Source organism: Meriones unguiculatus, chromosome 3 (assembly GCF_030254825.1).
Source record: "Meriones unguiculatus strain TT.TT164.6M chromosome 3, Bangor_MerUng_6.1, whole genome shotgun sequence".
Taxonomy (NCBI): Eukaryota; Metazoa; Chordata; class Mammalia; order Rodentia; family Muridae; genus Meriones; species Meriones unguiculatus.
Genome location: NC_083351.1, coordinates 175,371,792 through 175,649,350, shown reverse-complemented (window position 1 = coordinate 175,649,350; position 277,559 = coordinate 175,371,792). Strand labels below are relative to the sequence as shown.

The following is a 277,559-nucleotide window of genomic DNA, read 5'->3' as shown; positions in this document are numbered from 1 at the left end:
AGCATGTATTTTGGTTTATTTAAAAACCCAGTGATATTATGTAAATATGGCTTTGTTTTAATCCCAGGCATGGGACATGGGGCTGCTTAAGACTGTCCACAGCTGCCAACTATGATTGTCTCATGCTCTAGAAGGGGCATGATTGTTGCCACCACAGGCCCTTAGGACTCCCAATTTTATACCCTCTCAAGAGTCCCTAGATCCTAACTGTAAGCTGTCTGCAGCTGGTGACCTTCCCACTCTCCACAAGACAAATCCTGCTGCCTCTCACTAGCTGGATGGGAAAATCTGCCTTGCTCCTCGGTAGACCTGCCTGTGACGAATACACCCACATCCAAGACCCAAGAAAGGCTGATTGCCAACGGTCAAGAGAGTTTGCAGTTCTGCACTTGGGACAGCCTTTGGCGTGTGCTGGCCAATCGTGGACTAGGGAGCACCTAGGGAATTAGCAATGCACGTTTATTGATGTGCCAGCGAGGTCACTTCCCCAGACAGTAACTAAAGGAAAGCCTGCCTTGGTAGGCCAGGACCATAGATGGGACAGAAAGGGGTAGCGAAGGGTGCCCTGAGACCAGCTGTCCTGTTCCCTGACTCCTACAAGGAGGACAGCCCTGCCCACCAGCCACTTTGCCATGATGCTCACCACAGGTCAGAAACAGAAAGTGAGCTTGTCTTGGCTTTTAACCTCATGAGCAAAAAATTGTTTCTTCCTTCCTTAAATGAGTTTCTTTGTATCTGCCAGAACCTAACACTTTATTCTAATGACAACTAGAAAGAGTGGAAAGTCAGGCCAAGGAGAAAGGTCAAAACTGCCCGTCCGCGCTGACTTGGCTGACGGGCTGACAACCCTGTGTGTGTGTACACATAAAAATCATGACAATTATTAACAGCCTCCTCTGGAGGACTGGGGTGGGGGATGGCTCAATCAATACAGTGCCTGCTTTCTCAGCGAAGGTGACAATGGGGAATGCTGTGTGGTCGTCCACCACTGTCTTTACTTATAGATGACCCAGTGGTATAGCCCTGGGAAATTAAAAAAACTTATCTAAAATCCCAAATTCTCAAGATTTTATCCCAGAATCTGTCTTTTTTTTTTTTTTTTTTTTGGTGTTTTGAGACAGGGTTTGTCTATATAACCTTGGCTGTTCTGAACTCACTTTGTAGACCTCGAACTTTGCTGGCCTCGAACTCACAGAGATCCCCCTGCCTCTGCCTCCCAGAGTGCTGGGATTACAGGCATGTACCACTGTGCCCAGCTTGAGCCCAAGTTTTCTGATCTTTAATCATATGACCTCGGTGTAAGTCCCAAGAATCCGATCATTGCCCTAAATGTCCCCTACTTCCACTGCTTTTAACCCAGCTTTCTCTGAAATGCAAATATATATATTTATAAATATGTATGTATGTATGTATATATATCTCAGCAGTTAGAAGTCCAGGACGGGAGAAAGACTTCTGAAGCTAGAATGTTTCCAGGTGAAGGAACACGCTACAGCTTAGATGCTGAAGTACCCCGCCTGGGAGTACAGAGCCTGGCCCAGCTCCTGGCCCAGTTTAAGCCAGCCTGCACTAAAATATACATGGGACAGTAATAGGGTGGTCATGATCCTCTCAGGACACCACATTCTCCCAAAAATAGACAAGAATGCTTGTGCCCTTTGGAACCAGCACCCCAGCGGGTGCTTGGTTTTGACTCATACTTTGTCGTCCTTTGCCAAAGACTCAGGGAGGTGAGCCTCTCCCTTGCAGTCTTCTCTACAGCGGTAGGGGCCCGCACTTCCAAGAGCATTGTTCGGCCCAGCACACGATGGGTGGTCCGAGCTGAGTGTCTTTGTCTACAAGGTGATTAAATGAGCACGCTGAAGCTCCCAGAGTCAAAGCAAGCAGATGGAGCACCTTCTCGGCCTCGCTGGTGTTTCCCACTAGAACGAAACTCCTGACAAGCGCCTAGACCAAGCCCAGAACGACCTCCCTCCTCTCCCGTCACACTCCGGGTCAGCCGCCGTCCCCCATACCACTGCTTCTAGTCTGGCTTCCTGCTCTGAACAGCGGGGGCACATTCAAGTGACTTCTGGATGGCTCTACATCTATGGCCTACAGGGACCTTCAGGTAAGAAAAGAAAACGAGAGTTTAGGAAGCATTTCAGTTTAATACAATTCTAAATAATGGGGATGGTTCCACCGTAGTTGGGAAATTTTAGATAATAACTTCCCCTGAGATGCTGTATGAAAAACCTAACATTTAAGCTCCCAGATTCTCGTCAGAAACAACTGATTTAAATCATGGCCAGACTAAACTTGCAATAGAAATACATTGTAGACAATGATTTTATATTGAAAATATATTTATGATGAAAATGGATTGCAGACAATAAAAATATATGGCCTGGCAAGGCGTTATGGCACACACCTTGATCTCAGCACTCAAGGAGGCAGAAGCAGGCAGATTTCTGTGAGTTCAAGGCCAGCCTGGTCTACAAAGCAGGCTACAAAGAGAAACCCTGTCTCAAAACAACAACAACAGATATATATGTATATATGGCCTGGTATGGTGGTGCATGCCTGTTATTCCAGAACCCAGGTGGCTGAGGCAGGAAGATCTGAATTTGGAGCCAGAATGAGCTACATAGCTAGATTCTGTCTCCAAACAAACAAAAACTTACAACCTACAAAAGATAAAAAAGTTTTTAATCGGGAGGCAAGTCTGTTTCTAACAGTTAAAATTCTGTGTGTGAAGAACATAAGTGTTCTGGTCCACAGAAAATATGGAGAGAAAAGAAAGATGGCCCACTGAATTCTCTCATAGCCTGACTGCAGCACCCCAGATATTTGGGGGAAAAAAGAGCTGTTTTGCACTTTCTTGGTGTTTTTCAATTCTTGGATACCACGAGTCCTCCAGAAGTAAAGTGTGGTTCTACTATAAACCTAAGGGTCTTTTCTGGTGCACGTGAGGGTGTGTGAACCTGGGTGGTATCTGTCCTGTGGTCTGGCCTCTGTGTGCAAGCTGGCCTGTTACACACACTCAGGCTGAAGGCCAACCTCTGCACAGCAGCCGAAACCGGGGTCTGCCCTAAGCTGCGCTGATGATGGATCATTCTGCAAGCCCCTCGAATCTCTGTGCTGACTTGCACATGTCTCCCTTTCAGGCTGGTTCTGAGCATTGCTGGGTGCCTGGCCCAGCTCACCCCGCACTGCGAGACCTCATCTGGCCAACACAAAACCCTAGACGTGACACACGTTTAGGGATTTCTGTGATCTGCTTAATAACTCGCTTGTGTGGCTCCCAAGCTTGCAATTTGTGGATGACAATGTTGTTTTTTAGTGTCAAAAGGTTGACTTAATGTTAGCAGTATGCCCAACCTATGGAGACCAAAAACATCTCCAAGCATGCTCTGGGGTACAAAAGCAAGTCTAATTCCGAAGCACAGTTTAAGGTAAAACGGGAGCTCTGGAACCAGTGATCCTGCGCTCACACCTCCTCCTGTTAGAAATTGTCTTTCAGCAAGCTGCTTGGCTCCCCACCCTCAGTCTCATCGCCTCTAGATAAGGATCACATATGCACGTACGTGTGCTGTGTGAGTTTGTGTGCAGCACGCATGTGCAGGTGTCTGAGGAGGACACCAAGCTTCCTGGTGCTGGAGTTAAGGAGCCGCCTGCTGTGGGTGCTGGGATCTGCTAAAGCAATAAACACTCAGCCACCCAGCCCCTCCCCAGCCTCGGCAGGGTTAGTTTGTTTGTTTAAGAGTTATTATTTTTACTTATGTGTTTGAGTGTGTCTGGGACACGTGTGCAAATGCCAGTAGCCGGGATGAGAGAGGGCGTCAGATCCCCTGGAGCGGGAGTTTCAGGTTGTCAAATGTAGGTGCTAGGAACTCAACTCGAGTCCCCTGGCAAGGCAGCAGGCATGATTATCTGAGCCAGCTCCCCGAGAAGATGGCGGCAGCGCTGGTAGCAGGGCCTCGCTGCGTTACTCTGGGTAGCCTGGCACTCAGCAGGGAGACCGGGTTGTCCTTACCTCACGGCCGTCTGCCTGTCTCTGAATCCCTGCTGCTGGGATGAGGGACACACACCACCACAACCTGGCTGCTCCCGAAGAGCTTGCAGAGTGAGTCTCAGCATTTTTAATTGTGTAAACTGGCGTGTGGGCACAGGAGTACGAGCGGGTGCTCCTCAGCTGCCAGATGTGGGGGCCTGGTAACATCTCAGGTCCCTGGCAAGAACAATACACACCCTTGACTACAGAGCCACCTCTCCAGCCCCCACTGTAATAGCATCTCACCAAACACATCTTGTGAGAAGTAAATAAATATATGTGAAAAAGCCCTTAAGTCAGCTCAGGAGTGTGCTTAATAACTTCAGACCATTACTATTTATTTCATTTCCTTAGCCACTTACTTCCTGCAAAATTTCTTGTGTGTGCACATGTTAGGAGCTCTGTGGGAGGGTGCAGTCCAGAATTTCCTTATGTAACTCAGGCTTCTGTGGAACCCTGAATCCTCCTGTCTCCATACCCTGCATGCTGGATTTACAGGCAAGTGCCACATGCACCCAGCTTGGTGTGGAGGTGAGGGGATCAGGGCAGGTGGCTGGGAGACAGCCGAGCTTATGATGAAGGTCTGTGCTTGTTAAAACATGCTTCACTCTCATTGCTGCAGCCTGTGTCAGGACGATGGAGCACAGAGACCATGAGTGACGGCCAAGGTCACACTCAAGTGGCCTGAAGGTTACCACTTAGACCACATTTTAGTGTACAGGTAAGCGGCGTCCCTGAGGCTGCACTGTCCAAAGCACAGCTGCCGTCAGCCTAGGCCAGATCCTCGTAGGCCCACTCCCCTCACGCCCAGCCTCTATTGTCGTCAGCATGCCTTTGGTCTCTACACTTGGCTGCCCTGGGTACCCCAGCTAAACGGAGTCACAGAGGCTTTGGGCTCTTGTGTCCAGCCTATGTCATTATCACTAAGAAGCATCATGTGGCACTTGTTGGGATTTCTTCCTTAAAAGGAAGAGAGTTGATCCATTATTGCCTGTGTCTCCAACACCGAACCCAGCCACTGGTGGGCAGGGAGGTTATTCTCACATTTTGGTTGCTAGAAATTATTATCCTGAATGTGTGCCCTAATCCCCCATGCTGAAATCTGGCTCCTAACGTGAGTGGATTAGGATGTGGGGCCTTGGGGTGGTGATGGCGTCATGGCCTTTATGATGCTGACCCTGGAGAATTCCCTTTCTCATTCTGTCATGGGCCGTGACCGTGAAATGACAGCTGTCTGTTCCCTCTTGCACACAGCCCACCTACACCATGGCTACATAGCCCTTAGGGCTGGGACCAATCTGCCACCTCTCCCACAGCATCTGTGCCCGCAGCCTGGGCTGGACACAAGCGCCAGCACTCTTTAGGTTGAGCGTTAGGATATCTGGTCTCCGGATTTCCGGGTGTGATGGTGAAGACTGTTCTCCCAGAGCCTACAGTTCTTTCTCCCCAGCCTCAGGGCTTTTCAGAGAGTGGCTACACCTTTAATGCTGAATCCATGAATCCATGAGGTTAACAGCTAAGCTTTGCTGACCTGTGGGTTAGGGTCCTCGTTTTTATTTTATGTCTCTGTGTGTCTGCACATCTGAGTGAGAATGAATGAGTGTGTGAGTGTGAATGTGTATGAGTGGAGTGTGAGGGGTGTGACTGTGTGAGTGAGTGAGAGCAAGCGAGCGGGTGAGCGGTGTGTTTGTGTTTGTGTGTGTGTGTGTGTGTCAGACTCAGGTGATGGTGCTTGCATAGCAAGCACTTTTGACTGCTAAGCCATCTAACTAAACACTTAAAGTTTAAGATAATGTTGCAATTTTGTAACTCCCCCCACCCCGATTAAACATGAATGCACACACATGCAAGCATAATCGCTTGCGTGCATACTCAGTCTCTCTCACACACACAATCACACAAATCCAAACAGTAATAGCTCATTAGCTGATGCAATACATCCAGAATAACACCGAGAGGTGAAGTTGAAACTTGGGACACAACCGCTTCTCAGATAAGCGGGTCCAAAGGACACCTCCTGCTGGGCTCCCTGACCTGTCGGGCTTGTGATAGCTGGAAGCTGGCACCGTGTCAAAACCCCAGGGTGTACCTGATTTGTCAGGGGCCACGGGGAAGCCTGCCTCTCCTCCGGCAGCCCATAATAGCCAGCGGAGCTCTGGGGGAGCTGTGTAGAGAGGCTGTGAGGGCAGGGGAGGGGGCACAGCCATGCACCTCATCCTGGACCTTCTCCTGCTGGTGTGCATCATTGTCTACTCCTACCTGGAGTCTCTGGTGAAGCTGTTCATTCCCCGGAGGAGGAAGTCTGTGGCCGGCCAGGTCGTCCTCATCACCGGGGCTGGGCACGGGATAGGCAGGCTCACTGCTCAGGAGTTTGCCAAGCGGAAGAGCAGGCTGGTCCTGTGGGACATCAACAAGGTAAGGGATGTTTCAGCCAGCCTGGTAGGCTCACAGGCTAATGGGGCACATGGGTCTTTAGTTATCTGACTTAGCGTCAGCTTCTCTTTGGGTTTTCCGTTTTCAAGTTTTAATCAATGCCCCCAGGGCCTTGCTAGACCCTGGCAGATGGGAGGGCTGGATGGATGAGCAAGTTGAAGAACGAAGCTGTGGGGGGTTTTGGTTTTGCTTTGTTGTGTGTTTGTTTGTTTCTATCATGATGTACAAGTTGATAATGAGAGATGAAGGAGCCAGCAGGCTTCTACGCTGCTGAAATCAGGCAGGCCACATAACTTATCGCAACTTCAGCTTTAAAAAAAAAAAATCTCTGCAATTGGGATGACACCTCACAAGGAGACAAAAACCACAGATCATTATCGCTAATGGACAAGATTAGCCAACACACAGTCTATTGAGCTAGGAATGACGTTTATCCTCTTAAATCTATTTGTTCCGTTTTTCAGTTGTTCCTTTCTGTGATCGAGCCTGAACCCAGGCTCTGCACATGCCAGGCAAGCACTCTTCTGCTGAGCCCCAGCCCCAGCCCCAGCCCCAGCCCCAGCCCCAGCCCCAGCCCCAGCCCCAGCCCCAGCCCCAGCCCGATGTTTACACATTGGAAGGGTTCCCCAAACAAAAACACTCAAGAACTTAGAGCAGAAACCCGTGGTGCCTCCACACACATGCACTCAAAATCCTGAAGTACATCTGACGTTCTGCAGAAGAAAAAGAGTTGCCCTCTCTTGAGCAAGAAGAGTAAGTAAACAACACTTCACGCACTTAACATGCGGGGCACGCAGAGCTGCTGACCTCTTGCTTACTCTCCAAACGCTCTTAACTGCCCTTAAGTCTGAAGAGACCAAAGTCTTGTATCGCTTTCCCCTAAACATGTACATTCCCACAAAGCTGTGAAGATTTGTGCTGCAAGAAAGTGTCTCTGGGATTTTCACATTTCAAAAACTGGGCTGGGAATGCGGCCCAGCCGTGCAGCGATTATCTAGCGTGTGCAAGGGTTTGGGGCCCAGCACGAAAGGAAATCATACTTGACACGGTAGCTCAGACTGGAGAACTGCTTTTGTCCCTTATTTGTTTTTTTGTTTGTTTGTTTTTGTTTTTGAGAAGCAGAGTTTCCAAAGCTTTCCTTGTGGTTTGGCTCGAGGTTACCCTCTTTCATGGTCTCTTCCGTCTGCAGTTAGCCCCCTTTTTCCGAGGCCTTCACAGATGGTCGTGGATGTCAGGAGCTAGGTCTGCCCTGGCTCACCAGGGTAGGGAAGAGCCCCGAGCAGTGCTGTGCACCTGCACTTAGCACGCACAAACGTTTGGCCAGATGACTGATGCGTGGTGCATAGAAAGGCTTCCAAGATTAGCAAATCCTGCAGAGCTCCCAAGGGGTCTTCTCGGAGCTGAGAAAACTGAGTCCCATAAAAACTGACACTCATAAGCTATAGAGGCAAGAATACATCCATGAAGATCCCTGAGGTCACCTCCCAAGAGTGTCTGGGGGGAGGACAGCAACACTTAGCACACTTCCTTTAACTTGAAATTTTTCAGATCCCAAAAAAGTAAAACTAGAAAGAGATCGTATTGAAGATGGCTTCCGTGTGTGTGTGTGTGTGAAGACCAAGTAAGCCAACCTTGTAAATCTCTTTGAATTCTAGAACTTCATGTTTAAACATTTCGGACATTACATGATTGGCTCCAAAGTAGTACTCCTAACTCCAATTTCCCCTGTTCACCGAGGGTCCTGCTAGCTCTCCTGCTGGCTCCTTCTCCTTAAAAGGTGAGAAGCGGGGCCACAGCGAGGCCCTGCTTTAAGCACAGACACTGCTGCTGAGGAAGGTCGCCCGGGGGTGCTGGGGGGTACAGCAGGAAGGATGAAACAGTAACAGCATGCACGCTCATGAAATTCTCAGCCAGGGGGCCCGAGAATAGAGGGAGCGTGGAAAATGTGGCTTCACCCACGGGACACGATCAGTCTTTTTGAAGGGTGAGAGCCATTCTGTTCAGTGGACAGAGGGGGAAACTGAGTCAGACAAAGCAGACTCACAAGGGGAAGGACCTGCAGGCTGGGGTACTTGGCTTCGGTCCTAGCACTGGAGTGCCAAGGCAATCAGAAGCCAGGGATGGCTACAGATGCAGTTATGGCAAGACACGGAAGAGGGTAGGAGAGGACGGTGAGCATGGGTACTGCCATGCCTCATGCACACGTGTGGAAAAGCCATCACAAAACATACTCTTTTGCACACTGATAAAGGTCACAGGCATCAGTAAAGCTCAGGGTGCAGAAGGGGTTTCCTGTGCAAACGTGACAAAGAACCACATTCTGCCTTGTTCAGGTCAATCATAAAGCTGGAGGGTTTCTAAGTTTTCAGCAGCATCTATTAGTCATGCACAGTAGCCTTTCACACACATGTGTATTTTGATCATATTCGATGCTCACACCCATTGTCATCTCTTGTCCCCCCAACTCTTGCCGATCCCCTTTCTAACTGTTCCGCCTTGGCCTTTCATGTCCTCCGTATGTGTGTGATTGGGATTGTTAGCACGAGCTTGGATGAGGGTTTATTAGGCTACTGAGGAAGGCAGCACTGAGAAATTGTTACTTCTGCCGCCAAACCCCTACCTGCCCGAGGCTCTGGTGACTGTCACTCTCTCCAGAACCCGGGGCTAGATGAGTGAGGACAGCAGCTGGGCCAGGCCAAGCAGTGGAAAACTCCCCCTCAGCCCACTGCTGTGTGCCACACCCAGACGGCTGCTCTGTGCTGCAGCCCTGCCCATGCCCACCTGAAGGGACAGCTAGCTTTGCAGCGACATCCTACTTCTCGCTAAAGTGTGTTTTGTGAGAACTCGGTTGCTGCTCTGTGGTTTGAGGAAAATACGAAGGGGCACAAGGGAGACAACCAGAGGAGGCCATGCCCACGCATCCACTCAGGGATGGCTCTGCAAGATGGCTGCTCCGCTGCCATCCTAGCGTGCACAGGAAAAGGCATCCTGGGCATTTGCACAGAGAAGTGGGGACAACCATGAGGAAAAAGTATGATTTAAAAACAAAATTTAAACCTCATAATATTCCCTATAAAATCAACAGGTATTGATAGATAGGTAAGACAGCCAAGGGTGATGGCTCACACCTGTAACTGGAACACTCAGGAGGGTGAGGCAGGAGGAGTGGCCTGATTGGAGAACACGTAGTAAAACAACATGAGAGAACACGCAGACACACACAGACACACACAAACATACACACATACACAGACACACACACACATATACACACAGACACACACAAACATACACACATACACGGACACACACACACATATATACACACACATGGATATATACACACACACACACAATTCATCTCAGGCCTCTAAAGTTAGGCCAGAAATAAGCCATGCCCATGTCCAGACTTGTGTGTGCTTCTCCCTGAAGTGAGGATCCAGCTGCTGGCTCTGGGCCTTTCCCCTCCAAAACTCCGGAACAACCACCACGCAGTGAGGTTGTCTGGGGTAGCGGCGGCTTCGCTGTGGGAGCGTCTCTCCGGTTAGACTCTCCCACACCAGGGGATGACCTCAAGTGGTCAAGGCTGGCCAGCAGAGCGTAGGTCTGGAATCCCTGCTGGCTGGACGGCTGCTCAGCACTCACTGACCGGTCCTCCATGCTCACACATCCTCCCTGGCTCTGTGGGAGCAGTGTCTTCCAGCATCTTTCAAGGTGCCCTTCGCACTGGGACGGCCTCATGCTGGACCTGCATGAAAGGCCCCAAGAGGCTGCAACAGCCATCACCGGAAGGGTTCGAGCCTCTCCTGTTGGGAGGCTGGACAAGGGTTTTAGAGTGTTTCTCCTCCTAATCTTTTCTTGAATTCTTCCTACACGCAGCACGGTGTTGAAGAAACTGCGGCCCAATGCAGGAAGCTGGGGGCCACTGTGCACGCGTTTGTGGTGGACTGCAGCAACCGGGCAGAGATTTACAACTCTGTGGACCAGGTGAGAGCTGGGGTTTGGGAGTCTGCGCGCGCGCGCGTGTGTGTGCGTGCGTGTGTGTGTGTGTGTGTGTGTGTGTGTGTGTGCGTGCCTGTGTGTGTGCCTGTGTGTGTCAGCTGACACTGAGCTGGGAGGTGAAGAGTCCCTGGCTTCCCTAGACCTCAGCTGCTGTGTGACAAATGTGGAACCTTCCTGGTGTGAGACACACTCAGCTCCGGTCTATGTCACTGCTTCACACCCTGAGTCAAATCTGCTCTGACCAAAAGTTTGGCCCAGAGGAAACAGCAGAGGAGTCATCAGCAGAAAACCGGCCCCTTTCTCACTTTTTAAAACTGGATTTTGTTGTATCTCTTTACTTAGATCCTCTCTGGGATTTTATTGAGTTGTATGTAATCTAGTCTCTTATGGAAAACGTAGTTAGTGGCTTTTTAAACAGTGTATTAATTTCATTTATTTAGTGTATGTGCATGTGCCTGTGTGTGTGTGTGTGCGTGTGTGTGCATGTGTGTGCCTGTGTGTGTGTGTGTGTGCGTGTGTGTGCATGTGTGTGCCTGTGTGTGTGTGCCTGTGTTGTGAGTGCCTGTGTTATGAGTGCGGATGTGCCTATGTGTGTGTGTCTGTGTTATGAGTGTGGGTCCCTGTGCATGTGCGTGCCTGTGTGCGTGTCTGTGTTATGAGTGTGGGGTCCCTGTGCGTGTGCATGCCTGTGCTATGAGTGTGGCGTCCCTGTGCATGCCTCTGGGGCACACACCTCACAATGTGGACGTGGAATTCAGATGACAGCGTGTGCAGGTGGGCTCTCTCCTTCCACGCTGTGTGTCCTGGGGTCAGGTCTGAGCTGCCTGCCCTCCCGCTGGAAACAGTGAGAAAGAGGAGAGCGGATGCTTAGCTGGAGGCCACAGCCCCTCCCTAAGCCTCATTCAACCGGATCCCCCAAATCCCATCAGCCCCACTCGGGATGAGCAAGTGAGCAAGGGAGCGAGCACCTGGAAGCTCTGGCCAGACAGAGATCAAGCGGCCGGTGGGCAGCAGAACCGAGGTTAACACTTAACACTGGAAAAACTCTTTTGTCAGAGCGGAAGTACTGGTTCCCCGGCCCCAGCGTTCCCTCTTGTTTAGCTGATAAGCTTCACACCACCGCTGTACACTGATCCCCAAACCTGAGGCTTCACCCAGAACAGCTCAGCCCACCTGCTGCCTGTTCCCTCGCGTGTCTGCGTGTGAGCCTGCTCTCTCACGGCCGAGCTCTCAGAGACCTCACGTGCTTGAGTGAAAAGGCCCCAGATGGCGTTGTGACCGAGCTGGCTGTCTCTGAAGCCTGTGAGCACAGACAGATGGCATCTTAAGCCTGTTCTTTGCTCTGATAGCCTAGACCCGCCCTCCCTGCCATCGCAGCTGGCGGATTCTAGGGGCAGTGGGTGTGCACGGAGGTGGTTGGTCTCTGAGCTCAATCTTGCCCCTGTCAGCCGTGCTGTCTGTGTGTCTGTCATTATCATCCCTTGCACCATTCCCTCCTTTTGCGTGTTTTGGGGCTCAGGCTTTTTATTTATTTCTTTTGAAATGGGGAGTCTGCCTGGTTTCTGCTGGTGTCCAGCTCAGACTCCTTGGGTAGGGGAGTGGAGTGCTTAGCTCAGAACACACAGTCTGTAAGTCCTAAGCTATGAGTAATACATATGTTCTGGTTCCTTTCTGCACAGCAGAGTGCATGCTCTGACAATAGAGAATAAGAACGTGCCTCTATCCATCCGTCCCCTCTACAGAGTCCCACGGCTTTGTGAGGATAAGCTACCCTGAGTGTGCACTCTCTCGTTTTAAAAGGTGAAGAAGGAAGTGGGTGACGTGGACATTGTGGTAAACAACGCCGGGGCCGTATACCCAGCTGACCTTCTCAGCATCAAGGATGAAGAGATTATCAGAACCTTTGAGGTCAACATCCTAGGACACTTTTGGGTGAGTGAGTCAGAGACGTGTCTGGCTTGTATGTACCTGGCATCACCTCAGTACCAGAAACTCAGTGAGTTCACAATCTTTGGGGGGTGGGGAAATGCAAACTTTTTTTGTTTGTTTTTAAGTCAGGAATCTTGGGATGGGTTTGAGGAGAAGAGCCACAGAGTCTCTGGCAGCAGGAGCCAGAGCTCAAGAGGACACAGTCCACTCAAAAGAAAGCCATTTGGTGTGTTTTGTCAAACAAAACCTAACATAGAGCCTGGTGCATAGCGGGCCTGAGAGAAAAGCACCTTTGTGGAGGTTTGGCGACAGTTGTCCCTGTACACACCTCTGCAGGGTTTTAGAGGAAACACATGTCGAACACATCTGTCCGTGTCCTCCTTTCCTGGGCGCTTAGAGCTGAAAGGACAGAGCGCAGCTACTCCACATGTGAAGGACTTAGGGACACTTTGGGGGAGCCTCGGGATAACTTGACATCTTGACATCACATCATCACCTACAAAGTTCGCGGCTGAGGACATCACAGTCGACTTGCCAAAAAGAAGACCCTCTCCAAGTGTTCCACGTACTCAAACTGGCCTGTGTTCATAGCCAGCCTTGGCTACACACAGCCTCCAGGCTGGGGGCTGAGCTAGCCCATTAGGTCTGTGGAATGCAGCCGGTTCTTACTATGTGTCGTTTATGAGAAACCGGAGTGTGACTCTCGACTCTTTGGAGAGAGCATTTCCATGAACTAATGCTTCGGGCCTCGATATTAGTGTAGCACCTGGATTTGAAGACACCCTTCATCAGCCCTCATACATCCCATGATTTGGCCAGCATGCCAGTCACACTACACAGAGACTTGGCATATTAGTTATTGAATAATTAATAGCAAGTTATAGCTATGTCACAAAAGCTATCAAAAGCTAGAGGTGTAGAGCAACCGTGAAAGTTCATTATCTCCACACAGATCATTAGGCAGGAGCTGGGGTGGGGGGTGTTGTCTTGGCTGTCTGGGCTCTAGGAATTTGCACAGAATTTGAAGGATGGGTCTATAAAATTCTCATAAAATGTTATTGATATTTCTCACTATACGGTAAGGCCTTTTTTGGAAGCAAAGATATATTGTTTCACATTACATACTGTATAATACAGACTGTCACAAGAGAGAGCCACGGACCGGCTCGCAATGCCTGGGCCAGCCAGAACTTGGCTTATTCTCTTCAGTTGCCTTGATAAAAGTAGACTCCGATCCTTCAGCTGAAACTGAGAACCTGTAAAACACTGAGCTACACCTCAGTTCAGTCTGGGCCTCTCTCAGTTCAGTCTTGACAATGTTGCTCAGAGACCAGAAACATGATGGCCTTGCACGCACAAAGCCCTTGGGTTAATCCCTGGCACTATAAAAACAGTGATAACGATGTTGCTTCTATGGCATATCCAGGAAGCAGCCATTTAACCCTCCTGAAGGGAGGAAGGGGGCACATAAACTCAGGCCCTCAGAGTGTGATCTAAGGGACACACTCTCAGAGCTGTCCCAGACCATCACGGCTGCTCCCCATCTCTCTCACTTGTATAGAAGGAACCACAGCGTCTTCCAGTGTTTTCCAATGCTTCCACCCCAGCACAAACGAAATGGCCTGACCTGGGATCCACCTAATGTCCGTGCCACTGTCTCTTTTCTTTTTACGTGGACCTTAGATCGTAAAAGCCCTTCTTCCGTCGATGCTAAGAAGAAACTCGGGCCACATTGTCACTGTGGCTTCCGTGTGTGGCCACGGAGTGATTCCTTATCTCATCTCGTACTGGTAGGTAGCGCCTGCTCTGGCGCTGTGTGTCTCTGCACTTCTAGGGGATGATTAGTCCTCAGGCCTCAGTGCCCACACCTGGGTGACTGGGCGCAGGCAAGTTACATAGTATTTAGGATAATTTTTAAATGACTTCTGTTACAAGGAAACTGGCTCTAAATTTTACTTAAGATATTTTAGGCTTCTGGAAACTCCCCCATGGAGTATGTTTCCGCTGCATCCTGGAATGAGTGGAGGTTGAGGCAAGAAATACAACAGGCCAGGAAGCATGCCAAAGCTAAAGTGAGCACAGAGGTAGCCTGTGCCTAGGTACACGACTGTGAGAGAAAGAAAATGAGATGCAGAGATACCAAGAGATGCAGACTCTACACACCCTGCCCCAGGGACACAGACACTGTCTGCAGTACACCCCGTGGAGCCTGCTCTTGCCGTCTTATTTCTCTATTTCCGCTCTAGGGTAATCCCAGGAACAATCTTACCAACGTATGGGAATTCGGGAGAGTCATATGCTGTTCAGTTTGTTATTTCTTTAGATGCACATTCAAAACTAAATTCAACCATGGAGTAAGCAATTTCTCACACTAACCTTGGTCACAGATAAGTTAAATTTCAATGTACTTTAGGTTTCCATTACATGCACACACACGAGAGACAGAAACAGACAGACAGGCAAAGAGAACTTTTAACACTGATTTTTTTTTTCACCTGGACAATTAGAACTTATATAGATCCTTGTAGATAATAAGTTGCTATGAATATGCTATTTCACTGAATTCCTAAGACAGTCTTATATTCTATTATCTACATTTTATAATCGGAAAGAAAGAACGCAGAATCTTGTGTTAAAGGTTGCAAATACAAACACACCCATACCAACACCATTTGGGTCCTTTAACTACAAATACTCATAATGACACTAGGAAGCCAATAAGACTGCCAAGGTCAAGAGAGAAACCATCAACTCATTAATGAAGAGAGGAAAAATGTGCACAGTTCCACAAGTTTGTCAGTATTGGTTTCATAGTGTTTTAAGTATCTTTTTCTAGCTCATATTTTTAAAGATGAAACTAATAAAACTTGAGTAAGAAACATTTGGAAGATGGACTGGATGGTAGAAAAGGTCATATATATACATACATATATATGACCTTATATATATACATATATATGACCATATGTATGTGTGTGTGTGCGTGTGTGTGTATGAAAACATTAAGCCAATCTGTACAGTGTTCTTTCGCTTTCTTTGCTAGTTAGAAATTAGCAGCAGGGGCCTGGGGTGTAGCAATGGTGGGGCACACACTTGGCATGCCTCAATCCCTGAGTTGAGTGCCCAAAAGAAAAAGGGTATTTGGCATGTTCAGAATTCTGTTTAATCACACCCTCTCAGAAAAGCTGTAAGCGGCAGGTTGGGACAAATGTCTCCTCCCAGGCAGCTGAGGCTACCCTCCACCTTTGCTGATGGCTGGTTTTCCCACAGCTCCAGCAAGTTCGCTGCTGTGGGCTTCCACAGAGCGCTGACGGCAGAGCTTGACACCTTGGGGAAGACGGGCATCCGGACCTCATGCCTCTGCCCCGTGTTTGTGAATACTGGCTTCACCAAGAACCCAAGCACGAGGTGAGATGGAAATCAGCTGTGTGACCTTTAAGCTGGAGCCCTCCAGGACGATGGAGGCTTGAGCAAGTCATAGGTACCAAACGAGTGTGTCACCTACATTTACATAAATCCTATGGCGCCATCTCAACCTCTAGTTGCTTTCTCAGGTGGGAGAGCGGGTCCCCTATAAATCCTGGCAAGTGCTTAGTGTGGAGTCTGATGTGCTTTGTCAGGAGTGCCGCTCTAGGGGAAGGCACAATAAGGGAGGAAGGTAAGAATACTGTTAGGTTGGCCATAACCCTGGAGTGACCATCACCTCAGGTACGGCAGTGCCCGGGGCTTGGGAATGATCTCTCTCACTCCGGATGCTGTGGCTCTAGAACTGAGTGAAGATGCCATTACAACATTCGAAAGGGGAGAGACAGAGCCCTGATAACCTAAAAAGTATCGATTTGTGCTGCTGTGTGATGGCTTGCCAGTCTCTCGATCACACACTATCTGTCTCAGGGAATTAAGTTCTAGCATTCACTCTGCCATGCCTTGGCATGCTAACCTTGGGGTCCCGTTTTAAATCTATTTTTTTTTCCTTTGCTTTTCTCTCATCATCTTCATTAATGGGAAAGACTCCACATGGGTCACGGGTCATGAGCCTTTCTCAATGCTACACGTGCCTAACGTTTGGGTCAAGGAATGCCCACTGCCAGCTGTGCCAGAATACTCCTTATGCAAACCTTAAGTTCCCATAAAACTGCAGGAGAAGCAAACCTTAGGTACCAAACGACTCAGAACAACCCAGCTCTGTGGATGCCCAGACATGGCCAGAAGTGTGCTCAGCTGTAGAATATCCTCTTTACACCCTGCAGGCCTAGAATGGCCAAACGTTCCCTTCCTGGCCCCTGAGTAACGCTATGCACACCATTTTGTTCCCTGGCTCCTCTGTCCCTTCCTGCCTTATACCCCGTCATGATTTACTCATTTTGACCTGGTGAGGTAACAGACACACACACTGGACGTGAAAGTGCAAGAACGTGACAAGACATCATCGTGGGATGTGGAGAAGTGGGAGGTGACCTTCGTGCAGGGAATCCTGGAACATTTAGAGTCCTAGTTCTAAATTTGGTGAAGAGATAGGCTAATTTCCTTTGTTCGTTAATTAAAAACAGTGTAAACTGGCAGGCAGGGGTTTTACCTCAGTGGCAGAGTGCATGCTTAGTGTGTGTGTGTGTGTGTGTGTGTGTGTGTGTGTGTGTGTGTGTGTGAGAGAGAGAGAGAGAGAGAGAGAGAGAGAGGTGTTCTGGGTTCAATTCTAGCACCCAAACGAAGAAATAAAATACAAATGGAGAAAAATTCTTTCCCTGCCTTCCACCAGGCTATGGCCTGTGTTAGAGACGGATGAAGTCGCGAGGAGTCTGATAGATGGAATACTTACCAACAAGAAAATGATCTTCGTCCCATCCTACATTGGCATCTCTCTGATACTGGAAAAGTAAGTACAGCCCAGAGCCCTGAAATATTAACACACGGAGAGAAATGTTATTGTAGACAGATCTTCAGACGCAGATGTTGCTATGGAAACTCTCCGTGCCCGGAGTGAAAATTAAGCTTCCCATGTTACTGCCTCATCCCAGGGGAAAGGGATTCCCTTGATTCTCTGGCTCCCTGCAGGGAGCACGTCAACCATCTCTGCCCAAATTTTGCTCAAGGCTATTCAGCTGAAGGAAAGGCATCGTAAAAAGTACAGGGCATGATGACATCACAAAGGCTCTGTGTGGGCATTCATGTGTGTGGGGGTGACATGTATGTGGGTGCACGTGGAAGCCAGAGGTCAGCCTCTCAGGAACCACCCACCTATGACCTCTGATTTGGGTGTATTCCTTTCTTTCTTTCTTTCTTTCTTTCTTTCTTTCTTTCTTTCTTTCTTTCTTCCTTTTTCTTTCTTTCTTTCTTCCTTTCTTTCTTCCTTCCTTCTTTCCTTCCTTCCTTCCTTCCTTCCTTCCTTCCTTCCTTCCTTCCTTCCTTTCTCTCTCTCTCTCTCTCTCTCTCTCTCTCTCTCTCTCTCTCTCTCTTTTCCTTTTTTTAGACAGGGTTTCTCATTGAGAACTGGACTCACCAATTCAGCTAGGATAGATGTCCAGCACCAGGGATAATCCAAGCTCTGCCAGCCTGCCCAGCTTTTTATGTCGGTTCTGGGGACTGAAATCACGTCCTCCTGTTTGTGTGGCCATGTCCCTGAACCCTTGGGCGCTCAGATTTCGCAGCTCACTGTGACAGCGTACATCTTAAATGTCTCCCAATCCGCTCCCACCTGATTTAATATCACTTCATTTAGAACCCCAGAGCCTGGCAAGAGGAATCATTTCTTCTTTCTGTCCTGGGCTTGTGAGCCCCAAAGACAGCAAAATCCCATGAAACTAATTTCCTCTACACAGCTCAAGACAGATCTCATAAAAGCTAAAAGATTCTAAAATCTGACCAGGCGTGTATATGAGCAAGATATAAAAATGATGGATTGCTCTGCCTGGGAGGAGAGTGCAAACCCAGGAGGAGGAGATGTCTCAGAGCCTTCGACACTGTGGAGCTCTCCGGGTGATTTGTCACTCTGGCAACAGGAGCTTTTGCCTCTCTTTGCACCGAACTCCTTTTGGAGAGATAGTTTTGTGATCAGAGGCCATCACGAGTCTAGTTGTTCAAAGAGTAAGCTCTCTTCTTCCCTTGTGCTTCTCACAGCTGGGCTGTCCCACTGTGCCATCCTTCTGTCCTCCTCACAGGGCCGACAGGGGGCAAAGCTTACATCAGTAAAAACACCGGTGTGATCTGAAATATGACCTGTAGAAAGTGTTCCTCCTGCCTCCTCCAGCTCACTCTTCATCTGTCCACTCAGACCTAACCCTCTGACATGCCTAAGGACTCAGCCCATGTAAAGCCTTCTGCGTTTCAGCTGATGGCTCTCAGTATTCCTTTCCAGATGGCTGTGTTAGCCGCTTGGCAGAGCATGTGTTAAAAGGCAGTTGCTTTTCAAAAGGCTCTTTAGTTTTTCTTTTTATATAGTAATACATATCCTGAGCACAAAAAAAGTGGGGGAGGGTGTGTGCGATGGATCCTGAGCTCTGGGTAACAGAATACACAGAATAATTCAGAGTATTATTGCTGTAAGATCTCATACAGTGTTACTATGATGAAGAAATGATGACAGAGATCCCTGCAGACGGGGGTGGAGGGAAGGAGAGACTAAGGAAGAAACCAAGATGAGAGAGAAACTGAATGTGGGCCCAGTAAGCTGCAGGGCAGTTTTTTAAATTGACAACAAACAGGAACGCTAGTATCAGAACTTTAAGTTGAAATTTCTCATCTTTTTTTTTTTTTTTTTTTTTTAACGTAGGTTTCTTCCTGAACGGGCCTTAAAAGCTATAAGTCGTATACAGAATATCCGATTTGAAGCGACTGTGGGCCACAAAAGCAAAATGAAGTAAAGCATGCAGAGATGCGTGCGCACCAGTGCCGTGAACCCAGGCTTAGCGTCGACACTTCAAAGCTTTCTCCCACGTGTCTTAAGTGCTGTGAATGTTTTAAGTGTAGGTCTGGCACTAGCAGCCAGTGAATAAATAAGACTAATTAGCTGTCCCCCTGGTTTTCTGTGCCCATAGATCTCTCAGCCAGTTGTATTTGGTTATTTGGCAATGGGAATGCACTAAGATAATGTCTATTAAACAAAGAAATGAAAGATAATCAGTGTGGTTTTTATAAAATAAATTACTAAAAAGAAGTATAGAAAGAAGAGTAAGATAATAACGTCTTGGGCAAATGCTGGCAAGTTGTAGTGATTTCTCTTGTGGGTTGATAGTGTTTTAAGTTTGTTCTTTGTAAACAGGAAGGAAACTCTGTCTTGTTTCCTTGCCACAAGAATCAGAGAATAATATTTTTGTTCTGTTTTGTTTCACAATTTTTTCTCAGTGTGCCGCTTTTCTTACATCATGTGAATGAATAATGAAGTCATTTTATTTAGCAAGCTTGGTGAAGCAAATATTTATACAGACTTGCAATTGTGAAATCTCAACACCTTGTTCTTTACTTTAGAAAGACCTTGAACATACCTGTTTTTCTTTTTACTCTATTAAGCAAGAGCTGAAAAAATATTCAGCCGTATATGCGTTAACGGCAACACAATGTCCCCAGATAAAGCCCACTGTGCAAAGCCTTCCTGGCTTTGTTTTTGCTTGTTTGTTTGGCGTTTGTGTTCTGTGACAGAGGCCTGAACCCACAGACCCGCACCAGGTTAAGCCGACACTCGGCATTGACCTCCTTTCCAGAAACTTCCAGCATTTTTTCCTTCTGTGCTTTAACACTTTTTAAGGGAAGCTCAGAGGAATGCCTGGGAACGAGAGAGTCATCTCTTTTGCCCACTCCTGAGCATTTTGAGGGTAGACATCTTCCTTATCCATGCCAGGTGCATTTCTGAATATTTTTCTATGATAATCTTCATGCTCTTAATCCTCACTCCTGCCAACACCGCGGCCCTTAGACTGCCACCAGATTCCACAGATTTCCAAGTAAGGCTCCGTCTACGTAAATCATTTAGCTAGAGATATGTCATAGAACCCGTAGGTCCCTATGAACATGGCATCATGATTTATTGATGAGTATTTAGGAATGGTGTAAATATTTGTTTATTGTCCACTCAGATCATGAAAATATCCTTTGGTGACCAGATAGCATCTCCTCTTGTTTGGTCCTGAATCATTATTTTGTTTACTATCAAATGAACCACTCTTTGCCGGTCTCTTACCTTTTGCCACATGAAAGGGCAGCAATGTTTTCATCCCAGCAGTGTGCCTCTTTGAGATTTGTGCTTGATCTTCTCTCCTCAGCACCTTATTTACTATTGATTTCACCGGTACTCTGGAAAGTGAATCATGCATTATTCTTTGTGTGTGTGTGTGTGTGTGTGGTTTTGTTTTGTTTGTTTTTGGCTTCCACTCTCTCAAGGATTATTACTAACTTTTTTTCTTTGGTGGCAACCATAAATTCAGCACTTATCCAGAGTACATCATGAGTGATGAGTTTGATTTGGGGTTATATTAAATTATTATTGAGAATTTCGTAACACAGCATAGAATAACGTATCTTCCCACTATGTCTTGTCTTGACCTCTTTAGGCTTTGATCATTCTAATCCTAGAATAATCTCTGTATGTGTGTGTCTCTATCTCTCTGCTTTTCTGTCTCTGTCCTCTCTGTCTCAGTCTCTCTCTCTTTCTCTGTGTGTGTGTGTGTGTGTGTGTGTATGTGTGTGTGTGTGTATGTTTGCCTTTCATCTGTGACAAAGTCTCATGTAGCCCAGGCTGGCCCTGAGCTTGCTGCACCTGAGAATGATCTTGAAGTTCTGATCTTACTGCCTCTACTTCCTTAGTGCTTGGCCTTGGTTGAAGGCTTGATTCAGTCACTTTTGCTGGGAATGAAATGAAACCTAAGCACCCTGGTTCACACTGAAATGTGACCTTGGACAGTCACTTGTAATACCAAAATACCCTAAAGCTTTTTTTCTCGAGTTTCTAAGCACATATTTCACTTGTCCTGAAAAACTTAATCTACCTGAAGGAACCTGCTTTAGGCTGATGAAGCACAACATAGCTTTTCTGGCCCAGAGTCAAGGTAAACTGTGCTGACTGTGGGCAACGGTCAGAAACAGGTGACACATTTGTGTTTTCCCATGAGGTTAGAATTTATTGAATGTCCATAAGTTCATGAGCCACCTTCATTGGCAGCAATTTACCAAGGAGTTGCAATTTCTCCTGATAGCCAGCCAAGCCAAACATAAGTTCTTTTATTCTGATCTTATATACAAATAACTTTCAGATCACACATTGCACATCTCCATGAAAGTGTGTGTGCAGACAGAGACAGAGAGAACAAGAGGAGAGAGGGGAGGGAGGGAGAGGTATGTATGTGGTAGGCAGGCTAATGGCTCCAAGAGGCTAAAGAAGCCACACCAGAGGGCAGTGAGCGAAGAGAGCTTCCTGAGTAGCAGAGGAGGAAGCTGGCAGAGTGGCAAGGGGTTGTCCGTGGGAGAAGACCAGATCTGCTGGTGGTACTGTCATGGAGCCCAGTGCCTGCCAGAGTTGTTCTGAGCCCCAGGGATGATCTGAGCTGCAGAGGTAAGGTGGAGAACAGTGTTATAGAGGAAAAGAACAGAACTAGGTCCAGATAGACAAGTGAGCAGATGACTGGACAACAGGCCCAGACAGACAAATGGCAGACGGACAAACTGACAGCAATAGGCTGTATCTGCAGTGGGGACAAGCTGAACTGAAGCTCCTGGGAGAGCTGGGACGTCTCTGCCTGTTGCCGTGCCGCTGACATAAGCAGATGACGGCATGGCGGAGCCGAGGTCGCCATCATGTTGGGGTTCTCCTGCTTATGGTCTCTAGATGTAATGTTGCTCCCTTTCCTTGTGCTGTTGTGTGGTAAGTTCTTAGGCCTGGTGTTCCTGATAGGATTTTAACACACCCACATGCTTATAACATACCAGTTTGCTGTGACAAACTTCTAGGGTGGCCTCTTCTTTGGTTTTTTGTTTTTGTTTTTAGGAACAGGTCATTATATCTGCCTTATGTGCTGTGTCAAACAGACCGAGTTATGTGCCCACCATAGCGCAGAGCCCCTCAGCCTCTATGGGCTCAAGATGGCATCAAAACATGTGCCAGATGGAGTCTCTCAGGGCAAGACACAGTCTGGGAAAACCACTGCTTCGACCACATGGGACCAGGGAGAGCCTGATCTCAACTCCCAACAGCCACACATTCCTCAGGACTTGAAGGGAGGAGTGGGTCAGCATTCAGTGTGTTAATCTCCTCTCCTCTTGTGTCTCCAAACCTCCCGTGTGTCTTTCTAAAGCCCTGGTTGCCAGTGCTCTCTGGTTCTTTTTCTTCTGGTGCCTGCAGATCCAGAGTGGGAACCGCGCTTCCTCACAAAGAGAAAAACGGGCAGCAAAAAACGAGCGGCACCCCAGAGCCTAATTACTTCCCAGAGGCTCAGCCTCCTAGGGGCGTCACACTGGGAGAGAAGATCTGGAGGCATGGACTCAGAGGAACATCAACACTGAATCCATACCAAATGCCAATCTGTCCTCTCTTGGCTAAGCGGAAACAGATTTTTCTATTCAAGGATGAACACTGCATAATTTCAGAGACGATTCCACATGTTGCAGCTTTAGATTTTCCATAGCAGCTGCGTTTGCTTTGACGCTGCAGACAATTTTCAGGATAGCAGGTATGGGGTGAGATTTCTTTAAGTCAAAAACTCTAGTATAAATAACATCTGACTATAAAACCAGTATAGACTTTTTTAAATAAGTGGAGAAATGGAAACTTTACTAAGATCCTTAGCTACTCACAGAGTGGCACTTTTCTGTAGTTTTTCAAACATGTTGCCGTTTGAAGAAAACAGTTGAAGGACATGCTTGTACTATTTTCCCATGTTTTTATGAATCTGAAAGTTTACAAAACAACAAAAAAAGTCTTAGGCTCTACCGTTGAGCCTTGAAATATCCTTGAAATACAGCCATATTTGAACTATATTTGAGGGTGCTCAGTAAACCAACATGACTAATTAGAGGGAAGGCTTTTTATTGTGGGTAACAGAGCAAATATCAGGAAAATGCCAGAGTTCCAATGTCTGGCCCAACCTGAGACCCACCTCAGAGAGCCAATCCCTGACACTATTCTGCTATGCTCACAGATGGAGCCTAGCACAGGTGTCCTCTGAGAGGCTCCACCTAAGCAATGGACCAAAACAGATGCTGAGACTCAGAGCCAAAACTGAGCAGAGCAAAGGGACCCTTGTGGAAGAGTAGGGGAAGGGATAGAAAAACCTGAAGGGAACAGGAGCTCCACAAGAATACCAGCAGAGCCAACTTAAGGTGGGCCCTGGGGGGCTTACGGAGACTGAAGCACCAACTAAGGACTGTGCAAGGATTAGACTTAGGCCCCATACACATATGTACCCAATGGGCAGTGTGGCCATCATGTGGGTTCCCTAGCAAGGGGAGAGGGGGCTGTCTCTGTCACAGACTCTGATGCCTGCTTTTTTATCCCTTCCCCCTGACACGGCTGCCTCACCAGGCCACAGGGGAAGAGGATGGGCTCAGTCCTGATGGGACTTGATATGCTGGGGTGGGTTAGGTGGGGGGGGGGGCTTTTGTCTTCAAGGTAAGAGAGAGGGGAAATGGGAGGGAGGGTGGGACTGGGAGGAAAGCAGGGAGGGAGACATGATTGGGATGTAAAGTGAACAACTAAATAAATAAAATTTAAAAATTGAAGCATAATTAGATGTGCACAGATTGCTACAGTTTCTTCTTGTTACACTCTTCCTGTGTCTACATAAACTTATCAGAAGCTCTGCCTGTACCCCGTATACTTAAGATAAGGCAAGAGGGACTGGACCTTTCCATGCAGATATTTGTTACTATGTCACAGCACTTGCCTGTGACTCAAATGCTAGAAAGAGTTCATTGGGAACTATGCTAATTCTATGTTGGATCTCGGTTACAAGCATGCCTTAATGTCTTCCAGCTTTTCTTTAAGCTATGCAAATCGTCAGGGGTTGGCAGGAGCTAGAATCTGGCTCCTTGGTTGGCTGTTGTCAAGCCTTTCCAGGGAGCCCAGACAGAGCAGAAACTTTACTCAAGCAGCTTGTCAGCCATTGTCATGGCCCCAAGAATGGACTTCGAGTGGCATTGCCACAGCACCTAAATTCTCTTCAGAAGTTGTAGCAACTGTGACTTCAACCTCTCCAACTCCAAGGAAGCTTCAAGGACTGCCCATCAGGAAGCTCCAGACATCTGGCAAAGGCTCTGACCATAAGATCTTCAGGTGACCCCAACCTACGGCTGCTCCAGATGTCTCTATCCAATTTGCAGATACCCCACCCGAGACAACCAAGATAGACAGGATCGGTGCCCAGAGCAGGGCACTGTGACTAAGCAAAAAGATTGTTCTTAGCAGACAGGACACTGTATCCACTAGCATGAGTGCACACAGAACCCGGATGCCCAGGCTGTCAACTGCTCACCTTCATGCGGTCAGTGGAGGGGCGTCACACCCGAGCACTGTGACTTTGGGTACTGATCACAGTAAAGCCTTTTGGGGTGGTTGTATCGTCTCCTTGTGAGCGTCTCAGGTACAGAAGGCTGAGCTGGTTGCATCAAGAGAGGTTAACACCTGGCTACTAGCCCCAAGCTCACCTAGAAGCTCTGGTGGCCTTGAGTGCCTTAGAGTGACAAGGAGCAGAAAGTGCAGAAGAAGGAGAGCTGTAGAGAGCTGGGGAAAGCAGAAAGCTGAGGCTCTGGGGGGCAGAGAGCAGCAGGGAGCTGAAACCGCAAAGATGAAGTGGAGAGCCATGGCCAGAGTGCAGAATAACTTTGAGAGAGCCACAGAGGTACCCCAGGCTGGGCTGCGGGGATTCAGGGCACAGGGCTACACCAAGAGCTCAAGGCACTCATGGCTCCCCGCTAACAGCCAGGGAGCCACATTCTGCCTGTCCGGGGTTTCCATCTAACAGAGTGAGAACCTCAGCAGACAGCAGTGCCCAACCTTCCGTCGAGGGGATTAATATCATCTTTCAGCTCATGCAAAAAAAAAAAAAAAAAATTCAGAACAGCTGTCACACAAGAGTTACTATGCATCAAGCAAGCATGGGTCTTACTTTAAAGATAAAACTCTAAGCCAAACAGCCAGAAAGAAAACACAATCCAACACATGACCCAAGGCGAGGCAAATAGTTGGCCTGTGACAGATTCAACAAAAGGTTTGTTTAGAAGGTGCCAGGTATCCAGCTTTGGTAAGCCAGCGGCTTTACTTCCTCCCCGAAATAATCCCCACTCTCTTCACTCACTCATCCTGTAACTTTGTAAGCAGAGAAAAGTCATGGGTATAAACCGTGGCTGGCAACACCATGTGGGCATGGTGCCCAAGCCAAACCTCCTGCCCCTCAGGAGGCCCGGGGATGTGGGTGTGAGAACTCTGCCCAGTGTCGTAGCATCAAAACTCGCAGTGTGAGTGGGGGTGGCGCCATCTGGGGTTCACACTGAGAAACGTTTTAATTTGGGTGCAAGGTGAGCTCATTTAGATTAAGTTCTGGAATAAATCTTACTCTTGTGAGGGAGAAAAGGAAAAGGTTTTCAATATTGTTTGATTCCTTCTTTTTTTTTTTTTAGGGGACATAGTTTTCTAGAAGCAGAGAGAAGAGGAAAAGAAAAAGAATGTGAACTAATGAATGAGTGAATGAATGAACAATTGTACGACTATGAATATAATTGTTTGAAGTAGGTAGCCTGCTGTGTGTAAGGATAACCCATGATGTCAAATTCCTGATGGCTAATTAATGTAGCAAAGAGCAATGCAGGTATATCTATCAGGCCTTGGCCACCTCAGGGTGCAGGCTTACTCTTTCTTGTTATTCAGGTAATTACTTGGACCTGTGAACCCTGTGATGACGGTGGAGACGCTCATCAGCCCCTCACAAAGTCCATGGCTAAGTGGCCTAGTAATAACTAGACTATTCTTCCTGCCTTGAAAATGAAAGGAGTTTGGCCACGCACGTGCCTTTAATCCCAGTACTCAGGAGGCGAGGCAGAGAGATCTGAGTTCAAAGCGAGCCTGGTCTACAGAGTGAGTTCCAGGACAGCCAAGGCTGCACAGAGAAACCCTGTGTAAGAAAGAAAGAAAGAAAGGAAGGAAGGAAGGAAGGAAGGAAGGAAGGAAGGAAGGAAGGAAGAAAGGAAGAAAGGAAGAAAGGAAGAAAGGAAGAAAAGAAGGAAGGAAGGAAGAAGAAAGAGCCCGCTGCAACCCGGGCTTGTAAGCTTTACTCTAAGTAAAAGAAATCAGACACAAAAGACAAATCCTGCATGTATTATGTGATTCATCAGAAATGCCTAAAATAGTCAAGTTCCCTAAACAGACAAGGCGGAGGTTAGTTCCGGCACCCTGGCGAAGCATGCATTGGAAGTTACTGCTTGGTGGACACACGTTCCGCTCGGGATGATGACTAAGTTCCAGGGATAGGGAACACTGACGGCCACATTGTCATGACTGAGGCATACAGGCGCTGCATGCTCAGTGCCCCTGACCTGCTGGTGGCCACACAGCAACGTAACCTACTTACCACCCTTGAGCTGAATGTACATTTATAAACAGTGAAACGGTTAACACTATCTTTTGTGTATTTACCACCAAATCTAAAAACTGAAGTGGAAAACAGAACTGGTCAGAAAGTCTCGGGCTACAGGGTCCCAGTCTACACAAGGGCTGCCAGGGTAATGTCACAACGTGGAAGAGAGGGTGCAACATGCTGGTGAAATCCAGCCACCAGCTAGGAAAGTCCCCATGACTGGGAAAGGTGAGACAAACGCACCCACTCGTGAGTCAGTACTTGTTCTCCGTGTAGACAACCTCTCCTCACTTCTCTAAACACGCTATCCACAGAGATCACATCTACCGCACACATCATTTCACTACAGTTAAGGTGCGGGTCATAACTCATTAGTGGCTAAGTCCGAGCCACCGATTCGCTGGTGTGGCATTTACGGGAGAAATCCACACGCGTCTCCTTGAGGCTGTTTACCCAAGAGCAAGTCCAGATTCAAACTCACTACTCACGCTCCCTGCGGCTTCTGACCTGCCTGTCACACGACTCTGAATCTGGGCCTGCCTGAAGGCTGCCTTGTGGATCTGTTTGTCCCCGTGTCTGCCTGTTGTAGGAGCTGTGTGTCTGTGTGGTTGTGTGTGTCTGTCCCCAACTCAAGGCTTTGCCCTGTAATTACTGAACAGCATAGACAACATCACACAGGGAAGAAAGGGGGTCCTTTACAGAAACCTTTTAACAGTTTCACAAAGGATTAACTGGCTCCAACTGACCCAGATAACAAGCACCATTGTTTATCAACCAGTTTCCATAAGTGGACACTTTCCACCTTTATGGTAGATTATAGAAAAGTGCTTTCTACCTCTGCCGCTTTCAAGAGATGATTCATATGCGCTATGTGGGTTAGGGGCAGGGAAGAGGATGTAGCTTCAGATCGCCGCTGTGCGTCTTCTGGCACAGGCAGGTTTAAGCAGCCTAAGTTCGCAGCAGGGGAGCAGTCCTAAGTCCCGAGCGACCTCAAGGCGTGCTGTTAACTCTAGCTGTGAGGCCCAGCAGAAGTTCCAGCGTCCCAGGATGTGTGAGCTCGCTTCAGAAGAGCCCACGGCCACGGTTTAAAACTGTTCGGAGGAAAATGCTGTTGTGATCTCTGCTTTGAGATAAACCACCATCATTTGGTTGTCATTACTCTGAGGTAAATATACATGTGTTGGCTCACAGTTTCTGAAGTTTCTGCCGTGGTGGGAGGGGCAGTAAGAGTGTGGCAAAGCTCACCCCACCAGGAGGCGGAGGGGGAGAGAGCGCCTACGCTCATTTTGCCTTCTATTTCATGTGGGAGCTGGGCCTCTTCCCTTAATGACTCCTCTTCAGGAACGCCCACACAGCACCCACAGCTGCATTTTATTACTCTCGAAAGTGTGTGTGCTTACGTATGCAGTGTGCACTTGGGTGTAGTTGTGCACGAATGTGACCAGGGGAGGATGCTGGATGGCGTTCTCATTCCCTCTCCACATCTCTTACTTTTTCTGAGACAGTTTTTCACCAAGCCTGGAGTTCATCTGTTCTGCTGGGCTGGCTGGCTGATGAACGTCAGGATCTGCCTGTCTGTGTTCTACCAGACTCTCATCACTTTCCTCAGCTTCTGTGTGAGTGCTGGGGACCCAAGCTCATGCCCTTATGTTTGTGTGACAAGCACAAGGGCCACACACCCCATCCCCTAAGTGCTTCTCAATCAAACAAGTTGGCGATCAACATTATCTATCACAAGGGCCCTTGTCAGCTTGACACGTATCTCCTTAACATTCCACCACGGCAGCCTGCAAGTCCAGAGCAATCTTATGAGCCAGCAAATGCATTCGCTCCATCTTCAAAGGTCTGCACCGTCTTCGTAGCTCCAACAGTGTCCAGAAAGCCGGATAGAAACTTTACTCTGAGACTCAAGGCAAAGTCCTAGCTGTGAGACTCGGTGATATAAAATAAAATTTAAAATGTTATGTAGCCCTGGCTGGGTATAGCAGGACACACCTGTAATCCTAGCACTTAGGAAGCAGCGGTTGGTGGGTCTCTGTGAGCTCAGTGTCAACCTATTCTACACAGCAAACTCAAAGCCAGCCAGGAACTGGGCTGCACATTTTCACCATGTGCTGGCCACATAGTCACTCTGGCAGGCTATCAGTACTTAATGACAGCGTTCCCTGGCAGAGGTTTCATGCTTCTGGTGTCCGACTTGTGAGTTTCTCATTGCCCTTTACCTCCCCATTTCATGAACCGCCCTCTCAGGCTTGCCGACATAGACTCTGATCCTGTCAAGCATTTTCTGGCTTCCAAAGATTTCCTTTGATATTTGCCTGGAAGCATCCATAACCCTGTAGCTCTTCCATTTTTCAAACATACAAGGCCAGCATCATGTAAGCAATCCCAAAGTATGTAGCCAGCTGAAGCAATACCTGGACTCCCTGGGACCATGGCTGGAGGGACCTCTGTGTGCCCGAATGCCTAAAAAAATACTTCCCTAGATGGCTTTGCACCTGCATAGCATCTCAGAGCCCTCCTCTCAAAACAGTCTTTTCAGCGAGTTCGTTCCTTGCATCTGTAAATCTGTGAAAGCTAGAGCCCAGCTGATTCCTAAACTGCCTTTCAGGGATTGTTCTCACTGTGTTAGTGAAAAATAATGGCTTCTTTTAGTAGGCTTTTCTGACCTCCCTTGGTCCCAACTTTACGTGATTTCCTTTTCTGGCAAAACTGTAAGTTTTAAAAAACACTTTTTACTCTCATTTGGTTCCCAATTCTTATGATAAACCTGGCAAAACACAGCTAGCAATGCCGCAGCATGAATGTTGGGCTATGACTGGTCTTTGCTTCTTTGTGGGCTCTTCTTTTTCTTACCCATTGTCCTCCCAGTTTCACCCCCTAACACTGGAGAGGAGAAAAACAAGGAGAGAGGAGAGAGAGGTAAATATCTGAATCTAATTTCTTTCCCTTTTTTCCCTTCTTTGATCACAGCTACTAACAAAGTGCAACCAAACTCCCTAAACGACCACCAACCACCAACCCTTCCTCTCAGGGACCTCACATTTCTGTACCCACTGAAAAGTTCCCAGAATTCTAAATATCACACAAATATCACACACAGATACCTGCAGCTGGCAAACCCACATTTCTGCTAAAGCACGAGGCAAATCACAGTCAGCTGCTGCAGACAATCCACAGGAACCCCACATCCCTACAACTGGGTTTAAAACAAAAGTACATTCTTAGAATATTTCCGTGTTTTTAAAGAAACCAAAAAGGCTAAGTAACAAGGAGGGCCCAAAAGAGGATGCTTGACTCTCACTCAGAAGGGGAAATAAGACAGACATCAAAGGTGGATGGAGGAAGGGAACTGGATAGGAGAGGGGGTGAAAAGGGGAGTAGGAGTGGGAATCAGGTGTGGGGAGAAAGCAGGAGAGAGAGATGGCAGAGAAAACAGAAATTAGTGGTGGAAGACTGGAATCTCTGGGACCAGTCAGAGACCTGAAACAGGTCCAGAGAGGCTGTAGATATGAGACTACTAGCAGCAGGGTATATGGAGCTTGAAGTGGCCACCTTCTATAGCCAGGTGGGCTTCCAGTGGATGGAGGGGACACCAACTCACCCACAAAACTTTCAACCCCAAATTTGTCCTGCCTACAAGAAGTGTAGAGATAAAGATGGAGCAGAGATTGAGAGAATGGAAAACCAATGTCTGGCCCAACTCGAGACCCGCCCCACGGGAGAGAATAAACCCCTGACACTATTAACGATACTCTGTTATGCTTGAAGACAGGATCCTAGCATAACTTTCTTCTGAGAGGCTCCACCCATCAGCTGATAGAAAAAGGTACAGAGACCCACAGCTAAGCATCAGGCAGAGGTCAGGGAATCTTACAGAAGAATTGGGAGAACAATTGAGGGAGCCAGAGAGAATACCACAGGAAGACCTACAGAGTCAACTAACCTGGGGTAAATTAACCTGGGCCCATGGGGGCTCACAGAGACTGAACCACCAACCAAATGAAAGGGTTAGACTAACTTTGTAACCTATATGTCTTCTAAAGCCTATAGTTTTGAGTTTTAGGTCCAGGTTAAGCTAAAGCCTCTTAGTACCTTTCCAGAGAGTGAAGGAATGTGACCGTATCTGTAAGGACAGATATAAAAAAAAGAGGCAAGCAAGCAATGACCTTCACTCAGCAAAAGAAGGACCAGACCCTTGTCCTTGAGAAAGCGTTTCTAAGCAACGAATCTAGACTTCTTCTGAGTAGCTTTTGACCTCCAGCCAAAAGTCTGTAGCCCCTAATCTTCAAGGATGAGCTAACCACCCCCACCTTAAATTACAGCTGCATCCACACTTGGCAGGACTGGCCAAGCTTGAGCACCTAAGACTAACCAATTATCTTACTTTATAGCTTCCTCATCCAATCCTAAATTGCCAAAACTGCAACTTCAAATTTCCCGAAATTTTTATTTTAAAAACCTAAAGGCCTTTGTTTCCCGGTGCCACTCTTTGCTGACCGGCAAGGGTGACCCCGTTGTACAATGGTTAATAAACCTCTTGCTTTTGCAACGAGTCTTGGTCTGGGGGAGTTTCTGGGAGGGCGCGATTGAACTCCTGAGCTGTGAGACCCCAGGTCTTACACAAGGAGCATGCATGGCCTGGACCTAGGCTCCTACACATACGTAGCACAACTATAGCTTGGTCTTCATGTGGGACCCATAACAGTGGGAGTAGGGGCTGCCTCTGATTCTGTTGCCTGCCTTGGGGTCCCTTTCCCCTAGTCAGGCTGCCTGACTGGCCTCGGTGGGAGAGGATACTCCTAGTTCTGCAATAACTTGATGTGTCAGGGTGGGTTGGCACGAATAGTGAGGAACTCCCCTTCTCTGAGGAGAAAGGGAGGGGGAAGAGGAAGGGGAGGGAGAAGAGGGAAAGTTGGGACTGGGGGGAAGAGGGAGGGAGCCTGAGAAAAGGATGTAAAGTGAATATGTAAGTAAATTAATGGAAAAAAACTTCTCCAATGAAAACCAACTTTGCATTCTTTGTTCATGGTGGCTGGCTGCTTTGGGAGCTGTGACCAGCGCTCTCCTTACATGACTGATAGATCTTCTTCATCTTCATCTTTTTTTATCTTCACCTGTCATCTCTTAGTGGTGCCTGTTGGATCTGCACTCGCCAAGAAATGAACCCTCTGCGTCCCACTACGTTAGCTTACAAAACCCAACAGTTAGCAATAGACCACAAGTAGTAACAAGGATAATTATGATCTACACTGGAGTACCATTATACTGAAGGAGTGAAGAGAAGCGGACTGTGGTATAGTTAACATTGGCGTTTGTCTTGTAGGAAGTGGCACTAATCTGAGAATGGTCCCACAACTCACAGGGAACACAGTTGCCCAACAGGACCTGTCACTGTGCTCCACCCTGCCTGCATGTGGGAGCCGTGCTTCCTGTGGCTGTTTCAGCAATGACTGGAAGAAGAAAAGATGCTGACGGTTGCACCGCCGATCCCTAGGAGGTGGGAGACTGTTTGATGGGGGTCTGTGGCTCCCACGCCTCCCACTGACTTTCTGAGCTTCCCTAAGAACCACATGGTAGTCACTGGTAACTCTACCCAACCTCCTGTCCCCTGCCCCTGATAAGACCTTCGTGGCTGTCAGACAGCTGTCACAACCTTCCCCAGCTGTCTTCACTTCTGATACGCATTTCCCTTAATAGTTTTCTTGCTTTTTTTATCTGCCTTTTAGAGTATATGAATGTGCTGGCTAGCCTTATGTCAACACGACACAAGCTAGGGTCATCTGAAAGGAGTAAGCCTCAACTGAGAAAATGCCTCTCTCTAAAATTCAGCTGTAAGGTATTTTCTAATCAGTGATTGATGTGGAGGGCCCAGTCCACTGTGGATGGTGCCATCCCTGGGCTGGTGGTCCTGGGTTCTATAAGAGAGCAGGCTGAGCAGAGCAAGCCGTGGGGAGCAAGCCAGTGAGCAGCACCCTCCATGGCCTCTGCATCAGCTCCAGCCTCCAGGTTCCTGCCCTGTTTCAGTTTCTGCCCTGACTTCCTTCAATGATGAACAGCAACATGGAAGCAGAATAAGCCCTTTCCCTCTCTGCTTGCTTTTTTAGTTATGGTATTCATCTCAGCAACAGAAACTCTAACAAAGATGCTAAAGTAATGCAGAAATCAGTGACGTTTCACCTGATGAATCTAAGGAACTGTGCTCTCTCTTTGCTCTCTTCCTCTCCTCTCCCACCTTGTCTCTCTTACTTAAAATATACATGTAAGCACCAAATGAGAAGAGGGGTGTGACCGTGGTAGAGGCGCACCACTCATCCTGGAGTCACCAAGGGTGTGTAGATAACTATGTTATCGTAACCTGTCTGAATGAAAAGACTGCCAACTTAAACAGGGACTGCCTTAAATAATCCAAGGAAAACAACTGCTCTCTAACTGCCATCGTCTGTACTCCCGAAGACGTTCAGTGTACCCAGCATCTCTTTCTGTGGAAAGACTATGACTCTCGGATCTCCTGGCAGACAGCACCTCCCAGAGGGAAGAAAGGGTCTGTCACGTAAGCATCGCTAATAAAGTTTTTGCTTCTGTGTTAGTATTTATAGACGAATAATTGTAGCAACGTTATTTGCTCTCTTTTCTTCTCATCTCAGATACACAAACCTTTACCTTGCTTTGGAGATTTTGCCAGTGTTTTCAAGTGATCCGAATTCTATGAAGTGTCACTGGAATCGTTGAAGAAGACATGTAGCAAACCTTCTGTGTGATCAGTTTTCTGCGGTGTGTTTGATCATCTAACAGAGACCCTCCAGTTCTCTCTGCTTGTAACGATTGAAGAGTACTGCCCCGTGGTGTGTATAAATCTTTCTAAAGGTAACATATGTGGTGGTTTGAACAGGTTTAGACTCTCTAGACTCGTGTGTTTGAATGCTTGGCCCAAGGTCGACTGGCGCTGCTAGGAAGTGTGGCCTTGTTGGAGTGGGTGTGGCCTCTTTGGAGGACGGGCATCACTGTGAGGCGGGCTCTGAGGTCGCCTATGCTCAAGCTCTGCCCTGTGTGGAATTCAGTCTCCTGCTGTCTGTGGATGAAGATGTGGAACTCTCAGGCCCACCTGTAGCACCGTGCCGACCTGTATACTGCCATGTTTCCCACCATGATGAAAACGGACTCAACCTCTAGAACCGTAAGCCAGCCTCAATGAATGGTTTTCCTTTGTTAAGAGTTGCCTTGGTCATGCTGTCTCTTCACAACAACGGAAACCCAAAGTAAAACAGTATCTCGTTCTAAACTCTTTAAATTGCTCCCTTAAAATACAATGAGAAGTCCTTACTAAATTGACAGACTGAAATGTACACACATCATAATTCTTTCACAAGTCCTTAAAAGTCATGTCCTGGGATAACAATGGAAAGACTTCAGCAGAGAAAAAGTAGATGTTTGCCTAGGATGCAGCGTGTGATAACAATTAAAAGACAAAGAGGCTGAGCCTGAAGACACAGCTCAGTGGATAAGAGCACTGTCTGCTCTTCCAGAAGCCAAGTTCAATCCCCAGCAACCACATGGTGCTTCATGACCATCTCTAACTTGTGTACATCACTCATACATAAAATAAATAAAATCTTTAAAAGAAAGAAAAGGAGGCCATTAATTTGAGTGGATGTTGGACTTAGGAGGGGTTGGAAGGAGGAAAGGGAAGGGGGAAATTATGTACTTTTATTTTAATTGTCTCCTCCCTTTTCCTGCAGGCTCCTGGGGGTCAAACTTGGGTCATGAAGCTTAAGCAGTATGCAGTTTTAAACTCATGAGCCACTATTGCTTTGTCTCTTTGGGGGATTTTAGTTGCTTGGTTTGCTGTTTTGTTTGTTTGGATTTTGTTTTTGTTCTCAATTTTTTTTCCTCGGCACGCTTCCAGGGCTTGTGCTTAAGGTTTTATTTTTAAATATGTATATTTAAATATTAAGACGTAGACATTTTAAAACACTAGGCCATGTCTTTATTTTTTATAGGTATTGGGCAGAGAGACAGAAGAGCTGCCCATGTTGTGGCCTTGCTTCCCTGGAAGTAGAAAGCAGTGAAGGTTATGCTGGGGGCTGCGATATAGCTCAGATGTAGAGTGGGTGGTTAGCATTTTGGAAGCCCCATGTTCCAGGTAGCACAGTAGGGTGAGAGAGACAGACCCAGAGACAGACACTCACAAGAGAACATGAATTTGGGAAGGAAGCATTAGGTTAGAATGGTCTGGGTTTTATGAACTAGGACGTTACTGATTAGATTAGATGAGATATCAAAACAATCATCTTTTTGCTCAGGTGTCTGGAGGTTGATTCAGGGGGGCAGGAGGAAATCTCACTGGTTGCATGGGTAGGACCCTTCCCAACGCTTCCTCTGCAGTCTCTCCACCACTGCCTCAGACACATGAGTCCTGTAACTCATGCCGATCTGGACTGAAAGCTTGAACCGGCAGCTCTGGCCTCTTAGGGCTCATTCCTAGAGCAGGCTGTTTGTGCCATAAAACAAGAGTGGCAGCCTGAACACAGGCCAGCAGTAGGCACTAACAAAGTCCATTTTGCCCTCATCCCCACAGCCACCACGTGCCTCCGTACATCACTGCCTAAACGCCCAGCATTATTGAGGGTTGCGGCCAATGCCACACGCAAGTGTTTAATGAGTGGGGAACTTAAGCAGAAACAAAGGAGCAGTCACAAGCTGCAAATTGAGGGAACAGCGAAGCCCCTGCTAGTTTAAAGGTCCTGGGCCACATTGCCAAGGCACCAATTAATATAATAAAAAGCACAGCAATGTTGCTGGAAATTAATGGAGCAGGCTGCCCACAGCTCACTGCCCACTCTCCGAGCCAGCATCTGCTGAGACTGTGACCAACTGTCTCCTCGGGTGGCTACAGGAAGGAAACAAAAGTTCTTTGGGAGAGAGACCAGCAGTTCACTGTGCCCCCTTTGAAAACAGAAATTTTGTTCTATTTTTAATGCCAAGCACATTATGTCAAGCATATCAGTCTTAAAGCATGACAGAACTGGAGTAAATGAGGGAGAGGGCCGCCAACAAAAGGAACAGACACAGCGGGTACAGTACAGTTCGTGGGGTAGAGTCAGCCGGCTTTGGAGCTTGCTCTCCGTCCAGCCCTCACCGCCTGCCTCTGTGCCTCCGACGGTGCTTCACACACCTGGTAACTGTTCAGTGAGGCTTGTCAGGCGCAGCCACCCATAGCAGCGTTGTTTTCAGCGTCACTGGCCTGGCCTTGCATGAATGAGACTGTGGGTTAGAGCCCAGCTCTACAAAACAGAACACCTCAGGCTTGACCGTGTTTCACTGATGTTAGTGTTTTGCTAATGTTAGGGAGTTTGTGTTATTTGTGTCAGGCAGAGCCTCACAGTAGCCCTGGCTGATGTAGACCGCCATGGCCGAGTTTAGTGTTAGATTTATCCGTCTGTCTGTCTATCTCTCTCTCTCTCTCTCTCTCTCTCTCTGTCTCTGTTTTGGCCATGGTTTCATGTATCGAAGATTCTCCTTAGACTCTCTATGCAGCCAAGGATGACCTTGAACTTCTGATCCTCGGGCCCCCACCTTGGAGTGCTGGGATTACAAGTGTGCACCAACCACAACCAGTCGGCGCTGTGTGGAAGACTAGTCCCAGCGCTTTGGGCAAGTACTCCAGGAACTGAACTCCACCCACAGCCCTTCTGCATTAGGTCCTGATGGGCTGAGCGTTCAGGGATCTTTTGCTGTTTTAGGTTTAATAAGCAACAGCAGTAGGTGTCCTCTTGCTGACCAAGCCATATGTCCGATTACAAAGCTGTTGGCTATCACCAATATATACTTGTCACTGTTGTGCCTTTAGGGTTATTGTGAGAGCCATGAGCTTTTGACCAGAATCAAAGCCCCTAACAATTGTTGTTGTTGTTATTTTCTCTTTTGAGACAGGGTTTCACTGGGTAGCCGTGGCTGTTCTGGACTCACTTTGTAGACCAGGCTGGCCTTGAACTCAGAGCTCTGCCTGCCTATGCCTCCTAAAGAGCTGGGATTACAGGTGTGCACCACCCCAGTTAATCTAACAGTTCTTGACTTTAGCACTGAATTAAAGCTTGGTGACGGTATGTCGGGCCTGGTGTGGCAGGCCTGCAATTCCAGCACTCCAGATCCCACCCCAGGACTGGAGCTGGGAGAGTCCTCACGGTGCATCCCAGGTGAAGTAAACCGTCCCACCAAACCCTCACCCCAGCATAGCCACAGCAGGCACCGCGTGTTTCCCGCACGGCCCTTTGAGGGACGGTGAGGAGCCAAAGTGTCCAAACTACAGCGGCAGAAGAGGGAACCGTAAGGGGAAAGAACCACGTCGGAGGACGAAGCTGCACGTTCTCGAAGGCGAGTGTGTGTGCAGCGCTCTGGGGAGCTGCGGGAAGTTCAGGGTGCCGAACTGAACACACCGCGGTGGAAATAAACCGAAGGCGGGTGTAGCGCTGTGTGCCGTGGGCCGCGCTGCCGAGAGAGCTGAGGCAGGAGGCCAGCTTGAACTCGCTGAAGGGAAAATGACAGATACTGCAGAAGACCTTAAGAAAGCCTCCTGCAGTTTTAGACTTTCCTTCAGAGCCCGGTTACTCATTTCCTTCACTTCTGCTCTTGTACCAACACGATCCAGCAGAGGGCGCTGCGAGAGTTTTACAATTATTCCTGCGCCGCTCTCAATTCCTTCGGCGCTAATTCAATTCCAAAGGTAAGTTTTGGGCACAGTTCTTGGGCCAGGTAATTTGCTGGTCCTGTTTACTCAAAGAGTACATTTTAGGACCTGGTAGGCTCTGTGAAATTTGAGAAGAGACACTTTATTAGCGATTCTCCGTGTTTAAATATTTAAATACACATTATGAAATATTGTCCCTCTTTCCCTTCTCCTTCTCCTCCTCCCCCTACTTCCTCCCTCTCTCCCCTCCCTGTATCCCAGCCATACAGAGTAATTTTTCCTGCGTGATTTACTATAGAGCCCACATTGGGTGATGACTCTTCCAATATAATTTATCCAATTCATCTCAAAGGGTAGCCCAGGGTATTTTTATACCGTCCCCTGGCAGTTTAAATACAGCACAGTGTGTCCATATCTAAGGTCTAGATCCTGACAGCAGAGAACAGTGCTGACTTCGGCAAGTAGTTGGCTTGTCTGCTTGCTCCTTGGCTGGCGGTTCAGTCTCTGTGAGCCCCCACGGGCCCAGGTTAGTTCACTCTGTAGGTCTTCTTGTGTCCTTGACCCCTCCGGCTCCTTCAATCCTTCCCCCAGATCTTCCACAGGACTCTCCGAGCTCCGCCTATTGTTTGGCTGTTGGGTCTCAGCATCTGTTTCCATCAGCTGCTGGAGGAGGCTCTCAGAGGACGGTTATGCTAGGCTCCTGTCTGCAAGCAGAGCAGAGTACCATTAATAGTGTCGGGGTTGGCTCTCTCCCGTGGGAATGGTCTCAGACTGGGCCAGGCATTGGCTAGCCTTTCCTTCAATCTCTGTGCTATCTTAATCCCTACACCTTTTGCAGGCAAGACAGATTTTGGTTTGATGGTTTTGTGGGTGTCCCCCTTTCTCCACTGGAAGTCCTGCCTGGCTACAGGAGGTGGCCATCTCAGGCTCCTTAACTACCACCACCCCTGCTAGAAGGCTCAGCTAGGGTCACCCCGTAGACTCCTGGGAGCCCCGCCTCCCCCATCACAGAGATGCTCCCCCACCGATTTCCGTCCTCTCTCCTGGTCCCCCCTCAACACCCCACTCTCCTCACACCTGGTCCCCAGTCCTGTTCGTCTCCCCACCCCTCCCCCACACAGTTCCCTCCTTCCATCTACTTCTGGTGTCTGTTCTAGATCCCCTTCTGAGTGAGATTCAAGCATCTTCCCTTGGGTCCTCCTTGTTACTTCGCTTCTTTGGGTCTGTGGGTTGTAGCATGGTTATCCTGTACTATATGGCTAATATCCACTTATAGTGAGTATATACCGAGCGTGCTTTTCTGGGTCTGGGTTACCTCACTCAGGATGATCTTTTCAGTTCCATCTATTTGCCTGCAAATTTCACATCCTTGTTTTAATAGCTGATAGTATTCCACTGTGTAAATGTACCACGGTTTCTTTATCCATTCTTCGGTTGAGGGACATCTAGGTTGTTTCTAGTTTCTGGCTATTACAAGCAACGCTGCTATGAACATAGTTGGGCCTTGTGGTATGATGGAGCATCTTTTAGGTATATGCCCAGGAGTGATATGGCTGGGTCTTGAGCTAGAGCTATTCCCAATTTTCTGAGAAGCCCCCAGATTGATTTCCACAGTGGTTGTACAAATTTGCAATCCCATCAGCAATGGAGAAGTGTTCCCCTTGCTCTCCCCCCTCACCAGCACGTGCTGTCACTTGAGTTTCTGATCTTAGCCGTACTGAAAAGAGTTGTTTTGATTTGCATTTTCCTGGTGACTAAGGGGAAAAGTGGAGAGCAATGAGGCATGATGTGTGACAGAGGCCTCTGGCCTCAACAGGTGTGAACACGCATCCATGTGCTCCTCCCCTTACACAAAAAGCACTGTCTTTGTTTTGTTTGTTTGGTTGGTTGGTTTTTGTTGTTGTTTTGGTTTGGTTTTTGTTTTTTTGAGACAGAGTTTTTCTGCACAGCCCTGGCTGTCCAAGAACTCGACTTGTAGACCAGGCTGGCCTCAAACTCACAAAGATCCACCTGCCTCTCTTCCTGAGCACTGGGATTAAAATCGTGCACCACCATGCCTAGGCACTGAATGCACTTTTAAATTTTCCCCTGGTTGTATAAAAAGAGTTGGGAGTGTAGCTAAGTGATAGGAGAGTTGTCTAGTGTAAGCAGGTCCTGCGGCTCTATCCTTAACACTGGAAAAAATGAAGAAAGGTAAAAAAATAAAAATAAAAATAAAAAAATTCCTCCATGTTATTAGAGCAAGGCTGTTGTGGGGTGGCTCAGTGAGTAAAGGCACTTGCCGTGCAAGCCAGAAGACCTGAGTTCAATCCTGACCTCACTGTGCAAGAAGAGACCAGTAGCTGTCCTCTGATGTCTGAAGGGTCACCTAGGCGGACATGACCCCGAACACATATCACACACATGCTCTCTCTCTCACACACACATTACATAAAGATATCATCAGAACAAAGGATGACAACACTGCCATACAGAAGTCATGCCATGTCTTAGTTGTGTGACAAAGGCAGCATAAGAATGGAAGGGTTTGCTTGGCTTTACAGTTCATGGCGGGGAGTCTCCGGGGCAGAAGCATGAGGCCTATGTGTCCACATTCAGGAAACCAAGGTCCACGGATGCCTCGCCTGGGACCACCACCCATGGAGTGAGGCAGCCATAGTGTGGGTCTCCCCACTTCAGTTAACACAATCTAGAAATCCCTGGAGGCTTACCATTAGGGTGGTTCTTGAGTATGGAGGCGGCCGAATCAACATCACCATGTCCTCATACACCTTTGCCCTGACCCAGGGTTAATATGCCAGAGGTGTCCCATTCCATCAGGGTCCCTTTGTGGGAGAAGGCTGGCACGGGGCAGCTCCCTTAGGCTGGGCTGTCCAGGAAGCAAACCCCTGTGAGGACTTAGGGGTTTTCTTTGGGACTCGACCTTTAGAGGCTCAGGTGGAGGAAAGAATCGGAAAAGAATCGATGTTATCAGTACTGGTTGCTCAGCCACGCAAAGTCTGTTCTGGACCCTGGGTTCAGTACCCTGACGAACTAGAAAGGAGCCTACAGAGAGCTTGGGAGTCAGCTCCTCTGACAGCAATGATGGCGGTGACTACCGGGCACCACTCCCTTCGCCCTTTGGTTTAAAGTGGTTTTGGACTGGAGGAGGCAGGAGATACTTCCCAGCATCCCTTGCCTCCCTTGCTCTTCTGCTACTTTGGCAGACACCAGCTGGATGGGGGTTTAGTTCCTAACTCAGTGATCCAACCCAGCGTTCAGGAAGGCAAGTATGACCGCACACAGAGCCTAACAAACCTGCTTGTTCTTTCTAGTGCTGGTTTAAAATAATATAATTAATATAATATAGTATAGTATAGTATAATATATTTTACAATACTATAAAAGTCTATCCAGAACAGGTAGGGAACAGGGATTAAAAGGGCTTGGGGAGTGGGAATTAAGACCATTACAATTGAGTTTAACTGGTTTGACCCAAGGGTTAGTGTGTTGACATAGAAAATCTGCTAATCTCTTAAGTTGAGGCCCCTGCCTGGATCCTAAACATAAACGGGCTACTTTGTTCAGCTGAAATTCTAGAGAACAGATGAGATCTCTTAGATAAATGACTTCCTTGAGGCACTGAAGATGTGCCCAGAGAAGGGGGCGGGGTGGGGACAGGCCCTGTAACCGACCTCGGCCTCGAGGCGTGGGTAGAGCTGGAAGACAGCGGCTCTCAAAAATCAAGAGCTTTCCACAGCAAATGTGGGGCAGGCAAGTGCACAGTGTTTACACACGGGAGGGGAGGCATCCCGCGCTGGTTCCGGAGGGGGCGGGCATACGGGGAAGTAGTTGCCACCTTTAGATTGGGCTGTAAGCAGACGGTAGCAGCTAGGATTTAAGGGCTGGGTGGCCCACGCCTTTCATCTCAGCCCTCGGGAGGCAGAGGCAGGCGGGTTGCTATGAGTTCGAGGCCAGCCTGGTCCGGAAAGGGAAGGCTACACAGAGAAACCCTGCCTCGAAAAACCAAAATGAATAAAGAAATAATAATTTTTAAAAAGGGAGGAGGCTAGCAAACACTAAAGAACAGCCATTCTCCACGATGATTTTTTTTCCTCCCAGCTGTAGCTTGCTTCTGATTACCCCATATTCCTGCTCCTTTGTGGTTACAGTCAGGGCATCTCCGGGGGGTGGGGTCCTGCTAACGTGCACACGCTGAGGCACACAAGCGACAAGAAGGGATGCAGTCTGCAAGTGAGGATCCGCGAGCCGCAGATCCAGCCGTGTGTCAGGACAGTTCCGCGTGATGGGCTGGGGAGACAGCTTAGCTGGCCACGCGCGTGGCATCCAAGCGCCGGGGCCCGAGTTCTAGCCCCACACCCACGTCAAAAAGCGAGGTGCAGCAGCACGCGCGGAGGCAAACGGAGGAGGGTCCTGGGGCTCCCTGGCGGGTCCGCGGTCATCCTCAAAAATGAAGGTGGAAGCAACAGGAAGATACCCGATGCCAATTTCCGACCTCCCTCCCGCATGCGCTCCCCTCACGAAGAAAAAAAGTTCCATGAAGTTCTGAAGATCAAATCTTAAGCTCACTGCACTCCAGACACCACCCCGAACACACAAGAACAATGACGTCCCCAGGCCCTCTTCTTATCTTTCTTCCCGAAGCCGTACAACGCGGAGACTGCTGTTGCCATGTCATTGAGATCGTGTTAGATTGCATAACCGTTGAGGGACGATTCAGAGTGTACAGGCTTGTGCCTGTATGGCATTTTATCCTGGCTCCTGGGCACTCGTGGGGTTTGGTGTGCAAGCTCTTCTTGGAGTACATCCTGGGAAGGCCGAGCATGTTTGGTATCAGTGTTTGGCATGCGGTATCAGTGGCCGTGAGACCCAGGAAAGTGGTGACTGAGGAGGGCAGCCCTGTCTTGTTTTAACGTGGGTCATTGGCTGACTCCTGGGCCGCCCGAGGACTGTGTGATGCTTGGAAATGAAGGTGTTCTCAGTGATCAGCCCAGCGCGGGAGGGGGTGGGGGGGGGGGAGGAGAGTGTAAAAACAGCTGCTGTGACGCTTTTCTCCAGATCCTCCTCCAGGGACCAGAAGCGCTTCTTGAGGGTGGATGTGTAGCCTGGGGATATTGTGGGAAGGAGAGAGCAAAGGCTCCTGGTCTAGCCTCCTCCTCACGGAGGACAACCGCCAGCCAAATCTTCAGTGCACGGGTGTAGCCGGGGGTGCTCTGCAGTGTTTTCTGCTCCCCGGGCTCCAGAGGCTAGTCTCCCAGCCATTTCTTCCCTAGCTTCCCCTAGCTCCGTCCACATATTTCTTAACAGGGCTGGCATCACCTGAAGGCTGGACCAGCTTCCTCGCTGCACCCTGGGAGAGCGAGCACAGACTGTAAGACAATCCTGAGATAACTTCGGAGCCCACGGGAAAGGATCGGGTTGCCAAAGAGGGTGTGTGGGGTGTCAAATAGGCAGGTTTTTACAGTACAAGGTGTTTGTTTCTAAAGAAGAATAACATTCAAACTGGGTGTAGTGGTGTTTACCTGTAATCTCAGAATTTGGGGAGTGGGAGTGGGAGGAGGAGGAGGAGGACTCAAGGTCAGACTCAGCTTCATAGTCGGTTTGGGGACAGCCTGGGGTACAGGAGACCCTGTTTTAAGAGAAATTGAAGAGAAAAAAAGAAAGAAGAAAAAAAGCATTTCAGATTAGAGGAGAATGCTCCAGATAAAGTTTATTTTTATTTTATTTTTTATTGTTCCTGAAATGAACTGGAAGTCATAGCTTGGTAGAGTGCTTACCTACCAAGTGCAGGACCTTGGCTTCAATTTATTCTCTTTCTCTCTCTCATACACACAGACATGCACACACACACACACACACACACACAAGCACACAAACACACACCTGAGAACACATTTGCACACACACAACACAGTCCTGAGTTGCATTGGTGTGAAAATGGCTGCTTGCCTTGGGCTTGCAGCAAGGGTGATCACATATCTTGTGTGTGCCCAGAGCTCACACTGGCGTCTCCACCCGACAGTTGTGTGTGGTGCGGAAGCCAGCTAGGCACACATTCAATTGTCCTCTGCGCCTGCGTAACTCAAGCCTCAGCTGATGTGGTTCTGCTTCCTTGAAAGGAAGTGTAAAATTACAACCTCTTTCTTTCTTTTTTTTTTTTTTCCAATCCTGGTTTAGAAGTCCCCAAAGGGAATTACTCAGGGGGTGTGAAATGCTTTCTATGTCACATGTACAAGGATGATGAGTGCACACTTCTAGACTGTGGCTTCAAACCACCACTGGCTTGATTTAAGGGAAACAAATGCCGTATCTTCAAAGATTGCCGCATGAGAACCCCAAAATTTCAACACAAAGGGATCCAGGTCTATTAAATTCACACACACCTGTTACTAGTTGCAGAAACTCTCTGCAGCTGCCCAAACCACACCCCTCCAAGGCAAATCATAGTCACCTGCTGTGAAGTAAGCCCAAGTGCCCACACCTGGGATTAAAATGAAAACATTGCCATAGCGTCTGTGTTTTCTAAAGAAACCCAAATCACAAAATTCTCACTACAGCCACCATTTCAAGTGCAGTTGGATACAAGCTACCCAAGGTTGGCGGAGAATCCATTGATAAAGGGCACCACAGTCCTCAGGAAGAGCAACTTCACGCCAGGTGCCAGCAGCAGGTGCGGGGAACCTCGGATCCCTTGCCCATCTGGCCAGCCTGCACCAGGTTCGGAGGATCCCACGACTCCTGTGTTCAGCAGTAGTTTAGAATCGCATTTAAATCAGGATTGCACTGTATTTGTATTTAGAGTTTTTCAAAATGGAGAACACAACTGAATAGAAGCCAAATGTAGGATGGGGTCGGGGGAGAGGGAGGCGGGTACCAAATGTAGAACTTCTGTACTCTTTCCCGGATGTGTCGATGTGTCATTCCTCCTCGAACAACAACGTGTTCTCAAACTATCAAGTGCGGCTAAGATTTGGCGTTCAGAGCCATTACTGAGGTTTCTTTAGGTAGACATGCCTGAGCCATGATTATACTCAAACTCTAGACCCCTCTACAGTGCATAGGTCAGGAGGTCAGTGTCACACGAGAGAGAAGAAAGTTACATAATTTAGCATAACCTAATAGCCAGCAGACTCTCCACTACGTAAGTCTTGTGCATGTTTCTTTAAGTAAGGGCTGGGTCTGGCTATGTGAAACAAAACTCAGTAAGTGCAATAATAGCTTTCATTGTGCAAAGGAGAATGATCTAGGGCTAAAATATTGGTTCAAGGATCACCAGGGACTCACAGTCCCTCTATCATTTTCCCACTATCGCATACATGACTTCCATCTACCCTCAAATAACTTTACGCAACAAGATACCTGCAAACCTTGCAGGAAAAAAAAGTGTAAGACAGCAACAAAGTTGCTCAATTCCTTTCAAGAAATTTGCAACAAAGCCTCACAAAATGCCCCAGCCTGATGTCTCATAGGCAGGTTAGATTTGATGGGCGGTTGTAAAGAAGGGATAGGAAGGAAACTTTCATCACCATTGTTACCCGGCACTCTCTGACAGAGGAAGAAGGCAAGAGGGTGTAGCTGAGAAAGTCTTCTCTCTATTTCTATTGTAAAAACCGTCGCAGAGGTAGAGTGCATCATGAAGATGAAAATGTGGTGTGTAAGAGGATGTTCGAAGCCAGGCATGACAGCACATGCCTGTGGCCCCAGCCCTTGGGAGGCTGAGATAGGAAGGCTCCTGAGAGCTCCTGAGGCCAGCAAAACCCCATCTCAGCAACAGCAAAAGGAGGGCTTCTCAGTGACTTAGAAAACATGGACTTGAAACATATTGCTGTGAGAACATACTGCCAGTTCCAACGGTATGAGTAAGCTGGGCCTGGTGGCACACGCCTTTAATCCCAGTACGTGGGAGGGAGAAGCTAGTGGATCTCTGTGTTGGAGGCCAGCCTGGACTGCTAGGGCGACACAGAGAAACCATGCCAAAAAAAAAAAAAACGAATAAAATCTTGCTTTGAAGTATCTTACATATATTTCAGAATTAGTTACTGTAAATCAGTTTTTCTTTCTCTGTCTGTGTAATCATGTATTATGTGCTGATGAATAAACCTGGGGCTTTGCACATACTAGCAACATGCTCTGCCACTGAACTACACCTCCTGTTCAAGCCCAACTGTTCATCGTTGTTGTTGGCGTCGTTTTGAATGTGGGAAATTGCTCTTACTCTCACATTTCATATATTGCTCAAAAGAGAATGCCTCCATATACAGCCTGAGGAGTCAGACACATCTAGGCAAGGTCAGGGGAGTGGAAGGTGATTGGACTTGGGCATGACATAGTAGCAAAACTGAAACTCTAAAACTGAAAAAAAAAAAAAGGAAGACAAAAACCAAAACAACCGATTAGTAACAAGTTAAAAAGCCTTAGTAACACCTGGAATTTCCAAGGAGGCAACTGAAGTGCCGGTGGCCATCCCAAGGATGCCTGTGTTTTAGCTTCACCCACAGACCCACCCCAACTCCTCAGGTACGTCTTGTGTGGGAATAAGAGCAGTGAGCCTCCTGGGTCGGGTGTCGTCCAACAGGCCCACCTTGTTCCGAACTGTCCCTTTTCATTCACACCTTTCACACATTTTGTCTCACACAAGTATGTGGAGCCACAATGAGAAGTGGTTTAGAAGCATAGCTGAGGAGCTGTGACCTAAAGATAGTCATTATCAGGGCCTGGACTAGAAATATGTGCAAAACCACTCATTATGCAAATTTATATGCATCCACTTACTATTTTTTTTTAAGAACATAGCATATATGAAGTACTATGCTTCTCTTTTCTGTAAGGATAAAAATAGGTCTCAGTGTGTGTGTGTGTGGGCTGCAAGGCGGGTGGGGGAGGCCTTCCTGATTAAAGCATCTGATAGTGGATGGCTGTTAGGGAAAGAAGCAGAAATTATAAAGCCTTATCACACATAAAGGAACTTCAAATATTTCAGAGAAAAGAGTGAAGAAAGATTGTCAGAGGTTTATTTAGAGATTTTATATATTTTATTTTATGTGTATGAGTGTTTTATCTGCACATACCTCTGTGTACCAAATGAATACAGAGACCAGAAGAAGGTGTTTGATCCTTGGGCCCGGAATCACACCTTGTTGCTGGCCACCACTGAAAGGATGGGTATCAGCCCAGGACACCCCAAGATCAAGTTCTCAGCCAGCACAAAGGAGATTTATTTGCCCCAGAGGGACAGATGTCAGGAACTAAGGGACAGAGGAGAAGGGGGAGGGAACAAGGGAGAGAGGGAAAGGGCATTTGTCCTGGAGCTGGGGACAAAGGACTGCCTCTGGGTAAAGAGGAGACAGATGAGGCCTTAAACAAATGGTAGTTTATAAAGGCACAAGGGGATTTTAATTGGACAGGTTAATTAGGGGAGCTGAAGGGGGCTTTGATTGTAGGACTTCAATACTTTGCTAGTCAGCCTCAGGAGAAGGAAGTGGCCGAAAAAGGGAATAGACCTTGGGGGCTAGGTAATCTAGGAATGTTATCTAACGGTTTTTAGCAAGGGAGAGGGGACGGGGAGAAAGGCAAGGCCTGAGCTTGCCACGCTTGAGCTGGCCAGAGCCCCCTCACCCGTGTGGGTACCGGGAGGAGAACCTGGGTCCTCTGGAAGAACAGCCAGTGCTCTGAACCACTGAGCCGGCTCTTGGATGCCCAGAGGTTTAAAGATAGCTTTGTCGGACTGCTAATGCGTGAGTGGACTGCTAATGCGTGAGTGCCGGACGGAGAACTATCATTATTATAAAGTGAGCCACTAGCCAAGGTCAGGAGAGGGAACCACTGGCGTGTCTTGGAGGTAGAACACACGAAGTAATTGCTTTTTGTTTCCTTTTTTTTTTTTTTTTTTTTCAGTTTTGGCTGTTTGAGACAGGCTTTCACACTGTAGCCCAGGTTAGCCCAAGGCTATCATTATGTAGCCCAAGCTGGAAGTCTCGCTCTGCCAAGGCAGGGAGGTGGCCAACTTGGTGGCCCATTTTCATACCGACTTTGAGCAGCTCTGCCCAGATCCGCTGCTGCCTACAGGCTTTATCTCCGCTGCAGACAAAGATAGCGTTGCCTTCCCGATTAAGCTTTCCAAATCCATTTGCAGACAGTATCTGAACTATCCGTGGAGGGGTATAAGCCTTTTACTCCAGGATTAGAGGTAACGGCTAAAAATATAAAACGCTGCCGATTGAGACTTAACAGGCCCATTTATTCCCGCAAAGTATACCCAGACCCAGAACGTATCATCACATCCTTCCTGGTTTTATTTCAACTGGAGCTCAGGGGAGTCTAAGATCCTTTGTTCAGGGACCAGCCTGAGTATCCTCAAATGAAGGTAGGAAAGAAGAAGAAGAAAGAAGAAAAAGGAAGAAGAAGGAAGAAGGAAGAAGAAGAAGAAGAAGAAGAAGAAGAAGAAGAAGAAGAAGAAGGCTGAGAAAATGCTCTAGATTTAGAAAACCGCAGGCTTTGTTTCTTTTTCTTATCGTGCTTTATAAAACCTATATATTTAAAGTAATTAGGTGAAATCGTTGTTACGGATATATCCCTTTTTTTAGAAGAGGGCCTTGCCTGGGCTACCCTTCCCTCTCTTTTATTGCCATTTGGTATGACTATTTAACTTTTAAAAAATGATTTGCAGCTCGACCCTGCTATGCCAACAGAAACTCCTCTCTAGGTCCAGAATTGTATCACTTAATTCGCACTGTACCGAGGGACCTGACCGAATCAGCCGAAGGATGAATCTGGGCTCTCCGGTTCAGGGGACTCCGGCTCCTCAGGCTCGGGGAGGCCTCCTGAGTGATGTTTGAGCGCGTTGTGGCACCTTCAGGCCCTGGCTCCGATAGCAGGCCCGTGGGAGCGGCTAGGATTACACCCGGCCCCCTTCAGGCCCAGCTGGGGGCTCTCTAGCTGGCCTGCGCTGGGTCCCACATCAGCCCTGCGAACCGGGGAGGGAGATCACCGTCCTGAACCAAGCCGCCCAGCTGGGGCTAAATTTCTTCTAAGTTTTAAAGATTGTGAAAACTTCGCTGGCCCTGGGAAGAAGAGTGCAGAGTTCAGCGGAGTATCCTAAAACATTCCCAGGCTGTCTTCTGCCTTTCCAGCGACTTTATGGAGGACTTGGCTTATCTCACCGTTTTTAGTAATTAGTAATTGTTTAAGTCTGGGAACTTAGTTCAGTTACTGCCTTACTTTTTTTGCATGCATTTTGCAGAGCATGTGGCGAAACTGATAAGAATAGATATAAAACCTAGGATACTCGCAGCGCAGCGAAAGGATACAGGTAAAGAGGGGACAGAAACAAAGCGGCTCAGGGTCCGAGCGCGTTCCCCGAGGAGGTAACCGGAAACTACATTTCCCAGAGTGCCGCGCGCCGGCCCGCCCCCGTCCTGCCCCGCCCCCGCGGCTCTGGGGCGCGCTCCGCGGGGCCGGGCACGGGCGGCCGGGCGCGTCCGCGGGGTGTCCGAGCGGGGCTGGCGCGGCGCCGGCGGAGCGGGTGTGGCGGCTCGGCCTGCGCGGCGGGCGCGGACAGCGAGGTAACCGCCGCGTCGCTCCGCGCGCGGGACTCGGCCGGGCGACGCCGGCGCCGGCCTCCCGGGAACCGAGGGGACCCCGGGCGGGCCTCGCGGGCGCAGGTGCTCGGGTCCGGGGCGGGCGGCCTGCGGAGTGTCCCCTCCGCGGGGCTCCGGCTGTCCGCGCGGTGCGGGCTGAGCGCGCGGCTAGCTCCAGGGAGGGTCCCCGGTTTGTGGACACAGTTCGGGGTTCCTAGCCGCCTCCCGGGCTTGCACGGTCCTGACGTTCCGGTTTGGGAAGCTTGTTACGCTGGCTTTCCTCGGGGCAGCGTTGAATAGCACGCTTTCCGTGGAGATCCTCGCAGTTCTGAGTCTTTCTGTTAACCTGCTTTCATTGCCTACCTTTGCATTTTTGCTTCTTGCCCTTCAGGTATGGTTAGCGTAGGAGGGTACTTGGGCAGAGGTCTTACTTAGAACCGGGCTTGCCACAGTAATTACCCTGCCAGGTGTACGTGGGCTGTCGTTGCCTTTCTTTAATACTGGTTTTCTCTTACATAATTGTTTTCAACCTTGTTTCTCCGTCTCCCGTGAGCCCTGCCCTGCCGAGGGCCGGGTGGTAGCCGCTTGGCCGAGCAGACACCCTCTGCTAAGGCCACCGGAGCAAGTGCACGCAGGTAGCTTTGCCATTCCTTAGCTGTTGCTTTTATGCCTGCTCCCTCCTGGCACCTCTTTGGTTTGTCAGTCAAACTGACTGACCTACTTAAAACTTTGTTCAGGTTGCCTTGAACATACCAAACAGTAGGAGCACGAATGTTAAAAGAAATCACGAGATGCTATACTCAGCTGTATGCGCTTGGATCCATATTCGTTCTTATATTCTCCCCCGCCCCAGGGGCCTTATGCGTGCTCGGAGAACACGCTGCCACCGAATACATTCCCAGTCCGAAGTTTTACATTTAAAACTACTCTTTCAGCGTTTGATACTGCCAGTGCTGTTGATTTGTAACTCTATATTTTCCTTGATAATTCCAAATCCTAAATTTAAAGTCAGCGAGTAATTAAGCAGAGTGTATAATTTCCCTGTCCCTACAGAGACACAGCCTTCCCGTGGCGAAGTCCCTCGTGGGACCAGAACCTATATTGAGGTTTCATTATCTCTCAGAAAATCGTCCTTTACGGTAGGATTCAAATCGCGTTAGGAGTTGAGGCAGTAACTCAGTTAATCGGGCGCTTGCTAGCTCTGGGATCATGTCCAGCGCTGTGCAAACTGGGCGTGGCGGTGCACACCTGTGATCCCAGTCCCTGGAGACAGGCAGGAGGTCACGGCGTTCCTCAGCCCCACGTGAGTTTGCAGCAGCCAGGGTTGGAGACCCTGTCTCAAAACAACAGCAGTCTATCCGTCTGCCTTCTCTGTTCTGAGGAAGATAGAACAGTGGCCTGAGCTCACGGCTGCATTAGTTCTCCGTTAAATTCCCTGCTCTGCACTCATTGGCTGTTCAATCATGGCAAGTTGTTATCTGAACCTGTTTCCTTAGCTGTGGAAGAGGGATAAAAATACTGCCTGCCTCTGTCTTCCTGGAATTGTGAGGATTAATTGTTATTGGATGTGGGGTCATTTTATGCAAGCCCTGGACCCGTGCTGCGTTTAAAGTGCGCCAGCACTGTTTGCTGCCCAGTGGCCAGCGCTTTGTGACACTGTCACCTTTGTTTTGTCTCTTGGAAAGGTTGGTTGTACACGGGTTTTATTACGTGACTGCATCTGTGCTTTATTATTTGCTTCTGATTTATTTAATTGGTCCCTGTAAGTTAGAGGCGGAATTATGAAGGATTGGGGGGATGCCCTGGGAACTCCCTGCCCCTCTGTGATTCTTAATCCAAATCTGTAGCATGCCTACACGAACACAAGTAATCTCCCTGGAGTCTGAGAATTGTGAATGTATTTGTATTTTCTGGAGAGTAGCTCTCTCTGCCTCTCTCTGAGTCTCTTTCTCAGATTCCAGCTGCAGTTGTTTCCAGACTTTTTTTCTAGGAAACCTGCAGAATTTTTTTTTTTTTTAATGGGAGTGGGGTGGTAGAGTGTGGAAAGGAGAAAATGGATGTTTGAGGAGAGCACTCCCCTTCCCTGTAGAAATGGAAGGTGATGTTCACCTTCATACACGCTTCCTTCTGGAGGCGAGGCCCCAATTGAGCGTTAGCGTTAGTCTATTGACGTAATGGTGGACAGGCTGTCATTATCAACTGTCTGTTCCTACCTTGCCCGCCAGCTTGGGCGGGCATTAGACAGTCCAGTACTATATTACAGCCCAGCATGTTTGAATATTTAAGTGCTGAAAGATAACTTGATTTATTTTAAAATTTGACATTCTTGTTCCCAGTAATACAAAAATGCTAAGAAAATTATTTTACCTTTCAAAGTAGATATTTTTGCAGCATACTTGTAATTATGTAATGGTTTTGTATGTCAAAAAATGAAAGTTTTATTAAATCCTAATTGACGATTATTTTGACATTCAGTATTGTTGGCTTGGAAAGAACATACCTTGTGTGTTTTACAGAAAAATTTAACTGTCTTATATAGATCTATTACTATGTTGTAGTTTGTTTTTAATTTGTTACAATTTAACTTAATCCCTTGAATTGTAGCATCAGTGTATCAGTTATTATAGTAGGGTTTAGAAGGGACTCCCTCTAGGTGCACCCTTGTCCTGTGCAACATTGCAGGGCTGGGCTTTAAGGCTCTACAATGGGAAGCCTACTCGACTTCTGGGTGAGTCATGGCAGCATTCCCAGTGCATAGAGGGGGGAGTGTGAGCACGGAGGGGGAGTGTGAGGGTCGGGGTGCTGTCGGACCTACCACTGATGCTCTCACAGAGTAGTTAGTATTTTTTCCTTGACTGTTTCCCCTGGGGTATCAGGCAGTATTTTTTTATTGGAAATCCAAATGGTTTACAAAGTTTAAGGTTCCTAATCTCAATCCTCGGGAATCTGGAACAAAGAGCAGCACTGTGGCTCTGCAGACCTGCTTCTCATAGGTGCAATCTGAGAGCAGGTGTCACTGAGAGAGCAATGTGGTGTTTGGGGGGAGGTTCTTAGGTTGAGATCACCCACTTCATCTTAACAAAGAGTTATTTACTTCACCTGGGAGAGTTTGAGTTAAACCAGCTATATGTGAAGAACAAGTGGTAACCATTTTTGAAAAACACCAGACTAATGGGACCACTGCTGCTTTAAGTCAGCGATTTGGAAGTCTAAGAAGCTGGAGAATATTTGCTGTGTGGAGAGAACATTAGTAATACTCTTGGTGCTCACTGGGACATGTCCAGGCACCGCCATGGAGTTCGGGCCTAGGCCAGATTGGACAGTGGTGAGACTTGGGCTTTGTGGTCAGGCCTATCCATGTTGACTCCTGGGCATTCCTGCCCCAACCTGTGTGGTGGTGGGCGGGCTTTACTACCTTCTCAGAGCCTCTTTAGCCACTACAGTTAGTACTAGTACCTGTCTGGATGGCATTGCGATGAACACATGTGAAGTAGTTAGGTCACACAGCTAGTGTGTGTGTGTGTGTGTGTGTGTGTGTGTGTGTGTGTGTAAGTAAGAAAAGAACAACAGAGTGGTAAGTCTTTATCTTTTGCTGCGGAGGGTTCTGAGTATTTGCATCGTAGTATAAACCATTATAAAATATACTTTATTTCTCTGCTGTAAAAAATATTAATTGGAAAATTGTGTTCCTAGACAAAAACCTCTGGGCCAATACTTTATCAAAGTAAAAAAATCATTTATTTGAAGCCTACTATATACTAAATCCAAAGCTAAATATATTGTGTCAGTTCTTCTAAATTTTGCAACTGCCTTAAAAGAAAGCCCAAGTTCAGAGTCATTTTGTGTGACTCAGCCAAGCCTTCACAGGTAGTAGAGAATCCCAGACTGTCTGACTCCAAGTCTCTGCTATGAGCCAGTAGTTTATGTACCTTGTGTTAGGCATGGCTAACATAGTTCTCCACAAAAGATGCAAGGCAACAGCTTTCTGTAACAGTGTGGTAGTTAAAACTAGAACCCACTAACTGAAACTCAGGGTTACGCTGTTAACAGCCTGTAGACTAAAGCTAAGTTGCACACATGCCCCTTCACGCCTGCACTGGCCACACTGAAGAGCTGTCCTGGAGACCACAAAGCCTACAGAGCCTGAAATAATTCCTGCGTGGCCGTGAGACCCCAAGGATTGCTGGCTCACAAGCTAGAACAGTCCTCCTTTACGAATGAGGGCAACTCAGGAGAGCATGTAACACCCCAGGAGTTACCCCCCACTGCCATCTTACCAACAAAGATGTGATCACTGTCACGGATTTTAAAGTATGAAACGACCCGCTTAAAATACCAGCTGGAATAATGCTATTTAGTCATTCTCCAGTCTCAGAATTACTTTGAAGTGCTTTGGGAGTATGGTTTGTATGACCTGTGTCTAAAGTTCTGTGGACTGTTTGAGATCCCTCTACATCGTTCTCCATAGCAAACAGCGCTTGGAGTCAGTTCATTATGCAAGTCCAAAATGGCAATTGTATAAATGATCACATTTTTTATTTTAAAATAGAGCTTGTACAGTCTGTACTCCAGTTTAAAGCTGTGAGTGTGTGTCATCAGATCCGGCGTGGAGTGACAGTGAGGACAGGAGCGGGACAAGAGGCTTTATTTAGTAAGAGCTGTTTGACGACGGGAGTTAATGAGAGAGGCAGGACCAGCAATGGGGAAAAGCAGGACGCAGAATGTCTGAGACTTGCCAGTGGGAGCCCTGAGGACAGAGAGGCCGAGCTAGCACTGTCTCGCCGTCCAGCTAGGGCTGCCTCTCCTGTGCTAGCCTGTACACCTCGGTTCTTGCCTTGACCTGGTACTGCTGTTTCTATCTCTCTGCATGACCAAGCTCCTCAGAAGCAGGCATTACTGCATGTCTGGATCATTCACATTTTCGGGTTTATTTTAGTTTTTAAATAAGATTACTTTGGGTATTCTTTTTTTTGGGGGGGGTGATTTTGAGACGGGGTCTCACTCTGTAGCCCTGGCTGTTCTGAAACAAACTTTGTAGGCCAGGCTGTCCTTGAACTCACAGAGATCTGCCTGGTTCTGCCTCCTGAGTACTGGGATTAAAATGTGTCGCCACACTCGACCTGTGCAAACATTTTTTTAAAAAAAGATCTATTTATTACATATACAGTGTTCTGCCTGCATGTACACTTGCACACCAGAAGAGGGCATCAGATCTCACCAAAGATGGTTGTGAGCTACCATGTGGTTGCTAGAAATTGAACTCAGGACCTTTGGAAGAGCAACCAGCGCTCTTAACCTCTGAGCCATCTCTCCAATCCCTGTGCATACATTTTAAAAAAGGGAAATATGAGCTAGATTGGAAATATGAGATAGTTTAAGATAGTCCAAAACTTTCTTCACAGTTAGAATCTGACTCCTTTTTTGATTCAGGGTCTCCCTGTGTAGCCTGGACCTGGAACTTGCTGTATAGCAAAAGCTGACCTAGAGCTCGTGGTTCTCCTGCCGTAGCCTCCCTGGTGCTAGAGCGTAAGCCTATGCTACCATGCCTGGATCTGGGGTCTGGTTTTTCTGCAGCAGTTTTTCTATGAGTCACTTGTTTTTCTCTGTGTTGGAATTCTAAGTCTGTCTAGAGGATCAGCGGTCAGGCACTCTTACGTGTGCTTTAACCTATGGGTGATTTGCTTTTGCAGTTTGGCGTTGGCTGCCTACTGTCTTAGTAACGCAGAACAGGAGCCGTTCTTCCTTGAGCGCCAGGAATTAGTGCTTCTCAGACTCTGTGGCCAAAGACTAGTTTGTGGGACAGTGTTTTTTATAAAAGATAGCAAAATGAAATGGAAATGGCATATAACTTGTAATTATTCAGTACTCTTTCAAGTGTTTCAAGTATCTATATGCTTTAGCATACAGGTTTCTAAGGACTCCGTTTTTAAACTTACATTACTCACATCATTACCAACCACAGATTCTGCTTTTTCTGTTCATTCTTGCATCCTCAGAATCTGCAGTACAAGCTGTGATACTGACGGGTGGAGTGAATGATTGTGTGTGGTTAAAGCCTACTTGACTACCACGTAGCACCAGCATGCCTTATGGTGTGTGTTCAAACTGACTTTGGTTTGTGTGTGCACGCTGTAATAATTGAAATGCTTTCAAACTGCTGGGAAATACTGAGTCCTTTTGGTCACATACGTTATTCAGCTTTCTATTACTGTAACAGAATTATGAAGATAGCTTATTAAAAAAGAGACTTATTTTGGCTCCCAGTTTTAGTTGACTTGTTATAATCTGCTGTGCTCACGCAGATCATGGTGGGAGTGTGTCCTCCAAGGGGGATCCCCGCTTGCCACAGCCTCCCTAAGAGCATGTTTCTGTTACTCTGAGACAGTGGCTCTCAGTCTGCGTTGTGACCCTTCGGGGGTTGAATGACCTTTCCCAGGGGTCCACATTATGATTTATAAGAATAGTAAATTACAGTTATGAAGTAGCAACGAAAGTAGTTTTATGGCTGGGGTCACCACAGCGTGAGAGACTGTGTACTGAAGGGTCTCAGAGTTAGGAAGGTTGAGAGCCTCTGCTCTAAGATTTTCTCCTCTTCTTCACCACTACAGTCACCACCACCTCCCAGCACCACCTCCTGAGCAGCAAGACTTTGAGACGCAAGCTTTTCGTCACCAGGACTAGTTTAAACCTGTTCACTCTAAGTCACAGTCCATCAGTTCTTTAGACCTGATTTCAGACCAGTTCAGGTTTGGGTTTATCCTCTCCCCCTCCCCTTCACCCCTCTTACGTGAACAGTGGAAATATCCTGCTCTTTGATACCTGGCCACGTCTGAGAAACATGGTCCACCCATGTGATGCATATATGTAGATAAAATCCAGGTCCTGTTAGCTCTGTGTCCTAGACTTTCAGACCATTATGGCTTCAGTAAACTAAAAGGGTCCAGTTCAAGCAAGGAAGTAATTTCCAACATTCATCATTTGAATGCCTTCTTAATAAAATAGGCCCCTGAACAGAACTATCACATAAAGTATTTACTGCTATAATAATTTCGTTCATAGAACATGTAAATAGCATTATTAAAATGATCATAGCATCTACTATATCCTAACGCCACAGTGTGCTGCATGGACCCAACAAACCATGACCCCTCTGAAACCATCAGCCAAAGTAAGTAACTTGTCTCCTTTGTGCTGCTTACTGAGTCGGGTAGCTTTTTACAGCTACTAGAGCAGTAACTAATACATTTATTGCACGTATTTTAAATTTTGCTAAGAAGTTGTAACAACGACCTACTTTATGAGGAATGCAATGAAAAGATAATATTAGGTCATGACAGACACACAGAAGAAACTCACCCCAGCCGGTCTAGGGACCCAGAAATTGTGAAGACGTTATTCTTTTCTTAAAGATTTACTTTTATTATTTGTGTGTGTGGAGGTCTGTGCACATGAATGCAGGGGTCCACAGATGCCAGAGGCGTTGGACTCCCTGGAGCTGAAATTAAAGTGTGAGCTGTCTATGGAAGGCGTATGAAACCAAACTCAGACCTTCCGGAAGCTGTGTGTGCCCTCCACTCCTGGGCCAGCTCTACAGCCTGAAGAGTCTTAAAGTGTGTTTGGTCTCTTTTCTTTTCTTTGCTTTTCTTTTCTTTTCTCTTCTCTTCTCTTCTCTTTTTTTTCTTTTCTTTTCTTTAATGGGGTCTCACATTGTAGTGCCTGTTATCATAGAACTGACTATGTAGCTCAGGCTGGCTTAAACTTGAGGCTCTTCTACTTCCTTGGCCTCGTGACGTTGTGATTACAGCTTGGAGAAGGCTTGAGTCTTGAAAATGCGTAAGGGCTGTAAAGGTTGCTGGTGAAGGGCATTTCAGAAACCGCGGCTAGTCTAAGAGTAGGTGGAGGGACGGACGAGGCTGAGAGTAAGGGAGTATGGTGGCTTGTCTGAGCACGGTGCTCCGTGTTTTCATTGTCAGTCTCGTTCTCTGTAAGTTAGTTATTTTGCATTCATTTGCGTGTTACACTGTGCCTGCGTCAGGTCGTTAGAACCTGCTTCTGTTGAATATGTTTTGTTCGGCCCTTCATGATTTGTTGATATTGGCAAGAAGAGGAGAGGAAACAGGAGGCTCCAATGTACTTCATTGTCTTAATGTTTTGGGGTATCTTGAGATGGATTCACATGGCCTTTTCTCCTTTTTCCTGCTGCCGCTGCCTCTTTTTAAATCAGCTTAATGTGCTGTGAGAAGGGGGGTTGTTCTGTTCTCTGTAGGGGGCAGGAATCTTAGATATAGTTGTGAAAAAAATGCTTGCTGTTGTTAAGTTCTGGAGCTTAGGGTGAGCTGTGTTGCTCTTGAACACTAGTACATAGCGCTGTGTGTTGTGCAGGTTCCTGTGTGCAACTGTGTGTGTGTGTGTGTGTGTGTGTGTCCGCCCACCCGTCCATGTATCCGTGTGCTTGTGGAGGTCAGAGGTCCAGCTCAGGTGTGGTTCCCCAGGAGACGTCCGCCCCTCTAAGACTTGGGGTTGGGGCACTCATCTAGGTTGGTGGCCAGAAGCCTCAGGGGTTCACTTCTTTCTGCTTCCTCATTGCATAGTCAGCTTTTTACACGGGTGTTGGGGATCAAATTTGGGGCTTCATGTTCAGGCACTCTTCCTACTGGGCTGTCCTTAGTTTACAGTCTTTATAGTCCCAAATTACATGATGTTCTTCAGACAGCTTGCCTTCCCGAGACAATCTGAGACCCATTTCTTCCTGGAGTGCAGGGCAGATGTAGAGCATGGTTAAAGGCGCCATTGAGCATGGCTGACATTAATAGTGAGTGTCTACTGTAAGCACTCCGCCTGACCTTTGTTTTTACATAAATGGAAGTGTCAGGGCTGGGATGGTTGGATACCTTGTGAGATTCTGTTAGAGTCTTCCCTGGTTCCCCGATTTTCCTGAGGAAGAAAAGACTGCCAAACAGCCAGCTGAGTGACCTTTGTGTCACTCTGAGGAAGCTACACAGCAACTGGAACCACTTGCTGCTGAGGCGAGGCTTCTGAAGAGGTGGTCCAGGCATGGCTGTTACAGTAACTCACTCCAGACCTTCTACACAACCATTTCCTGTCTAGAGAGGGGGCAGGTTCCTCTTGGTCTAGAAGGGAGATTGTGTAAGGGGCAGCCAAAGCTGGTATAAATACAGCTTGTCATTTACATGAAGGTCTGAATGTTTGGTGCAAACACCCTTTTTCTGCATACGTGAAGCAGGCTGTCATACTTACATGGTGAACTGAGTGGAAATACCTTCCTGTTTTGCCTCCTCTGGTCTTAAAATATTGTGTTCATTAAAAGAATCTTGCTAGTGTTCTTTTCTTGCCCCCCCTTTTTTTAAATATGCATCCATCATTTATAGAGTTGACTGATTGGTGATACAGAGAAACAAGATGGTGGGAGCAGAACAGTGGCGGAGGTGAGAGGCAGTGGGGACTGAGGAGTCCCAGTGTCCTAGGCCTCCAGAGGTCCTGGGGCCTGAGGCCTGTGGGAGAGCTGCACACTGGAGGCTCCCCTGCTGCTGTGCCAGGGCACCACAGGCCGTGAGCATTGCCAAAGATCAGCCCTGGAAGAGCGCCTGTTTGCCACCGAAGACCCGGCCCTCCAGTGGGCAGCACTCTTGTTCTTTTTCAGAGTTGAAAATGCTGCATTGTAGAACAGACTGTTTAAAGAGAGTTCTTATAAAGGCTTTTTTGTGTAGGCCTGTTTATGGGAGAGTGAATGTAGTTGTCTGTGTATGTGTGTGTGTGTGTGTGTGTGTGTGTGTGTGTGTGTGTGTATGTATGTGTGTATGTGTATGAATGTATACATGCATGTGTGAAGATGGAGGCCAGAAGTCATTCCTCAAGAACCTGCCTCATTCTTTTGACACAGGGTTGCTCACAGTACCTGTGGCTCCAGTTAGGCTAAACTGGAGAGCCGATAGGCTCCAGGGATCAACTGCCGTTGCCCCTAGCACCGTGTCTACAGGGATGCACTATCTGATGCAACGAGCCGTGTGGGTGCACACCTGTGCTGGTGTGTGTGGAAGCCAGAAGCCAGTGCTATCTCCCTCAGTTGTGGGCCGCCTCATTTTTCCGAGACAGTGCCTCACCCGCAGTCAGGAGCCTGCCAGTTTGAGTTGACTGGCACCCAATATTTTATCTGGGTGTTGGACATCAAACTTGTTCATTTTATGTGGTGTACGTTTGTCACAAGTGTTTTACTGATCGACATCTCTCTCTAGCTTTATGTAGACATTTTTGAGCTCCTGTGTCTGTTTCAAATCTAACCTCAAATTTTAACAATAATTTTAGAATAATGAATATTCTAATACTTATGTGGCAGTGCATGAATTCAGACATAAAGATAGGGTAATGATCCCTGCTGTTGTAATGTTCAGATCTGTCTATGTCTGTCTGTGTATGTATGTATATATGTATGTATGTGTGTGTGTGTATGTGTGTGTATATATTGCATCTAGCTATGTCATCTATTTATATCTATACCTGTTTATCATCTATCATCAATATCTGAATTGAATCCTCACCTACATCCCTGAAAAAAATATATCACCGTCTTACAAGATGTCAGTGTGTGTTATTCAAGTAAATCTAACACACAAATAAAACAAATTAGAGACGCGGAAAGCCTCACGGAAGGCAGAGCTCACACGTCACTGGGAGGTCAGAGAAGGCTTCCCAGAGACTGTTGTTCAAGCTGAGACTTGACATTATTCCCTCCCGGCAAACGGCTGGAACACTTGCACAATTACTCTGCCAAACTGAGCAAGGGAGTATGAGGTGTGCTGGAAGAATGGCCTCTGCAGGACTGACGCTCTGACTGCCATCTTCTAGAGGGGTAGCCATTGCAAAGGAAGGCCGCTTAGGCCTGGACTGTTAGGACTCCCTCAGAAAGCCTGGGTGGGTGGCACACGGAGATTTCCTGAGCGCTCTTTGCATCTAGGGAAGGCGGGGATCTTAGTGTCCATGTTTTGCTCTGCAGCTCTCTAATTTGCAGGGTTCTGAACAGCAGTGTGGTGGAAATGGCTGCGGATTGCAGCGCCCCACCGCCTGGCCTGAGCCTTGCCAACCTCATAGCTCAGAGTTGTGAGGACTGTGTAGGGCACGGAGGACAGTGGCTGCACGTGTGTCTGTGACCATGCTGCTGGTGGTTCAGGTGATGCTATACTTCCACGGTGGCAGCCGTGGCAGCCTTCAGACCTCGCTCTGCGAGCTGACCCTCCATTTGAGGTATGGAAACCTATAGATATATTCCGAGTTGTGTCACGAGTGTGCTGGAATAGTGCTGTCCCTTTTCTGCTTTGGTTTTCTTTACCCTATGGTCAGGGTAACACTTGGTGTGCAAGTCTATGCATTGTGACAGCGAGGGTGTGGAACGCTTCTGTCTAGCAGACCTCCTTGTGGCACCTCTGGCCACACCCCCTCCCTGCTCGGACTTCAGGCTGCTCCACTGTTGCTGACTCTGATTGTGCTCTTTTGAGAATATATATGTGGGCTGGTAAAGTGTAGTTTACTTTAAAGTATTGTGGACCAATGTCCCATCCTGGAAAGGTGTCAGCATGGGTTTACACACATCTCGACATCATTTGGCTTGTTTCTAGGTTTTAGTTGTTGTGACTAGAGCACCTATCAAATTTTATAACAAGTTCTTAAAGCAAGTGTAAGTTTTCCTTTCTTAAGAGTAAATTGGTTTGCTTGGTCATATTGTATGTTTATTTTAAAAAAAAAGTCAAAACGTATTTTAGAATGCCTGAATTGTCTTGTGATCTCACCAGTAATATTGAAAAGGTTCAGGCGTTTCTTATCTTTATCAGCACTTGCTAATTTTTAAAACAGTTTTTATTAGCATACAAACAAGCTGGTTTCATTATGACATTTTCATACATCTCTCATTATATTGCTCTTATTCACCACCCCTGTCCTCTCCTCTCTTTTTCTCTCCTCTCCCACTGCTTCCTACACCCTGCAGTAGTCTTTCTTCATGACACATACTTTATACTATCCCCTCTTCTTCCCTTCCCCTCTCCCTTCAGAACTCACTATCCACTCTCAGGAGCCCTGTCCACTGGCACACCCTGCCCTCCAACTGCACACTCATACGCTTGTGTGTACACACCTTTAAATCTCCATCTCTCACATGAGTGAGAACATACTTGTCTTTCTAAGTGTTGCTTATTTCACGTAAAGATCTCCAGTTCATACATTTTCTTGTGACGATAATAATTTCACTCTTCCTAGTAGCTGAGTAAAACATGTTCTTTAACCATGCATTTGCTGACAGTTTGCAGGGTGGTTCCGTATCTCGGCTGTCGTGAGAGAATGTGAATGTGAATCCCTAGGACAATGATGTAGAATCCAGTGTATACAAACGGGGTACAGCAGGATCACCAGGTAGTTCTAGGTTTGGGGTTTTTTAAGAACTGGGCTCCATGATGCTGCGTGTTTCCACCCACACCCCACTAAAGGGCTGTCTGCCCACATCCTCCCCAGCAGAGGCTGCTTGTTTTCTTGGGAATAGGCATGCTGACAGGTGAGGTGGATCTCAGACCACTTATAGCTTCCATTTTCCTTGTGGTCAAGGAGTTGAGCACGCTTCCAGTGTTTATTGACCGTGTGTATTCCTTCCTTCAAGAGCTGTCAGTTCAGACATCAGCCCCTTTATGGACTGGTTTACTTGGGGTTTTGGTATTTAGAGTTTTTTTTTTATAAGATTCTGGATGATAATCCTCTTTCAGATTGTAGTTGGCAGATTTTCTTGAATTCTTTAAGATGCCTCTTCATTCTGTTATTTTCTTGCCTTACAGAAGCTGTTTGATTTCATGCAAGCTCAATTGTTGATTCCTGGGATTGGCTTTATCTTGGCAATTCTGTTCAGTGCGAGGGATTTTCCTCATGGTCTGAGTTTAGCCTCTGTCACCGGCTCTCAGGAAGCAGCCACCGACCTTCCCAAGTCAAGCCGAGCCCTGCTTCGCGTTCCAGAGCTTTGAGATCCAATGACTTCGCTGCTTCACCCTTTTCCACCAGAGAAACACACACATCCATCTCCCACCCAGCAGGCCAGTGGCAGGAAGCAAGGAATGATGAGTTTTAATAGAAAAAAACAATAACTGTAATCAGTAATCCCGCTGCAACTCAATCTTGGTAATCAATAATCCTGATGTATCTGGTTTTTGTTTTGTTTTGTTGTTTGTTTGCTTGCTTGGTTGTTTTGGTTGAGACAGGGTAGCTTTAGCTGTCCTGGTCTCACTTTGTAGACCAGGCTGTCTTCGAACTCGCAGAGATCTACCTGCCTCTGCCTTCTGAATGCTGGGATTACAGGCATGTGCCACTGTTCCTGGCTGATTTTATCTGTTTTTGAAAAATATGTTTTTGTAGTGATTGATTTTTTAGAAAATATGTAACCTATGGCTATGAGGTAATCTTTCTTATGTAGAGAACTTTGCCTTCAGAGGTATAAAAGAACCAAGAGAAAAGAATAAAAGTTCTTGAAGCCTGCCTTGCTTCATTCACCAAGTAAATGTGTGCATGATTTTTTTCTCCTTCGTTTCTCCCTCTACCATCTGGCCACCCTCAGTGGCTCACTGTCCACCATTAGTAGCCTGTGCTGGCTACCATTAGTGCCTCGCTGGTCACCATCAGGGGCACATCCTGCTGGCCATCATCACTGGCCATCAGCAGAGGCCAGTGTCAGATGCTATCATCCTCTGGCCCTTACCCACTCTGTGTTTTACCTTTGTTTACCCTGTGGTGTCAAAGCTTGTCTTTGACATTGAATCATATATATAGTAGGTTGTAGCAAATCCAACCTTAAATTTCTATCATCTTATAAAAATCCATACCAATCTAAAATATTTGAGACTTTTTGCTTTCTTATTCTGAGAGGAGATACAGTAATACACCATCCTTTTTCCTATCAAGGAAATATAATAATCTATCCTTTTTCCTTTTATTCTCCTTTCTCCCCCTTTTGTCCTCTTAACTAGATAGAAGAGAAAGAAGGATATAGGGGAGAGAGAGACAGAGACAGAGAGATATCTCTGAATCTAACTTATTTCCCTTTGTTTCTTCCTTGACCATGAACAGTAACAACTTATAACCAAACCTTGTAAATGACAGCAAAGATCTGTAACACACCAAATGACCAATAGCCGCCCACCCTCTTGGGAATGAAGGTGGTGTATTCTTTAGCTTGCTTCCTGCTGTCTCTGGGCAGTGGCATCTTTGGGGACCCTAAGAAAACTGGGATATTGGCCAGGTCCTGAGAGAGCTGGCTGTTTCCTTTACTGTCCAGGTTCAGTGCAGGCCTAGCTAAGGCACTCTGTGAGGCTGGACCATCAGGGGCTGTCTGCTTTGAAGCTGTTTAGGATGCAGATTTTGAGGAAACAGCAGCTGAGGCAGTGTGTGTGGCCAGATTACCTAGGTCTAGCTGCTTTTACCTCATCGGTGTCTGGTCATTTTGCTCTGAAAACACACCAACTTTTAAAAGTAGCATTGTTTGGAATATGTGGTGTGCACAGATCAGCTCATGATGATTCTCTGTTCTATGTTTGAGCAGGTTAAAGGCATCTGTCAATCTTTATAAGTCCGTTTGGACTGGGTAACCAACCTAATAGGGTATTATAAATCCCATCCATGCCATATGGAAGGATGGCCTGTAATAAGTCGGTACCAAAGAGATTCATTGGCTACTGCAGAGACATCCATGTCTCAGTCGGCCTCCAGAGTCACCTGTTTTTGTAGAGTTTTTATTTCTGCTGATGAGATGAGAGCTGTACCCAAGCTTTATGAATATGTGGTTTGGGCTGAGCTCAAGTGTTTCTATCTAAATATCGCTGGGCTTAGGCAAGGAGGTGTCTACCCTCTTCTACAAGAAGCCCAGACTTTGAAGGCTTCTGCTCCCAGCCTCCGTCTGCTAACCTAGGCCTAGAATATTTTCAGTCTCTGAGACTTACTGCTGAGTAAGCTCATACTTTCTGGTTCTTTCTGAATTCTTGCTAGCGGGTTCAGCTAAGCTGTTCTAGATCAAAATTCCTCTTTAAGCTGACTGATTTAAACGGGCTTCTCTCTGTTTCTCACTGAACTGCTTTGCTTGGAAAGACTGCCTCTGAACTCCACAAGTGGAACAACACTGAACTGTACTGTACAGACTGCACAGCTCTACTGTATTCCTATACTATACTCTCTTCTCTCTCTCTCTCTCTCTCTCTCTCTCTCTCTCTCTCTCTCTCTCTGCGGCTCTTCAGTAGTTTCTTTTCCTGTCTGTTCTTGTGAGGACTGGGCGTATTCTATGTCTGATTCATTTTGTCACAACTGTCTCTGATTCATCCCTTTGTTCCTCAATTAGATATCATTGATTGGGATTAGAGTTGTATGCTAAAGGTGTGTCTGTATTCCAGCTAGAGGGATTATAGGTGTACACTAAGGGTGTGTCTGTATTCCAGTCGCATCACACAGAAGTAGGTTTTTGGATGTGACCTCTTGCCAAAGTAGCCATGTTGCTGGATTAAAATTCCTCTACATGTTCTGTTGTTCTACATCTCTTCCTTCATATCTTACAAGTCAGCAGCCAAGCTTTTCAGGGCTCCCATGATCAGATCTAATCTTTGTTAACTTTGAAGGAATCCATAGCATATTGTTTCCTGTGGAGATGAAGATGCGACACATTTCTTTATTTCCATTCTGAGGTCAACACATCCTTAAAGTATCTAGGTTGATTTAACTCAGTCTTTTATAAAATCTGGACATTTAAGAAATTTAAAGCTAAGAAAGCATTATGTAATCTTCTCTGGGAGCTCTCTTCTCCCCCTTCTGTTTAATGAAGCATCTCTTTTAAAGTATGGTTACATCTTTCCACAGTTGCTTGACCTGCAGGATGGTAAGGTATACCTCTAACATATTTCATGTTATATTTTTAAAGTTGTTTCGTTTACCTGGAAGCATGCTGGAGCATTATCAGTAATATCTTTAATCTGTAAAGTTATCACTAAGGTAGCCATCACCTCTAATCAGTGTGTAATTACAGAATGGGCCTTTTCAGAACTTAAGACAGAAGCCCTTTGGAAGCTTGAATAGGTTAGGTATCAGTTGTATGATGTATATACTTTAATGTTACAAACTCGGCAAAATGAAACACATCTATCTGTCAAATTTCATTTTGGGGGATAGTTTTAGGGCTACTCCCAGAAGGCAATGGAACTTGATTATACAAACAACAAGTAGAACTTTAAAAAAAAAAAAAATCCTTATCTTGATAGGATATAGAAATTATTTTCTTTAAATGTCTACTATTTGCATAATGCTTTTTATGAACATTTGAAGCTTTTAATATATTTCCTATTAATAATTGTTTTATTTTCTCATTTCCTAGTGCCATTGGCCCTGGTAAACCTGCATGAGACTGAATATGGGTTATAGATAATGGATATATATAATGGAAATATGTATATAGTGGATGATCTCTGTTTCAGATTACTTGTAGTTGTATGAGTAAGTAACAAAGTTAATTCTGCGTGATCTGGAATAAATTCAGCAATTTCTGTATACAAAACAACTTTTTGCATATTGAGACTCAGTAACTATATTAAGAGATTCTGGAAAGTCTAACAGAACCATGAGAATAGCATAAAGAAGCATGTGGGCTGTGAACTACCTTACGTATATATTCTGGTTTATAACGTGCCATTCCTGAATTATTGGTCTGTATAAAAAGTAGGAGCTTTAGAAATGGGTGTTACTCCTACTAGATTGAGGAAGAATCCAACTAGTTCTTTTTATAAACTGAAGTAGTTTGCTTTTGGGATGTTTGTTAATTTCTCCCAAAAATTTACTGCCAGCTCTTCATACACTACCCGTTCTGAGGTCTGGGATTTCAGCTTTTCCATCTTTAGCCAGTTTTCCACTCCACATTCCTGTGCCTGGGTTCTCCCCGCCTGATCTTGTATCTGGAACTCCTGTCCTCAGCCTGGATCTCGTGGCCCACGTTGGGTGCCAGATATTGCGGGGCTTTCGTGGATCTCACTTGAGGTTTAGCATAAATGTGGCATCTGTGTAGATCATGGCTGTTGGCCTTTTCCCGGGGCAGGCTCTCAGCTCACCTCTAACCCTGACACTGTATCTCTCCTTGTGGTTGTCACGCCTCTCATCCTCATGCTGTTCCTCTTCCTACCATTAGTTCTCTGCCCCAGCCAAGCCTCAGCTCTTTATTCTGCCAGAAGCCACGTTCCAGTCTGAATCAATCAGCAGCAGGACAACACCAGACCCATCTCTTTGGTGTGCCCGTTGGCATTGAGTGTTGTGTGACCTTCACCATGTCAGCTTGCTTTTTGACATGACCATCTCAGAGAATCGTCTTTTGTACAGGTGAGGAAGGCTAGGCATTTACATACAGAAGGCTGTTTACAGGCCATAGAAAGTACAGCACCTAATATTTTGCCAGCACCTAGCTTTGCTGACCCAGCAGCCAACAACTGATGGACACGCGCTCCAGAAACAGACCAAGAGGAGAGAATCCAGGTACAGGGACACACCCGCATACAATATGGGGGAAGGTCACCCCAACAATGACTGTAAAGCTTTATATGTGTGTAGTATGTAATGTGGAATGGGTGTGTTTAGTTTCATCATAATCTTTGATCTATTAATTTTTATATTAACTAGCTTTAGGTAAAGATTTATTTAGTTTTTGTTTGTATGGCTATACTATTATCATTTATTGAAAAGATTATTTTCTTTGAATTGCTCTTATGCTTCCTCAGAAATAATTGGCTGTGTTTAGCTGTTTCTGAATCTCGTGTACCATTGCTGTCTCTACTTTGGCTCTAACCATTTTGTCACTTTTGTTTTAGAATAGTTTGAGAGTTGTTGTGGCATTGTTAAAGTATTAGCACTGCCATCGATCCTAGCCAGTCCCTCCTTTTATGTTAGCTTAGTGTGATTGTTTCCGTTAATTAGTTCATTTTTATTAACGCTATTTATTAAGGCTGTTCTAGTGTGTTTTGTTGGGTGACACTACGACCAAAAGTAAACTGGGAGTAAAGGGTTTATTACACATTATGGGTGTGGTCATCCTCTAGTGAAGCCAAGGCTTGAAGTAGAAATGGGGGTGGGACAGGGTTTTCTGTGTGCTTCCTCTGGCTTACAGAGACACAGCCCAGGCCTGCACGTCCAGTGGGGCCACCATCCACAGTGTGCTGGGGCCTCCTGTATCAATGAACACTTAAGACAATGCCCCCACAAACGTGCCCACAAATTAATATGATGGAGGCAGTTTCTCTTCCGTCTAGTTCATGTCAAGTTGATAAAAAAAATAAAAAATAAAAACAAAACAACAAACCAGCATGAAAGCTTATACTTGATTCCAGTTTCTGTTTTTTTACTTTTTTTTTTTTCTTTTTCTGTTCCAGGATCCCATTTAGAATGTGGCAGTAAATTTACTGTCTCCTTGGGATCCTCCTGGCTGCCACAGTAACCAGATTTCCCTCATTTCTAATGACTGATGAGTATTGGTCGGGTGTTTTATAGTGTCTCTTTTGTGTTTGTCTGATGCTTTTCTCACTGCCAACCTGAGGCTTTGAGAAGTAGAGAGAACAGAGAGAGTGCTGTTCTCACTGCAGCGTGTTGAGTCAAGGCTGCAAAAGTCCATGAGATCAAGCAGTGTTGCTTTTGATCAGCACTTGGAGGGTAGTGAAGGGTAGTGCGTGTCAGATCTCAGCTCTGAGAACTTATCTTGGTTTTATCCTGTTTCCTGCTGGGCTCTTTAGAGTGAGGTCACTGTGCCACTCTGCAGACTGCACCTCGGGAATAAAGTGTCTCAAGACGGGGAGATAATTGAGTCTGTAAAAGCATTTGCCTCAAAAGCACAAGAAGCCGGGCTCATATCCCCAGCACTCATATGAGGCCAGGTGTATCGACATGCAATTGCAATTCCAGGAGTGACAGTTGGTGGGCCACCGAAGCCCACTGGCCAGGTAGACACAAAGTTCCAGGGCATGAGAGCCTGTCTCAGACAAAGGTGGAAGGCCCCCAAGCGTTCACAGTGGGCTTGCCTTTGACCACCACACACAAGCCGTGCGCATGCACACACAGGCATGAGTGAACGGTCTCCATAATTTATTTGGAATCTTTGTATGTGCACCCTTCCCCCTTCCTCTTTCTCAGAGGCCTTGTTCACAGTAGGAAGTCATTTCCCCCCAGTACCTCCTCCTGTAGCTCGAAGTTACTGTTTGAGTATTCTACTCCCTTTGTTTACTGACTCCATCATTTGTTTATACCAGCATGGCGTGGACCAGGATCATTTCTCTTATGTTTGGGGTTATGTATCTGACACTGTTGCTGAAGGCATGTATTTTGAGTTTCAAATTGAATGTAGTGATTCCTCAAACCTTGTTTGAAAAGTGATTTATGTATTCTGGCTCCTTTGTCTTTCCACTATAAAATTTAGGCTCAGCTTGTCTGTGTCTTTATTATAAAAACTTTTTATGTGCTTTTTCCTGGAGTTGATCTAAATTAGAATCAGTCATGTTTGCTATGCTGAGTCTAGCCTAGGAACTGTGGCAGCTTCCCATTTCTTTCAGTTTTCTTTGATTCACTTCAACAAAATATTTCAGTATGAGGGTCCAGTACATGCTTTATTGGGCTTGTACCCGAGGCTTCCCTTTCCCGGCCCACTTGGAAGCAGGGAACTTCCCAGACTTCTCTGCAGTTGTGCATTGCCAGTGCATAGGCCTAGAGTGATTTTCTCTGCTTCCCTTGTAATTCTGTGACCTTGTAAACAGTGCTGGGCTGGGTGCTGCTTACACTCGTTCTGAGACATAAACTGACCTCCCTGGGGGCAGAGGGCGTGTGCAGGTCCCGCAGGTCCCGAGCCTCATCTCAGAGCCTAATCCACAGAGGTGTGGCGTGTTCTCTCCTGTCCACCCCGCCTCTTGAGCTTTATCAACCTTAACAGCAGGTGTGCCGTTAGACCTAGGCTCCTCCACATGAAACCAGGTAGAACAGACAGTGGCACAGATCTGCAAGCTCCAGATGCTTCCTAGCTTCTTGTTAACATGCAAATGTATGTTGTTCTCCACCCCTTTCTCTGAGCTGACCAATACGGTGGCCCACTCTTCTCACACGGCACCAGATGCCAGCGGGGTAAGCTCATTGCTGCCTCCTCATAGAGAGCATGTCTTCTGACGTCACGTCCATCACAGTGAAGGACGTGCCGACAATGTCTTCTGTAAACCCTGAGAAGAAGAATAGCACCAGGCTCCTTGTCTTCAGATCCAGCCTCATTCCAGCCTTCCTTCCCGTTTCTTCAGTTAAATTTGCACAAATCTTTAGACTCTCTTTGGTTTAGTATGATTTGTTATTTGCGGGAGAAGATTGCACACGTACAGTTACACTAATGTGGACCATTCTGTTTCCTTCCAGTTTGTGCCTTTTCCTTTCTTCTCTATTGTGTCAGAGAGAACTGACATTTCTTCAGTGTTCTCCTTCTGCTCCACACTCCTCCCCTCCTTTTCCAGGCGCTAGGACTGCGGCATGCCCTGAGCCTAGTAGTTTACTGTGTCAGGGCTTATGCTTAGGTCCCAGCTCCATTGTTGATTAGTGTTTGTCAGTAACAGAAGGTAAGGAGCCAACTTGGGGTTTTTAAATTTGTTTGTTTGTTTTTTCCCCTATGGTTGGTGGTTGCTGTAGGGTTTTTCCTTCTGGTATTGGGGATTGCACACCTGCTAGGCAAGTGCACTAACACTCGCCTACGCCCCTAACTTGTGTTTTTATTAAGTTCCGGTCTTGCTGTGTAGCACAGACTGGGCTTGAACTTGGAGTGAAGCCAAGGCTGTCCTCAAACTTGTCATCCTCCTGCCTCACCTCCTAGGTGCCGGGTTTGCGTATGCTGCCACTGTGCCCTGCTGGTGCCCTCTCTCTAGCTTCTCCTTTTAACTCTTTAGTAAGCTCTTAAGAACATGTTAGTGACTGCACATCACTCCTTTCTTAAAAGCTTGTCAGAGCTTGTCTCAGCTCTGACAGAAGCTGAGAAGACAAGCTTGGCAAGGAGCCTCGTAGACCCGAAGCTCTAGCCGAGGCGTTCATAGTTTTCAAGAGCTGCATACTGTCCAGGTGCCCAATCTCACATGCCTGCAGCCTCGTTTACATGTATGCGGCCTGACGTCTACTGCTGCACTTCCCGGGCCTCAGGGCAGTCCTGTGTACAGCTAAAGGAACAGGGTTAGGAGAACCTTCAAAAAGAGCACAGCCATTAAGAAGATTCAATTAATAATAACCTTTCTTCCTGTCATCTGGACAGAACTGTAGCACATACCTATTAATGATCTGAATAGTCATCAAATATGCGTGTTAATGTGGTGTGATTTTTACATGTAAATAACAGTTGTGTATGGAAATGCAGGTACAGTGAGGTCCCTACACTACAGTGCACCTATGCCTGTTTCTGGTTGTATATTTTTAACTCTTGAAATATTTCTATAAGCGATATACTCATTTCCCAGAAGAAATAAGTAAGGCTTAAACGCTTCTGAGTTACGGAATCAGTCTGACACAGAATCTAAAAGAACCTTGTTTGGTAAAAATAACCTTTCTTTTTCCAGGATTCCACAAAGAAAGTTTCTAAACCTGACGTTCTAGCTTCTGTTTTTGAAGCCAATTTATTCCGCATGTGGAAAGTTATGCCCGTTAGTTGTTTTTGCATTGATTCTTAAAGGTGTTCTTTCCCTGATACAGTTAGGTAAAGTGAGTCGTGTGATATTTGGTTTAAAGGGGTTTCCCCAGTGATGACCACTGTGATCGCGCGTGTTGTATTGATAACTGTAATCAATGATAACACCTTTTACTTTATCTGTGTTTTTTTTTTTTAGTATTTCAGCAAACTGTAATGACGGTCGAGAGAATTTTGAAAGATGTCTAAAGTTTATCGGCCACGTCTGTCTTTTGTCTTCTCACGCTTAAAAATAAGAATAGATGGGATGTGTCAGAAGAGAGCTATATAAAAAGAAGAGTGTTGCAAATGGCTTCAGAACCCACCAATGGGAAGCAAGCCAGGAGTCACGTGACCAAGGGGAGGCGGCTGCAGCAGCAGCAGGTGAGGAGCAGGTCATCTGTCAGCGAGGGCGACGGGGACGGGGACTCCTTCACCTTCGAAGCCAACGAAGCCTGGAAAGACTTTCACGGCTCCCTCCTCCGGTTCTATGAGAACGGGGAGCTCTGCGACGTCACGCTCAAGGTGAGCCGCTCGCTTCCCTTCCCAGCGTCGTGCCTACTGGTTGGGTCAGGGTGGGTGGCTTTCATGCTCATCCACGCCGGTGTCGGCTGCGTGGGCCGAGTTAGCCGTGATCTTCCTGCCTCACGGTTCCTGAGAGTCGGGCTTAGCAGGCGTGTGTTGCGGTGTGCCGGGACCCGTCTTTTTATATTGAAGAAATAGGCACATTGTTACACCAGTTTACAAATACTTTTTTTAATTGAAAAAAATTAATACAATATATTCTGATCACGATTTTCTCTCCCCCACTCCTCCCAGATCCTCCCCACTGCCCACGCACCCAACTCCATACCCGTTTTCTTTCTCTGTCTTTAGAAAACAACCAAGCATGCAAAAACCACAAACAACCCAACCAGGGGGACAAAACAAAAACAAAACCTACAAGTAACACAACACAAAACCATAAAATCAGCAGTCACAACACTAGTAAGACCAGAGTGCCCAGATGAAGCAATAAGAAACAAGAAGTCTCCAACATTTGAGATCATTTGTGTGGCGTCTGCTGCTGGGCAGGGGCCTGCCCTTAAGTGTGGTTAGTGCACGTGAGACTCCTCTGGAGAAGACCAAGTTTTCCTTTGTAAGTGGCTTCTCGGATAGGGGTGGGAGCCCGCGTCTGCTTCTCCTCTCGGCACTGGAACCCCTGTGACTTGAATCGGTGCAGGCCCTGTGCCTGCTGCTCGTCTCTGTGAGCTCTTATGTGCATCAGTCCTGGGTCTGGAGGACGCTGTCTCCTTGGTGTCCATCACCTCCGGTTCTTACAGTCTCTCCGACACCGCCTCCTCAGCTCTCTGAGCCCTGAGCCGGAGGGGTTTGATCGCCATCCGATTTAGGACTGAGTGTTCCAGGATCTCTCACTCTCTGTATACTGTCCACTAGGGGTCTCCGTATCAGTTCCCATCTGCAGGAGGAAGCTTACCTGGTGCTGGCTGAATGAGGCGCTGATCTGTGTGTCCAGCAGGATGCCATTGGGTTACTTTATTGCTGTCTTCCTTTAGCAGAATAATAGCGTTTGGTTTTCCCCTAGATCCGTGACATTCTCAGTTTCAGGTTTTGTCCACTTGAGCAGTGCTGGCTTGGGTTCCATCTCGTGGAGTGGGCCTTAATTCCCCCTAGGAAGTGGTTGCTTACTCCCATACTGTTTGTGTCAGTATCTCTCAAGTGTACCTGGCAGGTCGGTCACAAGGCTGTAGCTGGGTGTTCACCCGTCTCCTTTGGTGGCGTGCAGGGTGCCTCCAGCACATGAACACTCGTCAGTCTTGGGGGGCCGCTGGTCAGACAGCTGCTCAGCCTCTCCAGGGTCCGTGAAGTATGTAGTCATTCTCTTTAGCAGTAGGACTTCACTAGGAATTTACGGAGAACAGCAGATCACCTCGGCACTAGCCTGAGATGTTTGGGAGTTCACGTAAGCCCTTGGGCCAAAGCTCTATAGATGTAGTAGATGTAGTCCAGTCCTGCCGCTGGAGGCTTCGCTTGGTTGAGAAAGATGTCTCTAAAGTTTTCTCTGTGGCTTCTTTGATCACCTTCATGTATGCATATGTTTGAGGAAGCTTCCACCGTAGTGAGTTCTAGTGTGACCCCATAAATGGCCCCTATTGTTAACTGTCCCTCCTATTTCCATCCCTCTCTGCACTTAATCATCCTACTCCAGTCTCCTATCCCGTATCCAGCTCCTCTTCCTGGGGCAGTCCTGTCCTCTCTGGCGTCCCTTACCAGGAACCTAGCCTCTGGGTATGGAAATTGCAGCATGCCCATTGGAGGCTTAAAAGCTAATATCTACATATAAGAGAAAACTTTCAAATTCGTCTTTGAGTCTGGGTTACCTCCAGATGATGTTTTTCTAGCTCATTCCATTTACCTGTAAATTTCATAATTTGACTTTTAAACAGCCGAATAATATCCATTGTACAAATGGACCACATTGTCCCTGTCCGTCTGTTAGTGGACGTCCACGTGGTTTCCAGTTTCTAGCTACTGTGGATAGGCAGCAGTAAGCATGGATGAACAAGTCTCTCCGTGGTAGGATGGAGAGCTCCTTGGGTATATGCTGTATATGCCCAAGAAATTTAGAGCTGGATCTGAGCCAGATCTGCCTCAGGTTCTGAGGAGCTGCCATGCCATGCTGCTAGCACACACTTCTATTTCACTGAGGTTAAAGGTCCTGCGTGGGGGGGGGGGGGGGGAGACAGGGTTTCTCTGTGTAGCCCTGGCTGTCCTGGACCCTCTGTAAACCAAGCCAGCCTCTGACTCTGCAGTGCTTGGATCAAAGGTATGTGCCACCACTGCCTGGCAAGTTGAGTGCTTTTTTTGTTTGTTTGTTTGTTTGTTTGTTTGTTTTTGGGAGGACAGGAGGGAACTGGTTTTTTGTCATTGTTTTGTTTTATTATACCTTTTTTTTTTGGCTTTCTGAGACGGGGTTTCTCTGTGTAGCCCTGGCCGTCCTGGAACTCAGACTGTAGACCAGGCTGGCCTCAGATTCAGAGACCCACCTGCCTCTGCCTCCTCAAACAAAACACACATACACATAAAATAAGCCTTTTAAGAGAATTTCCACATAAATGGGGGGGGGAAAGACTAAAGGAACAGGAAGGGTTAAATGAGGTGGGTGGGGAGCAAGAAAGAAGATCACAAGGAGAAACAGTTAATTTAGGAGTGTCGGGCAGAATATGTAAGCTGTTATTCTATGTTTATAAAATATAACCGCCAAGCCACCTCTCCAGCTGGTAAGCTCTTATTTTAGATGCATGCTGCCTTGGGAGGATTCATTTCCTGAGGTAAATCCGTGTAATCAGTGTGTTTCCTTTGATGATCATTGTGTCTGGGACAAGAATTTCTGAAAGACAAGCCCCATGAAATTTTCTGTTCTGTTCATTTATGAGGCCACCAGCTCATTTAAACTTTAGAGCAGATACTGAGGGACTTACCTAACAAGTGGAAAGAAAAATATGAATAGTGCGCTGCCTGGAGGGAGTTTGAAATTGAGCCAGAGATGGGCACAGTAGCCTGTGGCATTTTTATGGAGGCCTGGAGGAGGATCCATTAGTGATGTCTGGAGGTGATTAGAGGAGGATCCATTAGTGATGTCTGGAAGGTGATTAGAGGAGGATCCACTAGTGATGTCTGGAAGGTGATTAGAGGAGGATCCACTAGTGATGTCATGTCTGAAAGGCAATTAGAAGGATTTACATTGAGTTAATACATTGCCTTCAGGAGGTAAAACTTGTCTACGTTCTATTATGTTTACTAGTGGAAATGTTTTAAAATGCTATATATATAAGGCAAGCTCTGACAGTATATATGGGTGAGCATTTTTACAAACTTTTTTATTGTTTAGGTGCTAGTGAGTGAACTAGTGAGTACTCACATGTAAGCACACACTCTCACCTCTAAGTAGGGCTTCGTGAAGGCTCCTGTCTTGTTGGGGAGAGTTCCTCTCTAAGGGCCATTCCGTAGCACCCACGCCAGGATTGTGCTGTCAGTGCTAGCACTTCATAGACACTGCTGCTCACATGCAACGTGAGAGCGTCCCTGCCCCTGCTGCGGGCTCAAGTTCTTTTGATCTGACAGGGGTGAGCGCCCAGGAGCATGACTGTTCTGCCTGCATGTCTGTTGTGCATCACTTGTGTGCCTAGTGCCTGGAAAGAGCCCAAGAGGGCATCTTGTCCCCTGAACCTGGAGTGGAAGGTGCTGGGAACTAAACCCAGGTCCTCTGAAGAGCAGCAAACGCTTCACCGTGAAGCCATCTCCCCAGCCCCAGCCCTGTAGCAACTCTTAATGTTGCCAGAATATATACTATTTGGCTTTTTTTTTTTTTAATTGTTTGGGTTTTTTTTTAAGCCAGTGCTCAGAGGCTCTGTTCATGTTTTCTAAGCTTTTAAGTAGTGTAACTGGTGGCTGTCAAAACTTTCAACTATCCAATTAAGAGCAATCATTCTTAAAGATCATCGAGAAACAGTGTGGGAACTGCATTGTGGTAACACTTTCCAAAGGGAGAAAAGGTGAATTGATATATTATAACATTCCTTCCTGACCTGAAAGCAGCTGATACTTCTTTATTTATTTCCATTCTAAAGGCAGGGGAACACAGCTCTGCCCTGTGCTTCTAAAAGGACACCATGTTGCTGCATCCTCGGAGGAGGAGGATGAACCTATGAGCGTTCAGTTCATTTCAGTTCATTCCCTGCGTCTCTGGTGGCGGGCAGAAGGGGAAAGGCCTAAGCTAGTCCCAGCCAGCCATTTTATAAGCCACTGACCCATGCGCTCAGAGCTCACATGATTTCTTCATCTCACACCCCAGCACATGGGGTGAGGCGAGGCTTTCAGAGCACATCCCAGCTGTAGCTTAAGAAAAGGGTGATAATGGAGCCAGCCCCCTTCACTCAGCCATAACCGCTCTGCAGTGTTATAGTGTCTCCTCAGCCCTTTCAGCTGCTAGCTCAGGTCAGTTCCTTAAGTCTGTTTTGTGTTGCTCAGAAAGATTATATATGTAGTTTATTTCAACTCTGAAATGTATTCGGAATTGTCCCCATTATACAATGTAAAAATGAAGGAGAGTGAGGTTAGTTACTGTGGAACAGTGTCTGGCTACTTGTCATGTGGTAACTGAGTACATGCTAAGATTAATTTGAGACTGATACATCTATCTAACCTCTCCCATTTTAGATCTTGACAATAAAACTTTTTGGCCACTAAGAGTAATTTAAATTAGTTAATTTTTTTTAAGTAGTATTATTAAAAGAGCAAAATTATCAGAAGTTAAATTGAAAACTTAAAAGTATAGCTAGTTTGGAAAAGAAATTTGGATACAGGTTTTTTTTTATTATTTTGTTCACAAAGCAATAGTTTCAGAATAACCATGCTACTGAAAAATGTTGCGTAGTTAAGGAATAAAAGGAAAAAACAATGAGGAAAATGTTCCTTGCAACATACTGACCAGAACACGGGTTGAAGTCTCCCTGAGGTGAGGAGTCACAGCATTGTTGCAGGATGTGGAAACTGCTCCCTGCTTTTGACAGGCAGCTTGGCAAAATGTAACAAGCCGTAAAACAAACAAACAAAACAAAACATGGGGTCCAAAGTTAAGAGAAAACACCCACCTTTTTCTGTAACATGTCGTCTGTGTGTAAACCAATAAAAATTGACATGGTCTAAATGGCTAATGTCAGATGATCAAGTAACATGTTACAGTATAGAAGACCATTCAACTAAACAGTAGAAGTATCACAAAGGCTTCAGAGACTTGACAATAATTATATATTTACTTTCAACTTGCATGGAAGTCTTTGAAGCAGATGAACTAGCAAGTTGGCAGTCAAATTGGGAGCAAACTATCCTGTGCTTTTCTGTGCTCACTGGGTATTTCAGACTGAAAAGAAATCTTGGGGAAAACTATTTTTTTATTTATTAAAATTTATTCACTTTGTATCCCAGCTGTAGCTCCCCCTCCCTCATCCCCTCCTAAGCCTGTCCTCCCTCCCTCCTCTCCTCCCATGTGGGGAAAACTATTTTTGTAGGTCTATAGATAAGCCAACTTCTAAGAGAATTGACAGTAAATGGGATTATAAACACTGTTTATCAACAGGTTTGGCTTATTTCACCTTGTAGTTCGGCAGTGCACTTGTTGTGTTAAGAGTTCTTAGGCCATGGGTATGAGTATTAGTCAGTAGTAAAACGGAGACCACCTGCCACCCTGTGTCCATTCCTCTGTCTCCATGCCAACCTTAGAGGCCTTAACTGATCCAGAGGCCTTTGTTCGGTTGTGTTTTGATCCATAGTGGCAAATTTTAAGTATTTCAAATTTTTATTAAGAAATAATTTCAGTAATGTTCATATTCTAAGTATTTTTCTAAGGTTTAAGGTGACATGAGTTTTTTCTTACTATCTTGAATAATCCATATGTTTGTTCTTTGATCTAACAAAAATAACAAAAATGTAAGCAAGAAAATTTACTAGTATTGAGGACACACATATAGCATATATCATACATATGTATTACATGGCACATATTTCTTTGACTAATCATGCAGTTATTTTGTAGCTTACATGTTTATTTAATCCAGTTTGAAATACCAAGTTTATATATTTCTAATTTCTGATTAATTTTTTTGGGGAACTGATAATTATTTTTATATATCAGAAAGAGAAATACAGAAATAAACTTTACAGAATATGATAACATATATACCATCAAAGAAGAGTTGGTATAAGAAATAAAGGCCAGATTTTTCTCTATTTCATATGTGGTTGTCCAAAGATCTTTAGTCTTTAGAACAGATAGTTATTCTAAAAGAGTACATTTGGGATTGGGAGGTCATGGCCATATTTTAAGGTTTTGTTTATTTGTTTTGTTTTTTTGAGACAGGGTTTTTCTGTGTAATCCTGGCTATCCTGGACTCTCCTTGTAGACCAGGCTGTCCTTCAACTCACCGTGATCTGCCCGCCTCTACCTCCCTGAGTAAGGTGTGTGCCACCACGCCCAGCTAATTTTTTTTTAATCAAGAGTTTTAGAAAGGCAAAGTTTCATTATAATCTACTTGAAAACAATTAGCTGGCTGTCTTAGTTGCTATGAAGAGACACCACGACTGGGCAACTTAGGAGGATTTTATTGGGTGAGTCCGTGAGCATTGTGTCAGGAAGTGTGGTAGTAGCAGCAGGGAGGCAGGCATGGTGCTGGAGCAGTAGTTGAGAGCTTACACATGGAGACAATAACCTGGAGGCAGAAAGGAGAGCTAGCTGCGACAGGCATGGGCTTTTGAAATCTCAAAGCCCTCTCCCAACAAGGTCATATCTCCTAATATTCCCAAACAGTTCCACCCACTGGGAACCAAACATTTAAATATATTAGACTATGGGAGACCATCGTCATTCAAACCACCCCTCTGGCTATTGATTTTTACAGCATGGGTGGGAGATTAGTATTAAAATAGTGATCCTCTGGAAATTGCATGACTCTACTCTGTGATACTATTACATGATGGAGTGTTGTCAGTTTGAGGAGCAGGGGCTGGGAATTGAATTTACAGCCTCACACATAAAAGGTGAGCCCACTACCATTAAGCTGTAGTCCCAGCTCTTGCTGTTATTTTAATGGTATGGTCTAATAATGTTTGTTATAGCCTATAATTATCATGGCGGTGTATCTGACCTGCTATCACAATCAATAAAAGGCTCAACGCCTAATAGAGTTTATAATAGTCTCGTATCCCCTGGGATAGGGCAGATATTAACCCTCTAAACTATCTTTACCTCCCAGCCCCATCCCAGGCTACCTCCCATCCATAGTTCCATAAATACTTGCTTATTCTTCATCTGGGCCATCCCTGTCAGCAGTGTGTTCCTCTCTCACGCTAAGCTGTGGTGCTCTCCCCTTCGGTTCTCTTCCTCTTTGTTCTCTCTCCTGTGATCCTCTCCTGTCCCCAAAGCCCTCAAACCTTAGCTCCACCCACCTCTGTCTGCCCTGCTCTAAGGCTTAGGCCTTTTATTTTTATTGTTTATTTTATAATTGATTCACTTTTACATCTCAATTGTAGCTCCCTTTCTTGTCTCCTCCCAGTCCTACCCTCTCTCTGTCTTCCCCCCATCTCCCTCCCCTAGTCCCCAGAAAGGGGGAGCCCTCCTCTCCTACCATCTGACCCTAGTCTATCAGGTCTCATCAGGACTGCCTGTATCCTCTTCCTCTGTGGACTGGCAAGGCCCCCAGGGGGAAGTTACCAAAGAGTGGGCAACAGAGTCCATGTCAGAGACAGCCCTGCTCCCCTTACTAGGAAACCCACATGAAGACTGAGCTGCCTATTGGGTACGTCTGAGCACGGATTCTAGATCCTCTCCTTGTGTGTGGCACTTGATTGGTGCATCAGTCTCTGCACACCTCCCTGGGCCCAGAGTTTTTGGTTTTGTTGGTCTCCTTGTAGAGCTCCTGTCCCCTCCAGGTTTTTCTATTTCCCTACTCTCCCATAAGACTCCCTGCACTGTGCCCAAAGTTTGGCTGTGAGTCTCAGCATCTGCTTTGATCCCCTGCTGGGTGGGACCTTTCAGAGGACCTCTATGGTAGGTTCTGTCCTGTTCCTTCTCTTCAGCTGCTTCCAGGCTCGGTTCTGTTTGCCCTTTGGAATGAAAATTAAGCATCTTCCCTAGGGTCCCCCGTGTTATTTAGCTTCTTTGGGTCTGTGGATTGTAGCATGGTTATCCTGTATTATATGGCTAATATCCACTTATAAGTGAGTATATACCATGTGTGTCTTTCTGTTTCTGGAATACCTCAGGATGATCTTTTTTTAGTTCCATCCATTTGCCTGCAAATTTCATGATTTCCTTGTTTTTTTTAGCTGAGTAGTATTCCATTGTGTAAATGTACCACAATTTCTGTATCCATTCTTCATTTGAGGGACATCTAGGTTTTTTTCAGTTTTTGGCTATTACGAATAAAGCTGCTATGAACATAGTTGAGCAAGTGTCCTTGTTGTATGGTGGAGCATCTCTTGCTCGGTATGTGCCCAGAAGTGGTATAGCTGGGTCTTGGGATAATTGGGGAACAATTCCTTCTCTTCACATGGGTACAGAAGATGGTTCGACGTTCTTAACAATGCCCGTGGCAGGGTGGTAACCAGATCTCAAGGCACTGAAATTGTAAGACCTGGGGTCTCACAGCTCAGGAGTTCAATCGCGCCCTTCCCAGAAACTCCCCCAGACCAAGACTCGTTGCAAAAGCAAGAGGTTTATTAACCATTGTACAACGGGGTCACCCCTGCCGGTCAGCAAAGAGTGGCACCGGGAGACAAAGGCCTTTAGGTTTTTAAAAGAAAAATTGCGGGAGATTTGAAGATTAAGTTTTGGCAATTTAGGATTGGATGAGGAAGCTATAAAGTAAGATAATTGGTTAGGCTTAGGTGCTCAAGCTTGGCCAGTCCTGCCAAGTGTGGATGCAGCTACAATTGAAGGTGGGGGTGGTTAGCTCATCCTTGAAGATTAGGGCTGCAGGCTCTTGGCTGGAGGTCAAAAGCTACTCAGAAGAAGTCTAGGTTTGTTGCTAAGAAACGCTATCTCAAGGACAAGAGTCTGGTCCTTTTTTTGCTGAGTGAAGGTCATTGCTTGCTTGCCCTTTTTTATATCTGTCCTCACACTCTCTGGAAAGGTACTAAGAGGCTTTAGCTTAACCTGGACCTAAAACTCAAAACTATAGGCTTTAGAGGACATATAGGTTACAAAGTTAGCCTAACCCTTTCAAAATGAGCATTTGAATACATAGCACCAGACCAACCCCCAACACTCAGCCCTCATATATTTGTTAAAATGTTAATTTTAGGCTACCTTAAATATATTTACTATTTCAGAAAATGATCCTCAAATATGAGATAACAAAAAAATAATAGTTTAGTGTGGCTAATTTAGAAGGTGAAAATTACCCGACTTTCAGAAAGTGGCGTAGCTTGAAGGCTGAGCAGCTACAGGACTTGAGCCTTCACGGGAGTCCAGCCTGGGTAGACCACGGGTCCCCTGGTGTGGGACCGCCTCCTCAGTGTGCCTGTTGATTTGGACAGGTTGGCTCGAAGCTGATCTCCTGTCACAAGCTGGTGCTGGCCTGTGTGATCCCCTACTTCAGAGCCATGTTTCTCTCTGAAATGGCTGAAGCCAAGCAGGCGCTGATTGAGATTCGGGACTTTGACGGTGACGCCATGGAAGACTTGGTGAAGTTCGTCTACTCTTCGAGGCTCACGTTGACGGTGGACAACGTGCAGCCCCTGCTGTACGCAGCGTGCATTCTGCAGGTGGAACTGGTGGCCAGAGCCTGCTGCGAATACATGAAGTTACATTTTCACCCCTCCAACTGCCTGGCAGTACGAGCCTTTGCCGAGAGTCACAACCGAATAGACCTGATGGACATGGCGGACCAGTACGCCTGCGAGCACTTCACCGAGGTGGTGGAATGCGAAGACTTCGTGAGCGTGTCGCCTCAGCACCTGCACAAGCTGCTGTCCTCCAGCGACCTCAACATCGACAGCGAGAAGCAGGTCTACAGCGCTGCCATCAAGTGGCTGCTCGCCAATCCCCAGCACCACCCGAAGTGGCTGGATGAGACACTTGCACAGGTAGGGTCCAGGCGGGACCATGCGCACGAGTGTGTTAATGCCAGGTGTCACTTGTCTGAAGGGGTTAACGCACTATGGTTAACTCTTTGTGCCCTGTGCAGGTCCAGCAATGACACATGTGGGTCTGTGGTGCCTGAATGGTCTTAAGCGCAGACATTGAAAATATTCATAGGAAGTAGAAACGGACACTGTGTTCTATTAGTTGAAAATGGCTCTAGGGAAACAGCTCTCCCAGTAATTCATGACTTACTTCATAATGAAGCTTCTAAGTTTCAATGGATCATTTTCCTAATGACAGTATTGCTAATGACTGTAGACCTGTGCTGGAAAGACCACATAACAACTGTGCTTGTATCTTGTGTTCCCTCTTCCTACCCTGGAGTTGCCTTCTGCTCTCCCTCCCTTGCCGCTTCCTCTTGTTTCATTTACTTACCTTTTCCTGAAATTAATGCTTTATTAAAACTCTAATTGGTAAAAAAAAAAAAACTAAAAAAAACCACGTTGGATTGCGGTTGGGGTGTAGCTCAGTAGCCAGACTGCCTGCCGTGCATGAAGCCCTGGTTTGATCCTCAGCATAAGGATGCTGATGCTTACCTGTGGTTACAGCACTTAGGAGGAAAAGGCAGGAGGATCAGAGCTTGGCTACACAGCCAGTCTGGGCTGCATAAAAATCTGTCTTAAAACGAAAACAACTAAAAAACTGAGTACTTAATCCAATTTGTTGTTGTTTGTAGACAGGGTCTAGCTCAGACTACCCTAATACTCTATACCTCAGGCTGGCCCCAGATTCACAAGCCTTCCATCTCAGCCTCCCAAGTCTGGGATTATAGACATGAGTCACTATGTTCAGTTATGCCCAAATTTTATAAAAATTTAATAGTGTTAGCAAAACCTTAATTTATTAAGAACAAATATTTATTCTCAGAGGAAGAAAACCTATTCAAGTGTGATTGTAATTGGATTTTTAAAGCTCAAGTAACAATTATTTTTCAACTTCTAATTTATTTCACATATAGCAGGGGTTTTTTGCATGTTATTATTTATACAAAGCTGGGAATTGAAGCCAGGGGCTTTGCATGTGAAGGACAAGGTCATAGCCATAGTCCTGTGATATGTGAGAATGGGGTATATGGATTCTGTTCCTGCTTAAGTTTTGTATCACAACTGTTCATGATCTTAGGTTCGTCTGCCATTGTTGCCGATTGATTTTCTTATGGGTGTTGTGGCAAAAGAACAGATTGTCAAGCAAAATCTCAAATGTAGAGATCTATTGGATGAAGCAAGAAATTATCACCTTCATTTGAGCAGCAAGCCGGTTCCTGACTTTGAGTACACAGTCCGGACTACCCCAAGGAAGCACACTGCTGGTAAATTAAGTTACTCATTTTGTCAGATTGCCAGGGAGGATATTTGACATAGCTGAGGGTTATGTATGCCTAAACTAATAGTCAGAAAATTAGTGTTTGATTGTTTTACCTAAGAATTGGTCAGTAGGTATATGAATGTATTCATGATTCTTAGTGTTCATCATTTAGTTTTATTAATATACAGTTTTTTTTGTTGATTTTGGTATTTGGTTTTATGAGACAGAATCTCCCTGTAGCCCAGGCTATCAGGGCTCTGCCTCCTGAATGCTCAATCACTCTTGTGCCACTGTGCCTGCCTACAATAAGCCAGTCTTTTAAAAGGCTGTAAGTCCTACAAAATTTGAAGCAATAGCTTTTCCTTTGAGGTCTTGGACTGGACACTATTGGTGCCTTTAGAGTACTGTTTGGGAATTTGTTTGGCTATGTTGCTTTGTTATTTGTTTATTGACATGCCTTGAGATTGACGTGTTCTTCAGAAAGGCTGAAGATCGTTAGACTCTATATATATATATCTATATATATATCTATATATATATCTATAGTGCCAAGCATTGAGACTGACAAACTTCACATATAAATCGGAAGAAAAGCATAAACCATACCCAGCATTTGTGTGAAGGGCTAAGCTCCTAGAATGGAAATCTCTTACATGTAAGAAGCATGTGACTTCTCACTAGGTGATACCACGTCAGACTATATTTCCAACCCAGGCTGACCTCGAAGTCCTGGTGTACTGCAGCCTGTCCTAAAATCCCTGTGTAACCTGAGATGGCCTTGAACTCTGATCTTCCTGTCTCCTCCCATGTGCTGGGATTCCAGACATGTACCATGAACACATCACATTTAGTTTTATATTTGGATGATGAGAGAATATAGATGAAGTCCAGCAGCTCAGCAAAAGAAATCTTGTATAGAGGTGTTCTCTGTGTTGGTACCAAGGAGTGCTGTGTGGGGCACAGCCTGACAGCCACAAAAGTCAGTGGTAGGGTCTGAGCACACCTGCTTCTGAAGATGTTCTTCTAGGCAATTCACCTGAGAAAGACTGTCTCCTCCTCCTCCTCCTCCTCCTCCTGCGCCTGCTCCTCCTCCTCCTCCTCTTCCTCTTCCTCCTCTTCTTCTTTCTCTTCCTCCTCCTCCTCCTCCTCCTCTTCCTCCTTCTTTCTTCTTCTGGAATTCCAGTTGTTAGTTACATCCAGGCAGCATTTTCACTTTAATCCCAGCACTTTTTTGAGGCAGAAGCAAGTGGGTTTTATCTTCTGAGTTTGATGCCAGCTTAGTCTACATAGCCTCTTCCAGGCCAACCCTGTCTAAAAAAATTTTTTTTTCTATCACAGAATTCTGTTTTTGTGAATCCTGCTTCATAAGTTAAAGATGTTTAATTAGGTTCTTTAAGCTCGTCATTTTCTCAGCTTGTCTGTTGCTCTGAGGGATAAACTCTAGTATTTTGTGCATACAAGGCAAACATTCTCCAAACCCAGATCTAAATTCAAGGTGTAAGCAGGCTAGGGTCATGCCAGAATGCACCAGACATCCACATACGTGTCTCACATAATCATCAAAACATTCCAGAGTAGATTTTAACAGAGCCGGCCTTTCATCAGATGGGTTTCCTCCATTTTAGGAAAGAGGACTAAGAATTAGGCCGGAGTTATCCAAACCACACAGAGACAATGGAGAAAAGGATTTGCATGCGGATATTTTTGTTGCCTGTTTGTTTCATAACGTGTTCAGAGGTGAGCTGTGTAGCTTTCACTTAGAGCAAATGTCATCAAAGAGCAAGACTGTGCCCTGGGATTATAATTCTACCACTGTTGTTACATTTGACTAATTTCTTAATTGTTCAAGGGCACACTGTTTATTATAAACGTGACACGTGATCTTTCAGTTCTCCTGTACTGTAACTTCCCTGACTCGGCATTGAGCAAGCAGGAAGGGACTCCAGCGGGTAAACGCATTTGCAGTCACTGGCAGACATCAAATGCTCGCCGTGCTGCCGGCTCTGGAATGGGGTTAGAAAGGCAGACACACGCCTGTGTTGGGAGAACAGACAGATAAACTGTGCAGAGCACTGCAGACACCTTGCTGTGACAGTGTGGGGTGAGAAGCCGCTGGTGGCTGCTCTGTGAGGGACAGGAAAGGGTTAAAGAGGAAATAAAGCTCAGACCTTGTTTTAGACCAGAAATAACCTTCAGGACACCGGTGAGGTGTTCTTGTACTGTTTAGGTATTCTTTTACCTTCCCAGAGTGCCCAGCACACTATGTAGTTAGCCTTAAATGCTCACTTCCACAGCTGAGCACACACCAGGTACTATGTAGTTAGCGTGTAAATGTTCACTGTAACAGTTGTACTTAGTTTGGGGTGACAGTTGTCAGCATGTGGATATTTCAGTCATGTGTAAATGAAAGGTCATTATCAAAAGTGCAAAAGCAGGAACACCAAGGGTAGGCACAGGAGCTTGAGCTGCGGGTGGAGTAAGACAGAGGAGTTTATGCTGTGCCGAGAGACATCTCTTTCCTTGCAGTGGTAGGGATCAGCTGCAGGCCCGAGACAAGCATCCCATCACTGAGTGAGCACATCTCCAGCCTGAAGGCTTTCCCTTTAGGTAGCCAGTGCTTCTCAGAGCACCGAGAATGGTCACCCAGGAGCCTGTGAGAGAGAATCTTAAACCTTTCCCCAAAGACTGAACCAGGGACGCTGAGGGTCAGACCCCAGATCTGTGTTCACCCTTCAGGAGATTCTGTACATTAAGTTTTTTGTTTGTTTGATTGTTTTGTTTTTGAGTTGTGTGCAAATGAATGATTTATACACAGCTGAATGAAAACATGTCATTTTAACCATTTTACAGTGTAGGGCATTTGCTGAAGTTCTTTGGGTAGAGGTTAGAGAGAGTTGGAAGAGCACTTTATCAGATTGTCCTGTTAGAGACACCATGACCATAGCAATTCTTATAAAGGAAAACATTTCATTGTAGCTGGCTTACAGATTCAGAGGTTTATTGTCATGGTGGGAAGCATGCTGTCCTGCAGGCAGACATGGTGCAAGAGGGGTAGCTGAGGGTTCTACTTCTGGATCAGCAGAAAGCAGGGAGAGAGACTGACACACAGGGCCTGGCTTGAGCTTCTGAGACCTTAAAACCCACCCCCAGTGACATACTTACTCCAACAAGGCCACAGCCCTAACAGTGCCATGGGCCTATGGGGCCCTTTTCACTCAAGCAGCCACAATCCTGTTGACAGTCTGGAAGCAAAATGGCTTCTCAGTGAGGAGAGGCTGGGTCTTGCTGCTGAGCTGCAGCTTGTAGAGACCTGCATGGAGATAGTGGCGGCTTGACAGGGACAGGGCGGCTGGGTCAGGACAGGCAGGAAGGAGATGCTCTGGACACTGGGTCTCGGGGCTGTGTAGGCCTCAGGCATGTGGACTGAAGACGCTTTGACGTGGTGGTCACCACACAGGGATGAGCCTTTCCTTCAGGGCTACAGAGGGAGGAGTGGGTGGAGTATATACACAAAAAGGGACCTGATCTTACAGACAGCGAAGGAACGGAGTTTCCAAACAGGCAGATGTAGCCAGCACTGAGCTGTGTTCCACAGGGAAGCAGCTCAGGGGTTGGCAGAGGTAGACTGCTCAGCTGCTCATGACAGAGGTCTCAACAGTATACAGATACGCTTGTCCTTTCTCCTTGATTCTGTTACTTAAGTAAGGACACTTGTAGTGAGTGCGACATGAAGAAGGCTAGATAACTGATCACTCATATTCTTTGAAAAGTTAGAATAACGGGGCAAAAAGATACTAAGGAGATTTCATAACTTATCTTAAACAAAACAAAACAAAAAATAAAAGCCTGTTACTGAGAGTTTGACAACCATTTTCCACTATTAAAAAGAAAGTCTTAAGAGCGGTGATCCTCATCTGTGTCCTTGGCTTTGCTGTAGGTGTGCTGTTCTGTGTGGGTGGCCGAGGTGGATCTGGTGACCCTTTCCGTAGTATTGAATGCTATTCCATCAACAAAAACAGTTGGTTCTTTGGACCGGAAATGAACAGCCGAAGGCGACATGTAGGCGTGATCTCTGTGGAAGGTGGGTCTGTTGTTTTGGAACCTCACACAGCTGTGCTGTTTGTCTTAACAATGTGAACTTTGAAATTCTCTTCCTTTCTGCAACAGCCGTTATATACATTAGCATGTTGGTATAATAATTAAAAATGAGCAGATGGAGAAAGTGAAATTCTTGTGGTTCGGCATGGTGGCACATACTTATAATCCCAGCATCTGGAGACGGAGGCAGGGGGATTTTAGTTCCTGGCTAGCCTGACCTATGTGGCAAGACCCTGTTTTGAATCACCAAGGGCTAGAAATGTATCTCAGTGGTAGATTTCATTTATAAATTAAATATCCTGTATCAACTATAGTAAATGTTTTGGTTCTAAATCAGTTCTGGTTTTTATATAAAAATTTTTTAAGAGAAGATCTCTAGCCCTTGGGTGTCTTAGAATTCACTATGTAGTACCTGAGGCTGACCTTGAACTCCTGACCTCCTGCTTTTACCTCTTAAGAGCTAGGATTACAGGCATGCACCACAAACCCAGCTATGCAGTGCCGGGAGTGGGCTCAGGGCTTCCTGCGTGCTAGGCAAGAACTCTGCCGACTGAGCTACAGCCTCAGCTGCTACATTATTTTTATGTATTTTAAGAGATTTTTTATGTGTGACTGTTTGCCTGCATGTGCATATGTGCCCAGTGTGTGCGCCTGGTGCAAGAAGGGCAGCAGGGGACGGCAGACGCCCCTGGGCTCCACAGTGGAGCCTACCTGTGAGTGCTGCCGGGCCCCCGGAAGAGCACCACGCTCTTAGCTGCCAACTGCCTTCCCAGCCTCTGCATGTCCTCCTATAACACAGGAAAAGGAAGGGGATTCGTAAACTGTTCTAACATTTTTCTATGGTTCTGCAATTTCATTAATTTTAGTGATGATGAAATCTCATTTCTGTAGCTGTACAGTGCAGGAGAGTGCCAGGCAGGCTGGGCAACACACCGTGGCAGAGCGTTTGTCTCACTGTCTCTGCTTCTGTCTTACTCAGAGAAAGGTTGATCATTTTGTAGTAACAGGGCATACTATCTTTATAATTTATTATTAGCCTTTTTTCCATTTTACAGACCTGCTGTGAAGGCAGAATTGATGATTTAATTTACTATTTAATAAAAAGTGATAAAACCCAAGAAGTTGGCATTTGAAGGCGTGTTCAGGGAAGCCACCCGCTGATTTGTGCTTAACTGGTGACATGAGTCCAATATCGAACAGAAAAAAACATTTAAAGTTAATTATTACGATATTCTAGTTATAGAGTGCCCGCATGTAAATAGCATTAATATCATATGATCTCACGTGTAAATAGCATTGACGTCACATGTAAATAACATTAATATCACATGATCGCTCAGTAACTAACACTAATATCACGTAGCATCACGTGTAAATGACATTAATATCATGTGTACTAACACTAATATCGCATTGTTACCAGCTAGATCAAGTACTTCTCTGTTTGGCAGGTAAAGTGTATGCAGTGGGCGGACATGATGGAAATGAGCATTTAGGCAGCATGGAGATGTTTGATCCTCTCACTAACAAATGGATGATGAAGGCGTCAATGAACACCAAGAGGTACGTCAGCATGCTCATTCCTTGGAATCTGTGAAGAGGATGAATTCTGAAAAATTTCACTTTGAAGCTTTCTCTGACTTTCAGGCTGTATCTGAGAGCCCCTTGTGTTAACGCACCCAAAGCGCGCTGTGTCACAGCTGTATCTTTAAGAAGGGCATGGTGAGCGCAAGGAGAGATGGCTCAGCAGTTGAGACTGCCGCCTCAGCTTCTTGTATGTTCCCATCTCACAGTTAGAGTAGTGTCAGATAAGCACTGATGCGCTACTGCCAACTCTTGCCAGTTTCCATGTGTGTGTATGCAAGTGCCCCCTGAGGCCAGAGAGGGCATCAGATCTCGTGGAGCTAGAGTTATACATGTTTATGAGTGCATTAGCAGGAGTGCCAGAAACCAAAGTCCAGTCCTCTGCAGGTGCAGCCAGTGCTGTTGACCTCCCGTCCATCCCTCCAGCCCTCCTCAGGCATCCTTAGGTTTCATTGTTTTACATCCCACCTTTATTGGCTGATAACTTGATGTTGTATGAATAGAAATTGAAACAGGTATGTTTGTCTTCTTTCTGACCTGAATGGATATGCATGTAGTTTTTCTCTTAAATATTATCCTAATTAGTTTAATCGCAACCCTTAGGAGGCAGAGACAGGGAGATCTGTGTGAGTTCCAGGCCAGCCTGGTCTACAGAGTGAGTTCCAGGACAGCCAAGGCTACACAGAGAAACCCTGTCTCAAAAAACAAAAATAAAACAAATTAGAACTAAGTCTTATTATTATCTTGTTAAGAAAATGGCACCTTCAATTTCTGGTTTCTTTACTGATTTTAAGATTAGTGATGAGCAAAAGAACCGAAAAATCAGGGCCCAGAGGTCTTTTCTGAGACTGATACTCCAAACAAGGACCGTGCATGGAGGTAACCTAGAACCCCTGCACAGATGTAGCCCACGGCAGTTCAGTTCTCAAGTGGGTTCCCTAGTGTGGGGATAGGGACTGTCTCTGACATGAACTTAGTGGCTGGCTTTTTGATCACCTCCCCCTGAGTGGGAAACAGCCTTACTAGGCTACAGAGGAAGACAGTGTAGCCACTCCTGATGAGACCTGATAGGCTAGGATCAGATGGAAGGGGAGGAAGACCTCCCCTATCAGTGGACTGGGTGAGGGACATGGGAAGAGAAGAGGGAGGGAAGGCGGGATTGGCAGGGGATAAGAGAGGGGGCTGCAGCTGGGATACAAAGTGAATAAATTGAAGTTAATATAAATATATAAATTTTAAAAAACAAAGATTAGTGGTAATATATTAAATTTTTATCTATAATAAATTGAACTATATTTTGATTACTAGAGCTCGTCTACAGGGGAAATTATTAATTACATGATTCAGTAATTACATGATTCAGATTAATTACATGATTTAACCTCTCCTGAATTCTTATTGATGATGTGAATAGTAACTTCCAACATCCTGAGATGAAACAGCAACTACAATCATGTCACCAAGTCAGGACACAGAAAGCAGCAGGCAGCAGCAGCAACAGAAACAAGCAGACCAAATACTCGGTAGACAACACCTTTCAAGTGATGTCAAACGAGGTTATACGTTCAGGCCTAAAAACGTCAGTTATACCAGGATGATGTGGTGGGAGATTGGGTTCGTGGCTGTTTGTGCAGCGTGAAGTGTTGACTCGCACCAGTGTGAAACACAGATCGTAAAGAAAAGGAATAGAGTGTTTACAGCACATTGTCTGCATTCAGAGCTGTGGAGAGGACTATAGGGCGATTATAGTCTGCTGCTCTGTATGCAGTCCTGGCCACATGATAGGTAGCCACACTGTTGCTCATGCTGCTCTCTGTCAACTTTTAAACTGTTGCTCTGGGTGCATGCTTTGCATGAACAGCCTCCACTGTGTTCATAATTTGATGCGCAAAAGCTGAATGATGTAAACACAGGAATGGTGGCCTGAGCTGCCTTAGGAAGAGACTAGCAGGAAGACACCGGGAATGGGCTCTGTGAAAGTCCTTGAATGTTGTGCACATTCCACACTTTTGACCCAGATGCTTAAGCAGCAGCAAAGCTGTTTGCCTTTCTAAAGTTCCCAGGGAGGCGGGAAGCAGGACGCGGGATACAAAGGTAACTAACTGTAAGGGAAGGTCTGCCCTCAGAGGCTCTAGGGCACTGTAGCAGCTGGAGAGCTGTTAGCTCTTGGTGGGGAATTTGTCCTTTTTTTATTGTCCGTATAACAGTGAGTTAACTTTCAGTAGGGGCTGAGGCTTCTTTCAGAGGAAGGAAATAAATGCCCTCCAGAACTAAAGCAGAGCACACAAAGCTTGTGATAGGAAAACAAGTGCCCTTTTCTGTGGTGTTTTAATGAAACCCTGCAGCAAGATGAACTCATGGGTTCAGAACTCAACTTGGCTCTTTTAACCCATAGCAAACTGTTTTCTTACCAGCCCATTAACTCCTCAGTTATGTAACTGTCTATTTACTAACTGAACACTTTGGATTTTTTACACTGTTTTGTTGGGTTTTGCATTAATTATTTGTTCTGAGTTTAGCTTGAGAGTGGACTGTGTGACCGATAGATGCAAGGCCCTGGGCTCAAACCCCCAAACACACACACAAACTAAAAAAGAAAAGTTTGCCCAAGTGTCCAGTAGCCTGTGTAGGCCGTGCACTGTACAGAGTAAAGGGGCCGACCCGAGCTGCTGCTCAGAACCGCGAAGGCATTTAAAACACTGGACGCAAGCCACACGCTTCGAGGATTATCTCCTGAAGCGGCTGGCACTGAGGAAAGCTGCTGCTTTTTCCTAAAATAAACTCACACTGAAGCACGTTCTGTGTTCGTAGGCGAGGGATCGCCTTGGCCGCCTTAGGGGGCCCGATCTATGCAATCGGGGGGCTGGATGACAACACCTGCTTCAGTGATGTGGAGAGGTACGACATCGAGTCTGATCAGTGGAGCACAGTGGCCCCGATGAACACTCCCCGTGGCGGCGTTGGCTCCGTGGCTTTAATAGTAAGTGGCGCAGCCCCTTCCTGTGGACGTCCGTGGCCAACACAGTCTGCTTCACAGCAGCTGCGCATCGGCTGTGTATCAAGTTGTTCATGAAATACTGGTCTTCCTGCGTTCTGCTCGCCTGTTAAGGCCGTGGAGAAGCCAATCTGAAATGTATGCGTGTTCTGTTCCCTTCACTTAGAACCATGTGTATGCTGTGGGCGGCAACGATGGAGTAGCTTCCTTATCCAGTGTGGAAAGGTATCATCCACACCTGGATAAGTGGATAGAAGTCAAGGAAATGGGTCAGCGAAGAGCAGGCAACGGGGTTAGCGAGCTTCACGGCTGCTTGTATGTTGTTGGTGAGTACATGCCCTCTCTAATGGATCGAGGCACGTGGTGACAAGTGCCACAAGATAACAGTCACAAACTGTCTCAGCAGGTGGCCTTAAGTAGACTCAGTGCTGAGATGGGCCTGTGAGTTCTTAAAGCTGACATTAATGCTTCTTGATTTAAATCTGAAATGCTTCAGATTTAAACTTGGGCCAGCTTGGTGGCTCACGCCTTTAGTCTCAGCACTCAGGAGGCAGAAGCAGGCGGGTCTCTGAGTTTTCGATCACTCTGCTCTACATAGTGAGTGAGGTTCAGAGCTACATAGTGAGGCCCTGTCTCAGAAGACAAACACACAGAAAACTCCAAAAAGCAAAACTTAAAATTATACCTAAAGTAGGGGATTGCATTTAAATGAAATAGATATTTGTAAATGTAGAAACATAAATATGCTTTGCTAGAACAAATGTTAAAATGTCTACAGACTTGTTTTTCTTCCACTTCATTTCAAGGCAAACTATGCTGATTACTTCAAAAAAACAGTACTTTTCTGTGTGAGGTGTATTGGCTGTTCTGTTATCTTTTTGACTGATTGAAGTACTGAGTTAGAAGGACGTCTAGAGCTCTATAGAAGGAATCTGTGCTCTCTTCTAGGAGTGGCATGGTGTGTGGCCACCTCCGGGAGGCCTTCCATGACTATGAACCTGGGATGGGCTGCCCACCTCTCAGGATTGTCTCAGGGATTAGGCCTGGTGTATGTCTGAGCATCTTAGCTGTGCCCAACACAGGAGTCGCTTACCTTACTTCTAGTTAGTAACCCTTCCTCCCAGAGAAGGGGCTGCTTGGAGTGCTCCTTGGCACAGGCTGTCTGTCACAGGGTATGCTGACGGCTGTCATTGGGGTTTTGCTGTTTATAGTTCTTAATAGGAGGGTACTGGGTTGTTGTCAGTAGAAGCAGCGTCCGGTCTTTCTGTGCTCTCACAAGAAAAGGAAGGGAATCCGACAGTCCACCTCAGCCTCGCTGCCTTTGCATGGTAGTCAGTTGAAGAGAGAGCCAAGGGCCTGGACAAGTGAGAGGGGTGGAGGTTGAACCTGAGTGTGTGGGGACCAAAGTTCTTCTAGTCCGTGGTTGCGGCCTTCAAGCCACACACGGGTCACAGGACCATGTGGCTCCAGGAGTGTCATGTTTGCTGTGCTTATTCAGTCTCTGGGACCCTTAGAGCTAAAACAGATATGATTAAAAAGGACAGCTTGGGGTGAGCATTGGAGCAGCCCTCTTGGGAGCTAGGGACAGCTCAGTGTAAAGCTAGTGTGCAGGAGGCCCTGGCTTCCGTCCTGAGCACTGAAAAACTGCAGCTAACAACCTCGTGGAGAGTCAGCTCCTACTCAAGACAGGTGCAGCTGGTGGGAATGATAACACGGAAGATGCGGGCGTGGGTAGCAGCCTCTTCACATTCTGCTTTTCTCTTCCTCTGCCGCGGCTTGTTTTCACTGTTAAGGATGGACTAAGGCTTCTGGCGTGGTCGGCGTGCACTCTGCTGTTGAGCTATGTCCTCAGCACTGAACCCTTCCTTATTACCTAGGGAGCTTAAGTGAGACCAACAAACACGAGAGCTATGGAGAAGGTGACTACAAACCCTTGTCTTCCACATTAGTGTGAGCAGGAATGGACTTTTATTATGACGAAAAGAATTTCAGTTGTGATAAGCATCTGCCCCTCCCCCAAAACCATCTGGTTATGTACATAAAAATTAGTGAATTTTATTTCATTTCAATTGATATAATAAAAACCCTACTAAAAGGTTTTAACATATTTTTAAAACTGACCTTATTTTTAAAGAAGTGATCACAGTAGCAACACCGCCTCATACCTGGCAAACAGGTTGAGCCATTTTCTCAAGGAGAACTGCTGCTTTCTTAGAAGGGACGTGGAAAAGATGGAGGTCACAATGACAGTCCGGGCAGCACTCAGGGCTGTGCTCCGTCACGCTCTACTGAAAAGACCATTACCCATAGACCATGTGACAGGAGGAAGACGTGGCCTTGGCAGAAATGCGAGGATTTGGTTCTGGCCTGCTGTCTCAGCAGTTGTACTGTCAAGAATGGTTTTAGGAGGAGCCCTGGAACTCTTGCACTTCTGTCTGCATGAGCTGATGATTTAGTGAGGTCCAGTGTTTTGCCGGCTTCCCAGCACACACACAGGGGAGCCAGGTCTTACTCTAGCGCCTGGGATTCTCAGGACAGGTTATAAAACAGTTGCTTTCTCCCGTAAATCCCCCACTTTTCTACAGCAACTCTTTGTTTTTCACATTGAGACTTTAAAACCAGACGTGGTAGCATACACCCATAATCCCAGCACTGAGGAGGCTAAGACCCTGTCTCAAAAACCAAGAAAAAAAAATTTTTAAGCCTCTTGTTAAAGTACAGTACTGATGAAGTAGTTGAATTGTAGAAAATTGTCGTAGTTGGTGGTAGCTAGGTATCAGAGTAATTGTTTTCTTCTAAATCATTCTAAAATCGATTTAAAAGTTTGAGATTTCTGTTTCGTTTTGTTTTCTTTGAGACAGGATTTTTCAATGTAGTCCTGGCTGTCCTGGAGCTCCCTATGTAGAGCAGGCTGGCCTTGAACTCACAGAGATCCACAGGGCCTGTCTCTGCCTCCCAGTGCTGGGACTAAGGGCATGTGTCCAGGCCTGACAAAAGCTTGAGTTCGATAAGCTGTCGAGTTGAGATTTAGCTGTCAACTTTGTGAAGCGAAACAGCGTGCTTTAAATGTCTCTCTTGTAGGTGGCTTTGACGATAACTCCCCTTTGCGCTCAGTTGAGCGGTATGACCCTCGGAGCGACAAGTGGGACCACGTGGCAGCACTCACCACTCCCCGGGGCGGGGTGGGGATCGCCACACTGATGGGCAGGATCTTTGCGGTTGGCGGCCACAATGGCAACGCGTATCTGAACACCGTGGAGGCCTTTGACCCGGTGCTGAATAAGTAAGTGTGCACTGTTCCTCTAGCCGCGTGCGGCGCTCCACAGCAGAAGGCTCATGCTTCGCTTAGCCTCTGGGCTCACCGCCCTCAGTGGAACCTGGGGCTGGGGGTAGAAGCCAGCTTTGCACGTAGAGCTGGGCTTCCCCTGTCCATACATGCTTAGGGCAAAATTCAGTGCCCGTGCTGCCAGCCTTTGGGACCTGTTCCTGCCGGGCTGCCCCCTCGGCCTGCATAGGAGAGGATGAGCCTAGTCCAGCTGCAGGTTGTGCCATGGCTGGATGGCATCCACGGGAGGCCCGCTCTCTCCTGAAGAGAAGAGGAGGAGTGGATGGGGTTGGAGGTGGGAGAGGAGACGTGGAGAAGGGACTGCAGGGGAGGGGGTGGGGAAACTGGTCAGGGTGTAAAAGATGAACTAACTTAAAAAAAGGTACAGTTCCATGTGTAAAGTAGGCACAACAAAAGGTGAGCGGTTACTAATAAACGGCAACATTTTTAACACTGTGCTGAGACAAAACTCCTAGCATCACTACTTTTATACCTTAGCACCATTATTAAATAAAACAAAGGTTATTTGAACAAAAGGACCTAACACCGTGACAGTTAGTCCAACTCCTCGTGGCCAACGAGTAGGTGTTGCCTACACAAATAACACACCAAACAGAGACTATCCTACACAAGGCAGAACGGCCTCTAGCATTTAAAGCTTAGGAAATTGCTTATTTCTGGAAGGTTCCACTTAATGTTTTCAGACTGAAGCTATGGGAAGCAAAATGAGATAACTGAAGAATATTTCTTTGTTCATATAAGATTTGGGGATATCTTTTTCCCCCTCTGGAAAGTTGCTCTGGAAACCAGCCCCGCAGTCTCCGGCCGTGTCTTTGGTTGGGAGCCTGTGCTCTGTGCTGACAGGCCTGCCTTGTCTTTGCAGGTGGGAGCTGGTTGGACCCGTGTCTCACTGCAGAGCTGGTGCTGGTGTGGCCGTGTGTGACTGCCTGACTAGCCAGATCCGAGACGTTGGCCATGGCTCCTCTAACGTGGTCGATTGTATGTGACTGAGGTCCCGGCAGCCGCAGTGCTCTCACGTGTCACAGACGGGAAGGCAGGGAGCATCTCCGTGTGGCCCGTTTGACCGTGACCGCAGCTCCCATCGCTTTAAATGTCGGCTGCTGTAAGTACAGCTTGTGGCGCCAGAGCTGAAGAGGTGTTAGTCGTGAAGATAAGTGTGGTAGTTCCTGCTTCAGCAAGACCGGAGTAGGCAGGAAGCGCCTATCTTTGAACCCCTTCTTCTCCTGAAAAACGTTCCGTGTAGTGCCAGACCCTCAGATAGCTGTTTATTTTGATAAAGTAAATTATTGAGTTCTGTTTATTCTTTTTCCTGAAGCATCTAACTTCAGGCAGTAGATTTTTCGCAGAGGAGAGTTAAGTCTACAGCGACACGAGGACTCTGAGGCCTGCTCCCCTGCGGATCATTCTACCCGGTGCTGATGAATTGTGTTCCCTTTTGTCTGTAGATGGTGACTTGCAGTTCCTGGGCATTTACAAAGTAGGGAAAACGTTTGTGTGTTGCCGAGGCATTCTTAAAACCATATCAGTGTCTGTAAGAAGCCCCTGGCTTCCGTTGGGAGGTCTAGAACTACATGCAGGACACAGCTGTGCTGGCTCCCCTCACCAAGTAGACTGTTGGGGCTGTTTTTCTTTTTATCCATCTCATGCAAAACCACGAGCCTGAGAATTAGTGACTGCTGTAGACTAGCAGTAATCTAACGCCCAGTGAAAAGACTGTGAGAAGGAGGTATGGGAAGTACATGGCCACCTAGGGAGGCAAATCTGAAGGTTCCTTTTAACTGTGTTTGTTGGGTTAGTGATTGGGTTTGGAGCCAGGATGCATTTTCCTCTTATTTTGTTGTTTGTCACTGTCCTGGTTTTTTTCGAATTGTACAAAGATGGATTTATTTATTATCAGGAGATGAATGCATTTTTACATATTCCCTTTATGCAGTATAGTTTGATTAGCTCAAAATTTGTCATTAATCAATAAAATATGTTGTTGGTAAAAACAGAAAAAAACGGAGACTACTAGTTTTTTCATTGTTTAATATCCTACGATGTATTTATTGAAATGTAATTGAATGTTTCTGCAAATAATCTGAAGCCTAGACCACCGATGATCCTGCTGTGACACAATGGCTCTTCGTTGTTCTTTCTGTGTAAGTGTGTACGGTACACATTCACGGGTAGGAACAAGCTTAGCGTGAAGGTCGTCTAGATGGCCATCCGTCTCACTCACTAGGCAGACCCAGCTGAACCCAGAGCTCGTCTATTCACCTCGTCTGAGCAGTCAGCTTGCCCCAGCCATCCCGCCTCTACTTCCAGAACGCTGGAATTGCAGGCAGCTTGCTTCACCTTCCTGGCATCCACGTGGGTGCTAGGGAGCAGAACTCTGGCCAGTGCCTACCACACGTCAGACCAAACCCAAACCTGTGCCCAGTGGCATCTTCATCTTCCACCAAGTTATTTTTTCCCTCTTGTCAGGATGTTTTGTGTGGAGAATGCTCCATGATGGCTGTGGTTTCTGTTTCAAATAAGTGAGTTCAAGTACACACAGGTGGGAATAAAAGAGTAAATGGAAAGCAGCAGGAAGGAGAGCATCACATCAGACCCTGAGACCATCCAGCAGAAACCCCTGGACCCCTGCAGGCTGGAGCAGCCCAGAAGGAGGGTCCCAGGCAGATGTCTTGTCCAAGGTAGGACCTGATGTTGTCCTGGCTGAGTCTCTTGTGGTAGGAAGTGCTGGGATGGTTTGCCTGTCTTCAGGATGGGCCTTCTTGCTGTAACAACGCACTGCCTCGTGCTCAGTGCCCAGGCATCTCCACTCTTGCTCTGCCTTTCTCACCGGGCCCAGGAGCACAGAAACAGCCCATCCCCTGGACAAGGGCTCTTGGAGGATGCTCCAAGATGAACATGCTTGGGTCTGAAGCGGGAGGGAATGGCACCTTCAGCTCTAGAGCCAGCTCCTCAGAGAGGTTAACCACGGACCGGCAAGCCTGAGGGCAGGCTTGGCTGGGTCAGCATTCTCCAGGATCTGTTTCTCAGCCGGCCCTCAAAGCATTTGACCATAACACCTGCAGACCAGCTGTGTCTAGCTGAAGATGGAAGACGACTTGAAACATGGCTGCTGTCGGGGTCTCGTCTGATAGATGGCTAGACGCTTGTGTTTGTTGTCGGGGGTAAGGATCCTGATGCCTCATTTTATTGTTCGCTTCGGTACACTCCATCTCTGATTTTTACTAGACAGTGGTCACCTGACAGGCTGAGTTTGTGCCCTGGTACCTGTGAGATGAGGTTCTCTTAAAAGAATGGGAAATAAGGGAACAGAGGCAGTGAGAAGCATGGCCGGAAGGGCCAGACGACAGTAACAGCCGCAACAACAAAACCAGGGTCAACAGGCTGGCTCTCCGTAGGTGAAAGAAAAGATGTGCTTTGAGGATGAGCACAGATAGAGGAGTGCCGAGCTCAGATGGAGGTGCGCTCTCCAGAGACAACACTGGGGGACTCGCCGCTCTAACCTCAGGCGGGAGCGGCGCTTACCGAAAAGTGGTGTGAAACAGCTGAAAAACGGAAATTGTAAGTGGAACAGCACACTGGCATATGAGCTACACACACAAACACACGCACACACACGTTAATTAGGTCTCGCTCTGTCTTGCCAGACTGGCCTTGCAAACCAGGCCTCACATGATGCACTTGTGCCCACCGTCCGTGAAGCTGGGCCACTGCCCTGGAGCAAACCTCTTGTGCGCTGTTTGGTCGAGACATACCCAGGCTCCTCTGTGCCACCCCAGTCAGTCATTACAGCCACACTCTACTGTATTGACACCCTGACTCTGAGCAAGTTAACCTTGTCTTTTACTCTCTCTGCTTGACACAGCTTTGTCTCTTAAGTGTTTTACTCCTTCCGAGGAGCCTGTTCTGTTTCCTTCATTCCCAAATGAGCTGTGAAGTGACAGCTGTTAAACACCTACATAAGAGGTTGTGGCAGCTGTACGAAACACGTCTGCAAGCGGCAACCCTGAGATGTTTCTCTGTTGCTTTGTTCCTCTGAGGCTGATTTTGAAGGAAGCCGTGTCTGACTCAAGCCGTGTCTGTGAGGAATGTTTCTGCGAGCGCTCATGCCAGGCTTTAAGGGAAGAAGTGGATCACAGGTGAGTGTGTCTGAGCAGGGAGGGCACGTGGATATGGAGGAAACGGAAGAGGGGAAAACTGAACAGTGGCGGCTGTATGAAGAGCCCGCGAAGTGTGCCGTTTGTAGGCCAGTTAGGAAGAGGAGAGAGTACTGCAGTTAGTAGATTAAATGGGGATGGGACAGGGTGATGAAGGGGGAGAGGAGGAGGGGGTGGATTAATAAAAACTAACACCGTATGAGAAGACTAATGCAAACCCACTACTCAGCTCATTTGAAAATATAACTTAAAAGTGTAACTTGGAATTACCCTGTAAGGGTAGAAATTCTGCTCCAAAATGAAAATGGCCGTGCAAGGCACAAGATATCTCCCTCTGAGTGACGGGGCCAGGCAGCCATGAGAGGACTCCAACAGCACAGGTGGGTGGTTGCTGCGGTCTTTGGCTACCCACTAGGTGATTTTCCCTCTGTTGATGTCTGGGCTGGCGTATGTCAGGGCGAGCCATCATAGTAACAGAAAACAAAGACACTGTCATTTGCTGACACACTTGCATGTCGCACTGTTGTTAATGCTCACTTTAAAATGTTTGCAAATATTAATGACAAGTTTTTCCTTGGTCCCTGAGTTTAGGGGTGGGGGGGGCATGGAGAAGCAAATGTCTAGTGTAACTTTAGTCTATTACAGCAGACCAGCAAGGTATTTTCTCTGGCTGTCTGAACCTTCATATTCCTTGTCCAGTGTGAGTATGTGCACACTGCGGGCCAATTGCAGTCCGTTTGATGCAGTGTGTTTTGAAATGTCTGCCTGCTTTGTCAGTTCTGTTACCTGGGAGTGTCATGTTGAGTTGGCTTTCATTTGTTTGCAGTTCTGGGATCCGCCCTGGGGCCTTGCTAACTCTCTTGCTGGGAGCTCCATGCTCAGCTCTTGGGTTTTTAAGCTGTGTGATCCTGCCTCGGCCTCCCAGGAGCTGCGTCACAGGTGTGAATGCCATGCCACGCCATCCCTCCACGGTCTTAGGTTCATCAGGTAGGCAGTAATCCTGGCCCCTGCCCTCTTGCCCTCACCTGCTGCTGAAGGGAGGCAGAACCATACCAGTCCCAACCGGTTTTCTCAAGTTGCCCTGGCAGTGAGCACCTGGGGCTCTGGTTCCCTGCCCTGTGAGTCAGCGCAACTATTGAGTGCGAACAGGTTTTACCCCTTGGCTGCTGTGGTTCTGAGTCTCTTTGAAGGATGCTGCTATCTTCATTGCTCTGGCAGCATTTAGTGGGGTGTTAAAGGAATTCAGAAACGTAATCAATATTTTATCAGGACTGTTCCAGAATGCCTTTTAATTTTTTATTTTTTGAGAAGCGTTGCTATTTGGCTTAGGCTAGCCTTGAATTCAGTATGTAGCTCAGGGTAGCCCTGAGGCTGTCCTCCTGCCCCAGCATCCACAGTGCTGGAATTAGAGCACACACCAGCACAGCAAGCTGTCAGGGCCCTTTTGTTGTAAGGCATTCTGTTTTGATCCGTGCTTCCTCACTTCCTGAGGGTTCATTGACGTTTTCCACGCATGGCTTTTTCCACGCATGGCTACGTTGCTGTCTGTGCCTTCCTGCAGCCTTTGCTTCCTGGCGCAGGTACTCAGATCCTGATATTTTTTGCACTTCCGATATTCCTACCCAGACCGTTTCCTGTGTTTTCCCAGAAGTGATTTTGGTGACTTGCTGCTGATTTGGTATCTCATTTCGGTTTTGTTTGTATGTTAATGACCTTACTTTACTGCCCTGCCAGAGAGCATTCCAAGTTGTGGCTTTTTCTGGGGACCAGGAGTGATTTCGGTGTCTGCCTTTGTGCCCTTATTTCCATTGACCGCTGGTTAATGCCTTCCCTGTGGACTCTGCTCTTCCTGTCTCCCTGCACTTCTAAGATGTAAAGTCCGTTTCTGTCGGCATGCAGTTTCATCATGCGGTGTCTTGATTCGGCTTTCTAGAGTGTCCTGCTAGTACATATTTGTGACATGTATTTGGGATCTTCTCTCCTGAAAATTTCAGCAATGGGCTTGGTGCATTTTTTTCTCTTCCATATTATTCTATTCCCCTTCTTTTTTCTTTTTCCAGGGAGTTTGAATTTTTCTGCATGTGTGTGTGTTGTGTGTGCATATACCAGGAGTGTGGAGGTCATAGGACAACTTGAGGAAACCAGTTCTCTTTCTCTGCCATATGGCACAGGTTTGGCAGAAGGTGTTCTGACCCACTAGACCAGCTTGTCAGCCCTTGACTGTTTTTTGCTGAATGTTTTGATACTGTCTTCTTTAATACTTGGGACATTGTCTCTCTCTTTCTCGCTCACTCAAACACACACACACACACCCTGTCGTGGTTGATATATCCAAGTATCCAGTGGCTAACTTTTCAGTGTGTCATTTTTGCTTCATGAACATGAACCTAATCCTGTGAGGACAAGGCGGTTCAAATTAGCATTACCCTGTTCTTCTGAGACATTGTGCATTTGCCTCTCTAGTCCGGAGAGCAAACCCCACGTGGGCCTTTAGTTCCTGTGTCTCCTTGTTGTGTGGCAGTGCTTGGTCTCACAGTCCTGGTGAGACCCCGGCCACTGTACTCGTGGCCTTCCTGTCTGCTGGCCACTCCTAATGACCCAGGAACTGTCCTGCTTTTCCGGGTGCCCTGAAAAGCATTCAGAAGTGTACTACTTAGGATTTAGGGCCCAAGAGAATGTGTAGGATGGTGAGATGGTTCACTGGATACAAAGTGCTTGCCACCAAGCCTGACACCCTGAACCCAGTCCTCAGGACCTACCTACCTGGTAGCATAGAACTGACCCCATCAAGTTGCCCTCTGACCCACACATGTGGAATGTGTGCATGCGCATACACACAATAAAGTATAATTTTAAAACATTTTGAAAGGTATAATGAAAGGCCTCCTGAGACTGTCTTGTCCTTCATCACCTACAGGCCTCTATGCCCTGGGATCCAGAGAAAGTGGCAACTGTCTCTCTCTCCTCCCACTCAGCACCGCAGTGTTCTGAGTCCTGTCTTGACTGTCTTAACTGTCTTAGTAGAACGAGCTTTCACAGCAGGGTCTCTACAGGCGGTGGTGCCCCGCACCTTCCATCCCAACACTCAGGAGGCAGAGGCAGGTGGATCTGAGTTTGAGGCCAACCTGGTCTACAGACAGAGTTCTAGGACAGAGAAAACCTGTCTCAGAAAAACAAAGCAAAACAAAAAAGGAGAAAGGAAGGAAGAAAAGAAAAGACAGGGTCTCACTATGTAGCCCTGGCTGGTCTGGAACTCATTATAGACCAGGCTGTCCTCAGACTCACAGAGATCTACCTGTATTTGTCTCCTGAATCCTGGAATTAATGTCATGTGCTATTACCCCCAGCTTGAATGAGCTTTTTGATCAAATACTTCTCACCCCCAAAGCTTCTTGAGTGAATTTGACAATCAAGTTCCCAGTCCGATGACTTGGTGCAGATAAACCCACCCTGCAAGTGCTGCTCTTTTCCCAGGCAGTCTCAGGTTTATAGTCCCTGCACATGAGATTTAAGAAGCCAACAGTGTCCTTTCAAATAGCCTGAGCCCTAGAGTGCTGAGTCTCATTAGAAATGGCCTTAAGGTGGGGGTGTTGACTCAGAAGAGAATCATGACTGAAACTTTCTAACTGCTTAAGAACAAATGTCACTATTTAGTTTAACAAATGGCCTTTTGCCAGAAGTAGCAAAACCCTTCCCCTGGCTCCTTCTCCCTACTCGATCCATTTGCAAACAGTTGTCTTTCTCTTGTCTGGAAACAGTTAGGACTGATGGTCACTGGCCATGTGACCATCCTGGCATTGGCACTGTGGTATCTCATTTCCCTGGTCTAGTGGGGGGCTATGGAGTGCGCACTCAGTGACCCTGTGACATCACAGAGCTGTGCGGAAACCTTCCTGGTTCAGATTTGGGCTGGTCCACCACCTCCCCAGGGTCATCACAACCCTGCCCCTTCCCGGCGAGTGAGCACTGATCTATAAATGTGTCCTTTCCCGGGCAGTTGACTCACTTGGACGCAGCGTAGTCTTTTGCCTGTGACGTATTTCACTTGGCCTCGTGTTTATGAACACGCACACTGCCACAGTATTCCAGTCTTCCCTCACGCATACACCACATTAGTTGATGCTGTGGTGGCTCTCAAACATTGCCATTCAAGGAATGCTGGGAATGTTCACTTTCCTTTTCCTGCCTGTGCTGCTTCAAGAATTGCTGGGGTTGATGGAACTTGATTTTAACCTTTTAAGGCAGTGATACACTGGTATGCAAAATGGTTACACCATACTTTATTCTCACCAGAAAACAACATTCCCCACTTCTCCAAATTCCCTCCAACCTCTGGTATCATTTTCTTTGATTATTTATATTCATTCTACAACGTGCGAAAGGTCGCTATTGTTAAAGCCACAGGAAGTGGTTTCCATCTAGTGGCCAACTCTGCACATGACCACTAGGAACCTGGCCCCAATGAGGAGCCTAATTTCAAAATTGGCTTGTTAAAATTTACATATTTATGTCCTGGTTTTCTTTGTTAGCATACTAAGAACAACCTGAACCCAGGTTTAAATGTTCTCCTCTTTACAGAAACTAGGCTGGTGGCTTTTTAATTAAAAAAAAAAAGGTATATCTTTATGTAAATATACTAATACACTTATATATTTATGTATTCTATATAATACTTATATTTCATATATTTGTAAACTGATATAACTGTATAAGTTTGGGTGGGGCGCAGGACAACCTATAGGACTGGGTTTTCTCCTTCCACCATGTCACACCCAGAGGCCTGAACTCAGGCTGTCAGGCTTAGTGGCACGTGCCTTTACCCCTGAGCCATCCCACCCACCTTGATTTCATCCACCTTGTTCCCTAGGCCTGTTAGGAGTGGCTGGGCCTGTGGAGGGGGAGGGGACTGTTGGCTCAGGCACCTCACCCTTGGAGAAGAGCAGTCTTCGCTCCTGTGGGGATTGCAGCAAGGGCTGCTGGGAGCATCTTGGTGTTTCCAGGTAACGCTGTGGAAAGGTGTCTGCAGAGCACTGCAGAACCTAGGAGAGTGTCAGCCGCCCAGGCTCGGGCCTGGTGGAAGAGTGCTATAGTGAAGAGAGAGCCAGGTCAGGGAGGCTCGGCCTCAGAGTGCAGATGAAGTTGAGACGCAGCTTTCAGGAACCAAGGGCAGTGGAACCAAGCATTAACAGTTCCGTGTACAAATCTGAAGTTTGTGCCTTGAAGGGCACTTTTTAAAGAAAGTGCAACGTGAACACAGGAACTACCCCCAAAGCGTTCATGTCCATGAGTTCCAAATGCTTGACTGTGTGTGTAAATATTAAGGACCCTCAGGCCCAGAGCTTCACCCTGTACAGCCTGGAGCTCCTGGGCTCAGCTGATGCCACCAACCCAACGAATTTCTGAGGTCACTGAAAACACGTTTTGAAGCAAGTCTGCTATGTACATGGCCAGCGTCAACTCTTGCCATGTGGGTGGTCTGTTTGCCCTCAGCTCTGGAGTCAGTCCTGCAGAATCATGGCTTAAGGCTGAGTCAGGCACAAAGTCCACCATGCAATTTTGAAGGGCGGGTTTTCAGAGCTTTGCACCTCTTTCTTTTTTCATTTAACGTGCATGTCTAACCTTCCACAGGCTTTGTCTGACGTACTTTAACTCCCTCAGTTCAGGAATCTGGATGACTTGGTAGAGCCACCTCTTCAGAGCCATGGTCTTTCTTGGTTTCTGGGGGTGGTTTTGCCTGGACATTGGGAGAGCAGAGCACTCAATCTTCAGTCGCAGGCCTCACGGCCCTGGCTCTCCTGTCCTCTGTTCTCAAACGTTACAGGTTTGGGTGACAAGGTCCCATGTAGCCGAGGCTGGCCCGGAACAGCCTATGTAGCCGAGGATGACCCGAGTCCTGAGCCTCTTGCCTGCACTCTGAGGGCTAGACTGTAGGCATGTGCCGCCATCCCTGTACCGCCAGGACCAGTTCATTCCCAGGGCTTCGTGCACGCTGGTCACCCACTCTCCCAACTGAGCCCCAGCTTGACTGACCCTGCAACGTATAGAGATGTCCATGACTGCCCCCAAAGCCAAGCATGGCGCGAGAAGATCATCCAGTTACATTCCTCATACATACAGAAAACAACATTCACCCTTAGGTACCATGTTAATTCTAAGTGGTAAATATTTTCCCTCTAAACGTTTCTCTGGAGACCTGCAAAATAACCATACCACTGTATGTTTATACAGTGTACATGTACTGTATGTTTATACAGTGTTTTACGTTGTACAGGCTGTTAACCAGCCTTCCTTTGGGGGCCTTTGGGCTCCTGACAACGTCCTGTGTCCCATGACATCTGGGTACTTAGTGACCCATCTGCCACGTCCCCTCTCTCTTACTCTTGGCTCTCTTCCCTTCATCTCTCTCTCTCCTCTGCTTCCTTTCCCTCCAACACACTCATCTTCTGTCTGTTGTATATGCGCGGCATCCTTTTGAAATACTAACGCCCGCTCTAACCATGCCCACAGTGCCACAGTCCTTAGGTGCTGCCTCAGCAGACACATTTCCTCTAGTTCTCACAAGCAAAGCCCACTGTACCCCGATGTCTCATACGGCCAAATGTTCAAAGCTAGCTTCAGCGAAATACCATGTGTAAAACCAAAAATAAAATAGCCAGGTGCCAGACCCGCCTGGCACAGTGGTAGGTAACTGCCAGGCCGCTGGGATCCAAGCAAATGGCCGCTTCCCTCTGTGTTCTTATAAAGAAGCGACCCTTCAATCAGTGTTAGCACAGTCACACTTGGTAGAAAGGTAATTAAAATACTGAAATTGTCAAGTGTGAGCGAGGTGTGGTGGCACACCTGGAAGGCCAGCACTTGGGGCATCTAGGCGGAATGCTGTGGTTCGAATGCTCCCCAGTGTCCTGCGTGAGAATCTGGTCCCCAGTTGCTGCCGCTGTTTGAGAGGGTGGGAGCTTGTGCACTCTGCAGATGGGCTTGGAAAGCTTCTACCGCCCTCCTCCCGGTTCACCCTCCACTTCCTGTGTCACATCTGTGACCATCCAGCTTCCTGCCCCGGCTACTGCCTGGCTACGGGCTGCTAAAGCCTTTCTGGCCGTTATTACTCGCTCCAGAACTGTAAGCCAGAGTAACGCTCTCATTTAGTGCTGTCAGTCATGGCATTTCATCACAGGATGGTGAATCGAGTCTAGCCTGGTGCAGGGAGGGCTCTTCCGGGATACATCGTGAGGCCCCACCTCAAGAGAGCCTCCAAGGCTGGTGTAAGCTTTGACGCGGCCCTATAGAAGACTTGTAAAAATACACCAACATTAGATTCTTCCAGTAAGCATCCTGCTGGACACCAGCCAACACCCGGACCTGCTCATTTCCCTGGAGGTTCTGATGGGGCGTCCCTGTCCTGCGGATCAGGTCATACCTGCACCAGCAGTTTGTGCAGAGGTCTGCCTTGGAGGAGGGAAAGCAGGCAGCTGGCGGCCTCCATCTGCAGTCTGTCAGAGAGTCTGGGCTGAGGGCACCTGCTTTGTGTTGTTTTAATTTTGTGCTGGGTGGTGGTTTGCAGAAATACTTAGTAGCAGAGATGTAAAAACCGATAATTGTTTCTTCTACCTACACATGATATGGTAGAGACCGTCTTAGGACCAGCCGGTAACAGAGAACGGGGATTTAAAGCTTTTATCTCTTGCAGTGTTGGGAGGGTATTTCCCAGGCCCACCCTCCACTGGAAGGGCAAAGCCTCCTTTATCAGAGCCTCTGTGCCACACCTAGGCCTCACTTTCTGCAGTGTGGTCTACCAGGAAACCACAGACGCTCAGACTCCTGGTCCTGAAACCCGACAACAGAATGGCCCAATCACAGCGACAGGCCTCTGCTTCCATCCCAGTAATGATCCATTGGCTGTTACTGTAATGGATTTGAGCACTGCAGTCGCTCTGAACAGGCACCAAGTTTGTATGTAGGCAATGCAAACTCCCGAAGTGCCTGAATGCTGATACGCAGTGCACAAAGGCGAGTGCCCAGCGGTGTGAAACTGCTCAGGGTCCGGGAACCAGCTTTTACACCTCACTGGACTACGGGCGACACAGTGACCACAGCAAATGCGCAAAGTACAGTTGAACTCATATTCAAAAAATAATGTCCACGGCACCTTGAGGGGAGGGGCAGATGTATTAAAATGTTTTCTTAGCCACTGCAGTGGTATGGTTATTTTGCAGGTCTCCAGAGAAACGTTTAGAGGGAAAATATTTACCACTTAGAATTAACATGGTACCTAAGGGTGAATGTTGTTTTCTGTATGTATGAGGAATGTAACTGGATGATCTTCTCGCGCCATGCCTGGCTTTGGGGGCAGTCATGGACATCTCTATATAACAGAGGTGCTCGCCTTCCTCCTGCTGTGACCTGCTCGTAGTGGTGACCCCCAACCTATAAAATTATTTTTCGTGGCCACTGAACTAATTTTGTTACCATTATGAATCATAAACTTTTGGAGATAGAAAGAACCTCTGCTCTGTAACTCCCCAGCTTAGCAGAGTCCTGGAGTCTAACAGGTGGCTGCCACGTTAAGGTTATAGAAGTCTGTGAAAACAATGTCACACACAGATCTGATGACCACTTTAGCGGAGCGTGAGCTCTCCTCAGTCATCACAGGCTCCCTTTCCTATGCTCTCCAGTCACCATTACAAAGGGCTCACTTGCTCGGTGGGTCTTTAGGACTAAGACAATAAAGATGGAAAAGGGGGATGGATGGGGCTGGAGAGATGGCTTAGAGGTTAAGAGCACTGGTTGCTTCTCCAAAGGTCCTGGGCTCAATTCCCAGGGACCACATGGTGGCTCACAACCATAAGGAGATTTAATGCCCTCTTCTGGCATGTAGGCATACATGCAGGCAGAACACTATACATAGTAAGTAAATATTTTTAAAATAAAGTGGAAAACAGGTTCAAACCAACCTTCTGTGTCCTTTTCAATCTAACAAAGTAGCAAACATACCACTCACAAATGACAAGACCAGAGAGGTCAAGTAACTTGTCTGAAGCCACAGAGCCAAACATTGAGGAGCTGAGGGTCTTACCTAATTCCCGAGGGCAGCAGAAGACCAGAGCCTCCGGGTACTTCAGCGTTGAGTGCGCTACAAGCCCTCGTGCAGCAACACGCTGAAGGCAGGCTCCGGGGAGCTGATGCTGGGAAGCCACGGGGTGGCGCCACGCTGGTGGCCGGCTGCTGTCAGCCCTCGTCTCTTCTCCGTGTCAACAGCGAGAGTACACAGTGCGAGGGCAGCAGAATGTCCCGGGAGGCTCGCTGTGCTTACAGGTGAAGCTTTACACACCAAGCTGTTTGCTTCCGCCCCGGCAGCTGTGATGGCACCAGGGGAGGGAAGGCAGGAGGACCCCTTCCTTCGGGCGAAGAGCTTTAGCTCCACACAGAGGCAAAATAAGGATCAGCTTATTTGAACAAAAAAAAAATAAATCACTCCAATGATTTCTCTAAATTTTTATTAAATATTTTTTTTCTACAGTTGGATCTTGTGGAAAGGAAAGACTGTGAAGATGAACAAGTCAATTACATTTTTTAAAAACAGCACTTAATCCTCATTACAGAGAAAAAAAAAAGACCTGTGGCACATTATCTTTGGAAAGATCTTTCGCAGATTTTCTTAAAAAAAAAAAAAAGAATTCTCTCACAGATCATGTCTGCCTCTTTCAAAGGATTCCACAAGGCAGCTAAATTTTATTCACGAAAGCCAAGTTTGCAGTTCTATTGCTGAAGCTGATTAAAACACAAAAACAAGGTGATGTGGCGTTTCCGCGGATTTGCGTTGCGCATCTTCGCTGGGAGATCAGTGCTTCCTCGCCCGCAGACAAAACCATTGTACCGGTGCTAGCCGGCACCTACTCCACGGTAAGCAAAGACTCACTAAAGGCAGACCAGCGATTTCAGTATCACCCGGACAACCTACTCCTCTTTAAAGCAATTTTAATAATACCAAGATTTGACTTTTCTCTAACATTATAAGAAAGAAAATATATAATATATATAATATAATATATAATGGTAATAAATAAAAAAAGGCAAACCCTGCTCAGGTATCATCCAAAACATGATCACATTCAGAAAAAAAAAAAAAAAAGATTCGGGACACACATGCACACACCGCAACATGAGCAGTGTCTGCCTGATATCATGAGGATGTACACCACATGTCATGGCCTGAACAAACAGCAAACTTAATACTGCCTGTACTGAGCATTGCTAAGACAAAGCGAGTTCATCTCCCTTAGGTCAGCCACTGCCCGGCCCAACAGTGCAGCGTGGCCTGCCTGTGGCTGGCCTATCCCAGTGTCCCATGGACAGTGTAGCAATACACAGGCCCACAGGGAGCTCCAGGCTTCCGCCCTGTCCTCTGGCTCCCTCTTAGGTAGGGAAAGAGGCACTTGTCTGCACATCATGGTCACTGCTGATGTCAGGTGCACAGCAGAACAGAATAAAGTGTGAGTCAGCCCCAAGGAACCAAGAAACTGACAGTCGCCTGAAGAAATGTCAATGGTGTTTGTCAGTGTGTCCATGACAGCATGGGCATTCAGCAATTGTTCTCAGCCAATGGGGAATCAGCATAATTGGACGGCACGCTGGAGGAGTACCTGGCACAAATACCACTTGCAGATTTTGAAGGAACATCCCAACACCATGCCCTTCTGCCCTTCCGCAGAATGTCAAATTAAAGGCACAGGAAAAGCCCTCACATCCATTATTTCCAAATAGACCAAAACCAACCAAAATAGGCAGGAGAGGAACATCAAAGTTGATCATAGCATCTCCACAGCTCAGTGAGAAAGCCTATACTTCTGTGTTTCTAAAAGGAGCCCAAAATATTCTTAGGAGATTTAAATACTCTAATCGGTGGTAAAGATTGAAACAGATGAAATGGTAAATTTTCAAAGACATTTTGTAGTGTTGGGGAAATGAATCATTAAGAAAAAGAAGGAATCTGTAGGAGGCGTGGAAAGATTTTATATATATTAAAATATATATATATATTGACCAACTCACTTCAAACTTCACAAAGCAGGAAAGTAAACAGAAAACCCGTGAAACCACTTGAAGCTGTGGCAAAATGAACAGCATCACTTCAGAAATTAGATTTGGTACAAAGGCACAGATCTGTCTGGCCAAGCCTGCCAACCCTCTGCCATCACTGAGGCACACAGTCCTGACAGTTTCCAAACAGGAATCGTAGAATGAGAGTCTGTCCCTACCATCAACATGTAAGGTATCAGCTAAAGCACATTTTCAATCATGACAGGGAAGAGTGTGCTAAGCTTCCTAAGACCTAGCAAACACAGATGGGGCTGGGTGGGGGTGGTCCAGTCTGTCCAGGGAATGGATAAGACGTTTTTGTCAAAACATCTACAAAATTTTTTTAAAGAAAAATACAGCTATTTCCCGTGCAAGTGCAAGGGACCACTGGCTAGCGCTTGCTCACCTCTCCTGTCCTGCTTCTGCATGGCCTGCCCTCTTGGCAACCCGTTTTAGCAGCGTTGCTTTTTATGACATAGCAGGGCTTTTTACATGTATGAAATTTTACTTATTTCCAAAATAGAAAACATTCAACACTTGGAAAAAAGTGTGTTCCTCTACTTTCTATTGCAGACAGACAGGCACACACACCCTTTGTAGAGACAAAGGCAAGATTGATTTATTCACTCCTCACCATGAAATGTGTGTTCTCTATGGTTATCAGAGCATCACACATTCAAAGGGTTCATTTTATAGTCCTCCCAAATTAATTTGCCTTTGGGAACTGACTATAAGCATACAGTGAAAAGTGCAAATGGCTTCAAAGAGGCTTCAGGTTTCTCCAGTGAAACCAAGAACAGAACTGACCAGAGGCGGCTCTCCCGCTTCAGGTACAGAGTTGTGGGAAAACCAGCAAGAGCTACACACCAACCTGATACAAATGCACCTGTCCAACTCGGTTAGTTCTAAAGGTACAAATCGTAGTATACAGAGTTGAGGAAACATGTCCATACCAAGAATGATGCAGCCTGTTCTTCCTGCACGGGTGAGTGTGCCCGGTCAAGGGGCACAGTGGTCCGATGGTAGAACACACACATGTTCTCACAAAATTCGCCACAAGGATCATACCCATTCACAACTGACAGGCAGCCATGCAAGAGCTCGGTGACAACCTCCCACACACTGTTATCTGAGCCGCAGAGAGGAAAAGGGCTTTGCTTCAGAACATAATAAACCTGCTGAGCCGGGTCCCAGCCGTGGCCTATGCTCAGATATGCACAAGGCTTTATCCAAACCAGGATAAAAGGCCGAGAGGACCGAGGAACACCGCACAGAGAGGAGCACACACTGTGCCCCGGAAAAGCAGGCACAGCACTCGCCCAGAGTCCCTGTGAAGACTGACCAAGGTGCCAAGAGAGTCTCTGTCTTACCACGGGGACCACAGGCGTCCTTGCTAAGGAAAGGTGGTCTCCACTGATCTATAAATGCGAACTCACAAACATGGCTGGCAGGAGGCAGAGACAGTGAGTGGGTGAAAAACCAGTTACCTCCATGTGAATGCATGTGCAAATTCTACTTTCTAGAAGGAAAAAAACAAAACAAAAACCAACCACTGCACTCAAGCATATTCAGCGATGACCTTCAAAGGTGCAATGACCAGCCTGTGCTTAGAGGCAGGTGTGAAGTCTGGTGTGTTCTCACTTCCTGTCAGTGATGCCAATGTATGTGGACGGGGTGTAGCCATGAGGTCACGGGTCTTCCCAACCTCATCAAATTGTGACACCTGAGAACATGGTCTGCATGAAGCTGTATGGTAGTGGATTTTTTTTTTTTAAGTTGAATTAACTGTCCCCTTCCCCCAAGTCTCCACATCCTCTCAGGGGGCCAATGTCCCCTGGGCAGTCAGTCAAGGGCTTTAGAAAGTTGAGTTTTGCTATAAATATAAAATATTTGTAGCAGAAAAATACAGCCTCTCTAGGAAGACTTCACCCTGCTCTCGGGTTCACGAGCAGCCACAGTCCCGTCAGCACCTGGATTCCAGCTCCAGCAGACGCGCCCAAGTGTGCCAGCCTCCTGCCCAAGGTGGACACGGCTCCCTCTGCCCGAGCCACACCACGCCGAGCATGCTGCCCGGCCAGTTCCTTCCCCTGAGTGCGGCAGGAGGAAATGTGAGGCCTCCGGAGGTGTGGGGAAGACCGCACGGTGGCTCCCACATCTAAATGCTGCCCCTCTGGGCTGAGGGAGGCTTTCCAGCAAGCAGAGCCAGAGGGCCCAGGGCTAGACAGTGTGCAGGGCTCCAGGCACTGGGAGGGAGGGACACTCCAGACGGAACCTCTGGGGGTCATCAGCGCCACTGTTCGCCGCAGGGGGAGGAGCAGCGGAGTGGCCTTCACGTCTGCTTTACAGGTGGCCACTAGAATGCACTAAACGTTTCCTTTAAAACACGAAAAGAAAAAAAAAATACCCATAGAACCCTTCACCAAAAATTATTATTCAAAAAATAAAAATTAAAACTCCTTCCAGACATGAACTAGTGTGGCTACTGAGATGACAAGAATTTGTTATCAGACTTAAAACTTGTTCTCTTCCTCTCATTTGCAATGTGTATCCTGTTGTTCAAACAAACAAACAGAAAAATCAGAAATGTTTCTAGACCATTCGTAGGCCACTCAGGCTCCACTGCACTTCCGCCCTTCCTTCCAGAAAGGCAAGATCACTTCCCGCCATCCGCTCTGCTGACCATCGTCCCTCCAGTGGCCACGCAGCTCCTGTGAGTTAAGACAAGCATCCCGGCAGTTCACAGCACTTCTCTTCTTTGACACGCAGCTCAGACAACGGTCCATGCTGGATCAAGGTTTCCGCTTGAGCACAGACATCCCGAGGAATCCAGCCAGCCCGGCCTGCATTAGGGAGTTTTGGAGGCCTGTTTCAGCCGCTGCAAACCCTGTCTTGTGTAGTGCACCAGGTCTACCAGGCTGCTGTTGAGGGCCAAGATGCGTCCTTTTGTGCTGAGCTGAGCAAAGAATTCTGCAGGAGAATGCAAATCACACTCAATAAATACATGTGCAGCGTCAAACTAAGATAAAAACACAAACAGTCCTCATCCAGCACGATCCTTGAGTGCCGCTAATTCTTCAGTCTTCCCCTAGATTCTAAGTCGGGAACCTTCTACGCAGAACCAGTCCGTAGCGCACGCCTTGCACAGTGGCTGGGGGTCTCAAGTGTCCAGCTGATGCGCTGCCGTCCAGGAGTGTGGGAGAGGAGGGGGAAAGACAAGCCTAGTTTGCCAAGAAGGGAGAGAGGCTGCAGGGAACTTAGAGCTCCAGCCAGCAGGTCGGGGTCTTCCAACTATGAAGAAAATGTAACGGTATTCACGTGCATGCATGTGTATGCGTGTGCGTATAGGCTTTAACTCTGGTGTTCCCATGTCACATGTGTGGGAGTGTCTATGTATAAACTTTATTTGGGGGCTGCTGGCATGGCCTCTAGTCACCTCCCCTGACTCACACCTTGGTGTTCCCACTCCCTCCCCAGCTGCTTCGGCTCAAGCGTGCCGAGCCGAGGGGCAGACCACGCCTCTGCTCCAGTATTTCAGTTCAGTGATGCCAACATCTGGGGAGAGGCTGCCGCCAATTCTGACTTGGCCCGTAAGGATCCAGGCTCAGAAATCTAACACCACAGACGTCAAGGAAGAACAGCAGCCGGGCTGCGAAGCCGAGTGGGGAAAATGAGGCTAGCTATCCACTGCTGTTCTTCATGAGACAGAACAGAACCGCCGCCACCCCCACCTCTGCTGCCAGCCCCCAGCCCCGGCCACGCTCTCTGTGCCTCGGAGCCCCTCACCTTTATTTTTCCTTGCAAGAGCCTCTGCCTGTTCCCAAAGGTCAAAGGCTTTAAGGACGTGGGAGGTGATGGTGACATAGGAGGAGGTCATATTCTGGATGGCGACTGGGGTACTGACGGTGGCCGTCACCCCGCTGCTCCCCATACTGCCAGCACTTGACTGGGACCCCACGGAGCTGGCAGGAGAAGGCATTGGGGAGAGGGGGGACGGAACACCCGTGCTTCTGCAAGGACGGAGAGAGACTTGGTTAATCACACAGACCAGGTCAGGCTACGGTCTCTGGAACTTGGGTCTAAATCTCAGGGTATGCTCCCCAAAACAGTAATTGCTGCTAAAGCCACTCCTACAAGATCAGAGGCATCTGGAAGACTGGCCCACTTGCCAGCACTCTCTGAGCCTTTGCCAAGTCTTCCTCTTCTGGACTCCTCCCCAACCCCCCTCTTCCCACTGCTATGAAGGCATCAGCAACAGTGATGCAGAGCAGGGCGGTAAACTGAGGCCTCCCGGGGTTGGTAGGCATCACTGAGCCGTATCCCCGTGTGTGGTTTGCTCTCCTCCGCTCAGTCAGCAGTCCACCTGCTCAGACTTGACAGGGTCCCACAGAGCTACTACTGAGCATCACCACTATGCATTTATCGTCCTTCCTTTCCCTGGGCCAGAGCACCACAAAGGCACGGTGCATGCCGTCTCCAAAAAGCCCCTCCCGAATCAGTAAACAGAGACATGGGACAGACCAGCAGCAGGCTGGGCACAGGGGCTGTGACGGAGGAACCTAGACCTCACCCTGACCCTTGGCTGATGGCCTAGATCCTACATACTCACTCACTTCAGCTGGGTCAAAGGAAAAGAAAACTGCTATCACATCAGTGTGTTAGGAGACAGCAAGCCGCTGCAGAAGTGACCTGACAGCCAGGAGTTGCCCAGGGTGGCCGCCCTGGCAGCCGAGAGGGTTGGTATAAAGATGCCACCCTAGCTAAATCACAGGACTGACAACAAAGTCACCTAGACCAGATGTCCTTACTCAGGATGGTTTTTTAAAGCCACATGAAGTCCCTCATTTCTTACCGCTGGAAGTGGGTCTGTGTTACACTTAATACTCTCTAAAAGCACGGCTCAGGAGAAACACAAACAAAGAAGAAGCAAAACAACACATGCTGCACATACTTAGGAGGCTGAGATAAAACAAGAACAGGTTTAAGGCCAGTCTGGGCTAGACAGCGTGAGGTCCTGTCTTAGAAAACAAACAGCCCCCGGGCAGGACCATGAATAAATGCATCCAACCTCACCTTCATCTTAAAACAGCCAACCCACGAGGTGGTGGTGGTGGCCTGTAATCCCAGCACTCGGGAGGCGGAGGCGGAGGCGGAGGCGGGTGCCCTGCTCGGCCCACCCTCAGGCACTGTGTTAATGTTGTTAAATCTCTCACTGTTCCTGCCTTCTCAACTGAACTGAAGATGCGGTTTGGGGAAGGCTCAGCACTAGCTCTGTTTTCATGCAACGGCCGGGGAAGATGTGCTTATTGGCTGGTCAGACGGGAGGGCGGACCTTGTGTGTTATCTCGTCAACCTACGCTTAGTTCACCTATTTCTCAGAGGGACACAGTAGCTAGCGAGATGAATTCTGAAAAACTACATGAATTCTGGAAAGCCCAAAGCCACACACACAAACTTACATAAGCAATGCGTGAGTGACTTGACTGTGTGTCAGTTAACAAGAATTAACACCTGCCTTGCCGTGCACGGAGAAGGTGCCTGCGCCACTTTGGAAGAACTCTTGAAGTGGTCAGTAAGCGTGCGAGAATACTTCATGACTATGTCTTTTTTACATCGAAACATCGCCATGTTCACCAGAGACTGGCAACGCAAGCTGTGAACAAAAACAGGTTAAAATGAATTGTTGGGTGACCTTGACCTTATGGACAGACACACTGCCAGCCCACCCTCTGTGGGTACACTGGGTTCTCTCTGGCCATGGCAGTCCCCTCAAGCCTCTCTCACACCGCCACCAAAAGTAAGTGCTGGCGGGAAAACAAATGCACAAACATCACTTGAATCCTAAGACCAAAGCACTTCCCCCAAGACATTTGAAGAGCACGGCAGAGCCTAATGACCACTGAGTGGGATTGAGTTCCCTCCTACCCTAATCTTCACTTTAAGAAAATTAATTCAGACCCAAGCATGGCACACATCTTTCATACCAGCACTGGTTGTTGAGGAGGCAGAGGCAAGAGGATTTTTGTTAGTTTGAGGCCAGCCTGGTCTAACATAATGCGTTCCACAACAGCCAGAGCTATAAAGAGACTTTGTCTCAGGAAAATAATAAAAATAAAATTAAAAACATTTGTTGGCATAATGTCCTTTTAAAATGTATACACCTTACCCTTGTTCGTTTAAATGCTGATTTCTCTCCCCCACTCTCTGGTTTCAATCACAATTGCATTGTGATACTTATTCTAAGCATCACCTGTCTCAACTTTGTGTAAACATGCCAAAATAAAACAACCAGCCACAATGTTGAGCAATGGAAAGGAAGCAGGAAGAGAGGAAGGAGCCAGAGGACAGGAAGGTAGGAGGCAGAGGAGGAGAGAAGGGCAGGAGAGCTGGGAGAGCAGAGCTGGAGGAGAGGTCTTGAAACAATGTGGAGAATGAACCGGACCTAAGATTTCACTAAAAGCAAGTATAATGTGGGAAATCTAAATGTTAGGAAACTATGAGGGCTTGGAGGTTTAGGATGGAGTAACTATTGCCCAGCATTGTGTTCTAGGTTAATTAAATAAATCATGGTCTCTGTGTGGTGATTTGATTATACAGCTGTTTAGGATCAACAGCAGCGTTACTAAAAGACGTATCGATAGTAAATAAATATTAATCGCCACCTACAACAAACATGTTTTAAATCCATGGAACCAAAACCAAGCTTTAGTACTAGTTATACAAATGGAAATAACGTCCATACCATAAAACTGCAAATATCTTCTCTTGTGCTGGCACCGAGGTATCTGAGAAGGACTTCAGTGACATCATGAACCTGCAGGGAGATAAAGCAGTGCCAGACTTTACAAGGGAGGCCCCGGGGCCCAGGTCTGCTGGCTGTGTTAGCTCCATCCAGAAGAAGGGGAGTGCAGCACAGAAGGGCAGGGCTTAAGAGCAACTATAAGCCCCTCACAGACCTGGGCCCGAGGCCTGCTCCCCCAGGCGTGGCCACAGCCTCACTAGACCCTGAAATGCAGGGAGCACACCCTAGAGAAGACATCAGATGTGGAACCCGAGCAAAGGGCCCTCCCAGGCTCCCTCTGGCAGGTCTGGGAGGTGGCGGAGCAGCCAGCACTCACTTGATGAGGTCCACCGTTTCCGAGTACACAGCGAACGCGGACTTTGCCGAGCTTTCAGACTCCATGGCCATCCCACACTCAATAAAAGCCAAGACGGCCTCCAAATACTTGAAAGCCTTTCCGGCCTTGTCCGCCTGTGGAAGAAGAGCATAGGCTACATGAGGCTGCACACGGTTCTCAGTTTCAGCTTCTCCCATGTCTGTGCACTCCAATGAGAGGTGTGTGACAGAGAACGAACAGAACAAGCGGACCGGCCACAGCGGTCTTCTAGCAAACTCACTAGGGAAGAAGAAAGAACTCCACAGTAGGCCGACACCACCGTCCAGCCACTCTCTAGCTACCCTGAACCACACGGCCAGCTCACTGGCTGGACAGAGACGGGTTCTCCGGAGGCTGAGGTTCTAAAGCATTTAAGTGCTTGCTTGATTATTCGGAGCCCAACGGACTGTTAATTCCCTTTGGCACCTTGGCTTTGTTTTCTTTTTTTGAGACCCGGTTTCTCCGTGTAGCCTTGGCTGTCCTGGACTCACTTTGTAGACCAGGCTGGCCTCAAACTCAGAGACCCGCCTGCCTTAGCCTCCTGAGTGCTGGGATCACAGGCGCGAGCCACCAAGTATGAGCCACCACACCCAGCTGGCACCTTGGCTTTCTACAGACAGAGATCCGCCCTGGCCAACAGGGACGGGCTCTCGAAACCCCTTCAGAGATATGTAGACGTGGAAGCAGACCCCGGCGGTCTGCCTGACCCCGAGCACGTGGCTGGCCCCTTGGGCCTCTTGCAGCCAGATGGGAATGTGGCGTCTGCACTGGACGTTGAGAGCAGCCACCTCCCGGGGGCCAGCTCGTTATTTCCGCTGACGCTGCCACTCGCTAGGAAAGCGGTAAAGATGCCTGTGGAACAGGAAGGCAATGACACATCCATTCCTCGGAGGCTGCTCGCGGCTACACCGCTGTGGCTGCCTGTCAGGGATGGCAAACAGCTCTTCCCTGCTACTGCTGTTTGTGAGTCTTAACAGTGGAGGGGCAAAGTGGGGCGGTGCACGCACATATGTGTGCACACATACCTACATTTCAGAGGCTCGAAAGCTTTGCAGCTTTTAGAAGTAATTTAGAATTTTTTTCCTGGAAGCCATAAGCTCAGAAAAATAGTGACAGAATAAGAGCCAAACCAGGACACATCAGTATCTCCATCAGCTGTGTAGGTGACTGCTGGCTTCACTGCCGGGACTTTCATTCTCTTATTTTCATGTGTTTGGGTGTTTGCCTGCATGTGTTATCTGTACCACACATGTGCTGTGCCTGCAGAGGCCAGAGGAGGGCGCCAGATCCTTTGGAGCTGGAGTTACAGAGGCCTGAGCTGCCTGCCCTGGGGAACCCCTGGGGACAGAGCCAGGTTCTCTGTAGGAGTGACAAGTGTTCCCAACTCCTGTGTGCAAGCCCAGGAGTCAGTTCTCAAACCTATTTAAAACAAGTTTTCTCGGGGAATTTCCAAAACTAGCATTACCCTGGGTACAGAAATGAAGCGTCATCCAACAGTCCATGCCCACTTCCTTAGGTACCCTGCAGTGCTAACAGTGGCATTCCCGGCAGAGTGGCACAGATCTCCTGAATCAGAGTTGCAACAAACAGCTGGAATTCCCTTCTCAAGAAGAGTCCGGTGTAAAGATGAGACACACTCCCGTGTTCAGTTGTGCACTTTACTGCGTGGAGTGCCAAACGCACAGCTCTGCAGTGTCATGGAGTGGATAAAACCTAGTAGCCAAGGGGCATTTGCCAAGGGGTCCAGAACTCGGGGACTAAGCAGGCGGGTGGCTACATGATTGAGGCCAGTCTGGACTACATCAGATCTTACATAGGAAGCAGAGGAGGGAGATGCTAAGAAACTGAGTGGATGGAGGCCACATACAGGGTCACTAGGGGAACCAGCAGACTCTGAGAATACCTTCACAGGGAGACGCACCTGGTGTAAGGAGCTCCTGGCACCCTGGAGAGGAAGCAGCAGCAAAACAAAGCTCTCCGGAATATCGACTAACTATCTGAGTAATGAGATGGAGGGGGCCCCCCGAAAATTGAAAGAGCCACACTGTTCCCATGCTTCCTGGAAAGTAGGAGAAGCGGCGGGGAGCACAACACTGCCTGGCACAGGCTGGGCAGAGACAGGCTGAGCCACCACACAGCCTGAGCAGAGTAGTTTCAGGCCTAGGACCGAAAGGGCTTGCCTCGACTCCTCACAGTACGAGGTGACAGCATAGGAGGTGACCAGGGACCATTTTATCATAAACAGGGACCTGCAACCTGGGACAGAAAGGCACAGACCAAAGTCCCCATGGCCACAAGCGAACAGCCGAGTCAGGCACAAAGAGCCTGCACGTGGGTCTATGGGGTAATCAGCCGAGAGGACCAGCAGATACAAGGCTCCAGGGTCTTCAAAGTTTAAATATGATGACGGGGGCTGAGATGGCCCAGCTGGTAGAGGTGCCTGCTGCCAAGCTTACTGCCCCGGGCTGACCCTGGACACACACAGTGGGAGGGGAGAACATATTCCTGAGAGTCGTCTTCTGACTGTGGCACAGATAAATGTAATAAAAACTATTTATACTAAGACTAAGGGCAAATGTGGTCCCATCATGTGTACAGCACACAGCAAACCATCCCCCTGCAGCAGCTCAGTGGCGAGCAGGTGCAGACAGCTGTGGACTTTGGACATGTTTATAGAATCCGCACTGTCTTCCTGGCGCCAACCATCCCTTCAGATCTGTGCCCAAGATCACTCCGAAATGCAAGCAGGCTTCCTCACCTTGCACAGTGTTTTGGGTGGACACGGACTGATTTAATAATAGTTCATTTTGCACATCTCAGAACTGATGTCCCCTAAAACATCCCAGGCCTCAGCCATTAAGACCCTGATTATCCTGCTTACAGGTGGCTAACAGCAGCCACACTCCTCGTGCTACCCCCGCCTAGACACCCCGGTATACGGTCCTACCTGCTGTCCTATCCCAGAATATACAGACACCACCCCAGCCAAGGCCCCATCCCCACAGTGAACAACATGGCAGAACGGGGACCACAGATGTTTCCCTAAATCAGGGGCAGTGTAACCAAGGGCATAAAACCACGACTGACCATTGCCTCAGCCTTGCACTTCAACTTCTTAGCCTCCTTCATGTGAAAATCAGCTCGCTGTCTGCAAAAGAGGGAGAAAAGGCAGGTGTGGATCACACAAACAAATACGACTTACCTGGGGCGGAGAAGAGAAGCGGGCATGCCGGGAGCGGGCACCACTTACCTGTCAGACTTGCCTTGTGGCTTCCCTGACTTGGAGTTACCGTTTGGCAAAGAAGGCACTGGAAAAGGATTTGCAGCATCTTCAGAAGATCCCTTTAAAACACATACACATGGCCCTCTTAGCCAGAAGGGCGCACGCAGCAGCCTTTCAAAGCCAAGCAGCTGGGGTGGTGAATCCATAGTCTAGCTGGACCAGCACTACCCACCTACCGCCATAACTGGCACTTCGAGAGGAAGAACCACAAGCACAGTAGCCTCCCCACCTGACACAGCAGCTTAACTGGAAGCCAGGACGCCTGGTTTACTTCCCATTATGATGGGGAATCGACGTCTTTGAGATTAAAGATCCAGACCACAAACTGAATGAACCCCTTCTTAGGCCAAGCATCTCAACAGCTGACAGAATTCACTATAAAAGCTAGGGTGACATTGTTCCTGTCTCTGGGTCACTTCAGGAAAAACAAAGCACCACCCCTGTATTTTTCTGTAATAGTAGCTAGCTATCTTATCATCTGCTCTTTAAAAACAAAGTTGACATGTGAGGGCATCAAGCATATCCACATGTCCACTGCCGCCACTTACTTTGTGCTCAGAGCCCCTGGCCTGGACTTTTCTGTGCTTGGGAACAGAGGAGTCCTTGGAGCTGCTCTTGGTGCTGCTGGCACTTCGGGGAGGGTCCTGGCTACAGGTGTCTGCATCCGGCTTTGACCGCTTGAGTGCAGGTTTGCTTGGCTTCTGGGAGGAGGAAGACGAGGAGGAGGAAGACGAGGAGGAGGCTGACACAGGTAGAGGAGGAAGCATTTCCTTTCTTGAGGACTCTGAGGAGGGCTTGGGGGTCCTGGAGTGCAACAGTCAAAGCAGAACACACGTCACAGCTGAACTTGTTTATAAGGGAGAAAATGGCCCCCAGTACAGCAGAGTGCAATGGCATGGAACGTGCGATCATGCTGCAGAAGGCCGGACCTCAGGGGCTTTTAGGAGCTGGAATTTTTACGAAGCTGAAGACTTGCTCTAACCATTTCCACCGTTAGCTTTTGCTGCTTACCTGCCTATAGCTACCCCAGCAAATAGGCATGCTCAACTGTCACCTCGTATCTGGTGGCATGTCGTCCCGGCCCACGCCCACTCTCCCCAAAATGCACTTGTGATGCGCTTGTGCTGTGTCTCCTGTGAGGCGAGTTCTCGACTAAACCCAGAAGTCAGTCACAGTCACCTTGTGTAGCCACCCCACCGTGACACTACTCCTCTCCCCTGTCCTTTCACTCCTCTGCCGCTCAGGGACACGTGAACACTGCACAGTTCAAATAAGTGTGATAAAGGAGGAGGAGATGTGACGACGCTTTTCTTGTCTGTCTGCCTGCACAGCACCAGGGGTCAAAGCTAGGACCTCACCAGGTTCCTCGGCCACTGAACTTCATCACTGGCTCCAGGCAAGAGACAGCGCAGCGGCAGAGCATGTGCAAGGCCCTAGGGCACCCCAAACCACTGTAAAAAGGGCTTCTAAAGGGAAAAACTAGCTTCAGGTGTCTAGAAAATGCTCAGGGAAAATGTTTTCAGAAAATCTAAGTTTGCTGCCCAAGGAATGAACACACCAGTGCCCCAGAACAAGCAACCAGCACCCTGGTGCAGAGGGAAGCTGGCGCAGGCTGCCCACGCCTGCCATACTCACTTTGTTTTGGAAGATTCTGTGTGGGAAGAGGAAGACGATGCAGTCTGAGACTTGAGTTCCTTCTCCAGTCTCATTTTCTTGCTATCGTGGTCTTTTTCTGGGTCACCCTGTTGTTGTAGGTAATAAACAGCCATGTGTTAGAAACCATCATGCAGACACAGGGAAAGGGAGGTACAGACACGGCAAAGGGGACCCAGTGACCACTGGAGACATCTGTGTAGATAGCATTGTTATGCTTATGGCCCACACGTGGTACAGGTACGCCCTCATGCTAGGGACTGTGCGTGATGCAGGTAAAGAGAGCAAGCTAGCAAAATAACGGGCCTCGAATAGCACTGTCGGCTGCACATGCTGTACCCTGATCATTACCTGGCTGCCCTGATGCTTCTGCCTTCTCTCCTCTTCCACCGTATCCCTCCCTAACTTCATGTCACTTACATGTATGTCTCTCTCCTACTTTCATGTCACTCCTATATGTGTATATATAACCCCTCTTACTTTGTATCATTCAGACAGACAGACAAAATCCCCTCTCCTACTTTGTCATCCATGTTTGTGTGGTCCCTCTTCTATTTTATCATATATATAACATATATATATATATATATATATATATATATATATACACACACACACACACACACACACACACACACACACACACATAAAACATGTCTGTTGTGGTTCTAGATGTCTGGATGTCCTGGAACTCACTGTGTAGACCAAGCTAGCCTCAGACTCACAGAGATCCACCTGCCTCTGTCTCCCAAGTGCTGGGATTAAAGGTGTGTACCACCATATCTGGCGTGTCTTATAATTTCTAAGTCTAGGTTCTTCAGAAGAGAAAACATGGGATTTATGTGAGTCTGGCTACTTTGGATGATTTCTAGTCCCACTGTTTCCTGAAATGAATGACTGCATTCTTCTTTATGACTAGTAAGAAACTCTGGGATGTTCGAAATTTGCTGTAGTTTCTATTGAGACATATTTTACATGAAGAAAGAACATTCTTCACACTCAGGCCAGGGGATAATGAGAGGACAGAGACATCAACACATCATCCTGTCTCCATATACTTAAGGCCATTATTATGTGCAGGGACTTGGCACCTAAGCAAACACTCAATAAAGCACACGTGTTCACATGCAGTGACAGGAGGTGGCTTCACGGAGTCCCCTCACTTCTCTGAAAATAACCGTCCAGTTGCAGCACTAACTCATATGTTCACCCTTCAGTAAAATACTTAAAACGTCTCTAGTGAAAAAGAGCAGCCAGGTGCGGTGGCGCCCGCATGTAATCACAGCACTTGGGAGGCAGAGGCAGGCAGATCTCTGTGAGCTTAAGGCCCGCCTGGTCTACAAAGTGAGACCAGGAGAGCCAAGGCTACTCAGAGAAACCCTGTCTTGCAAAAAGAAAAAGAGGAGGAGGAAAAAAGAAACGGAAAACAACAGCATTGTTGAAAAAGAAATCGGCTAGTTGGGCCGTCAACAGCCTACAAACACAACTACACACACAGACCACAGAGAAGAATGGGCCCTTCGGGGTCTGACTTTCTGCCTTCTACTGTGTCTCAACCTCCATACCACATAACCAGAAGAAAGAGATTTTTATTTTTCAAAAGAGCTTCATTAGGAGGTTGAGGATACAGCCCGGTGGTCTTGCTGGTCAGTGAACGCTGGGCTAAGTGAGAGAACCCTTCTCAAAACAAAGATAGAAAGTAATTAAGTGATATGATCATGACTCCAGTGGGAGCAAGGAAAGGAAGGGAATTGAAAAATAAAAATAAAAATAACAGATTTAAGTAACTTATAAGTACCCATTTCTACAATGAAAATGCTGTGTGTTTTAGCATTGAAAACACAAGCGTTCATGATAAAAGCCATCCCCACACCTCACTGTCTTCACACACTTGCCCTGCCAAGAACCACACAGGGTGGGCTGGCGGCATCCTCCATGGGGCACAGTACAGCAGGCATACTCTAGCAGATGGTGATATGAGCAAGAGTCCCTCATCTCCTGAGCAACGAGAGCAAAGCTCTTGGCTCTGAGTTCCCCAAGTTAGGAATCTGGGGCACATAGCCAGTCCACAACCAAGACCAGATCCTTTGTGCCATAAAGGAAGAAAATGCTCCAAGTAATGTAGGAGGCCCAGGTTCTCACACTCACCAGTGACTGGTGGGGGGAGGCCCCAGCTCTCACCACTGCAGCGTCCTCATCTAAGAAGTATTAACTGATCACTATGCACGGGTCTCAGAATGCTTACAGTGAAATTTAGATCTGGGAAGTGCTGGCGTGCACAGGACTTTGGTGTTGGTGTGACACGGCTGGCTCTCTGCTCAGAACAACGTTTGCATCTACACATCTTGTGGTTAATGACAGCAAAGACAGACTCTCTGCCAAAGGAGCAGTAAACCCCTTATCTCCTGGGCTCCTACTTGTGCCTAAACATCCTGCCGCCAGAAGGCCCAGAACTCTACACTGAAGGTGGCAATGACAAAGGCAAGCACTGAGAAGTCGACATGTGGAGAAAAGTGAGAATTCGCTCACCTATACAGACAAGATTCACTTACAAGCTGCTGACATGTATCTAGGTAGAAGAGGAGACCAAACACAAAGTCCAGACGAGAAGTGAGAATCCACTTTTATCTGTGTAGCGTCCGCTGCTTGGGATAGGCTTGGTAGCACAATAAGCCACACACACACGCCATCTAAACCACACACGGCAAACGAGCAAATCGCACCCCGCAGCTGACTATAGCTGGAGCCTCCTGCCAGTCACAGACACAAGAGGAGCCTGCACACAGGCAATCACCAGACAGCTTCGAGGACAGCTTCGAGGCCAGCATTCTGGCCTGGCATTTACACCTCACCTCAATCATTAGCTCTCTATGGGTTCTTCAGAACTCAGAAGCACAGTATGCAATGCCTGCTAGAAAGGACGCCTGCTGCCAGGCTAAACAAGCAGACTCCATCCCTGTTGGGGAAGGCCCCAGCTTCCACAGAGCACCAGGAGCAGAGCATCTGTCCAGTGGTGTGGAAACTAAGGACAGCAGCCAAGGGGAGCAGCAGCCATCCCGGGGCAGGGCTGTATGGGAACCTTGTGAAGCTAGACTAGAGAGGGCCAAAGTGGGGGCCACAACAGTGGGTGTCGGGAACTGAGACATGAATTCCTCGAGCAAAACCCATCAAGTTATAGGAGCCATGGGTTCTTTAGCTTTCCCTGGGTCAGGAAGCCACATGAAAGTCATGTGAAAGCAATATATTCTTTAGAAGGGAAGAAGGAAAAAAATCTCTCCGGCAGGCACCCCACTCTCGGGAATGTGGTCAAAGGTCTGGGATTCCAAGCTTCTTTTTCTAGGAAGACAACTTTCCAGTGGCCCTGCGCCCTCTAGGGGGGCTCGGAGCTGCCATTGCCATGAGTCCCAGAGCACCGCTGGCTTTTCTCATCCTGCGGTGTCAGGCAGCAAACTCTGCTCCACCTACAGAGCAGAGCAAAGGGCAAGAATACCATAAAAGGGCAAGACAGGGCTGTGCGAGCAAGGCCCTCCCTCAGGTGCCCCGGTGCCTACCTTGCACTGGCTCACCATGAAGGTGCCTGTGATTCAAAGGGAAATGAAGGCAGCATTTTGAAAACCTGACAGTCACTTAGGGCTACAGGTTCTGAATGGGGGAAAGATACTGGGAGCTTGGCCATGATGGAGGAGATGAAAGGGTCCGAGGAGGAACCTGGGATCCTGGAGGAAGAGTGTGCGTGGGCGCTGGGGTGGCAGCCCTGGATGATGGAGGCACGGAGCCAGGAATCATGTTGTAACCGCCCTAGTGAGTGTAAATCATCAGGATCAATACATTGATCTTGAACTCTGACCCTGTGCCTCTTTCACGAATCTTCCCAAGAAGACAGGTGTCTATAGAAAGATGAGAGAGGGGACAAATCAGCAGACCCGGACGGGCATGCACACACGCAACTACCAAGCAGCCCTGAGATTCCTGTGGATCTCATTAAGGGCAATGGCTAGGGGACGGCTGCAGCTGTACCAACACACAGGAAGCGAAGGAGCCTGGTCGGTGAGGCAAGGAAGAATGGAAATGGAGAAGCTGATGCTGGAAACTCTGAAGGAGGCCCAGTAAGAACAACGGCATAGAATCCCAGTCCAACTTCTCACTTCACACCACCAGAAGACTTCCTGAGAAGACAGGAAGAAGCCAGTCTGGGAGAGGAAACAGGCCAGCTTTCCCTGGCTGGGGCAGACACACACACACACACACACACACACACACACACACACACAGAGGCTGGCTGACTTAAGTCAGCCTCCGCTACCTCATGGCTGTCATTAACAGCCAATAAACAGGAAGAAAGGGAACCTAAAAGACTTTAGTCAATTCCAAGGAAGCACATTTCACACTCTTCCCCTTTAAGGACAAAATTTGGGGTTAGTAACCTGGGAGTTGAGGGCAAGAAAGACAGACAGCTGGACTGAGGATGAGTATCAAAGGCAGAGCTAGCCATCCCAAGTGTAAGAAACACACCTTTTCTGTCACACACAGTGACTTCCCTTTCTCTGTCTATGTGAATGAAGGAGCATATAAATACACGCATCCCCCAACCCAAGGTGATGGGTTCTTGGTTATAAAACAAAGAACAAGGCCCCAGTGAGCTCCTTCATCCCGTTATTTGCTGAAATGAGCCGTGAGAAAGGCTGTCTACTAATTTTAGCATACAACTGTAATCCCTATACTTGGGAGGCTGAAGCAGAATTCTGGCTTCCAGGCCAGCCTGGGCTACCAGTCACATGATCAAAAGAACATCAAGTTATTTGAAGGGCAACCTCCAGGGGAACGGATGGCAGCGTCTACAAAAGAGGCGAGCACACAGTCGGGCTGCACGTGGAGACCTGCTATCGCAGAGGCTGATGTCCCCTATGGCAGTCTTCCACAGTGCTACTTTCCTTTCACACCAGAGAGGCAGAGTTCTAGCCTGAGAGAGAGGATGCTGCCACTCTAACCTCTAACTGCAGTCGGTTACTTCGGACAGGTGCACTTCCTTCGGCACTTCCTGCCTCGGAAACTGTTCCTACCCCAGTGTGCAGCTGCCATGGCTGCTGGCTTCATCACCGCTGACCCTGCTGACCCCTCCTTATTGGCTGGTTTTTTGTTTTGCAGGCCTGAGGATTGAATCCAGGGCCTTAAGAGTGCTAGAGAGGTATGCAAACACTGAGCCACATCCATGTAATCTAGCGGACATTCTCATGAGTATTTAAGGCTAAACGTCCTTACAGACTTGTGGATCCTCTGAGAAATTTTGCTAAATTTCATAGCAGGAAAGAGAGCAGCTCTCGGGGACCTTTAAATAAACTGCAATCACTTGAAGGATTTGGGACAGTCCTAAATGTCTTTTCCTAGTATTCACGCTGAAAACGAAGGATTTGGGACAGTCCTAAATGTCTTTTCCTAGTATTCACGCTGAAAACGAAGGGATCATCACCACCTAAATTTGGGAAGAACTATCTCCAAGTTAAGGAAGAAATCAGTAGACGCTCCGGCCCAGAGCCAGGTCTGTGGGTTTGCACCCCAGGCAGCCCACTGGAGCCAGGGAGGCCTAAACGGCAGTCAGTGCACAGAAGAATGACACTCACAGCACGCCCCACCCCTGACTCCAGGAACCAACACGCCTAAGGACATGTGACTCTCAGCTGGCTTTTTTTATGCATGCCTATCTCGAGGCTTCCCTGTCGGGTGCTAACTAACGAGAGGCTTCCAGCAAGGAATGTCTTCTCCACACCGTGCTCTCAGCACACCTCAACAGTCGCTCAACCCAAGCATCAGCTTTTTGTGAGGCAGCAAGGACATGCTCCACCGCTGCCAGCGCCATGAGCATCGGTTAGCATTGCCTGGGAATGGGGGAGGGCGCCCTGCTGTCACCAGGTGACGGCGCTGAGGCTGGGCCTGGGAGGGTGTTATTGCAGCAGGATTTAAACCACCGGGGCCCGTCTTGTGCATCAGACAGGCAGGCTTCAGGTTCACTCTCAGTTGTCTGCCAGAGCTTTGCGTATAAAGTGAGGATATGACGGTCCAGGTTGAGGGGGAGGCTCTTCCTGTAGATATGAGGGAGAGGCATCTGAAGACAAACACGACAGCAGAATGAAACAGGCCATGGGGGCGGGGGGAGAAGAGAGAGGGCCAAAAGGAGGGGCTGAGAGCCAGGAGAGGGCATGGCTGAAACAGCAGGGTTATATAGGGAGCTGGGCTTGAGAAGCTCCAGTTTAGGATAGGGAGTGGGTGAGAGCAGCCAGGAGGCCAGCGCCAGCATGGCTCTAACAGGTACCTGCTGCAATGCTGTGAGCCTGGAGGCCAGCAGCTCCCTTTGGTATGCTAATCGGCACCACAGTTAGCATCTGTCCTGAGTATCTTTTGGACCAGACAGTTTTGAAGAACTCACATGCTCAGTTAAGATGAGGAAATTGTAACTTCTCCATGCTCTGAACAGAATGCTTCCCTCAGCCAGACCTAAAGGAGCTTCCCTTGAGCCATGCTTGGAGGCTCGGCTCCCTCCCGGCAAAGCACTGTTCTTGGAGTGAGAGGGAGGAGCTGGCCTAGATCCCACTGAAGGCTGGGTTTCCCAATGCCTTTAGCAACTCTATCTAAGCAGGGGGCACCCTGGAGACAATGTCCCTCCATTCCAGTGGAGAGCAGAAAAGCAGACGGTTAGAGCCAGAGACCACACAAAGTAAAACCAAGGCGGTTAAGACAGGGAGGCAACAGGACATACGCTGGCAGGAGAGAGTAAGCTGGCAGGGCTCTAATTGGGAGGCAGACAGAGGCAGGTGACCCGAGAGTGAGGTCAGCCTGGTCTACCAGTGCATACTGGGACAGCAAGAGCTGCACAGACTGTCTCACCCTGAACCCCACACACAGGGCCTTCCTGACACAGGACTCTACCCTTCTGTAGCTCAAACAGCCCTTCAGCAAGCTCCCCAAAGGCTTTGCCTACCGAGGATGTGGCCACTCACACAGGCTCTGGGGGGTAAGCCAGCTGGGCCTCAGACAGGAAGGTAAGCTACGATCTTCCCCACTATGTCCAGCCCTCACTCCTGGCTGAGTAAGACAGCGTTGACAGGAGTGCTGAATCTCACCTCTGCTCAGCAGAGGTGGCCCTTTGTGTGCTTGTGTGTCACAGTCTGGGCGGCTAGTAAGAGTGGCCCTCGCTCCCTGGTCTTTCCTCATCAGGGAAAAAAATGATAGGGCATGCAACAATTTAGAATAAAGAAGACACTGTCCAAACTGGCAGAACTCTAATAGGAATTCTCAAATAATGCAGGTTCCCCTCGAAAACTCAGTAAACGGTAATGCTGCGGAGCTCACTTTACTCAAGATGTCTCCCTGCCTGCTTGAATAGTTCTAGGAACGAAGCATGCGGTCATGAGTTAGCACAGTTCTTTAACACAAATCAGAATTATCACTCCAACCCATGGGAGACCTTGATTTCCCGGGCCAGGTGGGACATGGCAGAGAGTAAGCAGTGGTATCCACGTCATAAAACTGTGTCCCCAGAGTGCTGCAGGGTGTGGAAAGCTGACTTCCGCAGGAACTCCAGTGACGAGCAGAATGAGAGAGAACCCTGGAGAGGCAGCTCAGCAGGGCAAGGACAAAACTACAGCTCAGCGACTACTGGACATGGCACACTGCCACAGCCCACACCGCCAGGCCGCGGCCCACACTGCTGCAGCCCACACTGCTGCAGCCCACACTGCTGCAGCCCACACTGCTGCAGCCCACACTGCTGCAGCCCACACTGCTGCAGCCCACACTGCTGCAGCCCACACCGCCAGGCCGTGGCCCACACTGCTGGAGCCCACACTGCTGCAGCCCACACCGCCAGGCCGCAGCCCACACTGCTGCAGCCCACACTGCTACAGCCCACGGCTGTCTCTGCACTCACCTTCCTCTTCTTGGTCATCCTCCTGGAGCTGTCGCAGCTCCTCTTCTCCAGGTCCTGCTTCTTCCCAGCCGGCAGATGCTTGTCTTCTGCTTTCCTGGGGCGGCTCCCCTTCCCCAGGGGCTGGGGAATCCGAGTGAGAAGGTCGAGGGTGATCTTCACCACCAAGCTTGTCGGTGGTGGCGCGTCCCTGAGCGGTGAGAGCAGTTTGGTGTCTCTCAAAGGCAACAGGAGTTTGTCTTTTCCACCATCCTCCTGGACAATGACAGCCTGTCGGCAGCCACTAGTCCTGACGCCGCTGCCCCTGCCACTGTGGAGTGGACCCTGGCTCTGGGTCAAGGAGACAGGAGCAGAGTGCTTGGGGTTGCTGTCCCCAGCACTGTCCTTTGGGGGCTGAGGGCCTGGGAGGGCCTTGGAGGGGGCTGGGGAGCGCTTACGCTTCCTCTTCTCCATAGACGTGGGCCCGGCTGCCTGAGGCACGGGTGCAGGAGCCCCAGGCTTTGGCTCCTTACTGCCCACAGCACGCGGTCTGCCTTTCGTCTTCACCTTGGGTTTGTCTTTAGAAGTCTGCTCTTTTGAGCCATAGGGAAGGGGTCCTGGTTCGCTCTCCACCTGCAAGCTGGCCTGGGGCTCTGCCTGGCCAGAGCCTTTGACGGGTTTTCTGGGTTGTTTGCTGCCGAGAGTTTGCCGAGGCGGGGGCTCCTGTTGAGCAGGGGATTTCTGACAGCTTCTCTTCCCAGGCTGTGGCCCCTCAGAGGGACCCCGGAGAGCTTTGCTGGAACTCTTGGGGGGAGGGTCTTTGGATTCAGGATGCTGCTGGTCAGTGCTGTGGTCACCACCACCCTTACTTTCCTGGCGCCAGCGTGGAGACTCCGTGCTCCCTCGACCCTCAAGGGAAGCGGCAGGCTGGCTGACTTTGGTCAACCAGTTGTCTAGCTGCCATTTGTTCGTTGTTGCTGGAGGCTCGGGCTAGAAACAGACAGAGAAAGGTGTTTGCTAATCAGAGTCAACAAACTCTTTTGTATTAGTAGTCCAGTTACATAGGACTGTCCCCAGGAGAAGTGAGCATTCTGAGCCTAGGAATTTACCTCTACTCTTCCCCCCCATAAAAAAAATTAAATAAAAAGAATACTTCAGAACTAGTTGGTAAGAGCTCTGTTGATTCCTCTTACTTACTTAAAAATAGTCATTTATATGTGATGAGGTTATAAATATAACACAGACAGACCTGATTTCCAAACTTTACACAGTGGGAGAGAGTAAAGTCACATTATCAGGGACTAGTCCCTCCTCCATCCTTTTACTTCTGGCAACGAGGTCTAAAATTATACCTTTTCCAAAGCACAAAGAGAAGACCCACAACAAACAACCTCAATTATTACCCAGGAAACTGACAGGCCATGTGAATCAAACTGTTGTTGCTAAATTAACTATTGACACACACCATACCATGAGACCTTTGGCCATTCTTTGCTTTTATGTTTTTTAATATTTTATTTTGTAATTTGTATTATTCGTTTTAAAATATTTTCATTCTGGGTTTTATATATTTATATAATGTCTATCAATTATATTGGGAGAGGGGTGCATGTGTGTGCAGGTACCTGCAGAGGCCAGAACAGGTGCTACAGGCAGCTGTGAGCAGCCTGGTGTGGCCCTCCCCTAGAGCAGGATATGCTCCTGATTACTGCACTGCCTCTCTCACTATCTGAGCAATCGTATGAATTGTACAGAACATGGAAAAATACCAGTGTTGGCAGAGTGAACGAGGATTATGCTTCTTAGAGCATGCTGTCCACCCCCAAATTGCTGTTTCCCCTCCCCGCAAGATCCGCTCTTACTGGTGGATTGAATGAATAGTTAAGTGATCTCCACAGAGCACCAGAGAGCTAAGTAAAAGGCATTACACACAGGATTCAACTGATTAGATCATGGATAAGGCCTGTCCAGGAGGCTGGGCCTAACATGATTTTCTTAAGCGTGGTTTAAGTTGCTGGGGAACAAACTGAGAGGCTTGTCACTGAACTCTATCCCTCAGCCTCAGGGCGGAGCTTTTTCAAAGGGAAGATGGCTGACAATTTTCCACAGTAAAATATGCCAAATAATCCAACCCTGCAAAAACATGCAATTCTAACATAAAACATAAGGCGTAGATGCGTTCATTTGTCGGGCAGAGCTTAGAAGTAAAATGATCTCGGTTTCCTGTGCTCATTAACAGAATAGCACCCCAAAGACTGAGAAGCCAGCAGGGTTCCCTGAGACAGACAGCGGCTGGTTTCCTCTCTTCTGTTTACCCCACACTGCTCCTGTGGTGACAGTCTTGTCCAGTCTTCTCCGTACACACCATCTCATCCAGGTGCTCATCTGAATTTCATTGAGAGGGAGAAGACAGCTACTCTAATGTGTGGGGCATCTTATCACACGGAAACAGAAACGTATTCAATATTCTGGCACGCACGGTGCCTGAAACCGTGGAATACACAGAGCAGCACAGTACCTCCTTGCCACATGACTTCCTGTTTTGACTTGGGATGTGGTAGCACAATGATTAAATGATCTGATAAATTTATAAGGTAGAACACGCTGGAACAAAACCCTTCCCACCGTGCCTTGGGAAAGGCTCACAGCTACAGCCCAATCCCTGACAAGCTCCTTAGAATGTATATGTGTGAATCCAAAGGGAAGAGTCCTTCCCACAACCTCACCCTTAAAACAGGAACACCGAGATGTATTTAGTAGCCCCTAAAGGACCGTCCTGGTTACAGAAATAGAATGCATTTACTTCCACTGTGGTCTTGGAGGTCCAGAAGGGAGCCCTATGGCCCACTTTCATGGTAAACCTGATGGATATACTCAACAAGGAGAAAAGCAGCATTCACAGCGCTTCCTCTGTACCCAAATGAAGCTGCAAATGACATAGCTGCTTAAGGCTAGGAATTATTTGGATTGAGATGTTTGAATAAAAGATTTGGTTATATCAGATTGTAATGCTCAAACAGAAGTGCCATATAGGATCCAAGTCTGGCTTTTTGTTTTCCTCCTTCTTTTCCTTATGTGCTCTCTGTTCCTTTCAATGGTGGCTACACTTAAACAGTGGAAACTGGGAGGAAGAGAAAGCATGAAGAGTGTTTTGTTTTGTTTTGATAAACAGTACACTTCCTGCACATATGCCTCCACACCAGAAGAGGGCACCAGATCCTAGAGCACATAGATGGTTACGAGCCTCCATGCTCTTAAACACTGAGCCATCTCTCCAGCCCCCATGGGGAATGTTTTGACCATAATACATATGTGACTATTTTAGAATGAGTTATGGTTCAAAAAGTCTTGAGGCATACATAATATTTATGTACTTAAATTGTACAAACATGATCACCTGAGCCTGATGCCTGGAAACCCTGTAAAGGTGATACAGACAATTGACTCTGCAAAGTTGTTAAGCGTGTCCACATAAACACACACTAAATAAGTAAGTGGGGCATGGTGGCGCACACCTTTAATCCCAGCAGAGGCAGGTGGATGACTGTGAGTTAGAGGCCAGCCTAGTCTACAAAGGGAGTCCAGGACGGCCAATATTACACAGAAAAAAAAAAAACCTGTAGAAGAAGAAGAAAGAAGGAGGGAGGAGGAGGAGGGAAGAAGGAGGAGGGAGGAAGGAGGGAGGAGGGAGGAGAGAATAAGGAGGAAGAGGAGGAGAAGGAGAAGACGAAGACGAAGACAGAAGAAGGAGGAGGAGGAGGAGGAGAAGGAGGAGAAGCAGCAGCAGAGAGGCAGATCGCTTCTAGTTTACAAAATGAGGTCCTGGCCACCTAGAGCTACAGAGTAGCTCAAAAGTAATTAATTAATTAGTAATTAAAAATAGAAGTGGGTGAGAACATTAAAGCTTGTGTGCAGTTGATCATATAATTCATGTTATTCACGAGGTGTTCATTAACTACCTGAGGGGACCCGAAAGCAAACCAAGACAAGCTCTTCCCAAAAGAGGGCCTCAGGCGAGAGCGCTGACCCCACACAGACATGGCGACTTCACTGAATTATCTTTAAAAACGTGAAGCAGGAATAATTAGTTTGCACCTAGGAAGTCTACCTTGATGGACTTCTGTTTAGTTGGGGTTTTTGGAGCTAGGGTATGGTAGGTAGCCCAGGCTGTACTCTGGCTTCAGGATCCGCAGTGTCGGCTCTATAGATACGTGCTGCCACAGCCAGCTTTACTGCAGTCACGCTTTGGCCAATGAGAAATAATTTACTTATAACAAATATAGGATAAAACCTTTTATGTCCTGAGTTGCCGGAGCCGAGGCCCTCAGAAGCCACAGCCCAGTGAGGAATAGGTTTCGAGGATGCAGCCAAATGTGCGTAAAGTTAACCTTACTGGACTCAGATGTCACTGTTTCCTGAGTGTTTTCTGCTGATAACCTGACAAGCATGCACGCTTTTCTTATTGAGGAGCACAGGGCTACACATAGCTAAGAGGCAGAAAGTGTGCTGAGCAGCCTCTGCATTAACGTCCCAGGACCCAAGATAACAGAAACGCGACAAAAGCCCCACACAAAACAAACATCTCATAGTGAGCATCACAAACGTGGTCTAGCGGCACGGTCACCACCCTTCCCCCCAAGACCTGGAACCACTTCCATACAGTCACTCCACAAGAAGAATCGAGACCCATGGAGTTGTTTTAAACGATAAGGGGCACGTCAAAAGCCACTAATGCTGACGCATGTACAGGAACCTCAGAAAACAAACTAAAGGAAGCCCCCAGACGCCTATTCTGTGCTTGGCACCGAGTCACACCTACCAGCACCGTGCTCACACCTCAATCTCTGCCATCCTCATTAACAGCTCACAGCACTGTGCTCACACCTCAATCAGACCCTTGAGCTGAACAGCCCGATCTCTAGCCATGTTTAGTCACTGTTCTAGCTCAACTACCATCTTGCAGAGATGGACACAGAAAACTTTAATGCCCTTTTACCAAGATGCCTCCTTCCCTGGTATTCTAGTCTTAAATACAGAGGCCGTGTTCTCTGTAAGGATGGCCTCTACTAAAAAGAAAATAACAACACCTCCCTTTTTCATGATCTCAGTTTTTCAAACGGCTGTGTGGGTGCTGAAAGCATGTGGCAACCCTGTTAGCTGTTACAGACCATTTCTGGTGTTTAAACAGCACACAGCGTGAATTCTCTAGGGAAATGTAGGCCCCAGGCGTCCAGTCTCACTGTTTTTCATCTTTATAGTACTTCCACAATGTGGTGACAACAAACTCAGCTGTCCCTACTGTACGTACCTGTGGCAAGAAGAAGCAAGACAAATCATGTTGCCATCAACATCAGAATTGATGACTTGTTCCTAGATTACATTTCTTTCATTTTCTTTAACTTACAGATTCCTGAATTTTCAAAGAACTTTCACTGACACTAATACAGTAACCTGCCTAAAACAAGTTTCCCTTTTCAAAAGAGAAAAAAACTGGCTGTGCATTGGTGGCACATGCCTTTAATGCCAGCACTCTGGGAGGCAGAGGCAGGCGGATCTCCATGACCAGCCGGGTCTACAGCAAGAGAGGGAGGAAAAGGGTGGGAGGTGGGGAGAGAGAGAGAGAGAGAGTTACTAGGTATTCCAGGACAGCCAGAACTACAGAGAAACCCTGTCTTGAAAAACCAGGGGTGGGGAATAAATAAAAGAGAGAAAAAGAAGAAACTGGAGTGGAAGCAGCTCAGGAAGCAATACGTAGCAGCAAAAACGAGCCTGTCGTGGCTGCAAGCACTAGCTTAGCAGAGAGCAGAAACAGTAGGCTTCACGTGGTGGGAATGCTCAGTCTCCTCAGGGCCAGGCAGAGTCAGGCTCTGACTACAGAGCCTGCATACCGCCATCTTGGATGCGCCCTAAATAGGCACGCCGCCATCTTGGACCGCGTTCTGAACAAGCACACCGCCATCTTGGACCGCGTTCCGAACAGGCACACCGCCATCTTGGACCGCGTTCCGAACAGGCACCGCCCTCTAAGGGGCCCACGGTACCTCGGGAGCTGGGGCTTCCAGGGGCTCGTTCTCCTCGCTGTCGCTGGAGCTGCTCTCACTCTCCGAGTCTGAGGAGCTGTCCGACTCGCTGCTCTCCGACTCCGCGCTGCTGGAATGTGCCGATGCCACGGGTTCGGGAAGCGTTTGTGGAGCGCTGCAGGGCAAGCGGGGGGAACAGTTAGACGGTCACCCACACGGGCTTTCTTCCCCCGCGGCCTCTGCCCTCCATCACTGCCGGCGTGTCACGCAGTGGACAGTGGTCACCGGGTAACTAACTGCAGGGGAGGAGCTTGCGGGACTCCACTCCTCAAAGATTCGTCAAACTATATGAGCTGTTACCTCTGCCTGGTGCCCAGTGTCAAGGGCCGGTAGACCAGGGCCTGAACAGCCCCTGCCAGGGTCTCTAAATAAAGTTTTATTAGAACACGCCTGCACGTGCTGCCCCATAGGCCACCATTGGTTGCTTTCATACTGCTATGGCAGAGTCAAGGGGTTATGACAGAGTCTCACATGTCCCACAGAGGCTACAACGTTTACTGTGTGGCTCAGGAAGATGACTTGCTCCCACTCAATATAACTCAAAAGAAGTGTAAAGGAAAAGCTGGTGTGTAAAACCTCCCTCTCTTCTCTACTCGGGACCCAACTGCACAGCATCTAGGCGTTACTGAACAGAGAGTGTTCCTCGGCAGGGTGAACTCAGAAGTGACCCAGTCTTTCTTCCTGGTGGAATTACACAATGGGCCATTCTTTATGGCTAGCTGGGCATGGACAACTCCAAGTTCTACAGGTAGGCCATTAACTCGAGGTCAATGGGAAAACGTATGGATCACAGTTAGACACAGAGTTTCAGACCATGTGCAATCTTAAAAGCTGTCCTAAATGGTATTACCCAAAGCAGAAATCTTTAACTGTTTCCAAACCTACCTACGGTATTCTCAAAACAAGCGCTTATTAAATAATGAGTAATAATATAATTTAAAAATTATTGGCTGGGGTCATTTCAGAGCAGTGTCCCTCCCTTCTCATAGGGCTGGCTCCATCAGCCAGCTGCAGAGCCTGGCCAGTGATGGCAGAAGGACAAGCTGTGAAGAAAACTCATGCTCCTAGCTTCTGCCTTCACACTTGCCTTTTCCTTGGCCTTTACATTAGACCAGTTTGTCATATTTTATGAGTCAGTCTGAGGCACTTGAAATTTTAACAAAACTGGATATAACAGACAGGTTGGGTGATTGTGTAACCAGTGTTTCCCAATGTTGCTAGCTTCAGCATCACTCCTGACACTCAAGTTCTTTTTGGTGGCTTTCTCTGCAAGCAGCTGAGCAGTTGGCAAGGCAGCAAAATGGCTTAGGTCTTTGTCTATGAGGGAACAGGTATTCTGCGCTTTAAATCATCACAGCTAGTAACGGGGAAAATACTGTAAGAATAGCTCAAAAATGAGTTTCCACTTCCCAGTCACAGGGCTTTCCTTTTGTAAAGCAGGTCTGACTCGCTTCAGGGTGAAGTGGCCTGGCCCCCTCACATGAACTGTCCTAGGAGTCAGGGTTTAAAGCAGCAGGGACTAAGAAAACAGCGCCACCAGGAGCGAGTTTTGGAGGAATCAGTATTGCTGACTTTGAAGACACACTTATCCAACAGTCGGGCAAAAGCACTGGCTCTGTTGTCTGACTTGCCAAACCCTAGTGACACAATGCCAAAGATAAACCACGTTTCCAACTTACTTTTAAAAATATTTTTAAAGCCTCACTCTATAGCACCATCCGGCCTCTAACTTTCTACCCTCTTGCCTCAATCCCGATCATGCTTACGCACCATCATACCTGGCTCAGTTGGGAGTGTGTGTAAGTGTGTACACATAAGGGTGAACATGCACACTTGTACACTGAATCCATGTGCATGCGGAGGCCACATGTATCTTCTTCCACTTTTGAGACAGGGTCCTCGTGGACTAGTCCATAACAACGCCAGGGAACCTGCCTGTCTCCTGGGGCTGTGCAGCCACACTCAGCTCCTAGTGGGTGCTGAGGGCCCTTGCACACACTTTGCCAAGTCCTTTCTCCAACCCCAACATCCAACTTAACATCCAAAATGATGCCGCAGGTGGTCATGGGGCCTCTTCCTCTTTTACAGGGCTGCTGATCACCCACCAGCTGACTCAAGTTTGTAAATTAATCAGACTGGCAGCCGGGGCCTTGCACTGGGGCCTTCCTTCGTAAAGAAGGAAGCTACAAAGCACTGAAGACCTTATTCTCGTGGCGGGGGTGGGGGCAATAGTTTGGGGTCAGATGCGGGAAGGCGTGCAGACGGTACCTTGGAGGTGCAGGTGGGCTCGGAGGCTTCTCGGCGGCCTGGGCGAGAGGGTCCAGGGAAGAACAAGAGCACAGGTTAGGACAAACGGCTGGGATGCACCTGGTAGGCTAAGAAGGGTTCAGGTCTCAAGAGTTCAACACTCACTTGGTCGCTGTCGCTGTCTTCACTATCACTGAGTTGCAGGTCATCCTCGAGCATGCTGGGAAAAAGAGATGGACAGAGGGACTCTGAGAGAACTCCTAAAAAATTTTTGGCACATAACTAGGACACATGCTGGAGATACCGAGAAGGATGGGGGTGAATAAGCTGGAGGCCTGTGCTGTCTGCTTGCTTAACTTAATTTTCTAGAAACACAAGTTTTACCATTTGAACGCTGAGAACATATCAATCAGCCAAGTTCCTTCCAATGCCAAAACCTGAAATCCCACCTGTTTTGGACCCTGTGGCAGAACTCCAGGTGGGCACTCCCAATATGCCAAGACAGTGCCCTCAGCTAACATATATGCACAGCGAGTAACCCAGAACTTCCTTCCTCAGAGAAAAGTGGAATAAATGACTATCCTACCACACACTGGTGCTGGATGGATGCAAAGTACTTCAACAGTGCTAAAGCAAGCACACAACACTTCATGACAACTGGCAATAAACAGTGATCTGTATTTTTGTCCAAAGGGCACTATTTTTCGTAGGCAAAAACAAACAAAAAAAATTTAAGCATTCTCTTTTGTCTGATTGGATACAATCAATGTTCCAATTAATTTAACTGATAATACAAATAGCCCTTTTGCTGGTAAGAGAGTATATTTTAGCCTTACTGGTGGGGGGAAAGCCAGCTCACTTCCTAAAATTTGTATTTCTACACATTGCTAGGCACTCTTTTTAAAAATGTTTCTAAATAAACTGTACACTTTTTTTCTCCAAAATGAGCACTCACCCTCCATTCTTAAGCTTTTTCCACAGAGAACCCGTATCAAGTGTGTCAATGTCTCTCACATTCTCTCCAATTTTTGTTTTGTTTTTGAGATACGGTTTCTCTGTGTAACAGAGCCCTGGCTGTCCTCAAACTCAGAGATCCACCTGCCTCTGCCTCTCAAGTGCCATAATTAAAGGCATTTGCCACCATGCCCGGCCCTCTTTCCAATTTTATAAGCATAATTATTACCAAAAAAAGTTGTAAGTAAAATGGAAAAAAAAATCTCTTCATATATTACTTATGTTCCAGAAAGAAAACTTGAAAAAAAATCATTCAGTAGATCTCAAAATACCCCCTCAGTAATTGGACCAGCAATTCCTACTGTAGCACCATGAAGTAGGAAGGCATGGTTCCTTCAGGAAGCCCTAGTTTTTGTTTCGTTTTATTTTTAAGCACTACATTTTCCAATGGGATAAATTATAGAACCGGACTTTTCATAAATGGCCATGTGTGTGCTGTGGTGAGTCTACCAAGGAACTATTTCACCAGCTCGTGCAAAAAAAACTTCCCAAATAAGTTTTTTTTTGTTTTTTTTTTTAAATGAAAATTGAAGCTAGACACAGCACTCTAGAGGCAGAGGCAGACTGATCTCTGAGTTCAATTGAGGCTAGCCTGGATTTAGAGTTTCAGAACACTTAGGACTACACAGAGAAACCCTGTCTCAATAAACAACAACAACAACAAAAAAAAAAAAAAACCACAAAAAAAAAACCCACAAAACCAAAAAACATAGAAAGAAAAATCGAAAGAAAAAGAAAAATTTTAACTACTTGTAAGTTGAAGATCATTGGTTGGTGTTTACCAAGTGGAAACTAAATTCCAATTTTACCGTGGCCTTCAGTCATGGGACCTGGCAATGGGCCATCAGGATGGTATGCAAAAAAAAAAAAAAAAGTTACTTAACAGGTTTGCTGCTAGGTTGGCTTTGCCAGGAGACACAGCAAAAACTAAAAGGGATTAACTTGGGAGAGAGGGAAAAAAAATCAGGTGTGTGACACAGCAGGGTGGGAGGCTGGCAAGGTTGGTGAGGTATACTCACTATGAGCCACCACCAACAAAACCCCAGAAGAAACATTGTCTCCTAGTTACCGTGTTGCTTTTGTACAAAACCAATCTTTCTCAATTTTCTGTACCACAAATGATCCTGTAATCTCACCACACTCCCACCCACAGCACAGACTTATTAAAAATTATCCTTCCCCCTTCTACTGAAAAACACCTAACTTCTACGGATATATCCTCCTAACAAGTCAAGGCACACACAGGAAGCCGTGAGCTCATTTGGAAACAGCAGGTACCGTGAAAGATCTATGCGTTTCTCCTTCCAGCTACACAGGCTGAGAAGTCGATAATAAAAGGTGTGCTGATGGAACAGCTACTCAGGACTGTCAAAGTGGAGACACTGCTCAGCGAAGGAGACTGCTGAAGACAGACCTCAGTACACTCGACAAAATAAGCATAAAAAGTGCCGGGTGTGGGAGTGCACACCTGAAATCCCAGCACTCGGGAGGCAGAGGCAGCTGGATCTCTGTGAGTTCGAGGCCAGCCTGGTCTACAAAGTGAGTCAAGGACAGCCAAGGCCACACAGAGAAACCCTGTCTTGAAAAACTAAAAAAACAACAAAACAACAACAAAAGCATAAGAAATTCCGCCAAAAAGGTGAAATGAAACCTATCACTTATGTAAGATTTATATAAGATATTAGTGCAATTTAAACATGCTGTGTTTCCCATGGTCTAAATCTATAAGCAATTTTACTTCATAAATAAAAGGCTGGCCAGGCCTGGTTTGGTGGCGAATGCCTATAATCCCAGTGTTCAGGAGGATCTGAGTTCAAGGTCAGCCTGCTCTACACAGTGATCCTCTCTCAAACAAACCAACAAAATGTCACGGGCCAGTGAAATGCTTCAGAGTGAGGCAGGTTCATGGAAGCAGGGTGTGTGGACCCCTGGTCCCAAATGGTAGTGAGGGGGGCTACTGCAGGTTGTGTTTCCGCCTCCACACCGTCATCACTCCTGTGGACAGTCAGTAGGTAAGTAGGCACACAGATAGAAAACAAAAACAGGCATGGTGGCACATGCCTGAAATGCTGACACTTCTGAGGTGGAAGGCAGGGGCGGGAGGATCAACTGCAGGGCAAGTTCAAGTTCCAGGCTAACCCCGGCTACATGAGGCTCTGCAGAAAAACAAAAACAAAGGGCCGACATGTGTCATATGAGAATCAGCAGACAGAAGCGCACTGTCAGTGTCTGCTGATGCAGCCGGGAGCGGCCAGGAAGCCTTCCAGAAACCGGTTTAAACATCACCAGATGAGGGTGACTCAGCACGCGTCAGCCGGCCACCGTGCGGCGCCTACGGTTTAGCTTATCTAAAAGTCATGATCAGACCTTGCTTGGTGGGAGAAATTCCTGAGCGCTGTTATAATTTTTAAAAAGCAGAATCTGCAGCTGAGAAAAATGGAGGTCGCGCACAAGAGAGGGGTCGGGAGCAGAGGCTGCTCGCTGCCTGTTTTCCCAAAAGAAATCCATGTTTGGTTTGGTTTTTGGCTGTTTTTGGTTTCGGTTTTTTTGGCTATCTGTGAGGGGACTGGCTCCTGAGCGTGCAGAATGAGACGAAATCACAGCTGGGTGAGCACTTTGCATCCTCCTAATAAGAAGTGAAATCTCCCAGATCCGGTCCTGTCCTGTCCATGGAACCTAGGTCCAGAGAGCAGCAGCTCCCACGGAGGCGCCCTTCCTCACCCACAGTGAATTCTGAGGGCAAGGCAAAGGCATTTATTTCCACCTCGTGTTCCTGAGCCCAGAGCGCGGCTCACCATGAAGTGCTGCCTGGAGCACTGTGGCTGCAGCTCAGTGAGCAAACTCACATTTCCAATTTGTTCCTGAGGCTCTCTCCGGGTTCAATCCTCAGAAAAGGGAAGAAGCCAGAGTTAGGGAAGATGGAGAGGGGAAAGGGGAAGGGGGGAGGACAGGAGGGGGAGAATGAAAAACTAGACAGGCTGAACAACCAGCAGCCCCTTTAGTGAGTGAGTAATGAGTAAGGGGGAAATGGCCACTTTACCATACAACTGGGGTGCAGAGTCCATTCCTATGCTGCGAGATCTGGCTCTGAACCATCCCTCTATAAACACAACAATTTGAGGATCTGACAGACTTAAATCTGTGTTCTACGAGAAATATGAGAGACCTCAATTTAGCATAAAACGGTAACTATCCTATTAGGATGAATACGCCAGTCTCCCTATGAAAATTAACTAAACCCTTCCACACTTTAACTGATCAAATGCCTAATGTCATTTCCAAGCTCTAAGGTAAAGCCCTCAACAATCTGTGTCCTGTGCTATCCTCCGAACCCACACTGTTCAAAGGGAGCCAAATATTCCAGGAAAGGAACTCTGAGCCACAACAGCAGAGTGACAGCACTTCCAGTCCAGGTGAGGTCAGCCCACACATCCATGTCACAGACAGCCGGGAGCCTCTGTGCAAATGCCTTCCCTAGCCTGTTCCTCTGCAAGAGTGCATGGAGCCAGGCCCGCTCTGGCAGCTGTGCATCCAACATTACTGTATGAAGACAGACAAGTCTTGCTCCCACGTCTACTTCCTAGGACAGAGCTTCTCCAGGGACTTCTCTGCCAACATTCTCAACACCGAAGATCCCCAAAACTACTTAAATAAACTCACCTCTGGCTTAATTTTTAGCACTCGATAAGGAGGAAGTGGGGTCAAACTAACAGCGGCTACCTGTAATTGATTTCTTTTAGAAATAGGGCAGAAATATGGGCCACGATTGCCTTGTGGGAGGCCATGGGAGGGTACAAATTATGAAGAGGATACTACATGTCATAAATGAAAAATCAGATCATAAGCTGTTATAATAAAAGGCTGAGAAAAAAGGGGAGGGGGGAGGAAGGAGGGAGGACGGAGGGAAAATGAGAAGGGAGAAAGGAAGAGGATGAGGAAGAGGAGGAGCAGGAGGATAAACAGCAGCTAAGATCCTTACTGTCAGAACCTCTACTTTTTCTCCAGAAACATGCAAAACACTTCTTTCTATGTGCAGGTTAACTTAGTCGTCATGTGCACACCCATAACCCTCTGTTCTCGAGCTCCTGAAAACAAGATGTCCCTTGTCGAAGAACCAGGTGTAGCGTGCTCTGCCGCGGCAACGCTTACAAAGAAAGCACTATCCACAAACGCACAAAGGAACAGGTTCCTTTGTTCCTGAAATAGTGGGGAGAAAGCCCAGCACCTAGAAACAAAACTTCTGCCTGACTCCTTTCTTGGTTTCTTTTTGATGATACTGCGCTGCTAACCACACTTTCAGTTAGAGCTGCCAGTGCATCTCCAACCATGACATAAGTGTGAGCTAACTTCTTATAGAATGGCAAAGAAAAAAATTACTTTTCTTAGGTTAGAATGATTTAAATTAACTGGGACAAGCCAACTGTGTCGGCAGACCCCGCTCTAAGGGATATCTTGGGGACCAGGGGTGCCAAGAATCCAGGCGCCTGAGTAAGGCCCACAGTTCAATCCCCTGCATCACAGAAAAACAAAACACGATAAACAAGGAAAAGCCATGTGGAGCCGTTCGGCTGACATTAAGTCCTGGTTTGTGATTCAGTAGTAGCACTAAGCTGACACTGGCCCTCCTGCGCCTATCACGAAGGCGTTTAAAAGCTAGCACTACAGACCACCTGAATACTTGAGTTTATTACAAAACCATCAGACTTCCCCTAGCACCTGCCATTAACTCTGCCCCTTCTGTCTCGTCTCTGTCTTCATCTCTGAAGTGCCACATTCCCTCTTTTAGACACAGTTTTCCAGGTCAGGGAAACTTCAAATGGGAAGGAAAAATATGACTTCTGTCTTTCATTACTTTATTCAAAGTAGGGGCTGATTTCGGAGGCGAGAAGAAGGGATGGAAGTGGCCTTTGGCGGGGCTCATCACTGATGGGGGAAGAGAAGGCAGCTGAGGAGTGTCTAAGGCGTGAGCCCTCCGGAGGGACTGCCCTGCACTCCCAGAGAGGAACAGACAGGGGACTCAATGCCCTCGGGGAGAGGGCTGTTCTGTGTGTTGAGCCAAAACTACAGATCTACATCTTGGAAAGGAAAGCAGACTGACAGCCAAGCACCCTTAAACAAACACATCCGCCCTTGGACTTGGAGGCGAACAGCACTCACACCTTAGCCAGTCGGTTACTGGCAGAACTTTGCTGAAGGGGTCCGCTGAACAGCAACTAGAGCTTAAGGCACATGCACACAAAAGCAATGTGTGCAAATAGACATTTCCTTTGTGTACACATTCTGCCACCACTTGGCTCTTCCACTCAGACTAGACAGAAGCAAACAGACGAAGGGGTAGGGCTGTGGCCTCACTCTTCCTTTTAAATGTATCAGCTAGAACTAGCAAAACTTAGGTTGGTTTCTTTTTTTCTTTACGCCAGAGTTGAAACAACCCCTGCAATTAACAATTCTGATGTGCAAGGGACATTAGACTATCGCCCAAACACTCCACCTGCCACTCAGCTACACCAGCTACAGCTCAGCTACACCAGTGGGCCCGAACGCTGTCACCGGGTCACCAAGAAACTGACACACCAAGTGTGAGAACAGCCCAGGGTAAATCAGCTGGGATGCCACGCTCACATGCTCTCCACTACGGCAAGTGCAGGAAAGGAGTTCCTGCCTTCATGAGGCGTGTCCCACTCTGGCACTTACCAACAGCAGGAACCCAGAATCCCACAGCACTCCTGAGTCCGCACAAGCCATATTCCCTATCTGCCCAGCCTCCCCCGTCATCTGCCTGCCCCTGGTCCTCTCTGTACCTCGCCCTGAGTCTATGAAGAGCACCACAAGTCCTCACTTCCCAAGTCTGTTCTCATTTAGGAGATTCACAGGGTAAAGGGGTCTATTGCAATGGGCTTTTGGGCTCCTCTGATTCCCATGGTGCTGTCACCAGGACACTGAGCCTGTGTGAGATGGGCAGGGGAGGAAGTGACCTCTGCCTGCCCACCTCTGCTTCCTGCCCTCCATGCTCTGCCCATCCTGCCTCTGCTGGACTGACTGCCGGGTGAACACTGGGCTTCAGTTCTCCCTCCGGGGTGCCCCTAAGACAATGGCCAGGACCTTCTTCCATGACCAGGGCTGGCCTCCATCCACCACAGATGTGTGCAGAGCCTGACAGTCTGGGGCGGTCTTACTGGCTCCCACAGTGCTGGCCCCTGGCCCTACCACCTTCTTTCTTGCCACAGTCTAAGCCAATGACTCAAAGCTGAAGGCACAAAACAGAAAGGGAAAAGGCAAGTGACAAAGCATGCTTAGGTTTGTCGTTTTCAAGCAGAGGACGTTAAGCAAAAACTTGGTCTCATCCACCAAGACCACATTAAAATACACTATTAAAAAAAATAACCCATCATACTTCAAAGGATGAAAAGTTATCTATCAAAACTCTTAGGCAACTTCTCACTTTCTATGCTAAAATGAAAATCATTCCATCAAGACTTAAGCCCATCTCATTCAGCCACACCAACATAGAACAATCTTTTCTACTCAATAGATGCTTTTTGGTAAATGCCTGTCCTCCAAAACACAAGGGACAAACACTTATCCTAAAAAAAAAAAAAAAAAAAAAAAAAAGCAGCAGGCTGGAGAGATGGCTCAGCAGTTAAGACCACTGCCTGTTTTTCTGAAAGACCCCAAGTTTAAGTCCTAGCACCCACATGGTGGTTCGCCACCATCTAAAACTCCAGTTACAGGGCTCAACGGCCAAAATGGCCTCCTGGGGCACCACACACACACACACAGACCAAAGGAGCTTTCTGTAAACATTCTCTCTCTCTCTCTCTCTCTCTCTCTCTCTCTCTCTCTCTCTCTCTCTCTGGGACAGCAGAACTCTGAGAGTACCTGCACGGCCATCTAGCAAGTCAGTGTGCTAGTGACAACTCCGACGAGGAGGGAGAAGCATGTTGCATCACTTAGGCCCCAGCAATTACATTCAGGAGGAGGGCGGAAAGGAAACAGTAATTTGATACTTTTAAGAAATAAATTGGGTCAGCATGCTGATTAAACATCTATAATGTGAAGACTAAGTGTTCCAAAAACCCAGAATACATTTAGACGTGCCTGGCCCGGAAAAGAACATCTGGGTGGCAGAACAGACTGCTGACATTAAATAGGCTGGAAAATGGCAGAAAACCTCATTCCACGCATCTCCTAAATTGAATTGCCAAAGCTAAAGCTACTTAAATTTGAAGTTTTAAAAGCTAAAGCCTTTTGAGTTCCATGATCAATGCATAAATAATGGCTCAAAACCTTCTCTCCAGAAAACCCCTCAGCGGTGTCCTGTAGTGCATAACCCTTGACTCAGCAATAACTGAGTCACTTCCTGTGCTGTGCACCCGTATTTTATGGTCGTCATTAACTGAAAGGAGGAGAGGGAGTGATCTACATAATGAGCTTACATGGGAAAGTTCAATGTCACATTATCAAATTTTAATAAGTGAAGTTTGGTTTTCTTTTGTTACTTACGATGTTCCTTGCTGGGAATTAGGGTGGGTTTTTGAAGGCGCATCATACTGTTCTGTGGGAAGGAAGACACAGTCAGAGAGAAGCACGGACATATGCACATTTATACACCCGCTCGCTCACTCGCTCTCCTCCTCGCTCTAGGTGCCCCATTACCCAGGCACAGTACCAGTTCTGTACTGGCCCCTGCATGTGGTGCAGCCTCTCAGGACAGCGTTTCCTGTCTCACTGGAGAGAAAGCTTGTTGAGAAACACAGCAGCAACACGCTCTTGTCCAGGGCTGCTCTGAAAGGAGCTTGAGCACGCCACCCCCACCTGCTCGGAACTGTGGGGGACAGTTTCTGCTCTTCATGATGGTTGGCTGGGCTCCCAGGGGTGCTCCATGACAGTGCTGTCCTCACAGACCACCTGGCTTCACTCCCAGGTCTGTCCGTGACTGCACAGCCTCTGACCCACCTGTCCCTCCTGGAGCCACACTCCCATGGCCTGATTCATTCACTCAGCAGCTATTTATAGACTGCCTCGTGGAGACCAGTGTGTTCAGACATCTGGCCCAGTCTTCAGGCGTGCTTACGGTTGCCTGAGGGACATGAAACAGGCCCACAAACATACGCAACCTAGGGCAGTGTGAGGTAAGTGCACATGGCAATTAGGTAAGTTTACTGTCTGAGACTCCAGAGCAGTCCCGAATTACTAATGACCAAAGAAGGCAAACCATAGAAAGCATGAGATGGCTGAATCAGAGAAGCTGTGGGGTTCTACCAGAGTGAATGCAGGAGCGGCTTCAGGAAGACGGAGCCTCGTGTGGAGAACAGGAGGGATCAAGCCCCATCCTGTCCTGGGTGAGGGTGGCTGTGGGGTGCAGCGCACTCGCCGGGGACAGAGGGGAGAGTCAGGTTCACAGAAGTGGACCCAGGACAGGAAGTTCAAGGACACAGCACAGGGGTGCCGCAGAAAGATCAGGCCCCGAGTACTGCCCTGTATCCTTAAGGGAACAGAGTGAGGCAGGGTGCTGGCTAGGAGGCAGCCCCCGCCTGGACACAAGGTCAGCGGATGAATGGCGGACATCAAGTTCTTGTTGCAGTTACCCACTCTTTCCTCATGGTGGCAGCAGCCCTCACACTTTCAAACTGCTGTCCTGTGGCCTAGCTAAAGCTCCAGACCACAGGGATTCACAAGGACCCCTGTGAGGTCCTGACTAGACTGCAAGCTGACAGCTCTAGACCATATAGTGTAGGCTCAGACATAAACAACAAGACACTCACAAAACCTTTACACTTCTCTCCATAGACTCCCAAACCTCAGTTTTGGATAAGTCCGCCAAGTGTTAAAAATAAAGAATTAAGAACTGACTGGGCGTGGTGGCGGCCCCCGCCTGTAATCCCAGCGCTCAGGAGGCAGAGGCGGGCGGATCTCTGAGTCCGAGGCCAGCCTGGTCTGCAGAGCAAGTTCCAGGACAGCCAGAGCTGCACAGAGAAACCGTCTCAAAAGACCAAAAACAAATAAAATAAAAAAGGAGAATTCACTTGCTGGCATACTTTGTTTGACAAATACACGCTGTCTTAAATTAATGTTCCTATTGCCGTGGTAAAAAAATCAAGACCAAAAAGCAACTTGGAGTCGAAAGCGTTGACTGTGTCTTCGGCCTGGGTGGTACCACCATCCAGGGAAGTCAGGGCGGGAACCTGGAGGTAGGAGCTGAAGCAGAGGCCACGGAGGAGCATTGCCTACCGCCTTGTTCCTCGTGGCCGGCTCAACCTGCTTTCTTTTTGCACCCAGGACCACCAGCCCACAGGTGACAGGCCCACAGTGATGGGCCCTCCCACAATCAAGAATGTACAGCACAGTCTTGCCTGCAGGCCAGTTTGGTGAGGGTATTTTCTCTACCGAAGCTCCCTCTTCTAATGGGGGCCCAGCTTGTGTTGGGTTGACACGAAACCAGCTGGCACACTGCACTCTCCAATGGAGCCTGCATTCATCCGTACAGCTCCCTTTCACAAAGGCCACCTTCTCATTAGGGTAACAGTCAAAATATCGAGGAGAGGCAGCAGGACCCCAGATGTGCCGAGCTTAGCAGCGGGGAGGTGACACCCGGCAACGCAACCAGTGTCTAGAAGCTCCAAGGCTGCACAGGCCAAGGAGTGCTTCAGCCCCAGTCAACAGAACTTATACTTCATCTGCCACCAACTGTGTGCATATGAAACCACCACCCGGCCAAAACACTCTGCTCTTGAATAGAGTTCCTAGGATACAATAGTTGGAGAGCTGTAGTCAGCACAACCATGTGTCAGCTGGATGTGGTACCATACCTTTAATCCAGCAGGGGCAGGTGGATCCGAGTTTGAGACCACCGTGATCTACCGAGTGAGTCCCAAGACAGCCAGGGCCACACAGAAAAGCCCCTTCTTGAAAGTCAAACGAACAGAAACAATAAAAATAGCCACGTGTCATGTAGTATTAGTTTATGTTTGTTAAGAACTTTGTGAGACCAGCTTACTTCACACTGCCCACGGAGCGGGTGCCCGCTCCGCACCTGCTTCCCCTATTCTCGGTGGGCATTTGTTACACATGAACCCCACCACCACCACCACTGTTAGCAATTACTGTTTGAATGGCAATACGGGTGCACACAGTCACTTACTTTGGCTTTGGGTTGCAGAGCTGCTGTGCAGAGGCTCCTACAAAGAAGAAGAGTTCATCGTTAGGGCTGAGGGTTAATGCCAACAGAGCAACACCACACAGGCTTTAGAGTCAAAGGACAGTTTCACAGAACTCAAATTCAGAGAGAAAAAAGAAAGGGCGGTGATGAGCAATCTTCTCACTGCTCTCCTCCATTTCACTGCAGGACACAATTTGTTTTTTTGTTTTTTTTTTTTTGGGGACAGGGTTTCTCTGTGTAGCCTTGGCTGTCCTGGAACTCACAGAGATCTGCCTGCCTCTGCCTCCCTGAGTGCTGGGATTACAGGTATGCACCACTGCACCTGGCTGCTTCAGGGCTTTCTGAGAACTTCCTTTTCCTTTGGTGTGGAGTAGCTGTGCTTGCATAGTTTAAGGCTTTGTTTTGAAACCATTACTAACCGTTTGGTATAGATCCAGAAAGCAGAAGAAGGCGAAGGATTTCCTGTAACTGTGAATGTATGCAAATCCTGCCAGAGCCCAGAAGAAGTACTCCGACACACCCTCAAAGTTATTTAAATGTGTACACTGGGAATGGAGGGGTGGCTCGGGGGTTAAGAGCACTCGCTGCTCTTCCAGAGGCCATGGCTTGATTCCCAGCACCAGCAACACAGTTCACACCTAGCCAGTATACCAGTACCAGGGAGCCATCACCCTCTTCTGGCCTCTGTGGGCACTGCCCACACGTGGGGCACAGACACAAGCGGGCAAAATGCCCACACACATAAAATAAATATATTTTACAAGTGTAAGCCAGAAAGGAAACAGTGGCTGTTGCCATACCCCACTTCAACCAAGTTAGGTGGCCCTTCTGTTGTCATGGAAACCAGCGTTAATATTAGCGCTTCACTCGAACCTAAAGAACCACATTCATGCGATGTTTGTGTCTAGAAACCCAACTAGCCACTCCGTGTCGCTTAGTGTCCCCTCCATGTTTTCCCAAGAAGCCCTCAAGCGAGAAACTGGGCTGACAAGCTCTGGATGCTGCGGGATAGAGAGACGCTCTTACTGACGGGAGGAGAAGGAATTCTGAGAGCCGTGGGGGGCAGCAGAGCCCCGCCGTGAGCTTCGAGCTCATCCCCGCCATTCCAGGCAGCGGCCTCCGCACGCGGCGGGCACCGCGCCTGTCGCTCACCCTGCCTTCTCACTCGAGGGCACCACATCCGACTCGGGATTTGAGGAGTTTTTACCTTTGTCGGGAAAGGAAACCTGGACGGCTCGGCGGTACTGGGCGTGTGGATGGCTGTCAGAGGAGGCGGCCATGAGTGGGTCATTTCCTGAGAGGGATTCAGAAGGGGAAGAAGAGGCAGATGTAAGTGGGACGGGCACTGCCAGTTGGCTTTGAACCTGAAACGCACAGTGGGTTGGTGAGCCACAGCATGCACCATCTGCGGGGCATTTCGCTCGCTTTTGCAAGGGCGACCGCAGCAGAGCGTGAGAGCCCCAGCAGGAGGCGCTGGCACGCTCGGGAGCCCGGGGCGCCGGGAAAGCCGAGCCAGGAAAGACTCAGCACATGCTCCCAGCCACAGGAGCTCCCGGGACCAGCAGGAGTTCAGAGGGAGGACCTTCCTGTTTGCCTCCAACAAACAAGTGACTCAGGCCACCCACTCCGGGTCTGACAGGTTTGACCCTTCCCGGGCAGCGCCAGCAGCAGATCCAGAAGCAGGAGGCCTCACTTCCTCATCAGTGAAACTTTCATCGTTATCCCTGGCTTCATTGTGGAAGCCAAGATTTCTAAAACTTACAATTTACCATGCTTTTCAGCACAGTCATGGTACACATGTTGCTTTGCTTAAAAACTTGAGGGGAGATAGGTATTGCTAAGTGTATAACCATGAACACACAAATAGTACATAAGCATTTCACGCCTGAAGAACTTATTTTTTTACAAATTAAAAACAAACAAACGAACATGACTACATGACTGAGCCAACTCCGTGCAGGCGCACAGGCAGCCGAGGGCTCCTCTGTCTCCCTGGCTAAGGCAAAGTCGTCACAGGACACAGATGGCTGCACAGGGTCCTTCTTGGCATGCCCTGTCCCCAGGGTCAGGAGCCAGTCCCACTGCACTGCCTTCTCTGCACACGACACTCCATCCTGGCAGCGCGTGCCTGTCAAGGTGCCTCGACGCCATCCTGGCTTCTCAACAACCCCGGGTGGCACGTGAGCACACTCATGCAGTCCCTCCCTGCTGCTCCCGTGGGTGGCCACAGCCACACATATGGAGAGGAGACCTTGCGGGCACCAGGCAGCGTGATGGGTGTGCGCTCCTAAACCACTCTTAACCACTGAGCCATCGCTCCTGCCCCTGACCTGGGGTCTGACTACTTCTTGATAGAAGTGAACTCACGCCTTATCTGCTACAGGCCATCTGCTTTGGCCTAACTCTGTCAGCCAGTAAGAGTGGCCAGAATTCTGGGCCTCAGTTCTCACCAAAAGATAAGCTCTGGCCACTTATTTTGTGAGGGTAATATAAGTGAATGCTTGGATACATGGAGTCTAAATATGAGCATCCGCTTCTTTCTCTCTCTCTCTCTTTCTCTGTGTGTGTGGTGTATGACATGGAATCTCACCAGTAGCTCTGGCTGCCTTACCCTGGCTGCTTCTGCAACGGAGGCTCCACCCTTAAAAGTTTCAAGATCTCATTACAGAGGCCATACACATGAGGTGTCACGGTCACTGTATAAAGGGCAAGAGCATGCACACACGGGCTGTTAGGTGCCTGGTGCCGCCCTGCCGCACCTACCTACATGAGGGAAATAAGCACAAACCTCAGCCCTCGTGGGAAAGCAGAGCTAGGGAAGTTCCTAAAACTGATCCAAATTTCTTGCCGTTGTAAACTTCATCTTAGTGAGCAAAATCTGGTAGTGCCCGAGTGGCGCTGCTCACTAAGGTTAAAGTGCCCAGGCGTGTTGTCTGCTTAGTTCTCGAGTTCTTCAGACGACACAGTGACTACCGACTCACCTTCAGGATCTCCTCCACACAGTGAGCTTCACTGGGGTATGTCTGCTGCAAAGGAAACAGAGGAAAGCTCAGTTTAAAAGACTCGGCAGTGGGGCTGACGGGGACAGCAGGTCCAGGTGTGGAAGCACGGGCAGGCCCACTTCAGGCCCACCCTCCACCATCAAAGCACCAGGAAGAGTCAGGCACCAACTCCACCGTGGGGAAAGAGCAGGAAGCTGGAGGCACGCTCGCCTGCCCACCCCCAAGGAAATGTGACCGTTAGCTAGAAGGTGGGGAAACAGTGAGGGCTGGGGACACAGCTCCACCAGCTTCTGTAAGGTCCCACCAAAGAGGGAAGAGGGGGCTCGGAGAGGAGGGAGGAGAGAGCCACACACTGGGAAACCTGAGCGGGCATCGGGTGTGACAGAAATGGAGGCAAAAGCAATCAGTCGGGCACCACAGTCTTACAACGGCATCTGCTGGGAAGCCACGCCGAAAGAGCGCAGAACACCGGTGGACCCACACCGTGGAGGGCCCTGTCCAGCCAGGGGTCCTCGCTGCAGCTTCCTACAACTCACTTTATGTTTGAGAATTTCTGTCTGCCTATCTGTCTGTCCTCACATCTCCTCCCCGTGTGTGTGTGTGTGTGTGTGGTGTGACATATATGCAGGTACTCCCAGAAGCCTGAGGAGGATGTCAGAATCCCCGGAACTGGAGACACACAGGGTGGTAAGCTGCCTGTATGGGTGCCACCATTCGAACTTGGGTCCTCTGAAAGAGCAGTATGCACTCAACCACTGAGCCACCTCTCCAGCTCCTAAAAACTCAACTCGTTTGAAATTAAAACTGAGTCTTACCTCACTTCTGGAATTTTTCATATAGAAGCACACATAGACATATGTGCGCACACCTCCATGTGTTGACCTTGATTTTTTTAACAGGCCTTCTTTATTTAGGGTTATTAAGGGCTTCTACCTCCCTTCTAAAAGTCCAACACTGGGTAAGAGGGGAAGGTTAGTGGTGACAGGGGCCAGAGTTCTCTCTGCTACTCTCCACTGGGTAGGGTCGTAAGACTCTTGGAGAAAATACCAATATCAGTTGTCCGGAAATCCGGAAGTCCAGGTAGCCAGCAGGTCAGCAAACAGCCAACGCAGCAGCAGGATGGACCAGCAGCGAGCAGTCCTCCTCCAAGCAGCCCCCCTTCTTCCTCTGGGCTGTCATGTTTACACCCCTCTAAGTCCTCAGAATTCAACTAATTCCAGCTGCCAAAGAATCACACTCCACACCAGACACTTAACAGGTGTGCACAAACTAAAATCCCCAACTTGGAGTTTTAACGAAAACATGTTTACGTCTCGTAAACCAAAACAGCCACAACATAAATGTGCAGAGAGGACAACACGGGACTGAGGAGATGCAGAGCTTACATGACCAGAAAGCATCAGAGGTAGGTAGGAGCTATGGCTGATAGTCTGTATGTACTTTTAAGTACAAAGAAAACAAAAAGGCTACATCTAAAACAATGTCTCTGCATTAGACGCATGGACCGCAGCCTACAAAGCATAGTTTTCAACAGCCCCTTCTGTTCTGTGTCAGTCCTGCGTCACTATCATACCGTGAGCACCATACATGCTGCGCCGTCACGCCTCTGCTGCCACTGTCACACAGCGACGGGAGCCACCTCAGGGACAGCAGGCAGAGGCCAAGCAGCCTGCCCTCGGGCTCAGCTATGGCCTAACAGTGTCCTTATCCTGTAACAGCGGTTGCTTGTAAGTCCATTACTGTCTCTTTACAACTTAAGGGCAGTAAAAAGAAAACGCAGAGCATCGCTTGCACCATGTTGTAGCCGAGTCTAGTGGTCAAACTCAGTGTGTTCTGCATATGAAATAAACACCCTTATCAATGGTGGACATTTTTGGAGCTTGTTATTTCTGAGGCATGGACAAGAAGTTCAGAGGTACAAGCAGAGAGGGTTAAGGAAACCCCTACTCCATGGAGCCCATGGCAAAACTACCTCTCGGTTTCCAAAAACCTGGACCACACAGTAGTGCCACAGTTAGCATCGATGTCAGATATGGGCATAAGACAGGAACATATACCGGTGTCAGTGACTGACATCCATTGTCAGAAAAAGTCACAACCAGCAGTGAAAGGGAATCAACACAGAGACTGACTGGTACTCTCATGTCTCTGGACAACAGTCCCCTCCTCCTGCCTGAGGCGAGGGACGAAGGTGGGAATGCAGGCAAAGTGAATGGCAATCAATGAAAATGACAAAGCACGCTCTGATGAGGACCAACAAAAGAGCTTGGCAATTATTCCCAAAGCATGGAATGAGGTGGGAAGCAGCCCTCCAAGACAGCACTCCGGAGCTCTGTCCTGCCCATGTCCCCACGCACACACGGGTGAGCTGCTGCAGCATTGGTCAGTGTTTGTGCCCTTCCTCCCCAACCCTCCTGTGTACTCCAGGCTACTCTGAACCTGTATTTAAGAGAGGGCTGGTGAAGTGACTCCGTGAGTTCAATCCCCACCACTCACAGTGGGAGAACCAAATCACAGCTTTCCTCTGACCACGACGCTTCTGCCACACACTCCGCTGATAATAAAGGTGAGATAAAAAGGAGGCCACGAAGAGGGTCAGTGTAGCAGCTCGAGTCTATCAGATGTCCCTGTCTCTTTTCTCCCCCCAAATCAGAGTCAGAGCAAGTCAGAGCACTGCATGCAGTAAGGACAAGGAGGCCTCCCGAGATAACTCAGAACCTCCAAGTCTGTCACGAAAGGAAACTTCCACAAAAGGAGGAGATTCTGCTAATCCTGCTCTTAAAATCTGCATCCCGAATTCCCCCCCATACTTCCTACTCCCCAACCCCTCCCCCTGGCTTCAGGTTCCCTACTGTTGCTCCTGCTGAGCACAGACAGGCTCTCCCTGCAGCTCTTGCCAAAGAATGAACAACCAGTCCTGGCCAAGAAGCTGCGACTTGATGGCAGATTTTTAAAAAGACCTCCTATGGCACACAAGCTAATAAAGCACAGCAGCAAGATCAGTAATTGACAATCAAGAAGAGCAGGGCTGTCCCTACGGGAATGCGGGGCCGACTGACCCCCAGACCTCACTGATGTCTCCACACTTGGTGTCCACAGCCCCAGAGCTGACAGGCCACCTCTGCTGCACCTCAGTGTCACCTCACATGGGGCCTCTGTAGAGACCACACTCCAGTGGGCTCACTTCCCCACTGGGGTACAGTCTCCATACGAGGTCAACAGCGCCACTCATTCAACAGGGAGCACAGCAGCTACTTTCTGGACTCGTCCTCGGCACCGCACTCAACTCTTTACCTCGTAGTATTTCCTCACATTGATACCACTGACTATAAAGCTGATCGCTAGCCTGGCAGGAGAAAGTTACCCCACTGAATACAGCCATCAACCCTAAGGCACACACACTCTTTCACAAAACCCTTCAGAGTGATTAAACTGAATCAGAGAATGGGATGTAATATCTAGTTTCATTCTCAGATCAACCACCGTGTTAGGCAGTTTTTACAAAAGGCAGACTAAAACTGTGCGTCACACAAGGCCACACAAAAGCTCTGAAACAGCGAGCCAAGCTTCAAGATCCTGTCAAACTGGCTTTCCGAAACTGGCTGTCTGCACCTGAGACAAGCACGGCAGCATCTGAGGAAGAGCAGTTCCTGTTGTGTCCATGACCAAACACCATTCGTTAAGCAGCGGTGTGTCTTCATTTCCTTCTACAAGGCTGCCTGTTAGGGCTCACATTTCACTGCCTCATGCTACTAGACCATGCAAACTTTTCAGAGCGGACAAAGCAGAATGCAGGCCATGGCCTCTTAGGAATAACAGTATGGATACCAAGAGCATTTGCAAAGGTCTTCCGACTTTGTGTTCCTAAGCTGAAAGAAGCGAACAGAAGAAACACGGAACCATCCACTCCTGCGGTGCTCAGTTTGGCATGAAGTTTCAACAGAACAGCATTTTTGCAATGATGCTGTTTTCATGAAAGGCTTGCCAGGAAACGGGGGCCACAGGGGCTGGACACTGAAGAGGGGAGCCAGATCCCAGCTTCTTTCTCCACGATGGCTTTGTTCAGGGCCTGCTCTGTGATCTTGGATAAAATCCAGCCTGCTGGGACTATTTCCTTATTGTGATGAAGGAGAGTATTAGCACATCTAACCACCTGGCAGGAGCAGTGTGAAGGAAGTCAAGCGCACTGCCATGGAAATGTAAAAGCTGGCATGAGGAATGCCCAGCGCCGACATGAATTAGCGAAGTGTTCTTTAATAAGGTGACTGTTTCAAAAAGGAATTCCGACAAATTCTCCGAGAAACTTTTCTTCAAACACACTGCCTCTTGGATTGCTACCTGCTATCTGCTTCTTCCATCCATCGCTGGCTCAAGCAGTTGTGTGCCTCTTGTCTCTGCCTGAAATTCTCCCTCCCTGAGCACAGGGCATGGTGAGGACACGCCCTGCTGCTCCCCTTTGCCCAGGTTGCCAAGGTGTATCCGAGGCCGCTCCCAGAGGCGTCCTCTGCTATGCCATGACTCCCCCAGAGCTGTGGACACTGTGGAGCTCCCCCAGGCTGATCTATACTGCATTACATCACTTACCCTGCTTTTTCTAGGTTAGGGAAGCAGGGGGCAGCCTCCCTCACCCCCACCTGACTGCACGCTACCTGCTGCTGAAGGGCACATGCTGCTCTTCCAGAGGACCTGGGTAGGAATCCCGGCACTCATACCTGTAAGTCCAGCTCCAGGAGAGCCAGCCGCCTTCTGGCCTCTGCACAGAGGGGCACACCAACCGTGCACATGCAGGCAAAGCACACACACACAGAGCAGAAAGATTTTAAATAATTTCAAACGCTAGGTGCTGTGGGCTGTTTGAATCAGAAAGCAACACCTGAGTAACTACGGAGCAATAAGCATGTGCAGAGAGTAGAGGAAACATCCGTCCCTGTTTCTCCTCAGGAACACTGAAAGCACTGAAGGAAAAAAAGACTCCCAGGGAGGACTGACCACAAGCCAAGACTGACAACAGCTCACCTATGCGACAGATGCAAGGGTCATGAGCAGAAGGACAGAGAGTTCATTTCAAAACTCCAGCTTCAATTTGGCAATGGCTCCCACAAAGGAGGTTGGAGGGGAAGAGAGAGGAGGAAGAGAGAATGTTTTTGTGCTTACCGTGGGTGAGGCTGAAGTGGGTGTCTTCCTCCAATGCTCTCTGCCCTGGTTTGAGGCAGGGTCTCTCACTAAACCTGGTGCTTCTAAGTTTCCACTATGCTGGCCAGTGGGGCAACCCTGGGATCTGCCTGTCTCTGCCCGCGCAGGCCCCAAGCTGCAGTCTCAAGCATGCACAATCCAGGCCTAGCTTTTATGTGGGTTCTGACGATCCGAACTCGGGTCCTCAAGCTTCCACAGCAAGCATTTTACCCGAGAGCTATCCTCCCAACCCCAAGCTCTAATTGCATGCGTTCTTTGACTTATAGGACTGACATGGTTGTGTTCCAGATAACATGTTTACAAGGTTTCATATCAATTTGCAAAAAGCTGGATACTACAAACAACTGAAGCCTCCTTCTGACTAATAAAATTACGGCATATATAAAGAAATGCTATGCTGAAAAGACCAAGCCTGACTCCCTTCCCCCAAAGTCCCAGGAGTAGACCATAGGTCACCAATTTCAGGAATAAGAAAACCATAAAATTCTCTACCCAAGTAATAGCCTGGAAGTAACCACAAGAATAAGAAGGTATCTTATCTCAGGAAGAGGCATCTGTGCTGGGCAGCCCACTGACCTAACATTCCTGAGGTCTACAGATAGCTCACTCAATGTTAGTTATGTTAGTTAGCTAATCACTCTGTAACAAGTTTGCCCTTGCTGAATGTCATCCAATCGTGTAACTGTTAAGCTGGGAATTCTGGGCTTTTGTTCAAACCCCAAATAAAAACCCTGCCATGTAGCTGCTCAGGGCTCTCTCTGATCTACTGCATTGGTGATGGTGAAGAGACCAAACTTAAACCTGATTAAAGCTCTCTGCTTTTGCATACGTGGTCAGGCTCCAGGCGGTCTTTGGCAACCTTAAGATCTGGGCACATTTTGGGGCTTGTCCGGGATGCCCAAGACCCCCTAGGACCCAGAGCATGTGGAGCTGAACACCAGCCAGTAAGCGAATGCTCTGTTTCTGTCTGTCCGTGTCTTAAGAGATATTGGTTTACCTTTTGTGTTTCTTTATGTCTAAGTTCTTGATTCTGGTGTCTACTTTCTTTCTTGGTTTTGGTTTCCTTTTGCAAAGCTGGAACTGGCCCTTGGGGTAGGCAGACGCGTTGTCGATTAGTCCCCAGCCCAAGGTGTGGAAGAAGTTCTTTCCACCTCTGGGAAAACCTCAGTTCTCATTAGTTTTGGTTTTGGAGAGAGCCTAGAAGCTCTCGATTTGGTTCTTTGGTTCTGGATCCAGCAAGCGTTATCATCGCTGCAATTCTCTCTGGGAACGTCTGTGTCCGTTGGTGAATGTCTTTAGTCCATGTTGTTGTTTATGGTGGGTCTTCTTGAATTGGTTTAACCATGGGTAAAACCTGACTTTAGTTCTAGGCCAGCAGGTCATGGGGGCTCAAGCACAAGCCACAGGTCCCTGGCAGGGCGGCTCCATGGTCTACAAGCTCTGCTCCTCTAGCCTTTAGCTGTGGGCAGAGAAGAGCCTTCTGGGAAGGAAGGCGTACAAGCCTGGCCTTCAGAAGGAAAAATGGTGGTGATGGTTGCTTCTCTTCTGGGGGATCAGCATGAGAGGGCAAAGGCAAGGAGGCATACCAAGGGATGGCCGCAGTGCCCGGGAGCAACACTGCCAGCAAGTAACAAAGTGCTTGAAATTACAGCTGGACACAGTAAGGAAAGTTATGTCTATCTGTTTCAAGTGTATGTATGGCCATTACATGTTTATTTCTGACTGATCTTAAATCGTTAATATGCTCTTGGTTATATGTCTTGGTTATAGATTAACAGTTATTGGATATGTTTAAAGTTTAAATGCAAACTCTTGTTTAAAATATCTGTGTGCATGAGTTTGTAACATCTATAGAAACACAGATGTTTTTAAATAGTAACCATGTGACAACTTGCCATGTGATATGACTCCACCATCTTGAAATTGCCACATGGTGTGGGATAGGGCCAAAAAAAAAAATAAATCACAGAACATCTTAGTTGTAGTAAATTCTGTTTATCATCCTATCTCCTTTTAGACTCAGAAGACAAGTCTCATTTTAATTGGTATTGATTTTAGAGATTGAATTGTTTACACTGGTTAAATTTGGTTTTGACTTTTAAAATTATGGTTATGCTTTGTGACTTCATTCCTAAAAAGGGTACTTTATTTTTTTGATACTGCAAAAAAACAGGTTTCTTTTTAAAAATGTGTTTAAGGCTATGGAACATTTTAAAGTTTACCAGACATTTGATAATAATGTCTTTATGGAATATATATATATTTCAGGATTGTGTCTTTGTGGCATGCTGCATGTATGGTTCAGCCCTGGTTTGTGAAGGTCTATTCAGATTAACAGGCTGATTTGAAGTGTGTGCCTGGCTGCCAGTTCTTGAATGAATGGATTAATGCTGATAGGTTTGGTATGGCAGAATAGTTCAAACACAGTTTAAAATTGTTCTATACTGTGCTTTTATACAGTTGGTTCTAAAACTTATTTGATTACAATGTTAGAACTTGGTTACAGGGAAACTATAAATGTTCCACAGTGCTATACCGTGAGAGGCAGCAACATCATTAGTGACACCTAATGGCTATGTTTTAAATTGCCGGCCACAGCCTGAAACAACACGAGGCTAGCCGCCATGTTGGTTCAGGTATGAAGAGGGTGGAGCCATGGTTTTACCCCCAACTTTGTTGACTGTTGCAACTGTGTTCAGTTCCCTGTTTAGTGTTAAGTGAAACTTCTGTCCTTTAAGCTTTTTGCTGTTCAGACTTAATAATGCAATGTGGTAGGATCCCTTTTCAGATCTCTGATCACACTGGTGGCTAAACTAAGCTAATGGTAGCTTTGCAGCTAAAGAGCAGAGGAGCAGATGATTAAATCCACTGTTAGTTCACTGGTCAATTCATAGCTAGTCAGAATGACTAGGTACTAGATCTCTTATTTAGAAAGGCAAAGAGGTTTGCCTTGCTCTTAGGCTTCATTTTGTTTGCACACTCGGTAGCCTGCTCTCGCTGTCCAAAGAAACTAGGAAGTCCCTGACAGAAAGGAGATTTTTGGCTCTCTTTTTAGCAGCTAAACCTATGCACTGAGCAAGGGATGGAGGAGTCAGGACCTCAGCCGGACTGCCCTGAACCCCCCTGAGGTTGGGCGCAGCAGCATAGGTTAGGGAGGCAACACAGGTGAGCTAGCCCAGCACACAGAGAACATAAAGAGACCCTATGTTAAATGAGTAGAGGTTGCCCCTGAGATGTGCCCGATGTCACACGCTTGCTCTCTTTCAAACATGTCCGTGGCATTTGCACAAGCACACATGCATGCTGGTGTACACACACACACCAAATACATGAACAAATACATAAGCATTGAATGTACATTTGTGAAATACACAAAGCCCGGATGACCATGCCAGGGAAGAAATAAGACCATACATGTTAAAGTCTGTGTTGTACAAATAAATCCACGCAATTACATGAAGGGCCCGTCATCATCACATCTAGGAAAGATTACAGACGGAAACAAAAGGCCTGGCTGAACAAAGCTCGGCATAGCGCTAATTGTATTCTGTGAATAAGCAGTAGATCACCTACCCGGTGAAGTTGGCTCCGAGAGCACGCTCACAGCGCCTGGGTGTGCCTGCCTCGGCTGGAAGAAGCATGAAGGCACAGGCATCACGGCACCGCAGCCCCGAGGCTAAGGTCTCGCGCCAACTTCCATACCCCAAACTTATGAGTTTCTGAGGCTCCTGGCTAGATGTATGGCTATGGTTAGTGGCCAAATTAAAACAATAACCATACCATACACACGCACACGACCTCCCCCCCCCAAAAAAAAAAAAAACCCAGGATGTTGGAGACTGTTAGACTGTTAATAAAGAGAATTAGTAAATAATGAACCCTACACAGCCTTTAATTGAGAGTATGCTATGTAAGTTGCATTCAAGTGCTAAAATCTCTCTTTAAAGATTATTAATGAGGCTATAAAGAGGAATAAGCAGTTAAAACACTCACTGCTTTTGAAGAGGACCCAAATTTACCCTCATGAATGGTTCATAACCCCCTCTTCTGGCCTCCACAGACACTGCACAGGTGCAGAAACACCAACTCACACATCGTTTTTAAAAGCACATGTCTTTAATCCAAGAACTCAGGAAGCAGAGGCAGGCAGATCTCTGAGTTCAAGGCCAGCCTGGTCTACAAAGTGAGTTCCAGGACAGCCAGGGCTACACAGAGAAACCCTGTCTCAAAATAAACAAATAAAGAGTTTTAAACTGAAGATTATTAAGCATATTTCATTTCCCTAAAAATGTTTCCAAAAAGTTGACAGGGTGTTTTTAAACTTACAGAGTTTGTGTTCATGTGCATGCATGTAGCTGTGTGCGCGCGCGCACACACACACAGTAGTGTGCATGTGTGAGTTGGGGGACAATTTCCAGGCACTGGTTCTCTGCTGCCATGATGTGGGTCCCTAGGGCTGAAGCCAGGTCCTCGGGCTTGGCTGCAGCTGCCTTTACTCAGTGAGCCCTCTCATTGGCCCATAAATAGTTTCTTTTTCTCTTAAGACGGGTTGTCCTTTTCAGATTTTTGGTGCTAAGGATTGCCCCTAGACACCTCTTTTTAGCAACCACTGCAAGCCAGAAGTTAGCACAATCTTAATCAGACTATTTGCAGAAATTTCTGGTTCTCCGAACGGCATTTCAGGAGGAAGATGCACGGACGATTATAAATGTGGTGAGAAGGTTGCTCATGCAGGCACATATCTGCAACCCCAGGACCCAGGCCGTCCTCAACCACAGTAAGACAATAAAATGAGGAACTTGCTGTTTGCTTCCCAACAAACCTACCAGGTGAGGACTAAGAGACTTTCCTATGGGAGACTTCTCCTTTGGGAGAATCAGAAAGAGGAGGAGACAGGCGTGGCTGCTCTTCCCTGAAGTTTTCCCTCTCCTGGAATCAACCACACTCCTCCTCCAAGAGCATGCCTGGGTGGGGCAAACCAAGGGTGTGTCCTTGAGAGACAGGAGCTCAAAGGAGCCCAGAAGCTACACACAGAGAGAGGTACAAGCTACACATACCCACTGTCCGTCTGCACTGGCACCCCACTTCAATTGGGAAATGAGAGCCTACAGCCTTACTTGTTTAAAACACACTTTTGGGCAAATGTTCTAGCCATAAACTATGACTGCCTTCTGACTTTCACCAACCAAAACAAAAATGGAGTAAATATGGGGGAGGCATGAAAAAAGAAAAAACCTGAAACCTCCAAACTCTTACAGGAAGTAGCCTTCAAGGGACAATAAAAGTAATTAGAAAGGGCTGGAGAGATGGCTCAGAGGTTAAGAACACTGGCTGCTCTTCCAAAGGCCCTCAATTCAATTCCCAGCAACCACATGGTGGCTCACAACCATCTACAATGAGATCTGACGCCCTCTTCTGGCGTGTAAGCACACGTGCAGGCAGACTACTGTATAAATAAAAAATAAAATAAAATAAAATAAAATAAAAGGACAAAAAGAAGAGGCTGGAGAGACGGCTCAGAGGTTAAGAACACTGGCTGCACTTCCAAAGGACCTGGGATTCAATTCAACTCACAGACTGTAACTCCAAACAGAGAAGCGGGCAGAACACCAATATACATCAAATAATAAATGTTTTTTTTTTTAAATGATTGGACAGTTCTGTATTTCTTCCCAGGCAGCCACTGGATCACACACGTGAAGCCACATATTTGAATTAGGGTTGTTAAGAGCGTTTACTTTTCTATTCACATAAAAATGTAAAAATCTCAATCTAAATTAACCTAACTTTTCCATCCTGGAAATTCTGTTAAGAGAAAGTAACATTGGTAATTCTGAAACTCAGAGTTCCTATTCTTGCCATCTGGATTCAGAGATAAAAACAAATTAGTGAACAGCACTTCTCTCCACATAAATGTTCACTTGACAGAAATATGCGAATAACACAAAGCAAGCGTTGGAAGTGCCTGGTCGGTAATTTCTAGTGCTGCTCTGTCTTCCGAGATCCGGGGTTCCTAGTTTTTGGTAACATTTGCAAGGTGCACTGGAGCCAAACAGTAAGTACTTAATAGTGTTGACATGTATGTACCAACTCGTCACTTAACCTCTAAGTATAAAAGTTAAGAAGCTGTGTTACGTTCTCTTAGGGATGAACCTGGATGAACGGTCAAATGGGAGGAGAGCAATATCACCCCACAGCGCGTGTAACCTCAGTTTCCAGTCATCAACCACTGAGTGGGGGGAGCTGACGTCCCCAGTTTGTTGGCCTCAGAAAACACTGGCCTTTGATGAACGGTCACATGATCCCTTGTGACACCCACTGTGGGATAACAACCATGAATGATTTAGCGAGAGTGGGTTAAGTCAGCAGTAAAGGGTGGGGGGGAAAAAAACCAAACACCACAGAGAACAAGTCTAGACATCTCACTGCAGTGATTAAAAAACAGGAAAAAAAAAAAAAAAAAAAAAAAAAAAAAAAAAACGACAGGTTCTTCTATATGGCCTAAACTGTATGATCTTTTTCTTTCTAAAACCCAATTCTACTTACTGCAACTTCAGAATGTGTGTGAGAGAGACTGTTTGGAATGTGAACATCACCTGAGCCAATCTGAGCACCTCTTCCAGGAGAGCGTGTCACTGCAAGGAGGTTGTGAAAGCACAGTGGGACACGCTGTCGCTCCGCATGCTACACTACACATGCCCTGCCCGCGTGCATGTGTGCTCACGTACATGTGTGCCCGCGTGCATGTGTGCTCACGTGCTATTCTAGCCTCTCACAGATCGTACTAACGTAGGGTCTGATCTAAATCAACAGCACCACATCGCTGTCCATCAAGAGCCGTTTACAGAGACTTAAACCTGCTCTCCCCTTAAGTGTCCGCGTCTGTCACGTTTAAGTGGCACACGGCATTTGGAAAGCCTGTCCAGTTCTGCACTTCTCGGGTGCTTAAGTATATAAGCTGAGGCTACAGAGGCGTCGGAAGGAGAGGGAGTGGCTTTCCACCAGTTTCTGGACCAGGTTGAAAGAAACTGAAGTCATAGGGATGAGATAAGCCATTTAATCCATGCCTTGTCAGGACTGACAGAAGATTTTATCCTGGGTTCACTCCCTCCAGGCTAGGTGTAGCCTGTCTGTCTCCTGGCATCGATTATTTTCAAAAACAAAACCCAGAATCCAGTGCAAAAGAAGAGAGGAGAGAGAGAGAGAGACAGAGAGAGACAGAGAGAGAGGGAGGAAGGAGGGAGGGAGAGAGGGAGGAAGGAGGGAAGGAGGGAGGGAGGGAGGGAGGGAGGGAAGAAACAAACAAACAAACAAACAAAAGTACTGCAGTGGAAGGCCAGAGACATAATAAATACTTCGAACAAACAGCTTCAAACTCCCATAGGGATTTACAGGCACTGTGACCAATACAGGAGAAGGCAGGAAAAGAGAGCCTTCACTTACACATATTTAACAAGAAACAAATTCCCCTGGTATAGGAACATCACCTTGGGAAAATATAACTTGTTTATTATTGTGCAATTGCCTAGCTTGTACAAGACCCTGGGTTCAAGACCCAATACCACACACACACACACACACACACACACACACACACTGGGTTCAAGACCCAATACCACACACACACACACACACACACACACACACACACACACACACTGGCTGCAAGAATGTACTATCAGAATATCATAGGTGATTACAAATCATTTATTTAAGTCTAGCAACAAGTACCTACATTTAAAATATATTTTGCTTTTGTACAGCCTGATTAAAACCAAATTCAAGTAGATATAATGATGTGAGCATGTGTCTACCAGAGGTCTCTGAAGTCTGGGCTGACGTGGCTTTCGTAGCAAGACCCTATTTCAAAGAAGGCAGGAAAGTGTGGGTAGGAGGAGGAAACAAGGCAGGGATAAAGAAAAACTTAGTCATCACACTGAAGCCCAGAAAATTTTTTTTTTTTACTCTTTTCCTGGCTTATTTTCATATATAAATTTGTCCTGGAAGGATAGAGAAACTATAGAAGGTAGCAAAGGTCCCTGACAATCATTTACTGACCTATCAAAAATAAAAACAGACTTACATATTTTGTACATTTTCATATGTATATACTTGAATAAACAAAGTTCCTCAAAAGTACTTACTAAATGCAGGAGCAAGGTCAAGGCCGGCCTCGCAGGGAGTCGGCCACAGTTCAAGGTTACCCTTAGCTACATAGCAAGACTATGTCTCAAAACAAACACACTTGTTTTAACTCAGCACTTAATATGTGAGAGGAAGAAATTACTTGCAGAGGGTGCTAATATTTCCTGATTACAAGCTATTCGCTATCATTTTAAAAGCTAAGAAAACTGCCTTGTCCCTATTTTAGAAACATGAGCAGTCACTGACTCCTTTCAGACCCTTCTCCTTCATCTCTCTCACATGGCTGCTTCCAGCCGCTGTGCATGAATGGACATCCAGGGCCGTGGCCCTCAGGTTCAGCTCTCTGGAGCTGCTGACCTGGCGCCCACCCGCATGTTGTTATGCTCAGGGACTCGGGTGAACGCTTTCTTCATCTCACTTCCCATTACTCTCACATTTGCTGTCTTTTGTGTGTGTACCCGTTCCTTCCATGCTTTTCCGAATAGAGAGTCTAGAAGCCAGAAAAGAGACTCTGAGAAACAAGAAACCACAGTAACAGAACAACAAAAACAGTTGCATACATAAGGTGACTTGCATCTCAGTCATCTATGACCCGAGAGTGGCCCTCCTGACGATTCCAGACACCGGGCACAAAGCCCAAGGGAAAAGTCGCGGTGCACCCACTTCCTTCCTGACATGGTAATTGCACCATCAGCTGGGGACAAATGGGATGGATAACATTTAAGAGACTTGCTCAGGGGCCTTTCAACCTGAAAGGGTCTTTAATTGATTCACTGTAATGAGCTCCAGGCAGTCAACTACCATTTAGAACAAAGCTGTACACCTTCAGACTGGTTACAGAGCACTTGAGCCTTTTCACTAGCCTTTGAGAGACATCTCAGCTGGCACGGGGGCGCAGAGGCAGGGGGATCTCCGTGGGTCTGAGGCCAGCCTGGTCTACAAAGTGAGTCCAGGATAGCCAGGGCTACACAGAGAAACCATGTGTAGCCAAAACAAACAAACAAAAAACAAACAAACAAAAGTGCCGGAAGTTTCCCAACCTCTAAACAACACTTGATTTCAACATAACTTAAAAAAAAAAAAAAAAAAAAAAGCACTAGGATCTTTACAGGGTAATGCATTTTTATTTTGGCTTTTAACCTAAATATGTTTAGCTTTTAAATGATCAGTATCTTCAATCTATATCTTTGTAGTATTTGCCACATCATTCACAAATTCAGGACCAGTGGTTGAAAGATACAGGAAAAAGTCACCAGCTTTAGGAATAATAACAATAATGGTTGTAGTTGCCATAAAGTGCATTATCAAACCACATTCGGTCAGGCATGGTGGTATAATCCTCTAACCCCAACACTGGGGAGGCAGAGGTGGATATTCAAGGCCTACCTGCGCTGCACGGTGAGACCATGTTTCAAAACACACAATAAAAACAAGTCGGCATATACTACACATGTAAAGCTACGTGCTCTCTTCCTTCACCATTACGGTTTTATAAGGAAGGCAGGCTCCAGACTCCAAACAAACAAGCACACAAATCTCAAGAGGTAACCCAAGTCTCCTGTAGCCAGGAAGAAAAAAAAAGGAAGAAGAAAGCCTATCAGGTGTGCACACGGAAGAGGCCTGGAAGGTGCAGGATCTTATGGAAAGCTTATTTATCTTGTTTATAGTCACGCCCATAGTAGACCAAACCAGACTGCTCTGATTGTTTGTTTGTTTGTTTGTTTGTTTGTTTGTTTTGGGGGGGGCGGTCAACACAGGAGCTTCTTTGAGAGCTGGCATCCCTTGCCCTTGCCCTATTCCATACCCTCCATCTACTTTCTACTTTTCCCCCTCTGAACCTCTGCTGTGAGGCACTTACCTCCCTGAGCATGTCTTAACACCCTCACACATGGCAAAAAAAAGCCTTCCTGGCTCAACACACGCCAGCCCTGCTCAATGCCGCTAGGGCACTTCCTCTGGTGCTGGGGGCTGCAGCGCTCTCCTCTCTGGTACAGAGCCATAAGAAGCAGGAATGCTCCCAGGCATGACTCCCCTGGCTCTGCTCCCAAAAAGGCGATGTTTGCCTTCCCCCTCTACATTTGAAATTGGCAACATCTGTCCCTTCAGCAATTTGGACTCGGGCACCATGTGCAAAGTTTAAAAACATACAGCTTCACTAACGGGCAGCCCGCCCTCCTCCCTTGCTCCTGCAAAGCCAAGACTTTAAAACGGCTTACTCTTTTTTTTTTTTTTCCTGCTCTTTCTTACAAGGACAGGAGAGAGATCGTAGGATTATGGCCGCTGAGGGCACATAAGCCGAGTATTTAAGCCACCAGTGGGAGCTCCTATGGAAGGCCACCAATAAGAAGTGTGCCTGGCACAGTCACACCTGAGGACTGGAATGAGAGAAAAACCTCTGAGTTGTTTGGTTAACAACTCAGATCCAAAGGGCGGGTCCCAGAGCAGTAAATGCGGGGATTTCCTTCCCTTCTCTCCTCTCTCTCTTTTCCCTTCTGAAGTGGAGGTCACAGCTGAGGCCTTCTACATGCTCAGCAGCTGTTTTACTACTGAGCTACACACCTCTAGCTCACTGGACAGCGGTTTTCGTATTCACACTATCCACAAACTTCAAGGACATACGTGCACAGTTAGCAAAGAAAAATTGATCCTGTCGTTAAGTTTTTGTTGTTTCCTCTGACAGTCACCTGAGTTTGCTGAGGCTGTCCTTACACAAAAGTTCCTCACAGCACTGCAATCACATGCGTAAGACGAAACCCATCTAAAAATAAAATGTAGGTGGAATATCCTAATTCTTCATATAATTTTACCTTTTGTCTAGCCCACTGACGAACAACTGAAGAAAATGGGCGATAAGAACTATAAAGCCTGCTAGGAACTGAACACTGTGCTCTGTGCCTTCAAACTCTGACTATGAGCGTTTCTGCTCCTAGTTTAAACAAATCCGGCTACCATTTCTTCTTTACCTTGAGCCGATCCAGTCTGATATGTTAGGAGCAAATGTTTTCAAAACAATCCTGTTGGAACCACGTTCTGGCTGCAAAGGGTAGGCTAAGCTCACACAGAGAAATGGCACCAGTCTACCAGACACAGAGAAATGGCATCGGGGGTGAGCGTCACCGCAACCGGAGATGCGCCCCACCAACAGGCCTGTGACTACCATGTCGCTGACATCCCAGCACGTGCGGAAGCCTGCAGCCTTAAACACAGGAACTGGGCGTTTGAGAACCTTCTTCTCATCATGGACCCTCACTCCTGCTCCTTGCCAGACCCAGACAGAATCGCCATGACGTTACGCTCCTCTCTGTACTTGGTAGGTAAACTGTGAGCAGGTTCTGGGAGAGTCTTGGAAACCTCAAATGTCTGCCAAGGTCACCTACAGAGGGAGTTCTGCCCACATATCACGCTTATGAGCCCCCAGCCCTGGCTCTACCATGGATCTCGTATTAAGCTCCCTGCATGAAACAGCATCAACATGGTGCTCCCATAGAATGTGCCCCTAATAAAACACGGCGGGGGGGGGGTGCTCCCACAGAATGTGCCCCTAATAAAACACGGCGGGGGGGGTTGCTCCCATAGAATGTGCCCCTAATAAAACACGGCGGGGGGGGGTTGCTTTTTGGCACATAGAGTCTATGTAGCCTCAGCTGGACTTGGAACTTCATATTTTGGTCTCCAGCGGACTCAACCCCACAGAGGTCTGCCCATCCCTGCCTCTCAAAGGAGGGGATTAGAGACCTAGCTCACAACGCCCTGTAGCATGGCCATGCTTGACCTACCTCACCGTGACTCTTCTTTCCTTCCTCCTATTCTAGTGAGCGCCCCACTTCCCCACACAGCTGCCTCTGATTTAAGCAGCCAAACACCTCTGCTCCTCGGAGGGTGCACGTGTATCCTCAATATGCTACTAATAAACCCTGAATTAACCTGTGTGGAGGGAGAAATGTGGTGATTTTGGAAGGTGGGAGCCTCAGCAATGGGGGTTGAGGAGGAAGGAGTCAGGGCGGGTGCTGTCCGCCAGGCAAGTGCTGATAAACCTAAAAGTCGGGCTAGGAAGAACTGCAAACCAGGAGTTGCAATTGGCAAGGGGTGGGGTGTGTGTGGAGAAAAACAGTTTCTGTGGAGGAGCTCCAGGCCTAGGCTGGGGAGGTAGCAAGGCTGTGGAGACCAGGTCTCACTCTGCAGTACATACCGGTCACAGCCTCTCAGCTGCGCTCCTACCTCAGCCTCATCCTCAGGTGAGAGCCTCAATGCCAGCAGCACTGCACTTCGTGTGGTCTACAGGCAATGGCACTAGGAAGCAAACACTAGCTAGGACTTAGACGCCCAACCTCTGGTGTGTTATTAGAACTGTCCCTATTCTGAGGCTTCTGGCCTACTCTTTCAGACCATGGACCTCACCCTTCCTAACGCTGCGACCCTTTAACACAGTTCCTCGGGCTGTGGTGACCTCAACCATGAAATTATCTCCTTGCAACCTGATAACTGTAATCTTACTACTGTTATGAATTGATACTCAGGATATCTGATCTGTGACCCCTGGGAAAGGGTCGCTTGACCTCCATAAAGGTCACAAGCCGAAAAGTTGAGAGCCCAAAGCTCTAGAACAAAAGCCATGATCGTTGTCAATTAATAAACAACTAATTGTGTGAGCAAGGGAAATAAAACATGGGCTATAAAAGCTTCAGGGCAAGCCTGCTGGCACCATCAGGAATGAACAGTTATCACAAGATGCTCAGCTCCCTTGGCAGCGCACAGAGCTGCAGCGCCTGTCACCTTGCCTGGAACACTGAGGTGCTTGCCAAACTTGCTCCCCCATGCACAGGGACAAGGGAAAGCCTGGCCAAATGGTGCCCCCTCCCCATGGCAGTGGCTACCTCCTTGGAGCACTTGACACTAGGATGGACATGACCACCGTAGTCCCCAGTAGCAGCAAAGCCTTGAACCTGACCCACTGGCATGATCTCTAGAACCTTGTGTTTTCGGGGTGCACGCAGAAAAAGGGGTTTCCTTAATGGTCAGGGGGAGAACAGGAGACCCTCCCAGCGGCCCAGCCTGTTGACAGGAACATACTCCTTGTCTCTGGCTTTCTCCCCACAGATGCTCAGTCCCAGGCCCCTAGGACTTGCAGGCCTTGGTATGACAATGGAGTCACCTGCCATTTGAAGTTTTCCGAAGAGTGTACACTCTAAAAGTCAGCTGTGCTTTGCAGGGAATTCAATGTTTTCAATTTTAAGTGAAAAACTGCAAAATCAAGATTTTAATGTGGAAAAAAAATCACTTTTTTTAAAAAAAGATTTTAGCAACTCAATACACTGTTCACAGAGCACTCCTCTGTGGGGCAATGTCTCCAACACCTGGCTCTCACCCCTCCTTCCCTCACAGCGGGGAAATGTGGAAACAGAGGCCGGAAGACATATTCACGCTCAAAGTCTCCTATTAACTAACTACAACCCCCCACCTCCTTTTTTCAAATACAGCGCACTCTTCATTTTGCTCAAAGAGTTTCTGAAAGGCCTTTTGCCAGGGGACAGAAAGTGAGACGGGCTTGCCGTATTATTACTTTGGTCTCCTCTGTGGTCTGTGCGACTTTGGTGGATTGGCACACACGGCCTGACACATCACGAGAAACAAGAACCAAGTAAGCAAAAGAAGGCAAGGTGTGATCAGTCTCCACACGATGAGGACGAGTCTGGGAGCCACAGCCGACCTGTAACGTACGCCCCAACAGGGCTCAGGACGTCAGCGTGTCCCCTTGTCTTAGCAACTGATTCACTAGAATCGTGAACAAACATCACGGAGAAACAGGATCTAGCTCCTAATTGACCTTTAAGGTGAGATCATCAGTCTTACTAGAAAATTAAGCCCCAGCTGCATGCAGGCAAGCATGTTCAGGGTCAGTAATTCTCAGGTCACTAGGATGCCAGCTAATGACACTTTTGTGGTGGACGGGAGCAAATGTCCACCCAGTACCGCTGGCTTATTCCCAGGAATCGGCATCCATCCCATGCTGTAGACTTAAGATTGGGATCCTCTTCCATGCTAACACTCCCAGGGTGATGTGCCACCAAAGCTGTTTAAAAATATCCTAGAGGAAGCTGGGCACGATGGCACGAGTTTGTAATCCCAGCACTTGGGAAACAGAGGTAGGTGGATCTCTGGTAATCTGAGGCCAACCTGCTCTACATACTGAGTTCCAGGGCAGCCACAGCCACACACAGTGGGGCCCACAGTAACAATTAATAGTAATAATAATGTAAACCACAAAAAAAAAAAGATCACCTCACGTGTAGAAAAGTCTGAAATGACTTAAATACCAACACTGAAAATATAAGGAATTCTTTTTTTAAAAAAAATTGTGGGGCTATAGTTATGGCTCAGCGGTTAATAGCACTGGCTACTCATGGGAAGGGCCCAGATTCAGTTCCCCGAATCCACGTGGAGAAGGTGCTCCAGTTCCAGGGAACTGTATGTCCCCCTCTGGACTTTGTGAGCACTGCACGAATGTGGTATACATGCAAGAAAACATGCAGGCAGAACTCATGTGTACAAATTTAAAAATTAATAAATCCTTTTTTTCAAACTCATTTCTAAAATGAGTTCACTGGCGGCCCCCCAGACAAATGTCCTAAATAGAGAATTTCACTTCACACCATATGATCCCCCTCTGATGAGTCAAACACGTAAAAAAGATTTTCATTCAGACTTCAAATCAAAAGCAAATAGGCTTAGGAAACCTTCATGCTGAGCACAACAAGGTAAAAACATCATTCTCACCCAGTCCCGACTCAGCTTAAACACAAAAGAGACACACTGGTTTCTGACTTCACAATGCTTCACGTCTGGAGGAAGACAGAGGCAGAGTACAATGCAGGGAAAAGTGCTGAGGCTACAGGAGCACAAAGAAAGCCAGCTCGAAGGAGGCTGAGAGGCCCAGGGCAGAGGGGACAGGTCCACAGCGGTGACAGCACTTAAGATCTGGAAAAACTCCATGATGAAAAAGCAAATGGCAGCTAGGTCAGGTCCTGCTTGCCTGCCCTCTCAGCTCTCGGGGTTGGGGGGAGGGTTTCTAAAGACAGACCCACCACTGTGCAATGCAAAGAAGGCAAATGGTATCAAGACAGGGCCAGTGGCAGGCACCTGCACTCCCAGCTGCTAGAAAGGATGAGGCAGGACTTGCTGAGCCCCCGAGGAAGACCTGAGCCCATGTGTTTGAGGCCAGACTGGACAAAACAGTAAGACCAAACAGCGGAAAAGGAAGAGGGCAAGTACTAAAAGATAAAATCACACAGAACAGGTTGAAATACAGGTCTCAGGTGAAGATAGGGCTGCGAGAGAGAAAGAAATGGCATGATTTCCTCCGCTATTCACAAAGTAATATGCACAGAACTGAGCTGCCAAATAGCTAAAACTGGTCCAAGAAAGAAAGGGATACTGGGGCCCAGAAGGAAGTGAGAGCATTGCCAATGTCTGAGGTGGGGCTACAAGGAAACGGAAACACAGTGGAATTCACCTGAGTCGCTCACACAAACTTGTACAAAAGCTCCGAGGGACAGGTGAAGGAAACCTCAGCGGAGATTTAAACAGCTAAGGCAAGAACAGGCCGTTTGTGATAATCTCTACCTTCAGCAGCTAACGCCTTGATAAACATCAGTGGGAAGAGGTGAAGGCAGAGTCCTGGGAGAGTGCTTCCAACAGAGATAAAGGCCTGCTGGGAGAGGGAGAAAGGCAGCCAGAACGGGAGGAGGGCACACATGTGTCCCAAGTTCAGAGACATCAGGCATCGCATGACCTGGCGGGCTCTCCGGGGGCATCTGAGGCACAACCCAGACTCCCAGGAGGCTGCGAGAGCGTTGGTGTACTTCTGACTTCACAGCTTCAGCTGGGAGGGAACAAGAGAGCAGTGGTGACAGCAGAACAGGAGGGAAATGGCTCACCCTGAGGGGGCTGCTGGAGAAAGGGCTCCTCCCTGCCTGAAGGAGCAAACTGGAGAATGGGCCTGAAGGGCCAGGCACCACAGGAGAAAAGCAGGCGATGGAGAACGGAGAACTCTTATCCGCATGGCTTCCAGCGCAGACAGGTAAGTAGATTGCAGGGCTGGAGCACGTGTGTAAAGTCCTCACTAGGACCTGAACTGAGCTTTAACCATCCTCTCAGCATCTTAATTGCCTTTAACAGCCTTAATGGCATTACTACATCAGGTGCCAGCGTGATGGCCAGGATGAATTAAAAAAAGACTCAGGAAGCCTTAAATGTCACACAAACCATCAGCACGCCACAGACAAGCTTTGTGACAGTGCGCGGGCACTGGCTGGGAATCACTAAGTCCTTAGGGACTCAGATCTGCAGCGTGAAAAATGGGGTTCCCGCCGAAAAATGGGGTTCCCGCCGAGCCATGCCACAGGTGGCTGTGACCATGGAAGAGGGAGAGAAAGACAAACGAGCAAGTAAAATCTTTCTGACTGCCTGTTTTTATGAGGTGGGGTATTTAACCAGAAACTGCGAAGCCATGCGATGCTATTGTGGGGGGCGGGGAGGAGAGAGGAGAGGGCCATGCCTGGAGATCAGGCAGAGGGAGGGGAACACACACAGGAGCCCTGACCCTGGGGATAACTGGACTTTTTGGCACGTTTGTTTGGGCCAGGTCCCGTCTCTAACTGGAGATTCCCCACCCCCCACCCCCGGTGGAGAGACCACAGAAATTGTACAAATCTAACACACACACTGCAAAGTAGCTCTTAAAGACTGGCAGTGCCAAAATGGTCTGGGCTTTGTAATCATTTTCAATCATTTAAAACTCAAATGGGAGAGGGGACTGGAGACCTGGCTCACTGGTTGAGAGCACAGGTGTTCTTTCAGACTTAGTTTCCAAACTGTAACTCCAGTCGCAGGAAGATCTGACGCCCTCTTCTGGCCTCCCAAGGGCACGCATGCGCGCAAAACATCCCTACACATTAAAAAAAAACTTTGTTTCAATCTTAAAAATTAAAACTGGCAGCTGGGCAGTGGTAGTGGCACTCGCCTTTAATCCCAGTGCTCAGAGGTAGAGGCAGGCGGATCTGTGTTTTCAGCCTGGTCTACACACCAAGGAGTTCCAGGACAGCTAAGATTACACAGAGAAATCATATCTGGAAAAACCAAAACAAAGAAACAATCAAACAAGCTGGGGGCATGGGATATAGCCTAGGGCCCTGGGTTCAACCTCAAGCACTGAAATTTTAAAATAAGTAAAATCTGGAAAAGAGCCGTATCCACCTGGAACGCCCTAAAAGGAGGGTTCGTGGTTCCTTTGACCTCATCCTGCTCAGATTTCTAAAATCTATTTTAAAAACATAAGACAGAAATATGCTCAGCCTTCCCGCCTCACCAGCATGACAAGCTCCTTCCTCTTCTTAATACCACTTGAAATTGCACCTTCTTTTTCTTTTATCTTTACATTCATCTACCTGAGGGATGCCATTAGAGGGTAACTGGCTCAAGCTGCTTCTTTCCATCCTAAGTGTGAGTTTCTGGAGAGTAGGGGCGGTGGGGATTAGACTAGGAGAGAGATTGCTCCTACACCTTGAAGTCTCTGCCATTCAATGCGTCTTTGAAACTCAGGACTATGCCCCCTCCCCTGGGCGTCTCCTCAGGAGTAGGCAGGAGATGAGGCTTGGTGGCTGGGCTGTGGTGCTCCTGGCACGGAAGCTCTGCTGCTAGCAACTGACTGTATGTAAACTTGTCTTCTTGGGTCGGTGTCACGGTGATGTGACAGTTTCCTCTGATCCCTGCCAGGCTTTTATGCCAGCGGCAGCTGCAATGCCAACTGCCTGGCGGCCCTGTGGTTGTGGCACTTGCCAGTGAACAGGATGATGGTGCTTGGGGGGCTGGGCAGATGGAAGGCTCAGGGTGACCCACATGAGGCAGAATGAGGATTCGTGGAGAGTTCATCTGTGTACCTCTCTGAAGATTATGGGTGTTGGGTAAAGACCTGCAAACCACGTCGAGTGAGAACTAGAAATGAGTGCCCTAGAACTCTCTGCAGGCTGCTGAAGTCCTGGACCTGCAAATCTAAATATAGAAGCTTAAAAATAGTGACAAGCGCCCCACAGACATTATGAGCAGGAGCTGCTGAGACAGCCCAGGGCCACAAGCTACTTTGTTTTGCTACTGTGTTTTCAGGGGGGTTGTTTTTTTTTAAGCCAGTATTTACAAGCTAGAGAATTTGAGATCAGGTAGAAAATGAGACTTTCTGAGCCCCAGAAATGTCCTGGTATAGTGCAAAACACAAGTCTCCGACTGCAGGTTATGGAGCAAGGGAAGGTTCTGAAACATATTTTACGCTCTCACAGAACGTTAAGTAATACAGGGAAAAAAATATTTTTTAAAAAGCTCTAAAATTGCTGGAAAATGAGCTAGTAAAGAGAACAGACCTGCGTGTGGAAGCCCAAGAGGAGAGCACAAACCTGAAACTGCAAGATTGGTTGGGGCGGCAGCAGTCGGAACGTTTTTTCACTTTCTGTTCCTTCTCGAAACTGCCAGAAGTACATTTGGTACCAGGATAGGAAATTCCTGTTCCTCCTTGCTGTGCTCACACACTTCAGACGTTTGTGGAGGGGTATCAGGCCCCACCCCTCTCCCTGGAGAAGCGACTATGCCAAAACAGGAGTCTCCCCTGCCTGGCGGGCTGCACTCCCACATCATTTAACTCTGCCCTGTGTTGGCTCTGTGTCGCTGTGGGACATTCAGTCCACAGGGACAGAAAAACAGATACAGCAGATGAATTAATGGTTTTGGTTTGAGCTGTTTGGACAGGATGAGCAAATCTTAGGAGATATTAAAGCAGAGAGAGTCCTGGATCTCATAACAAACTTATTTTTTGGCCTTGAATTTCTCTCTCGCTGTTGCCAAGAGGTACATTGTTTCACAAAAAAAAAAAAAAAAAAAATCATTATTTTTCCAAGTTTAAATCTGCTGCTTGTTCATATTCCTCAAGAACTCCATAATCAGCTATTTTTACACTGATTTTGTTATTTTTAGTTGTTGAAATCATTAGGCTGACAAAAGCCCCTCCCCCACCAGAGGTTGGGGCTCCAAACCAGTGTTTTCCTCCTGAACTCCAGCTCCTATTTAAGCATGGCCTACTTTCCGCCTGCACTTCCCCATTAGCCCCATGGTAATTTGTCAAGCTCAGTCTAATCTCCTTAATCCCTCTGGCTGAAGGATTTTGAGGTTTAATGTTTTAATCTAGGGGCCTCAGTATTTAAGTAATTAGAGGTCATATTTCTAGCTCGCTCCTTTAGGTAAATTACCTTAGTTTGCTTTTGAGTTCTAATTTATAAATAACAGAATTCTAAGAATTCACAGTGCTCAAGAAGCTTTGGACTGAGTGTACAAATTAAGGAGAGTGCCTCTAGCCTTCATTCTTAAGAGCCTCAAGCCCGTGGATGGTGATGGAGCTGACTTTCTGTTTACTTTTCCTTTAATTATCCGTATGTACAGGCTACAGTGTGGTAACTCAAAACACCTGCAGTAGATGTCAGCATTATCCAGTCAGGAGTTAAGCGTTTCCATCTCCTTACATACTTCAAAATGTTGAACTGAAATGTAGCAAGTGCGTGTGTTAGTGCGTGTATTTGTGAAAAGGGTGACATTTCAATACATGTTTACAATGTGCACTAGCCGAACGTGGTAATTCACATTTGCATCTCTATTACATCACGTTTGGAGGCCGTGAACAGAATCAGCGTTTAAAGTCCTCTACTTAGAGCCAACACTGGCTGCTACCTTTTACAAGTATTTTGTTTGTTGCTTTGTGGAATGCTGCTATACTTAGAATTCCTTAAGTCATTTCCAACATTTTTTTCATGCCTGTGAACTTAGGAGCTTTCGGAAAGAATTATTTCTCTATCAGTTAATCTGGACATTCTTCTTACAAAATGTTTAAAAGATCTTTCCTGTCAGGAACAATTTAGTGACAGAAGGATTCAGTCTTTCATTCCACATTTCAGCTTTTTCTGTCAGCACACATTGAAAATCCAGAGAAAACAGCCAAACCCAAAATGGTATAAAAAAATTATTGTCCTAAACAAGGTAACCTCATCCCTTAGCATGTGTGCCCTGTAGTGGGGGCTCCTGGTACTTTGTGGGTACTGACTCATGTAAGCTCACAGATCCCACGCAGGAGGCCTTGGCACCAGAGCCTTACAGAGGCTAAAAGACCCTTTGGGCAGACTCCCCGGGCCTCTTCTGCTGTGGGAGTCCACACAGATTCATGTGTAGCCTCTGGCAGAGTTCTGTCACTGGGCACAGCACCTTAATTGCGTTGTTTCCACATCAGAGAGCTGCTCTTACCAGGCAGGCCTGGCGCAGAGACCTGCCTGCCTCTCTGCCTCCCTGCTGGGATCAAAGGTGAGCACCCTCACAGCAGGCCCCATGCTCTTTCTTCCCAGAGTTGAATACTGAAGCTCTCTGGGTATTAGTGAAAGTAATTTCCTAACTAAAGATTTTAGGAGAAATTAAAGGAGAGAACTTGAGTAGCTGTGTCTAGCATCTGCTCGGGGAGAAAGGGGCAGGGGCAGAGCAGTGCAGGACCAAACCTTACTGCTGAAATTCATTACTCACTTACTGAGGGATTTACAAAAGAAGACCTAACTAATAAAACTGTCTTTTTTGTTTTGTTTAGTTTTAAGATTTATTTTTTATTTCTATAGTGTTCTGCCTGCGTGTGTGCCTCCCCACCAGAAGAGGGCACCAGAGCTCACTACAGATGGTTGTGAGCCACCATTTGGTTGCTGAGAATTGAACTCAGGACCTTTGGAAGAACAGCCAGTGCTCTTAACCGCTGAGCCAGCCATACCGTGCAGTCACTTTACTCATCTGTGAAGACCCAAGAAGGTGCTTTTGACCACCTCCTGAGACACTGCATCCACAAGATGGGTGGGGCAGGTTAAACTGAGATGTGAACTCAGCCTTAAGATGAGATGGCTCAGAGGACAGAGGAGCCTGCTGCCAAGCCTAGCAGACAACCTGACTTCAGTCCGGAACCCACACTGTGGAGGGGGAGAACCAACTCCAGCCAGTGGAAAAGAGTTTGAGGTGCAGCACAGAGCCTGCAGCACGCTCAGTTTTACCCTCAGACTGGTTCTCCCTCGGCCCAGAAACAGATGCTAGTTTCTGAAGGTTCTATAATGCTCTCACTGTTTGGGAGCTGACTAAAACTCAAACATGTTTCTTCAAAACCAAAAGCTGGTGCCTAAAGTGGCACACTTTTCTGAGTTGTCCCAAGGCACCACTTAGATTTTCTGGCTAAGGGCCCACAATTCCTTCTTTTTTTTTAAAAAAAAAAAAAAAAAAAAAAAAGCCTATAGGCCCTGGCTGACCTGAAACTACAAAGACCCAGAGCAATCCACCTGCCTCTGCCTGGGATGGAAGGTGTGAGCTCACACTGTCTGGCTTCCTCTCCCCCTTTTCCAGGGTTACACGCTGGGTTTGAGAAGACAGGGTCTGGACCCCAGGGTGGGCACAGCTGCTCCCTGGTAATCCCAGCACACTGCAGTGTGCCAGAGGCAGATGGGAGATCACAGGAGCAGCCTGGTGGAAATGAAGACAGAGCTTGGTGAGAGGCCCTGCTCTATTTGAAAGGCGGGCAGGATTGAGAGAGGCATGGGCAAACTGTTCCTGGAGCCAGAAACCACGACTGCCTTCTGATTTTCACCAACTAAAACAAATAAACTAAAGATGGGAGAGGAGTGAGAAAAACAAAAAAAAACACTAAAACCTACAAACCTTTTCAGGAAATCCAATCAATAAAAGTAATTAGATGGGGGCTGGAGAGATGGCCCAGGAGTTGAGCAGTGCCTGCTCTTCCAGGACCCGGATTCAATTCCCAGCACCCACATGACAGCTTGCAACCACCTGTAACTCCAGTTGCAGGGTATCTGACACCCTCACAGATGCGTGCAGGCAAAACACCAACACATATCAAATAAAAAATAAATTATTGAAAAGACAGACAGACATGGGATGTCAACCTCGGGCTTGCACAGGCACCTTCACCACACACACACACACACACACACACGCACACACGCACACACGCACACACGCACACACTGGAATGCACACAGTCTACATATATCCCATACACAAATAAATACACCACTAAAATAGTGTTACTTTCAGACATTACATAAAACTGGGTGACTCAAAGGTCTCTGAGCAATGGATACGCAAATCAGAATGTCAAGACAACAGAAGGGACCAAACCACAGCCTTCTACAGAAACAGGTGAGATTAGGTTCACGTCACCCGAGCACACACTCAGGGCAGCTACCTTGAAGGCTGAAGTGAGGGGGCCTCAGAAGAATTGCTGTCTACCCGGTAGAAAAGGGCGAGAGCCCTCCCCCACCCCACCCCACCCCTGCCCCCGCCCCCGCCAAACATTGTGAGTGTGATACATACATACACCTGTATTACCAACCTTCTTAATCAGCCTGTGTATATGTCATCCATACCTATAGTCTGTAAAATGTTATTTGTATGTTATACTTTCTTTAAAAAAAAAAAAATGAAGGAAAAACATTTCTTCTACTCCTGTGACAATGGCAGCCTTGTGCGTGTGATAAGAACTGGGGTTCATGTACTATCACTGATACCTGAAACTGGTACTAAGTTCTCTAAAATTAAGGTTAAGGGCTGGAGAGTCGGCACAGAGGTCCGGGAGAACTGGCTGCTTTTCTAGAAGGCTTGGGCTCAGTTCTCAACAGCTACAGTTACAACCATGTGTGAGTCTGCTTTTAGGGAATCTGATGCCCTCTTCTGGCCTCCTCAGGTACCAGGCATGCAGGTAGTGGGTACACATACACACAAAACACCCAAGCACATTAAAAAAAAAAAAAAAAAAAAAAAAAAAAAGAGGCAAGAATTCCTGACACTCACCTCCACCGACTGCGAGGGCATCCTTAGTCTGGCCAGCTTGGCTTTGGCAGGCACTTTAAGGTCTGGTTTCTCAAAACTTTGCTGACCATAGTCCTCCAGTGGCGGCTTCAGCTCAGGGGACTCGGTGGGAGCCTGATCCTGACCGTCCATGGGTCGGACATACGCTGTGGGCTTCTGCTGCATTGCAACACTTTTTGAGGGGAGGGGAGGGGGTGGAAATGTCTGACAAGGTGGTTGGGGGGCCACTCCGAGGCTGGAGACTGCCACCAAACTGTCGTGAGGAGTCTCTTTATCCTGGCCCTTCACCACCAGGTCCTTGGAAGACGCGGCTGCACAGTAGCTTTTACTGCTGGTGCCAGCGCTGTGAGCCTTGCTGGCTCCTTGCAGCCTGGAATGTACAGGTGACAAAGGGGTCACCGGGGATGGCAAAGAGACTGAGGGCGAGAGCTTCCTCTCCGGGGCCGAGTCTCCGTCAGCTCTGCGGTCACCCGTTCTGGAACAGTGGCCCTGGCTGAGGCGATCCTGAGGCAGATGTGGGCCGTCGGGCGTACCGTAGCTTTTGGCATGGAGGCTTGGCACTGGTTCCATCCTTGGCGGTGCCATCTTTGGACTGTGGCTAATGTTGCTGACGGAAAGCGACCCAGGGGCGGAAGTGTGGGTAGGCTGGTGGTAGACGTGTGTGCGGAAGGAGCTGGGTGTCACGCTGCTGCCTCTGTCGTGGAAGGAAGGGTACCTCGGCTTCCCTGGCCTGTCTTCGGAGCCACCCAGGCGCGGGGGGCAGGACTTGGTGCTCAGGAACTCCTTCATCTCCTCGTAGTCGCCTAGCATGTTCTGGATCCGGCTCGACAGCTCATCGCCTTTTGCAGTCTACAAAACAGAAAGGCAGCAGACTTGAACACGGCGGGAACAAATCTAGGCGGAGGAATGAATGGCTAATCAATTATGCAATATCATTGAGGAGGGACCCTCTCCAGCCAATGTGTGATGCAGTGTTAACTCGCTTCCCCACGGAGGAGCCTGCCGTGTTTCTAATTACAGGAGACTAAGGAAACCACACACTTTGGCAATTCTGACTAACAGTGTTCAAAGGGTTTTTCAGACTTTGTTTTCAAAAACAACCCCTGGGAGAAGTTGTTTTCTCGGCTGTGACCCCTGGCTGACCTCGGCGCCATGGAGTAACGTTATCGTTAGGCTTAGAGCTGTGACTGGCCAGGCGGCCTCGAGCACTGGACGCACCTTGTAGGGCTCTGCGAACAGCGGGGCCTTCTCCGGGAACAGCACTTTCTCCTGGGGAGCTTCTTGGGTGCGTCTTTCCTTCTCTCTGATTCGAAGCAGGTTTCTATCTTCATTGTACAGGCTTTTCCAGATGCCACAAAGGAAAAAATATATATATATTAATATAAAGTGTCCAAGTTTTGTTGAGTGCAGAGTGTGGAAGGAGGCAAGAAAAAGTAGTGACAGCATGTAACTAAAGAACGTAGAGCCGGGACTGCAGAGGCGGCTCGCTTCGCGAGGCTCACACCTGCGTCTAATACCTCTCCTGGCCTCCGTGGGTACCTGTGGGTTATGCGAGCATACTCTTACCCACAAACCCACCCACCAAGTACAGACAAATCACACTCTCTCTCTCTCTCTCTCACACACACACTTCAAAATAGAAAAGGATGAAGGAGAAAGAGACAGTGGGAAGGAGCACTGGTAATCCCATTTAGCTTCATTCTCAGCCTGCTCCGCCCAGTGTATCTCAGCATATAGACCCAGAAGGACGGCTTTCACTTATTTTAAATGTCAAGGACGATCAGTCCAATTAGATGTCGGTTCTACACACCAAGGGTGCCACACAATCAAATCTGAAGCACATAAAATGTGCCACACCAGAGACAAATTCTCAAAGGAAGCCAATTTCAGCCACACCTAAGGCCCACTGTCGGCAACATGCCTGCTCCCTGTGGACACTCCTGGGTGAGCCACATTTTAGAGTGGAACAGTAGAAAGACTTTGCTGACCCACTTCTGGAGAACTGCTAAGACAGGATCTATCCAGATCTCAGACACCTCAGATGCCTTCTCCATTGCCCTCTGCTGTTCTTCATGCTTCCGCTTCCTCTTCCTCTGACGGGAGCCTGCAGGTCTCCTTGACTCAGTTTACTCCTAATTCAGCCTTCCTATCAAAGGACAGGCGGGGCCTAGGGCCCTGATTCGTGTGTCATTGTCTGCAACTCAATTCGCAATCATCTGATGGTTCCTTGTGCTTGCTTTGGCAATAGAATTCCCTCATACTCTGGTTGGGATGCCACAGCTGTCCTGCAGGCCTGTCAAGGGTGCTCCACTTGGCCACCCCTCATTGCCCAAGCATACCCTGTGAGAGCCAGGCCCTTCTAATCCCACTCAGATCTCCTCCTTCTGAGAGACAGCCATTCCTCCAGGACTGCCCTACTGAACAACTCTGTAAACCAGCCATCCTCAGCCATACCAGACCAGAGCCTGCTCTAACCCCGGAAGTTGCTGCTTTCACTCCTATCACAAATCTCTCACCTCTCTCTCCCACCATCACCAACTTTCAGTTTCCGATAGATTCAATGAATGAAATCTTCCCTATTTAAAGATGTCCCTCCCTCAAAACACATCATTTTCCTTACTTCCTTCAGCCTGTCCCCTTGACTATGAGTTCCATCAGAACAGAACCTCCCAGCTTCAATGTCTTGGTACCAAAATGTGATACTTTGCATGGAAGGTTGTTGTTTTTTGTTTTGTTTTAATTTTTCAAGACCAGGTTTCTCTGTGTAGCCGTGGCTGTCCTGGACTCACTCTGTAGACCAGCTGGCCTGGAACACAGAGCTCCGCCTGCCTCTGCCTCCCTGAGTGCTGGATCACAGGCGTGCCTGCAGCACTGCTCCCGGCTTCTCTGCACAGAAGTTAATAAAATATTTTTGTATTAACGCACAGTCATTATGCTTGCAGTACTTATTTTTAAATAAACTTCCTTTGGAAATTTTTTCTTAGGTTTAATGCTGGAAGAAATACGCAAAAGTAATTTAAGAAAACAAGTCAACTTAAAATTTTCCTATTTCTTTTAAACTGGGGAAAAGGAACAAACTATCAGATAGAAGTTGATAGGACTGCTCGAGAATTTTCTACTTAGTTTTAAGTGTGGTAGCTCACATCTGTAATCCTACTCAGAGGCTCAAACTCAGGAGTTTGAGGCTAGCCTGGGCTACATAGTCACTTCCAGGCCAGCCTGGACTAGGGTGAGACCCTGTCTCAAAAATAAAAATTTAGAAACAGTAATCATATGCATTGTATCAAGCGTTACTGAGCAGCAAGTTCTCGGCATCTCAACACTACCTGGTACCCCAGCTCTGGCCTTGGTGAGCTGTGCACACACGTGATGCACATAAATCCAGGCAGCCTCATGCACATAGAATAAAAATAATACAAGAGTCTTTTTTAAAAAACAAACTTCATCTGGGAGTGGTGGCGCACATCATGGATCCTGGGATCAGGAGGCAGAGGCAAATAGGAGTTCTGTGAGTTCAAGGCCAGCCTGGTCTACAAAGCAAAAGCAGCAAGGGCTACACAGCAAAACCCTGTCTCGAAAAACAAGCAAGCAAGCAGGCAATGAAAGATTAAAATTTTTTAAAAGCCTTCAAAAATGACAGATATCATGAACTCATAGCTGCAAAGGCCATTTTATGCTAGTTGACACACTCAAAGAAGATAAACTAAAATATAAATAAGAAACTAAAATATAAGCTGGGCTGTAATCCCAGCACTTGGGGAGGTAGAGGCAGGTGAACCTCTGTGAAGTTGAGGCTAGCCTGGTCTACAAATCCAGTCCAGGAGAGCCAGGTTTACACAGAGAAGCTTTGTCTTGAAGAAAAAACAAAACAAAATAAAATACACTAAGATTCTTTTCTTGTAAGAACAGGGATTGCCAGGCAGTGTTACAAGGCATGTGCTTTTAATCCTAGCACTTGGGAGACAGAAGCAGGTGGATCTCTGTGAGTTCAAGGCCAGCCTGGTCTACAAAGGAAGTCCAGGACAGTCAGGACTATACAGAGAAACCCTGTGTCCAAACACAACAACAAAAACCAGGGATCTTTCACAGGAAAGGGAATTGGGGTAGTGGATGGAGTGAGGCGTCCGGACCAGGTTTCACTAAGTAGCCCTGACTTTCCTGGAACTCTATATATAGAGTGTCTGACCTTGAACTCACAGAGATACACCTGCCTTTGTCCCAAGTGCTGGTATTAAAAGTGTGTGTCACCAAGCCCAAACAATTCAGCCTTCTCTGCCTAGAGCAGCTCGGACTTGACACTCAGTAATTCCTGTCCACTGCTGAGTGGTTCTGCTTTCTCCTTCTGGTTCAAATAGCCACGTGCCATTAGCATGCAACCAGGAAAGCACACAGGAGCACATGTCAGCACAAAACTTTGGGCCAGTTTGGTAGGGGTATGGGACCAACCTCTGAGCAACTTGAACCCCTCCTAAGCTCTTCCTCCCACGTGGCTAAACCAGACTGTAGCCAGAACAGCCAGGCAGTGGGCACATGGCCCGAACTCAACACACAGAGTTCTGCCCACCGTCCAGAAGTCCCTGCCTGTCCCAGCAAGACAGTCTGGGCTGAAAACAGAGGTGTGATGGAAGCACTGCCACCAACAGGCTGCCAATCACTCTTTTCATTTCCACATCAATTCCTCACGCAATTATCACTGAGCAAAGTTACACTGTGTACATAACAGCATGCCTCAGCCCAACTCAGCATCAAGTAATCAGGTAGGTCCCACCGTTCTCTGAGTTTTCAGCCTGAACTAATGACAACTACTGTAGAGATAACCTTGAAAGCCTAACAAAGTCATTTTAAAGAAGAACTATAACTCTACCTAAAACTAGAGAGCTTCCCACAGAAAAGAACAGGATTAAGTTCCGGACTCTGGTTAATTAGTTAGAAGGGCAGGCAGCCGTGCTGGTGCACACCATTAATCCCAGCACGTAGGAGGCAGAGGCAAGTGGATCTCTGAGTTCCAGGGCAGCCAGGGCTACGTGGAGAGACCCCCGCACCAGAAAAATGAAAAATAATTAGAAGCGCATACCGAAATTTTACTGGCAAACATATGTACCACTGGGCCAGTCTCATTTGAGGCTGTTGCTAACTGAAATACTTAAAAGCTATGAGGGGACAGCATCCTGGCTGGGCCCAAGTGCAGACTGGGGACTCACTGAGGATGTCTGTAGTCTCTCTCGCCAGGAGTCAAGGAACCAGTTCACAGAGGCGCTCAGGCCAGGCTGGGAACCCATTCCGGGCACTTGCCAACCATGCTGGGCAGGCTCTGGTCTGCTCCAGTCTTCCACTGAAGTGTTCTTTCTGGAAATATTTTCTTAGCCCTTCTGCAATGAGGGGCAAGGTGAAATGGCACCGTCTTCGGCATGAGTGGAGAGGACCCTTTAGGGCACGCTCGGGGAGAGAGTGTGCAGTGTGGGAGGCACACACACAACTGCAGTGTGCACACAGCTTTGTACAGACTTCACTCCTTCCCACCTCTATGTGAGTTCCAGGGATTAAGCACTTTCACTGCCAGCAAGCAGTATCCTTTCTTACCGTAACTCTAGCCACTGGTAGTGTTTGTCCCTGCGCACACACATGGGATCATGGCTGGATTGGCACAAGTAATGACAAAGGACTACTCTATGGCGATGTTTCTCTCCTTTGGCCTCTATGTGGTAATCGAACTCAGGCTGCCAAGCTTACTCGGCAGAACCAGTCCACAGCACCAGCCCGGAAGAACTTTTTTCTTTTTTTTTTTTTATTTATTTATTATGTATACAGTGTTCTACCTGCATGTCAGAAGAAGGCACCAGATTATAGATGGTTGGGAGCCACCGTGTGGGTGCTGGGAATTGAACTCAGGACCTTTGGAAGAGCAGTCAGTGCTGAGCCATCTCTCCAGCCCCCTGGAAGAACTTTTAAATGAGGGGATTTTGGGGAAGCAGCAAAGGTCTCAGGAATTCTCACTATAATTACTGTTGAATAATTACAAGTTAACTAGGCTTTAATTAAAGGCAACCACCTCCCCCAGGAGAAGCTGACATTTAAAAGCACCAGGCAGGAGGATGGCCACAGCACTCTGCAATACCCCAGCCTCTGTGAGCACTGGGGCAGATCACAGGGCCCCAGTCTGCAGGACAGAGGACGTGCCTGCCCTGTGAAGAGTGAATCTGAGGAGCGCTGAGAACATCAGTGCTCCGGCCGGCCCTACCTTGCTGGCCCTCAGCCTGCAGTGTCCTGCGCATGTCACCTTGCTCTCCTATTTAGTTTTCAATAAAACCCGTCAATGCAGATTTTTTTTTAAAGACCCATTTCCAAGGGGGGGGCGGAGGACAAAGCTCAAAGACTGACTTTCTTATGAAGCCCTGGAAATCCAAGCCTGGCAAGGAAGCTTATGTTCTCAGTTGCTAGCAGAGCTGTTGGGATCTGTTACATAGGGTGGTGCCGACCGAGAAGGTGTGCTAACTCATAATCCCTCTTAAGTCCTTCGTTTCAAGGAGGTAGACGTCAACCGAGGTATTATTCCTGCCAGCAGAGCAACCTCAAAGCCACAAACTGCATGACTGGTTCAACCTAGACTTACAGGAAGCTGATTACAGAGGGATATACGGGGGACAGGTGCTCAGTTTGTAAACACTGAGTGACCATTTTCTTTAGAAGCTACTGTTAAATTTTTACAAACTCGGGATCCCTTAGTAACCTCTGGACTCATAAGTCGTTTCTTCTATACTGAAGGACTCACACATGAATTTATTTCATGGACAGGCAATACAAATAACCCTTTACCTAAGTTCCCAAGCCCTGTTCCTGGGCCTCCACGCCACTCCACTCTTTCTGTCACAGAAACAAACACGAAGCCTCGAAGGGGTTGGAGTGACTGCATAAAAAAACAAAGACAAGCACGAGGGTGGAAGTGTTCCATACAGCCCCACCTGCAGAGGCGGATCCCTGCACAAACCCAGGGTTTCCTCCTGGAGACAGCTCTCGGTAGCCACAGCCTAGCATGGCTACAATACTCTGCCTCCTGGGAGTTCAGCAGAACATACCGGTCCTTGCTGTGCCCAGAAACCACAGGGAAGTCTGGGATCCATGTTCCCACTGGCCGTAAAGGGCAAGGAAGCTACCTGTGCAGTGGTACTGATTGAGAAAGAGGGACACAGAAGGCTTCTGTGACAAGCCCCTCCCCCCCCCAAGTCACAGCCTAGACAGGAAGCCAATGAAGAGAACTCTTAAACACTGTGACAGCGATGCTGGAGTGTAGCTTTGCACAGTTGATAGCTTCAGGCAGGGGTGCAGGTGGGGAAGGACTCAGTTTTCTTTGCCAGGCTGGCCACCCGGAGTTTGACCATGCTCTGATGAGTATACTGGCAACACAAACTGGACTTGTTTTTGCTTGTTTTTCTTTCATGTTGAAGGTGGGGGGTGGATGTGAGATAATGGGAGGAGATTGTGCTCTGGTCCAGGGTTCACTGTGTGAGGGTCCCCAAGTGACTGATAATTTTTTTATTAAATTAAATTTATTTGTTTGTTTGTTGTTTCAAGACAGGGTTTCTCTGTGTAGCCTTGGCTGTCCTGGACTCTTTTTGTAGACCAGGCTGGCCTCGAACTCAAAGTAATCATCCTGTCTCTGCCTCCCTGAGTGCTGAGACTATAGGTGTGTGCCACCGTGCCCAGCTTGATCAATAAAAAAATTATGGAAAAAAAAATCGTCCATTCCCAAAGAGAAGGGGGGGGAGGGGAGAAGGAATACATCAAGCCACCCTTGCACTAAACTCCTAACAAATCTAAGCTAGAAGATGAAGGAAGCTAGCTTGTCTGCAGGCCTCACAGTGCCAATGTCCTGTGAGAGCACTCACGCGTGAAGATCCCACACTGCAGAAGAAAAACAAGCCAGCTGAGGCGGACTCTAACCCAGATGTCCTCATTGGCAGAACCTGTACTCTAACTCAGTTGGAAAAAAAAAAATCTGAATAGAGCTTTGGAAACTGAAAACATGCAGGGTGTGCTGGAGAGGTGGCAAAAATCCTGAGAAATTTAGCTCAGGATTTAGCTCCCCACACCCTCAGTACAGTGGTTGAGCCAACCCCATGCTGGGCCTGTCATGGCACATTTACTCAAAGGCTTCTCCTTGGGGGATGGAATGTGTCGCAGGGGAGTTAAAGTACTGAGAAAACCCAACTCTGCAAGCATGGGGGGTGGGGTGGGGGTTCCCCTTCTCTTTCCTTAGCACAAAAAACGGAAATAGCAGAGGGAGTGAGGAAAGAGCCGCACAAAGGCCCAAGCGGGACTGGAGACTGGGCAGCATGCTGGCTCCAGGATCATCTAGCTGAAGAGGCTTCTTCCAGGCCACAGCTCACAGGCTTGCCACCAAACTAGGTTAGTCAAGCAGGACTGCCGAGTGCCATTCACGCTGCCATGGCAACCCAGGGCACACAGTGCTGCCTGTGAACAGCTGACTAGCCATTCATCACCCCTGAGTGCTCACTCCACGTCTGCCTTTCTCTTCAAGATGTCACCAGCTCCCTCGAGAATTAATGTTCCAAGTCTTCATTCTCTCTTCAAGATGTCACCAGCTCCCTCCAGAATTAATGTTGGAAGTTTGAATTCCTCTTTGGAGAGTAGAGGTTGTTATCTTCTGCCATACATTTCTGTCGTAGCCAGGGAAGGAGGAGGAAATGGCCTAACTGGAATCAGGCTTACTATTTTAGAAGCTCTATGCTGCTCTGCTTTGAGCATACAAATGGAAGCAATTTATAAGACTCACGACTTCCAGCCACCTTGGCGTATAAAACAGGGATGAATATTTGTGTCACAAGGGGATAGAGACAAAGGAACAGGACCTGTGGGTTCTACCACGTGACATCCGAACACTGGGAACAGTCCTGCTGAGCTTACACTTATCTTTTGCCCTTTGTCTCCACTCTTAACACCCAATAGCTTGGAAACTTTACACATTGGTCTTATAAGAAATGTCAACACATTTTAAAGGTACATTAGTTTGCCATTAAACTGTTTTTCTCTAAATGTTGTTTAAACACAAGAAAGCTGCATATTGTGAAGACAAAATAAGTGTTGCTTCCAAATATAAAGACTAGTGCCCACCTCATTTCATGTGTGTGAAAAGAATGTGCAACAGGCTCTCTCATAAAAAAAAAAAATCACTCAGCTAAATCTTCCAAGGTTTTTACTCTTAATAACCCTCTCGTTACCTAAAACAGGACAGAAAAGAGGTGGGGAAGAATAGAAAAATCCTGAATCAAGGGGGGGCTGTCCTCAAACACAGTCTTACAACCCAAATTGATATTTAAAAAAAGAAGAAGAAGAACATGCAGTGCAATGACTATAGTTATCCTATCACTTATTTTCCTGGGGCAGAACCCAAGACTCTCCCAGCTACCCAATTCTGGTTGTCACAGATGGCTCGGCTTCGTTGTGATGTATTATCCCCGGTTCACGAAATTTAAATCAGTCTTGAAAATACTGCTCACATAACCTCTTGCCCACTCACTCTCCTCTGAGGGTAATACATGATAGGGAAATTCAGATTCTTGTTACACATCATAAAGTTTCTTTTACGACTCGGAGGAGCTTTGCATACCTTAAGTGCATGCTGCAAGTTTTAAAGTTATAAAGTTGAATGAAAGTCATACCAATTCTAATGAGGCGGCATGTCCATTTACCTTCCAAAAGAACCCACCAGTTGTTTCTGCACAGGTCCTAATGCTCCCTGGAACACAACCCATGATACAAGATGGCTGACTGCTAATGTGGTTCCCAGCTTTGTGCCACATCTTTGCATCAGATGTGTGGGCACATCTTTGCTGCTGTCACTCGGGAGGCAGAGGCAGGCTGGCCTGGTCTGCAGAGCAAGATCCAGAACAACCAGGGCTACCTATAGAGACCCAGTCTCAAAAGTAAATTTAAAATAAAGTTTTGTTGCAACATTCTTAAAAAAAAAAAAAATTACTCATATACTATTTCTATTTCGACAGACAGACAGACAGACAGACACACACACACACACACACACACACGGGGCAAAATTAATCTTGAGGAAAGAATATTATTGTTATTTTGCAAGCTCCAAACACTGGGCTCAGCCCCTGATTGCTACTGAACAGTTTTAGCTCCGTGTGTCTGAAGAAGCCAAAGCGCATTGCCTACAGTAAACCAGAGACCACCACCCAAAGTCCAGGTGCCAGGGCTGGTGTCTGTAACCCCCTTGCTTCTCCTCAGAATACGTGTGGGCATACTGAGGTGACGTTTTTAATCTGTAAGTAGGAAAGCAATTACCTGCCTTTTTATTATGATGCTTTAAGTGTGGGGCGGGGGGAAGTGTGGACAGGAAAGCAGCACCCAGCAGGGGCCAAGAGGAGAAGAAAAGGTGGGAGAGCCAATACACAGATCAAGTGTCTGCCTTCCAAAAACCAGTGAAAGTGAAAAAACAGGGCTGCAGCAACGGCCCAGCAGTTAGAAGCACCAAACACTGGCTTAACCAGCTAGAACCCTAGTTCCAAGGAACCTGACACCTCCAGCCCCCCTAGACACAGGGCACACACACAGAACTCATACAAGCATGGAGCCAAAGCCACTCTACACAGCAAAAACAATCTCAAGTCAAAACAAAATAAACCAAAAAAGCAAATACTGAGCTAGAGAGATGGCTCGCTGAACATCCAATGCCCTTTGTTGGTTGGTTGGTGGTTTTTCGAGACAGTTTCTCTATGTAGCCCTGGCTGTTCTGGACTCACGCTGTAGACCAGGCTGGCCTCAAACTCACAGAGCTCCGCCTGCCTCTGCCTCCCAAAGGGCTGGGATTACACGTGTGCACCACCTAGCCCAGCTTCCAACGATCTTGCGGAGGACCAGGTTTGGTTCCCAGCAACCACATAGTGCCTCTCGTTCGAGGAAGCCTTGACCTCTGTGGGTACCAGGCATACACACATGTGGGCAAGACACTCATGCACAATAGAGTAAAAATAAATAAATCTCCAAAGTAACAACAGTAATGGCTGGGCAAGGCTTCCATGCAAATAAGAACGGCTACAGCACACTAGGAAAAAGTGATAGCTTGCCACCTCAAGTTTTGGCGATCACAGAAAATCCTTTCTCTGCAAAGGGCTCCCTCATCACAGGGCTCTGCCTGCTAACAATCCGTGAGATGACATCATCTGACCTGGGCACTGTGGCGCACACCACCGACCGCAGCACTTGGGAGGCAGAGGCAGGAGGATTTCTGAGTTCCAGGCCAGGCCAGGGCTACGTAGTAAGGCTGTCATTAAGAAGAAATCTGTCACTGGGCCAAGTGACCTGCTTCTCCGCCCCTGACCACTCACTCCCCCTCAAAATGACAGTGCTCACTCCGGCAGACGGTGCCGCTGGTGCTGGCCAGGCACAACCGGAGCCCTGGCCTCAGATGACTGCGCCGTTCTTCTCACTGATCAACTGCCCTCGAAGGGCAGTATCACACAAGTTAGAAGACGCCGAGGCTGACTGAAGCTGGCCTCCTTACAGTCCCAAACTGAAAGAGTCCTCTCTGGGGTCACAACTAAGAAAGAATGCAGACAAGCGACCTTAAAGCCCTAGTATTTTTAAACACCTAGAGCACTGAGTCTGCCAATTCTCATCCGGTGAGGCAGGCTAATAGACGACGCTTGAGTGCCGAACCCGATGTTCAGGCGAGGCACTGTGTGTACTTCCTCGCTTGGATGTGGAGACGGCCAGCTGCTCCCCTGGGCTACCCACCTCCGCAGCGCTGCCTCCCAGACCTTTGAAACTCCTAAATCTGAACTCGCTCTCTCTCTCTCTCACACACACACACACACACACACACACACACACACGCACACATACACACGCCCTGAGGCCCCAGGCTCCTATAGGACTGCAGCTGCGAACATGACCTCCTGCAGGGACCTGGGCACCCAGTCTCCTGGCATCACCTCTCCAAGCAAGGCTTCAAAGCTGGGAGGCAGGAGAGGCCAGCTCTGAGCTGCTCCTCGGGTACCCCTCATTACCAGGCTACATCTGCTCTCTGTGTTGACAGCTGCCTGAACTAGACAGACTCGAGATGTGCCTAGGGTTGTCTTGTTATCCTAAGAGCTCTCTGAGGACACAGACCCCTCCTGAGGGTGCTCCTAGCACAGTGCTAGCAGAGTGCCACTTAACCCATCCTTTCTGACGGGAGTGATTGCAGTCAGACATCACTCAAACCACTCAGAATTCTGCGGAATTCTGACACTCTGTAAGACTGTGAGTCACTGTCTGATACCTAAAATGGATCTTGCCAGCAGATTGTTGGGCCCATGAAGTGACTCAAACCTAGGACGCTGACATCACCCCTTCCCAGAAGTGCCAGAGAGCAGCTGAAGAGCACTGTGTGCTCTGGGAGGGAGCTGCCGGTTTACTGGGCTTGCTCATCATAAACTGTAGTGTACACGGGGGGGGGGGGGGGGAGATACTCCGACTCGGGATAATTGTTACATGTTATTTAGCAGTAGAAAGAGGGCTCTGCATTTAACGGCACTTGCTGTCCAGCCTCAACACCCAAGTTTGATTGATCCTCAGAGACTCTCGTATGTTAGAGGGAGGACAGACCTCCATATGGTACTGAGGCATGTGTGTGCACCTACAAACATACATGATAGCTGGAGAGATAGGCAGGCAGGCAGGCAGGCAGAGAGAGAAAGAAATAATTCTGAAATTATGTCTAGGACTAAAACTTCAATGACAAGAAATGCCACCCAAAAAGTCAATACAGGGGAATAAGACAGAAGACATAAAATGATGTGAGAAATTAGATAGGAGCAATGGAGTTCCGCCCATTGCCAGGTGCCCTCTGACTTCACTTGTGTGGTCAAAGTCACTTGGGTGGCTGGAAGTTACAGGCAGCAAGTCTTACCCAGGGCTACAGAGGAAGGGACAAACGGCCTCCTGAGGAGGTTATTCGTGGTGTGCCTTCCATCTAGACTGGGCCACACTGTCCCCACCACTCACATCAGGATACTGCTCAACATTCTGAGCGTGCCTGTAAGGGCCCATTCCCAGCACATTCACCTTAATTGCCACCTCTTAGACCCAGCCTCCTCCAAAAGCCACAATGGCCTTTTCAGGCCTGAAACAAGTCCAGCCGTGCCCTGTCTGGACGCCCTGTGCCTGGAACCCGCTCTCTTCTCACCCATATCTCCCGTCCTAGATCTGCACATGGCTCTCCTCACAGCAGAGGCTCTGCCTAGCCCTTCACCTCGCTTCATCTCTTCCAATTACTATCTAAAATTAGCGTGCCTGCTACCTTATCTACTAGCGATCCTGTAACACTCAGGCCAGCACTGATGTCTACATGGACACTGGGCTATGTGACTGCCGCTCTCCCCTCTGCGCTCAGCTGTAAATGGGTTTGCTTTCACTAAAAGCAAACAGAACGCATGTACTTCGAAAGGGTGCATTTTCAAAAAATAATCTTGTAAAACAGGCAATGGCAGACATGATTCTCTAAATGTTTAGTATATGAATAAGTATTCAAGTGCCAGCCAAACAGGACTAGAGAAAAACAAATGCATTCCCAAATTCATCTTAGAGATCATGATCTCATGGGCAAACAGGTGAACATTTTTTTTTTCGGAAGAAATTATTCAGAAGCAAGTACATGCTGCTGTTGTTGTAAAACTAATTCTATAGACTATTAAAAAATTAAACAGGCTAAATATTAAGGGATGAGTATTTTTTTGAGACAGGGTCTCTGTATAAAGTCTTGCCTAGCCTCGAACTCCTTATGTGTATGAAGTTCCAGGCTGGCCTCGGACTAGGATAGTCTCTCTGCCTCTGGAATGCTGGGATTAAAGGTGTGTGACACTATGTCAGGCCTAACTATTTTTAAAAGCTATTTCTCACCTAATAATTAATTCCAGAGAATTACAAACATACACCAAGCTGAAGAGGCCCTTCCTGCACAACACTTGGAACACACAGGAGTTGCCAATTCAAAGGAAGAGTCCCTCCCAAAAAATGAACTTCCAACACACATTCCAGAAAACCAATTGCACCACATCCAGTGAGGAGAAGTGTTTGACCTGAAGCCAGCGTGCCAGCAGAGCTTCAGCCAGGACAAAGGCTCAGCACTGAGCCCGGCTACCCAGCAGCAGAAAGCAACAGGAAAGAAGGAAAAGCCATGTCCGTGCACTGATAACAGTGAGGGAACAATGGGGTACCAAGGAAACTGGCCTGGGGCTCGTGGATAAAATGTGAAGAAACACTGCATCTTTATCAGCGTGCAGAGACCCATCAAAACATTTTTTTCAATCACTGAATAAACATCAGCTGCAGCCACAATACTGATAGGGTGTTATCCTAGTCTGCTCACAGAACCCCATCATGGAAGGACAAGGGAATGCAAGGGTCCTGCACCCCCCAAACAGCACAAGCTCTCGTAGAAACCAGGGTCAACTCGACAGAGCTAAATGCTGCTGTCTGCTGTGGGTACAAAGGTACTAAAAAGAGAAACTTGTTATTTTAATCAGGCTCTGGCCAAACGCAGGGGCACAGCACAGGGCGCTTGATCTTATTTGCATGCTATACAAAGCAGAGCAGAGAACAAATTATCCTGAGATGTTTTCCAGGGATCATCAGCGATTCTTTTCTCTGCGCCCTGGCTTACATTTACCTCTCCCTCCGGTAATCTAATTACCCACGCCACACTTGCTTTCAGAGAAAGTTTGCCGCTGTGAAAGCTAGAGGTGGTCTCTGTCCCACCTTGGTCACCTCGAGGAGGAAGGACGGGGACCAGGGACACTGTTAGGGAGAAGGCTGGAAACATGGACTCGTGCTTCGCATGGCCACAGCGACAATTGCATGTTTCTAAATATTCTTGTTTCATCACAGGCCCAGATCACCCCCTACCACCCACTGTAATTGGCATCTCCTTAACAAAGCTAAGCAGTGAGTTACTGTTTTTCTGGAGCCGTCTCCCTTCATTTACCCTCTGCTATGTGGTGGTGTGGGCTTCACACAGCTTGCTAGGATTCCTTGGGCTGGATTTTGGCCCAAGCATTCACATTTTCATGCAGAATATATTATCCTTTCCCAAGTACAACCAATGGGCCATTCGCTTGCACAAAACAAGGGGTGTTCATTAATCTCAACGAAGCATCCTACCTTTGTCACTAAGAAATTAAAATCTGAAAGCTCATGACTAGAGAACAGGTGCATCGAGGCTCCTTAAGGGGAGACTTAAGCCTCTGATGGTGTGTTAACAGCCACGCTTCATCTCTGTCAGAAAAACAGAGGCTTATACATGTCAGACATGAGCAACACGCAAACAGGTAAAATTATCAATGTGCTCCAATAAAAATCACATGGCACCTTGAATATTACCCACATCACCTAAACTTATTCAGGTGCATGAGTGTGTCTATAGTTTCCTGTACTTTAATATGTAAGTCTCAGATTGACAGACAGAAATCCCACTTATTTTCCGGAAATACTAAATGTGTTACCCTCCAGACCTACGGATGTAAAATTTTACCCCCTGCAGAGACACACAAAGAAAGAAAAGAGCTGTGCTGCCCGCGTAGTTGAGGCTGGTTGCAGTGTTGAGGACTGGCCGAGGCAGCCCCGGGAGCCTGGGTGCCACAGTGCCCTGTGCAGACATCTGAACTGGGTCTTGAAAGTTGAGCACAAGTTTCCAGGCAGGGAAGGGACCACATGACCCCTGGAGCAAGCATTGTGAAGAGTGATCATTCACCAGGAACTGTTTGTACTTACCTCACCCCAACCCCCACCTCACATTTCCCACAGATTGAAATTTGTGGGAATGACAGCTCCTTACAAACACTCACTCTTCTACGACACCCTAATTATTTCCCAGACCAGCAACCCGCCACCACCACCTGCAATCTTCTCCAGCCACAAGCAGTGACCTGAGCTAACGGCACATTCTGCAACTGTCCTGGGGAAGAACAGAGTGGGGACAGGTGGAGGTCAGAGTTAAAAAGGAAATCAAGTTAACTGGGGCCTCAGTTGACCACACAAAAACAACCACTGCTATAAAGCCCCCTTTCTCCAATGCTTAACAGGCACCTCTGGGCTATGAATGGCTCAGAGCTGGGCCCTGGGAGCAGACAGTGTCACTCAGAGTCTTGCTGTGCAAACGGGGATGCAATTCCTACTGCAAATGATTTTATACTCTTTGTGAATTTTGTTTTTCAAGACAGGGTTTCTCTGTGTAGCCGTGGATGTCCCAGAACTCACTCTATAGACCAGGCTGGTCTCAAACTCACAAAGTTCTGCCTGCCTTTGTCTCTGGAGTGCTGGGACTAAGTAAAGGTATCCGCCACCACTGCCCAAGTGGTGTTTTTTTTTGTTTGTTTTTAATTTTTTTTATTTTTAACTGTATAGGTGTTTTGCCTAATGTCTGTGCGCTGTGAGCATACAGTGCCTGCACAGGCCAGCAGAGCCTATCAGATGCCCTGGAACTGGAGCTACAGATTGTTGGCAGCCATCTATCATGTGTGCTGGGAATCAAAAGTGGGCCCCATGGAAAAGCAGCCGGTGCTCGTAAAATGCTAAGCACCTCTCCTCGTGGTTTCCTTTAGGTTCACTTTAAGACTTTCCACTTTTAAAAAGCAGGCATTGCTTTGTGAACGACTTCCTCTGAAATATGCTGTCTTGTTGTATCATTCCTGACTTGAAGGAAAAGGCCATATTGCTATCTCATCTAAATGTCTTCCTCTGGCCCCCTTATTCCCAAAGAAAAGCAAGGCAGGGCTGTGTGCTGGGAAGGAAGCCAGGCTGGCCTGGGGTCCTGGCACCTCTTACCATGTGATGGCCAGATGTGGCTTCCTCACCTTCAGTATCTCCTGTGCTTACCTGGCACCTATCAGTGGATCCAAAGCCTGGGGTTTGGGGGAAGGGGGGGGAGTGCTAGCTGAAGTAGGAAGACACGTGATGACAAAACCAGCCTAGTCGTTGGCTCTGGCTGAACCTTAAGGAGGGGAGTGAATTTGATACTATACTAAAATCCTTTAGATAGGGTAAAGTAACTGGAAGAGGCGGGAGGAGGAAGTGGCAAGGCCTGAGAAAGCCCATCTGTGACGGAAACTGGCAAGGCCCAGGGAATCCCCCAGCCCTACAGCAGCAGAGGGTTTTGGAAAATGTGAAGAATCAAGACAACTGCCCACTGTTTAAAAAAAAAAAAAAAAAAAAAAAAAAAAAAAAAAAAAAAAACAGGGCAGAATTTATGTTTCCAAAGGTCTGGTGGAGACCGCACTGGTTGGTCAGAATGACTTTAAAGAGCCCGTGTCCAGAGTTGATAACCAGGGTTACAGAACTGAACCTCATCTCCGAGGTGGAGCACGCTGCCTGCACCCCAGCACCTCCTGCCGTGGTCTGTACCTTCTCCCCTCCTCACAGTCCTTGGGGAGACCCCTGCTTCCCTCACAACCCAGGAGAGTCAGAAATTCAGCTGCTCCCTCACAGTGAAGTCGCTGAGAAACGGCTGGAGCGTTTATGAAGCGTTCTCCTGAAAGCGGAGAGTAACAGAAGAGACAGTGATAGCAATCAGATCCCTGACTGACAAATTACAACTTGCCCAACTTCAGCTATCGGCTCCCGGTTATCTGGAGACCCGCCCCAGGTTGCCTGGAAGGGAACTCCTATATTATCTCCTATATTATCTCATCATGGCCCTAAGAGAAGGCTCTGGGGAACAAGCCCTGAGCTCAGGAATCAAAGGCCCAACTTAGGAAGAATGACGACATCCACTGATCCCATCCTTCCCCGGGGCCCTGCCTGCTCACAGCGTTAGTAACACAAGTCTGACAGCGACACACCCACAGCAAAGCTATCTCACCACTTGTGGAATAAATTCTGTTGTGTTTTTCCGTACCAGACACTGAACCCAGCGCCTTGAACATGCTGGCCAAGTGTTCCCCCCACCACTAAGCTACACTCCAATCCTCCCTTTATTTATAATTTATGAAAACGCCTCACAAGTTTTCATGGCTGGACTCCGCAGCCCAGACTGGCCTTGAACTCACAATGATTCTACCTCATTCTGCCAACAGGCCCAGCAATGAATCCATTCCTGAAGTGGCATTTCATGCGCATTTGCTGTTGTATTAGATAAGCTCTCAAGTTTCTATGTCTTTACTGGAAAGAAGGGATAGTTAAAAAGAAAATAATGATAATAATTAATAATAATAATAGACTTTGAAGTAAGACTCTTCCGTTTTCTTTACGAGCTCTTATTGCTCTATCTCAGAAGGAATTTTAGCTGTCATAGTCATGGAAAATAGTTTTAGAACTATGTTCACTAAATCCTAAGACAGTCAAAATTGCCAGTAACTTAGGGATGGCTCAGTGGTTCAGAGCACTGGCTACTCTTCCAGAGGACCCAGGTTTGAGTCCAGGCTCTGCAGGTACGGGGTTGGAGGCCCACTTCTGGTCTCCTCTGGCACGAAGCAAGCGCAGAAATACACACAGTCAAAACACTCATACATACAAAAAGAAATACTGTTTAAAAAATTCCACTATGTGATGAGTCTTCCTCTAGATTAAAACATAACAGTAACTGAATAAAAGGCACAAGAATCCTCAGTAAAAGAGAACCCAGGTAAAGAAAATGTCCCAATTCTACGTGTTCTAAGACCTCAAGAATCCACCCAGAGGACCTCAACCTACAAGTAAATGGGCAGGGGGGTAGATGGGTGCATGGGGTCTGTTAGGAAGAATTTGTAAAGTCATGAATATTGTTTGTGTTTCTTTTGTTGTCATTATTTGAGACAGGGGTTAACTATGCAGTTTTGGCAGTCATCCAACTCAGAGATCTGCCAGCCTCTGCCTCCTGAGTGCTGGGGTTAAAGGCATGCAAAGCCACACCACAGTCATTGTATTGCTTTTAAAAGCAGAAATAACACCATTCAAGGGGAAAAATTACAAGTAGGTTTGCTCTTTGCTCTGTCAAAACATTCCAGTACATTTTAAGGTTTGTGCCTCTTTGCAAATTTTAGGAGGGGAAAAAAAAAACTATACTCCTGAACTTTAACTAATGATATACATGCTAAGATATTTAGAAAAAGTACATGACATAACAATTTAAACAAGTATTAAAAAAAAAAAAAAAGAAATACATTAATGGTAGGCTACTGTGACCAAGACATGAAATCACTCTAAGAATATGTCGTCATAACTTTCTCTTGTGAGCTCATTCAGCTTTTCTGAGTGTTTGGAATTTCTAGCAACCAGGCTAAAGACTGAGGCTGACTGGGGAGACCTCAGGTGAGATGCCATGACTGTGCTCTCTAGACCCTGCTTGCAATTCACCCCAATTTTATCAGAAAGGAGCGCTGTGGGGCACGAGCCAGTCCACCAGATTTACAGTGAATCTACACAAGGAAAGAAAACCTCAGCCTGGAACTGGCGAGTGAGCGCTGGTCAAGCAGGAAAGTGGGCTGGGCTGGGCGTGTTCTGTGCTTTCGACCATCACCCTAACCAGGCCCTGACCTGGTTGAAAAGCTTGCTCTGGCTTGGCTTTGGAAATTCTGTCTGTGTTTGATAAGGGTCTTGCTGCGCGGCCAGGCTGGCCTTACAGCACTGACAGCCCCGTCTGAGCTGTGCAGGGACCACCATGCTTGGCTTTGCTTCGGGTACAGCTCCCCTGGGAACCAAAGGATGCAGAACAGAGCCTGACTTCACTTTCCAATCTTGTTTTTAAAAGTCATGATTTCTTTTTTTTTTTCCCCTACTTGGGAATTAGGTGCTTGTGAGACTTCAGAAAATTAATCCCTTCTGGCTCATGCCCTATTTCTTCACCTCCTGGTTTAATGCCGCTGAAGAAACCACCAGAATTGCATTTCCTTCTTCAAATTTCAAAGGGTTTTACCTGCAAGCCCAACACACACACACACACACCCCTACCTAGTGAGGTTGGTCTTTAGGAACCTGTGAAGTCTACAGGTCTACAGTTCTATTTGTCTACTTTGTGTCTTATCTGCTATCCAGCCAACAAAAGTCCCTATTTTTAAATACCACTTCATACAGGCCCTGCCTTTCAAAACGCCAAAGCTCACCATTAGAAATTACTCCTATACAAATAGTCTCCCAGCCTGGAAAGATGGCTCAGTGTGTAAGAACACAAGGATCTGGGTTCAAATCCCCAGTACCCATGTAAAATGCCGTGTGTGGCTGTGAGTGCCATCACCCTAGCACAGGAGGGACGGGGAGACAGGCTGCTTGCTCCTGAGGGCTTGCTGGCAGCCGGCCCTGTTGAAAATGGCGAGCAAGTCTGTGGGAGATCCTGTCAGGGAGAAAGGAGAGATGGAGGAGGGTGGCTGAATTAAAGGGAGAAGCTGCTCATAGCCACACTTTCAAGTGCTCTCCTGCCTGAAGTCATATATGAATCACCAGTGACACCTGACCAGACTGTTGCGTTTTCCTTCATCAATGGCAACAGCAGAGGCAACTTCTACTGCTCTCTGGTCTCCACAAGGACGGCGTGGTGCCTGGCAAGTGACTCAGGAGCCACCGGCCCTTCCATCTCATGAAAACCTACAACCCTGAATTAAGTTCTGAAAAGCAGGACGAGGTCTTCCAAATCTGAGGAAAGCATTCTAGTAAAAGGCTGCAAGTTTCCTGACAGCCTCATCTGAACAGAAGCCACTGCACGTGCTGCTGCTCCTAGCACCCGCACGGCATCTCATGACCATGTGTACCTAGGGATCTGACGCCCTCTTCCTACCGTCTCGGGCATCAGGAACTCACTGTGGCCAACATGCGCGCAGGCGAAACACCGGGAACACATAAAACTAAACAGAAATAAAAATGAATCTAAAACGTTTCTTTTTTTTTTTAATTCTCAAAGAATTATCAGCAAAGACTAACACTAACAATCAATCTCTTGCACAGACAGACAGACAACCACAGGACAGACTTTGATGGTGGCTATCCCGCAGAAAGAATGAGTACTTTGGGGAGGGGTAAAGAAAGAAGGTCTATGGAACTGTCCCTCCGCCTATAAACCGGGATGAAGCACGCATTAAAGAAATGATTCCTGCAGAGCTTCTCAAAGACACAGTCCTATCCAACAGGTCACTAGAGACAGAGGCCAAGATAGGAGAGGGGCAGCATCTGTGTTCAGCCACAGCGCTGGGGTTTGGGAGGCAAGAGGGTGGCAAGTTTAAAGCCCGCCTCAGCTACCAAGTGTCTTCAGAAGAGAGGAGGAAGAACTGTTACTGGCATGGATGCATCAGAAACATTCATCAAAGGGCTAGATGGATAGCTCAGCAATTACAAGTACTGATTGTTCCTCCAAGACCCAGGTTCGAGTCCCAGGCCCAACAGCATGCTCAGCCTCTCCAGTTCTGGGGATCCAATGCCCTCGTGACCTTTGTAGGCACTGAACACAGAGTATACAGACACGAGTGCACACAAAAACACACACATAAAATAATAAGCTTTAAAACACATTACATCAATATCTGTAAATTGAGAACTCAGGATACCGGGGATAATAAAAAACCCATTAGTGGTATGAACCTTTTAGTCATCTCTCAAGACCATGGCCAAACAGATAAGTCTTTTTCATATAACTTATTTCTCAAAGACAGGTAGGTATGTTGTACAACTCATCTATCTACTTCTAGTGACTAAAGATGAAAAAAAACCAACATCATTTTTATTTGCTCATGAAGCATTCACTTTAAAATCTCACTAGAAGGTGCCACAGAAGGTCCACAAGTAAATGCATTCACTTGAAAAATAACTGCAGGGCGGAGGCTGGGGAGGTAAGGTGCTGAGCAGAAATCCCTGCAGGGCTTTCACATGGCCAGAGGGTCAAAAACTCACAGTTCCTGCCACAGCCTCTGATCGCACCTTCCCAGGAGGCCACAGAACACTGGGGGAAAAAGCTACCCCAACGTGAACCTGCTCCTTCCTGAAACACGGAGGTGGAGCCTGCAAGACGCTGCTCTGCAAGGCTGACCTCCCTCCGGGCTCCTCTGTGCGCTTTGATGGGGTAACATGAAAAATTATAGCCAGTAGCTGTCCCCTTAAAGGCCCTTACTGAGTATCGTGTGTTCAACAACAGGACACTTTTTTAAAAATTATCTGTTTTTATTTTATGTGCATTAGTATGAAGGTGTTGGATCCCTTGGAACTGGAGTTACAGACAGTTGTGAGCTTCCACGTGGGTGCTGGGAATTGAACCCAGGGCCTTTGAAAGAGCAGACAGTGCTCTTAGCCACTGAGCCATCTCTTCCGCCCCAACAGGACACTTCTGCTTTCGTGCCTGCCCCGTGTCCCAAGCTGGGGGTCCTTACTGCATCACCAATGGGAAGGCCAGGCCAGCCCACGAAAACACAGGCACCACTGTCACCCTCACACCATTAGGCCATCAGCTTGAGATGGCGGAAGCCTTCAGGGCCACATCTGTGGCCACCAGGAACAAAACAGCCTTGGTTGAAAATCTGTGGCTCGATGGCAAAACTGGGAAAGGCAGTGGCCAAAGGGGCTCCCTACTAGAGTGAGTTCAAGTGACTGCTTAGTTACTCGTTCATAAACAGCACTTTACAATTTGTCCTTCAAAAAGTAACAACAACATCTTCAGAAACCCCCCTGCGGTCACTTCTATCCCACCCACTAAGGTAATTAGAAATCAGAATCATCTAGGGGCTCAAGGCTCAACAGTTAACAGCACCGGCTGCTCCTCCAGAGGGCTGCTCCTCCAGAGGACGTGGTTACAATTCCCAGCACCCACGCAGCAGCTGGCAACCATCTGTAACTCCTGCCCTGGGGGTTCTTCCCCTCTTCTTGACCTCTCCGGACATGTGGTGCAAAGACATACACGCAGGCAAAAAACCATACACACTAAAACAAAAGAGGAAGTGAGAGAAAGAATCAATGAGGTGTGTGTGCACTTCAGATAAGTGAACTTCGTGGAGAGCAGTGTGTGCGGTCAATAAAGCCATTTGGTTTTGGTTTCGGTTTTACCAGAGCAGAACAATCAAAAAATTGTGACGTGACAGAGGAGGAGAAGAAAAGCTGAGTGACCAAATGTGTCACTCTATGTTTACTGAATAAAGCTTTAGCCTGCTAGGAGTTCTCTTTAGGAAAATGAAGACCAGGAGAACAGCTAGGTGGCAAGGTAGCCTAGCCCGCCTGCGGGAAGGGGGAATGCCACCATTCCAGCAGCGTCAGGAAATACGAGGACCCTCAGAAGAAATCAAGTTTTATGCCAGACACGAAAAGTTCTGGATATTGCTGAAAGAATTAAGATCACAGGTGAATGAGCCTGACAATTGTCACTTCATGCGAGGCCAACATGATGGCTAAAAGAATGGAGGCATTTCCTGAAATAGGAGGCCATGGAAGCAAAATCCTACATATCTGCAACTTACATTATGTTTACATAGTTTTTGTTTGTTTGTTTTTAGGCTTTTTTGAGATAGTTTTTCTCTAACAGCCCTGGCTGTCCTGAACTTGCTTTGTAGACCAGGCTGGCCTTGATCACACAGAGATCCACCTGTCTCTGCCTCCGGAGAGCTGGGTACACAGTTTTTGTTTTGTTTTGTTTTGAGTTAATGAACACATGGTCTATGTCTGAAAGGGCAATGGAAGAAACAGAAGACACAAGCTATGAAAGAAAAACAAGAAAATAATTCCTCAAAGTGTAGCTGGCAATTCAGAGTAACTTGAAAACAACAGATGTTAGGGCTTGAAAGCTACACGTACCGTTTAAAAAAAAACAAACTTAAAAACTACTTAAAATCAAGCCTGTTGTCCCAGTGAGATGAAGTCCTTCTTTCAGGGTAAAAAAATAAAACAAAATTAGAATATTGTGGGCTCCCGTTTATCAATAATTCAAAACTACCAAGAAAGAAGGGCTTGTTAATTAGAAATGTCCGAGTTAGCTAAAGGAGCTGAAATAAACATTTCTGCCAAACTGTCAGTTTTCCTGATTTTATGGGCACCGGCTGGTTAATTTTACAGCCTTCTTCCATCCACTGACCTCCAGGGTGACTCACACACACCTGCACTTGAGAGTGCGCAGAGGGGGAGGGGGCAGCTACATGGGATCCAGACGCACTGCCCGGGATGAAGGTCACGTGGCCTGCCCAGGACACAAACACACGTGCACCAAAAGCAAAACTGAAGTACACAGCACGGCACCCTTGAGCTGCGCCCCGCGTCCCACCGGGTTCCGCTGCTCGTGCCGGGAAGGTTCCCGGGAGCTGAGCACTCAGGGCGCCGCCTCCGGTGCTTCCTGAGGAAGTGACATACGCAGCCGGGGCGATCCTAACTTCCCAGCAGCGGGCCCCGCTTAAAGTTCCCGACTGCACACTGGGGGCGCGACAAACGCCGACAGCCTTCGCCTCGGCTTCCTAGCTTGCTCATCCTCCCCGGTATTCCCCAGCTGCGTGACTCCTCGGGGGAAGAGCAGCAGCAGCAGCAGCTGGCGAGCTGTAGGGGGAGGGGCGGGGACGTGGCGGGGGCGCTGAGTGGCCCAGGGAGCCCGCAGGGCGTAGGAACGGGGCAGGTAAGCACACATGTCCTGGGGAGCAGCAGTCCCTGCCGAGCGCAGCATGACCAACTGCTGCCCCCGCCCGCACCCTTCCTTGGCACTCAGGCCCATGTGGCATTAACACCCCAGTGACCCAGGACAGCACGCTCTACCCTCTCTGCTGTTCTCCGTTCTGCTCAGGAGAGGAAGCGTACAACCTGAGAAATGAGAACTTAACTACGCCGCATTTGCATGACTTCTCCCCAAAGCCGAGCCGGGAGCTGCGGGTCTCAGGGACAGCAGGGTTCCACCCTGGCTCCACCCAGGCCCTGGCCAATCAGCAGCTCTGGGGGAAGGGAGGCCGAACTGGGGTTAGCAAGTACCCTGGTGGTTTCTGTGTTCAACCACGGATGAGGGCCCGCACATCCCCAAAATGCTCCTCGCCTTCACGTGTTCAGTGGCCGATCCACAAGCAACACTGAAAGCCAAGGTCCCCAGGACCCAGTTGAAGGACCACACAGTTGAAGGCCATTCACAGCCAGACACGATTCCTATGAGCCACAGAAAGAGGAAAAACAGCTGGGGTAGATTTCAGTTGTGGTCAAACTGTGAGTGTCCTTTTAAAAGATAAAGCCTAATTCCAGAATAAACACAACTTGACTGTCAATAAAAATTCTTCTCCCTTTGTTTACTCCTGTTCCTTTGGACAAGATAAAGTGACAACGGGGATTTTCCTGTCAACACTTTTAAATCTAACAGCGTATTCCTGCCCTGAGTCTCCGGCAGGCATTTAAGCCGGTTACGTTAAAAACAAACGCAAGAAAAACCTTTAGCGAAGAACTTGCTTTCAGGATCCCGTGTCCACAGCTAATGCCACTGGGTTAAGTTTTAACTCATGGCAGAGATAGCAGAGAGGAAAGTTTGTGCGAAGAAAGTTTGCACGCTAGAAGGAGCCAAGGACCTCACCTCTGTGGCTACCTAGAAGTCAGCATTCAGGAATAGTTACTCTTCCTGTTAGGTTCTCAAAGATTTTAGACACGAAGTTACACACTTTATTTTTCTACTTGAGTCTAAAAGCTAAATTTCAAATGTTAGCTTCTCTCTCTCTCTCTCTCTCTCTCTCTCTCTCTCTCTCTCTCTCTCTCTCTCTTTCTCTCTCTCTCTCTCCCACTTTGTATCCCTGGCTGTCCTACCACTCTCCACATAGACCAGCCAGGCTTGCCTAAAACTCACCAAGATCTGTCTGCCTCCTGGGCTCTGTGACTAATGGTGTGCATAAACACATCAGACAAACGATACATTTGTTTTTGAGGACACCATGCAGTCTACCTGCTCTGCTACTGAGGAAATCAACGCGTTGTTCTATCATAAACTGAATGACATTCTGAGGCTAAGCTTGACTCCCACTTCAGGGAGGAAAAAAGCAGGTGAGCTGAAGGTTATTCAGAGCCCTACAAACAAACAAACAAACAAACAAAACAACTGGCCCTTCAAAGAAACAGCACTCCAGCTCTGCACAGCCCTGTGGCTGAGCCAAGAAATGTTTGAGAAGCTTTTTCCTAGGGGTACAAACTGTACTTCCATGACATTTCACATTCTGAATTGAATTCGGGAGTCCTGAAAAAACAAATGAACTGGAGTAATCTGAAAATCAAAACAACAACAACAAAAACCCTCTATTTATAAGCACAGGCAGTTGAGCTGTACTGCAGTTCCCAGCTACCCCGACATTTACTCCGTTTCTACAGCTCTCGGTAATGTGTCAACTGGAATACAACAGAACTGTGGTCTGCGCTCACATCCACAGTGGAGACTGTGATTCCTCCCTGCGTGTTTTTGAGATCTGAAAGAAGTGGCAGGGGGCATTCCTTAGGCCTCCCTCTCATGAGCACAGGTCCACCCAGCTGTGGAACGCACTAAGACAGAACCACCTCCATCTCTTAGGAGATCATTTCCATCACTTCTGCCAAACACCATCCCCACAAGCCAGCTGACTTTAAGAAAAAATGACTCATGGCTCCTGCCGTCTTCATCTTGGAAAGAACGAGGCATGAGTCAGGGAGCCCACTGGGCTCCCAGGATGAACTAGAAAGTAATCCCTGGAGCCCTGCCTGTGCCTCTGTCACAGGCGCCCTGTGGCAAAGACACCATGGGGAGGGTGGGGACCGGTCAGGGGGTCAAGTACGGCACAGAGCCTTCCCCTCTCCAAATCTCTTGCTTGGACCACACTTCCCCAATAATTCTTCTGTTCATTCACAACTGCTCAGCATCCCGGGTTTTCTTCCGGGTGATCAGTAGCCCCCGTGGCTGGTGGAGGCCCAGGGTGGGCAAAACCTGTTCTGCACCAGTTCAAGTACAATCCTTTACACAACAGGAACAGAACTGGAAAGCCACTAAACACAGCTTTGTATCAATCTCGGGAACAACCTGACTTGACTTCTTTGACTTTGGGGCTTCATTAACACTAACTTATGTCAAGTTCCAAAAGCAAGCTGGCCAGACCCAGCTTCTCCCTTGCTGTGTACAGAGGGTTTCTTGGGTCTTCAAGCTCAAGCACCACATGCTTTGTTTTCTCACAAAGAAATAAGTCCCGCTCCCCATGCCACACACACACACACACACACACACACACCATTAGTAGACATGGGTCAGCACGAGGTCTTGAGTTTGCAGCTCTCCTGCCTCTTGAGTACCACCTGCTGAGATTATAGGGTCTGTCACCAAGCCCAGAACTGACTGGGTATAAGACAGAAGGTACAGAACGCATCCTAGAAGAATCCATGGATGATTGAAAGGAAGGGACTAGGGGATCTTGAGTCAGGGGAAGACCTTTTTATCAGATCCATCAACAGTTCCTCAGCACACAACAAGGCCTCTCTGTAGGACAGAGTCCACCCAGCTGAGTGTGCCAGAAGCAACAGTCTCCACGCAGGTGAGGCTCTTACTATGACCTGTAACTGTTCCATGTTGACAAAATCCAGCTTCTACCAGCTCTCTCAAGGAAGTGCGTTCAGGGTGTGTAATGTTTATGGGCTCCAGAGAAGCCCACACAGACTTGGACACGGCCTATGCCCTGCTGTGACTAACTTCCAACTCTGATCCTAAATAAACCATTTTTTTTTATTCAAGTGGTAGTTAATGAATGTCTTCCACTTCTAAGAAATCTACCACCAGCCCACAGAGTGGAAAGCCAGGCAGGTGGAACTGAGTTTGGGGCCAGCCTGTTCTACAGTTACAGAGTGAGTTTCAGAATGAGAGAGAGAGAGAGAGGACTTGGTAGGGGGTGGAGGACTATAACTTGGTTTTAAAGTAAGTCCTGAGCCTCCTCATTTCCAGCTGATACAGGAAAGCCAAAAAAACACAACAGCGTCCTGCCTTGAACCACACAGAGGAGGGAAGGCAGAGCCCAGTCACATCAGCATTAAATCAGGAACAGTTGGTTCCTACACTCACTTTCACTGCTACAAGATCTCCATCTACGCTCCCACCTACAATTACATCTGCACACAATGAAACTACCCGCGGTAGGTTCGTTGGTGTTTTAAGACTTAAATATATGTAAATGTTTTATTTAGCCAGTGTGTGTGTGTGTGTCTGTGTGTGTGTGTGTGTGTGTGTGTGTGTGCCTGCCTGATATCCAAGGAGTCAAGAAGGGATTCTGGTTCTCCTGGAAGTGGAGTTACAGATGGTTGTGAGCTGCGTGTAGGTGCTGGGACAGAACTGGGCAAGAGCAGCAAGTGCTGTCAAGTGATTAAACAGTGAGCTGTGGCTAAGTGCAAGGAGCCTGACAATCTAAAGTGACTGTCAGGAGAGCCAACAAACCATCTACAAGACACGTGCTGGTGGTCGCTGTATCACAAAAGCAAGCTTCAGTTTTTATTAGTACTTTCCGCAGAAACTTGGCCTGACTCTGAGGGTTCCCTGAAATCCAAAAATATCTCCAGTCCCTTTCATGCATTCTCCTTGAATCTCAAGGCTTCTCTACCACGCACACCGTCTCCGGAGCCCAGCGTGCACTCGCGGCGCACAGCTGAAGGGATGCTCACAACACAAGCCCACGCACTCAACACACAGGCTTAGAAAGCAAGGGGAAAACGGCCCTGTGCTTTTGTTCCTCCTTGCAGAGCACAGGCCAAGTAGAGACCAGCCCCTGCTGAGGTGCTGAGCAGCCACTGATGGCTTCGATTAGACATGGCGCAGCCCAGCACACTTAGCAGAAATCCCTTTATGTACTGAGGGTTTGCAGCTAGCTCTGGAGGCAATGAGCAGGAAATGCTACACTGTAGCCGCCACAGAGTCCCGGTGTCAGGCGTGCTGCACCTGTGTGACCTTGGGCGAGACATACCCTGGCTAGGCCTCAGTTTCCTTACCTAGTAACCGCAGACAATACAGGACTTATCTATTTGGGTGACAGGAGTAATCCAATTGCAGCAGCTTATCTGGCACACACAGTATCTAATTTATCCTTTATCTCATTTACCTCTGACATTAGTTTAAGGGCCCAGGCACTGGAGCAATAGAAGCGGGTTCAAATCCCCACACTCTGCCAGTGTTAACTCTTTTTACAGGGGTGCCTTATCACGGGTTCTGTGCCCTAGGCTCCTGAGGTAATATGAATGGCACGCTCAGGATAATGTTCTTAGAACACAATTATGTAAGAATACAAAGAAAACAAATTATGAAGAATAGTATTTACCAAAATACGTAAACTGACAAAGTAACAGCATAAAAGCTTTTGTTTGTTTTCCCAGACAGGGTCTATCTGTCTAACAGCCTTGGCTGTCCTGGAACTCGCTCTGTAGATCTCAGACTCAGAGATCCGCCCGCCTCTGCCTCCCTAGGGCTGGCCACACCGCCAGGCTCTAAGAGCCTATTTATTAGTAGCCCAACAGCTTCAAACAAGTGGCAAACGTAAGAGAGATGGAGGATGCCTGCAGTCAAAATCTACAGTTTCTGTTCGTGCTAAGAGCTCAGGGAGTGGAGGGGGCCGGGCTACATTACATTCAAAGAAATATTACTATTTAGTAAGCGTTTCGCAAAAGTGTTTAAAGGCGCAAACTTTCCTTTGCTTCATCAGGAACCCCTTCCTTCGAGCACACAATAAAACGCAATAGAGGCAGAAACTAAAGCAAGTTGAGAGGATTAAGCTTGTTTTGAAAATAGGAAGCACTCGGGAGGTTTTCCACTTAGAGCCGTCCCTTCCTAGAAAGTGTTATTTCTTTCAGAAAAACTCAAGCATCATCTACTCAGCCCATAACGTTTACGCATCTACCGCTCTCCGCGATCTCCAGACCTAAAATTAGTTCAGCTCCTCTTCCAGGTACGTCTCCAAATCACTACCCTGCCTCGAGCATTAGACTGAAGAGCCTTCCCATAATTGCAAACCCCTGCGGCCACTCGGCTTTCTGCAAAAGTTTAAAAGATACGCCTCGTCCGTTGTCCCTGACCGCCAACCGCTGTCAAGACTGAAACGCGATGACACCTCTAACAGCCTGCCTCTTGGGCAATCCCCGGTACGCGGCCAAGCTTTAGGGTTCCGTTCCAAACCTGCAAACCCCGGAGACAGCGGGGCTCGGTCCCCGCGGGACGAGGCGCTCCCCGCGGGACGAGGCGCTCCCCTCCACCCGCCGAGCGCGCTCCGACCTCTGCCTACTCAGCAGATCCGCTCCGGCTGCGCCGTTTTACGCGGAACCGTACATCCGAGCAGGAAAATCCTCATTACTCACCGGGCCAACTCTCCCCCACCCTCTCCTGGGCGAACCCTATTTTCCATGAGTTGCTCTTCCAACTTTCTTCCGAAGGCTCCCACGGAGAGACGAGGAGAGCCCAAAGGAGAGTGTGCGGGGCACGTCAAGGAGAACGCAGGCTCCGGCAGGCAGCCGAGTGAAACCGACTTCACCCGGGACCTTTAACTTGAGCCTTAACTTTCCGGGCGGTCCCTCTGCGCGCGGTGCAGAGACTGTTCTCTGCTTTGACACCCGGGGCTGGGACAGCCCGGAGCCGGCGGCTTCCTGCGCCCCCCGCGCCCGCCTCACCTGGAGTGGGCTGCCATGGCTCGGCTCACACGGCCCGGCGGCCCGGGTCCATCGGCGCCCTGGACCGGCGGGCCCCTCCGCCCGCGTCTCTGCTGCCGCTGCTCGGCGGCCGCTGCGTCCTCGGCGCCGCCTCCGCCCCCCTCCCGGAGCCTGGGCTCGCGCCGGGGCTCACGGACATCCGGGCACCGGGGGCCGCCGGGCGAGCCGCACCGCGCTCGGGGACCGGCGCCGCCCCCCGCCCCGGGGCACGGCCGGGTCCCGCGCAGCCACGGGGCGCGCCCCCGCTCGCCCGCCGCGGGCCCCCCGCTCCCTCTCCGCCCGCGCTGCGACGGCGCCGCGCGCGGCCCTCGGCTCCCCCGCAGGCGGCCAGGCTCGCCGGCTGCCCCCCCCGCCGGCGCCGCGGTGGTACGGCCCGCCGCCTTTTAAGGGCAGCGCGCTCGGCCGGCGCAGCCTCCAGCCGGGCCGGGTGCAAAGGCGCGCGGCAGGGGAGCCCGGACTCGCGCCTGGGAGCAAAGGGTCCAGGCGCGGCGGGGACCCCGGGGCTCGGGGCTGGGAGCTCGGGGTCCTGGCGCAGCGGGCAGGGAGGGGAGCCCGAGCAGCCGAACTCCGCCCCCGCCGCGGGGCCCGTCACCCCAGCCCTCGGGGACCGGCTAGCAGCACTGTTTTTAACTCTGCTTTCAGTTTTGAGGTCGGTCCTCAGGAACAAGTGTTTATGTACAGCGACTTCCCTCTGGGGTCAACATTACACACAACACAGCCCTTCGGGGGAGTTCCCTAAAAAAAGAATTCTCCCCTAAACCGCCCCCCCCCAAAAAAAACTTATGCAAACCAAGTGAACGCTCGAAAGTACAACTCAGGAACCGCACCGAGCTTTGTCCGGGCAGCGGCTAAGAGCTGCGGTGGGCACAGGGGCAGAGCGCGCCCGAGGACCAGCCTGCCGCCGGCCCGGGAAACCCTTAGCGCGATGCTGGAGGGACACCGCGTGCTCTCCGGGTTCAACGGGGGCTCACCCCATTCCAAAGACGGCCAAGTCCCGCGCCAACACTACGGTGTAGGGTCTCTCCAGAACCCCGGCACCCCTCTTAGAGGGTAATAACACTAGACAATGCCTGTCTTTCAGTGCTGGCTTTATTAGCCCTGACGGGGGCGGGGGGACGACTGACGCCTTCTTGGGAATCAGGCCTGTGTCGGCAGACGAGACCGGGCCCAGCCACTGCTTTCTCCCCGCACCTTAGGGGTTTGGAGAACTCGTGTCCTTCAGGAATTCCCTTAATGAAGCAACGAGCCCTGTCATGAATCCAGCCCTGTCATGAATCGTGACTCGTGAGTGAGGTTTCTTTTATTTTCTCGCTTTCTCAGTCTTTCTCTCTTCCTCCTCCTTCAGGCTCTTTGTGACAAAATGGAAAGTGCACGCCAAGCTCTCATGTGAACACAGAGAGCACAGCGGTGGTCCAGAAGCCAAGCACTTGTAAAAGTGAGCTGGCTGCCACCTGAACTAGCCGCGTTTGCCCGATCTGCCATGTTTCCTTGAGAGAACAATCCGCAAGCTTCTGACCTGGGCATCTGGCAGGTCTTTCTTCAAGGAAAGCAACTTTCTGGTGTTTGTTGAAAAGATAAAGTCTAAGCTCCCAAGCCTTTGAGGAAGCTTTACAAACGCCACTGTGTTCCCATACTCGAAAGGTGTTACTGACAGATGGTCAAGGAGGTGGCGACATGGCTCAGCCGCTCTTCCAGAGGACCCAGGTTCAATTCCCACCATCCACATTGCAGCGTTTAACTGTCTGGAACTCCAGTCCCAAGGGATCTGAAGCCCTCTTCTGGCCTTTGCAGGCATCAGGCAACACATGAGGACAGACATATGTGCAGGCAAAACACCCACACACAAAAAAATAATAAAACTTTAGAAAATCATACATGAGTAGGTGAAAGACCCTCTTGACACTTTTGTGGAAGGTGAAATGAAGATAACTTCCTGGAGGTACAGTCTCACACCAATAACCTCAGCTACCTGAGGCAGGAGGATCAAAATTTCAAGGCTTACTTAGACTAGACAGAGATACTTCCTAAAGCAAACAAGGCTGGGTGGTGGAGCAAGCCCTTAATCCAGGCACTCTGGGAATCAGAGGCAGGCAGATCCAGTTCCAGCACAGCCAAAGCCACCCAAAGAAATACTGTCGTTGTTTTTCCGAAGAACCAAATAAATAAATACATAGACATACAAACTGATTCCTTTTCTATATAAATCAGAAAATACACAAAAGTCATATGAAAACACTAAACCACCTTATAAGAGACTTATATACCAACTGTGATCACTTATTCTATTAAAAAAAAAGTCTCAGGTATAAAACTAGAGAATATATCATTCATTCAAAATCTCCTTTTGGGATGGGCTCTAAATGTATTGAACTTAGAAGAAAGGCATGGGCTTAATACTCCTGTTCTTGTACAGATTTGTTCTTAAAAAAAAAAAAAAAAAACAACTAAAAATTTAGCAATGTGAGGGATATATATAAGCTGGGCACAGTAGCATATACTTTTAACCCAGCACTCGGGAGGCTGAGGCAGGCATCCATGTCCCAGGCCAGCCGGGGTGACACAGTGAGACTAGACCCTCGGTGTCTAAAACAATTTTTATTTCCAGATTAGTGGGTGGCTTAGCAGAGCTTTCCTAACTAGACCAAGGCCCTGTGTTTGATCCCCACACCACAAAATAAATTGATAAATTAAAAAAGGACTGCACTCTTACCTCTCTACTGATAACTGTTGAGACAATTTAAATAAATATAAGAATCAAAAAAAAAATTACAGCAAATATCTACCCACAGAGGTAGAATAGGATTCCAATTAGTCCCTGGGTCTGAGTAGGTTGTCATGTAAATCAGAAGAAGCTAACATGAAAGTGGATCTCCCTGGTGGTGACAGACCCAAACACGCTGGAAGTTCAGGTAAGGTACCCAGTGATGCTGTGAGTGAAGGTGCTGAAAGGCCAGTTTCAGTGCCATTTCAGCACTGTAGAATTTTAACTGTAGTGTTAAAATCGCCACCCTGTGGGACCTGGGTCTAATTCTGCAATGGAAGTAAACAAAACCTACTCAGGCTCCGAGCGCCTGGAATTCTTTGTCTTTTCTGATGAAGGAGGCTCACGGGTTCTCTGGTGTTCATCTCCTGGGGTCAAGACCAAGTGCAGCTGCTGTGAATGGAGCACATCTTTAGCTCCAGCTTTGAAGGCCAGCCTGGTCTACGTGGCAAGTTCCAAGCCATAAAACTACATACAAGACTTTGTCCTAACTAATGACTGATTCTTTACAAAGAATTAAAATGTAGAGTTGTCTTATCATCCAGTAGACTTTCTCTTGATGACAGAGAGCCACCCATTGTGGGACAGTGCAGCACAAATCACCCACACACCAACAAAAACCAACTTTCCATTACTCCCACGGGAGCCCAGCACGCTCAAGTTAGCAAAAATGGGCAAGACTTTACAAGGTGAGTGGGGTAATCACTGTACCTCCTGACTGCCAGGAGGACCTTTTCATTAGCTCTTTAAATTAACGAGCTTTAAAAATAACTCCTGCATGCATGTAATGCTAAGGACACACAGTAGATATAATCCATCTTCAAGCCCAGGGCTTATGTGAGTCAGGAAAGCTTTCTAGCTATAGCCAGCTAGATAGACCTTAAATACAATCACCAACTCAACTGAATTTGTCCAAAAATGAATAATGGATAAGCTGCTGTTCACTGAGACAGGAGGATCAGCAGTTTAAAGCCATACTGGGCAACCTAGCCAGTTAAAGCGAGCTAGGTTACAAGAGACTGTGTCCAGAAAAGCTAAAAGAGAGAACAGGGAGAGGACAAGCACAGGAAAAGAGAGAGAAGAGTAAGGGTTAGGAAGAATAGGAGAGGAAGGAGAGAGGAAAGAGAAGGAGAAGGAAATCAGAGCCATCACTGCAATACTCCACAAATTTTAGATACATGTTTAAAACATTCCAAAGTACTTGCTGTGTAGCCCAGGATGACCTAAAACGGCATAAAGCAGCTTGTTTCATTCATCACTCTAAAATACCTCACTGTAGACAGCCATACCACAGTGGTCATGTGAGTGTTAGAGACCAAAATGGCCCCAAAGTCAAAGCGTGGTCAAAATCACTTTGCCAAAAGAAGTGTTCCAGATACTAAAAAAATAAAACCACATCAGACCTGAGAAAAGGGAGGAGAGTGTGTGTGTGTTTGCAGGGGTGGGGGGTGCCTTAAAGGACCCTTCCCTGCAGTGCTGAAGACCAGGGGAAACAGGCTGCAGGCACCTCTGTTTCACATAGGTCTGCAAGCAGGCTGGAATTACCCCGGGAGTCCCAGAGTGTGTGAGAGGGCCATGTGGGTTTCAAGGAAATCTATTTCTAGGTCTCTAATTGCAACTGCCCTCTCCTCCCAACCCCACGCGCCTGCTTTGTTACAAGCACTTCTTCCAAACTCTCATTTCCAGTCGCTCACTCCTGTGGATAAAGAAAAGCAAGCCTCTAATCCATCCCAAATCGATCTTAAACGGCGCATTGGGCCGGGATTAAGAGTAGCACCACTTCCAAGGAACTACTCTCTCCAGAGGGCGGGTGAGTCCCAGTCATGGTCTCAGCAAGTATCTGCGCATAGTCCCTCATTAAACACACCCAGGTAGGAAGCCCTTGAGCAGGGACTACCAGGCATTCAGGAGATCAGGAAAGGAGAGACAGCCAGGTGCTCAGATGACCTTTGGTAGCAAATCTGATTTCACTGACTGGTTTGAAAATGAAATTTGCAACATTTTTTAAAGAGAAACTCAAATAGAAGTCACCAGTTTCAGTTTGCCTTTTGGTCCTTATTTCTGCATTCATAAAACTTTTAGTTTGCTCCTACCCCAACATCTCTGCACTTCCACGCTGAGAGCTAATACTTAACTCAAAGTTTCACTTCCTTCAACGACACTCAGGTTGTTTTGTTTTGTTTTGTTTTAACTTATCTTATCTATTTGTGGGTGTGTTTTATTAGGCACAGTCTCTCCATTATGTAGCTATGGCTGACCCAGAGCTCACTATGTAGACAAGGCTACCTCACAAAGATCCTCCTGCCTCTGCCTCCCAAAGTGCTGGGATTAAAGGCATGCACCACCACACCCAGCCTGCATGCGGTTTTTAAACAGTGTGGGCTATACTGGCTTTGTCTTCACAGTTTTCCTGTCTCAACTTCAGAGAAAACTGAGATGTGCCACCATGCATGGGAGCCCGCCCTTTAATCCCAGCATTTTGGAGGCAAAGACAGACAGATCTCTTCAAGTTCAGGTGCAGCCAGGGATACATAGTGAGACCTCTGTCTAAATAAATACAATAAAATTGTTTATATATCTGAGAGGTTACAAAGGGTGCCTCACTCAGCCTTCATCAGCATTCTCAACGTTTGTATCTTCCATACCATGCTTTAAAACTGAGAATTCAACATTGGTGCATCTCTATGAACTAAACTCCAGATTGAGTTCACACCTTTCTTCCATTCATTTTCTCTGCTGACAACAAACTGGCACATATGCACTGAACAGGGAGTCCCTCCGTCCTTCCTCAGAGTCTGTCCCTCCATAAAAAGAGCAAAGGACTCAGCACCTCGTCAGAAATGTGGTGGTGCAGCAAGCAGATCCTTAGCACAACAGACTCCATGGTGCAAGTACCACTCAGGCTGTCAAACTCAGCAGGTAGACAGCACCGCTGGCCAGAAAGAGAACAAAGACCTAATCCATCAAATGCCATAGTTCTGGGGAAGGCTCTAAAAGTACCTAACCTTGCTATTTGGCTTCTGTAGTCTGCCTAGCTGTTCAGTTGTGCTTAAAAGCTCACCCTGAGAAAGGCTCAGTGCTGCACTGAGATCCTGGACAAGCAGCAGTCCTCAGCTGGCTAACAAGGACTATTGGCTTAAACCAATAGCTGGTGGACAGCTCAACGTTAGCATTAGTAAAAGCTACCCAGAATCTTTCTATGAATGCTCCTGGGAGACAGCTCAGAGAATAAAGTCACCGGCACCGGGAAGAATAAGCCAGCTGAGAGGAAAGAGAGGAAAGGTGGAAAGAGGGCAAAGGTAGAAAGAGAGAGCCCTCTACAAAATCGTCTCCTGACCTCTGCAGAGCACTGTGGCAAATACATAACAATTGTAGTGTAAAATTGAAAACATTCACTCCTCTACTCCATCTGCTCCCTTTTTCAGAGTCGGGCTCTGAATCCTGGATGTGTGAGAAGAGAATTGTAAAGTCAGAGGAACTGCTACCAAAAAATAGAGCCTTGTCATGAAAGTCCACAGAAAGTAGGGGAGACTGAAAGGGAAGGAACATAGTGAAGAGACAAGGGGCCAGACTGAAAGAACTCTCCAAGCCAAGAATGGGGCAGTTTACAGCTGGATTACAACCAGTTCAGGCTCAACTACTTTCTTCTTCCGGGTAACAAGATGCTCTAAATCCCCTACTGTTCTCCTTGTCCCTGAACCAGACATTTTAGTTAAAATCAACAGTGAGCGACCTCTTTCCCGTCTTTAAAAAATGTCCCTTTTAAAGGCCTTTAATCCCAGCACTGGTGAGTCAGAGGCAAGCGGATCTCTGAGTTAGAGACCAGCATGGCCACACAGAGAAACCCTGTCTCAAAAAAACAAAAACAAGCAAAACCTATCATCCAGCCTCTCTGTATCTACTTAGCCAAGTCCCTGGGCCACAAGGAACTCTCTTTCCCCTGTAATGCCACAGTCATATTGTAAAACACTCTCTGAAGACTTTCAAGACAGGGCTCTATTTTTTTTGTGAATAGTTTGTCTTATTTTTCCATCCTTTCTGTCCTTCCTGCTCTCACAACCAAGATCCAGAATCAGACTCTGTAGCCCTCATCTGGAGTCTAACTACTGCCTTGTACATGTTAGTGACTGATTGTGTAAATTGGAGCCTCTATCTCTTTACAAAGCTGTCCTTGGTAGCTCCTCCAAACAGGTCCCAGGGCATGAGAGGACACTTGGGAGCTTGTCCAAAATGGCACTCAGTGTCACTCCACCTGGACACAAGACATACACAGACCTGTTGCCAGATATTTGTTCCCATTATCAACCACAAATTTGTGAACTGTAAAACCCTGTTTCTTGTTTGGAGTGGGTTCAGCCAGCCCTAGCACACACCTTTAATCCAAGAACTTTCTGTTTATTGTAAACAGGTGATTATGGTGTGGTTCAGCCAGCTCTAGCACACACCTTTAATCCAAGAGCTTTCTGTGCACAGGATTTAATAAAGTTAACCCTAGGTCAAGAGGCAGAGCAAGAACCCAGCTGACAGGGATTTAAGAGTAGAAGGGACTTTGAGTTGAGGGGTGTTTAAGACATCGGGAAGACACAGAAGGAGCTTTTCTCTCTCTAGCTACAGAGCTTTAGGCTTTTGAGGCTTTTAGGCTTTGAGCTAGCAAGCCTTGGGCTTTGTGGCCTTTTGCTCCTGGGCTGTCAGCTGAACAAGTGAGCCTTTTGGGCCTTTTCCATTGGGATGTCAGCTGAAAAGGAAGGTCAGCTGGGTGCTTTCTCTGCCTCTCTGAGCTAACAGGTTTTCACTCCAGCATCTGGCTGAGTCTTTATCGGTAAATAGAACGGTTGGGATTTTCATTCATTTATATAACAACGCAGACCTGTGACTTCGGTTTGCAAGGAGCAGTTTCCCCACAAGGGAAACCCACAAGAGACCAGGAAAGACGGCGAAGTCGGTTGGTTCCTCGATTCCACTCTGGGAGACTCTGCAGGAGGCAGAACTCAACAGGTGATTCCCATTAGCAGATCGTGAAGAATTCCAATACCACAGAACTAAACATCACCAGGTCATGTGTTTTGTCTTAACTGTCTCAGTCAGCTCTCAGCCCTTAAGCTAGAAGATTGGGCAACCCGTGTTTTCACACAGCAGAAACAAGGCAACTGCACAACAGCAAGTAGGCAGAACATGGAGATGAAACCTTTATCAAGACAGGCTGCAAGGGAACCAGCAGAGCCATCACCCGTGGCCAGGATAATCCCTGAGTGTCTCCAGCTCAATAGGACCAGCTTTGACCTGAATGTCCCTTACTGCTCCAACAGACATCAATCCCTCACATTAAAGATCCATCACTCCCACCAAACCCCCGACACTGCTTAGGACCAGGAAATCCAACCATAGGGTTTGGGGTGGTGGGGAGGGGAGGGTTCTGATGGCTAGTGTTTAGCTGTCGGCTTGACTGAGGTGAGAAGACTGCCCACTGTGGGCAGAACCATTCCCTGATCACTGTGTGTGAGAAGGAGAGCTGTCTGCTACCTGTTTGCGGATGTGACATAACCGGATGTGACATAACCAGCTGCTTCAGGCTCCTGCTGCCTTGATTCCCACACCAAGACAAGACTGTGTGCCCTTGAACTGTGAACCAGAGAAGCCCCTTCTCCCTTAAGCTGTTTTTAATCGGAGTATGTCGTCTCACAGGATAACTGGGATAGAAACTGGAACAGCATTCATTCATGTGTACAGTTTGTCTCTTTATGCACTTGCCCCTACAGTGCTGAGGACTGAACCACATTTTGGCGCAGGTGAGCGAGTGCTCCACCTGAGCCCGGGATCCTCCCTCCCCACACCTCTTCTGCCGTTTGTATTTAGACATTTGATTACTTAAAATAACTCCTGTACCCCATAAACAGACTCTGTTTGGGTCCCCTCCCCCATGCACAAAACTTTTAAAGAAAGGGAAAGCATCACAGTTGCCCCATTTTAAAATCTATACCCCACAAGAGGGAAAGCACAGGCCAGAGGACGGGGAAGAAGATGAGAGCTGCAGGGTTTGCGGAGCATTTGGGAGTAGGTGGAGAGCCTAGCTATTTTTACAGCTCTTTTCTTTCTTTTCTTTTTTTTTTTTTTTTTTTCCCTTTCCAAAACCCTTTTAACTTTTACTATATTAGCTGGTACTGGTCAAAAGAATGGGATTCCCAGCTTGGTGGCACACACACATGTAATTCCAGGAGTTGGCAGGTAGTGGCCGAAGAATCAAGAGTTCAAGATCATCCTCGGAATTCTGAACCAGTCTGGGATAAGAGACCCACAAATAAAACGACTGAGCAGGTAAAGGTGCTTGCTCCCAAGCCCGACAACCTGAATTCAGTCCCCCAAATCCTCTTCCTTCCTTCATGGGCATGGGGGCCAGAGGATGGTGAGCTGTAGTCACAGATGGTTGTGAGCTGCCTCGTGGGTGGCATGCCACGCTGCACCTGTGTGAATACGTGCCTTCAAACTCAAACACACAAAACAAATATAAAAAATAATTGTTATTTTTAAAACTGAAAAAGGTAGGAGCTGGAGTGATGGCTCCGCAGTTAAGAGCGCTGGCTGCTCTTCCTGAGGGCCTGGGGTTTGATTCCAGCACCCACGAGGCAGCTCACAACCATCTGTGACTACAGCTCACCATCCTCTGGCCCCCACAGGTACCAGGCACCAACTTGGTGTGAGTTCATCCCTTTAGGAAAAACAGCCACACAGTAAGGAAATACATCTCTCTCTCTTTCTCTTTTAAGGTCTTTTTGAGACAGGATTTTGCTGTGTAGCCTTGCTTGTCCTGGAACTGGCTCTGTACACCAGGCTGGCCTCAAACTCACAAGAGATCACCTGCCTGACTTCTCGGATTAAAGGCCTGCTCGACAATAAAATAGCTCTCCACGCACCTGCACGGGTGAACACACCCACACCCCCCTGCACGCACATGTAGGGAGAGAAAGCGTAAATTTAGTAAATAATGAGCTGCATTTATGGTAAGCAGACTGAGCTTCCCCTTTGGGACCGAAAATGCCCAGGCAGTTCTTAGTCCACCTAGACAGGCCTGCCCAACTCCCATCCAGCATAGAGAAACCAGAGTTCTCCTTCCTGCCAACACTCTCCTCACTCTGGGAGAGCAAGTTTTACAGAAGTTACTTTCTGAGCCCCGCCCCCACACATTCCCACTGCCTCAGTCACCGAGTGCGTCCAAATCATTTGGCTCTCCATCTCAAAGGCTCCTCAAGATGGCACCTCCCTCTGCAGTCTTCTTTTTAACGGCAAATCTATTCCTCCCTTCTACTGCCGTGGATCCCACCATCATACAAACCCCATCAAAGGAAGCCAGCCTATAGTCCCCACTTCACAAACCCCTACCCGCAAGCTCCCAACCACACAAACGTCAGCTCATGATGCTCTGGTTCTTCCCATCATTCCCCAGGAGCTGTAGAAACCGTAGCCTGCCCACGGAGAGCAACTGTGCTTTGGGCCCCTTTGGAGCTGATGTGCGCCCGTGCTATCACTGCTAGTGAAAGAAAACACATACTGTTTAAATACTTAGTAAAGAAATGCCTTCAAAAACGTAGGTCCATCGGAGAAGGAAAAGACAGCCAAGCAAACAAAACAATTTTAAAACGACATTATCACTTTGAGGTGTTTTGTTTTGTTTTGTTTTTGTTTTTTATTTGTATGTACACACACTCAAGTTTGCACACATTAAGTGTGTGGCCTTGGAGACCAAAGAATGGTAATGGATTCCCTGAAGTTAGAGGTGGTTGTGAGCTGACCCAGCTAGGTGCTAGGAACAAAACTGTGGTCCTCTTTCAAGAGGCAGTGTGTGCTCTTGGCCACTGACCCACCTTTCCCAGCTTTCCCATCCTCATTTTGAGGCCAGTGTTTCCTGACAGTTCCCTCGTTCACAGCTGGGTGCAGGTAAGAATCACGTGGGGAGCTTGTGTGTCCCTGCCACTCTGCAGCCACACCCTCATCTATTACTGGCTGAGGGCAGGAGCCGTGATTCAGGCCATTTTTAAGTGTCCTACTCCAAGCTTGAGAATCCCCATTCTGGGACCTGAAAGTAAGCCGGAATCCCCCTGGCATCCCTGTAACACTGCCTGCTGGCCTCACAGCATCTTAGGCATCCTCCTCAGCCCTCCAGATCACAGTGTGCATTTTCACAACATTCCCAGGCAATTCACATGTCTGTTGAAATCTGAGAAGCGCCATGTCATAAAACATATGTAAATTCTCAAAGGTAAGTGACTACCAGGCACTCAGGAGGCTGAGGCAGGGGATTGAAGGTCAGATTAGGCCATACCAGAAGACAGATGGGGAGGGGGGGATTGGAGAAAGAGAGAGAAAACAATTATGCCAGTCAAGCTAAAGACAGTCTTCTATTTTTACTAGCTCCAAACCACTCCCAAAATTTCCCTGAAGACACAGGAAAACAGGGAGAGATGGTGGGGATTTAAGAATTGAAAATTAGAAAATATTTCCAAGTCTCCTTGGGGATGTTTTTGCCTTTAGAGAAGGCAGTTCTCAGCACTTCATTGCTTCTGAAATATGCGAAGATCTGGCCTCCCACGCACAAATGAGGCTCCATCAGCTAAGGGCATGTTCTAGGATGCCCAGCCAGTCCTAAATGTGCTGGTTTTATTCCTAGTAAATGTTCGAAACCAAGCAATTCAAAACCTATCCTGGGGTACGAGTCTGACATTCTGTCTAAAAACCAAAGCTCTCTTCTGAAGTCAGGAAGGCTTTCTTTGTCTGCCTCTACTCTTTACCTAAATCACAAATACTGAAAGATTAATACTAAATAAAAATCAACACTTATTAAACCCTTATTATTATTAATGCCTTATGAACACTATAGGAAAAAACTTTTTCAAATCTTGGGCTAGAAGATGGGGGTTCTCTGTCATGTAAGCACTTAAGAGCGGACAGCTCCATTTCCTAACTGGGGGAGGAGGGTGTGGAGTCCAGGCTGGCCTCCAACATTCATAGAAGACTTGATTGTTTCTGCCTCCCGAGTACCGCAAAGATTATACGGAGCTACACCTTCTAGCTAAATTCCAGATGTCTTGAAAATGGAAGGAACACAAGGAACAGAAAGTTAAATAATAACCAGCTCAAGATTTTCATCGTCAGTTGGCATAGGGCACCTGATCCCCATGCAGAGAACCTGAGTTCCAGCTCCATAATGGCTCCAGGGGATCAGACCCCTTATCCTGGACGCTTTGGGCACCTCTGCATTCAGGCACACAGAAACATGTAATAATTTAATAACCTCTTTAACAAGGGTACCGTTTATTAAACTTATTAAATTGCTGTTTTTGTTATTACTATTATTTCAAAGCCTATGTTCAAAGACCTATTGATGGAAATCCCCACACAGGATTTCTTAGAAGTGGGATTTCTTATTGTAGCAAGCAATCAGCAACACTGAATTACATCCTGGGCATACAAAAGGGAAGGGGGGAAGAGAAATGAGAGGAGCTTTAGTAAGAGAGGTTTTGAGGTTCTCACACGGAGGACTTTGCTAATCGAGCTAGAATTTGGTTGAGGTGAACTTGCAGCTGGGAACTTCTCCCTGTTGACCAGCTTGTAATGCCCTGACAAGGCAGGGACACCCCAAAGCTAGGGACAGCCTCGTGCTATAAATGCTTACTTAATAACTGAAGGGGCTCTCACTTGGTAATTCACCTGAAGGTCCATTTCTTCCAAAACAACAGCAAGTGAGGTGTGGGGAATGACTTATAAGAAACGTAAGCTTACTGCACAGCCATCTGTGCTAAGCACTTTACTAATACTAAATTAATTTCTGTCCCAAGCCTTCAGTCAGTGTGGCCACTGTTGGTGCAAACAGATAAGGAAAAAGAAGGCGGATGAACAGCCCAACTTTTCTTAGACTCATCATCTGGTTAATGGGTGGGGCTGAGATAAGGGCCTAACAGCAGGGGCCAGCCTGAGAACCACGGCTGGTCCACAGCCTTCATTAGGAAGCTGTTGTTGGGCCAGCTCAGTGGGGGGAAGGTGACAACCTGAGTTTGATTCCAGGAACCCATCCGGTAGAGAGAATAGCCTCTGAACTCCACTCATAAACTATAGCATGGGCAAACACACACACACACACACACACACACACACACACACACGGTTCCTAAAAGGTTATAAAAAAAAATTAAAGCTATTGTTAGTGCAAATTCAAATGCAAATCCAAGAACTACGGAAGTGAGATTCAGGTGGTCAAGGTCACCCTGGCCTGTTTGAGGCCAGCCTGGGCTACAACCGAAAAACTGAACACAGAGACAGGCAGACACATACACAGAATACACAGAACACACACGAACACAGCACACACACACACACACACACACACACACACACACAGACCCAAAAAGGCTGTTTTTTTGAGGAAACAGCCCCAGATCTTTTGATTATTTTCTGTTATCTAGCTACGTTTTGGAACACTACTCCGAAATGAAGTTCTTTTGAGTTGGTCTCCTCTAGAAATATCTGGGGTTTAAAAGAAATTCAGTGCCTAGAATCAAAATGCCTACTATTTTCCAATGACTAAAGATAAAGATGTAAAAGCTATTTACTTAAAGTAAACTAGAGCCCTATACTATTTTCTTTACCAGATGTTTTGGAGATTACGGTGACAAAAAGTCCCATTAAAGAGCAAAGAAGCCGGGCAGTCGTGGAGCACTCCTTTAATCCCGGCGCTTAGGAGGCCGAGGCGGGTGGATGTCTGAATTTGAGGCCAGCCTGGTCTACAGAGTGAGTTCCAGGGTAGCCAAAGCTACACAGAGAAACTCTGTCTTGAGAAACCAAAAACAGATATAGTTAAGAAAACTTTAAATAGGCTACTAGCAGCCAGTTCTTTTTTTGTTATTGTTTGTTTTCTGTGGGGGGGCTTTTGGGTTCTTTTTGGAAACTCAGAGGTTCACCTGCCTCTGCCTCCCCAGCGCTGAGACTACAGGCATGCACCATCACACCTGACAGGATACCAACAGGTCTTGACCTGTGGGTCACAAGCCCTTTGAACCAAACAACCTTTTCACAGGGGTCACCCGAGACCATCAGAAAGAAGATATTTACATTAAGATTCATAGCAGAAGCAAAGTTGCAGTTATGAAGTAACAACAACAAAAATTATGTCACGGTTCAGGGTCACCACAACACAAGGTCCAGTATAAAGGGGCTGCAGCATCAGAAAGGTTGAGAACCGTGGGCTAAGACAGCAAGCACCTCACAGGCCCCTGTTAAGCAGATGCACAGCTGCAGAGCCAGTTCCTAGCAATTGTGCCTAACTGATCACAGGTGGGAAACAAGCCGGGCTTGTGGAATCCCAGCACTTGGCAGAGAAGGCAGGAGAATCGAATCGGCTCAACATTGGCATCAGCTACACCAGGAGTTTTAGGTTAGTCTGGGTTAAATGGGACCCTGTCTCAAACAAACAATATAAAAACAAAACAACTGGAACCTTTCCAACTCCATAACTCATCCCTTTATTGTGGGAGTATTTTACCAAGTTTCTGGAGACACCATTATGGACAGCCTCAGTCTGCTTACCCACAAGACTTAAGCTCCAGCATGCAGGGAGACAGAGGCAGGCAGATCTCTGTGAGTTCAAGGCCAGCCTAGTCTACATACCAAGTGAGTCCAGGATTGCCAAGGCTACACAGAGACACCATGTCACGAAAAAACAAAAAAATACTTAAGCCAGACATCAACAGCAAGAACTCCCTTTTCTTCAGTGCCAACCAATGACACCTGCTCACGAATGAATGGTCTTTGGGGGCATCTCCCTGCAGGTGTCTAGCTGCCTCGCACAAGCTACGCGGCCTTCAGGAGGGGCTAAGTCAGAACATACTGAGTAACTGGTGCTTCCACATACTGGGCAGACTCGTTCTCAGCTCTGAACCTTGAATGTCAAGTCCAGGGCCAGCTCCAGGCTCGAGATCCCACTTCAGAGCCAGAAACTGGCTACGGGCAGAGCACAGTCTTTGCCCTACAAGTACAGCCTGGTGGGAGCCAGCGCACGGACAACATGGGAGCAGGCACAGTCACAGCAGGAAATTCTGGGGAGAAAAGCCAGAGGCACTGCCTAAACAGTTATCTAATTGAGCCTTCTTTCTTATTTTATAGGAGGGAATTGAAAGCACCATCATTTTCCAGGTTTAAGTAGATAAAGGTGCAGACTTGAAATAACATAGGCAACATGCTACCACCTCATCCACAAATGTTTAATACGATTAATTAAATTATAAACTATGGCTTAATGAGTTTCCCTTCATAGTAGAAACTGTCCAGTTGGTTTCCAAATGTAGCTGTTGTGTTCAGGATCCTCTCATTACAGAGGTAATAGGTCCCAAGCTTCTTTATTATAATCCATGTTCTCCGAGCTTGGCTGGGGGATGGGACATTTAATCAACTGTTGGTCATGAGTGACCACTCCCAATCCCATTTCAGCACAGGATAAGGCATTTACCTCTCTGAAGATGCCAAAGATTATGAGCTGGTGCCAAGAAACATGTGTATTTCACAGTGTTTCTGAGCTATGACTATTGTGTTCCCACTAGCTACAGCACTCTTCCCTTCCTGTCTTAGCAGGAAACTATGTTGTCAAACTCCAGATGCCTGCCAGCCTAGTGGGTAAGTGAGATTTCTAGACAGCTCTTACTATGCAGGACTGGACTTTACCCCGCAGTTATTAAAGTGTCAATTGAATATGGAAAAGTCCAGTCCTGCATATTTTAGAAGTTTCCAAATAAAAATCTTACAAAGAACTATTAAATATCTTCCTTAGAAACTTGGGTGGTGCATGCCTGTAATCCGGGCAGTCGGGGAGGCAGAGGCAGGTGGAGCTGTGATTTCCAGGACAGAGAAGGCTACACTGAGAAACCCTGTCTTAAATAAAGAAACCTGGGTAGTTTAGGAACAACCCTACCCACACACTTCTGCTTATCAGCTCATCTAATCCCGCACGTTTACTGAGGGCTTTGGTGTGCCAGCAGTTGCCCGTGCGCTAACGCTGGCAGGGACACGAGTTCCGCAGTTCCTGGAGTATAAAGACCAACAGAGCTTTGAGGGCCTGAGGCAAGCTTGCCAAGAGAACACTCCCTGGCTAAAAGAGGGCAAGTTTCCTGGTTTCTAGAACTCATATGAGCAAAAAGTTACCTCCAACAAAACATGCTGGCCTTTTCCATTTAAAGGGGCATTTGAGGGTGCCAGTGAATTATAGGGAGAACAGCAGGGACTAGTCAGGGAAAAGACCCCAAAACACAGCCTCCATAGAGCCTCTCATCAAATACAGCACTCAACACTGACTGCGCTGAAGTCAGTCCCAGGAAACTGGACTAGAACTCATGAATGTGTCAGCTGAGGCAAAGGGCTCGCACCCCCCTTCGCCTCACGCAGAGGGAGCCGTAACTGCTCAGCATTAAATCAACAGGCGAGCTTAACTGTGGTCGTCGGGCCTGTGCAACTGAGCAGACGGATTCTGTCACTCACCATGTAAAAATGAAACATGAGAAATGAGACGTGGTGGAAAAAAAAAACCCAACAACTCCAAGATTCTTTGATCAAGGTAATTACACGTCCAAACAAAACTTCCAATACAAGGAAACCACTTCACAGCGTATTTCTCATTACACCTATCAGCAACCATTTACTGCTTCCAGGGCACCCGTAATTAAGACTATCAGAGTCAACAGAACCCAGGGCACAGGGCGCGCTTGACTCATTCGTATCCCCACAGCAACGCCGTGTGCAGCGGGCACTCAATAAATACTTGCTGCATGAAGGAGTGAAGAAACCCTCCCGTAGCAACAGGCCCGGACTTCTCCCGAGGGAGGACCTTTCTCCTGAATTATAAGTTAGGGCAACTCCCTGGCAAACCTTTCAAATAAACTCAAACATTTATCAAGGGCCCCAGAATGTGCCAGCACTAGGCATTCCTTTGGCACTGGGATGTGAGGATGACTCAGGCAGCCCTTAACACCCCGAGGGGCTTGGTCTTGAACAAGAAGCACAGGCCGTAAAACACAGTGGGAAAATACCGCCACGGAGCTGGAATGCTGTGGGAACATGGCGAGGGAACAGGTAATTATGCAGGAGGCAGGGGAGAGGATGAGGATGAGGACGTCCCTGCCCTCAGCCTCCTAGCATGGGTGCTCACAGCCCGCTCACAGGCAGACGGGGTTCATTTCAGTGCGAGGCGAGACACAGGCGCTGTATTTCTTGGGAATTTGCTGTGGGGCAGACACTGTTCCAAGAACATCAGAGCCGTGATCTGTCAGGGGTGAACTCACTATCCCAGGGTTACAGTTGAGAAAAAACTGAAGCCCAGGGGCATGGGAAAACAAAACTAAACAAAGCCGCTGACCGGTCGACCCAGCAGGCATGCCTCGGGCTGTGACACTGGCCAGCCATGGCTTTGCTTCTTCTGCACTGAGCCTTACACGTTGAACTCTCGGGTTCTGGGAATACAGTCCAAAAGCCATGTTCCCGAGTGCAAGGGTCTTCAAACGTGTCACCAAATCCTCCGCTCCTGCTGACAACTAAAGAAGGCACATTTTGTCTTCCTTGTCACGTCAAGGCAAGATCTCCCCTCCAGGCTCCTTTCCTCACGCTGTGGTAATTACCTATAACTTTACTCATTTCACCTCCTTTTTATCAAAACCTGACTTTATCCTTCCAGTGTACTCACTCTGGAAGCTGCAAACTCACCCTACCGCTGAGCTGACTAAGGCCTCAAACCCGTTAGTAGGCCAATTCCAAAGTTTTGGTGTCTGTCTCTCCCATCAGAGCGTGCACTTCAGGGAAGCGGGAAGCCATGTGTCTGCTTTATTTGCATTCTATCTTAACACCTAAGCCTAGACCATAGAGGTATTAATAAACACCAGCACAGGCTTTCTTATGCTGCCAGTTCTTTATAAGGGGTGATGGGGCTGGAGAGATGGCCTAGGGTAAGAAATGGCAGTTCCTCCCAGGGCCTGGTTCACTTCCCAGCATCTACATGTGACTCCAATTCCAGAGGACCTGATGCCCTTTTGTGTACACCAGGCATGCATGTGGTATGCTTACATACATGCAGGCAAAACACCCATGCACATACAATAATTTTTTTTAGGATGTATTTTTTTATTATGTATACAACGTTCTGCCTGCATGTACACCCGAACGCCAGAAGAGGGCACCCAATCTCATTATAGATGGTTATGAGCCACCATGGGGTGGCTGGGAATTGAACTCAGGACCTATAGACCAGCAAGCAGTGCTCTTAACCTCTGAGCAATCTCTCCAGCCCCCAAATAAAATTTTTTAATTTAAAAAGAAACAGTTTTTATTATTGTTTGGACACAGTCTCAGCACGTGGCTCTGGATACGTACAGGAACTCAATAGGTAGGCCAACTCAGGGACAAGGTCTCATAAGTGGCTCTAGCTGGATAGGAACTTAATATAAAAGCCAACTCAGGCAGGTGTGGGGCACAAGCATTTAATCCTAGCAGACTGTGTGTGTGTGTGTGTGTGTGTGTGTGTTTTCAAAAAGTTCCATCCACCTGCCTCTGGTTCTCCAGCTTTGGGACTGAAGATGAACACTATCATGCCTGCTAGTTTACAGCATTTCTGTGGACTTTTTTTCTTTTCCTTCTTCTGGTAAATGAGACCCTAAGCTGGCTCCTGAGATACACTATATAAGAAAACAGGCTGATAAGATAAAATCTTGAGTCACAAGGATGGAAGGAATCCAAAGTAGGTGACAAGGGAGTTAAGACATGTTTTGATTGTAAATGTCCAGGGTCTTGTTTGAGATTTCCAGAATGTTAAGGGCTTTCAACTGGGAGGGGGGGGGGAAAGTAAGGTTAAACACAAAGGCCATATATACACAGTTGATTGCTATTTAACATTCTTATTTGAAATATCTTTTAGAAAAAGTTAGGTAACAGAATCCAACTCTCTCAAGACTCTGGGTGAGGCTTCCTTCCTCTCGCGTGTGCCCTTAATTTTGACTTCCATCTGTCTCCCAGCCCCGTGCTGCCAGGCCTCAAAAGAGCTCTCCCTTCACTGGTTAGATCTCCATGCCCAGGTGAGAAGCATCTGCTCTCTAAGTCAGAGGGTCCCAAAGAAAACCTCTGAGCCAGTGTGCTACTTAGATGCCCCCTATCTTGGTCCAGTGGGCCTCCAGAAGTAAGGGAATGAGTTCCCACGGGGCTGTGGTCCTGTAAAGTTTCAGTAGTAACACTGTCTGCATGCTTTGTCCCCTACCATGAAGACAGGTGATTTAAGGACGGGCAGAGATTGAAAGAGGAAGCCGCAGAGAAACCCAACACAATCAAGCAGCCTACCTCCTCCCCCGTTTCCAAACCCCTCCCGGCGGAGAGAAAGAAGGCAGCCAGGTGTGATGGGCACTGGACCTGGCCCGACCAGTCTCCCGCCTCCGGCCTTACCAAGGCTAATCAGCTCCACAGGAGGCCTGCTGCCAAGTTCACTCCTCCATCTTCAAAGCTTCCAGCAAGGCTCGCTCCTCCAAAATGTGTGACCAAGGTCAGGAGTCTCAGGACACCTCCCCCAGCAGAATCCCCAATCCCCTTCCCAGGTGTTCTTATCTCTGTTTTCTCCCACATTCCTTCCTTTTCACTTCCTTTCTCCAGTCACTAGCCCGGCCCTAGCAAGGCTACAACCAGGAGATAGAATCTAAATTTGCAAGCCAGACATGTGAAAAATGCTTGCAATTCCAGCCTCAGCTACTTAGCAAATTCAAGGCTGCGTATTAGCAAGTGAAGGCTGGATTACCCATCACAACTAACGACTTTAAAAAGCAGCATTGTTGAGTGTGGTGGGCACTTTTAATCCCAGCATTAGGGAGGCAGAGGCAGGCAGATCTCTGAGCTTAAAGCCTGCCGGAGCTACATACTGAGACTCTAGTCTCAGAACAAACCACCCCACCCCAAGGCTAGCCTCAGATTTACTATATACTCAATAGTTCTTGAGCTTTGGATCCTCCTGCCTCTAACCCTAGAGTGCTGGAATCATATGGCATGATACCACACTCAATTTAAAGGCAGTACTAGGGATTGAAGACAGGACTTCAGTCCAAAACAGTACATCTTAATAAAATACATATTAATGTTTTATCTAAACCAATCAGTCACATGAGTGTCTCTATGCTTACGTGCAGTTAGTTACGGAAGATGGAGTTTTATTTCCCCCCAGACTAACTCCTGGAACCCATTGTGAATTTATTTATTTTGCTTCTAACAGTGTGGGCCAGTGGCTACCATTCTAGGCTGTTTCAGGCTTACAGTAGTTCCACCTGAGCTCCTAGCCTCCTTCCTGGGCAGAAACCACCACCTCCTTTCTGTATTCTTGGAGACGGTCAGGCTGTAACAATGCAAGCCTATGTTCCAGGCTCTCTTCCCAGTCTTACTGTCTGCCTGTCTCCCTTAGGCAGAAACTCAGTCCAGGTGACCGCAAAGCCTTTCTCCAAGTCCCCAAGCACATTGCACCAGAACATACTCTGACTGCAACTGTGTACCAGCACCTTCTGCTGCACTGGATACTATAAACTCCAAAGCCGCCATGTTGCTATTCAGTGACAGCTGAGAACTCAGCAGCATGCTGTGAGGAGAGAAGGCCCCTGACAAGCTTCTGAGGGCCTTCACTTACCAGCCTCGGGACAGTCCTGGGACTTGGTTAATCCGCCGGGAAGCCCAGGATTGGGGCTCATCACCGCTTTTTGTCATGGAAAAGGTGACACTAAGTCCCACTGATAAGCTCAGAAATATCCTGTCCCTTAAAGAGAGGAACTGAGGCCAGGAGCTCCCAGACATTCTGTAGCATCAAGGCAATAGTCACAGTAATTGTGTAGTGGCACATGCCTGTAATCATGAAGAAGGCAGCCAGGTTGATCACAAGTTCCAGGCTAGCCTGGTTTACATAGTAAGACTGCCCCAAAACAAACAAACAAACAAACAAAGATGCCATGCCAGGGAATGGAAGTTCCCAGGTTGGGTTCCTTCCGGTGCAGAAGGAACCCAGAAGTGAGCACCAGGAACTCAGAGCTCGCCCCAACCGCAACCCTGGAATGGTTGCTTTCCTTCAAGTACTTCTGTTTTCTCTGTAAAGTGAGAGGGAAGAATGACTCCCATCTACTGCAGGGGGCTTCCATGGCGCCTACCACAGTGTGAGGCGTGTGAAGACATGCTGCTTCTCTGGAAGAGACTTAGTGCTTCCGCCTGTTCACAAAGCTCCTACAGACCCTCCCAAGCTAACGTCCTACCCATCCAGGGCCTGGTCCACGTGTGGAGTTCCAGGCCAGCCAAAGCTGTGTAGGCAGACACTATCTCAAACTAAATAAATGTTCTGGTACCTCCACACCCAGTTCTGGTTCTCCATCTCATCTGGTCAGGTCTCTGCTCACATAGTTTATGAAAGGAGGCTATCCTGTCATCTGGGTTGAAAGCTGCATGAGCCTTCTGGTTCACCTGACACTCTACCCCACACATCCTGCTCTATGGTCTTGATAGGTACCCACTCTGAAGACCTGATGCCAGCTTAGTTTGCCAGCTACTGAGAGGTGGTGGCACTTACAGGAGATGGGATCTAGGAGGAAATTCCCTAGGCGTGCCCTTGAAAGTGGTACTGGGGTGACAGTGCCAGTCTGTCTCTCCTTCACCTCTGGATGGATTTCTGGCCAACATGGGGTGAGCAAGCCTCCTCCATGTACTCCCACCATGACTCATGGACCTGTCACAGAGGCCAAGCCACCACAGGGTGAAGCCTCTGAGATCATGAGCCAAAACAATCTTCTCCTTTGGGGTTTTATGGTGGCAATAAAATAAATGAATAATGTTTTTCTTTTTTTAAAGAAAATAGAAGAGTGAAGACTTAGACCTTGGGGTTTATTAAATAACATTTGTGAATGTTGGCACACGGCACTGGGGGCGAACCCTAGCATAAAAACATTTTAGTGAGCAACATCATCAATTTACCTATAACGAAAATCTTTACCCACAATTTAAAAACATACAATTATTGCCTCTAAGTAAATTAATTAGGGGGGAAATAGTTCTATTAAACAACTTAAATTATTTGAATCCCAAATCCACTATGTGTACCCTAACTTAGATGAATAATACTTTCGTTTGCTTTGGTTTTCAAGCTAGGATTTCTCCGTGTAGCCCTGGATACCCTGAAACTTATTTTGTAGACCAGGCTGGCCTAAAATTCAGAGATTCCTCCTGCCTCTGCCTCCCAAGTGCTGGGATTAAAGGCGACCACCACTAGCAGATGAAATAATCTTATCACCCATAAAAATAGGTTGCCTTTCATTCTAGTCGGCAATGTACATAGCCACTCAAACACAGGGCATGATCTCAGGTGCCTTTCTTAGAGCCCCGGGACTCCCGGGACAGCCTGGAAAGAGCTGACGATGACCTTGCACTCCTGCCGCAGGCCTAGGACTGCTGCCACAATGCTAGGAATGGAACCCGGGGCTTTGCGCACAGGCGGGCAATCTGCCAACCCAGCTACATTCCAATCTTATCCTTTCTTTAAAGGAAAAAAACAAGTGTGTGTGTGTGTGTGTGTGTGTGTGTGTGTGTGTGTACCTGTTTGCCTGAACGAGTGCAGTGTCTGTGGAGTCCTGAGACAGTGGACCTTCTGGAGTTGGAGTTACTGGCTGTTAGGAGCTGATATGGCCCTGGGTCCTTAATTCTTGGCTCCAAAAGAACACTAAAGTGCTCTCAACTGCTCAGCCATCTTCTCAGCCCTGATCTTAGAATCCGCTCTCCTACTGACGGACTAGTGTGTTTTTCACTGAGAGAAGGAGGTCAATGCTTCACCCTCTGGTCAAGATTATGCCAGTAATCCCAGCACTCGGGAGGTACAGGCAGGTGAGTTGGAGTTTGAGGCCAGACTGGTCTACAAAGTCTGACAGGCAAAGCTACACAGAGAAACGCTGTCTGGAAAAACGGAAAACTAAAAAAGATGTAAGGTTTCACGAGCATACCCTGTGCTGGGTCAGAACAGCTGGAAACTGTGGAAGAAACAAACAGGTGATCCACGGGAGCATGGGTTCAACCTGAGACCCAGAACCATGCACACAATCCCTTGCTTCCTCCCAAATGGCTTAGCTCTCTTTTTCTTCACAATTCAGGAAGCAATTATGAGACTAAAGGGGATCTGGCCACAGTACCAGTCTCTGCCTCGCTCTGCTGTTTTCCCCTGAGGGAAACGGCCCCACCTAACTCAGCACCGCCACCTGTGTGACTCAGAGCAGAACCCACGGAGCCTCCTCAGCCATGTGGCACGCAGGGGGCACGCCAAGGCGGCATCCTCAAGCCCCAGACCCTGCGGTGGCCGACGTCGTTTCCGGAGCTGCCTTCCTGATTTATACAGCAGTTGCTCCCCCTCTTCCGTCCACAGCAGTGATTCCAGAACAGGATGTGGCTCATAAATCTCTCCTCTGAGCTCACCTACCACCCACTGGCCGCTTGTTCTAACAAGAGTGGTTAGCTTCCAACCCCCTCGGTGTAAACCCCTCTGAAAGGTCAAAGTTCTGCTCTGAGATCTTTGTCCATCAGAGGAACCACCATACCTCAGCAACAAGGACCACAAAAATTCTACAAAGAACTATGAAGGAATGCCAACTTATATTTTAAAAGATTCTAAATCCAGGCTTTTTTTTTTTTTTTTTTTTTTAAGGAGGGGCGGGATAGAGGACACCTGTAATCTGAGCATTTTGAGGGAAGGAAGCAAAAGGGATAAGAATTCAAGGTCATCCTTGGCAAAGTATGGGACAAGCCTGGGCTACATACATGAGAGCCTGTCTACGAATAAGTAGGCAAACAACAGAAAACAAAGCAAACAAGTCAACAGTGATGGTTTTAAATTATCTATTCGCTTATTATGTACTATACCTAGGTACACTGCCAGGCCTTAAAGAGTTTTCCAACCTTCCTGAGGCTGTGAGCCTTTAGTACAGTTCCTCATGCTGTGGGGACTGCCAGCCATAGAATTATTCTCGATGCTATCGCATAAGTGTAATTCTGCTACTGTTATATCATATGTGATATGGAGGATATCTAATATGTGACCTGGATGAGAACCTCTGACTTTGAGATGCAAAGCTCATATCCTTAAAACTGTCTTGGCTGAGGCTGGAGAGATGGCTCAGAGGTTAAGAGCACTGGATGATACTTCTAGAGTCCTTGAGTTTAATTCCCAGCAACCACATGGTGGCTCACAACCATCTATCATGAGATCTGGTGCCCTCTTCTGGTGTGCAGGTGTACATGCAGACAGAACATTGTATGCATAATAAAAATCTTCCAAGTCTTTGCTCATCCCAGCACTCCAGGAGGCAGAGGCAGGCAGATCTGTGAGTCCTTCCGACTGACTACACCCCAGACCCTGCACTTCAGCTCAACCTCTGGGAGTTTTCTTGTTACTAAGTCACCACTCCGTGGTTAGATAGTATTTTCTCTTTCTGGGCATCCCGGCCTTCTCACGGTCTTTGGAAACCTCAGCACAACTGAAATCCATTTTCTACAGAATAATTATGTGTCTTAAGCATTGACTTGCAATGAACTCGAGACAGAAAACAAACTGTTCGGCTCTAAGTGAGAAGCATCTCCATCTGAAGCTACCAGAAGTGTGAAGCTGGGACAAGGACAGCTCCCTGGCTCGGGGCACCTGAGGACAAGCATAAGGGCCTGGCTTGAACTGCTGGATCCAGGCAAGTAGAAGGAAAGAGAAAAACCAACTACACAGAGCTGACCTCCGACCTCCCCACCCACACTGCAGCCCATTCCTTAGCGTGCAGAGGGGACATGTACCCGGTTTATGTTTCCTCAGCCTGATCTCCAGGAGGCAAAGCCAAGGGATTAAAAATTGATTGTTCATGACATCTGTTTTACATTCAATTCACCAACAAATGCTCTTTCACTCTCTTAAAAACCATGCAGACAGAGCCCAGGCATGGTGGCCCACACCTATAATCCCAGCACTCAGGTAGGCAGAGGCAGGTGGATAGCTGTGAGTTTAAGGCCAGCCTGGTCTACAAAGTGAGTCCTGGACAGTCAAGGCTACACAGAGAAACCCGAGAGAGAGAGAGAAAGAAAGAAAGAAAAAGAAAAAGAGAAAAAGAAAACCATGCAGAATCCATCGAGTTGTGTCCAGCCCTGTCATGGACCTTATTCACCCCTTACCTGGATAACCTCCATCCTTCCTTCAACACTTGACATTTAAAATCCTATCAAACTGCTGGGTGGAATGGATTTGAGTTCGATGCCAGCCTGGTCTACAGAGCAAGTGCCAGGACACCCAAGGCTGCCCAGAGAAATCCTGTCTTGAAAGCCCAAAAAGAAAATAAAATCCTAACAAACCACAAACCCATGTAAATGTATCCAAAGCTTGTCATTTTCCTGTGTATAAGACACATGCCCTGCACGACTCCCCTGGCCGCTTCCGGAAGATGCTTTAGAGTTCAGCCTACAGTGGGCGTCACTCAGATCCTTAGAGGGGTCGTTACAGTCTAGGAAATGAGTTTTTTGTTGTTGTTGTTTTGTTGTTGTATTTTTTTTGGGGGGGGGAGGAGATGGGAAGGTTTGCTGTTGTCTCTCCCTGTCTTCATTTTTCTTTTTTCCATAAAGTATTTTATGGGATGTAAATATAGTTCCTTTTACTCAGACCACCACCACCATTCCAGTCTACAGGGAGCGAGGCGCAGAGGGACAGAGGGAGCACATGGATACAATGGCAGCCTAGCTCAGGCTCGGGAGCCCAGACTGAGCTCCACCATTGGGGGGTGGGGTGAGTCACTCTGACAGTGTGTACAGGGGCTAGCACGGTGGTGCCAGTCTGCAGTCACAGCACTATCAGGAGTTCGAGCCTCGCCTTTACTACAGAGGGCTGGGGGCCAGGCTGGACTATGAGATCTCGTCTTTAAGAAATTGTTTTTAAAGAAAATGTATGGAGGAAAACCTGTAGTATAAGGAGGTAACAAGTCAGAGATTTGGGAGTTGGCAAGGTTTATGTTTTGTTTTAGATAGAGTCTCACTGGTGAATGCAAAACAAGATAAAGGGAACTGCTGTAAGAAAGAGGGGTGAGTCAGGCATATGAGCCAAGACATTATTTTTACCTGAGAGGGAGAGAGAAGACCTGACCACAGCCTAGGAAAGCCCAACGCACACGGCTCTGCACAGATGGAAAACAGCACCTGCATGGTGTCATAGGTGTTTCTAAGAAGCTGCACGTCTCTCTGACTCGCAAGACCTTTTCTAATTATAGCCATCGTTATGTGAGGGAAACGGGGGAAAAACTCCTAACCCTGAACCCAAAAGATGCCCAGTGGTTTGAAGAAATGAAACTCTGAGCTCGGCGGGCAGCTGGGATGGGAGAATGCCTGCCCAGCGCTGAGCATGCAGGGGGGGGACCCTCACACGCCTTCAATGTGGAGTCGCAGGCCAGAGGAAGAGGGTTCAAGGTCAGTTGCAGATATATGGTGAGTTGCTATAGAAAACACAGGACCCTATCTATAAAAGGAGGAAAAAAAAATCATATACAGTCACTCTAGTTCTGTGAGTTGGGCCTTAACGGGTCTTCCCTCCATACATTTTGCTAAAATATAAAAGGGACTTTCCAGTGGGGAAGGCTATGAGGACCCAACAATAACAAAGACTGACAGAGAAGGACCCAGCAGAACTCTGAGCTTTGGGCAGCAAATCTTAACAGGTTAGCCAGCGAATAGCACCAAATAACCACTGAAGACCTCAAAGCTGCCCGTCCGCTTAACAGCGATACTGTCAATATTAATTCCCAGACTCCATCACAGCAAAAGCTCTTCCAACTAGAGATGATGGTCTTGACATTTGGCCAAAGTGCTAGCTAGGTACAGGCTCAAAATTATATAAGGGGGGGGGGGGGAGGGGACCAAGAACAGAAACAAACAACCAAGTAAACAAAAAACCTACCCCACACAGGCTGTCCCTTCCTCGCCTCTTGCAGCAACCATGCAGAGGTCTGAACCGCAGCCTGAGCACCCTGGCTATTCAACAGACAAGACACCTCCCATGAGAATGCACTGACAAACCAGATGTACAGCAGTGTTCTCGGCCCCCCTAATGCTGTGACCCTCTAACACGGTTCCTCATGCTATGAAGACCACATCTCTAAAATTATTTTCATTGCTACCTCATAATTGTAATTTGCTGCTGTTATGGATGGTAATGTAAATACTGGAGATGCAGGGATATCTGCTAAGCCACCCCTGGGAAGGGGGTCATGACCCCAAGATGGAGAACCGCTGCTATCGAGTGACATACAGGTGACCTTCAGGCATGGCTGGCCAGGAGGCTTGCCTATACTTTAAAGCGATTTGGTTTTGTAAGTCCAGTGCATACAAGTAGGTCAGTGCTCACACGATTCTGCAGATTTCATACTCGGGCCTTAACATACAGTCGTCAACAGTTGGCTCAACAACAAGTAACTATGTTCACAGTGACAGCCTTTGACACAGGCTAACCAATTAGTAACAGAACAAAAACTTTGGGCTGTTTTTGCATGAAAGGTCAAATGAATACCTCCCTCCCTCCTCCTCACTCCTCTCCATGACAGCGGCACGTACGCACATACTCATAATTAAAAATAACTCTTTAAAAATCTGAAGTTCGACAAGTCACACACCTACTGGCACTATCTCTTCCTAGCTACTGGGGTGCCAGGTCGGACAGGTGCTCCACAGGGCTGATGCACCCCATCTCAGACCTGACCCTCTCGAGCTCCCAGTGATCCCTAACTTCCCGTCTACAAGACTGGACAGTTTTGCCACTACGGTATCTGCACAGGCCTTGCTGAATGTGCAGCTTAACTCTGGTTATCACCTTGAGGAGAAAGAACCAACCATGCAGAATCCACCTGTCCCTGCCTCCCAAGTGCTGGGATCAAAGGCATGCACCACCAGCCGGCTTTAAATGGCAGCACACACCTTTAATTCCAGCACCTCAGAGGGAGAGGCGATGGGTTTCCATGAGTTCCTAGGTGAGTCTAGTCTACATAGAGAGTTCCAGACAAGCTGAAAAGACACTGTCTCTGGGGCTGGACAGATGGCTCAGAGGTTAAGAGCACTGGTTGTTCTTCTAAAAGTCCTGAGTTCAATTCCCAGCAACCACGTGGTGGCTCGCAACCATCTATAATGAGACCTGGTACCCTCTTCTGGCTTGCAGACATAGAGTACTAGATCTTAAAAAAAAAAAAGACTGTCTCAGAATAATAACAAATATTATTATTACTATTATTATTATTATTACTAAAAGGCATGCACCATCCATACAACTAGCACCTGCTGGGCTATTGTTTTGTTTTGAGACAGGGTCTCACTATCTAGCTCTGGCTGTGCTAGAACTTACTTTGTAAACCAGGTTGATCTCTATCTGCTAGGTTTTTTTGTTTGTTGGTTGGTTAGCTTGGTTTGGTTTGGTTTTTTATTTTTCCAGACAAGGTTTTTCTGTGTAGCCCTGGCTGTCCTAAACTCAAGGTTAGGGTTAGGGCTGTAGACCAGGTTGGCCTTGAACTCAAAAATTCACCTACCTCTGCTTCCTCAGTGCTGGGATTTAAGGCATTCACCACCACTGCCTGGCTTGCTGAGGTTTTGTTGTTGTTGTTGTTGTTTTGTTTGTTTTTGTTGGTGCTGTTGTTGTTTTAAATACACTTAGCCCTATTTTTACTGTACAGATAAAGGAACAATTTAAAAGTTCTCCCAGCTTTACACATCTCAAGAGAGGGGACTCAATTCAAATCCAAGTCTGACTGGTTTTGAGTTCCTTTTCTGGAAGGCAGTGGTGGGGTTTGGGAGGCTGATTAAAGCAATCTCATCCAGTCTTGCTGGTCGGAGGCAGAGAAAATGCCACAGCGGTGCTGAAGCCGTTCCAAACCCCACACTCATTCCTCCTTTCTATCCTCCACACTTGTCCCTTAGCAGAGAATTTTGCTTTAGGTTGTTCTGTTGGGTTGGTTTAGTTTTTAGAGAGACAGGATTTCTCTATGTAGCCCTGGCTGTCCTGGAATCACGTTGTAGACCAGGCTGGCCTTGAACCCAGAGATCCATCTGTGCCACCATCCCTCAGCAGAGAATGATGTATTTTTCACACTATTCTGCACTCTCATCTGTGAAACACTAGGTCCCGCTTGGAAGTCAGAACTCCTTTGATTCTTATTTTTTTCCAGACAGGGTTTCTCTGGGTAGCCTTGGCTGTCCTGAACTTGTAGACCAGGCTGGCCTTGAATTCACAGAGATCCTCCTGCCTCTGCCTCCCTGAGCACCGGGATCACAGGCATGCGCCACCATGCCTGGCTTAGTACTCCATGCTCAAAGTAAGGAGATTTTCTATCTCAGACATCAAGAGGCCGCGGGGGGAAAGTTAAGTCTCTGCCGGATGTTGACAGACAGTCTAAGAGAGGAACAGCTGCACAGGGTAACCGTTGGGAGCTGATTGATCGGTGAGCCACCACCTGGCACCTGTGTGGGGCTGCACAGACCGAAACACCCTTAGGAACACACCACCCCCTCAATGTGAAACCGTGTGTGTGTGTGTGTGTGTGTGTGTGTGTATGCACTCGCGTGCGCACACACATGCTTGTGAACAGTTTTCGGAGAGTCTAGGCAGGACAGCCGCCTCCTCCTCCCTTAGATTTTTGTACTTAGCCTTTTCCTCGCCATATGGCCTGTCAGCCACCTCGGCTCCCTCCCACCCTAATCAGCTTCGTGGCTTCCCTGGAAGGGTGCCTGGCTGTGGCAGCCACGCTGAATCGATCCCCTAGGAACAACCTGCTCTCCAGCACTCATTAACAGGGCCAGGAAAGGCAGCTGGCCCAGGAGGATCCAGCACAGTTCTCCGAGGGGCAGGCCAGAGCGTGCGGGTCCCTGCCTCCTGCTCCCAAGCAGCTTGTGTGCAGCTGGGCTGCAGTTGAGCTGCTAGGGGCCCAATAACAGCAGTGGGGCTCATGCCAGGCGCGGTGGCTCATGCCTGTAATCCTAACACTAGGGAGACTAAGGCAGGAGGACTGCTGGAGAGTAGTTCTAGGCCGCCCTGGGCTAGAGAGAAATCCTGCTTCAAAATCTAGCAATAAACATGAGGAAGGTGGTAAGGAAGATAGTCTGTCTGCCACACATTAATCAACTAATTTGTTCTTTTATCACCTACAAAATGTAATTCCATTAGTTGTTAGGTTGAAATGAAAATATACCTCCCTCCCCCAACCCCCAAATAGTCAGAGCTAGAATGAAACCCTGCATGACAGAGAGAAAGAAAGAGACAGGGCAGAGGGGGAGGGAAGAAGAGAGGGAGGGAGGGCTAAGAAATTCTCAGCACAGAATCTGGCTGTGCCCATTAAATATTAGCTGTTCTAGGGCTCAAAACGCTGCTCAGTGATTCTGAGCTTGCCTAGGGAGCCCTGAATTTTAGCTCGAACCCTGTTAAAAAGTAATTTTGCTTTCGCTGTGGCATCTACACTCTAAACACTGCTGGGTGTGCATAGCTAATAATATGCATCACTAGCTAGCTGGTGTTTCCCAGCCTCCCTCTCAAGGTGGATGAGGCAGCCTTGAATACAGCTGCGCACACCTCGGCTGGGCCGTGTTTTTCCTGCGGCCCTTCCAGGAACTGCGAGCTCTCCTCCAGCTGTGACCTCTCTGCTCCTTCCTCCACTCTTCTAACTCTTGTGGAACTCAGACTCAGACCAAGCATTTGCAAGGGTAAGGAAGCATTAGCGCTCTTAGCGGGCTCAGGCAGGCTCTGGCCTCCAGCTTGGAATCCTGAGAGTCTAGGACAGAGGAACCAAGTGGACGGCGGGGGACTTCGGGGCTCCCGGAGCGTGCTCTGTGTGGACCTTGGTGTTGTTTTCAAAACCATAAACGGATCCAAATGCTACCACATACGAAGCCCTTAACTACATCAAAGAAACCCTCTTAGTTGCCTTCGGGTCGCGCTCGTATACCGCGGCTTCACTTAGGGACTGCGCTCTATCCGCGTGGGTCTCCTCCGGTGCTGGGGCGGACTGGGAAGGGAGCGATGGAGGCCTCAGTCCTCCCGGAGCGTCGGGACTCAGATGTCCCACCATGCCCGGCCTCACTGTAAGAACAACTGGGATCCCGCGGGGCCACCCTATGCAGCCAAGGACCCAGCCGCAGCGCAGGCCCCCGGGGTAACCTCGGGGCCAGCCCACAACCGTTCACAGCCCTTCCAGGAAGAACAGCCCCACACTCGCCACTAGGAAACCCTGTTTTCTTTTAATTAGGGGGGAAAAATCTAGAGGTCACCCTCAGCTTTGTTTACAAGTGAAGAGTCCAGCGGGCCCCCATCTATCACCCCGGGGACTCTTTCACACTTTTGATGTGAAAAGAGTCGGGGCCCATTGTGATTTTCAGCCACTCCGACCCGCCGTCCTTTCACTTGCAAACGAAGCCCAGCCCCCAAGAACCAACTGTCAGAAAAAAATTCATTGCCTCTCCTGCCAATTATTTATCGAAGACAGGGGAGAATCCGCCTTGGGGTCTCTCGGGGAGAGGTCCCCCGCGCTGGGCCGTGCATTCCCGAGCAGTCCGCCTGGAGTGGAGCCTCTCCCCAGCCCCACGGGGAGCAACCTTGCGCTCTGGGCAGCCCATCTGGAACAACTTTCTCTTGCTTTTATGTTTCCCTAGAAAGCCCAAGGCATCTAACCTTACAGACCCTTCCTCCCTTCAAGCAAGGCGGCGATTGTCTGCTGTGTGCAGGACGCAGCCGCCTACATTCGCTGCTGGCGGCCACCTTGCCCCTTCAGACCCGCACTCCCTCTCGCCAGCCTTACCTGGGGAACTTCCCTTTCCAGAATTTTAACCGTTTAGAGAAATCTAAAGTAGCTAAGAAGCCTGCGGGGGGGGGGGGGGTGGACAAAAAGAGGAAGGCGCCCAGCAGGAACTTTTGTGGTGGTTTCTGTTTGACTGTTTTTGAGAGAGGGTCTCTTCATACAAGCTGTCCTGGAAGAGACTATGTAGACCAGGCTGGCCCTAAACTCAAAGACCCACCACCCTCTGCCTCCTGAATGCTGGGATTAAAGGCGTGTGCCACCACACCCAGCAGATTATTTTTAAGTAAATGTTTTAAATTAAAGCACACCTTTTTTATTTTTTTAATTGGCTATGGCAACCTTTAATTCCAGCACTCTGGAGGTATAGACAGGCACATCTTTGAGTTCAAGAACAGCCTGACCTACATATTGAGTTCCAGGCCAACTGGAGCTACACAGTGGAGACCATGTTCCAAGAAAAGAAAGAAAAGAAAAGAAAAAAGAAACAAAAGCCAGTCATCCTGGAGCACATGGGCAATCCCAGTGTTCCAAACATGGAGGCATGGTGGTGAGTTTCACGCCAGTCTGGGCTGCACAGCAAGGCTGACTCAAAAATTGTGGGACAATTAAATACACTCTTTAAAATGTGTTTCCATGTATTTACTGCACATGTGTGCTTGCCTGCAACACACACGTGGAGCCGGAGACAGCTTAGGGAAGCAGGTTCTTGACCCCTGTGCAAGTTCCAGGTCAGCAGGCAGCAAGCACTTTTACCCACTGAACCATCCTGCGGAAAAATATACACTTTTGGAAGCACACCGTGCCGAGGGTGGAATTCAGTGGTGAGCCTCTCACCAGAAAGCGCAAGGCCCGCACCGTGAAAGTATGAAGGGACGGCGCCCAGGACGAGCAGACGATTTTAAGCAACTGTCTTCATCTTGACTCTCGCCCGGCTTCTGAGTTAATTTCCATTCTTCAGGAAACAGGCAATAAAAATCACAAAGCTTCTCAGCCTCGGGGCATGAACATCTAGAGCTAGCAGCAAGCTGTGACTGGGCAGTCCTGTGCACTTGTAGGAAGCTGTGCGGCATCTCTCCCTCCTCCCTAGGTAAGATTAGCCAGTTTCAGACAATGCCAATGCTGGGCGTTGGGAACCAGCCTTGGGGTGTGGGAAGGAAAGCGGCCCGGTAACCCCGACCTGACGATCACCTCTGTACACTCCATCAATCCCCCACAGAAGGAAACAAACAGATACAGATGTGGAACATAAGTGTCCTTGGGCAGTTGGCTCCCTCACCCCATAATGAGCAAGAAACGGGCTCCAGATGAGGATCTGGCACAGGGGACCCACTTCAGGTCTTAAGTCAAGACACAGCAACTGCAAGACATTTCATGAGCTTCTGAGGGTCAGGTGTGGTTGTGCTCACCTTTAATCCAAGCACATGGAAGTCAGAGCCCATCAAAGTTTCAGGCCAGCTTAATCGACACAGCCAGCTCCAGGCCTGCCAAGGCTGCAAAGTGAAGCCCCATCTCCAAACGACAAAAGAGAAACCATGTACCTACGATTACTTCCTCTCTTGGTTGCTTTAATAAGGCATGTTTGGGTTGCTACAATAATTTATTAACACCCTGACTAAATAAATATATGCTATCTATCTTGTACCAATTTCTTTTCTTTTTTCTTTTTCTTGTTTTGTTTTGTTTTGGGGCAGAGTCTCACTGTGTGGGGCTTTGGCTGGCCTGGAACTTCTCTATTTAGACCACCAGACAGGTTTGGGACCCACAGAAGATCAGCCTGCTTCTACTCCTGGGTGCTGGGATTAAAGGTATGTGCCACACCACGAGGGGGTGGGAGGGCCACACCAGGCCCACTGTCTAATTATTATAATTTAATTATGTGTGTTTTGGGAGTAGAACCCAAAGATGCTGGATCTTTACAAAACCATGTGTTATTACAGTTGTTTGTTGTCTGCCAGACCAGATGGAAGTCAGAGGGGGACGCGGGGTCTGTTCTCTCCAGCCACATGGATTCTGAGGACTGAACTCAGGCTATCAGTCTTGGTGGCCCCTTTATATGCCGAGCCGCCTTGCCAGACCCCTAGAAACTTTTTTAAAGATAAGAAAACAGGGTCTCTCTGCACTGCAGTCTGGTAAATGCCTGGGGCATTAGGACAAATTGGTCAAATTGGAAATGAAAGCACAAGAGGCCCTTCTGCTAATCCTTTTCCTGCAAGCTCCAAATGTTCCAGAGCTCAAAAATCTAGTGACTCCAGCATGCCCTGTGGCCTTGGTCACATACTCCTTGCGCCTTTGCTGTTTTCAGGAATAGAAGGACAGAAAACAATAGCTATGATTTGAAATGATATCCCCAAACTTGTGAAAATCAGAGGGGCGTGGAATTGAAATTCCAACTAATGCTGGTCCCTGAATTCTGAAGGAAGCTCTCAGCCAGTGCCACAGCTAAAGCTGTTCAGAAAGAGAAGGATTCCTTCCTGCCTTAACATCCAGCAGGAGCCAGACACCTGCAATCTGCTCATTTATACCTGAGCAGATAGGGCGTCCTGCACTGGGACTCGATGAAGTCATCAGCTTCCGGTTGCCAGCATTTGAACAGCTGTGGCTGAAGGCGGTGAGGGGAGCCACATGCAAATGAACCTGAAGCCACCTTCTGACTCCTAGAATAATCTGCAGACGACCCTGAACACAGCTGCCTCGAAGTACACAACTCCTCCACCCAAACAAAACCACACCCACATTATTTACAGTAGAAGAAAAGCACAACCTAAATGGGAACAGTAAAGAAAAAGATACCTACTCAGCCACTAGGCATTTTATTTGGCAATAAAAATGAATGAAATGAAAACATGCTACAACACACGTGTGCCTTTGTATGAACTGCCGAGAACAGACAAAAAGGATCAAGCTGATGAATGCTTACTTACCATTAGGAGGTGGGGATGAAGGATGGACTACAAAAAAGTAGCTTTGGCTATGAGTGATGAGGGCATTCCTGAGAGTGGAGTGGGGGACATGGCACAGCAGTTAAGAGCGCTGGCCACTCTTTCGGGGATGCTGGTTCAGCTCTCAGCCTAGCATGGGGTCCTCTTCCGGCCTCCCTGGGCACCAAGGCACATAATGCATATACAGATAGGCAGGAAAATATCCACATGCATAAAATTAAATAAATATTAAAATATAAAATTGGACTAAAAGTGTTAACCTGTATACTTAAAACAGGTATAAATTACACCTCAATTAAGTTTGTTAGAAAAGAGTAAATACTATGGAAGAATGTTTTTTTGTTTGGTTTTGTCTTGTTTGGGTTGGTTGGTTGGTTGGTTGGTTGGTTGGTTTTGGTTTAGGTTTGGTTTTTGAGACAGGGTTGGTTCCTCTGTGTAGCTCTGGCTGTCCTGGAACTCACTCTGTATGCCAGGCTGGCTTCAAACTCAGAGATCCACTTGCGTCTGCCACCACGGCCTGCCTTCCCCTGCCCACCATAGCCATTCCTGAGGGTGAAATAGACCCAGTGGAACCTGTCAAGTGAACACACACATGGGAATACCAACTGTTGGTGCCTTGTTTGGGAAGACTAATTTATGGAGCACAAGGCAGTGGGGAGGAGAGTGGGCTTCGGAGGCAGCCTGTGCCTCATAGGTCGCTTTCCTGGTCAATCTCCTCCTGTTAATGAGGTTCCTGGAGAAGCTGGCCCTTCTTTCCAGGGTGTCAGCACTAGCCAGAACCTCCCCCTTGAGGGAGAATGAAAGTAGCAGAAAGGCTCCTACCTCCTTGGCCTGAGAGAGAAATCAGTGTCAAAGACTCAGGTGCACGATGCTCTCTCTCTACAATTTAATCCCACCCCCAAATTAACTGACCCTTCAGAAAATAATTCTAAAAAAAAAAAAAACAAAACAAGAACAAAAACAAAAACAAAACAAACACACAAACAAAAAAACCCTCCTTCCTGTCTGGGATAAACCCCAAAGTAAACCTTCTCCCTCCGAACCCCCCAAATAAACCTTCTTCCCCCCACCCCCCAAAGTAAACCTTAAGCCTTCAGACTGGACTGACTCATTCAGAGTCCCATGGGACAATGACACAAACCCGCCAATTAGCCACAGGTTTCTGGTGTTCTGTGCCAGCAGCAGCAGCAGCAGCAAGTAGCAGCATGACTCTTGCAAGTTAGGTCGGAAACTACTTCACTTGGAAAACTCTGGAACCTTCTGCACACTCCCATCCCATATTTCCAGGGGCTACAATGCTAATCGCTATTTTATTTATTAAAAAAAAAAAAAAAAAAGTGGCTAAGGGCCATTAATCTCTTCTGTAAGAATGTAGCACTTGGGTCCCTGGTTTACAGGCCCTGGGAAAATCTGCCTGAATAATGGCTGTTAATCCGCTTAACACCTTGTAGCTTCCTCAGTAACTAGCTCGTCTCTATTGAGGAGGGTTACAGTGTTGCCCGGCTTTCTGCAGGAGGAAGACACCACTGACCAGATCTGAGGTCACAAAGTGCAAGCCCTCCAGGTTCCCCAAACACTCAAACGCTTACCAGCACAGCTCCTAAATTACAAGTACCACCCTTCATGGCAGACAATTAAGTCATTCCCCAACAATCCGATAAGACTCTGGAAGAAAAGTTATTCTTCTCAGCTCTGAAGCAAATATTTCCTGAATATCTCTGCTTCACTCTGGTTCCAGTGTCATAACTTGGGCCCAGTCCCGGAGTATAATTTAGCACACACTATGAAAAACTTAACCTTTAAGATTCAAAGAAGAAAATGAAGAGATGTGGCAATTGATAAGGAAGGATAAAAAAAAAAATCAGTCTCATGAGTGAAATAAGGCCAAAAAGTTCTGCTTCAGTAAGGGGGGGGGAGCAATCATCAGAAACTCCAGTCAGAACCGCACAATTCAAAGACGAGATGATTGAAAATGCGGCTTGAATTTGAACTGGCTATTCACACACCCATTTGTCTTTCTCAATATGAGCCTTTCCATGTAAAGCAATGGTTCCCGTCCTGTGCACTGACCCTTTCACAGGGGTCATCTGAGACCATCAGAAAACATTGAAACTGGCATGATTTGTGAGAGTAGTAGAATTAAGGTTATTAAGTAGCATCAAAAATAATTTTATGGTTGGGGGTCACCACAACGTGAGGAACTGTTTGCACTAAAGGGTCGCAGGCATTAGGAAGACTGAGAACCACTGCTCTACAGGGTATGTGGAAGCCTGGTAGGATGGCTCAGTGGGTAAAGGTAAGCCAAGCCCAACAACCCGAGTCCCACCCCTAGCACAGTGAAGAAGAGAATCAACTCACAGAAACTGTCCTTTGACCTCTCCACATATTCTGTATCCTGTACTGCCTATGTACACAGAGAGAGAGACAGAGTAACAGAGCCACACAGATACACACAAATAAATGAATGTAACAAGAAAAACATGTATTGCCCTGTCTCAACAAAACAAAACAAAACAAAACAAAACAGTCTCTTCCAACATTCTCCACAGAGCCCTGGTTGTCCGGGAACTAGCTCTGTGGACCAGCCTGGCCTCAAACTAACACGGATCCCACTGCCTCTCTTCCTAAGTGATGGGCTTAAAGGTGTGTGCCATCACCACCTGGTTTTATTATTCTCTAAAACAATAAAAAAGAAAAAGAAATTATCAGCCAGGCGTGGTGGCGCAGTGTATGCTCTTAACCTCCTTAGAGGGACCCCGCTTCTAAGACAAGGATTGGTTGATTTCTTTATTTTTAGGCAGGTCTCACTAGCTGGCCTCAAATTCTCTATGCAGATCATCAGGCTGGCCTCAGATGCACAGAGTTCTGGCTGCCTCTGTCTCCCAGGTGCTAGAATTAGAGACGTCCGTGCCTATGCCAGGTGATTTGAAATTATGTACATATGAATGCTTGTGTGGGGGATGGGAGCACAGGTGCCTTCAGAGGCCAAAAGTGGGCATCCGTCCCCAGGAGCAGGACGTACAGGCAGTTTAAAGTCACCCAGAGTAATTGCTAGGGACCAAATGGGTCCTCTGCAAGAGCAACGAAACATAGTCCTGAGATATCTCTTCTGCCTTGTTTTATTTTATTTGAAACATGGGGTCTCATGTAGTCCAGGCTAGCTCCAAACTCTGGATCTTCTAATCTTAGCCTCCTGAGTGATGAAATTATAAGCATGCAGGTTAATTTTCTTTTTTGTTGTTTTTCTGTTTGTTTGTTGCAATGGTCTTACTACGTAGTGTGGGCTGACCTGAAACAGACTATGTAGACCAAGTTGGTCTGGAACTCACAGAGATCAGCCTGTCTTGGCCTCCCTAGTGCTGAGGTTAAAGGTGTGCTCCACCACACCCAGATAATTTTCTTGTTGATAGTAAAATTGATAGAAGGTGAGCTGAGCGTGGTGTCGCATGCCTTAGTTCCAGCACTGGGAAGGTAGAGGTAAGTGGATCTCTGAGTTTGAGGCCGTCCTGATCTGCAGACCAAGATCTAGAACATCCAGGCCCACAGAAAATCTCGGTCTTAAAAACAATAACAACATATACCTAGGCTGTACATACAGATGGATCAAAACAGTTAAAGGAAAAGATACTGAATGGCTTACACGTTAGGTGGCCCAAGTTGACTAGATGGATATAACTGGGCATCAATTATCCAGAACTGAAATGCAACAAGGCTTTGCCTAAAGCCAAGTGACAAGGTAGATTGGTAGGAAGAAGTCTTGCTGACCTGTAGGCTAAGGGGATCATCATCTTGACATTCTGGTAAAAAAAAAAAAAAAAAAAAAAAAGGAAGGAAGGAAGGAAGGAAGGAAGGAAGGAAAAAAGGAAGGAAGGAAGGAAGGAAGGAAGGAAGGAAGGAAAGAAGAAAGCCACTGGGGGCTCAGACCAGAGAACTGATATCTTACCTAAAAGAGTTATGACTGTTCAAACCCACAGGGTACAAACCTATACAGTCCCAGGCCTCAGGAACTGGAGGCAGAAAATCAAGAGGGCCAACCTGGGCTGTGGGCCAGCCTAGGATATAGGAGACTCTTTTTCAAAGCCACGGTGGGGTTGGAGAGATTTCTTGGTGATTCAGTACACATACTGACCGTGCAGTTGACTGGAGTTCCCAGCACACACACTGTTAGCTCACAACCACCTGAAACTACAGCTCCAATACTTCTAGCCTCTACAGTGCACCTGCGCTTACACACACACATACACACACACACACACACACACACACACACACACTAAATCTTTTAGAGATAGAATTGTGTGCTGGGTCACATGCATTCAATTCTACATGAGTGTGGTATGTGGCATCAAAGTCCAGGGTTCCTAAAACTGAAAATTCTCAAGGAAAGATGGAAACCTAGATTGCTATATAAAGGTATCTGCTGATAATCCTTCTCTTGGAATGCTGCAAAGGGCCAAGCAAGCCCATATGTAGACCAGATCCACCACACAGGCCACCAGCTTACAAATTCTCATTTAGAAGCAAAAACTGTAAGCGCTTAAATGTCAGCTAAGAATACAGGCCATTATTCTTACAGACTCGGAGTGTGAAAGACCTTTGGAAGTACAGTCAAAACCAATCTATAAAGGACGAGACATTTATGCCAAAATCCAAAACTTATGTGTAGCCAAAATTATGAACACACTTAAAGACAAATGAGGGCGGTTTTCCACCGAGGTCTTAGAAGGTACCATGTTGTCTCTGTAGTGGGAACATACAAAGTTTCACGCCAGGACCAAATCACAGCACCAAACTCCGTAAGTGGCCCTCAAAGAGAGGAAGCAGAACAGACATGGTTTTCAGTTTCCAGGCTCCATCCGTTCTTACTCAGTAGGTACTGAGTAGTTTGAGCCACATTTTTTTTTTATTATTTTTTGATATATTTTTTTAATATCTACTTTAAGTAACTTATCCATATTACTGAAAATTCTTTCTGGATGTCCACTGAGCTATTCTTCAAGACTGCATCAGAAAATTAGCATACATCACAGAGGTAATACCCTCTACACAATTTTCACATGTCACTTTGCAAGACAAAAAAAAAAAAAAAAAAAAAACCAAAAAGGCCTCTTCTACACCGCATTTGCCGAGTAGAAAAGATGAGGGAGGAGAGGAGGCAAGTATTAAAGAATTCCACCACGGAGGCACACTGGAAGACATTCATTCTGGAACAGGTGTGTCTATAAAACCACTGACATGTGGGCCAGTATCCCGAACACAGAATTTGATGATGTGACTAATAGTCTCACTTTTCCTTCACTCTAGGTCCCTGTTTGATTCCAAACTTCTAGGACCCCCCCCTCCCCAGCCCATTCCGGCCTTAGCCCATAGATGACAAGTGTTTGCTATCACACCTGATTAATAAATCCCCAGGGATCCGCCTGTCTCTGCCTCCCAAGTGCTGGGGTTAAAGGTGTGGAGTGCCACCATGCGTGGCTTACTTGCTTGGGTTTTTGAGACAGGGTCTTGGTACGGGCCAAGGTGGCTTCAGACTCCAGAGCGCTGGAGTTACAGGCAGGGATTGCCATGCCCAGCTGCAGCTTCTTCGAGGAGCAGATCTGAAGTTAAATGTCATTTTAAATTTTAAACTCACCTGCTGCCACTGCTGTCCTTAAAAGCCATTGCTGCTGTCAGTGGGTGGCGCTCATCTGGAAGAGAGAGAGAGAGAGATTGCAAACGTCAGCTCAGAGTAAACATACGGGTACACCCAACTTGTAACACCGCAGAGACAAAATTCAGAGTTCACATTTGAATTAGAAAATGGCTCTTCAGAAATACGAATAGCTAAGAAATATTGTAAATAAAATAAAATAAAATGTTCATTATCTTTAGCAATTGGGGAAATGCCAAATGAAACTTTTTTGAGATGTCATGCTAACACAGACAGGCTAAGATTAAGGAAGCAAAAGGCAGCAAATGTTGGTGAGGAGGCAGAGACCCCTCATTGTGCTGTTGGGAGGACACATTGGTGCAGCCACAATGGAAATCAATGTGGCAGTTCCTCAGGACACCAGAAATAGATCCACCATGTGACCCTGCTTTACCACTGGCATATACCCAAAGAACTCTATTTCCTGCTAGAGAGATGCCTCCTCATCCATGTTGTTCACGCCCTCTATCCGTGGGCAGAGCTAGGGCCCAGGGAAGGCAAGGCTGATGGATGGGCGTGATGAAAATGTGATAAACATTTACAATGAAATTCTGCTCAGCTGCAAAGAGAAGCAAACTCTGTAGGTAAATGGTTGAGCTGGAGAAAATTATACTGAGCGAAATAACCCAGTCCCAGAAAGACAAACCCGGCATGGCCTCACTCATAGGTAGGTCTTAGCATGAACTCTTAGGGTTTGTGTGTTCAGTTAGGAGAACCCACAGAGTATGGGAAATTAAAGAAAGGACCATGGGTGGGAAGAGAAAGGAAGCTCTTAAGGGAGAGTGAAGAGTAGCATAGAGGTGGTAGAAAGAGAGGAATAATGGCGAGAGCTTAAATTGGGAGAGAGACGGAAGGGTAGAGCAAAGGAGGGCATTGGGGGAGGGGAAAGGACACATAGAAACCTATCCTTACATAAACTTCCATATATTTAATATGGAATTTCATTGGCCCTGAGTTGTTCGACTACCCCCCCAAAAGAATACAGCCTATTGTCATGGTTTTGGTTGCCCACCAGAACTGCATGGGGGGGAAGGGGGCAAAAGAAAAACAACTGTGCATAACTGTGCACACGAGGGAAGGAAATGCCATTTCTCTGGTGTCGACCTTGTGCCAACCATTATGTTAAGCCCTTTGAAAAATGGTTCCATGTAGCAGTGCAATAAGCTTTCGCAGTAAACACTAATACCTCGCTTTGCAGAGAAACTGGGTTTGAAGCTATCAACCCAAGGTCACAAGTTGTGTTAGCACCTTAACAGGACGAAGAGGGAAAGGGAGAGAGTCCTGAGTGTGCAAGCGAAGAGGGGAGCTTCACGTAAAATTGTAAGGCTCTGAGGGGGAAAAAAAAATAGGGCAGGCATACGCCCAGCCCCTGTGCCATGCCTGCTGCCGCCTGGGCAGGGAAGGGAGTCCCAGTGCCTAGAACTGCTAAACATGAATTCAACTTTTTTAAATGTACATTGGCTAGGCATGGAGGCACACACCTATAATTTGGTAGGAGTTTAATTAGGCTGCACTAAACTATATAGCAAGACCCAGTCTCAAAAAATCAAACAAATAGGGCTGGAGAGATAGTTCAGAGGTTAAGAGCACTGGCTGCTCTTCCAAAGGTCCTGAGTTCAATTCCCAGCAACCACATGGTGGCTCATAACCATCTAAAGTGAGATCAGGTGTCCTCTTCTGACATGTAGACACACATGCAGGCAGAATACTGTATATATAATAAATAAATAAATAAATAAATAAATGTTTTTTTAATCAAACAAATAAGCAACCTCCTCCTCTTTTTCCCTTCTTCAATTTTAAAATGTCTCAAAATCACTATAGCACAGTTTCCTAATCCGCCTGCCTCTACCTGCAACTAGTTGCAATTACAGGCATGTGTCACACTCTAGCTTAGAGTAAACTTCTTAGTGCATTCTCTGAAAATGGGACTGGATTTTAGGAAAAGCCATTCTTTCTACAGTCTGGGCAGACGGCCTCCATACTATCTGTGTGTCTAGGAATAACTTTCTAAGTAAATATCAGCAGCTGTTTCCTTTCCCTGCCTATAAATTGGCTGGACTTACGCTAACTTGCTTCACTGTTGCTGTTTGGCTTTGCTTTCCTTTTTTCTTCAAGCATTAGTAAAGACAAGGTAGGTTGCCAAATTACCTCAATACTTTATCACTTTATCACTATTTGATACAAAGAGCACACTACATGAAATCTGTAATTGCCTGCTGTAATTACTTTTAACTGTTACAATTTCTTCTCAGGCTGAACCACCCGTTTAGAAGACTTTTTCCTTGGCAATGCTGATAAGGCCTTTGATGTCCCTCTTCAGACAATTTAAACTGCTCACCTCCATGTTTCCAGGCTGCTCGACATTATTTGCTACTGTTATCGCCTCTCCCAAAGGCTACAGTGTAGAGGTGTGATCTCCCCTTCACTTATACCAGTGCAGCTGTGAGGTTTTCAGGGTCAGATATCTTTTAGAGTCACTCCTCCAGGCAGTTACAGTAGCCTTAGGCAAGTTCTACAATCTCCAGCTTCATATCCCTTTCCATCCTTCTCTCCTCCCCCCACATTGGCTCCCTTTCCTGTCTTTCTTCCCCCTTTCCCACTAATAGCTTACTTTCTCCTCCCTCCCTTACTCTCCGCTCTCTTGCACACAGAAAATGATCAATAAAACTATCAGAATCGTGTTGCATCGTTCTTGATAACACTTCTGTAGAAGCATCTGAAGAGTCTACAGTGGCATTCCCATGTATGATTCTGCTGATTAAGAAGTCCAAACTATTGGCAGAGCAAGGATGCCAATGCCTCGGGCTCCCTGATGTTATTATCATATCACAATCCAGAATCACCCGGGTAGAAACTCTCAGTGAAGGGCTGTCTAGATCTGCGGACTTTGATCCGGTCTGGGAGCACTACCTTAATTATGTTTCAATCAAGGTAGGAAGGCCTGCCCACCCACCATGGGTGGCACCATTCCTTAGGCAAAGAATGCTGGACCAGACAGGTGGAGAAAGTGAACTGTGCACTGACATGCACACATTAATTAATTGTTCTTTGTTCTTGACTATGGAGGTGATGGGACCAGTTGCTTCAAGTTCCTGTCACCTTTGACTTTTCCACAATGAAGGGCTGAAACCTGGAACTGTGATTCATCAGATAAACCCTTCCCCTCCTAAGTCGCTTGTTATAGTGTCTTATCACAGCAACAAACGAACGAACCTGATAAGACTCCTAGCTCCTGAACCAGGCAGTAGGCACGAGGGTAAAGCAAACACCCCTCCACCTCTCATGTCAGAAGGATGTGTGACAGGAGCTACACATGAGGAAGAAATGTTAAGCAAAAGCGATATTCCACCCTAAGAGCTGCTATAGAGAAGACAGAACTAAGGCAGGATGCTGAAATTCTGTAGGGATGTTGAGTAGAAAATGCTACATTTGAGGACACAATTAACGGATGACAGAAGCAAGCCCTCGCCACCAACTCAAGACTGTCCTAGAGGCTAAGAAGGGGAACGATGGAGGAGTGCTAACAGCCCTGAGATTCATACTCGCAACTGAGCCGCCCGGCTGGAGCTAGGAGGGAAAAGACTGCCTCAATGTGTTCAGCACAGCTAGTGTATGCATAGAGGAGAAGCGAGGCCCCGAATAATCAGGAAATCATTCTAATCACTGCGAAAAGAAACGGTGCACAGTTCAGGCTAGTATCTCTCTTTTTAAAACTGTCTTTCATTGTTTGTTTGTTGAAACAGGGTCTCCCTATGCAGCTATGGAAGTCACGAGGTAGAGCAGTCTGGCCCAGGATTCGCAGAGGTCTGTCTGTCTGCCTCTGCCTCCTGAAGACTGGAATCAAAAGAGCTCACTACACCCAGAAACTAGATTTATTTATTTTTATTTCATGTATATGTGTGGGAGATTTGCACGCATGTATGTCTGTTTACCATGTGCATTCCTGGTGCCCAGAAGAGGGGACTGGGTCACCTGGAGCTGCAGTGACAGACAGCTGTGAGCCGCCATGTTGGTTCTGGGAATCAAACCCAGGTCCTCTGGAAGAGGAGCCAGTGGTCTGTCTTAACTACTAAGCCATCTCTCCAGCCCCCAGGTTAGCATTTCTTGTTCATAGAATTACTTTTTAAAGGAATCATTCCTTAAAATACAATCACCTACATAGTTACATAGTTAAACTCTGTCTCAAACCACTCACTCCCCCCCTCCAAAAAAAAAGTCACATGAAGCTGGGCATGATGGCACATGCCTATAACCATACTGCTTAGATGCTGAGGTAGGAAGAGTTCAAGGTCAGCAAGTCTAAGACCAGCCAGTGTTTTTGACCCATCCCTACCCTCCCCCAAGGGGGAGGGGGAAAAACAAACTAAAAAATAAAACATGTATCTATGTACACTCATGTGGGGCTGGGAAGTAGCAGCTCAGCAATGGGGCACTTCCCTAGTATCCTGAAGGCCTTGCCCGATAAAAAAAAAAAAAAAAAGTGGTAACAACCTACCTCATATGACTGAATGAGCAAAATCAATTGTGGCACATCATCGTGAGAAGGTGACTTCAAAAAGAATTAAATGAGTCAATTTTTTTTAAGATTTATTTATTATTATGTAGACAGTATTCTGACTGCATGTACACCTGAAAGCCAGAAGAGGACACTAAATCTCATTATAGATGGTTATGGGCCACCAAGTGGTTTCTGGAAATTGAACTCAGGAACTCTGGAAGAGCAGCCTGTGCTCTTAACCTCTGAGCCAGCTCTCCAGCCAGCCAATTTGGTTCTGAAGGGGAAAAAGAGCATTTTTGTGTGCAACTACACAAACACGGTTGGAAATAACACCAGCCAGGTGGCCACAGCACCGGGGATACTGATAGTCGTCTTCTCTTCTCATGTCAAATATTACAAATCTTTCATTATAACCCTCTATGAATTCACTGGCTTTTCAGTATTTTTAGATTACGTTTTTAGATTTGTTTCATGTTACGGAGATGAATGCTTTGCCTGTTGGTGTGTTTGTGCACTAAACCCAGGTCCTCTGCAACTGCTCTTGACCACTTAGCTATCTTTCTAGCTCCCAGATTATTGTTGTTGTTGTTGTTGTTATGATTATTATCAATATTATTATTAGAGTGTTTCTCTGTGCGGCCCTGGCTCTTCCAGGTATTACCTCTATAGACCAGGCTGGCCTTGAACTCACAGAGATCCACCTGCCTCGGCTTCTAAAGTGCCAGGATTAAAGGCAAGCCTCACCGTTGTCTGGCTACTCCCAGATTTTTCTTTTAACCCTTTTAGAGTTTTATAAAATTTAAATGTAAATAAATGGGAGAAATGTTAAGTAGTAAAATCAGGAAGGTTCTTCCTTCAGTTTGTAGATATTTTTATATTAACTTTATTACATCATGATTGTCATCGGCAGCAGAAGGTTTTAGCACAATGATTGGCTCACACAGAGCACTTCCTAACTGGTACTGCTGTTTTGGTTTGTTCTAGTTGACCGAGTCACACCCAGAAGGTTCCGCTTTTGAATGGATGAAATGAACTAATCAGGTCTCAAATCGCGTGATCATGACCTCGTTTCCAAAACCAAGCATGACAGGGTCTACAGAAGCTGGAGGGCTTGTACTAGTCAGTTTCTGGTCATCTCTACTTCCTCTTGCTCCCCTCCCACACACAGCAGGAATAGCTGTCCTTAGCAAACTCATGAATCACACTTTTTTTTTTTCTCCCATTTTCCAGAATTCTACACCACACCAAACAGACTTGACAGCTTACAACTCCTCCATCCTCCAGTGCCACTGGGACCCACAAGGAAGGAAACCCATAATGGAGCACAATTCTTCCAGCTAACTCCCAGCCACAGGCTGTGCCTCAGGTTCTGCACTCACATCTGATACAGGCACACACCTATGTCTTGCTGGCTCCCCTTGGCCATGACTTGCTGCTCAGGGGACAAACCCTCAAGAAGGCCATCCGGACTCCTGAAGCTCAGTGCTGTAACGTGCTTCCAACAACTTTCCAACTCAATTTTGGAATAATTGCATGAATTAGCAATGGGCTTGACATCAAGGTAAAAGCTGCTTGACCTAAGTTTTTATGTTTTGTTTTTATTTTTTGTTGGTTTTTTGAGACAGGGTTTCTCTGTGTAGCAGCCCTGGCTGTCCTGGACCTGCTTTGTAGACCACACTGGCCTTGAACTCTCAGAGATCAATGTGCCTCTGCCTCTCACCTAAGCTTTTGTTTCTCTAACTGCAAATCCAGGAGGCTAGCTCCAGGAGACTCCCAGCCACTCACTTATGGCATCAGGAATGAATTCTGCTCTGCCATGCTGTCTTCATCGTGCCTGTCTTCCTAAGGTTTAAGAAGCCCGATGCTAGAGGCAGACATCTAACTTCTAGTCAGGGCAAAGAGGAAGAGAGCAGGAGGGCGTATGGATGGGCCACCCAACATTTTCTCCGTTTGTCAGGAAAGAAAAGTTCTTCCCGTAAATCTAGACCATTAAAAATCCACATCTAGGGGCTGGAAGAGATGGCTTAGTAGTTAAGAGCACTGTGTGCTCTTCCAGAGAACTAGGGTTCAATTCCCAGCACCCACATGACAGTTCATAGCTGTCTGTAACTCCAGTTCAATGGATCTCACACCCTCAGATCAATGCGCTCAACATAAAAAAAAAATTAAATATTTTTTTAAAAAAAGTTAAAAAATCACATCTAGAAAAACAGTCCCCTTCTAGAGCTTCAAGAGAGTCAGGTGAGCCGGGCACGGTGGCACACGCCTGTAATCCCAGCACTCAGGGAGGGACTGAATCCTGTAATCCCAGCATTCAGCGTTTGGATTGAAGGCACATGTAGTCAACAATTTTGCACTGAGCCACATTCGTAGCTTTTCTGGGCTCAGGGTTGTACTATCCTGCTTGAAGATGCTATGCTGGCAACTTCGCCTCCCCACCTCCCATGCCCGGCCAAACAGACACTTACTTCAGACTTTGGTCTGCTGCATATTTGTGAGCCATACTGAGGAGGACAAGAGGGAAATCTGATACACTTGAGAAACTCCAGCTACTGGGAAGTCTAATTTCTTTCTTTCGTTTTTCAGTGGTTCTTTGAGAATTTGGTACGACGTGTTCTGAACATATACCTCTCTCCTTCTGCTCTTCCCAGAATTACCCCCTTCCCTACCGATCACATCCACTTTACAATGCCCACATACTCTTGTGTGACCTACCACGCCAACAGTCAACTGCCAGGGACAACACTCCTAGGAAAAAAAAAAAACTGTCTTCCTCTTTTGGCAGCTATCATTACCCAATAGCTATTCAGCTACGATGGGACTGTGTGCCAACTTCCATGCCGAGATTTTTTTTAATAGTGTTCTGCCTGCATGTGAGAGCTAGGAGTCAGCAGAGGACACCAGATCTCACTATAGATGGTTGAGAGCCACCATGTGGTTGCCGGGAATTGAACTCAGGACCTCTGGAAGAACAACCAGTGCTCTTAACCTCTGAGCCATCTCTCCAGCCCCTGTGCTGAGATTTTTGTCTGACCTAAGCTTGCACAGGTCTTGTGCATGTTATCACTGTGAGTTCACAACTGCTGTGCCATGCCCAGAAAACAGTTTCCTTAGTCATCACTGCCTCTGAATCTACAATCTTTCTGACCCCTTCTACAAAATTTCCCTGAGGTTAGGAGGAAGACAGGTGACACAAACACCATTCAGGGCTGAAAATGCACCAGTGTCCTCTGTACCATGACCAGTTGCGGGTCTCTGTATCAATCACCACCTAATGCAAATACAAGTGTCTCTGATGAGGGCCGAGAGAGGCACTAACCTATGGGAACAACAATAAGTCAGGTATTTTAGGAATCAGTTTAATCCTCTGCACATTTAGCAGTAAACTAGTTTAGGTTTTCCGCTAGGGTCAGTAATGACCTGTCCAGCCAGGGGTTTTAGGCTCGTCAGCAGTACTGGGAATGGGTCCTCCTTTGTGTTGTGCCTTAAATTCAATCAGAAAGTTGGTAACCCCCATGATGGCTTTGCCACTATTATATCAGTGGGCACTCCGAAGAAGGGTGCAAGGCTGAGGACTGTGTTATCTAAACATTTCAGACCAGCCTGGCAGCCAGGGCTGGAGGATAAAACCCCATTTAAAATAATAATAACAATAATAATAATAATAATAATAATAATAATAATAATAATGGCAGCCTGAAGTCTAGCAGATGAAGAGTAAAAGTGAAATGTCGATTCTGTAACCATGGCTCCAGAAGAGAAAGATATTAGAGGTTGCAATGCAAACGAGCGGAAACAATCTCGGCCAAGCCTCCACAAAAGGTGAGGTGTTCACATTTGGATCTTAGAAGCGACAAGGCAGTGGAACTCTGGAGGAGGCACTGAAAGTGTGACATTGGCATGCTTGGTTACATGACACACCGGCTCTGTGGGAGCCCTCCCATTAGAAGTAGACATTTAAGGAAGTAAATTTACCTAAGTGCTTGATCAAAGAAAGACATGTGAGCTTACAGTCAGCTGGGTGGGAAGGAGTTTCACACCGCAGACACCCCCAGGGGACAAGTCAAAGCAACAGCATACACAACTCAGATGCGAAGGCTAATCTTCTTGTCAAACTGACCAATATGTAATTAACTAAGAGCTGAGTACCTAGGACAGTTGTGAGGGATTTTCTTGGTTAGATGATTTGAGATGGAAGACCCTCCCTGAATCCAGGTCGTTTGGGGCCAGAAGTTCCACCCTAAATCTGGGTCACACCTTCTGGAGGCCACATAAAAGGACAGGTTTAAAACCTACTTATCCTGGATTCCAGGGTGGCCTGAAACCTCAGCTTGCTGGGACTCCAGCAGCAGACTGGGACTGGGGAGATACCCATTATCAAGGGCTGAACAACTACCAGCTCCTGGCCTTTGCACCAGGACACAGCCCTTGGTGGACTGCTCAGACCACAGCCTTAAGCCACGCTAATGCATCCTGTCAGTTCTGTGCCTTCTGTCAGAGAACCCAGCAAATCAACACAGCTACAACAAAGAGAGACCACAAGTTTTTATGGTCAGTGGGGTTTGACATACGAAAAAGAGAAACAGCCCTGTGAAAATTCTCTTTTCCTTTCAAAATGATGCAAGAATTTAATTTCTACAAAATCTTTTGCTAACTGAAAGTTGACACGGAAGATGCATAGCGCGGAAAATCTTAAAGTGTGACTTTCAGAAACAGAAAACTAGAACACAGCCTTGGTCTCTGGTCCCCAGATAATGAATTTTTCTATTCTTGGGGAATAATTTTGGTCCTCGCCTTAATTAATTCCCTGGTGTGGCAGGAGGTGTCCCAGCCTGGTCCTAGAAGGGATTACTCGTAGGTATAAGCAGCAGCTAAAACTAAATCCAATTTAAAAGAACAAATAATAATCTGAGCTGGGTGTGATAGTTCACACCAGTGATTTCAGCATTCCAGGTGCTGAGTGCAAGGTCACAGCATATAGCAAGACCTTATCTCAGAGACAGAGGCGGGGCGGGCTGGTGGCAATGCATACACACAGATTTTCTTTCTTTCTTTCTTTTTTTTTTTCACTTTTACACGTGTATTAGTTACTTTTCTTTTGCTGTAATAAAACACCATGGTCAAGGTAATTCATAGAAAAAAAAAAAGGATTTATTTGGGCTTCTAAACTCCAGAGAAATAAGAGTTCACCACAGTAGGGAAGGGTCAGCCTCGGACATGGCAGCAGGGATGGCTGAGAGCTCCCAGAGAAAACGGACTTGAAACGCCATGTCAGTGCCTGTCCTAGTGACGTACGTCCTCCAGCGAGGCCACCTCTCAGGCCCACACAAGGGCTAACGGGGACCGAGGGTTCAAGCACACTAACCTACAGAGAGCGTTCTCATTCAGACCACGGTGCGTTTAAGTGTTTCGCTTGTAGGACACACAGTGCCCTCGGAGGTCGGAAGAGGGCGTCAGAGTCCCCAGAGTTGGCGTTACAGATGGTTGTGAATCACCCTACGGGTTCTGGGGACTGAATTGGCTCCTCTGAAAGAGACTGCAGTAATTGCTCTTACCCGGGGAGCCCTTGCTCCAGCCCCTGCATTTTTATTTATTTACCATTAAAACGAAGAGAGGGCCGGAGAGATAGCTCTGTGGGTACGAAACAGTTGTCGCTAGGCCTGGCTACCTGAAGGCCACATCATGAAGGCAGAGAACCAACTCCCACAAGCTGTCCTCTGACCTCTGTCCACACATATGTATGTATTGGGGCCTATATGTACCCACACATGTACATATGCACACAAAATAGTTGAATGAAATATGATAAACAAACGAGCCAACACAACATTTCCTTTCGGGGGTAAAAACACCCTGCACTTATTAATAGCAGCATTTATAATTTTCTGGGTCTCCAAGGACCCACACATTTAGTGGCTTAATCTACTCAGCTTTCTAGGAAGGGAAGTGCTATTATGTCCCTTCCTTCCCTTATTTTAGAGACAGTTCTCAAGTCTGTGGCACGTCACACACGCAGAGGTGCCAAGTGTCCAGATCGATGAGTGGAATAGCCTTGGAGGAGAGGGCTCGTCTGTTTCTCCAGCAAAGGGGAACATGTTTGTTATATGCAGTAATCAAGACAGTGTCTCCCCTGGAGCAGCTGTACTGCCAATTATGAGAGAGAAAGAGGGTTCCCTGAGCTCCGGATTCCCTCCTGGAACACAGCTCCGAGACTGTGGGCAAACCCTTGTGCAAATTGGCACTTAGGAAACAAGTATAAAAAAATAAAATGCTGGCACTACAGCTGCCTCAACTCGGAATGACAGTCATTCCTGTCACCCAGCAGTCTCCAGGCAGGTGAGCTTGTTAGCTTCTAAGGAGGATGATCCCACATCTTCACATTCGTTGATGAGAAGTTAATTGCCTTGCCTGGAGTCTGCCCAGCATCAGGAAGCTCGCGTTAAAGCGTTAAAGACTCAGAGGCCTGCACATCCAACTCAGAAACACGGAGCTGAGCCTCGGCTACACACAGTGGTGCTGAAGTTGGTTCCAGAAATAGAAGCAGCAACAGCTCCCTGTTACAAATGCAAATTCTGCACCAGCAGCCCGGAAACACCAGAGCCAGGGACTGTCGCACTAATGGGGACATCTGTGGTTCTGATGTGTATCAACACACACACACACACCCCACCACACACACACACACACACACACACACACACCAACATATCTACAAGGTATAAGAAATTGTGTGGGGAACAGGACTTTAAACAGGCATGCATTCTTACAAGCCATAGATGGAGCTTTCATCAACTCAATTATGTTTTTTTCTGAACTAAAGTAGGCAGTCTGTAAGGTGCACGTGTGCAGAGGCCAGGACAACCTCAGTGGTCACTCCTCGAGAGCTACCCACCTTAGTTTTGAGACTGGGTCTCTTATTTGACAAGGAAGCTAGTCTGCCTAGGCAGAAAGCCGTCTCTAAGCCCTAACCCCAGGGAAGTGGCCTACCCAGTCAGAGTACTATACACCAGCCCTTTCTGCTCACTTTATCATTTGAATATGTTTTGTAAGACAGGCTCTCACTTCGTAGGCTGGGCTGGCTTTGAACTCACAGAGATCAGCCTGCCTCTGTCTCCCACACACTGGGATTAAAGATCTGTAACAATGCCTAGTGGAATTTTAAGAAAGGGTCTTAATAAGTAAGTTGTCCATGCTACCCTTGAGCTTGTCTCTCTTTTTGAGATTCTATTTTTATTTTATGCATATGTGTTTGCCTTGCACGCATGTGTCCGTGCACATGTGCCCGAACTATCCTCAGAGGCCAGAAGAGGGTTTTGGATTCCCTGGGGCCGGAGAGAGTTAAGAGATCATTAGGAACCACCATGTGGGTGCTGGGAATTGAACCTGGGTCATCTGGAAGACCAGCCAGTGCTCATAACCATGGAACATCTCTCTAGCTCTTAACCCTTGAACTCAGGATCCTCCTGCCTCTGCCTTCTGAACATCTGAGATTACAGACGCGGACCACACGCCCAGCTGAGATCCTCAGGGCAGATAAATAAAACCTGTCTGTCAAACAGGCCTGCATGACACTCGCCTACCAGGGCACAGATGGATCCCTGAATGCTCCAGGAAAATGCTTACTTTCTAACATCCACAGTGATGAGAGAATGGCTTAGCCAAGGAGAAACACTATGTATATGAAAGTTGAGCTGTAGCTCTTGAAAAACAGGAAACCACCTATCAACATGGCCAGCATCGCGCACCGTACTAGAAACTGCAGCAGGCTTTGAGTCACAGAGGTAAGTCTGTTAACTTCAGCTCCATTTCCTGATTTTAAAAGGGAAAACGAACTCCAGCTTCGAGAGTCACAGCTCGGTGTGCACGGCAGGTCATGGGAGATAAACACAGACGTGCTCTCTGGCAATGGATCTGACTGCTCTCCGAAGCTCGGGTTTTACCACGATGCCACGCTTAGATCACTGTCTAGCACACAGAAGATACTCAGTACTCGAGACGTCTCAAGAATGAACAAGAGATTTCGTAACGCTGTTTATTTCCTTTCAGGCTCCACTTGTCATAAAACTCTTTCAGCAGGAAAGAGTCACTCTATCAAGAAACACTTAGTCATGTTTAAAACGGGCCAGTTAATTTCAGAACATCAGCTGACTTTCTGCCCCTGGAAAATACTACTGAAAAAGAGCTGTCCTGAGGCCAAGAGGAGGAACCTCTGTTCACAGGCCCGGTGGCCACGCACTGTCAACCCTGATACTGCACTGTAAACACGGGGGCTAAGGGGCTGTGGGCACAGCTCGGTTAGTTGGTAGAAAGAGTTCTTGCCTAGCATGCACCATCGTTCAGTTTCCTGGAACACACAAATCCCAGTCACGGTGGCCTTGGTCTGTAATCCCTGAACTTGAGGTAAAGGCGGACAATGAGAAATTCAAGGACATCCTTGACTATGGACAGGGTTTGTGGCCAGCTGCAGAAAACCCTATCTTGAAAAACGAAGAAGAGGGTTGGACATTCCCTCAAGGAAGTAAGGCAGGACGTGGTAGAGCAGGGCATCTGACATCCTCCTCTGTGTGGTCCATGAACACAGCCACACACACATGCATACACCCTACACACGTTCATGCACACAGAGCGAATCACAAGCAGAAGACCTGTACCTACGGAGAACCACCTATCTCATAGTTACGATCCTCTGAGAGTTCCAGGCCAGCCAGGACTACACAGTAAGACCCTGCTCTCAAGAGCTGGAGACATGGCCAAGTGGTTAAGAGTACTGGCTGTTCCTGTAGAGGTTCTGAGTTCAATTTCCAGCAACCACATGGCAGCACGTGTGTTCATGCATACATATACACACACACACATAAGACCTTGTCTCAAAAAGCAAAACAACCCAAAGCAGCAGTGCATACACTTCTGCACCTTAAGAGTGATGTCTCGGCGTATACTGTCCCACACAAATGTAAATTAATTTTTTGGAGGAGAGAGGTTTTGAGACAGCGTTTCTTTGTGCAGCCCTGGCTGTCCGAGAACTGGCTCTGTAGACCAGGCTGCCCCCCCAAATCAGCAATCTGTCTGCTTTGGCCCCCACAGTGCTGGGATTAAGGCCACGAACTACTTCCACACTAGGCATTTAACTCTGTTTTTTAAACATTTATTTTGAGCCTGGCATGATGCTGCCCACCTTTAATCCCAGCACTTGGGTGGGAAACAAAGGCAGGCAGATCTGTAAATTCAAGGCTAGACTGGCCTTGAGTTCTAGGACAGTCAGGCGCTTTACACAAAGGAACCCTATCTCAAATCATAAAACAGCTGGGCGTGGTTGTACACACCTTAAATCCCAGCACTCAGGGAAGCAGGGGAACTCAGATCTAGTCTAGGAGAAACCCAATGTAGCAACAACAAAAAATTTATGGAGGCCTAAAGGGGTGCCCGATCCCTAGAGCTAGAGTTATCTGGCTACTGGGAACCAAACCTAGGTCCTCCGGAAGAGCAGCAAGTGTCCTCAACCACTGAGCCATCTCTCTAGCTCCAACTTTGGTTTTCAAAAAGTGAAAATATAGGCTATTTCAGGACTTGGGTTTTAGCATTCAACTAACTCCACAAGAGATTATGCAAATATGATGAAAGAGCTGAGCATGGAACTCTTCCCTCTTGTTTTTCAAAAAATAATAAAAACAAGTTTTTTATCAAAAACTTGATTTTTTAAGCTGGCTCTGTGGCGGTGCAGACAGTAATCCCTACGCTTCAGACAGTGAGGTGGAAGGTACTGGGGCCCCAGATTAGGTTCAGCCCCACAGGAAGAACCCGCCTCAACTTGGCTCAATGGCTCAGTGGTGAAGGGCACGCGCTGCTCTTACGGACCCAGGTTCCCCGACCCACACGGAGCTTCAGGGGGTCTGACACTACCCTCTGGATTCTGGGAGCACCACATGCATGTGACTAAATGCACTAGCATACTTGCAGACATAAAATCCAGATAAAACTCTTTAAGAGACCCGCCTGCAGGCAACACGAGAGGCAGACATCATGGCTTGTTGTCCATAATCCCAGCGACTGGGGAAGCCGAGTGTTACAAGTTTGAGACCATTCTGGGCTGTGTTCAAAATGCTATGTCAGCCCGGACTACAAAACAACAAAACACAAGCAGAGAGAGAGCAATCTTGTAGCAATTAACTGAAAAAGTGTATGGGTAGATGTGTATATGCCAGTGGTGGTGGCACACGCCTTTAACCCCAGCACCTAGGAGGCAGGAGCAGGCAGCTCTCTGTGAGTTGGGGGCCAGCCTTGTCTACAGAGCAACTTCCAGGATGGCCAGGGCTACAGAGAGAAACCCTGTCTGAAGAAAACACAATACAAAAATTGTTGTCTAACAAAAATACAACTGATAAATATGATTTTAAACATCCCCCGTCCCCTTTGAGACAGGGTTTCATTGTGTAGCCCTGAAATTCACTGTGTAGCCCTGAAGCCCACTTTGTAGACCAGGCTGGCCTCAGAACCCACAGAGATCCATCGCCTCTGCCTCCACAGTGCCGGGACTAAAGGCATCCGCCACCTCACGCTGGCTTTTACCCTTTTTAAGGGTAAGCTTTGTGTGCATGTGTGGGATGCCCTGGAACTGGAGTTACAGACAGAGGTAGGCTGCCATGCGGGTGCCGGGAACTGAACCCAGGTCCTCTGGAAGAGCAGCCGAGACTCTTCACCACTGAGCTGTCTCCCACCAAGCCATCTCTCCAGCCCCAAATATGGATATATCTGAAGGGAAATGTCTTGGTTTTTGTTTTTAAGTCAGGGTTTCTCTGTGTAGCCTTGGCTGTTCTGGACTCAATTTGTAGACCAGGTTGGCCTCAAACCCACAGAGATCCGCCTGCCTCTGCCTCCCCCTGAGCGCTGAGATTACAGGCGTAGTGCTGGCAGTGATGGGTACAATGGTTGAGGCAGAAGGATCATAAGGACTGTAGCGAGAGGCTGAAAAAAATCAAAAGCAAAACAAACAAAAACCAGAAGGGTGAAAAGGAGGCAGAGGGTGAAAAATAGGGGAGGAACGTTGCCTCTACCACCTGTTAGCTCAACCAGCAGCTCTTTACAAAAATCAGTTAAACCAAGTAGGAAACAGAAGAAACAGCAGCAGGCTCAGATACTGTCTGATTACCCCATAACGGACTGGGGGCGGGGGGGGGGGGAGGGTTGGCTTGCTCTACACACTGTGAGGTCTTTATTTTGCTATATTGTCTATCCTTTGGGTGATCGATCTTTGTATCCTAACCAAAAGACAACATGATTCATCACAATTGTTTTTTTGCAAGGTCGAAGAGTTATGAAAATGACTGAAGCCAAAGGGCCCATAAAAACGCACTTTCCACACTGAAGACATGCTAAAGCCACTGTCTCATCGCCCGGCTCTCTTCTGCAGATAAATGGCAAAGATACTCCCAGGATCAAACCTGTGGGTCCCACATCCGCAACGCGAGCAAACTCGTGATCTCTCAAATCTAAAGCTAATCACTCCTGTCTAAGAGCCGGTCTTGCCCTCAGCCTCACTCTGACCCCTCTTCATCTAGAAGCCTTTCCCAGGCTCTCCTGAACACACCGCGTTCAAATGACTTTCCCTAGTTAATTAGGACTCACCTTCCCTCCTCTCCCTCTAGGGACTGTTAGCTCTCCGTTCTCCCCTTTCCTTTTATGGGGGTTTATCTTCCCCCACACAGGCAAGAAACCACCTTTAAATGAAGCAGGCGAGCCACCAAGAATTTCTAATCTCGCGTGAATCTATTTCTAGAAAGCCCACTCAAGGAATCCTTTCCACCAAAGATGAAAGGCAAGCTAGGGAAATACATCAGACAGAGAAAGCAGGCACTCTAGCAGGGCCGTAGCCGGCGTCTGTAAGCCGCAGGAAGGAACTTGAATCCTCCGCGAAGCCCCCAGCGAAGCCCACGAGCCTGGCAGCGCCTAGGTCTGGGAGAGGTACCCACCCAGGCCACCTTGCGAGCACTCTGCACGACCTTGCCCGGAACCCTGCGCGCAGCCCCACACCCCTCGGACTGCCAGGACAGCCTCCCGTGCCTCCATTGCAGAGCTCGGAATTCTCACTTTGCAACTGTCCCAGGCAGCACTGCGTCGGCCTCTCGGTTCCTGGTTCCGCACTGAAGGTTTTCAATGTGCCAAGTTCCCCCGCGGCCGGTCCTACCCCCCGCGGCGCGCCAACAGGATTCAAATTAGCCCACCCTAACCCTTCAAAAAGAGTACAAAGCCAGGCAAACAGAACCGCCGGCAGCCGGGGCGGGCGGCCAGCTCCGGTTCTCGGAAGGTTCGGAACCCAGCCCCCAGCCTCCAAAGCCAAGGGTCTCGGGGCGATTTGCATAACAGTGCTGGCGGAGAAACTCAAAACCGCAGGACGCTGCCAGGCCCCTCGGGGCTCCGCGCGTGGAAGGCAGGGGAGCCCACAGGAAGCCTTAGGAGCAGGGCTCCCTCTCGATACGTCCCCCCCACACACCAACTTCGAGACCCAGGCCGAGCCAGGCGCGGTCCCGGAGGACCCGCCACGGGAGAACACAGTAGAGAGGGGTGCGGGGTTGGGGGGGGCGGGGAAGCGTCCAGAGAAAATGACCAACCCTCGTCCCTGAGATGCCGCCCCGCTCCGTCCCGCACAGCGGTTCTCAGAAACGCCTCCAACTTCTCCCCCCGCCCCCACCCCGGCCCGCAGGACGCCGACCACCGCCCCGTGGCGAGAACCTGGCTGGCACTCCACAAGAAACTTCTGGGACTCCTCCGTTACGCAACTCGGGGACCGGGCTCCGGCAACGGGACGTTCCCCGCAGGACGCGAGGCTCCGGGGAGCGAGGAGGAGGGCGGGCGAGCTCCTCGGACCCCGACCCCGGGCTTTCGGGAAGCTACCTGCAGGGGAGCCGCAGACAGGGGCGGCGCGCGCCGGCCCCCCGCGTCCCGCTCTGCCCAAACGCTGCCCCCCCGGAAGGCGGCCGAGCCGGCCCCGGAGTGGGTGCGCGGGGCTGCCCGGCTGCCGAGAAGTTCGCGACCGCGGGGCGGGGGACCAGCCCCGGGCACGCAGCGCCCCGCTTACCTTCCAGCTCCTTTGGTCCTCCGGGGCGTCCTCGTCACCTCCCTTGACCTGTTGAGATGCGGGGAACGCGGGTCCGGCTCCAGAGCCGTGGGGGGACCCGAGGGTGCAGCCCGCACCGCGGGGCGTGCAAGCCACCAGCCGAGCGCGCGGGGCTCTGCCAGCTCCGGCTTCGCCAGCTCCAGGCACCCACCGGCAGCCCGGAACGCCCGGAGGCCCAGGCCACGCCCTCCGCGCCGGGCCACGCCCCTCGGCTCGCCCCACCCCCTCCGGCCCGAGTCACCCCGAAGGCGGGGAACGCCGCGACCCTCGGCCGAGGGAGGATCGTGGGGGAGCTACGGCTCCCGGAGGGGACGCGCGCTGACCGCGCCGACCGCGGGGGTGACCCTGCCCCGGGCCGCTGCGGGGCGCCAGAACCCTCTGGCTTGACAACCCGATTAAGCTCCGGGTCAAGTTGCGGCGGAAAGTGTCAAGGAGGCTTTCTTGCAAGCTCCCGTACGGTGGAAACGGATTCCATGTCCTTTAATGGCGATAATAACTAACATCTGGGGGAGCGATTTACAGCTGGAAAAAAAAAAAAAAAAAAAGCTCTTCACACACAGGCCCGGTTCATCTTCGCAGCAACCTTCTTAACACGCTGTTCCCACTCCCCAAAGAATGAAAGCGAAACTCTGGGAAATTACGCTGCTCCGTGCCCGGGCCGGGAAAGTGACCTGGCGGAGCTGGGCTCCGGAATTGCGCCTCCGGCTTTCTGGGCTCCGCTTGCTCCACCGCAGGAAACTCTTAATGGATGCAGGCGACCTTGTAGCGCGGACCCACAGGAAGAGGAGAGTGCCTTAGAGCCAGCTCTGAGCACGCCAACCAGCGGCCCCTGATTCGGAACCCCACTTTCTTCCCTAAAGGAGCCAGAGGACTGTAAGAAACGGCCTGGGCTACGCCCGCTTCCGCTCCTGTCTTTTCTTTTCTTTTCTTTTTTTTTTTTTTTTTAAACAGTCTCACTAGGTAGCTCTGGCTGTCCTGAAATTCAGTACGCACCACGACGCCCAGTTGCTTAACTTACGAAAGTCACCGTACTTAGATAAAATATCCAGTGTCCATGTAAATGAATATAATGTATGAAAACAAAGCTCTCCGTTTTTCTCCCCATTAAGTTCCGCTTTGCCCCTCATGAGACCTTCACTGTCCACAAAATTGAAAATCGGGTCGATAAATATTTGCATTTCCAAATTAAACACTTTATTGACTGCTATGCTTCATTTTCCATGGATTGTTTTCCGAAAGTACAGGGGCTACAGGTCAGCGGCAAAGCGCTCCCCTCTCCACGGTGCCCCACGCTGAGACTGAATTCGTTGACTTTACCCTGAAAGTAATTTTGATGTCCCTGGTGAAAAGGGACTGGGTTTTTGTTGTAGTTCCCAAGTGTGGGCTTACTTATTTGAAACACGTTCTCCTGTAGCTCGGGCTGGCTCTGACTCACTAAGTAGCCACGGATGGGCCTGAGCAGGATGCTGCTGCCGCTGCTGCGTCCCCTTCCAGGGAGCTAGAATTACAGGTGTGCAGCACCGCGCTGACAGCAGAGGCCGAGGCTTGCAGCTAAACGTTCTGCATGCCCGCTGAGTACCCTGCTTGTTGTAATGCCTGAGACCGAACCTGGGGGCCGCTCTGTCTCGTCTAGAGACACCCGGGTAATGGGTGTCTCTAGACGAGAATGCCAGAGTGGTCTGAGCAGGGCAGGACAGGAATTACCTCCGGGGTTTGGATGTCTCTTATAATTTTCTGATACAAACTGCCTCCTGTTCTCAGTAATAAGTGATTTTTTTAAAATCTGTTCTGTTATATAAATATGTATAATAATATTTATGGTCTTCCTAACATGTATCTCATTGTGAAAGACAGGAGGAACGTGATGTTGGCTTCGGGAGTTTGCTGTTTCAGAGAGCAGCTCATTCCACCTCTGTGATCTTCTGAAGGCAGTGTGCCAGGTTGGGGCACGCAATGGATGGTGCCAGCTCACAACAGACACCAGGGGGGTAGGGTAGCAGGCACATTGAGTTAGTGAGCACTTTCAGCACACGCCACTACTGATTTCTTTCCTGACCGATAACAGGGACTTAGAAGTGCTTAAGTCAGGACTGGAGAGACACCTTGGAAGTTTCAAGTGTCTGTTGCTCTTGCAGATAACCAAAGGACCAGTGTCCCAGCACCTACACTGGGCAGCCCACAACCACCAGTAACTCCAGCTCCAGGAACATGGTGGTGGCAGGATAGCTAGGCCTAACAAGGCCACAGAGTGAGGATGAGTCTGCAAATAAATAGCCAGGTATGCGGGCGCATGCGTTAATCTCAGCACTGAGAGGCAGTGCCAGGTGAATCTCTGTGAGTTCAAGACCACTCTGGTTTACATAGTATGCAAATGATGTAGCCAGAGCTGCGTAGTCGGGCCCTGCTTCAAAACAGAACAAAATCAGTAAGACAGGGTCTCTCCAGGTAGTGCTAGAATTATGTTCTAGAACTAACTATGTAGATCAGGCTGGCCTTGAACTCACACAGATAGATCCACTGCCTTTCTGCACTCAGGAGGCAGGGGCAGTGCCAGGATTTAGAGGTGTATGCCACCATTTCCTGGCACGGTTAAAAAAAAAAAAAAAGAAAAAAAAAAAAAAAGCACCAGGCCCAACCGAGCCTAACTACGTGAGTTTGAGTTTGGAGCCTAAGGACCCACGTTAAAAATTAAGATTCAGCTGAGCTGTGGTGGTGTATGCCTGTGATCCCAGCACTCGGAGGCAGAGACAGTCAGATCTCTGTGAGTTCAAGGCTAGCCTGATTTACAGAGTGAGCTCCAGGACAGCCAAGGCTACACAGAGAAACCCTGTCACAAAAATAAACTAAATAAGTATATAAATAAGTTGGGTTTGTTTGTTTGTTTGTTTGTTTGTTTTTTGTCAAGACAGGGTTCTCTGTGTAGCCCTGGCTGTCCAGGACTCGTTTTGTGGATCAGGCTAGCATCGAACTCACAGAGATCCGCCTGCCTCTTCTGCCTCTGAGTGCCAGGATTAAAGGCATGTGCCACCACGCCCAACTTTAAGAAAAAAAAATTTTTTTTTTGAGATACTGGGGATCAGCCGGACATGGTGGTACACGCCTGTAATCCCAGCACTCAGGGAGGCAGCGGCAGGCAGATCTCTGTGGGTTCAAGGCCAGCCTGGTCTACAAAGTGAGTCCAGGATAGCAAGGGCTACACAGAGAAACCCTGTCTTAAAAAAAAAAAAAAACATTCTGGGACTCAATCTAGGGAGAGTGTATGTTAGGCAAGTGTTCTACCCCTGAGCTACATTCTTAATTCAGTTTCCTTTTCACTTTATGTCATCATCTAGAGACCTTTATTGGGCAAACAGTGTTGGATGCTTGTAATCCTAGCACTTGACAGTCTGAGGAAGCACTGAGGGGTTGAGGGCTGGAAGATGGGTCATTACCACCACGTGTGATGATGTGAGCTCAATCCCTGGGACCCAAATGCTGGAAAAAGCAAACCAAGACATCTGCAGATTGTGCTGACTCCCACAGGGACACCAGGCGCCTGCACAGTCTCTCCTTCCAGGAAATAATAAACAAGTGTAAAAGAAGGGTTAGGAATTCAAGGCTACCCTAAGGTACATGCTGAAGTCCATCCTGTATCCTGTCTGGGAAAACAAAACAAGACAAACAAAAACCAAGCAAGCCAAACAAAACAAAAAGAACAACAAAAAAAGCCAGGCTTGGTGTAACACGTCTTTACTCTCTGAGTTGCTGTACAGATTGAGTTCCAGGACCGCTGGGGCTACGAAGAGGCATGGGGGTGGGGGCTGTGAGTACTAAAAGCCAAACTAAAACCAACCTGAGCAATAAAGCTGCAGGTAGTTAACATCTAACGTGTCCTCCTTCGTGGTCTTGCTTTTGCTACTGTGTAGCCCTTGCTACCCTGGGACTCACTAAGTAACCCAGGCTGGCTTCCTGCTTGCAGAGATCTGCTCACTCTGCCTCCCAGGAGCTGGGGTTACAGGCGTGGGCTACTCCACCCATCTCCTTTGTCTCAGAGATCCTTCAGTTACAGGTTTAGCACACTCAGTGGGAATTCCAGCACTTTCTTGCTTTGAGACAGGGTTTCCCTGGAATGCCCAGGCTGGCTTTGGAAGGTCTGGGTGCTCAGGCTTCCCTAGGAGCTGAGATTTGAGGCCTGTACACCCAGCCAGGCCTGACCTTCTTAATGAGGACAGCAGGATCACACACAGATGATCAGAAGCAAGTCTCTGGCATCTGTGATTTAAGAATCAAACAAGCAAAACCACCACAACTAATTGGGGTAGGGGGGGAATCTTTCTTGATACAATGGTGGTTTCTTTCAGCCCATTCCTCATATCAATCTCCTGAGGTGTTTTCTGATAATTTTCTCCTATGGTTTTACTTGAAAACAAACAACACCCCTGGGATTCACAGACGCTCATAAGGCTGTATCCTGAAGAGTCCAAGGGGATGAAGAGTGACTCTGAGACAGGGGCGGTGTGTGACTGGTCCCTGGGGTCACAGTGTGCACCGTCTTTCGTAGAGTCAGGTGAGGTCTTGTAAGCCCTGTGGTGAGCAGTACCCAAGTGCCCTCAGCCAGCACCACAGACTATTTTGTACCAGATCTCTGTATGCGTAACGGAGAGGGCATGAACTTGCAGAAGGGTGAGCACTGGCTTGTAACGAGAAAACTAACCTTGAGAGGCTGAGCCTGCAGACCGAGTGCCCGTGCTCGTGCAATGCCTGCTATCCTAGCTTTCCTCTGGGGAGACTGGAGGGATGGGGGGGGGGAGAACTCCAGTTACCATACAGAATTCAGTCCAGACGTTGTCTCCAAATGACCACAAAAGGGGCTGGAGAGGCCGCTCAGTGGTCAAGAGTAGTGGCCCCTTTTGCAGAGGACCCAAAGGAGAAGGCATGAAGCCAACCCAGACTTGGGGAGCAGGCGGGGAAGGTTGTGGATAAGATGGGGAAGATACTAGCCTTGAGGAGGGAGGGAGGGATTGGTGTGAGCCTTGTGGAGGGAACTGCAGGAAGAAGCAGCTCCCTCATCCCCGCTTTAACTTCTTGTGTAACGATAATAAAAAGCCCTAAACTATGAGGAAGGACAAGACTTCAAAGCAAAGATTATCAGAGGAAGTGGTAAGAGGTAAGAGAGGAATGAAGGATGGATACCACTCAGTGGTAGAGTCCTGCTTTGCATGGGCAAGGTTCTGGGTACCATCCTTAACCGTCACTAGTTAAAATCCGAAGGATAGCTCGTGTACGCTGACCACCAGGAGGACATCTCCCCAGCCCCAGGGTCTGTTTTGACTACACTGCGTCTCGGGAAGATTGCTCCGACTGCTATGTATGTGGAAGCCAAGTGGAGCCAGTGAAGTGGCAGTCATAATCCCCAAGGCCAGGAATGAAAGGTATAGAAAGCCAGTTACAGGTTAAGGGCAGACAGAGGAATGCTGACTTCCCGGAAGGCAAACAGGACCACGGCACACCTGCTTATCATGGAAAGAACCATCCTGATTTCTTCTTGAATGCACTGCAGGAAACCTGGCTCCTAGCGACCTGTGTGAGTCAGACATGTGCGACAGACCTTTGAGAAGCGTAAGTTCTACACTGAGTGTGGGCTCTGCTCTTGCTGCACTCGGCTCGGCTCCCTACCCCCGTCCCCTAGCCCCCCACTCTACTCTGTCTTCCTCAGTACATTAAGCAAGTCACTCCAGACTTCCAGACTTTTTTTCCTTTTAAACTGTGTGGTTCAAGTTTTCATCTTAATAAAACCAGACTGGCATTAAGTGAAGGAGACTTTTTTTGTATGGTTGGTTGGTCTGGCTTGATTTTGGTTGTTTGTATGGTTGTTTGGTCTCTCTGTGTAGTCCTGCGACCTGACCTGCTACGTGGACTTCACAGAGACCCTCCTGCCTCTGCCTTCTGTGGGCTGGGATCAGAGGTGTGGGCCACCTGTTCTTGTTTGTTTGTTTTTGAAGTTGGGGGTTGGGAGAGTTAAGTCTATTTTGTTTTGCTTTGTTTTGTTTTTCAAGACAGGGTTTCTCTGTGTAGCCTTGGCTGGCCTTGAACTCACAGCCATCTATCTGCCTCTGTCTCCAGAGTGCTGGGACCACAAGTCTGAAACACCAAACCCTGCCCATTCCACCTCTATTTTTAAAATTGTTCTTTTTGAGCCTGGCATGAGGCACATGCCTTTGATCCCAGCACTCGGGAGGCAGAGGCAGGCGGATCTCTGTGAGTTTGAAGCCAGGGCTACACAAAGAAACCCTGTCTCGAAACCTCCCTCCCCTGCCAAAAAGTTCCTTGTTTGTCTTTGCCTTAAAAAAATATATTTATTTATGGTAACAATAAAAACAATTACAAATTAAGATAATAGCATATTTTTATGAAAAAAAAAAAAAACTTTTTCCCCAACTCTGAAGTTGAGGAACTGGTCAAGATGACTTTATATTCGGGCACATTTTCAGTGCCTGCCTTAAAGGAAGACACATTAATGCTCATATCCGGTTCTCCACTGTCTGTGCACTCTTCGCTCTGATGTACAGCAAGGATGTCTGTCTGGCCCACTTGGGTAGCGTCAGTTTCCTTTCTGTGACACAGTCTGTTCTGCTGGGAAAACTTCCCCATTCTCATTTCCATAATATTTCTCAGTTCTTCCTTTTGAAATAGAATCAGTCAGGCTGTGGGCTGTGTTTGGTAGTGGAAACCTTTGTCTGGTGATTTTTGGTAGCTCTGAGGTTGGTCTCCAGCATGGCACGGTGTGTGTGTGTGTGTGTGTGTGTGTGTGCGTGCGTGTTATAGTATCTGTCCTTCAAAGCATATTTATTTATTTACCTGTTCATTTAATACTTGTTCATTTGACAATCCTGGGAAAGGCACATGGTAAGGCCTTGAGCTAGAAAAACAAGTACGGTTCACTCCTACTCTGGAATAGGGATCTTCAAAAATTTTTTCTTTAAAACAAAATTTTTAAACAGAGCAGGGTGGCTTGCACCTTTAATGCCAGCATTCAGGAGGCAGAGGCAGACAGATTCCTGAGTTCAAGGGCTGCCTAGTCTACAGAGTGAGTTCCACCATAGCCAGGGACACACAAAAAACACTCTGTCTCCAAAAAACCTTTTTTTTTTTTTTTATAATTGCCGACACCTTTGATCCCACCATTCAAGAGGCACAGGCAAGTTTATTTTATTTGAGACAGTTTATTTACTTTATTTATTTATTTACTTATTTACTTATTTTTGGCTTTTCGAGATAGGGTTTCTCTGTGTAGCCCTAGCTGTCCTGAACTCACTTTGTGGACCAGGCTGTCCACCTGAACTCACCAAGACCTGCCTGCCTCTGCCTCCCTGAGTGCTGAGATTACAGGCGTGCCCCACCGCTACCGGTTTAACACAATGTCAACGGATAACCTTTACATGCATGAAGCTCACTATGAAGATCAGGCAGGCCTAAACCCCAGAGATCACACCTGTCTCTGCCTCTTGAATGCTGGGATTATGGTGTGCCCACCAGAGCATGTTTGTGTGTGTGTTGTTTTGTTTCTATAAACAGGCTCTCGGGCAGCTCAGGGTGGGTGTGAAGCCCCTCTGTAGCTGAGAAGAATGGCCTCGAATTCCTGCGGATCTTCCTGTACCCACCGCCTGTGTGTTTACACAATGGGCCTCTGGCGCTCGCTGTGTCTGGTTTTCTGGGGTGCTGGGGATCAGATCCAGGACTCTAAACGCTGAGCTGAGCTCACTGAGCTTCCTGTAAGCAGCCAGTTTATAAAGATGCAAGCTTCATCTGCCACCTAGGCTCTCACACAAGCACTTCGCCAGTAACGTCAGAGCGCTGACAGCGCGCACACCGTGGGGCTGAGCGTGGCGGCGCGCACTGGACGTGGGAGGAAGAGCACTCCGCTAAGAGAATGCTGTTTGTGGAAGAAGGTGCAGATCCCTGCCCTGCCTGAAAACCAACAACTACACAGATGGTAACGCAGCAAATGCTAATGGATACAACACGGCAAGAAGAGGTGGAGTTACCGAGGAGCGAAGGCAGGTCAGCAAAAGAAGGTGGAGGGGAACAAGGCTGTGCGCTCAGGGGCCTGCGCTCTAAGCCAGAGAGGGAAGAGGCCGTGCTCACAAACAGCAGAGTCACATTTCAGGCTGAGAGGACTCCTAA

The 277,559-nt window shown here is 47.7% G+C and overlaps 3 protein-coding genes across 9 annotated transcripts; 2 read left to right on the top strand and 1 right to left on the bottom strand.

Moving 5' to 3' along the window:
• The first annotated feature begins 6,113 nt into the window (after window positions 1–6,113).
• Window positions 6,114–19,510, top strand: LOC110542583 (17-beta-hydroxysteroid dehydrogenase 13). The gene is made up of 7 exons (XM_021629143.2): window positions 6,114–6,448; window positions 10,346–10,453; window positions 12,269–12,400; window positions 14,081–14,187; window positions 15,668–15,805; window positions 17,154–17,270; window positions 19,164–19,510. Exons 1-7 carry the CDS (start codon window positions 6,239–6,241, stop codon window positions 19,252–19,254), a joined length of 903 nt encoding a protein of 300 aa, XP_021484818.1. The 5' UTR covers window positions 6,114–6,238; the 3' UTR covers window positions 19,255–19,510.
• A 29,569-nt stretch (window positions 19,511–49,079) lies between these two features.
• On the top strand, window positions 49,080–96,967 carry Klhl8 (kelch like family member 8). Of its 3 annotated transcripts, none has more exons than XM_060381053.1 (10): window positions 49,080–49,194; window positions 71,105–71,461; window positions 81,032–81,580; window positions 82,761–82,947; window positions 86,881–87,024; window positions 88,493–88,604; window positions 91,437–91,605; window positions 91,787–91,946; window positions 94,702–94,903; window positions 95,829–96,967. In XM_060381053.1, exons 2-10 carry the CDS (start codon window positions 71,246–71,248, stop codon window positions 95,950–95,952), a joined length of 1,863 nt encoding a protein of 620 aa, XP_060237036.1. In that variant the 5' UTR covers window positions 49,080–49,194; window positions 71,105–71,245; the 3' UTR covers window positions 95,953–96,967. The 3 variants fall into 3 exon arrangements, with proteins under 3 accessions (XP_060237036.1, XP_060237037.1, XP_021513161.1); XM_060381054.1 differs by having other exon boundaries at window positions 71,097–71,461; XM_021657486.2 differs by lacking the exon at window positions 49,080–49,194 and adding an exon at window positions 66,450–66,597.
• Window positions 96,968–108,594: 11,627 nt separating this feature from the next.
• Aff1 (ALF transcription elongation factor 1) lies at window positions 108,595–269,498 on the bottom strand. Of its 5 annotated transcripts, XM_021657481.2 has the most exons (21): window positions 269,358–269,498; window positions 251,728–251,782; window positions 182,173–182,293; window positions 180,937–181,803; window positions 152,662–152,706; window positions 150,888–150,974; window positions 149,663–149,699; window positions 147,025–147,076; window positions 138,673–138,727; window positions 138,529–138,566; window positions 136,222–136,375; window positions 130,205–131,170; window positions 122,266–122,372; window positions 121,179–121,434; window positions 120,598–120,689; window positions 120,435–120,495; window positions 117,309–117,442; window positions 116,933–117,004; window positions 115,706–115,843; window positions 113,977–114,200; window positions 108,595–113,160 (listed from the first exon to the last, which is right to left on the bottom strand). In XM_021657481.2, the coding sequence occupies exons 2-21, from the start codon at window positions 251,754–251,756 to the stop codon at window positions 113,039–113,041; spliced, it is 3,657 nt and encodes a 1,218-aa protein (XP_021513156.1). In that variant the 5' UTR covers window positions 251,757–251,782; window positions 269,358–269,498; the 3' UTR covers window positions 108,595–113,038. The 5 variants fall into 5 exon arrangements, with proteins under 5 accessions (XP_021513156.1, XP_021513159.1, XP_060237034.1 ...); XM_021657484.2 differs by lacking the exons at window positions 251,728–251,782; window positions 269,358–269,498 and adding an exon at window positions 211,507–211,872; XM_060381051.1 differs by lacking the exons at window positions 251,728–251,782; window positions 269,358–269,498 and adding an exon at window positions 211,198–211,420 and having other exon boundaries at window positions 152,662–152,703.
• Between the last annotated feature and the right edge of the window lie 8,061 nt (window positions 269,499–277,559).

Coding starts and splice junctions, on each gene's coding strand:
- LOC110542583 (XM_021629143.2), top strand. CDS start 6,239: ATGCACCTCATCCTGGACCTTCTCCTGCTGGTGTGCATCATTGTCTAC. Junction 12,401..14,080: donor ACATCCTAGGACACTTTTGG/GTGAGTGAGTCA, acceptor CGTGGACCTTAG/ATCGTAAAAGCCCTTCTTCC. Junction 14,188..15,667: donor CCTTATCTCATCTCGTACTG/GTAGGTAGCGCC, acceptor GTTTTCCCACAG/CTCCAGCAAGTTCGCTGCTG.
- Klhl8 (XM_060381053.1), top strand. CDS start 71,246: ATGGCTTCAGAACCCACCAATGGGAAGCAAGCCAGGAGTCACGTGACC. Junction 81,581..82,760: donor TGGATGAGACACTTGCACAG/GTAGGGTCCAGG, acceptor TCATGATCTTAG/GTTCGTCTGCCATTGTTGCC. Junction 88,605..91,436: donor GCGTCAATGAACACCAAGAG/GTACGTCAGCAT, acceptor CTGTGTTCGTAG/GCGAGGGATCGCCTTGGCCG.
- Aff1 (XM_060381050.1), bottom strand. CDS start 211,244: ATGGAAAATAGGGTTCGCCCAGGAGAGGGTGGGGGAGAGTTGGCCCG. Junction 152,707..180,936: donor TGCCCTCGCAGTCGGTGGAG/GTGAGTGTCAGG, acceptor TTTCCTTTGCAG/CAGACATACCCCAGTGAAGC. Junction 121,435..122,265: donor ACAGAATCTTCCAAAACAAA/GTGAGTATGGCA, acceptor GTTGCACTCCAG/GACCCCCAAGCCCTCCTCAG.